At 38.2% G+C, this 288,358-nt stretch overlaps 2 protein-coding genes across 4 annotated transcripts; one reads left to right on the top strand and one right to left on the bottom strand.

Annotated features, from left to right (window-relative positions):
• Positions 1 to 79,651: 79,651 nt before the first annotated feature.
• On the bottom strand, positions 79,652 to 262,799 carry DYNC2H1 (dynein cytoplasmic 2 heavy chain 1; the record flags this gene model as incomplete). The annotated part of the gene is made up of 89 exons (XM_082338028.1): positions 262,344 to 262,799; positions 259,791 to 259,961; positions 258,672 to 258,807; positions 258,230 to 258,348; positions 257,511 to 257,655; positions 256,493 to 256,725; positions 256,099 to 256,233; positions 255,888 to 256,001; positions 255,594 to 255,705; positions 255,302 to 255,426; positions 253,777 to 253,952; positions 251,718 to 251,913; positions 250,418 to 250,513; positions 248,432 to 248,584; positions 248,223 to 248,321; positions 244,074 to 244,213; positions 243,757 to 243,985; positions 243,114 to 243,241; positions 241,725 to 241,840; positions 240,350 to 240,477; positions 237,811 to 237,960; positions 236,912 to 237,117; positions 235,851 to 236,006; positions 235,645 to 235,759; positions 235,084 to 235,254; positions 234,515 to 234,897; positions 233,624 to 233,756; positions 233,416 to 233,533; positions 233,151 to 233,263; positions 232,942 to 233,061; positions 230,593 to 230,743; positions 228,859 to 229,061; positions 228,171 to 228,353; positions 227,778 to 227,960; positions 227,397 to 227,620; positions 226,472 to 226,587; positions 225,063 to 225,262; positions 224,148 to 224,412; positions 223,603 to 223,810; positions 223,083 to 223,212; positions 221,051 to 221,206; positions 219,745 to 220,004; positions 218,246 to 218,492; positions 216,529 to 216,680; positions 215,843 to 215,987; positions 214,515 to 214,617; positions 213,214 to 213,381; positions 212,955 to 213,079; positions 211,561 to 211,809; positions 210,667 to 210,775; positions 209,550 to 209,663; positions 208,575 to 208,717; positions 206,497 to 206,578; positions 205,027 to 205,181; positions 203,217 to 203,354; positions 200,634 to 200,747; positions 199,205 to 199,365; positions 198,917 to 199,040; positions 198,213 to 198,334; positions 197,434 to 197,520; positions 195,985 to 196,115; positions 192,428 to 192,562; positions 191,764 to 191,873; positions 187,648 to 187,746; positions 186,357 to 186,480; positions 183,684 to 183,847; positions 182,263 to 182,382; positions 179,930 to 180,064; positions 178,974 to 179,117; positions 178,043 to 178,132; positions 173,504 to 173,569; positions 169,968 to 170,018; positions 167,780 to 167,857; positions 166,459 to 166,590; positions 164,466 to 164,538; positions 161,186 to 161,346; positions 156,447 to 156,572; positions 153,032 to 153,142; positions 150,936 to 151,091; positions 148,863 to 148,938; positions 146,026 to 146,237; positions 144,082 to 144,186; positions 122,175 to 122,291; positions 112,040 to 112,249; positions 108,570 to 108,659; positions 90,694 to 90,803; positions 90,268 to 90,349; positions 82,904 to 83,020; positions 79,652 to 79,810 (listed from the first exon to the last, which is right to left on the bottom strand). Exons 1-89 carry the CDS (start codon positions 262,542 to 262,544, stop codon positions 79,652 to 79,654), a joined length of 12,918 nt encoding a protein of 4,305 aa, XP_082194154.1. The 5' UTR covers positions 262,545 to 262,799.
• Positions 262,800 to 263,919: 1,120 nt separating this feature from the next.
• On the top strand, positions 263,920 to 281,695 carry DCUN1D5 (defective in cullin neddylation 1 domain containing 5). 3 transcript variants are annotated; one of them, XM_082304274.1, is made up of 8 exons: positions 263,920 to 264,157; positions 266,844 to 266,935; positions 269,520 to 269,590; positions 269,990 to 270,081; positions 276,060 to 276,168; positions 276,262 to 276,366; positions 277,210 to 277,312; positions 278,072 to 281,695. In XM_082304274.1, the coding sequence occupies exons 1-8, from the start codon at positions 264,072 to 264,074 to the stop codon at positions 278,125 to 278,127; spliced, it is 714 nt and encodes a 237-aa protein (XP_082160400.1). In that variant the 5' UTR covers positions 263,920 to 264,071; the 3' UTR covers positions 278,128 to 281,695. The 3 variants fall into 3 exon arrangements, with proteins under 3 accessions (XP_082160400.1, XP_082160402.1, XP_082160401.1); XM_082304276.1 differs by having other exon boundaries at positions 264,017 to 264,144; XM_082304275.1 differs by lacking the exon at positions 263,920 to 264,157 and adding an exon at positions 264,792 to 265,088.
• The last annotated feature ends 6,663 nt before the right edge of the window (positions 281,696 to 288,358 follow it).

Raw genomic sequence — 288,358 nt, 5'->3', positions numbered from 1 at the left:
AAAACCCCAGGACTGTAAACACAAACGGCAGTGGTCAATTACTGGGCACTGTAGGAGTGCAATCATGTGTGTCTGGTAAAATGTTTTTTAAGGATAATAAAAGAGAATAGAAAAGCAAGCAAAATATGAAATGGGGAATCACTGGAGATAAAGGAAGCAAGCATATTGTTTTAGATAGTGTATAAAAATAATCCAAGCAGATCCCACATTGAGGAATGCCAGTGTCACACTCCTCCCTGCAAAGAACTCAGGACGCTGATCACTTCTTGAAAACCTCCACCGTCCTCTTGAGGGGGCTGTGGCAAGAGGAGCAAAGAGGATGGGTGAGCAGAACAGCAGGGAAAAGGTGTAGGTATCAGAAAGTTTGCATACATCAGCCCTAACTGTATTGTTAGTAGTGTTAACATTATTGTAACTGAACCAAGAATAACTTCAGTTAGACTGGTCAGATTTTAATTAGACTAATGATGGATTCTTGGCTCCACCTAGGAAGCTTAGTCCTCATCAAGATTTTCAGTGTGACAAGATTCATTTCGGATGATTTTCTTTTCCTCTGTAATTCAGATTTTATCCTCTCCTTCTCTCTTCCATCCTTTCCCTTCAAAATGTATGAAACTGAAGCAGGAATAAAAACAGACACTTTGCAGAATATTCCCTTAATTCCTGTAGATATTTTTTAATGTTTTCAAGTTATGCAATATTAAAAAATGTTGTGAATACAGTAACATAGTTTTTAATGTTTGTTAAAAAATAAGCCACAATTCCCCAACAAACTGAAACCTTCAATTTTTTGTAGCATTTTTGGGGAAAATAAGTGTACCGACTTGACTGTTTCCCGAGCAGTTCCATAGTGTGTTGCATGACAAAAAGAAGTTATCAAAATTGTTATTTAATCAGTTCATTATTTTATAAAAGCTAGTGTGATATGGCTCTGTTTACCAACAAGCAAGTATTTTGCTTTCATGAGGAAGGCAATTAACTCACTGAAATGTCTGACATATTGTTCCATTAAAGTCTGTGAAGTCAGAAGAAGGAATTCAGTAAAATGTCTCCACTAGTCCCATGGAGAATACACTGAGGTGGAGGCCGCCTCACCATGCCAAGAGAACAAAACAGCTCTCTGCTGGTGGGCAGCCAAGAGCGGAGGGACTTCTCCCGTGGCTCGATGCCAACCCGACGTCTCCCACATTGTGCTCTAGCAGTTAACATTAGACAGAAAGTCAAGGCCAGGGCAGCCCTATGTCAGAAAGTACTCGCGTCACTGCAGCTGCTGGCAACGGCGAAGGAAGATGGAGCAAAGTCAGGCTGTGCAGACTTGTGCTAAGAGCCAGCCCGAGGAGCAGCTAAACCAGAAACCAGACGTTGCAAAGAGAGCTTGCAGCCAGCTCTGCACTCCTCCACAAAGTCTTACCATCGTCCCCAGAGGCACAGTCAAGAACTGAATCTGAAGTCTCCTGGTGCAGTGTATTTCCTTGCCCAGGATATCGGCTCTTTCGGTTTGTGTAGTACCTTTTTTTCCCCAAAACTACAAACACAGATTTCCTTAGGAGTCATGCTCAATAGGCATTCTTGTTTGTATTATACTGCACATGCTCTGGGACAGGAAACCACAGCACTTTCAATGCATTGATAACAAAAAATAATAAAAAGATACATTCTGCACAATGAGGTGTAACTTTGTACGTCAATGAGTGATTGTTAATAGATAAAAGCTTCACTTGACTCAAAAATTTTCGCCATTCTTTATACTTACGGAAAATAAATGTAATTTCCCTTACTTGAAATGGATCTGTAAACACTGGGGGAGTGTTACTAATGCCTAAACATAGGCTTAACCACCATCTGACTTGCCCTAATGTGCTGTGGCCTCCAGACACTCCCTGCATGCCGTACATTATGCCTACAGCATACCTGCCAGGCCTGTGAAGTGGTCTTGGACACCCTAGAGTATCTCAATTGGAAAGAGATGGGTTTAGATGGTTGGGAATGGCATCCTGCTCCACAGTCTGCTAACATCCTCAGAGCAAAAAGAGGCCTCTGTTACAGAGAGAAAACGATAAACATCTCTCCTCTGTACTGTGATTTTCAGGTGTATAAAATCTCTCTTAAGCACACATAAGGTAGCATTCCAGTTTACCATGAGAATTACAATGCTATATGTTCATCGTGTTCACTACACTCCATGATGTCTACATGAGAAATTATCATTATTTGGGGAAAAAAGTTATTTATAGATCCCTCTGTATTGGGTTTGGCTGGGATGGAGTTAAGGTTCCCCATCGCAGCCCTCATAGTGCTGTGCTTTATATCTGGACAGTGTTGATAACACACCAATTTTTTCACTTCTGCTTAGCAGTGCTCCAACAGCATCAAGGCTCTCTCTCCAACCCTCCTGCCATCAAAGGCCAGTAGGATGGGAGTGAGCAAGAGGTTGGAAGGGAACATGGCTGGGACAGCTGACCCAATCTGACCAAAGGGATATTCCATACCATATGACATTGCACTCAGCAATAAAAGCTAAGAGAAAGGAGGGGGGGTGATATGTGTTATTAAGGCATTTGTCTCCCGAAGCAACCGTTACGTGTACTGAGGCCCTGCTTCCCAGGAAATGTCTGGACATCACCTGCTGATGGGAAGCAGCGAATAAACGTTTTTGTTTTCCTTTGCCTCTGCACACAGCTTTTGCTTTACTTTATTAAGCTACCTTTATCTTGACCCATGAGTTTTTCATCTTATTTTCTCCCCCATGACCTGCTGAGGAGGGGGAGTGAGAGAGCAGCTTGGTGGGCACCTGGAAGCCAGCCAAGGTCAACCCACCACAGCATCTTTGCATAAAGCCTGTTTGCAATAAGAAAACTTTAGTTCTTTTCAGTTTATTTCCCTATAAAGTCGTATTTTGCTGTGTGGTTGGGGTTACTGAAAAAAATGGAATCAAAAACTTTCTTTGCCACAGATTCAGCACAAACTGAAAACATGGCATTGGTAAATGAAGGCAGATTCTTCAATGGACCATGGACTATGCAGGTTAGCAATCTGGCATGCAGGTAGTAAAGGTGGCATGTAGCCAGGTTTTGAGCAGTGAGCATCTTGATTGACACAGGACCTCACTTCTTCAGATATGTCTGTGACATGCAGCAGAAAAAAAAAAAAAAAACCCAAACAAAAAACCCTAAAAGTTTGTCAGTGGTTGCTGACAAAGTTAGTAAGGTTGGTGGTGTTATACTGTTGGGAGTAGGGTAGGAACAAGACCTTACTCTCGGCAATTATTCAGTTTGTGCTCTCAGTATTGGCACTTTCTTTGTGCTAAGACCAATCTTAACCAAACAAGTCCACTGGGAAGAACCACGAAACCAATTGTCCAGAGACTAATTTTTGCAGGAAGCCTATCTGATATGACAGATATTACCTTACGTGCCTCTCTGTTTGCAAAGCCGTGTTCCGCTAAGTGGTCCTTGCTGACTGTTTGCCTCAGGTTTTATTGTTGCATCAATCATCCAAAAATGAGGCTGTTTGGTTACAAATAGAGCATGACAACACTATATGGCTAGGCTAAGGCCTTATATCTTTCAAGAGGAAATACCAAAACTCTTACTTTACGCGAATAGGGCATCCAATTGCACAACTGTGTAAAAGGCAAAAAGAGCCATGTGGGTTACCTGCCCCAGCGAAGTCCCCCGTGAAGGTAAGTAGTCCTTTCCTCCCCATTGAAGGTTTCCTCCCATCCCATTACCTTACACAGTAGACCAGTGTAAAGGGTAGCATTTGCCAAAAGATCTGTGTCAGATTAGTTCCCTTGCTAATAACAGGAAGGATGAGGACTTGAGCCAGCTACAGCTGAGTCAGAGTCTGTCCCACCCTGCTCCATGCTGTGTTCCTGCTCATCCTCTCACCCAAGCTGCAGTCAAAGGAAACGTCTGTGTCTTGAGGCAAACAATTTAGTGACCGCCAAAGTGACTCTGGGTTAAGAGCTTCATCCCAAGTCCATGACTGTGAAGACTTACGGGGTACCCATTACTGCTGCAGTTAAATCACTTTTAACCCTCCCAGTGCCAGCCATTTGGGTGATGAGAGTGCACCCTCCTGAGGCAACTCCAGGCCTTAAGAAGTCAGAATTGAATGAACACATGAAGCAGAAAATTAGCAAAATCTTTATTAGAAGTGGGAGTATAGAGAAACTCTATTCTAAGCAGTAAATACACAGAGAAGCAGAGACCTAGCCAGTGAGGAATAGAACAGCTATTGCAAGGGTAGGAGGGTGTACAGAAAGGTCTGGAAACTTTGGAGATAATGGCACAGGGGAGAAGATGGGCGAACGTACAAGGAGGGAGGAATGAAGTGGGATAAGAGGGGTAAAAAAGAAGCTGTCCAGAGACAGTTATTAAACTACTTAAAGGTGACACCAAAGGTGCCCACCCAAAGGTTTTCTCATCAAAGTTCCTCTCTTCTTTTATGCTTTTGAAGCTAACAACCCATACTGGTACCACTCAACCAGACACCTTAAACAGAGAAGCGCAGTGTCTGCTGAACAATGTGGTTATTTGCTGTTCATAGTGAAAGATTTTCTCTGGAAAAAAAAGTGGCTGAGTTCTTTTCTCTCCAAGTGTACCTGCACAGGACTGTAGAAGTGTTAGATTGCCTTCCATCTTCCAGAAAAGATTTTCTTTGGTATATTTTAAGATCCAAACACTTTATCTGTAACTGAACAAAACTTTCAATAAAACATTGTTCAAACAAACTTACCAGTATTTAACTCAGATTTTAGAAATCACCATCCTTATGTCTGAAGCAAAAAAAGACAGGAACATTGTTTAAAACACAGGGCTGTAATTTCCCAAAATGAGTTGTATAGGAGAGGTTTTATTCTGTAAAGAAAAATGACTTGCAGTTGGGAAAGCTAGCTCACAGCTACTAACAGACACTGGGGACTGTCAATATATATATATATAATTAATGTCTAATTAATTTCAAAAGAATAATATATGAAATCTGAAATGCATATAAAAGTCCCATCCTTTCCATCTACCCCTCAGCTGTGATTTTTTTAGGGCAAGATTTGTCTCTGTATATTGCTCCTAACAAATTTTGGCAGCTGCTGTAATATAATCAATCATTACATAGTGAAATATATAGAAAGGTGGGCAAGAAGACAAGGGAAAAAATGGTCTGGTACTGAGTTAGGATTGGAGATTGGGGGTGGTGGGGCATTCATCTCACCCAATATTCAATATACTCAATGGAGAGCCCATCATTTAGTGCTGTCTCTGCAGCCAAAAGAGAGGAAGAGACACCCCAAGAAGGGTCCATCTCACTCTAACTGAAGCATTTAATGTAGGCAAATCTGAAAAAAAATGGTTAATTTGACCTACTTCTCTCCACTGAGTATAAAAGGAGCCACCGCTGCAGATGACACTGGATTCAGAGGACTGCGTTTTAGACCCCTAAAGGAGATCTCAGCCACAACAACAGCCAAGTCCCCAAGCAGCCTTATGGATAAATTTAGGTTAAAATTCTCATTAGTCTTCACTCACTTTTCTAAAGACATTAACATCCCATATTAAAAATCCAGTGGGATTCTCACCTGATTGTTCACATTCATTCACACCCTTTCCTATGCAGATCATTGTTATCAAACAACCCTAATTAGCATGCAGGAAACAAAATGTTTGATGAGTTCCTTATAGATCAGCTTGTTTTCACGTTTTTTTGCTTTGCCAGAGTAAAACAGACAAATGCTTCTAGCTTTTGAAGGAGTTCACACAGAATCAGCCCATGCATTAATGGAAAATCATATGGCCTGTGAATATGAAAGCAAAATGCGGAAAGGGACATACTCCCAAGGTCACATGGAGGTGCAAGAAGCCAAAGTCAGCAGGACAGTCCCCACTTCTTAGGAAAGTACATCTGTCCCTCCCATTGTGCAACAAACAAGCATTTGACATGTTCATTACATTAGGATTTTTTCCCCTTCCTTGACATCTTTAGAAAGTGGTCAGACTTAGGAAAATGTTATCCATCTCTTGGTTTCATGCCCACGCCTTATACGACTGAATGACCCAGTACTTCACAGAGAAACCCACATTTTTTCTGCTGTAACAGTTTCATAATTATCCCTTTCAAAACAGGATGCTCTGCTCATTATCGCTCTGTGCGCTTAGTTTGATTAAACCCAGAAGAGAATTTTTGACTCTCTGAGAGGAACTCTGTGTGACATCACACAGACGTTACCATTTGGTTCTGCATGAAGGAGTACTGTGCCACCAAAACAGAGACTACCTGTTACCTGATAAACATTTGACACTAAACTAAAGTCAAATCCTTTCTGGATTAGTCTTTAAACAAACATCACTGCCAGAAGAAAAGCAGTAAAGTGGGAGCAACCTTTCTCCTTTGTGTGCTCAGCTACTCCAGTTAGTTCAAATGGGAAGTTCTTTCCTAAACACTAGCGCCCATTTACCACTTAAGAGAATTGAAAGTAAATAAGCAAACAGTGAAGATATTCTTAATTTATGTGGTGATATCATTTAGTCGCATCTGGGACTTGAATTGCCCTGTGCTAAGCATTATACAGATGTATATAAGACAAGACAGAGAAAGTCTGGCCTACAGGTTGGGTATTGTCTGTGACACTGGCTTATCTGGCCCTTGGCCTGCCTCTGCCGTATTTTCTTCCAAGCTGCATGTTTAGTGTAGTCATAAAAGTAGGTTGCATCACATGACATATTCTTTCATGGGACCAGAAACAGTTAAGAAGGCATGCCACCTATGCAAAACTTCAGATGAACCCAAATCCAAGCTTTTTGCCAGGTTGTCACATAAAACCAACCTGAGATGCTGCATAGCTACATGTGTGGAGGGCCATGCCTCAGTAGTGCTTCCTTCCAGAGCAGACCTGCAACCTCCTTAGCAGCTGGTAGAGTGGGCCTCTCTATCTTCTGGTTGCCTTGTCTGGGTAACTCTAACCTTGCGTCCCTTTTGGGGGTTTTGAAGAGAACAGAACTTGTTGTTCTTCTCTCACTTGTTTTTCTCTTCTACTTCCTTTCCTCTTCTTTCATTTAACAGGAATCCAACTTGAGGAACAGCACTGACTCTACCTGCGATGATTCACACTTCGCAACTCCCCAGCTCTTTGCTGACTTCCTCAAGTTTACAGGCCTATCATAGTCCTTATAGAGGACTTACAAGTCCTTCTGGCTTGACCAGCTTTTTTCCAGATTATGACATATCTAGGACTTTTATAGTAATTTATAGGCAACATATTAGAAGAAATGCCAATGTACTTCCATCTTCTTCAGTTTATAATTTCCATCTTGATAAAGGCTTCTCATAGAGACCACACAATGCATATTAATAACACAAATGGCCGACTTGGCCCTTGAAGTGCTTTTCTAAACTACTTTTCTGTTCTCTCTTCCCTCTTAGGCAAGCACTTTGGTGAATCCAGCTATTTCAAGCAGACCTACTCCTGGTCATATATAATAATGATGATGGCAAGGTATACTTCCAGAGTGCCAGAGAGGCTACATAGCCTGTCATATATAAATTCTCATGAACAATATTTTGAATTAGGTTGCTTCATCATCTAATGAAAGAAAAAATGACGGCAAAGGGAAAAAAAAGCTAAGTAGCCTTTCAGAGTCTTGATTTCTAACCTATCAGACACAGGCTAGACTTTGCAGACCATGTTTGTCCCTCCACTATTCCTGCTCGGACTCATGCAATTTGACTATATTTTCCTGACGGAAGTGTCCTAGTGTCCACTTGCTGTAGAACTAAGCTTTTTCTGCAACTCAGCTTCCTCACACCACTTCTTTCTATTTATCTCACCTTATGCTGCCAAAATGGCTTGTATTTGATGGATTTTGAGGACTTTTCCCTGAATGCAAGTCAGCCTCAAAAACTGAAGCTTCTGCTCTTGTAATGGGCAACACAGACAACACAAATGGTTCCTTACTTCAAAAACCTTTTGATTTAAAGCTACGTTCTCAAATGCATTATTTTCATAGTTGCAAGCTCAGGTAAAATGTTCTGTTTCTCTTAAGATACAGTGGACCACTCTAGTCCTGCATGCTTTAAAATACGCATTTCAAATACCTTGTAATTAGCCTTATAATTAGTAGGGGATTTTTTTTTTAGCCAGACACTGGTACAACAGGTAGCTTTATATTTTAATATTTTCACCTGATTACAGCTTTATCAGGCTTTGAAGATTCAGATTGTTATCTTCGATTTCAGAGTGAATGGATTTTTCAGTGTCCACAAAACTTCCCCATTTCTTAGAAGATAAAGTCAAAGTCTTATTCTGATCAATGTAGTTTCACTGCAACATTTTGATATTTTGTCATTTTGTACCAGACCTTTTGAAGTGACAATGTTAGGTAGGAGAGAATGAGTTGCCTCAGTTTTAAGGGTGCATATTTTACAGATTTGGGGATGTAAAGACCCATGCATAAGGTGGTGATGAAAAAAAAATCACAGTCAGCGCAGCATTATTCTTTCTCTGAAGTCCCTGCCCTGAATATGCTTCATCCCTCCAACTTCCCTCTGCTGACCAGGTTGTGGCCTTTCTATTAATGCTGAGTGACTGAATGTACTTCAGTCTGAGGGCACCCTGGCTCAGGGACTGTCCCTCAGTATCAGTCCCTAGATGATAATGCATTTGGGTGAGGTGGAGTCTCTGCCTGTTCCCCACTGCTCCTTCTTCAGCCAAATTCCAGCCCTTCTGCTTGGCCCAAGGAGATGATGGAGCTGCTCAACTCATATGAAGAGCCTTTAAGAACCAGAAGAAAAAGGAGCTAAAAATTCAGCCAGAAATTGAAAGTGGAGATGGGAAACAGAAAGGGAACCTTTAGGTATGAACTGAAAAGGTAGAAGAAAATCTAGGCAGAAGCAGGAGGGAAAGACACAAAAGTGTTTAACTACCACAAAACTTGCAATTGATCTTGTCATTTTCAAATCTCCACACTCTCTTCTGTGCTAGAAGATTGTCAGCAGTTTTGCAGCTAGTGTGCCTCTGTGGCAGACAGCCAAAATACTAGGAAATCACAGAAGGTTATTTTGATCTGTTAAAGTCAACCTTACTGATACCTCATCTATGGTCAACATCATTGTCCCATGTGAAAATTTCTTTTTCGCTTTTCTTTTTTCTGTTTCCTTTTTTTTAAAAAAAGGTAATTGCATTCATAAAAACATGAAAGCATTGCAAAAGGAGACATTCAAATGTAAAATCTAAGTTCAGTCCTCAAGCAAGCATTCAGATAAAGAACAGAAGAGAGTTGCAGGTTTCATAATCGTTATAGCTCCCCTCCAATATCCCTAACTGACTCAGTGCCTAGAATGAACAGTGCTGCTTGAATAGCAACTGTTCATAATTTATGGTATGCTTCCTCAGGAAGTGGTGCACTGAATTCTTTACTGTGGAACTACCCAAAAATATATCTACAGTGGGGCTATTACTACAGTATCTTAAACTGTAGCACTATGTGTATCTTTGTCCACAAAGAAAATTGCGTATAAGACTAAAGCTGAGTGAAATGAGAACAGAAATGGGGTGAGGGAAGAACATTTTTCATTCAGCAACTGAGTGTACAATTTGTAGGTACAAAGTTTCCTTCAGCAATGAAATTTTACAAATTTCAAAGGTCACAATGAGATTAATCTCTCACAATCAAACAATTCCCAGGTCATTACAAGAGTAGAAATTAATATTAAATTCCCAACCCACTGAAGCTTTTTGATCTTACCCAAGCAGATACCAGAATATAACTCTGCTGTAGAGGGTGTACAGAGGAATTCCATGTCCCTCTGACAGCACTCAATGGGAGGGAAGATGATGATCCCGTGGTCTGCTGTCTCCCATCTGAACATTTTATGAGCAGAAGTTAAAAACATTTTGTAGTGTCTCTGAAACAAGGATGGCATAAAGCAGAAGTGATTTAATGAATGAATCAACACACTTAGGATGTAAAAATGTTTAACCTAAATGGCTTTAAAAGTTTTAGGTTTAAATGGGTTTAAAAGTTTAAACCTTGGGTGGTTTATCCAGGTTGCTGAGGACTAGGAGAAATACTTGGGCCATCTCTCTGGAGACTAGCTGTAGACAGGGAACTGCAAGGACTTATTACCTCTTATTTGCTTGTTAATGGTGCTGTGTAAATAGGTGCAAAATGCTGTTTCCATATTTAGAAAATTGTATTTGATTTCACCCAAAATAAAATAAAGACAATAAATGCTGAAAACCTGAAGAAGCTCCACATAGATATAGAAGAGGCAACACAATACCACGCTGGGGGCTAACACTGGGAGAGCTCTGCAGAAAATTAGCGTGGGGCCAGCATGGCCTGTGAAAGCTAGACCCATGGCCATGCTGGAGCTGGGCTGTCAAGCACCTCATTCACGGAAATGTTGATGTTTGTAACACAGGGTGGATGTTTAACAGCTAAAGGTAGTAGCCAAGAAATTAGGCAGAGTGCAAGGTTAAACAAGGAAAATGAAAATCTAATTAAACCTATGTAAAATTAGAGCAGTGGTGAAGTTATTACCACCTATTAAAGACAGAAGTGGAGCAATATGTGTTGTCTTGAGATCCTGACATCCATACTACAGGACCAGCAGAGAGGTTTAGCTTTGGACTGGCTGTGGTCTGGTGCTGTGGACTGAAAGCTGCCACAGATGATTGCCCCAGCTGTCTCTTGGGCGTGCACCATCCCGTTCTGCCTTGTCTCCAAGGATTACAGTTCATCCCTCCACAACTGCTCTGCCTGGGGAGCCAAAACATCGATAACAGGAACAATCAGGAGGTTTTTACTTCAGGATCCAAACCAACATGACAACGCAGTCATACCCTTAAAGGACTTCCTCAATGACCCAGTAAAAAAGAACCCCCCCAGAGCAGTAACTGTTTATTACCAACCTCTGTGGCCCACTTGGGCTTCCTTACAAGAGACTGTAATTGTTTTGGTTCAGCTCAGTAATAACAATTATTAGCAAACATTTGCTCCCAGGATGGCTGATTTATTTACTAACTCAAAATCTTCCATCAACTTTTCTGCTAAGGAATTTTAGCTGGACATCAAATCCTGCTCAATCACACCATCTTGAACTCCAAAAAACTTATTAATTATTATAATGAATACAAATTACAGGTTAAGCGATAGCCATCTGTCTTTGTTCCCATTCTTTGTAAGCATTTTAGGGATGTAAATATCAGGCAGGGAAAACAACTGTTTAAGCTAAAGGCCATGCTGACACAAGAACAAATGGGTATAAATTGGCTATGAATAAATTTAGGCTGGAAATAAAAAAAAAAATTAAGCATGACAACACTGAGGATCTGAACGATAATTTTTATGAGAGCAATGCAGAACTAAAAAACCCACTTTTAAGGCCGAGCCAGATAAATTTAAGAAATGTATGAAGTAATATGAACTTGTTAGAAAACGGAAAAAAATAGTCACTTCAGAGAGGCTTTTCTGGAGCCGTGTACATGATAGTGCAGCTACCGCCAGATCTCCATATGGCCCAGGAGTAGGGAGAGATCAAGCTTCAGATGACATTGAAGGTTTCTCGAATCAGACACTGTTAATTGTTTCACTTTACATGGCCTAGATAAGATCACATAGAATATAGCTCCAGAATATTTTGTTTGAAGTTCAAAATATGTAAGTTTTGCTTGCAGCAACAGAACATATTTTAAACACCTAGAAAGAAATGTTTGTGCAGATGAGAATATTTGTAAGGTAGGTAAATCATAACTAACTACTGCAGCTTTTGATGTTGAAATACCTGTGTTCAGTTGTTACCACTTTGGGCTTTCACTTTTTATCAGATTATTTATATTATATATAGGCTAATATTATACTGTACAATTCTTCTTATAACTTTAAGGTACCTACAGAGATCTAAGAAGAAATTCAGTACACAAGGCACCAAGAAAAGGAAATCTTTCATGGGCCAATGATAGATGAAAATATATACCCCATTCTGGAAGGCAAAAATTCCATTACATGGTTTAATTTAGGCAATGAGTAGTGAAACAATGTAAGTTTTAAATATATTTCTGAAACCATTTCTTACTCTTTTCACAGCCTTTGTACATATTACAAATTCATAATAAAGATTATGTGGTTTATGGAGCATATATATTAAACTACCTCCAATTCCAATCTCTCCTGCAATCTTTTCAGCCCCCATCTTTTTTTCTATGTTTGTATAATATACCTGTAATCTCCTATTTGCATTGCAATTTACTATTCAGCATAAGTAAAGGGATTAGACTTTTGCCTTCTTTATAAATAAAATATTTTTTCTATTAAAAAAATGCATGATGTAACAGTTTGTCCTAGGAGATGATACACCACCAGTAAAGAAACTGAAGGATCATCTAGCTTAAATACAGCTGGAGGAGACCAGCTTTATTTGAATAAAGCCTACCTTTTCTTTTTGGATGGCTGCAACTTCATTTTTGTCTAGTTTGCACCTGTTCAGAAGAATTTCAAATTACTGATTCCAGTATCCAATACCTGCAAAATAGAATATTATTCAACTGGTGAAAAAGAGGGAAATGTGACTGCCTGAACATTATCAGCATTTTCCAACACTGTGTGAAACATACCCCAAAACACCAAAGCAGAAGTGCAGAAGCTCAGAGGCTATCTATCTTCATTACTCTATTAGCACAGAAATGTTGAGGACAAGAATATGGCTTTGTGAATCTATAATATAAGCAGTTAGCCTCAAAGTCTTGGCCAGTTATACTTCATAGATTTGCTAAGAAATTTCATCAGCTTTACTAAAAAAAAAAAAAAAAAAATAAATTGGAATTGTGGGGGGGGTTTCCACCTAATATTCATCCAACTGGAAGTGTTAGCTACATCTGAAATCTCTGTGCTGATCAGCACTGAGCCATACACCTCCTCTCCAGTCAGACACTTACTCTCTGAGGCTGACCTCCTGTCCCAGCTCCCCAGGGGAACCAGGCAGCTGCTGTGCGCTTCTGAGTCAGATGCTTTTTCTGGTGCAGTCCTGTGCATGATCTGCCGTTAGCTAGCCCCAGACGACTCCCTGCTCAATGTGAGAGAGTGCCGAATTGCTCCACTGAAGTACGAAGGCTCCTAGCACAGTCAACAGAAACAAGTAAATGCTCTACTCTTGATCATTATTGAGAGACCTTCAGGGGTGCCTGTATCTCTCTGTTGACTATGTAGGGAGTCTGGGCACATACCTAAGTAAAAGTGCTTTGCATCATACTGGCAGGCTGTGGACTTATATGTAAGACATTGTGATACCTGACTTTTACAAACTTTATTAATATGAAACCACAGACACAGCAGTTTTGAGTCAGGACTTCATGATTCTGACTTTCAGGTCCATTGGAAGACTACTGAGAGAGCCAGTGACGGGGATCACATGGCCTGTGAGAAAATATTGAGAGATGTGGGCTTGTATAGTCTGGTAAAGAGGTGGTCTACAACAATCTGCAAATGTGCGCATGGGAATTATGAAGGAGACAGTGTCAAACTCTTCTCAGTCATGATATACGTTACATATATACCAGGAGTGGCAGCCACATATTGATTGAGAGGTTAATCTTTTACTTTAAGGAAAACTTTTTCGCTAGTGGGTGGTACAGCACTGAAGCAAGTTATCCAGAGTGATGGTGGATCCTCGTTACAGGCTCTACTGACCGGGTCTAGTGTTGGTGACAGTCTCAGTCTGAGGGGGAGGAGGGACAAGATGACCACTGAAGTTCCTTCCAATCAACACCAGAAGGGTTTTGTGTTTCCATCTGCGCCTCTGAACTTTACTTGTAAAAGCAGCCCCTCAGGTTCACACTAGTAGCCATGAGCAAAATGTAGGGACTCCAGTGGTATGAAGTAAGTTCCTAAAAAATGGGAAGATCCTGTATCTTATGATTTCTAATCGCGATCATATGTTTAAAGTTCTTCCCATTCCCTGGTTGAAACAGGTAGAGCTGACAAGATGTATAGAGGACCTGAAGACTTGTGTTATGTGTGGTTGCAGTAACCATAATGCTGAGAACAACCCACACCACAAGGTTCCTAAGAGTTATTTCCTGGGAAGCAAAGGGCATTGGAGCTTCTTAAGTGCTTAAACTGTTAAGGACATGGGGCTAGATGTAATATATAAACAGATATTTCTTATAGTGTTGAGTTTCTTACAGCAACAGTTTTCATGTTGCCCTGAACCAATTACAGAATTACAGTTGATATTCAAAAGCAAAAGTACATGGATTTTCTTTTACTTCGGGGAAATCAAAGGGGGAATTGGTAACAGGACAGCAGTGCTGTAAACGAATAAGAAAATCCACTGAAATGACAGAAGCAAGCAAAAGATCTTTCTTTCTATCAACTTTGTAGGCTTAAAACCTACACAAATTGAAAAAAGAAGTTAAGGTCAGCTCTGAACAGGCATTTCCATTAGGGTGAAAGATGGAAGGATGTTGAAACATTCATAAATGTTTTTTGTTCACAGAAGAAAAGAAGCAGGTGCCAACTCAGATCTGAGCCACTAATTCTGAAATAGACTTAAGTTATGATGAAAGAATTTGTTATGGTTAAAGGTATTTATTAATGATAGAAAATTTCTGATTTACATCTCTTTTCACTGTTTAGTGCAGCAAATTAGTTAATGTAATTATAAGTGATGCAAACACAAAAATAAAAAACTGATCCAGATGTTGCAATACTGAAATGTTAAAGAAGATTAATTTGATTTAGTGCTAACATTAAATTAAAAGAAAAGGAGTCAGTCCTAAAAAGTTGTAATTGCATTACATATTTTATGATGCTTTGAGGTCACAATAAAGAGGACTTGGCTACTGCTTCCAGTAGTTGCTACATAAGCAAAATGACTTTTCATTAATTTTCCAAAGTTGTTTTCACAAAAACATACACTAGAGCACTCTAATGTCCTAAAAAGACACGAGGCTCACAAATATAGCATTATATTTTGCTATTGTGTAAAGGAAAGTGGTTAGGAACAAATAAGCAGGGAATAACTTCTTTTTATGAATTATGTGCTTAAGAAGTGATGATGGTTCAAATTCCACAGTTAAGTAATGGTAAGCCTGGATCCAGCCTCTGGGAGTGGCTTACAGGGAATAAAGAGCTATTAAATGTGAAAGAGGAGGGTAATTAATGGACCTTTATAACAAGCAGCAGTATATTTCTTTTTCTTCCAAACTTTAAATGTCATCATTTGATATTTAGATTACAGACCACTGGAGACTTCTCAAAGTTTCTGAAAATATAGCAAAAATTATAGGCTAAGAGCTAACTGCATATACCACCAATATGAATTAAGATTAGTTTGGATTGTGATAGAGTACCATCTCATTCATTACCCCAATATTTAGTTGAAATAAAGTTTGAACCAGAAAGCAAGGTCAGTCTTGTGAAGATGCAGTAATAGAAATGGATCCTTTACATCAGCCACTAAGTTTTTGTGGAAATTTGAAACCCTGGTAAAGTGTGGGCACTTAAAGCCTGGCATTTAAATTCCACTTCCTACCTTTAACACCTCCTGGTGAAGGTTCTCACAAGTGGTTTATGCATCTTCAGTTCTCTTCTCTAAGAGATTGTGTCCATCAATGTTAATGGCCTCTTTATGGGCACATTCTGCAGTGGCAAGAGGTGTGCATTACCTTGGAGTGTCAAGGAAGACATTGCCTGCTGTGCTGCCAATGGTAGGAGAGCCAAAGCGATCTTCAAGAAACCTAAACACTGCCCCATTGAAGTCCTGTACAACACTTCACCTCATACATGGGTATCATGAAAATAGGACTCCCTTCCTGGAAGACCATATCACATGGAGGAGCAGGTCTTTGGGCAGCCCTGTTGAACACACTCCCTAATATCCAGACACCAATACAACATTGCATAAGGAATGAACAGGAATTTCTGGGGTTTTGTCTTGACTAGTGTAAAGTGAGGGGAGACACCAGGTCCTCTTAGATTAGACCAGGCAGAAGTTTCCGTGGAAGTCACAGAAACACCACAGCATTTAAAATTCGACTGCATAGTACACTATAGCAGATAATTCTGCAGCAAGGGGTAGAGTTATGACTAAATGGGCCTTGATTGTGTAATAAAACACTGTATGTGGTACACAGGTGCTGAACGAGGCAAAATAAAATCAGAACTTCAACATCTGCTGCTATTGGATGAAGGGCAGATTTTTACCAGATGCAAATTGTTTCATTTTTTCACGCATTTATCTGACTGATATTTACTCGAGCGAGGATCTATCCAGTAGATTCTGGTGTAGAAGAAATTACAAATGAACCAGAAAGAGATTCCCAGGGGATGTCTCTGTTAATAGCAACACAATGCAAATTCAGCCAAAAACACCATCCAGGACCCAGATGAACATTTCTGTAACAAGTATTAGAAACAAGGCAGGGTTGTGTATAGCAGCACACTAGGGACTAGTTTAAGATCTGTGACTGAGAGAAAGAAGTCATCGCCATACTGCGGATGGTTTTTATTACATGCTTCTTGTTGTTCATCAGAAGGCACTTAATAAAACAGCAAAGCAAATAAAACAACAGAGTTTACAGCTGTAGCCTAAAACCAAATAAGCAATAAAAAGCTAATGCTAAAAATTACTTTTTTTTCAGTCCTGGCTTTGCAAATGCAACAGGCGGAGCTCTGAACATTTCAGGCAGAAGGATTTTAGAGGAAGTCTGAAGCAACATGCTGACTGAAGGCTCTTCTACCATTCTCATGGATAAGACCAGGAATAGCTATGCATCTTGTCTTAACAAATAACAGCTTTGTCAAAAAGCTGCTGTGAACGTAACAAATCAAATTCTGCTTTTAGCCATACTCCCTATGAACCCACTGGCTACAGCAAACAAGCTTGGTGTGTTAATAAGAGCAAACTTTAGTCAAAGGGATAGCAATTTCTTCCAAAAGGCAGAATGAAAAGCAAGTTGCAATTGCATTTCCGATATTCTTTCTACTCCAGCTACCTAGGGGAAAAATTGTAGCTGAAATCTTATCATCCAAATCAACTGATTAAGAATAACTTTAGTGTAAGCAGATGTAACTGTGTATGGCTAATAACTGCATTTCAAAATATCACTAGGAGGAAAATAAAAGCAGAGGCAAAATTGACTGAATGATGTGGCACTGTTCTCAGTACATTACCTTAGTTCTGTGTCAAAACAGAGGACGTTTTGGGCAAGTCAAATAATCACTTCTCAAGGTCCTTTCCAGTTCCCCTTATTTCTCTTTCTCTGAAAGTGAGATCATGCAAGCTCCATGAAGTAAAGCACTTCATGATCTTCAGATGAAAAGTAATTTGGAGAGCAGATTATTATTTTAGACAAATAAAGGCCATATTTTACTGCAAGGCAAGGATAATTTGACTGCTATTGAAAGAAATGGAAAGCAGCAAGAAAGAGACTACAAGATGATTTAGGAAGGCAGAGACTCATGCCCTCTGATATAACAAATTTGTATTTGTCAAATATAATAATGCTATCAGATTATGGTCCATATGCTTTAATAGCAAAGGGTAGAGTTCCTCTTGATGACAATGATTGGTCTGTGGTAGATTTAATGCAGGGATGTAGCTGATTTAATGAAGTGCAAAAAAAGATAAGGAAAGACTCAGAGATATTTCAGTAAGAATGAAGCAGAATAATTTTTTGCATGGCTACAATGTCATATAAACAGGCACGTCTCTTAGAGTAGAACCATCAGTTTAGATGGAACAATGAATATGACATGTATTAATGATTACCCAGCTTCTTGCTACCCTTGAAATTAAAAGGGAGATGAAGTACTGTAGACAGAATATGTTAAATTCAAACAGGGGTCTTCTGAATCTAGGGACAGGCTTTAATGTAATTTACATTACCTTCCAGGCCTTTTACCAAAAAAATTATACTAATAGATTCTGACTCTGTGACCGAATAGGACCATAAGTATCTGTGTTACTAGATAATCTTATGTGCATCTAAAAATTATTTGTGCTCTACTTCTAAGATAGTTTATTAGTTTAACAAATAAATCTCAATGAAGAGCAGATTTTCCAGTTCACTGAAAATTTTAGTCTTTCAGAATTTGGTTTCAGTCCAATTCAGACAACATATTTTTCCAAATTCTTTCCAGAAAGCAATCATCTAAAATGGGGCACACTGCACTAGGTAGTACTAGTTGGCAGGAAAGACGGAAGGAGTACTGTCACCCCAAATCCCTTTCAGTCCATCGCCCATTTTCAAAATAAAGAAGTTCCTCCTGCTTTTTCAAATGGCATGTCCTGGAGTCCCAGGTCCTGGAGGTGGTTCACAGGACCAGCAGCTCGCAAGCTGTGTGTCTGTGCAGAGCTCATCCCCATGGCCCCACTCTAGATATACCTATTTCCACAGCACAAAGCATGGCAAGGCTCTGCCTCCACAGCAGAGGGACAGGAAGCCTATAAACCCACAGAGTCCACTCAGATCCTTGCGGGAGAAACATGGGTCTTGAAACATCACATTAGGGACAGCGAAAACTGAGACGAATGCCTGAAGAGCATTGCCATGGGTTTGGTTAACCTGTTTTGCAAGGAGAAAGTCTGCAAAGATCACTTCAGTAACAACAAGATATTCTCATCTCTCATCATTCTGTGAAATTCTGCCCTGTTTAACCAAGGAAATCTTCTTTCATGTACAAATGACATAATTTAAAGAAAATTGCAATTTTATATTTCTGGTAGAAAATTCCAGGAAAAGATACCAAAACAGAAAAATAATTTCATGTTAATAGGCAATTTACTGGCATGTATTGCTGGTTCAGTGGGGAGCGGATTCATACATTTTAACATGAGAAGACTTCTGGGAGTGACAGGAGTTAGTGTAGGTCCCTTCAAGAGGTAAACAGAAATTCATGGATTCAGCTAATCTTTGACTACAAACAAGTCCTGGCCTCACTGAACACTTGTACTACCTGTGAACACTTTGAGCACATCAGCCTAGAAACAAGTTTACATCCAAGCCATCCCCACACAGCACAGACAGCACAGGCACAATCCATCTTGCCAGATTTTAGAGCCTTGATCCAGTTGCCCATGTCCAGGTGTCTTGTGACATTGGGATGATCTAACATACCCTGCCTGGCCTTCAGCTGCTGGTCTTGAAGGACATGGGCATCTGTGTACATTGTAAAGACCCCTGGGCACCTCAAAGCCACAAGGTATATGTAAATTTCCACATCATAAATTTCTCAAGTTGATAAAATGAATGCCAATAAAAAGACAAGTCAGCAGTGAGCCACGAGATTGGCTTTAACGGATGTACCCACAACTATAAAAGTTATGTATCATCTGAGTTGTCTTGCTGACCTGAGGAGTCTGAACATACATAGCACTGACTAGGGGTGCCTACCAAAAAAATAATAGAGAGAAAGGCTAGTGGGATCTTCGTCACTGCTAATTTAAAGACAGCTTTCAGCAAATGTCCTTTTGTTTTCAGTCATTTATTTAACCATATAGTCAGTTAATGTCTAGCACATGTACAGGCTATAGCCATCATTTGCGATGAAAGCATTCTGGGTGAGAGATCTGTGGACAAGCCCATCTTCTCAGTGACATAATTCTAAAACCCTGCTGTGAAATTATTTTTTCCCTTGTCAGCAAAGAACAGCAAACTAATAGCTATGTTAAAACAGTAGCTGCATGTTTCTGACAAAATTAAACAGCCAGCCCTCAAACTGACAAAGTAGCTTAGTGATATACTACAAAAGGTGTTTGTCAATAAGGACCAAACAGCAGCAGAGGCAGCTTTCAGACACTGAGACCTTAACGATATAAGGGGAATAGGAAAACATGACAATATCTTTCCCCTTATAGTCCTCAAAGCTTTTATTTCTCTGAGAAAAAAAAATCTCGTATTAATGTATCTATGTTAAATATGATCTTAGCTAAAAAATTCTCCAAAGGCTACAGTCTCAAAGCTGGCAGGGGAGACTGACGTGCCCGTGGCGATGTCGGACAGCTCGACAGAGAGGGGACACATGGAGCTAGCACAGAAACAAGGACATGGGGAAATCCTTTGTGGAAGGAATTATTACAAAAAACAAGGGAAAAAGAAGAAAGATACAGGAGGATAAGAATCAGTCCTTTCCTTATTCCAGTGTTTTCCTTATTTTCCTCCTACCCTGATTACCTTGGTTTCCCCCCACCTGTCTCTGATTACCTCTAACTGTCCACAGGGCATAATTAACAGGTGAGCCAACCCCGCCCAGTGCAGCAGGTCTCAGCAATACAGGGACACTTACTGTTCATTTCTTACCTAGCTTTACCAGCGCCGCTTTGGCATTCAGGCACTGGCCTAACTCTGCCTGGAGACCTTAGAAAAAGCTGTAGGTTCATATGGCAGGCAATATTAGTTCATCAGCATCCCACTTCAGCTGGATCTGAATGCTAGAGGAATAGCCATGACCACAGACGAGCTGCTCAGCAGTGTGCTGTTCCCATGCTTTCTGCCTTCTCCTTCTTAGTGGGTTTTGTAGATGTGCCTGTGGCCTGAGCTCAGTTCACGGAAAAGGGACTCCAGGACAGTGGCTAAAACCAAATTCTTTTCTATAATAAGATGCCATTCATGTCAGGCAAAGGCAAAAGTAATTTGTAAAGTTTGGATCAACTCAGTAAGGGATAAAACCAAGACCCTGGGACTGCGAATGAACTTAGAAGGAAACTGGCTTTGAATTAACTAATCGTGATCTGAGGAACAATCTGTAGTTTGAAAGCAGAAAACAGACTGAAATCTCACTATAATTTTAGTAATTTAATTGAAATATTGGCAAATATTCTTATACAGTCATTGTATTGATAGCTGTGGACGTCTCAAATATGATCGCTCAGCATCAGTTTCATCCATTGCCAAAGATAAAGCTTTCACAGATCCTCCTGCATCCTTACTTCCAGAGGCTCACACGCTTCTGCATTGGTAAGTGCTCCCTATCCAAGCCCAGTTTGTGATGATCCTGGACAAGCTCTGACACTCCAGTTCCTGGTTATGTGATGCAGTGCTAAAGTCAGAAAGTGGGATGCAGCACTCAGAAATAGCATGGAGGTTCTCATCTGGGAAAAAGTGTAATGTCCAGTAAAGACAAAAGACTTGCAGAAAAAGTCCTAGAGCCCCAGGCATCCATCTTTTAAATATTTTGAAATGTATTTTAAAATACCAAGCGACAGGATGAGAGGAAATGGCCTCAAGCTGAGCCAGGGGAAGTTTAGGTTGGATATTAGGGAAAAACTTCTTCACTGAAAGGGTAGTCAGGCTTTGGAACAGGCTGCCCAGGGAAGTGGTTGAGTCTCTATCCCTGGAGGTATTTAAAAGACAGGTAGACGTGGTGCCTGAGGACATGGTTTAGTGGTGGACTTGGCAATGATAGGTTAATGGTTGGACTCGGTAATCTTAAGGGTCTTTTCCAACCTTAACGATTCTATGATTCTATGAAAATAGTTTTAAAAGGTACTGAGAAAATCTCCCATATTCTGGAAATGTGAGAGAATCTGTCTTTCTGGAAGCCGGGGCACTGTGGGATAGCTGCCAGGGGTGCCCAGACACAAACTTAGTTTTGCTGCATATTTTTCATGAACACAGATACACGTGGATGAGTTTAGGAAAGAAACAGTGTAGAGGAGATGCAATGCAACACTTACTTCATTATGCAGTCAGCAGGTGACCAACCCTGAAACCTCCTACACTAACGTACTCCTACACATTGCATCTGCTGAACATACACATATCACAGACAGCACAACAGAGAGCAAACAGATGTATCATGAATTGAGAATATGTCCTCCTATATGGGAGTCAACATTGTCACCAGAGTCTGCTCATGGGATCACAGTGGGGCAAAAATTTATTCTTATTTTTATTTTCAGTTTTACTTTTACCTTTACCTTTATTTTTATTTTAGTTTTAGTTTAATTAAATGTGCAAAAGAAGCAGATATTTAACCTGTGATACTGTAAACAAAAAGTCAGTGGGGAAGATTTATAGGGAAATAGCAATAGCAATGTACACAATAATGAAGTGAATTAGTACAGCAATTAAAGTTCATCAGGTTGAATAATTGCTGGCAACTGATTTTATTAACAACAGAAAGATCTGAAAACTCCATAGTAAAAGTCTCTTGGCAAAATAGTCTTCCTTGTCTTCCTGAGAATTTCAGGAGGAATGCAAGAGCATAGTCCCAGTTTTCTTACTCAGGCTGATCTCCCTGCAATGATACCTTTAGTCAATGTGTTCGGCTGGAAACCTGATAGCTTTAGAAATATAGATGAGAAATTTTTCAATGACAGCTACTAATCACCCACAGGATATGTCACTATAACAGAGGAAATCCAGTTCTGTCTTAATTAAAGGTCATTTCAGGGTTAATATTATATTCTAAACCTTCCATGCAGTAGCAAGGCCAGAGAGAAACAGATTATGAACCCTTTGTGCATGCAGGGAAGTCTTATGAGAGACTCTGTTTATGTTTTATGCATAGTTTTTATACCATTAGCTCTCTAATCAGTTTACAAACAAACATTCCTAACACAATTCACTCTCACAAAACAGAAGTATTTAATAATAGAGGCTATTTCTATCCTGTTCCTACACCTGGGATAATAACTTTTAATTATGTCATTTCCTATATTGAAATAGTTTAAGTAGTATGACTGTGGGAACATTCACCTTGAAATGCAGACTCCTCTCAGAGCCTGAGCAGAAACACAACTATTGTGGCAGTTGTACGGCATGATGCCTATAATGTATATAAGGCAGGAGTACGGCAGAATATACTCTAAATGCATGTGTTTGAAATCCCAACAGCACATAAAAGGATACGGAGAAGACTGACCTAGTTATTTCTAACGCTATTTGTACTTGCAAGAGATGCTATAAAAATGTACTGCATCTTAAATCATAGCAAGGTCCATACAGAAAGGGCTACCCAGCCTGGCACTGTGCCTTTGAGTAGTGGGCACGACAGGAATAGAAGAGCAGGACAAACACCAAGTTATCCTTCCCCCAGTATGTCCTCCCACTTCCAGCAAACTCCAGTTTGGGAACTTCCAGAGCCAGAGGTTTCCTCTGCTCCTTTGTGCTTCAGAGCAATGGGGGGCGGGGACCTTGTTTCATTCCTGAGGATGTTTTCACTCAAATCGCAGTCATTTCTTGTTCTTTCTATGCCATTTATATTTTCATGTATCTGTACCAGTTGTCTCTTTTCCAAACCAAAGAGTCCTTGTCAGTTTGATCTCTCTTTATAGTCATGCTATTTTAAAGCCCTGGTCATACTTGTCATCCTTCTCTAATTAGCTTACACTGGCATATGTGGAAGCAAATTATGGTTTTGATAGTCTTGTGGTCAGCACACTTTGCTAAGGATGCCCACAACTGAGAAGCCAGCTCCCCCCAAACCTCACAGACTCCATGTGGCTTCCCAGGCAGAGATTTACAGAGACTCATGTAAGAATGGTGGGGGAAAAAAAGTCCCTAGTTTCATTCTTGCTAAATCTTTCCCTCCCCAAAAGACGTGTCTAAGATCCATGATCATGTCAAGTCCTTGACCCCTCCCCCACCCAAGATGTCCAGCTATGGAATATTTTACTCCTAATGGTCAGAATTGCCAAATTATAAGGCTTGAGAAAGAAACTCGTAAGATCAGCAGCATGAGCAAAAGGCACTGCTGCGAGCTCTGCCTAGCGCCAGTTTTGGCAACTAGTGAGCTGTCCTGTTGGCAAGATGCACTCTCTGTAAGCAGAGGTCAGTACTAATTCGTTCAATTACAAAGGCTTGGTGCTATCTCCATTCTTGTCAAAGTGTATATTTTTGTGCTTGACCAGTCTATTCATAGCTTATGTTATGTAAACAGTGGGCAAATCTTGAAGTCCTCTCTTTATGCGATTGCCTCAATCCATTGTCCCATCCATGTGTTATGTCTCTGGAAAAAGAGACATGCTGGGCAAGCGTGGCAGCATCCAATTCCTGAGGGCACATAAAATGGCAACAATGATTACTGGTTTAAATAAATATAGCAACAGTGGTGGCAATGCAATCTATTCCTACAGTGAATATAATTTAACATCCATGTTCAGATGCTTGCTGTTATCCATCAATTACTGGATCAGCAAGAAATAGCATACTCAGACAGAGCCACCTGGGTAATTGCACTGCAGATAGCAGTTATGGTTGTTTAAGGAGTAGACGAGTCAGATGGTTAAAAACTCAAAGGAAAGGAAACAATTTCTGTTTGAAAATCTCAGATTTTAATCTTTCACAGTGAGGACTAAATTATTAAAAATTTTAAAAAATCATTTCTGCTTCACAGTCAGAATTTCTACAGCCTGGCAGCTGCATGAAAAGAGGAAGCAGAAAGATCAGCTGGATCTGCCTTGTCAGTGTCATTGTCAGGCCCTTATCTACAGACCTTTTAACAAAGCACAACACAGAGTCACTGATAGCAGAGTGATGGGATTCCCATCATTTCCCTTTTGCGGCTATCCCTCAAGCAACCCCTGATATTAAGTTTTGTCCTGTCACTTTCTGAAATTTTTAATCACTTACTTTAATCATCTTAAATATTCTTTCAGATTCCTATTGTACGAGAAGAAAAAATATATATTTCAACCAGAGTCTGAGACTACTTCTTTGCTAGCCTTACACAGAAGATAGTGCAATTCTGTAGTGTATTTAGCGATATCCAGTAGCTGACATGCTTAGCTGGATAAAGTTCCCAGTGGGCATCAAACTAGTAAGCCCTTTATTGAGCAGATATGTTCTTCTCATTCAATATAAAGGCACAAAAAGAAAATAAAAATCTAAGAGAGACACACAACCAATATAAATTTGAGAAAGCAAAACTAAGAGACAAGTATCAATCTCCTTTTCAATAAAATTATTGTTATTGCAGCTAGAATAGGAAGGCATGAAGGGTTCTTGCTGCTCAGGTTGCACAACCTAATAGCTAGAGAAACTGGTATCATATCTGAACATCAAATGTCCTGCTGCCTCCCGGGCAATCTTTAGATGTGCCAACAATGCTGTTATTGCCAAAGAAGTCAAAGAATGGCTACAAGACCTTACTTTCTAGAACATGTCCTCTTCTGCCAAACCCACATAACTGCAACTCTGACTTGGTGAATTTAATTTTGGCTTAATTTGTAGCAAACTGCAGTTTCAAATGAAGTTATGTACTTATTGTGTTTATAACAATGCAGGAGGGAGTCCTTCTCACACAGGGGCAAAAAAATAGCAGAGAAAAAAAGAGAGGAAATGGAAATGTAAGACCAAAATTCAACTAATAAGTAACAAAAGGCACAGCCTTGGTCCCCATCACATTCCCTATCCTATGTCTGCTGTTCGTTACAAAAAATCAGTTACGAAATTTTGTAAGACAAAATTTCTTATGAATGTTTTAAAATAGGAATTATTAGGTAAGTTAAAGCAATCACTGCCAGACCTTCTTATATTAAAGCAATAAAAATACTTTTTATTAGTTATAATTTGCAAATATTTTTATCCAGAATTGTCATTCCTATTGATCATTTGGATTTCTCTAGTATGATGATTTTCCACAAGTTACTTACTTTGCTGTTTCTTTTTCTGATGTTTCCTTCTCTGTTTTCACTTGAGTTTTAAAAGCCACGCAGTTCATCGGCTTCTGTCTGTACACAGCAGCAAAAGCCTTAGTTAGTCTTCCACAGTTATGGCCAGGTAACATCTGTGCTTTTAGATAATATTTTCATATTAATAATATTAATATATGTATGTTTTTGCTATGGCTGTGTTTTTCCTTCACGGATATGAAATGAATGCTTAGAACTTCCCGTGTGTGGTAGGTCTGAGGAATCCATTAATCCCACTTGAAAGCCATATCACAAAGAGTACGCACAGAGCACACTGCAGAGAAAGGGACCTAAGACTGACAGCAGCACTCTGTTAGGTACCTTCTGTAAGGGGGTATTGTATGGCTTCACTTACCAAAACTCCAGCAGCTGCATCAGTGTTCAAGATAATGCCCTGTACTGTTTAAGCACAGAGCACTTTTGCACTGTTTTATATTTTTATATAGTGAGAAAAAGTGAGCGGATCTTGTCTGACCTTGAACCTTCTTGCTTTGAAGCACACACCGTGATTGCTTGCTCTGGCCAGGAGCCCTCCCTTGCTGCTCAGCAGACTCTCTGCATCTCATGCATCAGTCCCTTCATGCACAACCCGCCTGGTAATAGCTGGTGTAAGCATCCGACAATGGCCACCATGTTGTGGACAGGAAAATGTGAGTCAAACACAGACTTTCTTTTCAAAAAAACAAGCCCATCTTTCCTTCTGCTTCCCAAACAGCAGCTGAATGATTGGGATGGCTTGGGAGACTCCACAGTGGATGCTGCCAAGTGCAGAGATCAGTCTCAGGAACACCCAAACTCAATTACTGAGGTTATTTTCCAGCCCACGTAGACCCCCACAATAACCACAGCAGCATGGGTTCCAGCATAGTCTCTCTATACAGAGTTTCTTATTTGAATCAGATCCAAAGCTTGCTTGGAAAAGAGCCCAAGCACCGAGTGGCTGAAGCCACACAGCTGTAGATACTAATAATTTGTACCTGTGGCTGAGAGAGCTGATTTTCTGTACATCTGCCTGGGTTTCAGTTACGATTTTGGTTTTTCTGCTTTAACACAGCCTCAGCTGAATGGAAGTATGTCAGCTTGGCCCTACTCTAAAATAAGAAAGCATCCTCCACAGCCTGACAAGATAAGACAGGACAATGACAGACTAGAAGGCCATCACTGGAAGGATGCAAAAGAGCTAGTTTGGGATTCCTGCCCCTGGGGAATTGCAGCTAACCTAGCTTTCCTTCATCATGAACTTTGCTTCCTCAGCACTGAGTTCTGCTGCTGTTCATAAGGGAAAGGAGAGACTGGGATCATTTCTAGCATGAAACCCAGAATGGCTCCATGCAGTCAGTCCAAGAGGGAGCCTGGAGACTCTCAGCTTGCTCAGGAAGAGGGAGATATTTTTAGGAGCTTAAATGGGGAAATATATGAAGTAGAAGAGAAGAGACAGCAGGAAAGAAAGGGCTTTGTCTGGGATAGGTTATGAGACGTTGTCTCTGGCAAGCAGAGCCCTGCAGCACCCCTCTTACTGGCCAAGGTTTAGAGGAACAGTGTGTCAAGCCTGCAGGGATACCCCATTGCACACGTTGGATATGCCATAACCTGTGACTGAAAAGGGTTAATGATACAAACACAAACCAGCAAATGTAAAACTTCTAAGCAGGGCTACAAGTGCCAGCAGGAAGGAATCCCAGAGCCCTTTAATTGTTCTGTTTGAGTATATTTCAGCTACATCTATAATTGTAAATTAAACAATGTCAGGGAAGGTGCCAGGCCCTGGCACTTGATAATTTACACTACTGCATTGTACTGTATTACAGCACGTAGCACGTTTTTGTCCAGGCTGATTAGCACTCTCCCAAAGAATTCATAGGCACAATTTAGGTGTTAGCACAGGCCAAGGACCATCCTCTACAGGCAAGTTAGACACTCTCATGCTGTAGGAAGGTATGAAAGATTAATAGTATGGATCCAGGCTATTCCACACCACTTGGCCCTAGTGTCAAAGAACAATACCAGGCAAACTGCATTAGCCAGTATAGACATGCCCTTTTTGTTCCTTTTTTCAGGTCTCTGCCTTACCTTGAGCTCACTGGTGAGCTCATGCAGGCCGTTCAGTGTCTGGCTTTCCAAAAGAAAATATTTCAAAACTTCTTCATAATTTCACACTTACTGTTTCTCACACTCATGAGAGTTGTGTTGTTTGAACTATTTCTTTTCTAGTTATGTTCTTTGTATATAAACAAAGTGCTCTTGTTCCCATGGTATGATAAAATATAACAATCTTTCCCCTAAAAATAACGCATATTAATCAAATTGTATTCTTAAAAGGCAGATAGAGGCATGAGTTAAAGCTTTGCCTGGGGCAACTCTGGTTAAAAAATGAATATTTACATTTGATTTTTTCCAGTAACGATTCTACTTTTTGGAGGAAGAAAGAATGCAGAACTGCCCATTGCCATCCTGAAGGCAGCCTCAGTGCTCCTCGCTCGCTGGTGGGGCGTGAAGAGACAGATGAAGCAGGCAGAAGAGTAAGACTCTGGTAACACAGGGGTCAGTAGAAACACTCTTCTTCTTATGGTATGGAGTACAGTATTTCACCTTCAGTGTTGTGTTTGTTTATTAGAGCCTCCCAAGAGTGCACCAGTAGCATGAAACACTTATGCTCTGATACTTCAGAATCCCAAGTGACATCAATAAAAAAATGGATCTGCCTGTGCAAATAATGTAGGCCAGAGCACATCAGAAACTCTCTTCTTTGAAGTCCACATTTTGGATGATCTGCCTCTTTCTCCTTCCCTAGCATCCCTTTTCTCACTCCACACTTAAACTGAGAGATAACTACTACCATAACTACTTGCATGACTCTTTTTTCCTAGATCTTGATGTGTTTTTCCCGTGTAAAGACACTTTAACTGAAGACAATTGTGTTACCCATTTTAAATCCTCCCCTCCTTCACTCAGATGGATGTAGAAAAAAATATCCCAGTAGGTAAAAATCTGTCCCAGAGTGAAATTCTGGCCCAAGCAATGCCAATGGCAAAATCTCATCACATTCAATCAGACACATAGTTCTATTCTGCACTTTAAATACATGTTAAATGGAAATTTAACTATACCTTTTTGCACTGCTACAATCCACTATTTATCTGCTCTGAACTATTGACCTTCCCCTGCCATGTCTTAAGCATCAAGGTGCTGTTTGTTCGATATAATTGCCTACAGGCAAGTGAGTCCGATGTGTTCCTCTTTGCCTTGATGATGCAAGTGCTGTTAATTGAGAGTAACTGATTACAACATGAGGCACATTGCCGTGGGAGCTGGAAAAGTCAGGCCAATATGTGCATTCCTGGGGAATGATGAGCATCTTTAAGTTTTTAAGGAACCAATGCAAGTTGAAAAGCTGAAAGGCATGGCTATGGTCAGGAAGTGAGCGGGTGCTCACACTCCTGAAGGGCGGCAAAGAGATGTCCTTCATGTCCAGCTGGACATGTCCTTCTGTAAAGACATATCTTTTCCCCATAGTACCCTTATTAAGGAATGAAGAGGTAGTGTTGTTTTTCTCAGATGAATGTTTGCAGTCATCAGCATACTCCTGAATTTCTCAGTTTTATCAGGTTACAAGTAATTACCATGCGTCACATCACCTGGAGTGCCATTATGCAAATTCGCATATGGCTTGAATGCTCTGCTTAGACAAATATTTATCATCCTTTAAAGCTTCTCTTGGAAAAGAATATCGTACCTTCTGTTCTCCCTTATCACTTCACATGTACCATGATTTAAACAGAAGCCACAGCTGAAGGGAAGGTCTGTGGAGAAAAGGTCTGGTGCCTGCAGAGAAATTCCTTTCAGGATTCTGTAAGAATAAGACAAAGGGAAAAATCATAAATAAATACCATATAAAAAAAAATATATAGTTTAATGGTCCGCCTTGTTCAGAAATAATTTAACCTCTTCTCCCAGCTTCTACTCTGTGTAGTCTAGGGCTGCTCCTGAGCCTGACCTAGAGGGTTCGGTAATCACTGCAGGAAAGTTATTACAGAGCAAGACTTTCTCCCATCAATGTTGCTGGAACATTTGCTACCATCCAAAAAAAGCTAGGTGTTATCCTTGCCTCTACCAGATCATAAGCTCTCTCAGTGAATGTTGATAGTCAGAATAAAATATGTAGTGGAAAGTCTGTAAGAATAACAAGCAAGAAAGATATGGTCTTAACCATGTTTCCTTTGGAGGTATTAAGCATTATCTGCCTAAGAAGTGAATGAAGACTAGCAGTGATACTTCTGCTCAAAAACTAAGCAGCCAGTAGACAGTTGCCATCTTTATGTTTCTGGAGTACAACTCATTTAGTGATCCAGGCAAGCCACACACTGACAAGTGCAAACAGGCACTTGTTTATGGTGGAAAGAGAAGGAGCAAAGAGAGAGTGTTTTCTTTTATTAAAACTTTGGGTTTAGGCAAGTATCAAACTTCACTTGAGATCCAGGCATGGCTTGAAAGTGCAGTCATATATAAAGTCCCAGTCTTGGCTTCTTCCAAATGTCCAGGATGAAGAGGAGGCTGCGCAGGGACACGGCAGAGATGGCAGACACAGGCTATGCCTGTTTGGTGTGCCCTGTCCATGCATGGTGCTTGTGGGCTTTGCGTGGGTTCAGCAAAGCCCTCCATACCGCAGCGTTGGGCTGCTACCTCTGGAACCGGAGTCCTGTAAACATTTCTGTTGACTGGGCAGAGAAGTACCAAATGTTGGTGAATGTAACAAACATTCACCACTAGTTCACCCAGCTAGAAGTCATTTCACCCATCCAGAGTAACCAAATTGCTGTGGGCCTTGTCTGCTTGCTGGTGTTGGTACTTTTCACAGAGTCTCAGAAGAAGGCAGCACAGCACCATCGCATCAGTTGAGCACCACACCTCCTCTTGTCATTGGAGGATCCCACTCACATTTTGGAGCTGAAATGCCTGTTCTATTTACCTGCACATACTGAATGTAATCCAGAATACCAGACGTTTTCTCCTCCAGTTCTTGTTTGCTCTTTCCTATAGAGCACTGCAAAAGATATATGGTGCCTTCCCAAAGACACAACATAATGCAGCTTCTGATTAATGCAGGACCAGCATCCAAGAAATAGAGGAAGAAAAAGCAGCTTTTTCCAAACTATAACAAGAAACTAGCTTAATTTTATGTAAATCAGGCTAATCTGGTACAAAAATAGGTAGATAAACCAGGGAAGGATATTTTGTATCATAAGAAGGGAACTTAAAATCACTTCCAGAGGCTAGTGATCTTGATTCTGTCAGGTGAAGCAAGAGATAGGAAGACATACACGTTTAGATAGCAATTTGAGATGCCTTGAAAGAGTCTTTGGTTGAAAGGGTGGTGGTTGGGAAATCTTTGCTAAGTAGAAATTAGTAAAATAACGATTTGTTCATTTTCTTACCTGTTTTTCCTTAATTGTCTTCTTTGTCATGTGAAATTTACAACCCAAGTTGAACCAGAACATAGTAGTATGTTGTTAATGGCTCACATAAATCAGGTAAATTAGCTATTTTTACCATTTTTCTTCTTGAAAGCTTTAAGATCAATCTGTGGTGTCTGGCCAGTTGGAAGAAAAATGTCTGTACCTTTGTGTGTTGATAATGTGGGAGCTGCAGGAACTGTTGTATTAACCCAGCTGTTTCTTAACATATGATTTTCCTAAAACTGTCATGTTCACCTGCTCCAGAGCTATCTGACTCAGCTTCCTCTCAGTACTGGGATATGGTCAGAGCTATGCACTGGGTATAAAAGAACTTTAAATCACTGTCACTCTCTTTAAGTTTCTAACTCCAGTCTCTAAGGAAATGCTGCAAAAGACTTTAAATCATGGCAAGGTGTTATTGCTTCCTTCGTTTTGGAGGTGCCTTGTTTCAGAAACCTTTAAAAGACCCTGATTTTCAGAGGGAAGATGCTGACCTTGTTATCACCTTGGACACTGGATTCCTTTGTGATTTGTTGCTAGGTGATTTGACCATGATCATACAAAGTAAATCCATATTCTGTTTCAGACTAGTGGATGTCCATGATCAAACCAGGAACTGAACCCTGATTAGAGAATGGCAAGTAACTACTATAATCACTGAGCAGCCTTTCTTTTTACATTGGAATTAAACTGTTCCACCTTTGTTAAACCAGATCCCGCTCTGCTTTTTGTACTTCATGGACTCCATGTACTTCACGGACTCCATGTACTTCATGGACTTCATGTACTTCATGTACTTCAGCTGGCTTGAAAGTTTAGTTGGTAAGAAACACTCTGAGGAACAGTGTGTCCATTTCTACTGCCTCCATCACCAGTGGTGGAGAGCATGTCATGATTTTGGGGTAATTACTGTCAACTTCCTCAAGTTCATAATGTGCATTGCATCCGGGCCCAGGTTTCTCCATTGGCAGAAGCTACCTTGTCCAGCTCAGAAATAACTAACGTATACATGTACTATGGATCATCAGGGCATTGCACTTGTGGGGACAGCGTGAGTATTCCTGCATCCAACAAACCCTGCCATATAGATTTTCCCACTTATTTCTTCAAAGCATGTAATATTTTTTTCTTCACTAAACACTTCTGATGTTATCCCAATAACATCAAAAGGACTTGAGCAACAAGGAGGAAATTTTAATGATGTATTAAATCCAGCCAGCAGAATCTTTCACTTTCCCAGTAAAGATAATAATGGTGTTTTGTGACACAGCTGAAGAGCAAATGCTGTCCACAGGGTTGGTGTCCAGTATGAGAGAGTAAGACTTCAACCAACTCAATAGCATTCCCTGCAGTCAAAGAGAAAAAGCTCATGCTGTGGATTCCCACTGGCCCGCTGATCGATTGATAGGCTAGACCTCCCCACTATAAACTGCATGAATCACAGATGAACAACTAGAATGGATAGCTAGGGTGGTTAACCTATGAACTTACTGCAGGAGGTTTAAATACATCATATATAGAAAAAAAAGAAAGAGCATCTGCAGGCCACCAAGGCTGATATTCATATGGCACTCTTCAGTAGCATAAAGGCAATCATTCCCTAAAGATGAGAACTGGAAGGCAAAGTTATTGTACTGTCACACTGCATGACACCGAGCACAGACAAAGCTACCATACGTTTCCTGTTTTGGTATCAATTTATTGTGTTAGCACTCTTAGAAGGCTGGCTGCTATTTCAGGTGATATTTCTCTTGACAGACAGAAACACAGTTATAAAACACCAACCACCTCCATTATGTACTGTTGTTAAAGAGAACAGTATTTGGGGGCAATAGTAAGTCTGGAATTTTTTCAAAACTTCATTTGACTCCAGACAATAAATATTCTCTTCTGGTGTTCTTTTGTTTTTCCTGAAAACGTGGATTTTCATTTAAAAATTAGAAGAATGAAGAACATAGTATTTGTCATATAATCAATTTCATGGGATAAAACTTCATTGTGAGTTCGTCCTTTTGTTCATTCCATTGTGACCATGTTTGCACTTCTACATTTTACAGCATGCCAGTGGTCATTTCTGTTGGGACTGGATTACATAGCATAGACTTAACCACTAAGTTTCCATGAATCTAAATTCCTTGTTTCATTCCACCTTCTAACTTCCTTTCTTCTGAATAATTTAACTCTTGTTCACACAAGCAAAAGTGTATGTAAAGCCTGCAGCATTTTTACGAGACCATGCAGAACATATTCAAAGTGTGTCCTTCCCTGTCTCCTTCCTCCACACACGACTCAGGAGGAGAAAACAATGCTCAGTCTCAGAAGTTGTTGGAAGGACAGAAACTTTAAAGGGAAAATGTGTAAGTACATGCAACTATGGGATAAAATCTGTTTCAGACTCATCATCAAGCTGCAGTCTAGGACTATCCCACTTTGCCAGGTAAGCCGCAGTTTTCAAGCCCATCTCTCTGGACTCTGAAGAAAGACTTCACCTTCAAGCTCTCCCTAATAGTCAATGAAGAGACACCATCTCCAAAGGTCTAGTATCTAAACACAGGAGACTAATACCAGTGTTTATTTCCATCCATTGACTGTCAATGACACCCTAAACATCTGCTAGGTTGTTGAGCTGATGAGCAGTTAGAAAAAGGTAACTTCCTTAACAATGAAGAGTGGCCATTTATCGTCAATTATAATATTTAATATGAATGCTTTTAAAAATAACACAATTAATGTCTTCGGAAGACAAGAAAGATTTCTGTCAATCTCTGACTATCAAAATGGTCTCCAGCCTTACCCGTGGGCAAAACACTGGAGTAGGACTGTGCTGCCGACAGCTCCATCTTTGCATAAAGCCAAAGTGTAGAAACATGTTCTGAGAGACAACACACAGGCTCATGACTAATCCCAAGGCTCTCAGATGCAGAGTTGTTTGGGAATCACAGGTCTGCTGCATGGGATCCTGTTGGCCTATTTTGAAAACAACAGCAGATAGTGTAGACATTTCTTGCCAAGCATTTCTGTTCGGTTTTCCAGCTATTCGTACGTTTTCTGGAAGGTGAGCACTATTACACATGTTCTCATATCCTTTTTATTCCCATTTACCTTTCCTGTATCGCAAGCTGCCCAAAGCTGGTCTTTGATTTGTCTCAGACAGGTCCCTTTCCCTCTCCTCTTTGACCTGGGACATCCTCCAAGCTGGTAAGGGGCAACTGGCTCTCATTTCTCCTTGATGAACAAAAACTGAAAATGGACCACAGGACACTGGTTAATGCAAACAGCAGGAAAGAGATTATGTTTTTTTAACTCAATTTGAACCTTGTAAGAAATTCAGGTTCCTGCTGTCTTCAGTAAGTCAACAAGAATTTCCAGAGAAGAACAGTGATAAGTGGTTCTGGGCACTCTTCTTAGGAAGGACACTTAAGCCTTGCACCAGACAAGCCATCTCTGATCTGCCACCACAGGAAATTATTTCTCATCCTACAAAACCCAGGAAAAATATTTAGCACTGGGGATGGCTCAGAGAAATAAGATTTTCGTTGTGTGAGAAATGGCAGCATTTTGAAATGAGTTTCTGCTTTGAATTAGATTGTTTATGAAGAATATTAAAATATACAGAAAAAAGAATGCCTCTGTTAAAAATGGGAAATGCCAACTAAAAATGTTGGCATTTTGAATACAAATTAAAGTATCCATTTGCTGAAAGAAAATAAATTTGAACCTGACAAATGGATGATGTGTTCCTGTGACTTACTCATTTTTGAAATGTTGGCACCAAATTTTCCCTTGCTGTTTTCATAATCAGATTTGTTTTTTATATAATGTAAATTAAGTTTTGGTCAGAGAAATTATTTACCTATGTTACAAAATCATGTTTTCTGAAGGGAATTGGCCTGTGTGCGTAGCTTCAAGAAGCCTTGACCACAGCATGCTTGATGTGTGTGCATGCATGCCACCACACAGATGCCCCCCATTCTTTCCTGGAAAACCCACATAAAATCTCTGATTCTTAGGAAAACAGGCTTTAGCTTCTGTTGTGTCAGGCTCCCAGCAGGGTCTCTCCACCTCACTGCAGCAGATTTACTGCTTGTATTAAGCTTTGCTGCTCTGCAGTATGTATGCACTTGCAAAGTTAATTCTGGCTACTGAGATACTACTGGAGCCCCAATTTAAGCATGGGAAATATAGCTGGAATTGGAAATGCTTCTGAAACCACAGTGAACTCCTGAAGTGTGCCTACTGTTTCTGTAAATTACATCTGCCTGGGAGACGTAACGCTATATGCTTTGGGATTTGTTTTATTTGGCTTGTTGTTTGTGTAAGGCTAAGACCATAAGCAAAATAAAATCTAAGTAACTGTAAAGTTCAGCTGTGAAATAAAAACAAAGGAGAAACATTTCTTTCTCTCAGTCTCCAGGTGGAGGGTTATTGCAATCAAGATAATTATTTTCCTAACTTCTTGATTGTTCTTTGGAAAAAACTAGCAAGCACAGCCTTCCCAAGACACAAACTCTCTCCTGCCCCCAGAAAAAGAAAAAAAAAAAAAAAAGAAAAAAAAAGAAACCCCCTTTCCTCTAAACCCAAAAGCTACAGGAAGCACCTTGGATTCAAATTTGTCCTCAGCTTTTTCAAAGAAGATTTTGTCAATTTAAATTCCCTTCATGCCCCTCAATAGTTAGCTGTCTCCTGTTTGCACAAGCTACCCGCTCGCCATTAGCATGATGTGAATGTTTTTCAGATGTCAGCCTTTACCCTGAGTCACCGTGCTGCTAAAGCATCTTGACTGTGGCATTGGATGCAGAACACAGAGTGATTAGATTAGGTTCCCTTTCAAAAATCTGATATGGGCAACAGTTTTTATATTATCTCATAATGTGAAAACAAAATGAAAGCCTGAAATTAATAGGCTATGGAGAATTGCATCAGCTGCATGAGAGAGAGGCTAGCACTGCAGTGTGCTATGTTTAACCTTCAGACTCTGGAAGCGTGAGAGCATGCTGACCACATGCAGCAGGGCTAATGGTTATTTTCAGTCTGGTGTTTATCAACAGGGCTCATGGTGTTTAGGTTCAGTAGTTTATAATACATCAAAGGCTTAAGTTGAGTGAATGGATTCGCGAACCAAGAAGTAGGTGAGAATAGCCTGGAGTCCTACAGCAAGACAGCAAAGATGCTTAGCGCATGCCTGTTTTCTTCCTCCAGACTGACCGGCTGTGCTCCCGAGTAGTGGCAGCTCCAAGATACACTGTGTCTCAAATGCACACCCCAGGGGTGGCAGAGGAACACATTGCTTTTTTCAAATGCAGCATCTGAGCAGAAAGTGATAGAGGTTTGTCAAGAGCCACGAGAAGGCAGAACACGGTAGAAGAGATCATATGGATTATTGTCAATACTGTCTCAAGTACATAATGTGTTACTCACCACTGAACAGACACCACGTTGGGAAGCTGGAACAAAGGAAAAATAATGGAGCCATCTCAGCCCCACAGTGCTGTGATGCACATATGATGGATCTTGGAGGGGTGAGTGAAGCATGAGAAGAAAAGTATCATTAACAAAACAAAACTAACTTAAGTTGTACTAAAAGACTTTCTTAGGTCACATCAGCAAAAGAGAGAATGACAAAGGTCACTGATGAAGCATATCTCTCTATACAAGATAACTGTGAGAAGTTCATAGATGTAGCTTTGGCACAAATTAGAAGATGGATCCCATGAAGTATGTCCCTTGTCAATGCTGGGGACCTAAGAATGATTAATAAAGACTATTAATTCCTGCTTTATACTGCTTAAAGTTTCAGACCAAAGCCATCTTTCTAGGGAATATACTGCTAAATGTATTGATTAATTCAAGTTTTCTCACTCAACCTCCTGACATGATAAACAAGGTTCATGGGTTTGAAAAATCTTTTCATGAAAAGCAAAACAGCTTATAAATTCCTCAGTAGCTGGAGCCTCGCATTTGACAATTGACCTCGCAGAATTTAAAATCACAGAATCTCACAGGCTGGAAAGGAAGCCTGGAAGTCATCTGGTCCAACCCTCCCATGCAAACCAGGGCTAACTCCAGTGCAGATCAGGTTGCCTGGGGTCTTGTCCAGTGTGCTGGTTTTGGTTGGGATAGAGTTAATTTTCTTCATAGTAGCTACTATGGTGCTATGTTTTGGATTTGTGCTGAAAACAATGTTGATAATACAGGGATGTTTTAGTTATTGCTGAGCAGTGCTTACACAGAGTCAAGGCCTTTTCTGCTTCTCACCCCACCCCACCAGCGAGGAGGCTGGGGGTGCCCAAGAAGTTGGGAGGGGACACAGCTGGGACAGCTGACCCCAACTGACCAAAGGGATATCCCGTACCATATGATGTCATGCTCAGCATATAAAGCTGGGGGAAGAAGGAGGAAGCGGGGGGGGGGGGACGACGTTCGGAGCGATGGTGTTTGTCTTCCCAAGTACCTGTGATGGATTCCTGCTGTCCTGGGGATGGCTGAACACCTGCCTCCCGATGGGAAGTGGTGAATGAATTCCTTGTTTTCGTTGCTTGCATGCATGACTTTTGCTTTACCTATTAAACTGTCTTTACCTCAACCCATAGATTTCCTCACTTTTACTTTTCTGATTCTCTTCCCCATCCCACCAGGGGGGAGTGAGTGAGCGACTGGGTGATGCTTAGTTGCCATCTGGGGTTAAACCATGACAGCCAGCCAAGTTCTGAGTACCTCCAAGGATGGAGATTCTCTGCCTCTCTGGGCAACCTGTGCCAGTGTTTTCCCACTATTACTGTAGAGATTTTCTTTTCTCCTTGATGTAACTCATATCTTTTGCCCATTGTCTTTCATAGGACACCTTCACAAAGAGTCTGGTTTCTGTGCATCCTCTGATCATGTAGTTGTAGACACTAAAAAAGATCCCTCTGAGCCTTCTCTGCTCCAGGTTAAACAGTCTCAGCTCTCGCAGCCTCTCCTCACATGTAAGATATTCCAACCCCTTCATCATCTTCATGGCCCCTCACTGGAATCACTCCAGTATGCCCATGTCTGTCTTGTACTGGGCAGACCAGCACTGGATCCAGCACTCCAGATTTGTCTCACCAGGGCTGAGCAGAGGGGAAGGACCTCCTTCCACAACCTGCTGGCAATGCTCTTGCTGATACAGCTCAGTACATGGAAGCTGCCAGGGCACATTGCTGACCCTGTTCTCTTTGTGGTCCCTCAGATCCTTCTCTGCAGAGCTGTTTCCCAGCTGGTCAGCCCCAGCCTGTCTTGGTGCTTGCGGTTGTTCCTCCCCAGGGGCAGGACTTGACATTTGCCCTTGCTGAGCTTCATAAGGTTCCTGTCAGCCCATTTCTCCAGCCTCTCCAGGTGCCTCTGAATGGCTGACCTGCCCTGCAGCTTGTCAACTGCTCCTGCCAGTCAGGCGAACCATGTGTTTGTGCTCATTCCCAGAAAAAATCCCAAGCTCAGACCAGATCCTGAGAAAATAAATAAATAAACAAACAAAAAACCCACCACACATCTCCCACACTTGTGCACCACCTGAAAAGACATTCGTGGAAGAAAAGTCTGTATGAAAGGGGTACATCCAGAAATTACCCCATGTGCACGGTACTTCGAATCTGATGCCGTCACCTGAAGATCTCTCAAGACCTCAGCTGTCACCGCTAGCAGAGTGGGAAGACGTGCTGAAATAGCACTAAGTGCTGAGCACTAGCTTTGCCTGTGTCATTCCCTGGTCTCCTGAGCGTTGGTTCAGCTGGGACAGCGAGCAGCGTGCACCCACATGCATACCCTGTGTCCCCACCTTGCTGCCCACTGATGTTTCTCAGTAGGTCTATGGTAAGATCCTGTGGCAGGCTGCGATGTAAGAGAGCGCTGCTGAGCACTATTTCTGTACATCCAGGAGACCTGTACTTTGTGAATACTGATTTCTCTCTTGTTGTGTTTCTCTTTTCTTTTCCTAAGGTATATCTGAGCAAATTCACTTTCCTGACAAATTGCTGTCACTCATTCAGCATTAAAAGTGGTAGCTTTCAGATGTCAACCAGCATATTTTTCCAAATGAATTGAACAATCAGGATAATATAAAAAGAAAGTAATTTTTACTTACAGTAAGTTTGCAGGCAAAGTGGGGGGTAGACATTAGAAATATTGAAGAGCATGAAGGTTAACAATACTCGATTTTGCACTGCTGGCAGAATATTTGTACTTAGGGGAAAAAATGAACATTTTTTCAGCATAACCATACTGCGATTGTGATTCAATGAAACCAGGAAAGCCATGGAACAGGGAGATAATGCTGTTTTAATCTATGACTAGCAGAGACTGATTTCCATTGAGAGTAAAGGCAGGAAAAATGCTAATGTAATTACTTTCCTTTGGAACAATACAGTCTAAGTGAAGTAGCATATCTTTATTTTCTGTAGTATTTTTGTGTACAACAGTTAATAATGTTGGAAAGCAAAATATTTGGATGGTAGGAATATGCAAATTTTATTTTACAATACAGGAGAAATCCTGCATAATGCAGAATCCTCTCTTCTACATACTGTACTTCTGAAACTAAGGTCTGACCACCTACAAAACATGATTTGCTTGTCCCTTGCAGTTTAGACACTGACCTGTGTAAGGTCTGTTATAATTCTGAGACTCTTAATGGTGTTCCCATTTCCTACAGAAGACACGGATTTATGGAAAGAACAAATATTGTAAGAAGCAACAGCCTTAAATCAATTATTTTAACAAACTATAAATTAATTGTCATTATTTTTGCATAGTTTAGAGGTCACAAGAGAGATCTGGTGAGTTAGTATGATTCGCTGCATAGCACAGGCCACAGCTCACAACCTGAAGCTGACTTACACACCACAGTTAGTTACATACCAAAATAAAAATTGCCCTGAATTTCCACTGGTGGTGCTCAATGTCTTTTAATAGAAACAGACTTTGCAGGATTGCTTAGAAAAAAAATATGACAAAATATCAGAATTTGAGAATTTGTTGCAATTAGGTGCTCTATGGCAATGATGTGACGGCAGCTGAGAAGTGCTGAAGCTGCCAGGGCCACCTGGATCCCTGTCTCACCACCATCTTTCAGGCCTTCAAAAATTTTCAGGTATTTTCTCAGCTAAATGGGGCAGTCCCCTCAAGCCCTGCCAGCAACTGGCACTGGGACTGGCAATGGCACTGGCAATCATCAGGCCCATTTCAGGCGTAGCCTCCTGATACACAAAAATTTCAGCTCCCCTGCAGCCCCCTAAGTGAACCAGGAATCCTAGTCATGGTTTCAACAATAACTGAAGCCAAAATGAAATCAATTGGATTTTGGAGTCTGTAATTTTCTGTGTTTATAGTTTTGAGCAAACAAGATGAATGCACATGGGAATGCGAACAGACTAATACAAATCATTTACATTTGAAAACATCTTTTCAGCAGAAAACATTCAAAGCACAGATATTTTCTCTTGGTGAGATCTTCACGATAACAAACAGCATAAGTCACCTGTAAGACTGCTGGGCTTGCAGGAAAATATTAACTGACTTTTCTAGCAGAGCACAATTTTCTGATACTAATAAGTTTCGTGCAATCTGTTGGTGTAGAAGGATGCTTCACTTTACAAATTTAAGCATCTACGTGCTTTTTTCTTCCAACACAGCAAGAACAATGCTATACTGCACATCAAAGGCTCATTTGCATGCACTGCCTCATTATTTTACACCTGCTAAGGCCTCCGATGTTTTGCTTACTGTATTAAAGAAAGATTCAGTCCTTGAAAAGGCTTTTACTAGATCTGTAAAAAGAAATACCCTCAGGCACACACCTTTTGGAAATAAAGGGAGAAGTGTACCATGTGATCTGCCTTGGATAAAGGCAGATGAAGGTCTTTTAGTTAAATTTTCAAAGTGTTGATAGCAAGAAACTTTTACAAAAAAATCCTTTTGTTTAAAATATTACATGACATAGATTAAATAATGAAATACATGTTCTGTCTGTCTTCCTTATTGGTAAATGAGTCTAAATCTGAAAACAATATTTTGGTTAAAAAAAAATATTAGTATAGGATTTCACTGGCAATTAACCTTCAAATGATATATCTGCATCAGTCGATCTTGTAAGACAGGGTGAATCAGAAAAGCTAAAACATCTCTTCTGTAGCAGACTGTTATTTAAGTAATTCCTCCCAAGTCATACAGTGTAATGGGTTCAGTCTGGTGATGGCTCCTTCTGGATCAACACTCAGAGCTAAATAATGCAACTGATTGATTTACATATGGTTATTGAGCAGGCTCAGGCAATGATGAAGCAGATGTTTTGAGGGCTGGGCAAGAGGAAGACTGAAGCTAACAATGTGGGAAGCACCTGGCCAAATAAAATTTGGGACCTGCCAAGGGGTCTCTGACTTTGGCTTGGGACTGTATGACCTTTGGCTTGGGACTGCATAGGACAATAAGCATGAAGTTGGGCTGTTTCGCGAAAGGGTGGGTGGGTGGCATCAAGGGCTAGATGTGGCAGAGCCACCCAGAGAGGGCTGAGACTGTGACTCACAGGGGTCAGTGGCTGGGCTGGAGGCAGGGCTGCCAGGCTTGCATGGGAGGAAAGGGCGGTGGGGAGGGGGGCAGTGCAGTACCTGCCCTGGAAAACACTCATGCAGCAGACCCCCCTCATGGACAATACTGTATTTCTAGGAACAATGTCCTCAGGAATGTGATCCTGGAAGAAAAGTCACTGAGCTCTGTTCCCTCTCCCTTTCCTTTAATTTTTCCATGCTTTCTGTATATTTCCTCTGACTGGTCTCCTCCCTGGAGAAAAAAGTTCACTTCCCTTACAAAGGCTTTTTAAAACAGAAATGGCATCTCTGTACAAAATAGAGGCCACAGATGTGCTTCTCCAAGGCTTTTAACCCCTTGGAGCAAAGCAGAGCGGTGTTTACCTCCTACACAAATCTTTTTCTAGATTGATGCTTTCAATCCATTTGAGCCTTAACTGAAATGCAGTAAGGCTTATTGCCTCTTTTAAGGTAAAAGCCAATACTGAATTATAAAAGAAATAACAATTACTCACTCAAAAATGATAGCTTCCAATGTATTTAGATGGTTGTGCTTTTTATTTACCAAAGTTGAAATTTTAGCAGTGGTATTTGACAGTTTACATATTTTCTTGTATGATGAAATTCCTTCACTGTTCTATTTTTTCCTTAATATAGGTCAATTCTAAAAGAACAATGTCAACGTCAGACCTGAATTCTGATTGTCTATGAGATAACTAAGCATTTTAGTAAAACGTAAACATTTTAAGAAGAAAAAAAAATCATATAATTATACTCCAAAGCTAGCAGAAAGGGAATCAGAAGAAAGAATCCACAGCTTCTCAGTTTAATGTAACACCAATGGGCCTTTTTACATGTCAAGCAGCACAGCCTGGGGCTATGCTTGAACCTCTCAGTATGAGGCCACCTGCCAGTGTCCTGAGGTGGCCATGAGAGTCCCAGCCACCACAAGCCCCTCCCCAGCAATAACTGAGGGCACGTTTCATCCCTTTTGAGGCTCTTTGAGTCAGTTTGTCATTTAAAATGCTTTTGGAGTTCATATTGTGTTATGAAACAATGAGGAGACTGACTGACTCCGACCTGCTGTGTTTGTTACCCCTATGTACACAATGGTGGAATGCCAACAGATCATGAAAGCACAGAGAAAGGAAAGGCTTTCTGGAACAGTCTTCAAGGACCACTCTGAGCCAAGGCATCAGGATGTGGTGCAGTCTCATCCATATTGGCAGGTGGAACAGTCTCTGGACCCATCCAACAACCAAACCACCCACGGGTTTTACCTACCTATTTCTTCTACTCTCAAAGAAATTTTTTGGGTAATACAGCATGCAGACATGGCCAATCAAGAGAACAGGGTCCTAGAGTGAACTGAGGAGCAGTCCAAGTCAACAGTATAAACACAGCCAATGGTTGCAATACCAATACAAATTTTGAAATTCTGGAATATCTTTCTGAACATGAACTGTGATGGGACTGCTGCTGATCCACATACAGCTCTTTCAAACATGGTCTGAAGGCTTTCTGGTTTCTGTCTTGCTGCTCAGATCAGCTTTCACATGAAGAATCCTGACTCATGCCCCAGCCCATGGCTAACTAGACACATATCATTTATTATAAAACAGTGAATTCCACCAAAATTCTAGCAGATCATGGACCGTCATAGATCCTCTCCTCCTCCCCTTTCCTCAATTGAAGCTTTAACCTAAGGCTAAACAAATCTGCAAAATTACTTCTAGAGGAATTTAATTTCTCTGTTCGCTAGTTTTACTTGTATTAATTAAAAGTAAATTCTCAGTCACATCTTATTTGGCTGGGAGAAAATACCTTAGCATACAAACCTTTCTGAATAAAATATCCTTTCTACTTTGAATAAATTCCTCCTCCAAAAAATCCAGTTAAATTATCTAGCTATGCACATTTAATGAGCCCATCCCATTAGTATATAGGCATCAGTAAAAAAAAAACTAAAATCCAGATAAATTCTGTTTATTTTACCTGAGTTTAGCGAGATTCATGTCTGTTCCAAGGAAACCTGATCATCCCTTCCTGAAATATGACTGTATGGGAATACTTTTTAAAGTGGATCCTTTGTTCCTTACCTTAAAGGTACCTTTGAATTGCATTTTGATTTCTGATTGCAGAGCATGACAATGTCATGGGACACCTGGGATCTTCCTCCTGGTCAATCTCAGGAGTCTGAACAAGGGAACAGTGGATCTTACAGGGAATTCAAACCTGGATTTATCATTGTGAAAAATCCCAGTTTTACATGTTCATTTCTGGCTGTCCCTTTTGTGAGGAATTCTATTTCAGGAGAAAGAACTGGCCATTTTAACATGATCTCTTAAAACAAACACTGTAATATCCCAGACAGGTCGAGTCAGACTATTCTTTTTTACTAAAAAATAGTTTTTACTAAAACTGGCAGTAGGAGAGTACATTTGTGTAATCACAAATTGCATCCTCCTTCTCAAACAGAACACAATACCTGAGCAGCAAAAAGCTGAAAGATCTATGTAGTTCATTCAGACTTTGCTAAACATTCACTAAATTTGAAAGTGTTACAGAAGCACTTAGTAGCAACCATGGAAGCTACTTTTCATTGCAGGACTTGCTTAACACGAATCATAAGCACAGGCAGCCTTTCAGATGCAGACTGGAAGCTTGTTAGAAGGTATACACCCCAGAGAGGTATACTGAGCTTCTTATCATTAATATGGTCACGTGTGCTCACTGTATTTTTTTAGCTCATCTTTCTACTACAACAATATGTTTTCACAGAACTGGGCCTATGGCATGGACAGATTCATAGCCCTTGCTACATCCCTACTGTTACACCTCTCTCCCAGCTTGACAAAAATCAGTACGTTTCATAATCTGTGTCCTTGTAGTCCTATTTGTCTCTTGTTGTAATGGTTAAGTTTCCACAATTGGTAACATCTTAACAACTTTTTTGGAAACATTTCTGGTCACATAACCTCTGGTGGGAAGTACCATGGGTTTAGTTCTCTTTGCTCCCTGCAGGGGTACTTCTTGGGAGTTCAGAGGTATTTTAAATTCGGTCCGCAGCTGTGTGTTCAAGATGTCAATGTTCTGAGCAGAAGGGATGCCATCCCATACTGTGCAGACTGTGGTTGCTCTCAGATTCTGTGGATTTGCATATCCTGCCAAACAACTATTACCATAAACTCGACATGGCTGGTGAACTTTTATTATGGCAGCATGTTCAACTTGTAGAAAGGCTGCCTTTGTAGTTAAATGTGCTGGGGTGCTTGTTAAAGACATCTGTCTTACTGTGAATGCCTTTCTTCCCTCCAGGACAACATTGCCAGAGTCTTTGAACATTTACTATCCAATAAGTGAGTTATTATCATAAAATATTGTGGAAACTATTGATTGAAGAAAGCTAGATCTTTCTTAACGTATAATCAGGAGTTCACTACAGCAAAAATAATTTAATAATTATGAACTGACAGAAGAGATAATGTACATTATATCAATTCTCCAGTAGATACTGATCACAAAGGTTATCAGATTGAAATTCTCTTGTGTGTATAATACACCAGGACCACAGTAGTGTCTGAGACAAGTACAGCTGAATAATCCAAGCTGACATCTGTCTGTGTGCACTATCACAACTTGTTCCTTAAATTCCTAGATGCTGGTCTGAGATGTTTATTCACATCTGTGAGCACTGAATGAACAATTCCTTCCCAAGACAGGTGTCCATTAGCAAAATGGCATACCTCATTTGGCCTTAAGCACGGGTGACAGCTAATAAAAGCGTATGAACATGTGTTATGCATATATATGCCATAAGGCATAATCCTCTTTGCTCTGTGCAGAAATATTTCCTATTGCCCCAATTATTGTGAGTGCTGGGTAGTATTTCAGCATGGACAATTATGTCCATAACATCTGTGTCCAGGCTGGAAACAAGCAAATATTGCAGAGTACTATTCACAAACATCCATTTAGAGGTTTTTCAGTTCCTGCCGTCTATTGACAATATGAGCCATATAAAGACAATTCACCGATGCATGTTGCTTTCCTGCCAGCTGTCGCAGTAACTGCTGCTGGTCCCTGGCACTGAGGGTCCCTGGCACAAGTGGCACAGACAAAGGCTGATGCCCCTTCCTGGTGCAAAGCTATAGTCCAGGAGGCAGAAATTGTTTCTCTGGGCTACTTTCTGAAGCAAATCACAAACACAGCATCTACCCAGTAAACCACCAAGTAGGTTTCATCATTTGTGTCCAATTTCTTTCCCAATGCCGCAAAAAGAGACGTGCAAACACCTTCTAATATGATCCCTGATAGGAAAGATACATTTCATTTTAAATCTTTTATGTGACACTGTTTCACCAAGTAGATCATAAAAATTTAAATTACTTAAGAGGAGGAGAGAAGACATGCAAGTGCTACAAAGCTTACTGAAAGCTTGTACAAATGTGAGTCCACAGCAGACTTTTCACTTAGGCAATTGCTTTCTGTCTCCCAAAGAAGAGCTCTTCTACCTCAGAAAGGCTCCAGCAGTGGACACTGATTTCAGCTGTAACTGCACTACAGCTAACTGTGAGGAATGTGACAAAGTTGCTACCCTCATTGTATCTGAAAGCAAGCCATCTCAAAGCAGCAACTGCAGAGCTCCTGCTAGATGAGTTTTCCATTACAAAGCAAGGAACTTATTTATTTAAAGCAATACAGTATTTTCTTCCCAGCTGACCAAATTAACAAGCCTATGGGAGTGTCTATCTTAGATACTTTGACAGCAAAGAATTATTGCTCTAGGACACTAGCTCAGTAAGAAAAAAAAAAACCATAAGAAAACATCCTTCATATCATGAAGTTGGTTTCTGCATCTGAGAGCCCAAGTTAACAGCCTCTGTCTCTCGGCTGTTAGATTTTCTAACTATCACCTTCAAACTTTCTCCAAACATGTCCTCAAAATTACAAAAAAGTCCCCTTAACCAGTCACGAACACTCCATGGCATCGACTTCCCACAAGCTCTTCATAGATGAATGACTACAGAAAATAAATATATTGGCCATGCCTATGCAGTGTTTATTATGATCAATATTCTTTTACAACTTCATCACGTGCCTTATCTGTATGCAACACTATTGCACATTACACTTTGGTTGTACACACAGATCATCATTGCCTTCTGGGTTTGTGTGCAGCACTTAGAAAAATGGAAAATTAACTCACAAAGTCTTGCCAGATGAGAATTCAATAGCAGGGTGCTGCAGCTTGTATGGCTGTTGGAGACACAGAGGCAGCTGATGACCAGCTCCTCCAGTAGGGCTTGACAAGCATGTGAAGGTCAGTGTTTTACAGCATAGTGCTCTTGAGCATATTGTAGACCTTATTCCTTGTGCTGTCTCAGCTGTGGTCTTTTCCTTAGCATCTTGGTGTGCTTCTAATTTCTCTCATTCTTCATTGCCATTTTGATATCCTCATCCTTGGCTTAGCTTCCAGCCATCTTTCTGCCCTGCTGTGTGGATCACTGCCTATCTTGATGCCCTGATCTCAGCCTACAACCTTGGATAATAAAGGAAAAGGAGGAACTGAGAAGTTATTTGCATTCACTTAGTAGAAAGGGAAAAGCTGAGAGGAGGCTCGCAAGTGAATATTCACAGAGAGACCAGGACTAGCCTTTAGCTTGGGAGCAGATGGTCATGGTGACAACAGGGATGTCACTGAAGAAGAGGAAGCACCAAGGGGTGCTCTCAGGAAGCTCCTCTGCAACAAAAACGTGCACAGGAGGGTGAGTGGTAGTGCCTGGAGCAGACCATGTGTGGCATGAGGAGCTGGTGGCTCTGGTCTCCCAGGTCCTCACCAGCATGGAGGGCAGCGACAAGCAGGGGGACTCAGCCAGGTGGAGAGCCTAGTGCATGAAAACTGCAGAGCAGACTTCCCCTTTCCAAGAGAGCATGCAGACACATGCATGTATTTCTCTGAAACTGAGCCACAGACCAGGCCAGAAGTGTGTTTGTTGGGAGCACAGAAAATACAACTACCAGAGTTGCGATTTGGAAGGCTTTCAAAACCGTTCTCCTAGCTGGAGGCAGATGCCGCAAGCCACAGGGTTTAATAAAACAGTCCTGACCCAAGGTTTACAGCACTAAACTGCACACTTGAGGCCAGATTAGTAAAAACAGATGGGCAAAATATAAAGCTGCGTAGACTAATTGGGTGCCCTGTTGGTGGACACTTCCTGTAATCAGGGGAGTTTTGAATGACATATGTTTATCTTTTGCCCCTCCTTGGGATACTATTTCTTTATACACAGTAATGAGACACCTGGCCCAGTGATTGCTGGGCTGAAAATCCATATGAGGATTTTCACCTGCTGTGCACAAGCTTTTCTATTGGTAAAGCATAGATGCTCTTCCCTGACCACTCCCTGGGGCCTGACAGAGGACTGGCTGTCTGGAAATCACTGTGATTGGAGCTATTAGCATTTGGGAGGCATCTCTGCCTTGGCTGAGAAAAGCAGCTGGAGGTCACTTGTTAGCCAGGGAAAAAAGCTAGAGTGGGAAAAGGAAGAAAGGAAGTGGAAATAACTTCAGACACATCACAGATGGTCTGAATAGAGGCACAGCAGCAGTGAGCGATGTGGTTCACAAGACTCCAGCTATCACGCTTGTTCAGAGGTGAGAATCCAGCCTGGTGCCCTACAGCCATTTGGGTGGCCTGGCACTGCTCGGGGCAGCCACAGCACTGAGCCAAACCCTCACAGAAATCCATGTGCAAACAACAGAGCTCTTCCTCCAAGAAGGCTGGGGGAACTGAAACCTCAGCGTTGAGGTTTTTGGTTTCTTAGTGATTCCCAGACCTTTCTGTTCATACAACCTGTTCAAGCAAGGGACCCTGTGATGGACATTTGCAAAGCTGAGTAGCCATTTCCAACACCTTAAAGGGCATTTCTCTCTTCCTGTAGCACAACCTCCATCCCACCACACATCTGATGGTTTTGTATGGCTGGAAGTGCAAGACAAGTCCATTTATGCCCCTGTCCAGTTCCTTCTATCTTTACATACATGTTCATTGCCCCTGGTGGACACAAGATCCTGCCACCTGCCCTGGGACGTGTGTCAAAGCCGGAGCAGGGCAGGTCTGTATCAGTTCCCACCCCCAAACAGCAGTGGGATTGCTGGTATAAGGCTCCAGAGAGGAGCTGGCTCTGGTCACAAAGGCTAAACAAAGCTCAACACTAGCTGAGTTATTGGAGACAGGCACTGAGTAATCATGTTCCTACCTGTATAAACTGGAATCAAAAGTGAGTTATTCAGTCAGTGGAAATAAATGGATTTTTCCAGCTGGTGTGGCTGACGTGTACTGTGTATATCACATTTATATATCTTCCTTCCACCAACCAGCTCCCCTTTCAATAATCAAGCTCTATAGCTATAACAATTCTACTGACTGGAAAGAAATGTGTGTTCACAACATGCACCCAGAGATAAATCCTGATACAGCACCAGGAACACATTCTGTGCATTACATGTGCCAAAGGAGTAGGATTTATTTGGGTCATTTATGCTCCACTGGAGTGGAAAAAGGAAAAAAAATAGGCCTTGCTATAATGAATTGGACTCTTCAAGTCTTGCAGAGAATAATCCCTATGCATCGGCTAACAGGGATTGCCATCCATCAAGGCAGCAAGGGGTGGCTTTGTAGGACAGGTCTGTCCTGGACCCACAACCATGTGTACACCTTACCTCCTTCAGGCCCTGACCAGGACCTACCCAGACCCCTGCTCCCTGCACTGCTCATCCCTGCAGCAGCCCCTCATACAACCATGGCCAGGACTCTTCCCATGCTTCACAGGAGCCCCTCCCGCAGCCTGTCATGCCCTGTCCCACATGAAAGCCCTTCTTTCAGCTCTCTGCCCTTTCTGGACAGGCCATTCCAAGAGAGTTCAATTTTACACAAGTTATTGTTCATCCTGAAAAAATGCCCAGAGCCTGCAGAGTGACCATTGTCCCACTCGGCTGTGCAGCTACAGGGCCACAAAGTCTTGTGATCTAAATAGAGCAACGAGGAGACAAAAGGGCTTAGGAAGGGGAGCACAGCAGGCCAGAGCTACAGCTGAGTCCAGAGCTGGCTTCAAAGCCATCACCATCCCCTTCTACAAAGGAAGAGAGACTAAATTGTAAACTTCTGGGAGTTGCTGCCTCCTCCTCTGTCTATCCCTAAGGCTGTGATCTCTCAGAGCAGAAAACACCCCTTCCTCAGTGTTAAGAAAAGAGCTAGCACATTGTGGCTAGTGCTACAACAACAGGGTAACCTGATATACATCTGCAGGCACCTAGTTGGTATTTCACAGCTGCTCTAAATAAACAGCCTATCTATACCCTTACGCACCAGCATGTTTTGTTTCTTCATCACACTTAAAATTTATTGGCACCGGGGAGGGGAGGTTGAGGGAGAAGAATAGAGCAGGGAAAAAGAGCCCAAAGTTTTTGTGCTTCACCATCAAACAGAATGAACCTGTCAGGGCATCACGGGCTGCCTGTCCCCACACCAGGAGAAGGGGCAGCAAGTTCACCTCATCTCTGACGGGAATAGCATCAATGGTGCTTTTAACCCTTTAAAGGTATTTTAGATAGGAAACACCACACTAGACTGTAGATGTTTCCAGTTTTTGAGTAAAAAACTGAAGACTTTCAGGACCGCGTATTTCAAAAAACTTCAAGCTACACAAGAAGTCATGAATTATGTATTTATCTGCCATTCCAGCTATCTACTTTACATCTGTATCAAAACAGGGATGAAGAAACAAGAATTATTACACCGTGATTAAAACATTCCACCCCTGGGAAGGGACAGTGCCTTTGAAACAATGAGGGAAATGACAGCTCCTGAGTGTCTGGTGACACTAAGCTTCCTGGTCTTTCTAGGTTGCAGCACTTCATACACATGTACTTAGCATTGAGTTCCCATATTGTCGTAACATAAGAAGTCCTGGGGAAGGATGGTTGGATACTTCACACCCCGCTAGGCACAGAGAATTTTAAAACTCCTCAACTGATGAGCCAGCCCAGACCTAGTCTGGCTTGTTCTCCCATCATCCCATCAGCCTCAGTGGTCTGGCCAAGAGAATTGAACAGGAGATACATGGGTATGCAGAAATGAATGGGATGGGGAACTGCAAAAATTTCCTTTTCTCTGTAATTTTCTCTAGAGAACGTAAGTGAGAAACCTATCTGAAAATTACATACTTTGAGAAGACATAGCACAATATCCAGACCATAGGATGGAGGAGGACAGTAGATGGCGGAGGACCAGCAAAGGAAGGGTGAAATATACGGTAGCACAGGACCTGGGGTGACCTTCTGGGTCACTGAGTCTAACTGGCAATAGTCCCTGGGGGCTACGTCATGTAATCCCAATCTTTATGTGATCACATCCTGAAATGCTGAAGGATGCTCCCGCTGGAGACAAAAGCTGTCCCAGATACCTCTTGCTCTTGCAGTCAGAAACCCACCAGTTATTCTGTCTGATCTTACTCACAGCCTTGTAGGTTGCTGTTTGTTCATACAGATCTTCTCTGCTCTTGTTTCTCTTTCCCTCCTACTGCCCCTAAGAAATACTAGTTCTAAGGTTGTTTTCTGAAAAAATCTCATTGCAGCATGCTCTATTACTGCCAGTTTCATTTTAAGCTATTTCATCCTTACCTCCATGTGTTCAGTCTTTTTCTCATTCAAAAGTGGGTTTGGTCTTTTTATTTTGCATGCTACTGATGTGTAGCATGTGATGGAGTATGGATGCTTAGGCCATGCTTTATCTTAAATGGAAGTGTTATGGATTTTTACTCTCTGGGAAGATATTTGAAAGTAAAATGTAGGAGGAGGAACAGAGATGAACACAACGCAATACACAGCTTTGGGGTAGGAAATGCAGTTGTGAGTGTCTTTGACATGGAGGCATACATTGAACTGCAGCTCAGGTTATGTATAACATATATACGTTTACATATATATGCACTCTAACCAACAGTTTTAGAGACGCAATTACGTAAATTGTGTTTAGAAACACAAGGGATTTGAAATGTCCTTTCTTTCTAAAGAAAATTGGTACTCAACCTTAACATGGAATCTACAAAGTCACACAAAAGGCAAACTGATTCATATTTTGTGGTTGCATGTTTATCACTAAGACTGTAAACATAATACCGAAAACCATAAATGGTAAAAATAATTAAAGCAGATATTCTGAATATTTGTGAATGTCTTGATACTTCTACCTTGATGAAATCAATAGGAAAGGCAGACCATGAACCTGGAGCCAGGGTACAGCAGTGGCTCCAGTACAGTTGCACTGCTGGAGCAGATGGCCCAAAATAAACAAAAGGAGTTGTCAGCATCTTCAGACAGATAGATCTGACTAAGCAGTCACTGATGTTTTTTTTTTCACAAACCCCCTCCAAACCATGTTAAAACTTATAAATATGCCACTGCTGAAGTAACTGCTCTGTTCTTTATTCAGTCCCAGGCACAATGGCTTTCATAGCAATCCAGATCTCTTCCCCAAGGCATTATGATGAATACAAAGAGCCAAGAACATGCACAGGTTGGGAGGAGATCTCTGAAGTTTTCCATGGATAACTTGTGTCCAGGCCTATATCACACCACGCAGTTCAAGGTCTGCTCTTAGCATGGGTGTCTCCACAGGCTGGAGTAACTAAGAAGCATCAGTGTCATTAAGCAGAGCCTGAAAAGAAGTGATAAGGCTACCATTACTCATGCTTTGAGGTTGTCCCAACAGAAAAGCAGGGCTTTCTCAGGTGAATTTAATAATAGGATCAATAGTGAAACACTGTAGTTTCTCTTCTGTCATATTTTATATGCATATATTACCTAGACAAATTACCCCAGAAACAGGAGACTAACACTGTTAATCAGGATAGCATATTAAATATTCTTGATGCTTCTGGGGAGGGGGAGTCAAATGTAATTGTCCTGAGCAGAATATATTTCCATAACAATGAAATCTCAAAATCAGTCTCCTGTTCATTTCAGCAAAGGAAAAATTAGCATACCTCGAGATATTTTGGGTCAGTGGGGATACCATTATAATCTTCTGAATCTGCAAGAGCCATTTCAACCTGTATTGTTTTATGATGACTCTGTCACTGCAATGTGACAAAATGGCACAGTTTTTAGTTTGGACTAGTAGATGGGGATTAATCAAGCTGTTATTCTTGCTGTTGTATACCACCAGTGGAGGCTTTTAACTAAGCAGCTGAGAGACTTATGACTGTGGAAATTGGGGGTTTTTTGCATATTCATTAAGAAGGAGAATTGTTCTCCCTTAACAGAGCAATCTGCACAAGAGCAGAGGACCAAAACTTCCAGTAGAGTCAGGCGAACAGCCTGGTTACAAGTGAGCCACATCTCTGACAGTGGGAATGAGAGTTTGAGTGCCCTGGGAATCTGGACTAGTCTGTAAATAAGAGGGGATTTTCCCTGCAGACAAAATCCCCGCAGAGTTCAAAGGGACAGCAGGAAGCACTACATTTTTCCCTGAAGCCATATAAAAATTAGGTAAAAATAGAACTATATCTACTGTGTGCTCCCCTCAGCTGTGACATGAGAGACCATTACCTCTGCATCTGGAGAGAATAAATTTGAAAGAGGCACAAAAACCCTTATCGTCTTTATCAATCTCCAGGTTAAAACACTGACATTCAAGGAAGAAACTTTAAGTTGCAACTGGGAAATTGTGACTGGGTTTGAAGGCAGAAGAAGGGGGGTCTAGGTCTCTAAAGAAGACAGCCTGGTAGACACAAAGTCTGGACATCTGAATCAATTGCCTGAGATAGTTACCTTCATAACTGGCCAAGGAACAGTCATCACCAAAGCACAGGTCAAGCCATCATGAAGTACATGTCTGACACATCAGATGAGCTGTGCCCCAAATCGGTTTGTGTCTCTCCACCACCCCTAGCTCCCAAATGCTGCCTCCTAGCACTAGCGTGGGGGCCTGCTTTGTAGAGATCTAAAATTCAGTGAGATAAATGACATTTTATCCTTAAGTCCAAAAATGAGCCTTGAGATTCTCAGACAAATGGACTTCTTGTGGTCTTTTTGCAGCCTCCTCTGATCCACTGCAAAGCCATGTACTACACATGCATGTAGGACACAGTATTCCTGGGGTGAGGTGCGGACAGAAATAGATGCCCTGGACCAAACTCTGCACAGTATGTAGAAAATCGTTGAATTCAGAGATAATTGATGATGAAGACAAGTTTAGTGCATTTGGTAGGTTTATATTTTTATAAGCCATGGCTCAGCCAGGGCCTTGAGAGTCTATTCTTCAACGTCAAATCCCTTAGGAGTATAATTTCCAGAAATGTTTAATGACGATTTAATAACAGCTGCATAAAATATCTCTGATCATATTTTAATATTCCCAATGACAGAATTGTTCAGCACTGAAGTATTTTATGGTTATAAAAAATATATTACTCCTTTTTCAGAGAGCTGCCCTTAAAGCAAACCCTGGCCACGCAGCATGACCCTCTCCTCCTGGCTGAAAGGGCAGCCTGGGTCTGAGCTACACGAAGCAGAGGGAGGGAGGGAGGGAGATGCCTTGTCTGTTCATAGGAGCTCACTGTGGCAAAACCTGTGACTGGCTTTTTAGAAAGGTTGGAAAATCTTAGCACTAAAGTGTTTGCAAGTGGGCAGGTGGAGACAAGATATGGGTAATGAAATTCCTTGCTTGAGGGCACCAGCTGATCACCTCTGGGGTGCAAGGCAAGAGTTTACCTCCCTGATGGCTGCCTGAAGAGCCCAGAGCAGATGCTGACACATATTACTGGAGTGCTTGGTCTTTCCTTGAAACATAAGTTGCTGCCCAAAGGTGGGATACAGGCTCTGCAGGAGGTTTCCACACCCCAACTGCATCTAACCTCTCCCTTGTGAGGAGCCAAGGCAAAGCAGGCAGAGCGGGTGCCACCAACACCTCCTGTTTGGTTTATCTGAGCCTGACAGAGGTACATGGGGCTCCCCTTTGTGTCTGCCAGGATTTCTGCTCTCTTCCCAGCTCAGTCTGGCTGCCTTTTGCTTTGCTTTTGGTCAGGGAGCCAGATCCCACTAGCACCTACACCTGTGAGTTAACTTGCCTGCAAGAAATGTGCGCTAAGTTCACATGAACTGAGCCGCTTGCTCGTGGAGATGTGATAATACCGTTATGTCTTCAGGGCAAGAACTGCCTAATTTAGCAGGTCTCATTTTTATTTAGCCAGACATCACCTGGAGACAGCTGATGGCAGCTCCCTGCTCCCGGGCTCGGAAAGGCTTGGGAATCACTACTGGCCATGTACCCCATTTTGTGCAGTGGCTGTTGGGATCCACACTTGCTCATAGGGACATCTGTAATAATCCCAAATAGCCTCCGGTCCTAAACAGGACCACCTACTGGTCGAGCATGCTAGGATGTTTGCAGCCTTCAGGTAGATGAAGGAAATTCATTAAAACAATTCCCTTGCGAGTGAAATGTGTATGTGTGTGTCTGTATGTGCATGTGTGTATGAAATAAAACATAAAGGAAGAGAAAATTTACATGAGTTTTCTGACCATTAAAAGCCAGTTTCTGGTAATCAGATTATGAGCCCAGTTGACTCAGATTCTCGGCTTCTGTAATTTATTGCTAGTTTTAACAGCTGCCACTCTTCTTATGATCAGGTTCCTGTGAGCTGGGGAAGCAAAATACATCCTTAAAGCACTTTGCGTTCCTAAAGGGGATTGAAGTAATCCTAGACCTTGTTACATTTCCATTTTTAACTGAATTAGTGAGCCTGTTAATATGTGCAGCAATTAGACTTTTCTTTGCAAATAGAGATGGTTCCAGAAGAAATCTTTTTTTAATATATCTATCCTCATCACTATCAGGAAACCATTTTCTCTACATTAATTACATGTGCATTTAAATTCCATTTTGAATGGGCTCCACCAGTCTGAGACCCTTGAAGTGCAGCTACCTCTGAGGAGAAAACACTCATAAAACTATTCAGTCCATTGCAGAGTATTGATAGGGAAGAAAGTTCTGCTGAGGGTCTTGAGGGTTTATGCCTGTTCTTGCAAGAATTTTTATAAGATATTTATGTCTATTTGGAATTGACATTTTCTAAGACTGTCTATAAAAGAAGATTCCATGGCAACCTGGAGGTTTCAGTTTATCTGTTCTGGCTGCTTTCTAAAAGGGAACCATGTATCTATAATTCTAGCATTTACAGTATATCTGAGTTTATGTACAAAAACATTGCTAAGTTCATTGATTAGGTATTGATCATTTTATTTTTACCAAAGGAAAATGCAGAACTCCCTGTATCTAAAGTATTTCTTTGTGCATTGTGTTTTTAGTACAAGTTGTACATCAATTCCAGAAAATTTACTTGTACTGTTCTTTTAAGCGAGGTGAGTGATCGATGTGACTGATGGAACTCATGTAATCCAGACTTCTTCCTTTCTGTGTTGCAGGAAGCAACAGGGCATAGAATCCTCTCCTTTCTGCATGTAAAGATGCTTGGTCAGTCAGCTGCACAGGAAAGCTATTGTTTTATAGATTCTTATAGTACCTTGATCTATCATCCTTTTCTAATAGCTGTCTGACGGCTTACACTTAATGAGCCTTACAAGGCAATACCAAAATGAGTATGGCTGCTGTCTCATCCTTTGAACAGCATCCAGACCACTATGAACATGTGTTGTAGTTTAACCCTGGTAGGCAGCTAAGACCCAAGCAGCCACTCTCTCATTCCTCCCCAGTGGGATGGGGGAGAGAATTGGAAGGGTAAAAGTGAGAAAACTCATGGGCTGAGATAAAGACAGTTTAATAGGTAAAGCAAAAGCTGCACACACAAGCAAAGCAAAATAAAGAGTTAATTCACTGCTTCCCATCGGCAGGCAGGTGTTCGGCCATTTCCAGGAAAGCAGGAATCATCATGCATAACAGTTACTTGGGAAGACAAACGCCGTAACTCTGAACATGCCCCCCCTTCCTTCTTCTTCCCCCAGCTTTATACGCTGAGCATGATGTCATATGGTACGGGATATCCCTTTGGTCAGTTGGGGTCAGCTGTCTTGTCTGTGTCCCCTCCCAACTTCTTGTGCACCCCCAGCCTACTTGCTGGGGCAGCGTGAGAAGCAGAAAAGTCCATGACTCTGTGTAAGCACTGCTCAGCAATAACTAAAACATCCATGTGTTAGAATCATAGAATCATTAAGGTTGGAAATGACCTCTGAGATCATCAAGTCCAACCTGTTAACCTAACTGCCAGGTCCACCTCTAAACCATGTCCCTAGACACCACATCCACATATTTTTTGAACACTTCCAGGGACTATGTGATTGCACCACTTCCCTGGGCAGTCTGTTCCAATGCCTAACCACTCTTTCTGTGAAGAAATTTTTCCTAATATCCAATCTAAATCTCCCCTGGCACAACTTGAGGCCATTTCGTCTCATCCTGTTGCTTGCTACCTGGGAGAAGACACCAACCCCCTGTCGTGGTTTAACCCTAGCCAGCAACTAAGCACCACGCAGCCGCTCGCTCACTCCCCACCAGTGGGATGGGGGAGAGAATCGGAAGGGTAAAAGGGAGGAAACTCGTGGGTTGAGATAAAGACAGTTTAATAATTCAAGTAAAATAAATTAGAACAGTTAAATAGACAAAGCAAAAACCGTGCACGCAAACAAAACAAAACAAGGAATTCATTCACTACTTCCCATTGTCAGGCAGGTGTTCAGCCATCCCCAGGAAAGCAGGGCTCCATCATGCGTAACGGTTACTTGGGAAGACAAACGCCATCATACCCAATGTCCCCCCCTTCCTTCTTCTTCCCCCAGTTTATATCCTGAGCATGACGTCATATGGTATGGAATAGCCCTTGGGCCAGTCTGGGTCAGCACACCCCCCCCCCCCGCCCCCGGCTGTGCCCCCTCCCAGCTTCTTGTGCCCCCAGCAGAGCAGGGGAAGCTGAAAAGTCCTTGACCAGTGTGAGCGCCACTTAGCACCTATTCAGCAACAGCTTAGCACTACCTAGCAAGAACCAAAGCATCAGTGTATCATCGACATTGTTCTCATCCTAAACCCAAAACACAGCCCCATACCAGCTACCAAGACGAAAATTAACTCTATCCCAGCTGAAACCAGGACACCCCCACCTTGCTACAACCTCCTTTCAGGTAGTTGTAGAGAGCAATAAGGTCTCCCCTCAGTCTCCTCTTCTCCAAACTAAACAATCCCAGCTCCCTCAGCTGCTCCTCATAAGACTTGTTCTCTAGACCCTTCAACAGTTTTCACTAGACCAGGTTGCCCAAAGCCTCATCCAACCTGGCCTTGAACACTTCCAGTGATGGGGCATCCACAACTTCTCTGGACAATCTGGTCTAGTGCCTCACCACCCTCATCATAAAAAAATATCTTCCTTATGTCCTATCTAAATCTACCCTCTTTCAGCTTAAAGCTGTTGCCCCTTGTCCTGTTAGGCCCTGGTAAAAAGTCTCTTTCCATCTTTCTTACAAGCCCTCTTTATATATTGAACTGTCGCAATAAGGTGTCCCCAGAGCCTTCTCTTCTCTAGGCTAAGCAACCCCAGAGATGATGGCTCTGTGCCCATGGTGCAGAGAAATGGGTCATGATGGTGTCTTTGCAGATGGAGACATTAGAGTCTTGCCTAGGGAAGCAAAATGAATGAGCTGTGGGTTTTCACATACTGAGCAAGACAGGCACACTTGCTCCTGCCCAGACCCTAGTCCTGAGATCCCTAGGTGGGGATGGTCCTTTCTTCCAGCACAGACCCTGGTCCTATGCTGAAAAAGACTGCCTGACCTCCAATGTAGACAGACTGTGGGATTGTCCCAGGCAACACACCCCTTAATAGCTGGCTACAAACCCAGATCAAAACATCTGCATCCATCCAGAACGTGCCCAGCATCAGCTACATGAGGCACACAACATGTGGGGAGATGATTGCTCTGCTGTTGCTTGCTTGTGGCACTGAGAAGTGCACAGTGATTCCCTTCAGGATACCTTGTTAGGACAGAAAGAGCATTTTTGAACAGTTATTTGTAAGCCAGCCCTCCTTTGGTCTGTTTGCATGGGAGACACATGGCTGTTTTGAAAGGAGTCTGAACAGTATTTAATTATTCATGTGGTCTCTGAGAGGATCAGTAGGTATCTCCTGCATCGAGCCACTGAGGACTTGTCCTGTCACATTGTCTAAATCAAAACACAGCTCCTAAACCTGCATGACTTCAATAACCTTAGTGGAGCCTTGTTGGCTTTGATGGAACAAGTGGACATGACATCAGATGCCAAGGATTTGCTTGTCATCTCCATTGTAGCTTACTTGGGGATGCTTGCTGGGCTACAGAAATCTGTCACAGACTAATCTGCTTGGGATGACAAGGAAGCTGGAGCTGAAGCCTTGATGTATGAATCTTCTGTGCTGATAACTCTCTGCTGAGCTTTGATGAATGCATAAAGAGTTGGCAGATGAGTGGAGTTTTTGATTAACTGTGCTAGTCTACGCACACTCAAGCTTCAGTGAGATCATATATTGTCAGCCTGCTGTCTCTTGTGTGCTGAATTCTCATTTAAGCTTTTGTATTTAACTGAAAATTCTGATTTCGCTTTCACTATGGAGTTTAAAATGAAGTTCAAATCAGACATAATTTACAGCATTATAAAGACTGTGTAATATTTTCTGTCTCTGTAAGTAGCTTTGAGATGGAATTACCTTTAATGTTTATAACTTCTTGTATTCACATTTGCATTAATGCATTTTCCTTAACAAGATAAAAATATTTCTCCACTGAGCACATCTGTATGGAGTTGTGCTCATGAATATTTTTGTCCCAGGTATCAAGTTCCTCCATTTCTGCAAAAAAGAAGTTAACTTCTGTTTTTTAAAGGGCAACTTGAATGTAAATGAATCATCCAGACATGGATGAAGATTTAACAATTGCTAGGAAGATCAGAATTTAGATTACAACATGCAAAGATGAATAGCTGCATCCTGAGGAAAGCAAACAAATATATAGCAAATTATGTATTCCCAAATGTATAAGAGAAGAGAAACAGTGCATCCTGCTCTTCTTGTAATAATGCAGTTTATTCAAGCAGTGCCTAGACAGCCACCAAGATGGGGAACCATTATCCTAATCATGGACAAACACAACAGGTTATACAATTTCTGTTCTGCTTTGTTTGTGTCCTGAAAGCAAAGTGAGGCTGTAGGAACAAGGACAGACATATAATACAGAAACAGTCAATACTGCACAGTGCAAGTATGGCTCCAAGGTGCCTTACTGCGTTTTATGTTTTCATTTTGTAGTTTGCAGTTTTGTTATCCTAAATATTGGACCTGTTCTTGCAGTACTTAGTTTTCATCAAGTTTCCATTCAGTCAGTGTGTCAGACTGTCTGCTGGTGAAAACCAGCCTGGCTTAACTACAGTGTTCTCCTGATTCATATTAGCTGGAGTATACCTCAATACATGGTACAGAAACTTTTCAGAACCAACATCAGATCTCATTTTTGTAGCATAACTGTATTGACTATAGGAGTTAATCCAGTTTACAACCATGCAGGAGAGATGCAGGTACCCTGTCTCTGACCCATGAGCTTGTACCTCTTTATACTTGACCTCAGCTTGTCCCTATGATTGCAGTAAAGCGTTTGCCTGATGAAGAACAATATGGCCTCATCTGCTGTATTCTTATGTACAATTTCGCTAGCTACTATCCGTTTTCTCCAATAAAATCACTATGGAGAATTAACCCAGCAATATATGTTTTTTAATAATTATTGTATATTACAATTATTCAATAATTGTAATATATTGTCTCATTACTCTATCTTGAGACACCTCTGTCTGTTGGCATCAGGGATATTCTATTTGTAAGAATACCATCTCTTTCAATTATTATTTGTGTACAGGAATACTCCATTATTTTATTTCAGTTAAACAGAGCATAAAATCTAACTCAATAAAACATAAAACATCACAATAGAGCAATTTGTTCCAGGCAAGTCATCTTCACGGTATGATACTCCTGGAAAGGAAGGGACAAGGGGGGAATAACATGCACTGGGTTTTACCTTCCATGTTTTGCATTCCTCAGTGCACATGTTTCAGAGAAGCCTCTCAGCTTCTTTTATCTCCTTTTCATTATGATGGGTAATGGTAACACTTATTGCCTCCACCCTTTCCTGTACCCTTTAGTGTTTCTAAGCCATGCAGGACTCCAGTCAAAATTCATGGTCTGGGTGTGCTACTGAGGGTTTGCTGCTAGTGTGGTTCTGCAGCCTGATGTATTGACGATGTTTAAATATGTTTACAGCCTCTGTACGTCCTGTCAGCTGTTCTTTCTGCAGAAACCCCCAAGAGGTCGTTAGGAAGAATTGGTCACAACTGAAGAGTTCTGAAAACACAATTTCCACTGTCCTTTATAGGGACAGTGCCATTTACAGCTATATTGAGCCACGAAGATGGTGAAGGGTTTAGAGAGGAAGCCGTATGAGGAGCGGTTGAAGTCACTTGGTCTGTTCAGCCTGGAGAAGAGGAGACTGAGGGGAGACCTCATCACGGTCTACAGCTTCCTCACAAGGGGAAGAGGAGGGGCAGGCGCTGATCTCTTCTCCCTGACGACCAATGATAGGACCCGAGGGAACGGCAGGAAGATATGCCAGGGGAGGTTTAGGCTGGACAGTAGGAAAAGGTTCTTCACCCAGAGGGTGGTGGAGCACTGGAACAGGCTCCCCCAGGAGGTAGTCACGGCACCAAGCCTGACAACATTTAAGAAGCATTTGGACAACACCCTCAGACATGTGGTGTGAATTTTGGGGTTGTCCTATGCAGGGATAGGAGTTGGACTCAATGATCCTTGTGGGTCCCTTCCAACTCAGGACATTCTATGAGTCTATGATTCTGTTTCTGGCAGAATGCCCCTCTGTGCCCAAAAGAAGTAGGAGAAACCAATGAAATGTGGCTGACATCTTTCTTTTATTGCAATGGGGATCTCCCAAGTTTTGAGTTAGACGTGAAGAATTAAAGAAAATAGGTTCCAAAGCCAGTTCATTTCATCTATGTTGGGATTAAAAAAACATTAAAAGGTCTGTCTCCTACTACCCCCAAAGCCTGATATGCATGATCTGTTTGCTTTTAGCAGTCATCCCGTCTCTACTGAAAGGTATGTGAACCATTAAATGGTACAGTGAAAAACAGAAAAAGAGGAAAAATCCCCCACACTTTGAGCTAACAAAGGGTCTAGTTCACTGCTTTTGAACATAATCTAACATTTCCAGTACACCAGCCTTCAGCGATTTTTAAGTTGTATTTCAAAGTAACTGAGTGTATTTCAGGGCGCACCCTTCCATGCTTGGGGACCCTGAGTTCTGGTCGTAGCTGGTGATCGTCCTTTCCTACCTTACTCATTTTAAATTATACCATCTACTTAGAAACTTCATCCCTTTTTAGAGAGTTTTAAATAGTTTGGATGTTTGTCTACTTAAAATGTCTCTCCAAATTCTGTGATTTTATACTCTAATTATCTATTTAAAAAAGAAAAAAACATTAGAAGACTACATTTTCTACAGTTCCCAATACTTTGGTTACTTTGCTCAATACACTTTTAAGACTCCAGTTTTCATAAACACTCATTTTCTTGGAGCAGCAGTCCCCTCAAAAGTGTCTCTGTTCAATTAGTAAATGACATTGATCACCATGGATATGATGTATTTTATATAAATTATTGCTCTGAAAGTAAGATGTCAAGACATCATAGCTGGCCATTTAGACTTTATCTAAAGCACTTGGAGAGAAAGGGGCTTCTCTTTTCAGATTGCAAAAAAGGCCTTTTACTGAAGACTTAATGGAGGAAAATATTTATAAGTTCAAGAGATGGTTCATTCCACCTACCTTACATACTAATTTTAGCACAGGATGGAAGGACTGTTACACCTTCACTTTAAAAAAAAAGTAGGGCTGCAAAATAAAGGTGAGCAAAATTCAGTCACAGGGAGTGTTTTATGATAGCTGGTGCCAAAGCAAGCTGCCCTGCCACAGCTCCCAGCAGGCCAGGGGAACCAGGACAAGGCTCTCAGGACTGACAGCTACACCGGGATTTTAGGTCGCATCTTGACAGCTGAGGGTGACTTGCCAGGCCAAGTGAAAGCCATATCTGGTTCCAGTTTGGACCAGCTAACTTGGTTGGAAAACACCCAAATAGAGATGGGAGTAATTATGTGTAGAGAAAAATACTTTGGTATTACTCCCAAGTAAAATCCTGTGTCAACACTGCAGCAAAAACACAGGAGAGCTGGGGTTTGCTGGGTACCAAATCCTCATGAAATCCTTAACAGCACAAGACAGGATTTTTCATAAGATTCATAACTCTAAAGGATTAGTGAGCCTGAGGCACTTCTGAAGCCCCGTTCATAATTATCAAAATATCACATCCCATATTCTGAATTCTGAAGGGAAATGTTAGTGTCTGTGGCTTCAGGATTGTTTTCCGTACTGTGGGATACAGCCATGTTACTCAGTGAATTTGAAATTTTTAATAGTAGTCTTGTTTGTCTGAAAATATATGTCTTTTGTATTTCTGTTCCAGCACCCACAACAAACCCCAAATGTTATAGTAATCTGTAGGAACAAAATAGTATGAAAAAACAGGGCACATGCCCTAACAAATACAGTGAATACAACCTATCTCCTATCGCAAGCCTGTTTCACTGTACTATGCCACTCATGCCAGTAGAGTCAGGGCAAAGAATTTCAAGCGCCACATCCTTTGGAGTCGTAAGCAGGCAGACAATTTATCCATAAGGGATCTAAAATTGTAGTCGCATTTTGGAGGAAAGACTAAGATACGTACAGTCAAAGTGTCCCAACTCTGGAAACCAAATTTTCTAGTGATAGAAATCGGTCCCTGAAGTCCACAAAAAATGTACTCATGTATCTTGGGTTAAATCAAATCTTTGTTTACAAAGCAAATTAATTCTCTTGACATATAATTTTAGTATTAACTGCTTGAAGACACTTGATTTTGTGATTGGATAATATGTAAAAGAAACTGAATTAGGCTCATCCTAGATGTTTAATTTAATTTATTTTGGTATCCTTTTAGATGTGAAGAAATATGTTTAGATTTCAAAACAGAAAAATCTTCTGAACTGAGGAATAAAATCTTTTGTACTGCAGCTATCCTAGATGGACACTCTAAAGTGTTAAAAACCTTTTTTTAATCTTTTATTTAGGACTGGTTTCAATGTACTTGCCTTCTCAGGAGATTTTTGGTTCTAATGAATCATCGTTTTCCAATGGAAAACAAAAATCAGCATAAATTTCTTAATCAGCCCTATGAGAAAAAAACCCAACCAGTAAGTTCTGCTGTTCATCACAGCCATGGCCCCCACTGCACAGAGCTGTTTAAGGTCCAATTAATTCAGTGAGGCATTTCATTATCTGGTGTGAACCAGCACAGTTTCACTGGAGACAACAGAGACAGGTTGATTTACAGTTGCTGGGAGTGTCCATGTAAATTTTCCAACTCTTCCATGGCATTTTACTAGATCCATCCCTTCTGATGATTTACGTGAATGACGCTCCCCTAGACAAGTCTTCAAGGTGGTCATAGTGGAATATAGCTAACAAATAATTTCTGGGATGTGAGATCTACGGTAAAATCTCACACAGATTAAACAACCCACACAATGAGTTAGGCCGAAGATCCACCCCCAAGTCCTCCCCTGTCTCCAGCAACAACCAGCAGCAGATGCTTTGAGCTGAGAGCAAAGATGGTCCCTCAACAGATGTATCGCTCTTCTTGGCCTTCCAAGAAAACCACTGCAAGGCCTTCCATAATATTAAAAACAGATAATGCATAGTATGCTATGAAAACAGATAAAATATTTTTGCAGTTCTGACAGAAAGACTACATATAAGGAAGACATTTTTTACAATGAGGGTAGTGAAACACTGAAACGGGTTGCCCAGAGAGGTGGTAGATGCCCCATCCTTGGAAACATTCAAGGCCAGGCTGGATGGGGCTCTGAGCAACCTGATCTATTTGTAGATGTCCCTGCCCATTGCAGGGGGGATGGACTAGGTGATCTTTAAAGGTCCCTCCCATCCCAAAGCATTCTATGATTCTATGAAAGTGTATCTCCTGCCTGTCCTTATTCTCTGTTAATCCATTTCTCTTCTATTAAAAGATCGAAGCCTGGCAGCAGTGGGAAAAGGTGTCTGCCTGCTCTGGGCAGCTGGAACCACTGGGGAACGGAGGGGACCTTCCACCATGGAAACAACCAGACCTTTGTAATCAAAGGGACCTTCTGGAGAATGGGGCAGAGAAAGCAGACAGAGGGCAGAGACCCTGCTACACCACCAGAAACTGGGTAGCCTCTGTAAAGAGCAAAGCCCAGGCCTCCAGATTTGAAGGAAAAACAATTTTCTCGAGAGGTCCAGAGAGGACTGTGCAGTGTTATTGCAAAATAATTAAGAAATTAAAGTTTCTTTTATCCTGAGTATTTTTGCAGAGAAAATAAGGATTTCTCTGCACAACACCTACCTCTGAAGCAGTTCCGTCTGTAGGTGGGAATAAAATGTGATCTATTTAAAAATAACTTTACAATTAAAAGGTATTTTAAAGATAAATTTAGAGCCAATGTTGCTTTAAAGTAAAACTGCAAAAATAAGAAAGTATTGGCTTAATGGAAATTAGAATCATAGAACTATAGAATCATAGAATGGTTTGGAAGGGACCTTAAAGATCATCTGGTTCCAACGCCCCTGCCTTGGGCAGGGACAACTTTCACTAGATCAGGTTGCTCAAAGCCCCATCCAACCTGGCCTTGAACACTTCCAATGATGGGGCATCTGCAGCTTCTCCGGGCAACCTGTTCCAGTGCCTCACCACCCTCATAGTAAAGAACTTCTACCTTATATCTAATCTAAATCCACCCTCTTTCAGTTTAAAGCCATTACCCCTTGTCTTATCACTACATGCCCTTGTAAAAAGTCCCTCCCCAGCTTCCTTGTAGGCCCCTTTCAGATACTGGAAGGCTGCTATAAGGTCTCCCCGGAGCCTTGTCTTCTCCAGGCTGAACAACCCCAGCTCTCTCAGCCTGTCTTCATAGAAGAGGTGCTCCAGCCCTCTGATCATCTTTGTGGCCCTCCTCTGGACTCGCTCCAACAGATCCATGTCTTTGTTATGTTGGGGGCCCCAGAGTTGAACGCAGTGCTCCAGGTGGGGCCTCACAAGAGCGGAGTAGAGGGACAGAATCAACTTCCTCGGCCTGTGGGCCACGCTTCTTTTGGTGCAGCCCAGGATACGGTTGGCTTTCTGGGCTGCAAACACACATTGCTGGGTCATGTTGAGCTTCTCATCAACCAACACTCCCAAGTCCTTTTCCTCAGGGCTGCTCTCAATCCATTCCCCACCCAGCCTGTATTTGTGCTTGGGATTGCCCTGACACATGTGCAGGACCTTGCACTTGACCTTGTTGAACTTCATGAGGTTCACATGGGCCCACCATTCCAGCCTGTCAAGGTCTCTCTGGATGGCATGCCTTCCTTCCAGCGTGTTGACCACACCATGCAGCTTGGTGTCGTCAGCAAACTTGCTGAGGGTGCACTCAATCCCACTGTCCATGTCGCTGACAAAGATGTTTTAAACTGCACTGGTCCCAATACTGGCCTCTGAGGGACACCACTCGTCACTGATCTCCACTTGGATATCAAGCTGTTGACCACAACTCTTTGAGTGCAACCATCCAGCCAATTCCTTATTCACCCAGTGGTCCACCTGTCAAATCCATGTCTCTCCAATTTAGGAGCAAGGATGTGATGTGGGACAGTGTCAAATGCCTTGCACAGGTCCAGGTAGGTGACATCTGTTGCTCTTCCCTTATCCACCAACACTGTAACCCCATCATAGGAGGCCACCGAATTTGTCAGGCATGATTTGCCCTTAATGAAGCCATGTTGGCTGTCACCAGTCACCTCCTTATTTTCCATGTGCCTTAGCATAGTTTCCAGGAGGATCTGCTCCATGATCTTGCCAGGCACAGAGGTGAGGCTGACTGGCCTGTAGTTCCCAGGGTCTTCCTTTTTTCCCTTTTGAAAAATGAGGGTTATGTTTCCCCTTTTCCAGTCAGTGGGAACTTCACTGGACTGCCATGACTTCCAGTGGCTTAGCAACTTCATCCACCAGTTTCCTCAGGACCCGTGGATGCATCTCATCAGGTCCCATGGACTTGTGTACCTTCAGGTTCCTTAGATGGTCTCGAACCTGATCTTCTACAGTGGGCAGTTCTTTGTCCCTGCCTTTGCCTTCTGCAACTTGGGCAGTGTGGCTTGAGCACTTGCCGGTGAAGACTGAGGCAAAAAAGTTGTTGAGTACCTCAGCCTTCTCCATATCCTGGGTAACCAGGTCTCCCGTTTCCTTCTGGAGAGGGCCCACTTCTTCTCTAGTCTTCCTTATAGAATTTTTTCTTGTTGCCCTTGATGTTCCTGGCCAGATTTAACTTGGCTAGCTCCCCTCATCTAATGAAGGGTCATGGGCAACCTCTAATGTTATGATATTTGGCTTATCTTGTCAATGAAGGAGCACTGGGATGTGAACCTTGTGGTAAGCAATTTACTTGAATATGTGGACATCAAATGAAATAAAAAGATGACATGGTGGTAGCTGAAACATTGTGACCACCTGATCATAAAAAAAAGCAAAAAGAAAGTTCAGAATCCAGAAAAAATTAGCAAAATGAGTTGAAGGTGGTTAGATGGAAAATAACTTTTTTTTCTGTTTAGAGACTCTGAAAGACTGTGATTTTTTTGTTCAGGAGGAAATTATTAGAAGAGATATCATAAACATGTATAAAGTAACAAATCTAGAAAGAAAAATCCAGTTTCTCACAAGTATCTTTTGGGCTCAAAATTTCAGACAACTCAAATAAGGTTTGTACATACATATATGCGCATTACAGGAATATTCAGGGATATATTAGTTAACATAGGGTCCCCTGGAATGCGAACTAAATCTGTCCTTTGGAAAAACTAAGACAGCCTGTAGTTTGTGGGAAAGAGAAGGAAACTCAAAGAGCTTTACTGTACTGCTTTTGCCTATTGCTGGGTACGCTACAATTTTTTTTGTAATATATAGTAGTGGCCGCTGGCCAACAGTGGTGGCATGCTGGATCAGTTGGCACATAGTCCTGATCAAAACCAGCAATTTTCACCTTGCATTCAAGAACTGATAGGGTGCTTCCTAAAGTTGACTCATCTTTGCATTATTCCACTGCACAAATATTTTCTATGTTGGAAGGCATACAGTTCTTCATCAAGTTGATATTTTTATACTGTGAATTAAATCCTACTCTTCAGGGCAGCCGACATGATGCTAGTGGCTGACTGGTCTTCAGACTGCAATTGCATCAGATTCAAACAGTGAAGCACTCTCTACCATTCCTCAACAAGCATGGCAGATTCGTTATTTGGGATTCTTCAATTATTTTAAATCTTTTTCTATTTAATTTTTAGCTTTCTTTTTATTTAATTTTATTCTGTTTTACCATCAACTTTTTATTGGTTTGTTAATTGCCATGTTTCACTTGCTTTTTTGAAGACTGCATCAGCTTTCTTGTACTTCAGTTTAGACTGGTTTCCAGTTTCACCAGTTTGGATCTTTTCATTTCCATCCAATGAAAGAGAATGAATTCAATGAATAGTAGAATAAAATATATTTCAAAATCTAGTTTAAGCTATTTAAAAATGAGCTTTACAGGGATTAATTGCATTGGTGTCATAGACACATGACAGGGTAATTTTGACTTGCCTGTGGCAATACAAATTTCACATCTCATCAGCTCACTCCTAGAAGCAGCTTTGTGCTAGGAAGTGATCAGCTTGAAACTTTCAGGTCTGTTCCTTGTCATTTCAGGATTCCATCAGGAAATGCAGTCGGGATATTTTTATTCATATTAATTCCTATGATTATGTTGTTGCTGCTCCAGGCGATCCCTAGAAGCAGGTGTGATACAGCCTACTCTTTTATATGAACTGGATCATAACTGCCAAGAGAAAAGTTTCTTCATTCTCTCCTAACACTTATTTCAGTTAAGTTTTCCCTCATTTTAACTTACCTTAATGGCCAGCCAGATATCAGATGAGTTAGTGGAAGGAAGGAAGGAAGGAAGGAAGGAAGGAAGGAAGGAAGGAAGGAAGGAAGGAAGGAAGGAAGGAAGGAAGGAAGGAAGGAAGGAAGGAAGGAAGGAAGGAAGGAAAACATGGATATCCCTTCTTACTGATGATATGTCTTTGCACCAGTTATTTGACAAAGCAGCAGTATCTGCAAAGTAAAAATTGTTTGTTTACCTCTTTTCCACTGTCCTGGTTTCAGCTGGGATAGAGTTGATAGAGTCCAAGTAACCGTTACGCGTGATGGAGCCCTGCTTTCCTGGGGATGGCTGAACACCTGCCTGCCGCTGGGAAGTAGTGAATGAATTCCTTGCTTTGCTTTGCTTGTGCGTGCGGCTTTTGCTTTACCTATTAAACTGTCTTCATCTCAACCCATGAGTTTTCTCACTTTTACTCTTCCGATTCTCTCCCCCATCCCACCGGGGGGGAGTGAGCGAGCGGCTGTGTGGTGCTTAGTTGCTGGCTAGGGTTAAACCACGACATCCACCTTTCAGGATGATTATTTATTCAGCATCTGAGAGAGAGGCACAGATGGTACGCAGGTTAAGAGATAACCTACCCTGGAGGACAGCATGCCTGAGTGTAGCAAAAGCAATAAAATTAATGAAGGCTTCTCCTTGAAGAAGTATGCTGTTGTACTGAAGAGTGACAGTAAATACACTGGCCTGGCATTCCTGCTCTGGTAAAGACCAAGCAGGAAATTGAGATCCTCAGCTGTTGTAAAATGGCACAACACTACTCACTCTCTCCCTCCATATCTCTCTCTCGAGCTTCTTGTTGTACAGCTTAGTTCCTTTTTCCCAACTTCTCCCACATTGTGCAAGTCCCTGTACACTGTATCAAATTATTCTCCTGACTCCATCAATAAGTTTAAAGCTTTTTTAACAGTTAGCAAATGGTTCCTCTAAAACATGACTTAAAAATCCATGCTGACCTTTCTTGATTTTAAAATAGTTGAGTATCAAATTTTATTGGTTTACAATTTCAGTAAGTTTTGCAAACATAGAAAAAAGTCTTTACTGTTAAAAAAGTGAACTTTTCATTCCCCTAGAACCACAGCCCACTTAAATGATGGGTTAGACATCATATTGGGTAGTGAGGCAACATTATGCCTGACTTTCTTTAGGACTCTTGGATGAGGACCATCTGGCCCTGACAACTGGCTACTTACTAGTCATTTTCTCAGTTTCTTCTAAAACTGCTTATTTTGACAGGTCAGTTCAAGATGAACCTTAAGGCTCATCCCTTATTTAAAAAAGAAAAAGAAAGAGAGAGAGAAATCAGTGTGGGAACCTCCCTCAGCTTTTCTGAAATGAATACTGATGTAAAGAATTTAGGTTTGTGTTGTCGTCTTATCTTCTCCGAGTACTCCTTTTACACTTCAGTCATCTAATAACCCAATACTCTCCTTGGCAGGCATCCTGCTTCTGATGTGTTCAGAACATTTATTTTTGTTTTTATGCCTTAAGTGAGGTTCCTCTAAATTGTTTTTGGCCTGCCCTATTCTGGTTTTACATTTCATTCATCCGTTTATTCTGTGAACTCATTCATTTTCCATTGACTTACCCCTGAACTTGTTGATAGCTTATGAGGCAGCAGTAAAACTGAAGGACTTGCAGGTCATTTCTATATAGAGCCCAAAGTAGCAAGAGCAGAGTGACATTATTTTCTCACTGTAATTCATACACTTTGCTTGGAACAATGAACATGTAACTAATCCACCATTCTTTTGTTCAGAGATAGAAGCAGAGCATAATTCAGGTTGGAGGGGACCCTGGAAGGTCCCCAATAGCAGGGTCAGCTCTGAGGGCAGAACAGATTACTCAAGGTTTTATCCAGTCAAGTTTTCAAAATCTCCAAGTGTGGCAACTGCATAACCTTTCTGGGCAACCTGTGCCACTGCCGAACTGTCCTCATGGTGAAAACACTTTCCCTATATACAGTTAGCTATAACAACCCCTGTCCCCTGTCCTCCTGCCATGGAACTTGATAACCTCCTTGTAGGCAATGGAAAGCTGCTAATAAGTCCTTCCCAGCAAAGCTGTCTCTTCTCCAGGCTGAACAAGTCCAGCTCCTTAAGTCTCTCCTCATAAGGCATGTGCTCCAGCCCCTTGAGCATCTTGGTGGCCTCCACTGAACTGCCTCAAGTTTTCCAATGCCTTTCTTGTATTGGAGGACTCAGAACTGTCCAGTCATTCCTGAACTAAGCATTCCTCTCTTGCCTCTGCAAACTGCTGGCTTGTGCCACTCTCTCTCAAGTCAGCCACAATTTTGGTGTCTGAATGCTGTTCCCTTTCTCCACAATCTTAGCCAAAACCAGCCATGGAATCTATGGCTGTGTCTAAACTAGGAGACCTAGGACTGTGCCCAAGTTACCTTGTCGACATTCCCTTGCAATGAGAGAGACAGGCTGTGCATGAGGCACTCTCTTGCATCCTGATTTCTACAGAAAAGACCAAGGGACTGTTATCCCCGCTGTGTGCAGCTGTGGAAAGTACCGCTCCAGAAGGTCTAATGAAGAAGCCAAAACAGTACGTCAGCTACTGACTAATATCCTTGTAACGCTTTGAGAGGCAGTCATGGCATTGTTTCTTGTTTTTATTTAAAAATTTTAATCATAGCTTTAAGGTGTGAATACCAAAAGTGAAGTGCCTTCCCTAGACAATCCTACTGATGAGTTTGTTTCCCTTTTATTACGAAGGGCACAAAAGCAATGATCACATTTACTTAGGGGCTCACTTGTTCCTGCTGCTGATTCTTCATGGAACTCTGACTACACGAGGAATTATCTGTGCGAGAGGATCTTTCTTTAAAGCAAATGTAATTTTCAACAACAAAGAACAAATTATGGCATTCAACCTCAGATGCCAAAAGAAAAAGTGTAATCTCTCCTTCCCATGGGGAGCCTGTGAGGATGGAGTCCGGTGAAGTTACTCCTAGAGAAAGGGATTGAGGGAAAAAATTCTTGACCCTCTACGAACAGGAGAAAGAAAAACTGGAAGCAAAAGGTTAGAAAAGAATAAGAAGGGGTTTCATGTAGATGATACTAGAACACAATTGGCCAGTGTCTATTTTCATTGAAACAGTAACAGATCACTGTGCTCTTTATGATAGATGCAACTTCTACTCCTTCACATCTCTTTGCATCCCATCCCCTCCTTAACTTATCAGGAGAATTCTTCCCAGCATTGGTGTAATCATGAGTGAAACTCTTCTTTCAGGGGATGTAGGCTAGATGTCCCAATGTGTTACATTGTGTTCAAAGTGATGAACAAAAACTGTTTCTGGATAGACGAAAATTAAGCATGCTCTTGCAAGGGACGTTTTTCATTTTCTCAGTGCCTGACAGTTGCTTCCAATGAAGAAAGTTCACACTGAAACAAACTCAACTACAAACATTTTTTTTCTTGAGTATACTTTGAAAATGCTGCAATTAGAGTAAATATAGGCTGGCTCTTGACATTCAGTTTTCTGGCTTTTTCTCTGACATACAGTCTTCTCATGATTTGCAGAAGTTATTTTTATAGATGCTAACTATTAGAGAGAGTTACACAAACTGTATATATAACTAAAGTGCTGTCTTCACAGTATCAGTGAGGTGTTTGCTCTATCTTTGTTATGTTGGAAATGTACTGGAGTCCAAACATCCCTTTAAATTCCAATTTACTAAGTTTTCTTCTCATTTTTGATATGCAATTTTCTTACAAATATCATAATATCATGCAATTTTCTTACAAATATCATGGTTAACGGTTGGACTCGATGATCTTAAGGGTCTTTTCCAACCTTAACGATCTATGATTCTATGATTCTGTGATAAGGAAAATATTTCACAGCCAACTGACTAAGAACCAGATGAAGTAGAAACGGCAGTATCAATAAATGATATTGGGAATTTCACTCATTTCATCCTTACTGGAACCCAAAGGATAGAAACACCACTTCAGAGACCCACCTACAATGAACTGGAAGGCTCCCCATTTACTGGACACTTGTCTTCCCTAAAATGGGTTTCCTGTTCTCACGTCACAGTGTTCCTGATACTGGTAGCTCAAAAGGCTACTCTTTGTTTCCAGGCATTTCACAGGATTATACAATTACAGAACAGCTGAGGTTGGAAAGCACCTCTGGAGATCACCTAGTCCTACCCCACTTCTCAAAGCGTGGTCTTCTAGAGCAGCTTGCTAAGGACTATGTCCGGCCGGGCTTTGAGTATCTCCAAGAATGAGACTCCACAACCTCTCTAGGCAACCTGTGCCAGTGCTTGGTCATCCTTAAGAGTAAAGAAAAAAATTATTACCTTTAAATGAAATTTCATGCATTTCAGTTTGTGCCCGTTGCCTCACTAGGCACCACTGAGAAGAGTCTGGCTCCATCTTCTTTCATCCCCCCCATCAGATATCTATACACACTGATATAAGCCCCCTGAACCTTCTCTTCTCCAGGCTGAACAGTCCCAACTCTCTCAGCCTCTCCTGGTATGTCAGGTGCTTCAGTCCCTTAATCACCTTCGTGGCCCTTCTCTGGAGTCGCTCCAGCATGCTCATGTCTCTCTTGTACTGGGCAGCCCAACGCTGGTCCCAGAACTCCAGATGTGTCTCACCTATACTGAGCAGAAAAGGATCACCTCCCTCGACCTGCTGGCCATGCCCTGCCTGATGCAGCCCAGGAACCTGTTGGCCCTCCATGCTGCAAGGGCATCCTTCTCCTCCCTGTTCCTTCTTCCCATGCAGATACTGAAGATGTACAGAAATAGCTGCAAACAGGCCAGAGTGGTCAGTCAGTGCCTTATCCACTTCCACAACCAAGGCACCTCTAAGTGCCGAGAAATTCACTTGGTGAATCACTTATTTCTAAAAAGAACTACATCACAACTAACTATAAGCATTTTTGTAAAACATAGCTGCTTATTCAGCACTGCTGATAAGAAAATTTCCTTCGGAACAGGCTGTTGATGCAACGTTATATATACCATAAATTGTCTTTACCTTCCAAACCCTCCCAACTTTTCTGCGCCAGTCTCTGACGCGGGTCTAGTCCACAGTACCATCTAGTGGCAGAGGTTGATATGACCATGCCCATCACAAAAACGCTCTTAACCATTGACATTTCTTAGCAACCTCAGTGGAGAGATAAAAGTGTATGAACCATCCTCTTATGACTGGAAATAGTACCATGTGGGATAGCATGAGAAGAACTCACCTTGTCAGGGACTGAGAGGAGTTAGACAGCTCTGACAATGAAACTGCCTATCCATACACTTCATAAGCATGGTTACTAATTACTTTTCCCAAAGATGACTTGTTAAGATTCTTGTTTGCTGCTGTGAAAAAATAAATGAGTCTAACACTGGGTAAAGATATGAAGTATATCTCTGAGACTTCTTTTGAAGACAACTGGGAGAGCTTGCTTTCTCCTGAGATGCAAAGCCAGTAGTAATTCTCCCAGCTGCTCCCAGTTAGAGTACACATATCTGGCATTCATCTTGGGCATCTGGTTATTGCTGTATAGGTAACTTCCTTTACAGGATCAGCAAGCTAGAGTGAACACTGGGCAGTATATTTACACTGCACTCAACTATACGAGCTCTCAGTTAATTTATGTGCTGAAAAGGAACACAGTAATGCGGATGGTTTTGATAACAAAAAAAGTAGAATAGCAATGTATTGTAACGCAGCGTGAATACCCAAATTCTTGCATTGACTGGTCTCTCATACCTACAATGCCATTCTAGAATCAGCCTGTGCAAGCTTTCTGGATATTCTATTGTGATTCTTTATGCATTATAAACCGTTCAAATAAATTAAAACTAATGAATTTAAATTTTAAAAAAAGGAAAAAACCACCCCGATTCCCACAAAGATCATACCCTAAGAACTATTTCTGAGGCAAACTGCAGTCCATATTAACAGTAATTATTGTTGTGAAGCTGTTCAGATAAGTAACACCAACTTTAATCTTTGATTTTCTAAAACACATTAGTGAAAAGTCTTTCTGTTTGTACCAAACCTACTGGAAGTGAAAAAACCTGTTCTGTTGCTTTCTAGGCATCCTACATAAAGGTCATGAGAACTAGGAATATGAAATCTAGACCTTAAAGAGAGGCATTTCTTGAAACACATCAGTTTAGTGAGCTCTGCTAGAAGCAGCTTCAGTGGCTGAAATGAAAGGAAGACACAGGGACTGGTGCTGAGTTTTGCAGCCTCGCACACAGGAGGCGATGCGCTGAGGTGAAGGACGGCCTCTCAAGCAGCAGTTTCCAAGGAAGCTTCTAATATGTGAAGAACTCAAGTGCACTCAAAGTTGTACACCTTCAGAGGAGAATGCAGCATAAGGACTCACAGAGGGTGAGCTCATTTTCTCAGATATGACCCACTCTTTATTTGTCTTCAGACTCTTCTACATGTAGTTTCTTATTCACACCTTTCATTTTCAAAGGATTAAAAATGTAAAAATTAAAAGGATTTAAAAATGTATGTGTAAAACTTCATATAAGAATTTCTAGCCCTAGTCAAGCCTACACATTTTTAGTATGTCTTTAGTATTATAGTACTTACACTCAATATTAAGTATAATTTATGTAAACCCATTTCTGTTGATGAAAGACAGTCTATCAGTTTAAGAGGTTGTATAATGATTCATATTTGATACTTTGAGCATGGGGTTCAGTTTTTTCCCTCCTTCAGCTCTAACAATTATATAGCCGTTTTGGGAGAAATTACTGCTCTTCTGAGTACTGTTCTCTGAAAGCTGAAAAAAAGAAATGGAGGGGGAAAGACTAATTTGCATGACCCGTTCTATTTGTACTCAGCATAACTTGCATAACTTCCCTTCCACTGCAGCGTTCGGATTTTAGTGAAATTCTAAGAATGTTCTGGAAAAAAATCTTAAATCAATTCTGCAGAGTTTTCCCTTAGCACTACAACAGTTTGAGGTATTCTGTCACAACCATAGGTCTTGTTTCTGAAAGGCAGTTTCTGTCAAATAACAACAAAAAGTGAGTCTGACTCTTCAACAAACATGTATTCTTCTGTTGGGGAACATAGCATGCTCTGTGACAGTAGACTTGCTGTGAACTTGCTAAATGCACCAAACAGCACATCTTCCGACGGATGACAGCACCAATACCTGACGAATACTTGACTGCTATAAAGTGTAAAAGGAAGAAACTGTTCCTTTTTAAATATAAAATAAATGCATTTGTAAAAAAAAAAAAAAAAAATGTATTTTTAACACACTCAGATACTACTGCACAATCTATCTTCATTATTTTCAAAGGTTTCGTTACTCTTTAAAGGTTTTTTCACTTCGCATTTTGTCACTTTGATTTTTATTGATAACAATTTGCACTTGCTCCAAGATATGCCTTTCTCAAGTCTTAAAAAGAGGGTGTTTACAGAGTAGTAATGTGTTTTCTAAGATCTCTTTATATATTTTAGTCTTACAAGTTCCTATACCCTTGAAACTGAATAGAAGAACAGACTCGTTGAAACACTAGTCAGACCATTAAGGCATTTCTGATGTTTTTATTTCTTATGTTTCCTGATTCATACTTCTGAATGGCCTATGCTTGTAATACAGCTGCACTTTGGTGGTAATAAACACTCTACTGTTCTGACTTTAACTACCAAAAATATCATTCCTATGATATACAGTAGTAGTTACCTATAGTATCTTTCATTTAGATTACAACATTGTGTAGAAAGCAAGCATATCATACAATGCATACAGACAATAAATATCAAGGAACACATGAGAAGTAATCTCTTCTTCCCCTTCAGGTCACCTGGGAGCCTTCCAAAACATCAGGGTTATGACTAGAGTCATGAGAGGGAAAGATTTGTGAACCACTTTTAGTCAAAATAATTATCAAATATACTGCTTAATATACTGTGAACATAATATACAGCTCTCAAGTTTTTTGTGATGATAATATAACATCATTAAAAATTTACCAGATTTCAAGCTGCCAAACTAGCTTGAGATTTACTTAAATCAGTTTTTTTGTCCTGTGCTAAAAGAATAAACACATCAAAGACAGCTAGGAAGAGAGCACCTTTCATATTTGTAATGATGTAGATCAGCCTAGATGAGCTCCCAAAGGACTTCTGGCCAAATAAAAATGTAATTCAATGCTCCAGTTATAGCTAAACATTAAAAGGGTTTTTTTTCATATCACTCATGGAAGGACCCAGAAAGAGCAGAAGCAAGCAGACAGTTTTGGTAATGTGGAAGGGCTCTAAACCAAGAGGCAAACCAAACAAAAGGAGATTTAATCAAGCTGGCTAACAGTACTTTCTGCTCACAGAAAGAAGGCTCTCTGACAGAAATGTATGTCCTGAAAACAAAACTCTTGATGGTATGAACTGAGAAATATTCTGCAGTTCTAAATCTGAGGCAGTAGGAGATGACAGATACAAGAGGTAACAAACCTGCACAGCAGAGACAGGCCAGTTCTGAGGGGTTAGGATACAGACAAGTTATTGGTAAGAAATTAAATCAGTTTCTGACCCTGAAATAGAAATAAAGATAGTGTTGTAGGTCTGGAGGGGCCTTTTTTATATCTGGTTTTTGTGGTAGAGTCAACATCTGTATATTAATAGAATCAGTAAAGACTTCCTGACTAAATGTATAAAAAGAAGAGACTTGAAATCAGAGGGCCTAAATAATATTTGTATTTACATTTGGCAGGATGAAAGACATCTTTGAAGCTTACAATTAGGAGAGAGGAAAAAAAAACCACAAACCAAAACATGAAAATCCCCGCAATGTTCTATCAACGTTTTATTTCAGGGTTTCTACAACCCGGTACAGTAGGTTTTTATTTCCCATAAAAAGCAAGACTGTTCATCAAAATCACCTGCTGCATTTCTGGTCTCTACTTTCCGTGCAAGGTAGGTTAAAATATGATGTCTATTTTCCAGATTTCTTTGCCCTAACATAGGTAGTTATCTGAATATCTGTATTTCTCTACCTGTGCACGAAAGAGAAGCTGGAACTAGTAGGACCCAGTAGATCCCTCAGTTTTGAGAAATACAAAAGCTAAACTCCAGTCTGCTTTATGGAAACATGTTGGATCCAAAAGGGAAGGTTACAACATGATCTTTACATGTGCCTGAGGGAACTGAAAGCAAAGTTGGCCTCAGTAACACTTGTTTCCTCTCCCAGTGATGTTTTACCAAGAAAGCCTAGTATGACAGAATACTGTCTCTGGACAAGTCACCCTCTAAATCCTCACAGAGCTTGTACACACATTTATACAAGTGCTTTCTGTTCGGTTGGAAACTTTGTCATTTTCTTCCAGAATTTACTTCACAGACAACTATTTTCCAAATTTGCTACGTTTTTACTCTTCTATTTATAAATCAAATGTATAAAGGAAGATGAGATAATTATCTGAAAAGTATCAAGTAAATCTATTCTGCTTTTAGATAGGATTCAGTTTTAAAAATGTATGTGCACTTGTATCAAATTATTTTAGGACATCTTTTTATTAGAAGAAGAACTAAAATGGGAAACATTCCAACTAGAGGACAAAAGACCAAGTTTAAGGGATGAATAACAGAGTAGAACAGAGAAAAAGACTTTCTTCAGGAAGCTAACCTGGAGATGTGGCCAATCTTTTCTCTGCTGTCCTCCCTCCCTCAAACCACCCATGAACAACATCAAGCGAGTGAACTATAGTCTTAATATAAATACTACTTTAAAATAAAATCTATCAGCGATATCGGAGCCAAGACATCTATTTTGTTTTCTAAGCAAACCGAGAAAGTGTTTTTATGCTTTTGGCTTTTAAAAATATCTTCATGAGGTGACTCTGTAATTGCAGTTAAAAATGAGACACTTCCAGTTCTTATGTTGAGACTTCACCATTCTTCAGTAATGCTGCTTCCTGCTGCATTTGGGGTTTCCTGCTGCTTTGGGGCTTTTGTCTAACAACTGCACACCAAAGCTATGGCAGCATTCCAACATGATACATCAGGAATCAGTGAAATCAAACTTGAGTATCCTGCATTAAGAACAAGACTCCAGGGGTCTCTCACATCACAGACCCAAAGCATTATTATATCCCTCTGTTAATCACTTAACAACTGGGTGAAAACCTCTTTTGTTTGTCTAAGGAATTGTTTATCTTGGGCATTTATGTGCACATTCTTACTGGAATTTAGTACAGTTTCATAAAATGTTTTTTTCAGTAACTTCTGGGTAACAACCATGATGGTAGTCTAACTGAATTTGTAACTCCGCATGAAGTTTATGAAGCTCCTATTGTTTACTACCAATACAAATAAATATGATTCCAAGTAAAGCATCTTCAAAACAGACTGAAACATATCCTGATTGTTATATTCAGGTAAAACATTCAATTTCAATTACAACAGGTAAGTTTCATCGTTTTATTGTATTAAATAATGGAGGCATAAGAATAGCAGTTCAAAAAGGATGATGAAAAAAACCGATCAAAGAAAAATTGCTCAGTTTGAATTTATATTCAATATTTATGGGCAAAACATAAGAGATTTCAGCAAGTCTGAGAAAGAAATACAGCACATCATTACAATCTAGAGAAACAACCCAAATCAACAGTTCGCTAAATAGTGCCATGTTAACTTTTACAATATCCCACAAAGATACAATCAAGTTCTATTCAAGTAGAATTAATTTTATATATCTTAAAAAAATAAACAGGGGAATTTATAAACCATTGCTTTAAAAATGTATAAGCAATGAATCTAAAGTTTTCTTTTAATAAGAAACAAGTGAGATATTTAAATGATTCTTAACTTGAAGAGTTAATTCAATGCAGCTTCAGATTACTGATTTTTTAAAAATAAAGCAGCGCCACACTGAATCCATTGGTCTTGGTTTCCTCCACAAGGTACATCAATATTTGTCACCACACGGTCTCTCTCCACGCTGGTGTAGACTGGTAAAGATATACATTCCTCTGGAGAATATGGACCGTATGCATCCTGTCAACAAACAAGCACTTAGTTATCACTTAAACAGAGAGCAAAACATGAGAAAGGCATAATCTCCAACGATACGGTATCTAAAGCTGGATCCTAAGATACAGTTTAGACACTGCAGCTTGGACAGGCGACTCTTGGTCCAGGCTGCAAAGGAGAAGGATTACTAACAAAGCAGAGACTTCAGAAAATTCTCTAGACTACTCCATAACTAAGCCTCTACTTTTTCTTTCCAGTTTGTTAAACCGAAAACACAAGTAAGTAAGTAATAGGGGTGATTCTATGAACTACGTATCAAAATCTTCAGTCAGCTAAAACCCCCCACAATTACATGTCCAAAGCTTCTGCAAACCAGGGGCAAGGGAAGCGCTGAACAGTGCCCAGAGGGGAGAAGGCCCCTCGGGAGCGCCGGCACTGCACTGCAGGGAGCTGCTCACCCGGGCAGGCTGGAGTCCCGGGCAGCCAGCGCTCTGGGCAAGCCCTGCCGCCTCTCCTCCTCCGTCCCTGCGGCATAACCCTGCTGCTCCTCCTGTAACGCAGCCCCAGCTGTGATCTGCGTCCGAGGTACTTGCAAGTGGGATACTTCAGGAACTGCACCAAAAAAATCTTACCCCACACTTTCCAGGCCACTTTATGGATTTAAACAATGATTTCTAGCATCTGTGAATCCAAATACAAAACTTGTTCTCTGATAGAGAGCGAGCTACTATACCTTACACTAGAGCCTCACAAGGCCCTCACTTAATGCAGGATATTAAGGGGAACCCAGAAGTATTAACGACAACTTAGTTAGACCAGGACTTCAAACAAACAAACAAACAAACAAACAAACAAACAAACAAACAAAAAGCCTAAATTCCCTAGTCCTTTCTGTATACTTCTAGCACTTCAAGACATGCAAGCATATGTAAAAAGTTACATTATTAGTAAAAAAAAAGCAGATTTGAGAACGTCTTGATTTTTTTTTTTAAATGCCTTTCATACTAATACTGATCACAGTCGCAGTTGGGGTTCTTTGGCATTTCTGGAAAACAGACCATTTCCATTAAGTGCCTAAATAGGAAATGCTCAAGTTAACTTTAAACATTTAGATTTGAATTGAGTGCTTTGAACTTCTGGTTGAATTAATTTATAATTTTTATTCTCCTATACATGTACTTTCCTACTGCACTGCATTAGCAGAACTACTATTACAAAGATTAGAATTATATTGCAAACACTGCTTAGGGAAGGACCTTGGTTGGAGCCATGGCTTTACCTCTCAGTCTGTATCCTGATGAGCAAGCAATGCTCTACTCCGAGAACAGTAACAGCTCCTCTCCACTTTCTGTACTACAAACTGTGCGCCTTGGATGTAGTTTCTTCCTAGGACTTTTCACAGGGCATTGTCCCTATGCATGAGTATAGAACTGAGCTCAAAGACTCAAGTCTAGACTCCCTACAGCATATAATTTGGGTTTCAACCCATGATGTATTTATTTAGAGTAAATAATTCACGGTTTGATTCAATTGATATATATTAAGCATGTTTTCCGTCACACTCAAAATCTCCCTTCCTGTCAACAGGAAAATATCAGAATATTTCCAAGAATCAAATAACAAAGCAGCACACTTGTCAGAAAGGAATTTGAAACAAAAATGGGGGTCTTTTTAATGCAAATCACATCAAATGTGAGTTAGTGAACCTCCAATATTAGAAAATAACTAAAAACAGGAAAAAGGAAACATGCAAACAATAACTGTTTCAAGCACTTTGCCTTGCATGTCAAGTGTAAGCCATTTCTGAACAATTTTGTTGTTCCTTTTGAAAATCAACTTCCCGTGTCTTTTGAACATCAGTATTTAAATCCTTACAGAAGGTCTGTGCACTGTAAGAGTTGTATAGAATAACTTAATAATCAGAAGTTTGTCAAAAGAACTCAGCTGTTCTCAGAAGGATCATACTTACCACATTTATCCCTTGGTTAACACTACTGAAGAAGATAAAATGCTGGCCAGTCCGAGAGCAAAATGTTAGTCAGAGAATTTAAGTTTTGCCAAAGCTGGGAGGACAGAAATTGGCCAGTTTGTTTTCAAAGACGTCTTTTCATACCTTTTTGGGTCACAACAGATGTTCTCGCACCCTTCTCAATCCCACTGATGTTTTAAGGAATCGCATTATTTGAGGGTTAAAACCATTCTGTGAAAGTCTTTTTGAACCACAAATCCTTATGTCCTTGGCTTATGCACAGTCCAAAAATTCTCTTTGTCTAGACTGCCTCACACACGGTTCCATCCCCCAGAGTTAGCGGTCTAGGCTGTCTCTAGAAGTCACATCTAGACAGAGATTTATTCCAGTTACCTTACGATGGGATGGACTTCCTGAGATACCTATCTTTTACTGAGACCAAAGAAGGAGGTAAGGCAACTAAGTCACACCAGGAAATTAACTTTTAGACAGCTAAATTTAGATGAGATTAATTCTACAGTAAGCTTTCTTTCAGTTATAAGACTGTAAGTATACCAATTTGTAATTCCTACACATCCTTGAATAAGTCCTATGTAATTTTTTGCTTTATTTATCAGAGATGGCTATTGGAGAGCAGAAACAGTAACAATTTTTACTGTTTGAATTACTTCACTTTCATCTTATGTAGTTCTGCAAGCATTGGCAGTTTTTTAAATTAGTGTAAGTAGAGGAAAGGCCTTCTTTCCTTACAGACCACATAATGTTCTCTGTCTTTTTACTGCTGTTGCATTTTAATATTTAAAACGTGAAGAAAATATATTCTAGAAATGAACTCCAAAACTCATGTATATATTTACTAAATACACTTTTGAAAATATGTTAATGTTTTTTGAAAGACAAGGAAAAAAAGCTATGACTGAAATAAAGCCCTTGTCTTAAACTAAAGAACAGAAGCTAAAAAATCTTGACATAATTATAATAAGATCTTGTTTTATATAAAAGAAGTAACTGCTTTTCCTATTAAAGACAGGGATTTTTATTTTTAAATGAGGGGGAAAACAGGTCAGCAACATCATACTGGAAAGCTACTACACAGAAAAAAGAAAATTATGGGTCTTGAAAATTTAGGGCTTTTAATAATTTAGTACCTGTGGAATCCAGGCCATGTAACAAGGGAGAACAGATGACACACTGGGAGAATCATGCAGATTTTCTGAAAGTCGATTTCCATCAAAACTGCAGCCTTCCAGTTGTAAGCCACTGATCTGCCGCGGAAATATAAAATATTCAAACATATATAACAGACTCAAAGTGTTAGTAATGATTACACTGTACTTTAATAAATGGTGATCCTTTTTACTGTGACCAAATTTTTAAATAACAGGAAACTAATTATTGTAATGTTCTGTATGAGAATAGGAAACATGACTTAAAAGCAAGTTCTGGACCACGCGTCGGCGTGAACTTCCTCTGATTTGGTTCACATTCTTTGAAATGTTAGAGAAAAATACCTGTAAATGTCATCATTTATGAAACTGCAGTTCCCTGGCATTAGATTAATGGAAATATGATAGCAACAGCCAAGTACACAACCATTACAATGTCAAGAAGAAGAGAAGAACAATCACTGAAATAAGCATGACTTCCTGCTTGGAAGTCTGAGCGCAGCTTTCAAAGCATGGAATGTGCGATTACACAGCTTCTGCAGAGGCAAACAAAATATACTGAAATAATATGAGAGAAAAATTTATTTAACATAACTCAAGATTTCTTAGATAAACTATTGTTTGGAAAAATTAAATAAGAATCCCATATGCTCTATAAGTAACTGTAATGCTTTATATGTAACATGCTTTAAGCACTTTCTTTTAATTAGTAAGTACTTTCAGCTTCTGAACTGAACAGTCCCTTTTTTTCTTCACTGAAGTCCTGCATAAATTAACGACAATGATATCTATTCTGGATTTCCTCCAAATAAAATTTTCAATATCTGTTGATCATTTTATTTTCCCAGTACAAATAATAATAGTTTGCCAGTATAAATAATAATAATAGTCAGTTTGGCCTGCTGAAGTGAGAACTTCAATTTTAGCAATAATAAAACTTTACTCAGTAATAACTTTCATGCAGCTTTTCAGAAGGCTAAATCTTAAGCTGGAACAGATGTCTAACAGAAGCTACAATCTGAGAATCATCTGTCTGTTATAATATCACACTAAAGCCCTGAATTACACTACTCTCCCTTCTCCTGCCAACTTTATTGTGATCTTTCCTTTGAATCTTCCCTAAGATTTTCAGGTCTGTTGCTTTTAAGGTACAGTGATAACATGTGATATTTTGTACGATTTCTTTTCAAACTCAAAATCTCTCCACACAGAGAGATTTTGGAAAAAGCTGGCTTTATCTAGTAAAAGAGAAGTTCGGGTGTCAATAGTCTTTAATGATAGCCTATACACATTCCAGTGCCACTTCTTCTGTCTTGCAAGAACAAAGAATATGATGAAAAATATGATAAAAGGCACAAAAGGAACAAAGTCTTACTAATAATTATTCTGAGGCTTTCCCACAGACTCCTTCTTACTGATCTCTGTTGTTCACATTGATACTTAAGGCCTCACTTTATTATATGCATTGGTCCTGGATTTATACTTTATCTCACCACACTTCTGAGTGAATGCTTTCAAAGCTCTTATTTATCTCTATCACACAAATATTAAAGATTCATCTCCTATGTTCTTCTTTCTGCCCTTCCTGCATTCCGTTATGGAGTTTAATTTGATAAATATGTGAGTTTGGCAAAGTTATTGAGGGAAGATTGGTCTGATGAAGAGGTTTTAAAATTTATTGTTAGGGTATTCAAAGGTCTGGCCATCCCGAACACCTCTATAAGAAGTTTCTATAGAAGTGGGTCACCTACTGAAAAATCTCTTTCTACTGCACACACATTTCTTCTTTTGATATTGGCAGTTCCTTTGACATTATAGTTATGTAAAATAACATCATTTGATCTGGAAAACTTCAACCAATCCTAGAAAATCCTTTGAAGATGAAGACAAAAATTTTGACTTTGATTCAATATTAAAAGACACTGAAAAAAATAAAACACTGGAACAATGTCTTTTCAGATACTGTTTGGCTAGGTACTCCCACAGCTATGTTCTCATTTCTATGATAAACGGTGTAGAGAAATTACAACTACTATGAAGGACATGGATTTCACAGTGTCTATAATTAGCATGCATAGTATTTTTGCAACTCAGCTCAGAGTAATGGCTGGAGTTGACCATAATTTTTAAAATTTTAATTCTTACAAAGTATTTGGCATTTTGCAACAATTGGTACTAGTCTAGTTTCAAAAAAGCTACTATTACACATTACGGGTTATGTTTCTTTAAAATACGTTTGTAGAAACTGTGCAGATACCATGGTCCAAAGCATCTCTGTTTCCAAAATTTCAAATTCTCTGCAATTAATTTTTCTTTAGTATTTAATGCCATAATTTCCCATTAAATGATATAAACTACAGCAGACTTCAGGAAGTCATATTTTCACTTCATTACCTCTACAGGCCTCCATCATTAATTTCTTGGTATTTCAGGATGGAGGTATACTGTAAAAAAAACCTGTCAGGATGCCTTATAATAGTATTTCTGTCAATTGCTAAGAGCATAGTTTTGATATTAATACTGATATTATGTATTTGAATATTATAGCCTTGCAATAAATTTTCGTTTTTCACTATATGAAGCTCTAGCCAAGCTCATTGGACATACTACCCAAAAAGTCTCTTACCATGTTTCTTCCTTTCTTTCATTCTTTTCTACAATAACAGAAAATGGAATGCCAAAAGGAATCACCACCTTCTTTTGTACAACAGCACAATCAGTGCACAAAGCAAACAGAAGAGATGCATTTGCATATCAATATGTAATTATATTGCAATAGCCATACATTTTCAGTACCTTTTGTTAAAGCAATCTGAAGTGATATTAAAGAAAGCATAATTTTATACAGATTGATTCTAAATCAAATATTCATCACATCCTACTAGGAGAGATCTACTCTACATCATACGTTTAAACTATCACCTGAATTAACACTGATAATTTGACATCAGATTTGATAATCCACCCAGATTCGAGTGTATTCTTGGCCTGATTGAGTGTTCCTCTGCCTACTTTGTAGTTACACCGACAGTTCTAGCACTTCGTACTTCTGACTTACAGACGATCACAGAGTATATTATTTGAAATTTTTGGCACACAAAGATCATTCCAAATGTCTACAATTGCTGAAGCAGGATGCCATTTTTTTAAAAGTGCAGGAAGACTGAAAAAGCATTTTCATCGTACAGATCATAATGAGCTTTCCACCTTCTCTTCCTTATCAGAACAAATTCTAAGCCATCAAAAACTTTTAAAATTAAAGGTAAGGAAAAAAAATCTCAAAGAACGTGTCTTCAAAACAGTCAGTAACTGACAGTGTGACTAAGAAAATTATACAAAGTATGTGTGAATCTTAGATTTAAATTCAATGTTCATCCGCGTTCCTAATTGTTCCAATCCTTCAACAAAGATATTCTATTAGAATAATCAAATCCATTGATTCAGGGACTTGAGCATATCCCAAAACACATATCTCAATATATCCCACATATATCCCACATATCTCACATATCTCAAAACAGAGTTCCCCAGCCATGTGAGTACAGAATCAAGTCTCTCAGTGGAAATAAGTCTCACAACGTGAAATAGCATCAATTGAGACTGAAAAACCTCAGAATGGCCTATACCATGATCTGGTTCTTGTAGGGGATGTGAGAGATCCAATTTTAAACCTGAATCATGTGAAGAAGGAACATGCAGTATCAACAAATTAAATCTTCTGCCAAAAATAAATATTTACCAATTCTACCAATTATTTTATCACAAACTGTCTGATAGTTTGAAGATCTATCTTACATAAGAAGAGAGTGGCTTAGCAAAGAGAAATGAATGTATGTTCATGCCACTTTGAAAACATAATCTGAAGACCTGAAAGTCGCCCAGGGGAAGGAAAATAGCAGGATTGGTTATATCTGAGTTTATCTTATAGACAAAGAGCTGTATGATCAGGCAGGTTCTAAACTGAAACACAATAAATCATAATGCAAATAAAATTTCCAAAGGGAACAAAAAAAAGGTGTTTGTGCAGACAAAAAAGTATGTCTATCCATCTATACTATTAACTAAATACATTCATAGATGTGTACACAGTAGGATGCCAAGAAACATTTTACATTTATTTCAGTTATCTTAATCTGCACACAACTGAAATGGAAATAGACCTCCTTTCACTTATGAAATCAATTTTTAAATGGGAAAAATTTCTTAGTAGCCTTATCTGCAGACAGAAGGATATCCAATGAGGAAGTAACAGTTAAATATAAGGCTGAGATACAGTGTCAAACTTGTAGTGGCCCAGTTCACTGAGGATCATATATATTTAACTGGATCACGTGTAGCCTAAGCCAGCAAAAGTAGACATGTTATTGTTTAGCTAACACTTTCCACCTTGTTTTTACAACATCCTGTTGTGATTACACTTTGTTTTCTTCTGTTTCACTCCTATGTAAGATTTTCCATTCATGTATTACACTTTCTATAAAGGAAATCTTCTTATCAGCACTGGTGCTTTTATACAATGACGATATCTTTAATCAATTAGATAACTGGTGTTCTTCATAACAGCATTGTAGAAACTTCACATATTTTTTGCATAAATTCTGAAAAATCTTTAAATAACGCTTTCCTGAACGCTATGTTTCCATGATACCTGTTTATTTAAACTTCCAGAATGTGACAGTTTTTTTTTAAAAAAACCCTTTTACCTTCAGGCAATTGACCAAAACTACTATGGTAGGACCATAGCAATTGTAGGTTTTCTCCCACCAGTGGAGAAAGACAGGTATATCTCCTGAAAGTTATTTAAGACCTGAATTGGTGCATGTCTGTCTTCATTGACAAAATGAGGCTGGTAAACTCCAATTTCCAATTAAGGTATCTAAAGTCGGGTGGGATAAAACAGGGTCCCAGCTACCTCACCACAGCATGTTTTTAAGGACTTATCTATTCTGCTGATTGAATTTTTTTTGAGTCCCCACTCAAAATAGCTCCCCATTCTATAAGGTTAGTCTGAATTCTTGAAACTGCAGATACAACATGAACTCTACCAGTATTAAAATTCATATTGCTCATGTGAACCAAGCTTAACATACAATCCAGAGAATCCTTACCAAACAAGACACATTTTAGAGGATGATTTTGCTGAATCACTGTCATTTTTATGCCCTAGTTACAGTCCATGTGGTATTTAGCTTTACTAATGTGCAAGTTTCTCCCCAGTTCTCCATGAGCATGAAGGAAAGGAATCTAAATATTCAGCATGGCAAAGGGTTCCAAAGCCTTTCTGCAAATCAAAGATTCAAAGGAGCAGTGAAGATACTGGTGAATACTTACTAATACAGATTCACTGAATATTGCTCTTACTGAGAAAAGGATAATATTCAAATCAAGTGAGTAAACTTGACAGGATTCTTACCTTTTGTTAAAAATAACCACTCACCTAACTACTTCTCCTATCCCTGTGGCAGAAAATTTGCTCTTAAACAAAATTCTCATTTTATTTTTGATTCCTCTTGGAACATAAGACTTACTCTCGTAAAGCAATAGAGAATATATGTTAACCTTTTTGCCTACTTATAACAGTGACTGCTAACAGTGTATTCTAATATTACCAAAAATCTACCACATAAATTTGCATATAACAAAGAATTATATGCTTCAATACACCTAACTGGAGTGCTGTTATAAAACTCTTTCCTCTAATTACCCTTTAATTCTTTAGTTTCCAAGCAGCTATTTCAATCTAGCAACTGTAAAATACTGTAATATTTTTAGCATATGAAAATATTTAGGTAATATTATTCATGCATGGAGTTCAGGTATTTGACATTGACTTCTGACATTTTTCAAAGATGGTAGGATGGTTTTGAAGAAGTCTAGGCTTCTAGGATCTGCAGCTGATAGTTAGCCTACTAGAATGTGTGGTCTGAGATGTGAAACTCAATTTTGGCTCACTGCCATGGACTTAGAAGTCTTGGCTGAATCTGGAACCTCGGAACATGTGATTTGCAGGCTCCAAGGTTTATCATACCCCAGGTTTATCCTAGGGAACCAAACTGCCCTAAAAGTCCCTTGGTTTATTTATCTCCAGGTTCTAGACTCCCATCTGCTTCTCATTAAATGAAGCAGGCAACCATTACTCTTATTTAAATACCAAGATTGAATAATTTTCTAAATTATATTCTCTAGTTCCAACAGGAATTAATTCAACAATGTTCAAAAGACTGTATTGTATAAAGGTCAGATTGGATGATTACAGTTATCTTTTCTGGCCTTACGATCTATTAATATTTTAGGAATATGAATTCTTACACATTCTGTATTAATAATTTTAGATGGTGTGAGCAGCCAACCCAGAACCCTAATATCTCCCACAGCCTTGTGTCTGCCTGCATTATCAGACTAGAGAAGGTGCCCTGCCACTTGCCTTCTCTCCCCTAGTTTAGCAATCTCTCTACTTTAGCTGCACATCAGCACATAGCTGTGTGGTGAGTCCCCTGCATTATTCACCCACGTTTCTGTAAGAATGCAGTTTTTAGTGCTGTTCTCTGTGCTGAACACAGCACTTTGAGTTGTGCGGTATTATCATGGGACCAAGATACCTGTTGGAAGACACAGCATAGAAAACTTATTTTGTGAATTCCCTACAAAATTAAGTATAAAACAGGTGCAAAGAGATCTGGATTCAGCCAAAGTGGCAGTGCCACCTGAAATGTTAAGAAGCTAAACTAAACTATTTGAGGATTCATCTCTGCTTTGCTGTCTAAGCAAAAAAAAAAAAAAAAAAAAAAAGTGACTTTATGGCTGCTGGCTGTAGGCTTGTGTTCATTAAAAAATTGCTGGGTCTTTATCATATCAAAAGCTAGTTATATTATAGTTTACTTTTGTTTGTTTACTTCCTTAGAAGTCTCTTGTCAGTGATTTGACAAATGCTAACACATGGCCTTAGACTTACAGATTTACATGTCTATTTCCTTCTGCTACATGCCACAAGTCTTTCTGGACAATGACTTTCTGGACAACAGTTAGATATTAATTAATGGAATTGCAGCTTAAATTTTTATCTAAGAGGTGGTTGAAGACAATGGAGCAAGAATAAGATTAAATTTTAAATTTTAAATTAGCACTGTGACTAGGGAGGGGTAAAATGATAACTGTTTTCCTTCTCCCATTTCTGCGGAATTGTTGCACTATCGTTTTTGTAGCTGTATACCATTAACCAGCCTTTGTATCTCAGGTATGCCAATGTATTTACAGCTCAATTTTCCAGAAAGTTTATGGACAGATGACTTGGACTATGCTAATAAAACATCCTCGTAAAATTCTAGTAAAACACCCTAGTAAAATACCTTAACTTGGAGTTTGCCTTCCTGTATTCGCCCTTTCCATGATGCCGTAAATTTAAGGCTGTCCACTGAACAGCTCATTACTCTGCAAGGGAAACATATATACAGTAAATCTTAAGAGACATATAACAACAGGAAATTAAATACAAAACAAAACCTACATGTTTTCAATGTGTACCATATCATACTACGTTTTACTTTGAAGAAAAATACATTTGTAATTTCATCTAAAATAAAAAAAATAATCAGCATTTAAACAAGTAACTCACAGCTATTCTACTTCAGTGCAAGTAATAAAAATGAGATGACTAATGACAGCAATTGACACGATTTGTTGCATCTGTGTCCTGAAAATGAAATAACCATCTTCCCGCATAGGGAACAATGGCACATTAGCACACATAAATAAGTAGATTATTTTTCCCTCACCTTGCAGTCTCCTGGCGTAAGGCATTGAGAAATGTGTCCGGATGAAATAGCTCTGAAAGGTCAAGGGTGTCTGACAGTAGTTTCTGTTTCTCTGCTTTTTCTACCCAATTCTAAATGAGGAAAAAAAAAAGGAAAACAAAGAATCCTGAAGTTATTGCCTGATTTTTCAACATTTTGAGTTAATGTGGGTTTGTCAATTATTATGATTAATGAAAAATGTTAGTGTAAATATACTGTAACCTCAAAGATTAATATTAATTTCAATTATTTCACTGGTAAACAGAATATTTTAAACACCATTTAGAAGTATAAAGAAAACCAGCAGTTTATGTGTAATGTGACTCATCCATTCTAAATAAACTTCTGTTCCATTCTTTGTACCGTGCAGCTCACTTTGTACAATGAAACTTTTATCACATTTCTAACATTCTGGTGAAACCCTATCTCACCTTTACTAACAGCAGATTTATGTCTTCCATCAAAATGGTTGTCATTACTGTCTTACTTTACTAAGTTCAGGCAAATAACTGCATCCCTTTCAAGTATGCCTTAAGATCATTCTTTCATGTAAACTACATATTAAATTCAAGAAACACTTGATTTTCAATCTGCAGTAAGAGTTTTTATAAGTACTTACCAACAATTTTTTTGAAAGTATCTCTTAGTATTAGGTTGATGCTGCCATTCTTAGTGTATTAGTTTGAGACATGAATTCACAGAATTTCTGGTAAGATAAAAACTGGCCTCTGTTATATTTGGTAATAAATGAAACTAATAGAGGTGGGGGGAATAACTGGCCTCAATTATCCTTACAGAACACATGCCCCAACCTACTTCTTTCACCCTGTCTTACATGCAGCTATGAAGCCTGTCACTAGGAGCTGCAAGCTTGGAATTTCCCATCAACGCAATGCACTATGTGCCAACATGAGAAAAGAGACACGCGTTGCAATCTTGATAAACCATGTGTCTTAAGTAATGAAATCCAAGTTTGATCCTCAAAACACTAACAATCTCAGACTAAAAAATTTGTTATCTTCAGATGAGTTATTTAGGTACTTGAGTGGTTATGCAACAGTCCACACGCAAAATCCTATGTTTTGAAACTTTTATACTGTACATGTTTGGTACAATTTCTTTACACAGTATAGTCACAGTCCTGACTATGGTACTGTAGTATAAATGTTAAGTTACTGTAGAACCTGCTCTATAAGTAGTTGCAAGCCATATGCTTCTGCACAGAAAGATTAATGTTTAATACCAAGCCAGAGAATAATCAGAGACTAAGATTCCACATGCTATTGCTAAACAGAGAAAGGCAAACCACACTCCTTTCTAAATACCAGCTACTAGAAGATTACAAAATCATTCTAGTCACTGAATGAAAAATCTTGGAAGCTATGAAAAATCTTGGAAGGTACACTCTCATAACACAATGCACCTGCCAGGCATCCATATCTTGTTTAAAAAGTACTTTATTCTTTCAACTGCTGACAGATGAGTAATTCCATAGAAGCATCTTGGAAGTGACAAAATCATCCAAAATACAAGTAAATATTGCTCTGTAAATTCTATTTTATTTTGTCAGTGTGTCAGACACTTCTCCATAATGTTTCCACCATGTTCAAACATTTAATTGGTGATCTTTTAATCTGTCACATCACTGATTATGAGCCTTCAACCCAAATGATTATGAATCAGTTAGGAGATTTTTGCTTTCCATTTTCATTAGCTAAATGTACACAGTTAATGACTCTTGTCTGCATGATTCTTTTAATGACTTTATATAACAATATCTTTTATCATATAGCAGTAACTCTGCATTCTGGTTAGGACAGATTTTGTAAATTGTTTTGTGTAATAAAAGTAGACACAATCATTTCAACTTGTATTTAATATAATCATTTTATTGCTGTCATCAAATAAACTTTTAATGTAACTGCTAAAGAGAAACACTGTCAGGAACATAGATGCTTATATTCCACCCAATTAAAAGACCAGTATGGGTGATATTAATTCTGAACTCATATAATTAAGTAGCACTAGGAAATACACAATAACAAAAACTTTCATTAGATCACAAAAGCAAAACTTGTAATTGCTTCTACTGCTCTACATAAAGCTGAAGACATAGCTCATTTACAGCTGTTTAATAAATGATTTAAGATTTAAAGGCAATAAAAATGATAATAAAACGTATTTTACAACACAAGTGTAAAAAATATTCTTGTGCTTGTTCTCCTGTTTGTCTTATATGACCACATGGCAGCATGTTAGTGAAGTGCTACATCGCAAAAGACAAGAACACTCTATTAAATGGATCATTTGTCACTAGCACCTCCACTGCCACTGCCATACCACTTGGAAGAGATTAGATCGTGAAGGGAAGGAAGTTTAAGCTAAGCTGTAGAAAGACTGAAGTGATGTTTCTTGAAAAGGAGAAATCCTGTAACAGATTAGCTATAATATCTTCATTTCCCTCTCCTGTCCCAACTCCCATAAAAACATACATTGACTTCGTTTATCAAAGCAATACAAAGTTGTTTGACTTCTTCTTGATCTTGGATGGCCATGCAGCATTTCAGTCTGAAGGGCCTTCTTGAAGGGCCACCACCAACTCAGTAGAAAACTTTGCCTTTGCCAGGTATGCCAAAATAATCCATGCGTTTGTCATTTCCCAGCTGGATTACAGTGGGAAGACTACCATCAGCTCCAAGATGGTGTGAAATCTAGCTACCTGTCTGTTTGTGGCTCAGGCCAATACCCATGCTTTCCCAACTGCCCCCTCACTCCTGCCTCCCATAATATGGTCTTTAACATGTTTGCTGCAATTCAGAATTTGTTTTTCTTCTTCAAAACAGCTAATAGTCAAGATGATACAAACTCAATAAAAGCAGCTTTCAGCATATGAATTAATGATACAACTTTGGTTAGATAGGGCAGCTATAACATCTGGGAAAAGACATATGAAAGCTGAAATGGTGTATGGCTTATTTTTAAAAATAAATTCACATTGTATCAATAATTTCTATTATACCAATAATGTGGTCTACAAGTCCAAATATCCTAACCCTGAAAAGATTTATATTACAAAATAAAATAAAAAATTATCATACACTCTTCTTTGTAATTGTTTATTTCAATATTTCCTTATTTCAGTATTTCCTGAATCTTTCTTATAACAATGAAACTAGAAATTTAAGTGTGAACTGTCCATGATAGATTAATTTAGCATATGATGATTATAAACATAATATAAAAACTTACCAGCAACACTCAAAATGCTTGCAAAGCAATTCCTAGCAGGATATTTCAAAACTTCAATTAATGTGAGGTTCTCTTTGGTATAATAAAAGGATTTATTTTTTTACAGAAATAAATCTTTAAGTGCAGTCTCAGGTGGTTCAAATAATATATTTTCATGTATCTTAACATCCAAGAAGCATCTATTCCATTTTCAGAGAGAAGCCTTCCTTATCTTCTATAATCCCAAAGCAAACTGAGCACCTCATATTGAACAGTGGAAGGAATAAAGAGGCTGCCAGATTTTCAAATTATCATTTATACAACTTCAGGATCACAGAACTCCTCTACAATGAATCAAGTACTTTTCCTTCACCTGTTTTAATTCATTCCAAATGTATTCTCTTCTACCGTGTTTTTCCCTTGGTGTGGTCCCAGAAGAGAACTTTTATTGCAAAAGAAAACCATATAAATCACTACAGAAGTGATTTCATTTCTGTGCCTAGATGGGAAATTGTATTCAGCGTTACATGAATATGCATAGCCAGAAAACATAGAGTACAATTCTGTTTTTCCACTAGTTTTAGAGGGATTAAAAGTTACTAGAGAATATGTAGGACTTTGGATGTGAGAGCAAACGAAGGTGAGTAGCACTGCTAGGGGAGTAAGTATTCAGTTAACCAGAGTTTAGATTAAGCAAAGGTCAATCAAGCAGTTATGCTAGACTCCTGTTTTCCTCACAGTGCAGCAGCTGTTCCACAGGTGTGCTCCTAAGTGTTGGCATTCAGTGGTAAAAGCCAGCAGGAGCAATTGTGTTACACTGCGAAGAAATGAAATAGAGGTATTTTTTCTGGCATTGAGCGCAGAGGGGTAACACATAGTTTCTCAGGAGCAACTGGCATACAACAATTTGCTCCCTTGTGGTAATTTTTTTTTTATGTGAAATTATTATTCTTGAGCTAGTTATCCTTTAGTAAATGAACACGTGAATACTGCAGGATTTCAGGTATATGATAAGGCAGCAGTACATGCTATCTTTCAAATGGTAAATCACACAGGAATTTAATTTGGAGTCTTATTTTTGTTTTAAAATAGTCCCTTCCCTTCCCTTCCCTTCCCTTCCCTTCCCTTCCCTTCCCTTCCCTTCCCTTCCCTTCCCTTCCCTTCCCTTCCCTTCCCTTCCCTTCCCTTCCCTTCCCTTCCCTTCCCTTCTTCCTTCCCTTTCCTTTCCTTCCCTTCCCTTTTTCCTTTCCTTCCCTTCCCTTTTTCCTTTCCTTTCCTTTCCTTCCCTTTTTCCTTTCCTTTCCTTTCCTTTCCTTTCCTTTTTCCTTTCCTTTCCTTTCCTTTCCTTTCCTTTCCTTTCCTTTCCTTTCCTTTCCTTTCCTTTCCTTTCCTTTCCTTTCCTTTCCTTTCCTTTCCTTTCCTTTCTTCTTTTCCTTTCTAGCATGCAGACCAAAACTGCTGGTTAGTGCTTTAAGTAAAATCCTATTATTTCTTTATTTCAGTTTGACAGGCCTCAGAAACCCCCTGTTTGTTCAGGAAGTCTGAATACTAACACAACAGTACAGTGTTAGAGCATAAAAATTCTGAGTCCATTAGCAGCAACGTGCTAGCTAACAATGTGCCAGAAGCAGATGTGCAGTAACGCACAGCTGAGGGAAGCATTAGCAAATGTGATTCATTCTGGTTACTGTATTAATTTATTCTTATCAAAACAGGAGCTTAACTTTCCATGAATTGCTGTTTCCTACATTTAATAAGGATACAAGAATGATGATGCTGCATAAGAACTGTAACATCATACTGACAAGTTCATGATTGATGTACCCCAAAAATATCTACTTTCAGATATTTCCTATATGAGTCCAGTTAGACAATACTCTTATGCTTCATGCCTTCTAGTCTTTTCGTTCTCCACAACTAAATACATCAGTTACTAGGTGCTAGAATGCATTTGCAGTTATGTAGAGCATAACTGGCTAAGGAAGTAGAAGAGCTGGAACTATTCCTTGGTAGAACCAGAAACTACAAAACGTGCAGAGCAAGGGGGACACACATTGAAAAAAACTTCAGTGTCCTCTCCTTCTGAAAGAGGTTATGGTCCTACTTCCCACCTCCACTGGTAAGAAGTTGCAGGGCAGGGAAAACAGTGGCACTAAATATTCATTTGCAGATAACAGACAAGACTGCCTACCATAATCCTTGGACAAAGTCAGGACTACATCAGACATAATTCCTTTGCAGAGCTCTGGAGTAGAGATGCTGAAACATATATTGTCATGGTGCTGCTGTGGCTAAAGAGGGGTACAGTATACTCAATATATTACACACTAGTAATGATGGGATGCACCACAGGAATTTGCTTTATAGTACCAGCTTGAAGGCTATGTTACAATAAGGAGAGGCAACAGAGAACTACTTACTTTGCTATGGTTCATTTTCTCTGGTCAACATCCCATGAGACACAGATTTTCCATTAAGCTTCTCCCTTACAGTCCTTGTTCCTCTTCTAAAACAATGACCCCTGGGACTGCAGTCATCAGTCTCTCTCTTTTTTCTTTTTCTTTTTTTTTTTACTGTTTACCAGTCATTTATTTTGTATTAACACCCTCTCTTGAGGCTGTCAAAATTCAAAGAAAATCTCTCAGCCATGCCTGTGTCACAGAACTCTCCTCTATCAGCAACTATTAAGGCTTAACCTAACTCTCAGATATGTATGCAATGTTTATCAAACCCACTAAAGCAATCTAATGAGAAATTGTTTAACTCTGTGGTGTACATATCCCAAAATATCTCACAATGAAAAGGCAAAAAAGGAAATATATTTTTCTACAAGGAAAAAGAGATCACAGAATGGAAACAGTGGCTGATGCAACACCAGTCTAAACAAAGGAACTATATGATTGCATGACCATGTCTGCGACACGGCGTCCTGGGACACACCATGCTGGCTCAGGCCAAAGCTACTCACACTCCATTGAACACAGCACTGCAACATGGGATTACTGCTCAGACTATCAAATGTTTTGTTCAACAAAACATAACTTTGTGTAGACACAGAAATTAATTAAGATTTTTTTTTTTTTAAATTGGTGCAATAAGCTGGTATGGATTGTTGTTTGTTCCTACATAGTAAAGCCAAGGCATCTGGAGTGAAGGTACCTCAATTACAGTATATGAGCTATTTGAAGCCCATAAAGCCTTTCTTTAAACCAGAAAGGGAAATTTTTTATTGTGGCCAACTCCAATAGAACAGCTCATCATCAAGCCTGTAGGTCTCCTTCAGATGTCCTGTCACACTTGAGGGCTAAGAGAATGCTGAAGAGCAGAAGCATGGCATAGAGCTTCATTCAAACCTGTTCTCAGGAAGTAACCCGGAGAAACAGACATTATGGAGTAATTTAGCAAAAAAATATTGCACGCTTTATTAAACAGCACACCTTTTTTGTTTTATTTTTAAATACATTTTTGTTTTCTTGTTTTTAGATACAATGGCTTCAGTTTTAAAATTATTTTTGTTATAGAAATAATTTATTCATAAAACTAAACATTTAGCAGCAGTATCTATGTCATTTTGATACCTACTGCAGGAAATTTTAAAGTATCCTATGGTATCATGGAATCATAGAATAATTAAGAGTTGGAAGACATCTGGAGATCTTCTAGGCCAACTCCCAACCCTCAAATAAAGGCCAGCCCACAGCAGGTTGCTCAGGGATGTTGAATGATATTTTAAATATCTTGAATGATAGAGATTCCACAACTTTCTCTGGGCCATCTGTTCCAGCCTCTGGCCACCCTTAACATGATTTTTTCCTTCCAAATGTCTAATCAGTTTCCCTTCTTGCAATTTGTCTGTTTTCTCTTGGCTGATCTTAGTAAGTGCCACTATGTATGCCTAAGCAATACATGAAACATTTGGAATTTTCAGGGCCATTAACTAGATCTATCACTACTGAATATTTAACATTTAAGAGAGAAGTACTACACTGAAATGGTACACATCAAGTGCATATTCATTAGAGCAGATTTGACCCAAAAGGTACAGTGGAGAAGTTCTAAATTACAAAATTAAAGAATTTAGGTTGGAAGGGACCTCTGAAAGTCATCTGATCCAATTGCAGCTCAAAGTAGGGCCAAATTCAATGACAGGTCAGGTTGCTCAGGGCACTGTCTACTCCAGTTCTGTATATCTCCAAAAGTGGAGATTCCACAAACCTCTCTGGGCAACCTGGGCAATGTTTTTTTTGACTGAACAGCCAAGAACTGGACAAACGCTTCAGATGTGGCCTCAAAAGTGCACAATACAAAAAAATAACAACTCTCTTTGACCTTTAATAAGTTCATTAAGAATTTTGCATTTCTACGGTATTGTGATATCATGGGTGACATATATTTTTAACAAATTTGTAGCTAATAAGCACCACAAATTTATATTTATGATTCTAGTAATATCTTACTGTATTTTTTACTTGATGGATTCTTCTCTTGATATATTCAAACCATCAATTTTGACTTTCTCAGCCTCATAAAACAGATGAATACACATGACTGAATAAATCTTTTTTCTATCCTGATAATCTACATATCTGAATAATGAACAATATTTGGTTTAGTTCCAAATTATTTACTGCATTTTGCCTGACATGTAGATAATTTCAGTTGATTAAAGTTATCATATGGGATCATGAAATATTAAAATTACACTGAAAATGGTAATTATAGAGAACGTATAAGAAAATACATTGTATGTGTAAGGAAAAGCATATACAACACTGTACAACAGTACAAACTTGATGGGAATTTTGAAACTCAAGCTCAGATGTAGAGAACAGATTCCTCATTGGATTGTAACTCCCAGTTCAGAGTGACTACATGGAATAAACAATATAAAAATATCACTGCCTACAAATATGCTCTTATGCATTCTCCTCCGTTTAAGGGCACACATTCTAATTAAGTTGCTATTTATGGTATTCAGTTGAATACGCTGGGAAACATACTATAGAGCAGGAGGGTATTTACCCTTCCTGCCTTTAAGCATCACTTACATGCCTAAAATGGGGATTTAAGCTTCCTATCACTCTTAAGAACTCTTCTGCTTTGACTCAAAGTTTTGGTTTTTTTTTTTCCTCAATTATGTACCTGAACATTTAGTGACAAAGGCTTCACCAAGAACTCTACTAAGAACAACAAAAACCCTAAACCCCTAAACCAGAATGCCCCTGTGTTTACTCCAGTTTTAAAATAGTCATGACAACAGAGTTGCTGAGTGCACCTGCATCCTCCACTGACTGCTTTATTTGATTGTGAATTCCCAAGAGTAAAACTACTGCGCACACAACAGATAAACAAGGATTTAGTCAAGAACTACTCTCATGAAACTTTTCCTTCACAAACTTTGTGATTTCAGGTGACAGCTCTGAAACTTTAACAGCTCTGAAAATTTAAATCTTTTTTTATATTTGTACAGGAGTACAATATGCAACTATGTTATCATTTCAAATTCAGCTATATGGAATCTCCTTCAAAGAGAGAAAGATGGGTCCTCTGCCTTCCCCCAAATAAATGCCAAAAAGACTGCTATTAAGGGATGATGCCTGCTTGTGGAATGTCAATCTTTCTATTAGAAAATGGGCTTACTTTTTAATATATATCTGCAAATGCTATTTGAGGAATAGTTATATCATGTTACCATTGATCTTGACCAACTAAAATCTCAGATCAAGGGATGAAATATTGTGTAAACTATTTCACCAAGCCAGTTCCCACCAAAACATCTACAGTTCAAAACAGAACCGTGATCACATCTAGTTACTTTTTAGTTACAAAGCTGTCTTATTACTCTAAGAAATTTATTTCTATGTATGCAGGTATGACTATGAAATTGAAATTATGTATTAAACAATAAAAGTATTTGAACAGATTGCTAATTCTTAGTAGATACAATATTTGTGTCAATATAATGGTAATCAGAAGAGCAAGTTACTGCAACTGAGTTGCCTAGAATAAAGGAAAGCAGATTGATGGAATGTACCTGCAAAATGGTCTGTTACCATGTGTTGCAGCCTTCTCATTTACTAATGGCTGGAATTTAAAATTACCAAAGTCTTTGACAGCACAACATAAGGAGACTCATTTTCATATGCAAATGATAATAACATCCTTTTCTACCACTTGTACTATAATTAACCTTTTTTTGCTTGAGATTTTGTCAGACAAGACTATCCATTTTATTCTGCCTTCTCTTTTGCAGACAGCTTTGTCCATGATAAAGGAAAGAGATACAATGAAAAACACATTATTAGAAAGTGAGCAATGTATACTTTAAATTTTAACAATTTAAATGAGTATAGCTTATTAATATCTTATCATTGTATCTTTTCAGATTTCTTCCTGTACTGTGGAAAAGTATCTTGTAGCTTAAAGAGAAAAAATCAATGAATGCTGATTATTTTATTAGATTAAATAAAGTATATCACCTAGAGCTTTAAATGTTATATAATACATGGTACAGTTTCTTGTAACTTACGGAGTATATAAATACTAACTTGTATCCATAGAAGAAATACAGAACACTAAATCTAGTTCTTTTAAATTTAAACCAATGTTGGAAAAAAAGATCATTTTCTTTAAAATAAGGTCATTTCTCAGAAAGTGCATAGAGACAATGACCTAGGGTTTTCTTCTTTTTTATGGAACATTTATAAAAATGGTTTTATGAGTGATCACCTTCTGCAATCAATATTCTACAATCAGAGAGCTGAACAACTGGTTAGTGGTACGATAAAGGATGCTGCTGAAACTTCTGCTTACAAGGTAGTATTTAGTAATTAAAAAAGAATAGCCATTCTCACAAAACATGCTTAGAATTCTGAGAGGTTAATCAACAGGAGTTGAATTCTGTTGAAACGGGTTACATTTAAAAACATTTAAGGCTGAGGTTTATAGAAAAGACCATAACTTGTGGATACCTCAATTTAACAGAGCATCTAAACTTCATTGGGATTAAGCTTCAACAACTCACAATGAAACCAAACAGAACACAAATCAAGATTTCCTTTTCCTTTTCCAATGCTGCTTTTTAAAAACTGTTTTTCATGCATAAAGCAAATTGTTTTCCCAAAACTTGAGATAATTCTTGCTCATTGACAACCAAAAAATATTTCCATTTAAAACTGCAAAGTTTGCAGATGCAGTGTGAAAATCCACTATACTCTGCAGGAAAATAATCATTTCACTACAAGAAATAGTGATTTCAGTACCTCTAGAAAGTAAAGTCTTGAATTGGTGCACAAAACAAAAAAGAAAAATTAAGGAATCCTTCCACCTCAGGCACCCATGCATGAACACAGCTTTCTGTAAGTCACAAGAGTACACGAACTCTCTAAGCATGAAAAATGCTTCAGCTTCCTTGGAAGCTACACCTTATTTCAGTGGACAACGCTTATGATCTGTGCAAGTCTAGTACTTTCATCTTACGTTCCATGTGACATCCTGTTTGGACGGTGTATCTTTATAAATTGTTACTACTCTATACTGGCCACTACTTAATTAGTATAATCTAACTGAAACAGTGATTAAAAAGGGACATGATATGACAGTTGGATCTATCGGACCTTGAAATTTGCCTGTTACATGAGAGAGAAATAAAACATCCACATTTTTACCGTAGTACTTGCAAATTTCCAATTTTTACCAAGCAGTTATCACTTAGATAAAAGGTATTGAAAAATATATCCTGGCTGATAAATTCTGAACAAAGTGCAATCATGCTGCAACATGATGAGAGCTGTGGGAGCCAATTAAAGTTCAGTTTCTTAGCAGATAATGTTAGGCTGCAGTTGTATTTTTGCTTTGATATTTATGACAGCTGAAGAGGAGAAGCCAAGAAAAGCAACAGAAAAATGCTAATTCTTCAGAGTAAGGTGGATTCTTCATAGCATTCTGAACTTTGAATTAAAATAATGAAATGGGGGGATTGAAAACAATATTTTTATGAATTTTTGTGCTTTAATATCAGAATACTAAGTCTGAAGTATTTTGCACTGTACAGATACCTAGATAACAGCTGTTCAAATAGAGACAGAGTGATGAGAGGAACAACGACAAGGTGGGGAACACAGCCAACCTAATCCATCTGAATCAGCTACTCCTAAGACCATAAAAGACAAACCATTAAGCTACTGTCCCTGCTGCAAAACCTGCTAAGGCAATCTGTCAGAAAAAACTCTGAAATGCCATGCAAACTAAGCAGTGTTACTACTTAAAGTGGTATAGGACTTCTTATGGAGCATGCAAGTGGGTGAATTTGGGGGCTGAACACAATAATTCTGGGACTGTACAATATTTCTTATGGGATATTTAGGGGAAGGACCAAAGGTAGGGAAAGGTGGATGGGAGATGAAGAATGGGAAAACAGATAGATAGGTATAAAAGGGCAGGTTGCATGTAGGGAGGCTGCTGGTCAGTACACTTTGGCCAACCTTGCACCTGATCACCCGTCTGTCCTATTCTCCTCTTAAGCTCTATTTTTAGTCATTTTTGTGTGCAAGTGTGTTCTCTATGTGGGAGAAGGGAATTCACTAGCAAACTTCTAGCAGTACCAGCCAGCAGGAGGATGAGAGGTCTGGGAGCTGCATGCTGCAGACTGAGGGATTGGAAGCAAGACAGTTGAGTGACCAAAAATCAGCGAGACTTACGAAGGCTGTTTTCCTTGAGCAGTGAACCACCGAAACAGGATAGGGCTATTTGTGCTGTCTGTGTTTATGCAGCTGCCTGTAAAGGTACTGTGTCCTCCTCTCTCTGCTGGCTGTGTCTGTACAGAGTATGTGTGCGTGCCTATTTTGGGATTCACTCTCAGCCTCTACTTCTCAGATTTTATGTGCATATCATCTACTGTTGCATTAAGACTGATTTATAGGCTGGCACTCACAGTTCTTTAACTCAGTGAAAACTGAGAGGACTTGGCTTTCTAAAAGCAGACTTTCTGCCTGTTATCAGTGAATGAAAATTGAACCTCTTTCCCTAGATGCCTTGGGTGTGAAGGGAGAATCACGTGTCTCCTATTCCCAGAAGGTTTTCTAGTAGCTTCAGTATGCAATTTCCCAGTTCAAACCTCATATACCTTGGGTGTCCAATCTACCTTTCTGAGGAGCTGATTGTTGAAACAGAGGAATAGTAAGGGTTCCAAAACAGAAACGAAGTCATTCCACCTCAAATAATAAGAGAGTAGTAAAACAGTAAAAATCGTATACTAAGGGGTCAAACTGATATTGAAATTAAATATTACTATCCTAGATTTCACTCAGGATGGGAGGGGACAAGAGATAACAGTATCCCAGAGAGATACATACAAGTCTTTGATAAAATACGAAATATAACTTTTACATATACTATGAGTACTTCACAGATACGCACACATCTTCAACAAAAACTTTTATAACTTATGTAAATAAAATCTTTCAGTATTCATAAACATTTCCTTGATTAGAACTCTGAAAGTAGGGTTTATGATTCTGAGGTTGAACAGTCTTAATTTTCAGTGTATGCTGTAAGCCTTTTACCAGCTGTCTGACCAAACAGCCATCTGAAGGAAGAACTGTTTTTACAGATGACTTAAAAGCAGCTCAGTCCAAAAGAATGAAATAAATATTTTCATTTAAAATATAGGTCTTCTTGGAATAAAAGTTTGGTTTAGTATTTTTTTTTTTTTTTTTTTAGGAAGAAGTGAAATTAAGCATTTTTTCAATGTTGATATTCATCTGACATTTGCTTGGGCTGCTGTTTTGCCTCTTAATAGCCGAAGTTCTGGGTCTCTTCTCTCTCTTTCTCTTCTGCTGGTTTCCATAGCCATGAGAAGACACTGATCTATAGACTGGGATGGACTTCAATTCCATTATATGCTGATGTATATTGTTGCTGAGCTATAATCATGTACCACGAGAGAGGGAAACCACAGAACACATTTAAGATGCCACCATGAGGAAACTGGGAGTATAAGGACCAATAATTACAATGAATGCAAAGATCTATGATGATTCATAAGCTTCCTATCTTAATGTTGATAGCAAATAAATCACTGTAGACAGACAAGCTGAAACACGATATTGTAAATTTCAGTGTCAGCATTGCTAATTGAAAGTATTCAGAACTCTTCATCTTAGAAGAATGTTCAATATACCGATTTTTTGTTTTAATTTAAAGCAAAAGCTAACATCCAAATATCAGAAATTCCACCTGGGAAGAAATCACATATTTCCATCAGCTCTATCACCACAACATAACACACAGCAAAACATGGCTCCATTGCATTTTGCATATACTGATTTGTTCACACTTCAAGTAGGCAGATTTCCTTTTTTTATTTTGCCTTTACTGAGTGAATTCAGACCTAAGAAAATGCAACAACTGTTGTTTTTCTGTCTGTTGTTGTGTAATGCTGTCAGAACATCTTTACACTTCTATAAATTCTGCTATAATTATTCTACCATCTGGCCTATATTTTGGGTTCCTCCCCATCCCCATTAAATGTCTGTAACAAAGCAGTTGCTTTTATTATTTTCTGCACTGGCAGCAAACATCTTGACAAGGCAGCCTTTAACTAATAACTAACTTACTAACCTAAGTATAGACTTACTGCATCCTTAGTAGATGCAACCTTTCAGTAGAAGTTTGATGTCTCAGTGTCTCTTTTCCTCTTGAAAAATACCTAAATCAAACCTGTCTCAAATGGTAAAGGTAGAAGTCAATATTTTTACAGTGAATGAAACAGGTGGAGGTATAAGTATATATCAAAAAACCATGATGATGGAGTTGGTCATATAAAACTAAACCAATCCAAAATATGACCTTTATTGAAATATAAATCTGAAGATAATTTTCAGAGTTATGAGAAATCTTTATTGAAGCCTTTATTGAATTTCTGAATACTAAATTTATAATTAACTAATGATAAATTACATTTATAAAATCAGAAATGAAAAGACACAAAAAAGGAAAGTTAATTAAAAAATGATCAAGGCTAATCAAAATCTTGGTGTAATATGCATAAACATGAATTGGAATCATACTTAAGGAAAATGATGATTCAACTGAAATGCATAATTAGAAATAATCAACATTTTCTGGCAAAACACATACGAAAATAAAAACATAGAAATTGTATTTCGGATGTGATCTGACTAGAAGGTTGAGAAGCAAAACAGACTGATAATGTATTATTAAGAATTGCTTCAAACACAACTGTATTACATATTTGAAATAAAAAAAAAATATAAAAAAATATAATAACCAGTATCTGGTCATCTGTCACTACTTTCTATTGTCACTAACAAAAAAATTAACACAATTTACTGCTTATGAATACAGTTGAAAATCTACTGTAAAGCTCTGCCTTAATAATCTGTCCCTCTCTTACAGTAAATGTTTAAAATTGTAAATATTGTCTTCATAATAACTTTACATAAAAATGAGTAATTCAAATGTACAATAGTATCAGCAATTTCAGCAATGAAAAAGGAAGATTACTATCATGGTAATGATGTAATGCAGCATATTTGTCAAGAGTTGACTGGAGTAATATATGGAAACAAAAACTTTTTGAATATGCTTGGTTGAAAATCATCTATTACTGTTAACACTGATTTCATCCTGTTACGCTCTGCTACATTAATACTCTTCTCCCTGATGACCAATGATAGGACCCGAGGGAACGGCAGGAAGATATGCCAGGGGAGGCTTAGGTTGGACGTTAGGAAAAGGTTCTTCACCCAGAGGGTGGTGGAGCACTGGAACAGGCTCCCCCGGGAGGTAGTCACGGCACGAAGCCTGACAACATTCAAGAAGCATTTGGACAACGCCCTCAGACATGTGGTGTGATTTTTGGGGTTGTCCTATGCAGGGGCAGGAGTTGGACTCGGTGACCCTTGTGGGTGCCTTCCAACTCAGGACATTCTACGATTCTATGATAATCTCCACTTTGTATGGTAGGTGTCCTCCACACAGAAGCTTGAACTCTAATCTCAGGCTTCCATTTAAAAAATTCATATAAGTAAGGAAAATTGCATGCAGTTTGGTCACAATCAAATAAAGGTAGAGGTCACAAACTGCAAGGTACTCTTGAAGATTATGAACACTGCTGACTCAGCCACAAGTGATGCCTTTTTAATAATGATGACTATAATAGTCAGTCAGAAGGGACTAAGTTCAACTCTAGTTATATGACCAATATAACATTTGAACATGAATTATCACTTGTTGCTACATATATTTACACTTTATTGTTTATAATTTGAGACTTTCTGTGAAGGAAAGGATAAAGAAAAATTAAGCATTAGCCAAAAGAAATAGTTTGTGTAACAAGAATCTTATGAATACTTTGGAAACATCCATTTGATAGTTTCTTTAGGAAAAGTAATGCCTAGAAATCATGTTCCCCTCAAATTTTCCTTCTGAATCTGACAGTGAACACTAATGTTCACAGAAATCTTCTTCATACCCCACTGGACAAGACTGGGCTAATCAAGGTAAAAACCAGCAGCTTTCTATTTCTTGTCTGGAAGTAATAGAAGATCTGTCCCTCCTAAAGGAACCTTCCTCCCTGGAAGGTTCTCGCAGTTTCCTCTCATAGAATCATAGAATCGTCAAGGTTGGAAAAGGCCCTTAAGATCATCGAGTCCAACCGTTAACCTAGCACTGCCAAGTCCATCTATACCATGTCCTCGAGCACCGTATCTATCCGTTCTTTAAATACCTCCAGGGATGGAGACTCAACCACTTCCCTGGGCAGCCTGTTCCAACGCTTGACCACCCTCTCGGTGAAGATGATTTTCCTAATATCCAACCTAAACTTCCCCTGGCGCAGCTTGAGGCCATTTCCTCTCGTCCTATCACTCGTTACTAGGGAGAAGAGACCGACCCCCACCTCACTACAACCTCCTTTCAGGCAGTTGTAGAGAGCAATAAGGTCTCCCCTCAGCCTCCTCTTCTCCAGACTAAACAACCCCAGCTCCCTCAGCCGCTCCTCATAAGACTTGTGCTCCAGACCCTTCACTAACTTCGTTGCCCTTCTTTGGACACGCTCCAGCACCTCGATGTCCTTCTTGGAGTGAGGGGCCCAAAACTGAACACAGCACTCGAGGTGCGGCCTCACCAATGCTGAGTACAGGGGCACTATCACCTCCCTGGTCCTGCTGGCCACACTATTCCTGATACAAGCCAGGATGCCATTGGCTGCCTTGGCCACCTGGGCACACTGCTGGCTCATGTTCAGGCGGCTGTCAACCAACACCCCCAGGTTCTTTTCAGCCAGGCAGCTCTCCAGCCACTCCTCCCCAAGCCTGTAGCGTTGCATGGGGTTGTTGTGACCCAAGTGCAGGACCCAGCACTTAGCCATGTTGAATCTCATGCAGTTGGCCCCGGCCCATCGGTCCAGCCTGTCCAGGTCCCTCTGTAGGGCCTTCCTACCCTCCAGCAGATTGACACTCCTGCCCAACTTGGTGTCATCTGCAAACTTACTGAGGGTGGGCTCGATCCCCTCATCCAGATCATCGGTGAAGATATTAAACAGGACCGGCCCCAACACTGAGCCCTGGGGAACACCACTCGTGACCGGCCGCCAACTGGATTTGACTCCATTTACCACCACTCTCTGGGCTCGGCCGTCCAGCCAGTTTTTAACCCAGCGTAGAGTGCACCCATCCAAGCCATGTGCAGCCAGCTTCTCCAGGAGAATGCTGTGGGAGACTGTGTCAAAGGCCTTACTAAAGTCCAAGTAGACAACATCCACAGCCTTCCCCTCATCCACCAAGCATGTCACCTTGTCATAGAAGGAGACCAGGTTAGTGAAACAGGATCTCCCTTTCATAAACCCATGCTGGCTGGGCGTGATCCCCCGGTTGTCCCGCACTTGCTGCATAATGGCACTCAAGATGATCTGCTCCATGACCTTCTCTGGCACCGAGGTCAGGCTGACAGGCTTGTAGTTCCCGGGATATGTTCTCTCTATGTATCCAACATGATGAAATCTGTTTCCTTAAATACTAATTAATTTACATAAATGATTTTTTATTTGTCTGCCTATTATCTTAAATATACTTCTTCTGTTAATCAAAATATAAATAGATTTACCTTAACTAATAATTTTCTTCTTCACTGTCAGACTCTAAATTGATAGAGCTGTTGTCAGACTCTGCACCTTCTATTATAGCCCCTTGTAAACCTCGAGAATGCAGATGTTTTCTTTATTTGCTTCAAAGACTAGCCTTCCATTAATTTCCACATTACCTCTATTAGAATTGCTTCACTTTATCTCTTTATGTTTCTCTCTAGCAGATTAAAGAGTATGTCTTGACTTAGATGTAAAGATTCATCTGAGTAAATAAATCTTTTCCCCCACAGTTCATCAGAAAGACTAATGACTAAAATCTAAGATGTAAACATTACTGTATTTAAAGTTACTGACTTCAAATTGCTCAGTCTGCTGTCTTCACATTTCTCATCTATCTTTAAATTTTTATATGCCTTTTCACACATCTAAAACTCTTTGGGACTTCCTACTGCAGTACAATTCATATAACATACTGTGTCACTGAACACCAGTGTACTGAGGTAAAATTACTCTTCAAAATTACCTGTATAGCAAGTGCTCGAGCTACAAGACTTCTAAGATATTGTAAAGGATCTTCTGGACCTTCCCACTTGGTTTGCCATGTGAGGGGACACTGAAATAAAAATATGTTTACTGAAAGTATCCATTTCAAAACCATCATCATTACATTTTAAGCTAGCAATTTCAATGAAATTAAACAATCCGGAGATCAAACATATCTACAAAGAAAAAAGGCAATACAAGCAATATAATGATCAAAGCATACAACCACTAATAGGAAGGCCATATTCCTGCCAATTCTTTACGTGGCCCACAGAGATACAGTGCTGATGGAGAACTTACAAGAACCTCTGCTATTCAATAAGGAAACACCAGTAGGTTCCACAAACACTTCAAAAAGGCCTAAGTTGATTCTTTCTTGGAAAGCCACAATGCCATCTTTCAACTGCAGCCACAGGTTCCCACTCCTTTGCTGTTGCCTCCTCAGACTTGAACATACAGTTGTGTGGCTCTGTGGTGAAGTGAATATGCTACAATTCCTCTGCATGATTATTTTCTCACCATCGTAAAGTGTTTGTAAAACAACACCTGAGAATAAAATCTTGCAAGACCTCCCCATACAAATTTCTCATTGACTTCAAAAAGAAGCTTAAAAGATCATGTTAGATTTCTTCCTTATAAAATAAGGATAAAAACAATAATTGTACCTACTTCACAGCAATCTGTAAAGACTCTGCAAGATTCTCCTACTTAAGTGAAAGAGAATTGATGTAAATCATTACCTGGGGAATATTCCACAATACTGAAGAAGCTGAGCAGAATAAACAGTTTATACTGTTTAACATTTACAGTTGCATTTTCAAGGAGGTTCACAATCTAATAGCATATGTGCTGAACAGATTTTCAAAATCTGATCACAGAAGTTTGTAAGAAAAAGTATCTTTCAAAGTAAATACTCCATGTGTACCTTCTATAGATAAAAACCAGAAAATATCTGTGTCTGTGGACACTAATTAATTATTAATTGAATAAGCTAGAATACATGCAAGACAATTAATAAAGCACAGTGTCATGGTTTAACCCCTGTTGGCAACTAAGCACCACACAGCTGCTCGCTCGCCCTCCCCCCCACCGTGGGATGGGGGAGAGAATGGGGGGGGAAAAAAAAAAGTAAAACCTGCGGGTTGAGATAAAGACAGTTTAATAGGAGAGCAGATGAATAATAGTAATGATGATAAAAATATACAAAACAAGTGATGCACAATGTAACTGCTCACAACCTGCTGAGCAATGCCCAGCCCATCCCTGAGCAGCGATCGCTGCCCCCCAGCCAGCTCCCCCCAGTTTATATACTGAGCATGACACCATATGGTATGGAACAGCCCTGTGGCCAGTCTGGGCCAGCTGTCCTGGCTGTGCCCCCTCCCAGCTCCTTGTGCACTGGGCAGAGCAGGGGAAGCTGAAAAGTCCTCGACTGGTGTAAGCACTGCTTAGCGACAACTGAAACATCAGTGTGTTATCAACATTATTCTCATACTAAATCCAAAACACAGCACTATACCAGCTACTAGGAAGAAAATTAACTCTATCCCAGCTAAAACCAGGACACACAGTTAACTGCATGCTTTTTTACATAATTATGATTTTTTGAAACTTTTTGTATTTGAAACTATTATCCTTGCTTTTTTGCAGACTCTTTTGCTAGATATGCATTTATGGGCAGCTCACCAATCTATCATTTAGAAGGCATTCACCTAATGTTGCTAATATATCACTCTAAATTACTCTAAGTTTAAAGTAATAGCTTAGCTAACTGTTGGTATGGAAGCATATTTCAGATGTACACTAACATATCAATTTTGGAAAAATAAGGCACATTGCTGAAACCATTAGAAATCATACATTTTTTGAGTCTCACATTTCTATCAGTAAACTAGCAGCTTCAGGTGCTATAATCTTAAAAGAACTACAATCTTGGTGCTTTCTAAATATAAGTTTTTAAAAATAGTCCTTTGTTATGTAATGTACGACCACACTAAACTAAACAAGAACAGGGTACAGAAACCACATGAAACAAATCACTTTAAGACGACAAATATGGCGAGGTTTAGCTGCCATGCCAAGAGCGTAGCATTAGCCTCTCTGGAGGGCTGCTGAAAAGATTGCTTTATGGTCACAATCCAATAAAGGGATCTGTGTCAAGGTAAGTGGGTAAGTAAGCAGATGAAATGCCAGAAACACTTTGTTCCGTATATCAGGAAGCACTGAACTAAGTTTGTGAGAGATAAAAATGCATAGAATCTTTAAGTACATTTTTGTGACAGTGATCAGGTTCATAGCTCCTGCTGCTTCCAATTTAAGACTGCAGCTTAAGCACACAAGCAAGACATACTCTCGCTCACTAACAAGAAATATAACTGTAAATACTAAAAAATAGCCATTACATGTATTGTTTGCATTCACTATGACTTATACTTAGCACCAATTTCCACCACAGTCAAACCATGTTTAAAAAGGCAATGAGAGTGCTAACATGAAAATGTTAATTTATTCTAATTGTACTGCAATTTTGCTAACAAATGCTGTCTTGTGAATCTGAACAGACAAAGAATTTAATTATTGTTTTAATTAGAAATTTGATAGATCAACAAATGCATAACAATCTTTTTAAAAGTACTTGATCCTCACATGAAGAAAAAGAAGATGTTACTAGGAATTATCGTTCGTTGTAGTGCCAATCTCAATATCTATGCATTAGCATCGACACAATTTATCAATTGCTGCAGGTGAAAAAAAATACGGAGTTTCACGTCAATGTTTGACTATCTTTGGAATCCAATTACCTAGCTATTAATGACAGACCATGTAAATTTGCCATCACTAATTGTACCAGTTTATAAACATGCCCAGTTTGATGCCAGAAAACACGGAAAAAGTACATGTACACATTTTGTTTGCTTTTCTCGTATATCAAGAATATAGGGTGAGATGATAGGTTGATATGATAGGTATAGCTTGTCTGGTGTGATATGGCAATAACCCATAATGAATAAATGTAGAGAGCGAATTGTGATTACAACTGCAGTAAAACTTAAATTTTAAGGAACTGTAAAAATGAAGAAAAGAGACAGATTTACATGTTCTACTGTCTAATGTATTTGACTTATCTAGCATGATTTGTATTTGAAATGGAAATACTATTCCACAACTTCTAATCTTACCGGATTTGTCCTTAACAGAAAGCTTGATGAAAGTATAATATACTCAGATGCTTCTGCAAGTACTTGAAGCAACATTTTTCTGGGTTTTCATTCCAGAAAAAAACATGGTTCTGTTTTAGAGTCACTATCAATAAAAGAACTCCATTTCAGAGTCTCTATCAATAAAAGAACTTAGAGCAAACGGTGACATGTAAATATGCATCAGAATTTTGTTCAGTTTCCTTGTTTTTTTTCATTGCTTATAATGTAAATTCATGACAAAATGACTTACCTTCTGATTTAGCAGAGCGCTTGCTAGTCTTTGTACTTCAGAACTCAGTAATGAAGTACCTCTGATAACTTTACTTAAAGAAGCAAGTGACTGATGGACGCTTTGCACAAGGCGAATGGCATTGAATTGTTCCAGAGTAATAAATGATAAGATTGGAGATCCTTGTTGCTCCACAGGAGGAGACACCTTCTGATGAATCAGGTTAGAATTCTAAAAAAGAACATGTGATGTCCAGTTAATAAACTCAAGGAAACTATTACATTATACAACACATTCTTTGTTTAATTCGTAATACTTCATGTGACCTTGTTAGCTTTGAAGTAATTCAGATATCCTCCCTTTTCTGACACTGGATTAAAACTATAATGATACTTTCAGTATTGCCTGTGAGATGTTCAATAAAGGCACCACTCTTCTGAGACAACCCTGTCTACCCAATTACTTCAAAAATACTGGAATTTCTGAAAAATCTTAACTTAGCTGAATCACTGCTTTTAGTATTTGTGTTAATGTGTCAATATAGAAAGCAGCAGTGTACACAGTATAACAAGATTGTATTGGGCACTATAAACCATGCTGCCAGATATAGCTCTTGCTTTGATAAGACTAGTTCAACCTGGAAACAAATTAAATATAAATAAACAATAAATACAAAATAAATATAATACGTGTAAATCCTGAGTAACTCAGACTCTGAGAGGTACTGCTGCTCTCACATTGACATTTTTATTACTTACTTCCATTCCGTTACAGCCACTGAAAATCCAGATTTATTCAATAATTTCAAGAGATGGTATCATTTTGCAAATCTTAATTCATATGCAGCTTATTACATAAATATATTTTAGCATGTGTTCTGAAACTGCCAACCTGACATGTGACAAGATGCTGCACTGAATTCCAGTTATGGAATTTAAACCTTTATTGGAAAATTCTACAAGGCACAAATGCAATAAGAAAACCCTAGCCTTTGGGGAAAAAAAAAACATTTTCCTATTTCAATTTCTAGTAATTTATTAAAGGTAAAATCAGATTTTACTTTCTCTGAACTATCACTTAAAATAACAAATAGTTTTGACTTTTTTTCAGATGAAATAAACTTCTGAATTGTCACATGGCATCTTGCTTTCCAGAACACACAGGATGTCTGCCTCCATAATCATTCCTAGGCACTGTAACTTCGTCAGAACTTCGAAGTATTTTTCATTTCAAGCTCATACCGCACTCAACTACAAAGCAAAGATATGAGAAAAGCCAAGTAAAAGAGTAATACAGACACTTTGGTTTATGACTAACAGAAAAATGAAGGATAAGGTCTTCCCTCTCACATTACTAAAAAGGTATACAACAAAGTTACTTAATGTTCAAAGTGTAAGAAACATACAGTATTCAGAAATGTTATGATTTGTATTTTGTCTTTGCATGCATCCTGAAATCACAGTACCAGTTTCACTTCATTTTTTCTGAGACCATAATTTGTTGAATATATATGTGAAATGTAATGTAAAACTATCACAAGCTAGTTGCTAATTTCTTACTGGAGTATTTAATTGCACAAAAAAGGAAGAACAAAGACATTGCAACTTGCAGGCTTTGCTCAGTCTTATACTGTCTTAATTCATGAAAAACTTACTGGAAGAGCAGGCCTCTAAGTTCCTCAATACTGCCCTTTACATAACAGTCTCCCATGAATTGCATATTCATTTCATCACTCTTTTTAATGCTTTCTCCTGAGAATTTGTTAAAACAACCCATCTGTCATTTTTATAGGAAAATTAAACATGAACACCGATATCAGCTTATACATTTAATGTTCTATTACATTCCCTCAAAATCCATTATGTATATAACTCACATCAGCTTTAAAAATATCCTCATGACCTGCTTGGGAATTAAGATGAAGAACTGCTGAAGTAGTGAGTGCTTTTCCTAATCGTAAGAAACTGAAGATAGGTTCTAATCTTTAACATTAAATACTATATTATGCTACCAATATTAAATTAGGTGTATTTTGAGACTTTGATCATTTTCCCTCTTTTGCTTCTGGACTTGTTACTATCTCAGTACAATATAAGACTTCATATAGTCTCACCTGAGCTGCTCCAGAGCTTTTCTTCATTACCTTCCTAAACTCAAGCTTTTTCAAACTCCAATATGTTCTGAGAATTGCCCCCTCAGAAATGTAACAAATATAATGAAAATAAACTCATATACCTCCACTAGTTCTGCATTTGATTCAAAATTCAATTTTGGTGGTGGTGGTGGGTTTTAGAAACCTCCATTGACCTTCTGATGTACTTATTCTGCCTCCTCCCTTGAGTCTCTCTGCCTGTTCTTTTAGATATTAGCCTCTCACTGTTTATTACACAAATTTTTCATTATTGAAAATACAAGAAAGAATAGCCCTATATTTCTGCTTCACTGATTTTCCTTGGTGAAAAAAACATTGTTCTTTTGTTAAAGCTGAGGTTCCTAATGTTTTAGATAAAAGAGCAACAACCCATTCATTTTCAAAACTACTTTTGCAATTGTCTTGCAGCATTATGCAACTTCATGAAAATTATTAGTTAGCCTTCAATTTACAAACACAACAAAAGATAAGGCAGAACACAACATGACAGCTTATGATCATATATTCAGCAAAAATCATTTTGAAGCAGTTGCTTCCAAATTTTTATTCTGGGTGGGCCTTCTAACTTTCATGGAGGTACTAAAGGGTTTCCCCGAACCAAAGCAGAAAATGCATCCACCTTACAACAAAAATATAGCATTGATTCCTGTCTCTCTCTACTCATGACAGATAGCCATCTGGACATGATGAAACGCTTATGCAGCCCCATTGTGTCCTGATATTTTTGTGCTTGTCTGAAAACTGTCATATGATGGGCAGTGCTTGAGTTCCATTGGACAGTTTTCCAACTGATCCAGTTACGTGAGAATGAAGTGCTTATATAGGTCCTGATCTACAGTCTGTCATGGCAGAAGGCTGTGTGGGAAAAGAACGGACACCAGGACACAGACTGGTTGAATTTACTTTGATGGCCCAGCCCTGGCCAACAGGCTGTACTGGGCCATCTTTCCATATTAAGGAAGATTTTTTTTTTAATTTGTGTAACATTTGTTTGACAAGTTATTCTGGCTGTGAGATGGCTTCATATTTTTCAGTAAACAGTCTTTCGTGCAAACTTACACTGAGCATCTGAGTATTTAGGGTTTTTTTAACTTAATGGCAGGTTCATAAGAGTTTAATTAATTTGATTAGTGTTAAGCTGTTATTAAATCACGCTGAAAGGCACTGCAGAAGCAATTTTAGGACAATATTCCTTACAAGGGTGTTTTCCAATGGCAAGAATTAAAACATATGTTTTCAAATGAAGCTAGTATAGATTAAAATGTCAAGACATTCTGTATTAGTCCAGAACAGCTAAATAGAAAGAGGAAGTTTGCTTGTGTAACTTTCAACACCGGAGTGCACTGATTTGAACCAGATTTTAAGTATCCATTTCATTTAAAGTAAAATTCAATGAAAAATTCCACAGTCTGCATTCTGGCTGGACTAATAAACTGTGGATGAAGGAGAGGCAGTTTCCATGATTCTATTGTTATGGATAGACAAAGACTAATAAACTCGCCAGCTACACTATTTCAGAATGCCTGAATAATTGGTGGTAACATTTAACGGGGCTTTGCAAAATGCATGCCGCTGAGAGGAAAAATGAGTCCTGCAAATTAACAGAAATATTTCTGAAAAAGTAACAACATAGAAGTCCTCAGTACTGTAGCAATATGTAAGAATTATTTCCCATTTTAAAATGGCTAAAATGAAAAAGCTAAAATTTCCAATGTATATCTGCTATTTTTGCTGTTTGACCACAACGACTGTGATAGCTCTGAAAACTGAGCACAAAGGACTACTATTTACAGAATCACAGAACAGTTGAGGTTGAAAGGAACCTCTGGAGATTGTCTAGTCAAACCCTCTGCTCAAAGCTACAGCAGGTTGCCCAGAACTGTATCCAGTCAGGTTTTCAATATCTCCAAGGATGGAGACTCCACAGTCTCTCCAGGCAACCTGTTCCAGTGTTTGACCAACCTCACAGTAAAAAAGTTTTGTCTTATGTTTAAATGGCATTTCTTGTATTTCAGCTTGTGCCCACGGCCTCTTGTCCTGTCACGGGACACCACTGAGGAGAGCCTGGCTCTGTCTCCTTTGCTCCTTCCCATCAACTGACACACACTGACACACACAGGCTGAACAGTCCCTGTTCTCTCATCCTCTCCTCATATGACAGATCCTCTTGTCCCCTAATCACCTTAATGACCCTTGGAAATCCTTGGAAATTGTTTTCAGTATTATTTTCTCAATCACCTTCCCAGGTGAGGCTAACTGACGTGTCGTTCTCTGGATCCTCCTTTTTGCCCTTCTTAAAGGAAGGAGTGACATTTGCTGTCTTCTAGTCCTCAGGAATCTCCCCCAGTCACACCAATCATCTTTCAAAGATAACTGCGAGTGGTCTCACAACAGCAGCAGCCAGCTCCCTCAGCACTCATGGGTGCATCCCATGAGGGCCTGGGGATTTGTTTATTTTCAGTTTGTTTAAATACTGGCTAACTAACCCGATCCCTCTTCCACCAAGGGTAAGTCTTCCTTGCTCTGTACTTTCCCACTGCTTCTGGGGACCTGGGCTTGGTGAAGGCCAGACTTATCAGTAAACACAAGCATAGAAGGCATTTAGTACTTCAGCCTTCTCCTTGTCCTTTGTGGCCAAGTCCTCATTTCCATTCAGTAGTGGTCCTACACTTTTCCTGATCTTCATTTTGTTGCTGATGTACGTCTGTAAAAACCTTTCCTCTTGCTCTTGTGATGGGTGAACAGCACCGTACCTGCTGCTAAGTTACAGGCTGGAAAGTTGACTCCAACCCAGCCATATCTGGTTGTGGTGGGTTGACCTTGGCTGCCTGCCAGGTGCCCACCAACCCACTCTCTCACTCCCCTCCACAGCAGGACAGGGGGAGAAAATAAGATGAAAAATCTTGTCGGTCAAGATAAAGGCAGTTTAATGAAGAAGGAAAAAAAAGAAAAAAAAAAAAAAGAAAAAAGGAAAGGTTGCATGCAGAAGCAAAACCAAAGGAGATTTATTTTTCTACTTCTTATCAGCAGGTGATGCCCAGCCAATTCCTGGGAAGCAGGGCTTCAGTACGCATAACAGTTGTTTTGGAAGATAAGTGCCTTAATAATGAATGCCTGCCCCCTTCTCTTAGCTTTTATTGCTGAGCATGATGCCACATGGTATGGAATATCCCTTCAGTCAGCTTGGGTCAGCTGTCCCAGCTGTGTCCCCTCCCAACCTCTTGCCACCCCCAGCCTACTGGCTTTAGTCAGAGGTGGGAGGTTGGGAAGACAGCCTTGATGCTGTGCAAGCACTGCTCAGTAATAGCTAAAACATTAGTGTCTTATCAGCACAGTTCTAGCCACAAGTGCAAAGCACAGCACTGTATCAGCTGCTATAAGGAAAGTTAACTCCATCCCAGCCAGACCCAGTACACCAGTACAGCCCTTCACATCCTTCACCAGATTCAACTCTAGATACGCTCTGGCTTCCCTAACCCCATTCCTGCGTGCTCAGTGTCTCTATATTCCACATTCCTCCCATGTCAGCTGTCCCTGCTTCATTCTCTTCTACACTTCTTTTTTTTACGTTTGAGTTTTGCCAGTAGCTCCTTGCTCATCCATTCAGGACTCCTGCTGCCATTACTTGACTTTCTGCATTTTGAGATTGACCACTGAGCTTAGAGGAGGTATTCCTTGAAAAGCAACCAGCTCTGCAGGACTGCTCTCCAGGACAGTGTCGCATGGGATTCTTCCAAGCAGACTCCTGAATTGGCCAAAGTCTACTTTCCTGAAGTCTAGGGTTGTGTCGTGGTTTAACCCCAGCCAGCAACTAAGCACCACAGGGCTGCTTGCACTTCCTTGTTTATATGGACACACTTTAGATGGTCCCCCTTCAGCTTTGTTTTGTTGATTTTGTTGATGATGTTTACAGACATACTTTGCCTACCAACCTGGTCAGCTACTTCCTCACATAGTTTTTGGCCATCCTCTCCCTACCCTATATTTCTATTTTAAAACTCTCCTCACCAAGTTGGCCAGCCTGTTGGCCCCACTTAGTCAGGTGGACCCTTTCTCTTTCAAGCAGGCAACCATCAATCCTCGAAAAGCGTTCCATGGTCATAAAAACCAAAGCCCTGTTGCTGACACCAGCTGTGCAACCAGTTGTAGGACCCGTTCACTCCTCCTCATGTCCCTCACCTTCACTGTAAGGATCAAGAAGAAAAACCACCTAGGCCCCCATGCCCTTAACCATCACCCCCAGACCCATGTAGTCATGCTTCATATGCTCCAGGTTATCCCTGGCAGTATGATTGGGGCCTATGTGGAAAAGCATCAAGGGGTAATAGTCTGAGGGCCAGACAAGCCTTGGCAGTCTTTCCACAACGTCCCAGATCTGAGCCCCTGGCAAGCAGCAAACTTCCCTAGATAACAGGTCAGGCCAGAAAATGGGAGCATCCTCCCCACAGCAGGGAGTTGTCAGCTACTCTTCTTTACCTCCTGGTGCTTCTGTGTGGATCAGGTTTACTTGGCTTGGGAGCTCCACTGGACAGAAGTCCCAGCCCCTTGTCAGCTATGAGGGCAGTAAATCTGTTCTATAAGTGTAAATTTTGAGGTGGAGCAGAAGCCTTCCTCCTGGTGCCAGAAGTCCCAAGTTTCCAGCCTTTGCCATCCTGAAAGTCTTCACTTCCAGTCCCAACAGGCACAGACTCTACCTGCACCTCCTTCAGGAAAGGTGGGGGCTTGGCTCTTCAAGCTACAGTGTCTCAGAAAAGATCCGGCTGATCTATTTCTGATGCTGCAAAGGCCACTGACCTCCCCTCACAGCTCCTTAATTTGGTGATGCAGATCCTCAACAAGCATACAGCTCCTGCAGGTTAGAAGACCACCTCCTGCTGTCCCAGCCTCAGGAACAGGCAGTAGGCACTCCCTACAGCTCGAGATATGCAGAGCTGCATCCTTCTTCTGGACCTCTGACTCAAAGTTCTCATCTTAGAGGGTCCATTGCTCCAACAGCAGCTGGGGACTGTGCTCTGTGGCACATCACCACCACTGCTGAGGAGGTGTATCTTCTACTGAGCAAAGTTGCTGGTCTTCTGTAAGCTCTTCTACACAAACTGCTGTGCCAACTGCTGCATGCATTTGCTGCCTCTGTTAGCTGCACTCAATACTATTGATTGAAAGATTACAATTTGCACTCATGAAAAAATATTAATATTATTTTACACACTTCAGTGTGGTATAATTCTTCAGTGGGCACATCACTAAGAAGTTAAATAGTCCATGTATAGATTTGTGAGATGTTGGCCAATATTAGGTAAAATTTTTGTTTTATCACTGATTTCTGAAATTCACTAACCATATGAATTCTATTGACATTCTGTCAATTTAACTGCATTTTATACTCTAAATTATTTAGATTGATTTTTGTAGGATGAAACACTTACGTTCAGTCCAGAGAAATACCCAGTCAAATGCTGTCTACTATTTTATCTAAACTTGGACAATAGGTTACAAAACACAAAAGTGATCACCATATGGTATTGAGAGTATACAGATAAAAATATGTCCGCACTTAAAGATTATGATCAATTATTCCAGTGTAAGTTCTACAGACCAAACATGTCAAGTGGTAAATTTTGTTATGCTTCAGAATCATCAGTATTTAGATGTACAATAACTATTTTCAAGGTATTTGTAAGATAATCCTTTTTGAGTTAATCCTTGATTTACATACTCAGCACTGGAATAAAAATGTTTAAAAACATAGTTAATCTTTGTCTACATATTAACAAGCTTCTGAGCCTTTTTTTGCCTCTGGAATGAAAAGTAGCTTATTTTAAAAACAGCTTTGAATTTATAAATACATCAGCTTGATTCAATTCAGATCTATAATGGACACTTCCTGAGTTTCAGTAGTTTGAAACAGGTATTCAACCATTATTTCCAACTACCCTTAGTGATAAGTACATTAGACAGGTAAAAGACTAATATTTGCTTCTTGTAAATAAAATGGAAGGTATTGTCAGCATCTATCCCAGCTGCCTCTACTTTATTGCTATCTGTACCCAACAGATAAAAGAAAGAAGATAACAATAATAATAGTAACAACAACAACAACAACCACTACCACCACCACCTCATGGAGTTCAACAAGGCCAACTGCAAGGTTCTGCACCTGGGTCAGGGCAAGCCCCAATATCAATACCAACTGGGGGATGAATGGATTGAGAGCAGCCCTGCAGAGATTGGGGATACTGGTGGATGAAAAATTGTACATGAGCCAGCAATGTGTGCTTGCAGCCCAGAAAGCCAATCATATCCTGGGCTGCATAAAAAGAATCACGGCCAGCAGGTTGAAGGAGGTGATTCTTCCCCTCCGTTCCACTCTCCTGAGACCCCATCTGGAGTACTGTATCCCAGATGGTCCAGAGGAGGGCCATGAAAATGATGAGGGAGCTGGAACACCTCTCCTATAAAAAAGACTGAGAGAGTTGGGGTTCAGCCTGGAGAAGAAAAGGCTCTGGGGAGACCTTACTGCGGCATTTCCATACTTAAAGGAGGCTTATAAGAAAGATGGAGAAAGACTTTATACCAGGGCCTGTAGTGAAAGGACAAGAGACAATAGTTTTAAACTGAAAGAGGGCAGATTTATGCTGGACATAAGGAAGAATTTTTTTAGGATCAAGGTGGTGAGACACTGGGCACGTTATTCAGAGAAGTTGTGGATGCCCCATCCCTGGAAGCGTTCAAGGTCAGGTTGGATAGGGCTTTGAGCAACCTGGTCTAGTGAAAGACGTCCCTGTCCATGTGAGGAGGTTGGACTAGGTGATCTTTAAAGGTCCCTTCCAACCCAAGCTATTCTATGATTCTATAATAAAAGAGTCTGCAGCTAAACGTAAATGCTTCCAAAACTGAGAGGGAAAAAGTTTTTTTACAGACTTCAGGAATAAATAGTTTTCATGATTTTACTTTTTCATAACTGCAAAATCATTTTAGCTCATATTCTGTGCCCATTCATGCATAAATAAAATAATGTATGGTTATTAACTTAAGCAGATATTAAACTATTTTCTTCATTCCAATTCCCAGGTCTTTATTTAAAACTTCTGAAAACAAACATGATGCCTTCATTGAGCCATCAATAAAGAATCTTCAAAAGGTAAATAAATGAATCTGCTAACATCATAAAAATGCCAGAAAATCAAAGAAAGTTCAAGATAATACAGGAGTCTTTTTTTTAAGATATTATGAGCAGTAAAAATGTAGGTCAAATGCAGATGCATATGGTGACTCTCCAAATACTGGAGAGAACACAGAAATATTGCATAATTCATCTTCCCATATTTAAGCAGAAAAATAGACAAGCAGAAAAAAATACAAGGCCTGCATCAGGTCCAGCTTCCCTTGTCAAAGAGCTCTCAGGCTTGATTACCTTCACCTGGGCGACTAAGACCATCAAGGACCATAGCCACCAGCAGTAACTATATAGCTTTAGCTTCATGGTACCATATACTCACCACTAATTTATTACTCAAGTTTTAAAGAATAAGTGTTTTGAATTTGAAGTGCGAATGATTAATAATGATAAAGAACTAACCATTAGCAATGTGTGCTGTTAATGAGCATTACTGTAGTGCAGTTTTGGTTTACTGTTTAAAACTGGCTTCATTTATCAGTCTTGCAAACACTACAATCAGAATCTCTAATTTTCTGATTGAATATGTATACATATATGCAACAGTTTCACCTGAGCTCTTGCAAGGAAGGTTTGCAGGCTTAAAGGTATATTTAACTCTAGTCAGTAAGATACAATGGAAGGTGTCATATTGAAATATACTGCTATCCCACATGCAGACTTCATAGCTTATTACATACACGTAACATTGCACTTCCCACCTCAAATGCATTTAATTTCCTTTTTCACCTCTTATGTTTCAATATTCAAGATAATTCCTTAGACCTTACTTTTAATGTAGTTACTGGGAAAAAAAAGTTGTCTTTTCAAATTAGCTACTTTCCTACCTGATTGAGTTTCTTCCATAGGTTGAGAACAGGAGAAAGTTCAGTAGACCATATTTCTCTGTCAAATTTGCACCCAGCAGTTACTGACCTGCTCAGGATTCGAAGCTGTGAAATGACCTGAGTGATGAGAATACAAATGCAAATCTTGAATAAGGATAAACAAACTTCTTTTAGTACAAAAATGCGATACGATAGCAAATACTCTCCGATTTATCTATGGACTATACTTTTCTGCATACTTAATTACTAATCATGATCTATTCAAAACACAAACAACACCCATATCATAATATACAACATACTTGAGCCTCATTCATATTAAGCCCAAAACAAACAAACAAATGCATATTTTTCTTATCACAGTCATTGCCTTTGTTCAACTGTAATTTAAAAAGTATTGAGGTGCAGAATTCATTAAAAAGCCTGTTTTCCACAAAATCTCCGAACAAAACTCAAGGTCTGCCTTTAACTAGGCTCCATCTGTAATTAAAAAAAAAAAAAGAAACAAAAACCCAGAATATGTTACTAAATACATATAGTACCTATAAGGCATCAAAACTCCAAGAGAATTATAATCAATTCATTCTGATCTCCCACGGGTTTCTTTCTTACTTAGATATTTATGCTACCTCAAATTATTTAAATGCATATTTATTAGTTTAAAGCAAGCAAGCAAGCAATTCAAAGTGTAACTGCAAAACTTTCAGAAAGAAGGGGAGCTCCCAGTTCATCACGTCCAACTGCCCTTCATTGTTAGCGACCTGGTAATTCCACACATAAACTGATCAAATATATGTATAGATTTATAAAGAAAGAATACTGAAGTTGAACTTCTTCAGTGATATTGCAGTCTGTCCCTTAAACTGCATATAAACCCCCTGGTATTTGTAGGTATTTTAGCTAAATTTTAGTTGTTTTTCACAGTGCATTTTTTACAAGACATGTTAGAGAACTTAGTAATTCTCTCCTGTTTTGCTTGACTTTAAAGAATTAAATTTGATAATAAAAAACTTATTAATCATTCAGAAGGACTGGACTATTTAATTGTGAGACAGAAGGAGGCAGGAAGTCAAGCTGCTTCTGCTGGGTTTTGAATTATTTTCTATTCTTGAAACATGTGCAATGATGCAGTGTTTTCTTTTGTTTTTCATTTTCTTTTGCTGAAGCAAACAGCAGCTTCTTATTTATCAGCTTTGATAGGGACTATGAAGCACTACAAGATGATAATACACTGAACCATTATTTTAACTTTTATAACATTTACTATGATTTTATTCTTATATTAAATGGCTTGCAAGACATAAACCAAAAGATAAATAAATAAAGTATAAATATATAAAATCTATCTCTATAACATATAAACCTATATTTAGAAACAAGTTTAAAAATACTTTTAATTAAGCTAAAATAGTATTCTTTTTAATGAAAAGCTCACTTCTTAACATGTTAATTCTGAAAAAAATCTTTTTTTAGTTCTCTCAGAAATGACAATATACTCTGTTGTCCTAGAGAATTATGCATACTCTGTGATACCAGATCTCAGAAATTGTGAAAATAGAATTTTTTTTCTCTGTTATCTTAAAGGAATTAAAGTGAAATTAAATCCACATCCTAAAAAACACTATTAGTTGATAAAAGTCATAGCCTATTATAATAAAGCACTTCAGTCATGATCCTGCAACTTGGTTTGCCAAGAGGAACTACATGCATACCTAATGAATATCTGGAGGAAGCATCTTACTGTACTAAAACCTTTTGTCTAGCGTGAAGAAAACTGGCAGAAAGGAAGGTAAGGAGAAGTTGCAGTCAAGGCAAAGGAGTAGCTGGAGTGAACAGAGCTTTGCCTAGGAACAGGTTACGAGCCAGCTGAGAGCTTACAGGCAGAGACCAGAGGACAGACCAACATGGTTGGTGCTTTAGTAGGTGTGTGCTACAGACTCCTTGATCCGAGAAAGCAGATGAATTCTTCTTCTGACAGCTTGAAGGAGCCAACAATCACAGGCCTTAATACCCATGGGAGACTTCAACCCAGTATCTGCCATGAGGGCAATATGACAGGGCTCAAGGAATGCAGGAGATTTCTACAATTTGTTGAAGACAATTTCTTCAATGCAGGTAATCAATTAGCCAGCCAGCAGAGACGCTCTGTTGAATCTGTTGCACATATAAAATGAAGAACTGGTAGAAGGTGTGAAGGACAAGGGCAGCCTTGGCTGCACCAACCATGAGATTGTGGAGTTTAAAATCCTGAGAGAAGATAGCAAAGCAAGTAGTAGAATCACAACCCTGAGCCTCAGGAGAGCAGACTGTAGCTTAGTCACAGATCTTCTTGGCAGGATCTGATGGGCAACTGCACTGGAGAGCAGAGGAGGCCAGGAGAGTTGGTTAAACTTCAAGAACGAATTCCTCAAAGCACAAGAACAGTCCTTTCTGATAAGCATGACAAGCAAGCCAAAGAACAAGCATGGCAGGAGATCAATCTGGATGAAGAGGAAGCTCCTAATGATCTCAAATGCAATAAAGATATTCCATAGAAGATGGGAGCAGGGATGGACTACCCACGAGGGTATAAAGACATTGCTCATTTGTTTTAGGGTGGAGTGAGGAAAGCCAAATCTCAGCTGGGTTTGAAACTAGCAATGGATGTGAAGGCCTGCAAGAAGGGCTTCTGCAAGTATTCTGGCAGCTAAAGGCAGGAAAAGAAAATATGAGCCACTGCTCAGTATAGCTGGTTATGGAAAACACCATTTCATCCTCTCATTCTTGTAACTTGATTTTAAACTTTAATAATTCTTTGTATGCTCCAGCTATTGTGCATAGCAGAAAAGATTCTTGTTTAATTTAGCAAAAAATTATTTTCTCTGATTAATGTTTTGATCACAGTATCTTTATCATTCCTGTTATTCTTCCTCGTTTTCACTCTGCACTCATGCAAATGTTCTGACAAGCAATACAGATAATAAACACACATTTGTGCCTTCCAGATATCATTCTTTTAGCTATAGTTTTGGCTCTGATAATTTGTTTTTGGATAGTTGCCTGACATCATTTGCAAAGAAATAAAACGTTTACATCAAATATACTTTACTGGTAATTCAGTATGCAGTACTGCATATAAACTTGTATATTTATACTATAAAGCTGCAGGAAGTTTATATGATTGCTTTGTGAATATGGGGGATTGAAAATATTATTATATTCTTTCTGAAGTGACTTCATAGGTATAAACACTTAGCTCCATATAGCTGACATGAATTTGAGAAGTAGTGACTCCAAGATCAAGTAATTAAAAGTATTTTCTAATTCTAGTGTATAGGGCTAGCTGTCTATTTTTAATTATCTAATTACAGAATTTGCCTACATAATTTAAATAGGAAATACACTATCTATCCATTATTTCAATCTTTCTTCTTCAGTGCAACTACATCTCTTTCTGCTTTGTAGTACAAAAATATTGGGATATGATTGTCAAAAGTTAAGCACTTAAATGAAACACATTCAATCAAAAGAAATCAAGTTTTAAGTCTCAGTGTTCTAGAGTACTGTATCATACGATGATCTTTATCAAATGTTCATGCAAATTCTTTAACTCTTTCCAGTTCATCCCATTTCTTCTCTCATGTATAACAGGTATGATGGTAGCATAACTTACTACTAAAGTTTCCATGACAGCACACTGTTTTCAATTGACTGTAATTTAAAAAAAAAAAAAAAAAAAAAAAAAAAAAGGGTTGTGCTGAAACTTATATACTGGTGGCTGTTTCAGCCTCAATATTTTTTGAAAATTTTAGCTTAGAACAGTCATTCACCTTCAAGAATACGTTTTAGTCATGTCAAAATACTCAGGTTGACCTCATCTTTGAACTGCTTCAGCATCCCAAACTTTTGCTAACGGATTGCAAATGTGATGGACATTTTTTTGTGTGCCATTTTTTACATCCATGAAATCTCTTGAAATTTAGTAAAGAATTAGAGATTGCTAAATAATAACTCATATTACTGCTTAAGTATGATGACAAGTTTAATTTTAGAACTTGAATGGCATTTTATTCTCACAAATCACAGTGAAGTTTCTTACAGTGCTGACCAGCCTATGCTACTTCAAATCATCTGAAGCCTGAGAAAAGGTTTACTCAGTACTCTCAAATTAGTCTCTTTCTGAATGTTACGCAAATGAAAAGGGAAATTGATTTTTTTATAGGATCATAGAATAATGCAGGTTGGAAAAGACCTCAGGAGGTCTCTAGTCTAACCTCCTGCTTGAAGCAGGGATAAGATCAGACCAGGTTGCTCAGGGCTTTATCCAACCTGGTCTTGAAAAATCCCAACTAGAGAGACTGCACAACCTCTCTGGATGACCTGTTCCACCGCTTTACTGTCCTAATGATGAAAAAGTTTCCCCTAATATCCAGGCTGGATCTTTCTTGTTTCAGCCTATGTCCTGTAAAAACAAGAGTCAAATGCACAGATTGGGACAAAGAATGTGTTAAGATCGGGAATGACCTGAATAAAACCAGGAGGTGGGATGTATTTCCCTATTAGAATTATCAGGGGATTAACAAAAGTCTCCCAGGTTATGTGGTATGTTTGCAGTCACTCCACAGAACTGTTTTCACCTCCAGGCAAGAGAAACAAGTTTGGAGTTGAAAGGGAAACTGGATTTCAAAAGATCGAGGAATATCAGGAATACATTCCTGGGGGCCATATGAAAGACAAAAATGGCTCTGTAAGGTAGCAGGACAGGAATGAGAACATGGACTGGATGAGTACCTTGGAGACCTTGATTCAGCTGGCAAATGGAATATGATTAGGAATCTGTATTTAAGGAGACAAAATAACTTTTGGGTTGAGAAAGGGCACTGTACATAGTCACTTAAATGAAATTTAAAACAGACAAGCACAAATTCACCCCACGTACCTTTAGGCACTTACTTAAAGCTTACTTAAAACTTACTTACTTAAATTACAAAGATTACCACCTTAGCCTGCCTACATAATCAATAGACAGATCTTAAGTGGGTTAAACTGTCGTTCAGAAGTCTCTCCTACTGAGTACACAGGAAAACTTAAGTTCCTTACATAAGTACCTCAGACACATAGGTCTTTGTTGTGGAAATTAGAATGAGGATTTTCATTTCCTGGAAACCTAACTTAAAAAGCCAACAAGAATTCAGCTCCTCTCACTACACTATATATATCTTACCATCAGGTCAACTTATAATCAACTTCATATACTTATTCTAGAATGAGATTCATCATGCCTTAAACACGATACTTCTATGACCACAAAGAGAGACTAAAAGTGACTAGCACAGATGCAGACATCTAGGTCTGTTGAATCATATCCTTTGCACTCTAGTTTGGAAAGGTACCAAGCAGTTATGTATGTACTTATAATACTAAGGAAACTGAAAATCTAATCAGAGTTGTATACAACAGGGTACTCAAAATAATAGTACTTTTAAAATACCTAACCTTTGAATGCTCACCTTTGTTACCTCAACATAGTCTTTTAATATATTATACACTAAAAGCTCTTATATGTTGTGCTGTTCCAGTCCAAATACACACCTAAATATTTTGAAAAAATGATAAGACTGAAAAAATCTGCAGGAAAACAGTACCATCACTGAAAATATGAGAAGTACGGAAAGACAGGTAACCAAAATATAAAAGCAATAACCAATAATGGTCTGTTTAAAGAGGGCTAAGATTATTCAGAACTTGTAGAATTTAGTCTTTGTAGAAGCTGCCTGTTTTAAGTAAAGTAAACTAATCAAAACAGTATTTATATAAAAAAATTCAGTAGAGTAATTTATTTGTGAACAGTGCATCTAATAACTATGAACAGCATACAGAAACTGTTACTGAATGGTTTTTTCCATTCTTAGTGGAAAGTTCATATATGTCCTGGTTTCACCTGGGATGGAGTTAATTTTCATCTTAGTAGCCGGTATGGGGATGTGTTTTGGGTTTAGGATGAGAACAATGTCGATGATACACTGATGCTTTGGTTCTTGCTAGGTAGTGCTAAGCTGTTGCTGAATAGGTGGTAAGTGGCGCTCACACGGGTCAAGGACTTTTCAGTTTCCCCTGCTCTGCCGGGTGCACAAGAAGTTGGGAGGGGGCACAGCCAGGGGGGGTGCTGGCCCAGACTGGCCCAAGGGCTATTCCATACCATATGACGTCATGCTCAGTATATATAAGCTGGGGGAAGAAGAAGGAAGGGGGGGGGACATTGGGCGTGATGGCGTTTGTCTTCCCAAGTTACGCGTGATGGAGCCCTGCTTTCCTGGGGATGGCTGAACACCTGCCTGCCGATGGGAAGTAGTGAATGAATTCCTTGTTTTGTTTTGTTTTGTTTGCGCGCATGGTTTTTGCTTTGCCTATTTAACTGTTCTAATTTATTTTACTTCAAGTATTAAACTGTTCTTATCTCAACCCATGAGTTTTCTCCCTTTTACCCTTCTGATTCTCTCCCCCATCCCACTGGCGGGGAGTGAGCGAGCGGCTGCATGGTGCTTAGTCGCTGGCTAGGGTTAAACCACGACAATATACTGTGGCTTTTTGCATTGTCAGCACAGAAAAATATAAGTTGCATATATTAATAAAGGTGAGGCAGTCAAACTTAAAATGTCAATATTTATTTACCTAGTTATTAAAGTAATTGTGCATCTCAGTTTTTTCACCTATTGCATATTTTATGTGTTTCTGTGGATATATGCTGTTATGATATTGACCAACACATTACAGTAAAAACCCCATGCATTTAGAGAAATTAAGAGCAATAATGAACAGAATGGAAAGCAATAAAGACAGTGAATGAGGCAATGTGGCTTCATATGGAACTACTAGAAAGTCATGTTAGACCTGAAAATTAAAATAAAAATTCATGGAAAAATAAAAATGAGGAAATGTCAAGATTTTAACTTTTCCTTCCATGGAACTTTGAGAAAACAAGATTTGTAGGAACACAAAAACTATTTCTGTTCTTTAGTCATGCACAAGATGAGGAAAACGTCTTGCCTTCAGCAATTCACAGCTATTGTAAAAACTGCTACTTCACAAATACAATATATAACAAACACAGGTTTATATCTAAGTCTTGTATTTGTTTCATAAGCAATCTATCCTACAAATCATACAACAAAATCAAATTTTACACACAGTATTACCACTTGAAAAAGAGGAAAGAATAAAATGAAAAATATATTGTGAAATTCTGTCACTGAATTAAAAAAAAAAAATCCAGGATCAATCATTTCTGAACTAAATACAATTACTGTTCTAAGAATACAAAACAGAAAAGATTTGCTAGTCAGATAACTGCTATTTTTTTCAAGACTATGGAACAGGTAGAAGGATTTTTATTTTTGTACAAAAAGCTAACTAACTCCTCTCAGTAAACCTATAGACAATGCCAAAGCAGATACTCTGCTGCCATCTACCAGTTTTAAAAGGATGTAGTCTTAGAGCAGAAACCGCTTCTATGTTTCCTTTCTCTGAATGAAGCAATATATCCCTTTACACAGCTGTTCAAGGACATATTTCTGTTTTTATAAGACTTTACAGCTCAAACTAAAATATGAAGTTATAACATAGTCACTTTGGTAAATATTGGGAAAGTAGTAACTCACTGCAATGCAACTATGTCTTCATTGGGTCAAGAGAGGGAACAGGTTTCAGTTTGATATGCCTTCTGACAGAACTACATGCTTCCATACTGTTCCTCGTAGTTTGGCTGCAGTAATCCATATTGCTGTGAAAGTAGCCTAAGATCAAGCTGCCAATGAAACCTCTCTGACTTTCAGTCTCCCTGTATCCCTTACCTCTCTGCAAGAACAGGGTCCATGGAGGTTGTTAGGACAAGGGTACTTTAATGGAATTCACAACCAAATCATTCATACTGCATGCGGATGAGCAAGAAACAGTGTAGGTCTATGCTTTCTCTTTTGTTTTTCCCTCAAGATCACCTCAAAGCTGTTCGTTCATTCAATAAGTAGGACTGGACTCATTACAGAGATTCATGCCTTCTTAAAATACAAAGCAAATGAGGGAAGACATTGACATCTCTTATATCTTCTTTTATACAGAAGAGGATCATATACCTTTGACGCCAGGAAGATCCTCTGTAGAGCAGGGGTTCAGTGAAGGAGGAAAGAAAACCAGCAGGATGCTGCAGATGGACAGCACAAGCCCACTACTGACCCAGACAGTATTCCAGCTGCACCTTCTCCCAGAGAATAACTAAGGGCTTTACTTTGCAGAGGTCCCCATACTACCTGGAGAACATGACGCTAAAAGGAAGGCCAGAAGAGGTGGCTGACCTTAGCTAATTACACACCCTGAAAAAAATGTAAGAAAACTGGAAAATTGTAGCCTAGAAACAGAAAATATGCAGAGTAGCAATATATTCTCATATACATAGCACCAATCCTATGGCAATTAATAAGGCTACTTGAAGGACTGCATTGATTCACTGCAATGGTAAAGGGCTGTGTTTCTCATTAGAGCACAGTACTGTGGCTTCCACTCCATTATGTCGCACAGCACATTTCTTTTCTGCGGCACCATGGGTATATAGAAAACACTGCCCATATTTTAAAAATTCTTATTACGTACTCAAATTGTTCAATTGCAGGGTAATAATAAATATAGTTTGCCATTACTCATCGATTTCTGCTACAGCCTATTAGTCATGTATTTGTGATGTGGGATGCATTTAATAAATGTCAGCAATTATATGCTCTGCACAGCTGATACAAGGGTTGTATAAATGCTAAATTATTTTAAGAAAATAGATTTATGTTCATCCTGACACCTATAGCAATAACGTAAATAATTCAAGAATAATTTCAATTGCATGCTTTTCAATAATTATACCCATATTACTCTATGCGACATGATTAGAATTATGGGGGAGCAGTAGATATAAAATTAGGTACCAGTGCTCAGAGTCCCGTTAAAGAGCTAGATTTTGAAAGAAAATTCAGTCTGGTGATGAACACACAAGAAGCTACGCTATCATTATATTACAATTGCACCTTGAAAAATAACCACACACCACAGCCCCACTATTCTATATGCAGTAGGAACACTGCAGTCAGGTGTGTGACTGTAATATCGAGTGGACATACTCACCCTAACTCTACTTTAGCTGACTTGGGTAATAACAGCAGTGGAGACTTGGTGTATAATCTCAAGCATGATCATCCAGCAAACTAAGAGTTCCAGGTGTCCTTGTACACCCTCCCCTACACATGCTGTCTCAGTTGCTGTCATTAACAAGGTAAAAATCAGCAGTGGAACGTACTACATTCATAGATCTGACTACAGTTTTAGGAAGACAGAGAGCAGTTCTAATCTAAGCAAACAAGATACGCAAGGAATGGTGGGAAGAGGTACAGAATCAGCCAGTGACTCGCTGAAATAAGAGCAGGTCAACCACAAAGTTGAAAAAAAGAACCCAAGGATAAAATGCTGTTACTGAAGCCAATGAAATCATTGCAATTATATTTAATGAGGCAAGAGTCGCTTCATGTTTCCTGACCCTCGTTCATACCTTGCTTGCCTTACTAGATTGCCCTACAGTTTTCCATTATTAGTTTACTATTCATTGTTACTCGGCAAGTATTCATCACAAAATAAAAAAAAAAAATAGCTATAAAAAAAGATAATTAGGTTTTGCTACAAAATTTCTAAGTTTCAAGCACAGACAAAATAGCAACAGTAATTATTTTAAATGAGTACTATATTTAGCAGCTATCCTAAGGTATGATGAGCTATTCCTTTTGACTTTTAATGGATTTCATTAAAGAAATTGTTTCTCTTTAAGCAATCACATCTATAAAAAGAATGCATTTAGTATGAGGTTTTTGTGCTAGGATAATTTATGTGGAGTATACAGTTAGGCAACATGCTTTTTGCCTGATTTTGTAAACCTGACTTTTTGTTCAGATATCATAATTTACTTAAGTCATCTGGATGCAATGTGTGAATACTATTTCTGTATAAATTTCTGTTAGAACCAAGTCTTAAGTTTTCAAATGATTCAGCTTCCATTCATGACAAGTATGAAATTTCATGGTATGAATACATGAAACTAAGTCTGAAATACAGATACAGGTCTTTCTACACACATTTAAATACTCTCTATAGCAATGTGCATTCTAGTCCTGTACAGATCCAAATTGATAGTTATAGCAGTGATCTGCAAGATGAGATTTTTACTGAGTATGAGAAATAAAACACACAAGCTTTATAGTATGTGAAAGAAATGCATCAACATTTTTTTCATCGGAATTGTATCTTAAAAGCTTGAATAAATTTCAAGAGAGACCTGCTGGCTCATAAAATTTTAACTCAAATTAAGAGTTACCTTTCAGTCACACAAGCCCTTTTAATACCATTATTTGTAACCATATATCTTTATAGATCAAAATGTATGTGAAAAAGCTGTGTTATTGATGATGACATTACTGAAGAAAATTTCTGAAGTGCTTATTAACAGTCAACATTGCAAATGCAGGCAGGAATTATTATTTACATTTATATATATGTTGCGGATAGGCATGAGGTACACTGAAGAATTAAGATTTTGGACTTTAGGAAAGCAAACACTGGTTTATTCAGGGAACAGTTAGCAGAATCCCATGAGAAGTAGGCATAAGGGAGAGGGAAAACTGGAGACGGTATAGTGGACAGCACATTAATTTCAGCTGATTAAAAAGGGGAATAAAGGAGTATTTTTGAGTGAGCTTCAAACAAATCACTTCACTGTGCAGAAAGACCAGGATTTTCAGCAGAATGACTGTTTGGGTAAGCGGGGAGTGTCTCAGTGGATTGGAAGACCAAAAAAATGAACATATAAGAAGCAAAATCAAGGACAGAGTAAGAAAGAAGATAAAAGCACTGCTTGGGTATTTCAGGATGAAATTAGAAAACCCCAGCCCAGCTGGAGATAAGACTAGCAAGGAATATTAAGGGCGAAATGGGTTTCAACACATATGCAAAAGTTCAAAGAAAACATGGGGCATTTGACGAATGCAAGAGAATATAAGTGAGGGATGGTACATGAATGCCTGAAGTATTTAATGGCCTCTGTGTATGGTTTAGGAAGGAAAGGAGCAGCTAATAATGGGAGAGATACAGTCTACTTAGAGAACATGAACATACTCATACATGAACATGAAGTTAAATCCATTTGGATTTGGTCATGAGTGGTGTTCCCCAGGGCTCAGCAGTGGGGCCAGTTCTGTTTAACATCTTTATCAATGATCTGGATGAGAGGATTGAGTGCACCCTCACTAAGTTTGCAGATGACACCAAGTTGGGCGGGAGTGTTGATCTGCCTGAAGGTAGGAAGGCCCTACAGAGGGACCTGGGCAGGCTGGATGTATGGGCCAAGGCCAACTGTATGAGGTTCAACAAGGCTCAGTGCCAGGTCCTGCACTTGGGTCACAACAACCCCATGCAACGCTACAGGCTTGGGGAGGAGTGGCTAGAAAGCTGCCCAGTGGAAAAGGACCTGGGGTGTTGGTTGACAGCTGGCTGAACATGAGCCAGCAGTGTGCTCAGGTGGCCAAGACAGCCAAGAGCATCCTGGCTTGCATCAGAAATAGTGTGGCCAGCAGGACTAGGGAAGTGATCAGCCCCTTGTACTCAGCACTAGTAAGACCACTCCTCAAACACTGTGTTCAGTTTTGGGCCCCTCACTACAAGAAAGACATTGAGGTGCTGGAGCATGTCCAAAGGACAACAAAGCTGGTGTAGAGTCTAGAGCACAAGTCTTACGAGGAGCGGCTGAGGGCACTGGCGTTGTTTAGTCTGGAGAAAAGGAAGCTGAGGGGAGACCTTATTGCTTTCTACAACTACCTGAAAGGAGGTTGTAGCGAGGTGGGGGTCGGTCTCTTTTCCCTAGTAACAAGCAATAGGACAAGAGCAAATGGCCTCAAGTTGCACCAGGGGAGGTTTAGATTGGATATTAGGAAAAATTTCTTCATCAAAAGGGTTGTCAAGCACTGGAACAGGCTTTGCAGGGAATTGGTTGAGTCCCCATCCTTGAAGGTATTTAAAAGATGTGTAGACATGGCTCTTAGGGACATGGTTTAGTGGGACTTGGCAGTGTTAGGTTTACAGTTGGACTCAATGACCTAAATGATTCTGAGTCTATGATTCTACTCAAACCAATGAAATCCAGATGCGATTCACCCATGGCTGCTGGCCAATGTGATGGCAAGGCTGCTCTGTACTGCATATGAAAAATCATGGCAATTAGAGAAAATCCTTACGGCTGGTAAGGGTAACATTATGCCTGCCTTAAGAAATGGATGGAAAATTCATGGAATGACAAGACTATTCCATCTAATCTCTGTCCCTGGAGAGATCATGGTACACATCATCATGGAACCCACTTCCAAATACTAGAAGGAAAAAGAAGGCAATTGGAAACAGTCAACATGGCTTTACCAAGAGCAAACAATGCTTGAGCAACCTGATTGCCTTCTGTGATGAAATGACTGTGTGAATCAGGGAAGAGCAGGGGCTACTGTTAATAAGGCTTTTGACATCATCTTCTATTGCATTCCTATTTTGCAAGTTGAGGAAGTATAGGCTTGAAACATAATCTCGAGGAACGGGCTGGATGGAAAACTGGCTGTATTGCTGGAGTCAAATGGTAGTGATCAAGGGCTGGACATCTGGCTGGCAGCTAGTGAGAAGAGAAGGAAACCAGGGTTTGATACTGGGGCCCACATCATTCGATTTCTCCATGAACAACTTGGACAATGGCACACAGCGCAGACAGACAAAGCCTTAGACAGAGTTGGCAACAGTTCCACTTAGTGAAGGAGGCTGGACTACATAAACTCCAGAGGTCCCTTCTAACCAGCATTTCTATAGTTATGGGATCTATGAAAACTTTCTAACCAGGATTCCAATCCTTTCATGCCAGCTTATATTGGCGTGCATGGCTTTCCTTCTGTTTCTCATGCATTAATTTTAACTTAAGATGGCATTTACATTTTGAACTGAAGTTGTTTTTTTTATAATTTGTCTTAATCTCAAACTGCACTCTTGAAAAGTTCCTGTCAGTAGGCAAATAACAGGTCAGTCTCACAAGCAAACACTCTTCCATTAATGTGAATGATGGCCTTGTCTAAGGATGCACAATTAGTTGTGGGAACCATTCACTTGCTTTAGAAGTTAAATAAAATAAAACTGATAACAAATAAATGGAATTTGAAATGTGTTGGTCTTTCACTGCCCTGGAAAACAAAACAAACAAAAAAATCAGTTTACTAATTAATAAAATCCCTTTTTCATTTATTAGCATTTCTAAGAAAATTATCAACATCTTTGAGACAAGCACTATAACCTGCATGCTTTAAGATGGCTGAATTTTCACTTCTTCCTCCTGAACTCTTCAATTTTAAATTGAATACTTATATATGAGATGAAAGTGTGGTAACTATATTTGGATTGTTACAACACTCAATGCAGAAATGGGAGAAACAACTATGTTTCAATTCCTATCCCAATGACTAATTTTTCAAATAGTCCAGCTTCCAGTAGAAGAGAAACCCTCCCCTTTCTGCATAACCAACAACGTGGTAGTTATGGCAGTTCTCTTTCATCTCTTAAAGGGTCATTAAAATGTTCACTGCACAATTTTTAGAAATGTTGTTGACATTATTAGAGAGCTTGATCCAAAGTTCAATGGAAAGAAATAGGTACTTCCAAAAGATGATTCACCCCTTTATTTTAGATGGCTGTCTAAGAATGGCACAAATTATTCCCTGTAGCTGCTTGTCTTTCTTTAGTAACAAAAAAATGGATAACTAGTTAAGATGAGGTGGCTAATATTCATATGATTCAAGTTAGACAAGATGAATTACACTGGGGCTTCTTTTTTGACTTCATTTGGCTATGAATTGGGCTTATCATATTTTTCTATCACAGTACCTAGACATTTAAAAGAAAAACAAACTCACATGAAATTATTCCAATATTGATCAGGGGGGAATTTGAAGTGGCTTGAATCAATAAATACATCACAAGTCCTTTCTAGTAGGATTTTAACAAAATATCCTCTAAGAGTTGAGCTACAAATCCTACAGAACCTCTCTGTGTATTTGAAAGATACACTTTTATTCCACAAAATATATTTTTAAAATACCATTGACTTCTGGGAAATGTATTAAAGAATAAAATCTAAATAAAATATTTTGTATTAATACAGGAGGTATTTTAAGAAATACTAAAAGACTAACTGAAGATAATATTAGTGAAGGAAACGGGATTTCTACATAATTCACGCTATGGCAGGTAGGAATGTGTTATTCTTTGGAGATGTACTGTAACATACAGGAAGCCTAGATAACCATCAGATTAGGCACCTCACTCTGAGAAAAATACAGCTTTGTTAGATGAATATCATCCTTAGTACAGAAAATATTTTTTCTGTTATGTTAGTTTATCTGCCATCCTGCAATGACTACCCAAAAGAATATGTCCATATTGGTAAATAAAAGCGGAAGTTTGTGACTTCCAGCAAGAAGTAAAAACCTCCTTCTCCACCTGCAGATGTGCAATTGTAGAATGAGTAGAAACAGGTGAGGAGGAAAAAGTTCTATCAGGGAGGCATGTGGGCTACCTGAGCCTGACTCACGGATCAGAACCAGTGCCTTTCAGAGGAAGCGGCAGGTGACCACGGACATGGGGGCCCTGGTGGTGTTCTCCCGATTCTGCTAGTGAAGGGAATGGGACAGGAATGGATGCATGTGACCGTGCAACCAGGTCACAATACTTGGATGCAGAGCTGGGATGTTGCACACATGACTTTGGCTCTTATGGCTGTGACACCATGTTTGAGAGAGACTGACAGCTAGGGGCAGACAGAATCCATATGACAAAGTGTAACAAGAGTATCTGCCAACAGGCTTGCTACTAGCAAGCAGAGCTTTAAACTAGGTTTGTCAAGCAGGGATGATCGAAGTCCAAAGAGAAACGTAGGGGCAGAAGTTCAGAAGAAAGCACCTAGAGTATAACATGATGGGAAAGGCATTCCTTTAAATATGTCAAACAGCAAGCCGGTTCTTTTGTTAACAATACAAAGAAGCACATTAAAGTTACAGGAACTGTTCGTCTCTTCATGGTGCCTTCATGAATACCAGATGGATTCCATGAAGACATTCTGAGATTAGTTAGATGGTACAGAAAAGCAGAATCAATTATTATCAAAAGAGCTGAGATAAATATCTAGGATCAAAAGAAAAAGGAGTATCTCAAGGAAACATCCTTCTGCAATTACTTTCAGATGGTAAAATTAACAGAGTTGCTAACTGGGAGAAGTGAGAGTGATTCCCATCACCCACTCTGAGACAAAATAGGCAAAGATAAGGATGCAGCTGGGTTTGAGAGAAATGTATCTGGGAAAATTAAATTACCTTATGTCCTCTACCCTGCCACAGAAAACAGTAGTCAGATTTGGATTATATTTGAGGCTATAAAGTTTGTCTGAAACAAGTTCTTAAAGGAAGTAATAATTTTCTTGCAAAATCTGAACCATCAGAACTGCAGAGTATCACTAGCTTGGTTCAAAAACAAATAAAATTACAAAGGACAAAATATAGGAGGAAAAATACTCCCAGCAACTTCAGTTAAAGTGAACTGGAACCCACTTATTTGAAGTTGTAAGTATTCACAGCTCAACATTTTTAATGGGTATATAAAATCTACAATTAAATAATTTTATAGTATTTCATTGAAAAATTGGTAAGAAGCTGCAGTCTGTGGACTCTTCAACAATCTGAAGCTCAAAGGATTATTTTACATTTGTGATGCCCTTAAACACTTTGAAGATGTGGTGGGTTGACCTTGGATGGCCACCAGGTGTCCACCAAGCCATTCCATCACTCCCCTCCTCAGCTGGATAGGGGGAAGAAAATATAACAAAAGACTCATGGATCAAGATAAGGACAGGGAGATCACTCAGCAATTACCGTCATGGGCAAAACAGGCTCAACTTGGGGAAATTAATTTAATTTACTACCAATCAAATCAGAGTAGGATAATGAGAAATAAAAATAAATCTTAAAGCACCTTCCCCCCATCCCTCCCTTCTTCCTGGGCTCAACTTCATTCCCAACTTCTTTACGTCCTCCCCCCGAGTGGCACAGGGGGATGGGGAATGGGGGTTGACGGTCAGTTCATTATGCTTTGTCTCTGCTGCTCCTTCCTTCTCACTCTCTTCCCCTGCTCCAGTGTGGGATCCCACTCACGTGAGACAGTGCTCCACGAACTTTAAAAAGTAAGTTTCAACTATGCATGCACAATCACCCCCAAGAAGTCCCAAAAAGTGAACTGCAAGTCCACAGGCTTGCCTTCCACTTGCCATTCCTAGGATGCTGGACACAGAAGAATCAAGATGCTGTACTAGTATATAGAGAGACTGTAACTATCCTTTACCCTTGTATGGTATGTGTGAGAAAGTGTACTCATTTGTCCAGGAAAACATCAAAAACAATCTATTCTTCAACCTTACTGAGACTCACCTGTCTCATACAATAGTCTCTGTGAAGCATTATGAATCTGTACGGGTAAAAGAATGCCGAATTCCTGATGCAAGATATTATTAAAATTATTATACACAGTATTCTATATAGAAATTAGCATTAAGCAAACCAAATGCTAGCCATATTGATTATCATTGGCAGTCATATTTGAAGAGTCTTGGATAACTTGCCAGTTACTGAATGGCTTTTTTCGCAAAAGGCTTTACTATATTATTGGAGAATGTTTAGATTAACCAGATGACTGATCCTACGTAGCTACTAGTTACAAGCCGTAGTCATTTGCAGGCATAGCCATTCAACAGGATTTGATGGGATCACACAACACTAACAGAATGCTTTAAATGCTATGCTCTCTAAGGAGTGCCTGTAATGGCTAAGTCTGCTGTGCAAAGAGAGGAGGGAGACAAAACAATGGCTCTGCATTTTCCTAAGGTGGTTACTGGCAATAAGTCATATTAGTTACAGGTATGCTAAATCCTGCACAGAACAAGGTAGCTCTTACTGCTTTTCCAAGGTGTAAAAATACATACACAGGCCTGCCCGTTTCAGTCTGTAAAAATTCTGTTTATCACATATGATAAATGTTATTTTGACTAAGACACTTCATGTATGGTTCTATTTAAAATTGTAATAAAGGATGAAATTGCTTCATAGGAATTCATAGAAGAACACAAATATGGTTCCAAGAGTAAGAGACAAGGACACCGGAGCCAAAAGCCCACTTTGCAAAAAGGTGACTGGAGAGAGATCTAATTACAGACCCTTCTCATCCACAGGAAACCTAAAGCAAACTTCCACATATTCTGACTGCTCTAATCATTGGTTATAGGTTAGACTGTGAGATTAAACCACCTGAATACAGACCAATATGCAGGCAAAAATACAGTGTTCATCAGATCAGAAGAAAGGAGTATGACCATAACTGAGTGGTAAGGACTCTTGCTGAGCATGAGGAAACTTGAGTTGCAGCTGTACAGAAAATCTCTACCTGGTGTAAAACAGAGAGGATGAGCTATGCTGACTCCTTCAGCTGCACTGTCAGCTGAGTTCTTTTCTATTTTAAATGCACTGTTCTGCAGAGAGTACATAGCAAGAGATGTGAGATTATTCATGACCATATTCAACCTAAGGGATGTTGTGTCAAGGGCTTGTTGTAACAGTAGGTAAGGCAGAACCAAAGAGCCACAGTGAACTCTACAAATCCAGCCCCTAAAAATTTACCTAGCTCTACCTACATAGAGCAACGAAGGACAAAATCCAGAAAAAAAATGTAAGCCGTGTTGCTGAAAAGATCACGTCTATTTAAGCCAAATATTTTCTTAAAAACAAAATGGCTCTTGCCAATACGCACGTAGTATTTATACTCTCTGAATTACACTACAGAGCATCATAAGACATAATTTCTAACAATTCAATTAGTAATTGCCAATATTAATACAGCTAGTGATATTCGGCTCTTAAATTAGAATTAAAGTTCCCTGCTGGAAAAAAGAAAAGCTGTGAATATAATCAATATTTGCAAGGTTACTGAAAAAAGTCCAGTTCTTTTTAGTGCTGTTCTAGGCTTACCCAAACATTAGCAATGCAGTAGGTTGCAGAAGAGATCTCTGCATAACTGCAAAATGCTGCATAGTGCTGCAGCAAATTTCTGCTACAGCAAAGTGTGTCGCTGCAGCAATACAAACTACCATTCCTATACATGAAAAATAAATAATATTCATAGAAAGTTTATATAAAATCTACATTTCTATTATGTAAGTACTCCATCTTGCGTAGTGAAACGACATCATAAAATGATATCAGATTTCTTGTAATAGAATTACATTAATTTAACTTCATGGTTAATAGAATGGATCGTAGTGTTACCTGTTCTAATACTTATTTTAAAAGATTTTGAACTGATAAAAGATTGCTAATTACAATTTACTTAAAAGCAGTGTATATCTGAATGATTATTTTAAATCTCTGAGCTTAAACATATGACTAAAGTCAAAATTGCTGTCAGTTGGTTTAAATAAGTAACTTCAAAGTATGTATGTTTCAAAAAAACCTGCTTCTCCTTATCCTGACTTCAGTGGTGTAGATGACACAATTCTGTGCACCTCTGCATAAGAAAAAGATGTTACTAAAAATACAGACTGAGAAATTATAATGACTAGTAGATGAGAAACTATAGGGGATAGTAGACATAAATTATAAGAGAATATACCACATACTTAGCACAGAATCAGTGAAGTAGTGGACACGGTATTAAATTTCACCTTTCTGGTGCTAGTGACATGGCAACTGAGCTGGTAGCAACTTATTTCTCACTACATTTTTCATTCAGCTTTTCTCTGCTTTAGCTTGGTAACAGATTTATGAGAAACACTGCTGTTAGAAGGCAATCATTCAATTTCAGATTGTGAACCACAGGATCACCTATGGATCTAAGACGGCTGCCAAACTGTCAGAAATGGAATGGGAGTAGGATTCATAGTTAGGCAGAAACAAAATTTAAGAAAAATCTCCCATTTCTGTTACTTAAATTGCCTAAGACTTAAAGAAGTACCACAAACTTTTATTGGAAGGATGAGGAAATCTCTCATATGACATAGAAGCATCTCACAGAATTGTAACTTCAGCAGTCTCATATTTTCAAGATTATAATCCATATTTTATAGATTATAATCAATGCTATGACAGACCAGTTCAGTAGAGTGCGAGTCTGCATGTAAATGTGTTCATTACCTATTTCCCTTCACAGAGGAACTCTGAATCTATTCTGATTTTGTGGAGGTTAACTGAGGACTTATTTTCAAATAGTAGCATTTTTAACAACTGCAGCTCATAGCAAGTTAAGTAAGCTTAGTTGCATAAATAAAATAATCAGCAGTCTACAGTGTATCTGACGGAAACAAAGGCATTTAAAGTTCACATTTATGTAAAAGATTTTAAGACAAAACCAAACAGAGCTACATTGAGTCTTGGTGCATTTTTTGGGTTTGTAATAGAGGAGTTCTTGAGCTCAGCGTGTTACCCTATGCACCCTCATCCTACTGATTTGTCTTTATATAGCTTCATAGTTTCATGTGCTAATGATAAAATAAATAATTTTTACTGCTATGCATTTAAGTGAATATGGACTACACAGCTATGGATTTAAGTGAACAGATACATTTAAACAAATTTACCAGTACTATATTTGATATTCAACAAATGCAATACTCAAAGGCAAGTGGTTTGCTTTTCTTTTTTTAACAGATCAAAGGTCTTATACCAATAAGAAATTTCTGCATGGAGCCCTTTTCAGGTTAGTGTGAGCAGTTAGATACATTTTTAAAGAATGTAATTCTAAGTCTTGAAATTTTAGGGAATTCCGATTGTAGGGAACTTCCAATTGATTTTGCCAAGAAAGGTTGAAACAGATGATCCTTGAGGACCCTTCCAACCTGGTATTCTATGATTCCATGATTTAATCTTTTTTTTCCTTATAACTTGTCCTTATATAAGACAGCATGCTAGGGCTGTGCAGAAAATTAAAGCAAGCCTTGATATACAGACCAGTTCATTTCACAGCTCTGATATAAGATTCTCAATTCAATCAACTTTCATGTTATCTGATACAATTAATTTACCAGTCAAATCAACTATGCTAATCACTAGTTAAAGATTTGTACTGTTTAACTGCACTTGCACAGTAATCGTGTGCTCTCATCCAGACTTAACTAAAAAGCAATGAAAAAAAATATAGAATAAAGAATTTAAGCTTTGCCTCCAAGTCCTAAACTTGCACCATATTTGAGCTAAAAGGTACTAGAATGCCCAGCAAACCTGAATAAACAAAAGGTGGACTTTCACCTGCCTATGAGCATTTCCGAATTCCAACTCAGGCTGAGGTGCAGCCACTTCTTAGTCAAACTCCTCCCTAGACTCTAGCCTTAGTGGCTCAATTCAGCTGTTACACATAATGCCATTTGAGACTCTATATGTTATCCAAGAAAATGTTATGGATAGGCAGATATGACACAGGACCTCCAGATCCATGCTTTACTGGATCAGGGTACAGAAGCCGTGGGAATCAGTTGCTTAACACTGGCTTCTAGTGCCAGTTTGCCCCTGATTTCCAGTTGCTGGCCCAACAAGAAAATGTATTCACTAGGGTCCTGTGTCATATCTGGCAGCTCCTAGTAGATGTCTTAAATACACTAGGGCATCTCCAGATGATACAAGATAACAATGTTTAGGCAACTGAACTGACACCTAAGGGAAGTGATAAAATATTAGCAATGAAATGCTTTGTCCAACAAACCAAACAAGGTATTGATGAAGACATCCAGAGTTCAAATCACTCATCTTTTCATTTCTTAGACTGACAAAATAGAAGTTATGAGTAGAACAAGAGAAACACTCAGTATTTTCTGGCTCCACAAAGGATGAGAAGAATAGCTGCCCCAGCTGTGTCATTAATAGTACCCAGCATAATGGGTGACCCAAGTCACGCACCCAAGCTGAGGCTTCTGCATACAACTCTAAAACAAATAGGTGAAAAATCTTTGATCATTGCCTATTATTCCAGCACTAAGATAACTGCATTCTCACATATTAAACATATATTCAAATCTGGACTAGACTGCAATTAAATGATAGCTGCGAACTCTTGACTATGATATAGCCATCTGCCATACAGCTAAAGCAATAATGGAAATATTGAAAATTTGTGAATTTTTAAACTAAGATGTACAAAACCCCTGGAATTTACTTTTCATTATGTTGAGAATTTCATTATGACATGCCTAAGTAGTTGTATGCTATTCTCCAGTGATAACAACTTTTTTTTTTTCCCCAAAAAATTTCACATTTCTAGCCATAAAGATAGAATTCTGACTACTGGGAGAATTCTTCAGAACTTCTCTTTCAGAAAAAGCATAAAATATTACCCATATTCTATTTGTCCAACTATTATATTAGAATTTGTTGACCAAAAACAAACTTGACTTGCAGTGAACAGCAGCTGTAAGAACTATCCCATTGACAGGAGTCAGATTAACAGTATAAATAGAACTAGTGAATCTACTTACATACGTGTATATTCTTCAACATGAACTGAATTATATCATTGTAAAATAAACAAAGAATTATTGAGAAAGTTAATTCCTAAATGAATATCTTTGTAACTAAAGATAATTGTTATTATATTAAAATATTACAGATAAAAGTCAACATATTCCAAAAATCCCTCCATTTACTCTGACTTTCTTATGGAAATTCATATTTATGAAAAGGTGGTTGGGTTCCCTAGCTTATACTGGATGCAGAAAAGATTCAGAGGTCAATGAAAAATCTAATTTTACCTGGGAACTGATCATACGTTGTGATGATCGAGCAATATTAGCAGGCAGGCCAAAAAAGTCAGGTTTATCATCTTCTGGAAGGTTTTCAATAATATTACGATAATCCTGCATTAGAAGAAAAGAGTAAACATAACTGAGGGAACTTTTTGTTCAGCTCCTGAAATGAACAGTGCATGCTGAAAAGAATTTCATTAAGTGCACTGCATAACACAAAGATTAAAATAAGTATTTCACACATGACATACCTTGATAATCTTATTTATAAATTTCTTACTTTTATTTATAAAAAACTACCTTCTTTTATATAGTGTTTTCACTCTAAAAGAGCAAAAAGCAATTCTGATTACAGTGATGCGACCAACTGAAAAGAAAAATATGCTAAGATTGTCTCTGAAAAACAGTTACGGTACTTCTGTTGAAAACTTAAAAGTAGGATTAATGACAATATAAAACAGGAAAAAAAGATTTTGGCATTTGTAATCCAAATAATAGAGTATAATACATATTTATAAAATTAAGAGCACTCACTTTTATTTAAAGCTATGAAGATATTATCTTTCAAAGAAAGTTAAATCATTTAGGTAAAAATAGGTTTGCATGATCATTGGAGATGCAGAATAGCACCAATAGTTATAGTGTAACAGTCACTAGCGATGCTGCTCTTGTACAAAACAGAAAGAGGCCTTGCAGACTAAAGTAGACCAATGGTGCTGGATGTCTCTTTTATTGTGGCTTTACAGGCAAAAATATTTACTATTTGAAACTCTGGCTGCACCCTATTGTGTTATATCATGTGCATCTTGTCCTCTGCTTGCAGGAGCATGTCCTAGGTGTGCACAATTTACTTTGACACAGTCACTTCAGAGATAACAACAGTAGCAGACCTCTACACCAAACACTGAGGGAACACTATTTATTAAGAGATATTATTCCAATTAACTCAAGTAATCAAACTTAGCTTTATTATTAGTGTTCTACTAATCAAAACTACTTGCAGAAAAATATTTAAGACATAAAAGTATAAACTCCCACATAAATAATCATATAAGAAACTGAGAGATATTAAATGCAGTGCAGACAAGATGAAAGGTTCATCTGTTTCACCATATTATCTATAAGAATAGGGACCAGCCTGGTTTGTTTATTCCTTCCCTCTTTATGATATTAACTCAGTACATCTATAGAAAATAACTGTCCTATTTAGAATTAAAAAATAAACAAACACCAAACCTAAACAGTCAGAATCCAGGTAGAGAATGCCAAATGATAGCAATTTATTTTAACTGGCATAATTCCATTTACATCAACTCATATCATGGCCTACTATGGAGTCCTACATTAAAATGCAAATGAATCTTAATAATACTAACAACCACAATAGTGTGTGAAAGGATAGGGAGAGATCAGTTCTTCAGACTCTGTTGAATTCCCTCTTGTTTACACTAAAGGAGAATCAGAATCCATCTTTATTTCCACATAAAATGTCATATAACCTCCACGACATGTTAGCAGATTATGCCAGAATGTTGATACATTTTGTAAATAAGGAGATATATTTAGAGTTTCCTATTTCATCCAGAAGTTATAAGAACATTTAGCAGTCTGTACAAAAGTGCTATTATGTTAATATACTGTTATATAAAAATATAATTCTGTTCTTCCTTGTCATAAATTGACCCAATTTCTTTTACTCAGTTCTTCATAGCTGTGCTGCTCTGCACCATAGTCCAATCAGATATCGTAAAAAAGGAGACTGACAGAACAGACTAGCAGAGTAGTTCTGACCACTTAAGAATTAGTGCTCCACACAAAAGAAGTCTTAAATAAATGGAGGTATTCTTTCGATTGTAACTCCGGTTTTCTTTGTGGAATTATTTCCAAGAATAATTCTTGAAAATAACTTATTTTAGTTTCTATATTAGGTGACAGAAGATGTATACCTACCAAAATACTGCAGGAATTCGGTAAAGAGATCGAATATGGGAAACTAGTCATCTTCTTGCCTCTAGCATTTAAACTGCCAATGACTCGTGAATTGAAAAGCTGCTCCAAGTAGGACCGAAGAACCCTCATATCGAAGTAATTATCTACACGGCCTCCATAAATTGCATTTTCAAACAAGCCATGCACAAATTCCCACTGAAAATCTTTGGAACCTATAAATTAATTAATATTAGTTTTGTATCAATGGATAGCACTGCATTATAAGCATTTCTTCTTGTCATTGCAGTTCTTCAGTGAAATAAAAAAATACAAGCGCATCAAATAATTAATTTCTAATTGTTTTTCTTCTATATTACCAAATAATAAAAGATGCAGAAACTTCAATGAGATTGTAAATATCTGTCATTGATAAAACAAACATTTACTGTGTTTCAAAATGAGTTATTAGAAATATTACTTAAGTCTTGAAGTGCTTTTATTGTAGATAAAACAATTGGTTATATGCATTTCAGAAATGATCAAAATTTTATTTATGTGCTCCTTTGAAATAAATAAAAATAATTTCCCTTGTTCAAAATTTTATACGCTATTTTGTATCACAGTACCATCTGATCTCATAAAATAAACTGACTGATTGAACCAAAACCAGATCATGCTCAAAATAGATAACATTACTGGAAATGTCATCTCTCAAACACAAAAGAGGTCCAGGACAAGTACTTTGTAAATCATTATAAATCACACAACATTGCACATAAAACTAAGCATGTTACTATTAGTTTCCTGGTCAGATTGACGTTGCAATTAGATTACTCTGGATTAGCTATATCCCACAAATTCAAAATAACGTATTTTCCATCCTTTCTATCACAGTTGTCCAAAATAACTACATGGGACAATGATCTACTTATACCCTATAGCTTTCATGTATAGGTAAAAGCTTGATCAGAAAGGTACTTCTTAAAGTCGCTTGAAAAAAGGAAACAGCAATTACTTTAAGGGGGGTTTATTGGTGGTAACTGTTGTTTCCAAATACTTCAAACATTCTTTAGTAAAAAAAGTTATCTTCACAGCAATAGTTAATGATTAGATTAATGATTGTCATTGATAGTTAATGATTCAACCTCTTTCCATCACTGTATGTTTCAAGTCTGCATAACTAAGGTCCAATTCCAGAAGTACTAATCATCCATAAATCTCATTTAAGTCAATGATCATAAATTATCTCTAAATATCAGTTCCTAACTTTACTTTGAAATTATATAAAATGCAAAGGCTTTAAAAAAATTATGTTTTTCATATTAACTAATATTAAGAAATTGCTACGCTACTGAACAGAATAATGAGGTGGGCTCTATCTAAACAGTGAGTTTCAATATCCCACTCTACTCGGCGCTTGTCAGGCCACACCTGGAATACTGTGTACAGTTCTGGTCCCCGTTATACAAAAAAGACGCGGACAGGCTGGAGGGGGTCCAGAGAAGGGCCACCAAGATGATCAAGGGTCTGGGAAGCCTGCCGTATGAGGACAGGCTGAGAGAGCTGGGTTTGTTCAGCCTTGAGAAAAGGAGGCTTAGAGGTGATCTCATCACCATGTACCAGTACTTAGAGGGGAGCTACAAAGAAGATGGAGACTCCCTTTTTACAAGGAGTCATGTGGTGAGGACAAGGGGTAACGGGTACAAGTTACTCCCAGGGAGATTCCGATTGGACACGAGAGGTAAATTTTTCACAATGAGAACAGTCAATCATTGGAATAATCTCCTCAGGGAAGTGGTTGACTCTGCTATGCTGAACATATTTCAGACTCAGCTGGACAGGGTGCTGGGCCATCTCGTCTAGATTGTGCTAGAAAGGTTGGCCCAGATGATCCTTGAGGTCCCTTCCAACCTGGTATTCTATGATTCTATGAATATGAAAAGTTCATTCATATTCAATTCATTTATTCAATATATGGGGGAGCTCACACTGGGAAGGAATGAAGAGAGAAGATTTCATCTTCGAGGCATTCCTGTATTTCCTTTTTATTCCTCTGAACTCAAGAAGCTGAGCAGAATAGTTCTTGGGAGAGGGAAATTATTGGTTTATCCAACATCCCAAAAATGGAACGATGATTCACCCTGTGTTTCTAGCTTTGCTTACTGATGATGAGCCTTGCAGCATCTCCACACTTATCCGAGTGTTGTAGAAAGATAAAGCTCTTCATGCAGCTTCTCTACTAATGGTAAAACAGGACAGGTCCTGCTTGAATGCAAGGTCAGATGGCACAAGGTGGCTTGCATCCATACAGCCAAACTCTCTTTTGCCCTAAAATAAGGTAACTTCTTACCTGCTGCCTATTGGAAAGAGTCTTCAGGCTCTGCTATCTCACAAACCATGCCTTGTCACTGCCTACGAGAATGCTAGTCTGCATAAGCCAAATATGGGAAAAAATAAACCTGATCATGGAATAGTTTTGAGCCTGTGTCCAGCCCTTACAAGTTTACTAATACTAACATATCTTCAGAGTCTGGATCCACATCCAGAAAAACCTGATAAAACCTAAGCACAGCTGATTTAGGGTCAGACTACTTCCCATACTGATGTAGTTAACTAACTACCTGGTCTTGTGTTTGTATTTGTGAAAATGTTCCAATGAAGATTCAAACGCAGAATTTAAATACCGTCAAAACAGCCTTTAAACAGAATGGACCTACTCTAAACAAAACAAGCATGCAAAGTAAGCAATTTATAAAAATTACCGTGAAAGTTTTTAATATTCTAAAAATTATAAATGAGAGACATTCAGAAGGGTTATGCTACAGAGGTGAGAAATTTTCCCATAAGAAGTTACTTACCCTCAAAGAGTCTATCAATAATGTCAAAACCAGCACGGAGATCAGATAAAGAAAATTCATAAAATTTTGTCCAACCCTACCATTAAAAGAAATCCAAAGAATTTAATTAGTCACACAATGATGATCATGAAGTAAAATACAAATATTAGGTGGTTACTGAATACTGTATAATACATAATACTGAATGAAAAAAGAGACAACCTAGGTCATCTAAAGTGCATCTTTCGAAACATTCAGTGGAGGTAGAACAAAAAAAATCAACTCTACCAGTGCATTTAGTTTTACATACTTATACAAACTAGAATCTATGGAGTAAGAGGAATGTAAGCTTAAGATTCTTTTATTTCCTAACAGTATTTACTTCAACTAAAACTTGCTGACATCTGTGACTAGATCACGCATTGAATTATGATTTTATTTCTGAGGGCTTTTTTGCATTTCCGTTTCCTTTGGATTTTAATAAATAGGTCTGATTCTTCAAACACAGTCTACATTATACTTTCATCATCTTACACCTTAATTCGTGTCACTTACAAAAAATCTAATGAGTAAAGCAATTACTGCTAGTATTACAGCAAAAATGCTGACTGCCGTATGCGTATTTTAATCTGTCTCGCTTTGTACCTCCTTTCTGTTCTTGGTGGCATTATTTTTTATATAGCATTAATGTGTAACGTGTGTAATTCTCACAAAAACCTTTCAATGCAAATGGATAAGTATTAACAATAAATATCAATATATGATACAGAACTTAGGAAATCCAGATCTCAAAGGTATCTCCCATTGCTGTAGCTTCTTATGGTCGTACCTCTGCATATGGATCGTATCATAGGAACAGGAGCACATGACTCATGCTGAGAAAAATGCAAATGTGTCAGATAACATGCATGCATCCAGTGAGATGTATACAGTCTCAGGTCAAGACTGCAGCTGCTCCACACATCACAATCAAGCTATCAGTCAGTCACCCTGAAGGTCATAAACTGGAAAGGTGCTACAGTCTTTCAACAGTGTTCATGTATTTTTTTTGACAGATCTCTACATGGACGCAAAAACCCCTGAAATTCATTATAAAATACAAGAGCTTCTAGCTGGGATTGCAGTCCAGCAATGTTAGAAACCGGTAATCTTAAGCAAAATATAAAATCATTACTAAGTCTGCACATGAGACAAACACAGTTACAGTGGAATTTAGGAGAAAGCAGTAATCCTGTCTTGTGTCACTTGGAAAGCTGGTGGTCAATAAACATGAATTTGAACAAAGACAAATGAGAGTTCATGTATCAGATCAGTACTTTAAATATTTTCACTTATTCCACTTCTTGAACACCATGTTCAAAGTCTGTTACTACAAGAGGCAGATAACCTTCTAAATCACAAAGTCAAAACTAGCAAAAAACTCTCAAACATTCCAGGCTCTGCCAGATCAAATCTTTCAGATGACATCTTAATTTCGCCACTAGTCTAAATAAAATAAACAAGACATAGAACAGTTTGTTAGTTGGGGTTTTGTTCTGTTTAATTTAAGCATCTGAAGCCAGAAAGAAATGTTTGCTTTAAAAAAAAAATTATCTAAGGAAAAAACACAACAGTCTCTGAAAACCATTATAATCCTCACAACAAAGGAGTAAATTCCCTTGTTCTTCCTTCTCCCTGAACAGGGTTTGTGTGCAGAAAGAGTAGACAATATCATCTCCTCTTTCCCATCGAAGCATCTCTTTTCTCACGTCTTCCATTCAATCGTGTATGTTTCCAAAACATTTTTTTCCTGTCCCAAGCAAACAGGATTGACAGAATCTTTTCCATAGGACCTCACTCGTGCATCAGTACCAGTTAGTACACAAATCACAAAATAACCCCATCCAGGCAGTAGCAATTTTCAAATGGAATTTAGGCTACCAAGATCTTAATTTGCAATGAATTCAGAGACAATAATGAAGGCAGGCACCAAAAGTATCCAAGTTTATTTATCTCTGAACATGATCCAAGGTATACCTGATGAAAAATACTTCTAATTATAAAAACTAATAAATGCAGTAAATTTTTTTGAAAGGTATCCCAAAAGATTATTACCTGAGGAATATAATTTCTTCTTTCTTGGCATACAGCATGAAACCATGCTAAACAAAAGAGAGAATGTGCTCGAGACAAATTTCCCTTTTTATTAATTTGCTCTGGTGTCCAAGATTCATAGGTTCGCAAGAGATTCTTTTTGAGGCCTGGAGGTGCCTGTATTGGAAGTAAAAACACTGTTCTAGACAGAAAACCTGATACTTTTATGCCCTATTTTCTTAAATTCTAACTCACAATTTATAACTTAATGAAATGACAAACAGTACTTAACAAAACAAAATTTAACAAGAAAAAAATCTGCTTGTAATAAGTGGCCTAACAACAGAATGATCTTATACTGAGAACAGCTTAAACAACTTAAACATACTGAAATCGTAACCAGGACCAACTGACAGGAGGACTGAACTACACTAAAAGAACTTAGTGAAAGAATACTACTCTATCAAAACATGTAAGCTTAAAAGTAAATAGAATTTTTTCAAGAACAAGAACTTTCTTCTGATTTTACAAGTTCAAATACCACTTATCATTTCTGTGATCAGAGTCAACTTGCCTTATGCCATCAGTGTACTCTGTTAGTTACCATATAAATATATATGATAAAATGACTAATTTAGTGTTAGGTAGTGTTCATAACCAGTAGAAATAACTGCAGTTAAAGTGTACATAATAACAAAGATTATAGTACTTAAAAGTAAAAACAATTGATTAGATACCCAGCCATTTTCAAATTATTTGCAAGTGTGAAAGCAAACATAAATTTTAAAGATATTTAAACAACATTTTCATATTTATAAGAATATTCTTTCTTTCTTTTGAAAAATAATGTTTGTTAATGTTTCCATAAGTTTACCACAGTTGCATGTGTTGCATATGCACACTTGTGGCAAATAATTGCAAAACGTTGTAGTCAATTGATGATTTTCTTTTAAACTATCTACATCTTGAATGCTAACAGTTAAGGGACATACCACAACCATATAATAATCAAATATCATTAGGCAAGTCATGGACGATCATTGCCCTTTCATGGTAACAAAATATTTACTAAAAATAAAAAAAAAAAGGTAACAATTTAGAACAATTACAAAAGGTAACAATTTAGAACATCGCATCAGTGCAAAGTTCCAATTATTCCAAATATAGTGGGATCAGTAACTTCAAGAAGCTAGATGAAAAGAAATGTGACAATCCTATACGGTCCTGTAGTTTCTGTACCACTGAAGACCTCAATATAAGCAAGAAGGTACACCAGAAGTTTAAAAATACCTGCAGTCAATATAAAGTGTAACAATTTTGGCTTCTTGGAAGTCAGCAACATTGAACTCTAAAAGGTCACAGCTTCTTGGTTTAGCTGTAGGCAAAATCTCCATACTCCATAACCAATGGAAGAGTTAGTAGCACCCCATCCATGATTTCCATAATGGAGATTAATGCATAAGTGTATCAATGATTAGATCACTTTCCAACAAGTTGGAGGAGCATGGTCTCAGTTATTCCTTAGGTTGATCCACTCTGAAAGCAAAGCTCTCAATTTTTAGTAAAGGCCTTTAACTGTATATCCTGCTGTAGAGGAGGAGAGCCATTTCTATTACAAGGGTCCAGTGAATACAAAGCTATAGGGCCAAAAACAAAAATAAGGAAAAGAAAGTGCGATTCTATGATCTTCAGATGAGTACATTCATCAAAGAAGGAGGAATTCCTTGTTTTTAATCCACATCCCAGCACCTGTGTATGTTTTTGCTTTTAAGAAACACTGATTAAACACATAAAAGAATTTGGAGCACAAAACAAAACAAATACTTTCAGTTCAGACTTTCAAGTGGAAAAAATATCTGGAAAGAAATTTTACAAACCTTCCCTTTAGAACATTGCTTCTGCAAATTTCCACATATATATTATAAATGATCATTAAAAATCTTTCAAAGTAAATTCATAGCATTTTTTGTATTACATCTAATTGAAATATAAGGCAAAACCAATTATGAAAATAGTCCACATTATCCAAACTTTATTCTATCTAAACATATAGTTTACTATACATCAAAGTTCATTCTTTGAAACCATGCAATAAAAGCTTTCCAAACAGATCTTACTTCGTAAGTTATTTTCAGACTTGACTGAAGCAAAATCGGAGTAAATTTTGGATGAACTTCAGTAGTAAGCCAAAGGCGGAAGTTTGGTTGAGGCTGTAGTGTATTCAGTTCCTGTTAAAGAGATGTTACATATTGAAGTAGGTTTTGGGTTTATTTTTAATATACCGAACGGTATTTATGAAATTATAATATCCTAAATTAGAAAGTTAGGCCTGTCTAAAAATTCTTTAGCTGCTTTTACAAGTAAGGTTATACAAAAGACTACTGTCCAAGATGTCTTGTGTCCAGCCATTCTATGTCAGCTGTGCTCAAGTTCAAAGTTCATCCTAGCCTCATCAAAATATTTGCAACTCCCTCACAGATCCTAAATTCAGAGCATAAAAATATACAGCAGTTCTTTACTTCTTTTAAGTAAAAAAATACCAGAAGGCTACATCTCAAAAGATTAAGGCTTGGAATGTGGGCTGCGTATCAGCAGCAGATCTCGATGACATTCAACAACTGTATAGCTATATTAATTTCTTTTTCTTCAAGTGTTTGTTGTATGCACACTTCACATATCATGATTCACAGAAAACTGAAGATAGGAAAATGGAGTTCTAAGAGAACAAATATTGTCAAATGCTATTTAAAATATAAAGGCTTCACAAAAAATATGTAATTACTGAATGCATGAAAACATACTGCTGGTGCTCTACATGCATCTGAAACAGACATATTTTCCACTGAAGCTACCAAAGTTGTTTGACAATTGACTTGAGAACAACGTCAACAGTTTTGTTTATGTGTCTTGGAAGAAACATAGTTCAAAAAAATCTAACAGGTTTTCTCACAATCTATTGATATTAATAATCTCTAAAACATAATCATAATCATTTTGTTTTCTGTGTTTTTAGTAAAGCAGAAAATTCTGTTAACCCATGAATTGTTCTGCTCTTTAGGCAAAATGACAACTATATCTGGTACCTAAAATCACAGAACTGTTGAAGTTGGAAGGAACCTCTAGAGACGGCCTAGTCCAACCCCCTGCTCAAAGCAGTGTAGCTACAGCAGGTTGCCCAGAACTGTATCCAGTCAGGTTTTCAATATCTCCAAGGATGGAGACTCCACAGTCTCTCCAGGCAACCTGTTCCAGTGTTTGACCAACCTCACAGTAAAAAAGTTTTGTCTTATGTTTAAATGGCATTTCTTGTATTTCAGTTTGTGCCCACGGCCTCTTGTCCTGTCACAGGACACCACTGAGGAGAGCCTGGCTCTGTCTGCTTTGCTCCTTCCCATCAGCTGATACACACTAAATAATAAGATTGCCCCCAAGGCTTCTCTTCTCCAGGCTGAACAATCCTAGTTCTCTCAGTCTCTCCTTGTATGACACATGCTCCAGTCCCTTCATCACCTTCATAGCCCTTTACTGGAGTAGCACCAGTATGCCCATGCCTCTCTTGTACTGGGGAGCCGAGAACTGGACACAGCGCTCCAGATGTGTCTCAACAGGGCTGAGCAGAGTGGAAGGATCATCTTCCTCAACCTGCTGACAACACCCTGCCTAAAGCGGCCCAGGAGGCCAATGGCCGCCTTTGCCGCAAGGGCACGTTGCTGGCTCATAGTCAGCTTCTTACCCACCAGGACGCCCAGGTCTTTTCTGCCAAGCTGCTTTTCAGCCAATTAGCTCCCAGACTGCCTGGGTGCCTGTGGTTATTCCTCCCCAGGGGAAGCACTTGGCATTTCCCTTTCCTGAACTTCACAAGGTTCCTGTCAGTCTACATCTCCAGTCTATTGAGGCCCTTCTGAATGAAAGCACACTTATCTGTTGTATCAATCATTCCTCCAGTTTTGTATCATCTGTACTTGCTGAGGATGCACTCCATCCCGTTATTCACATCATTAATTAAGATGTTAAACAATGTTGGCCATAGTACAACCCCTGGAGCACATCACTGATGACTGGCCTCCAGCTGGATTTTTTGTCAGTGACAACAACTCTTTAAGCTCTGCAGTTCACCCAGTTTTCAATTTACCTCACTGTCATACAACTGAGTGTGTATTTCATGAGCTTGTCTATGAGGAAGTTATGGGAGACAAACAAAGATATGAAAATGATCCACAGCCTTGGAAGCAGGAGATTTAAGAAAAGAAAACAAGGGAATTTAAATGCTGTTTCAAATGCAATCATCTGCAGCATGCATCCTCTGATACATTGAGTTTGGCTAGAAGACAGCTAAGGGCAGTCAGTTGTAAGCTGTAAAGCTATAATCTTCATATTGATAAAGTTCACATTGACCAGCCTGTCAGAAGACATATTTCATCTGCTCAAATGGAAAGACTGTGAGAACTAAATTTAAGTACCTGGATGGAACTGAGCTATAAATAGGCAGGTCTCTCTTAAAAGGACGTTCAAACATATGAGTTACATAGCCTCACACTTGCTAATGGTATGCAAAATAGACAAGGGGATATGCTGAGTCAAACATGAGCAAATCTCAGTCTATATTAAGTTCAGCAGGAAGTTTAACATCTTCAGTATTATGTGCTTGTGGAAAGAATAAGAAACTTCTGATATATATCCATATTTAAATACTTACAAGATCTGAAATTTTATAATCAGTAAGAGGCTTACAAACACTTCCTTACTGTTACTATCGTATTCAGACTAGATGACACATAACAGCGTTATCTTGCTTTGCCTTTCCCTTTTTTCAAAAAGGATTATACGAATGTTAAAAAGACACATGCGTGCCACATAGTCATTGCTAGACAGACAGAAGATAGACTCTAAGCTCATGTGCATGGAGTACACTTTACAATCATTAGAAACTGGAAAACTAAGATTGCCGTAACTGTTGATAGGAATTCCCCACCTTTCTTTTTTTGAGTTAGTTTGTTTTGTGGATTTCACAGTGATATACACATAAAGTCACTTTGATCTAGTTAGCAAGTTAGTGACTTTACACGCCATAAGTAAGAGTGTGTTTCTATAAAACATTAGACATTTTAATTTCAAATTAGCAAAAACCTCTTCGTGACTAAGACACAAACTACACTTAATATAAAAGAACTAATATAAAAGTCCTAGAACTGAAAAAAAAAAAAAAAACAAGAATAAATTTAAGCACACAGATTCAGAGTTCAGCAAACATGGGCAGTATCCCCTAAGGTACCAGAAGTTCTAACAGGATCATTTGTTGATTCATTGTGGCAGAAATACTCTACATTGTATGAAAATTAAAGCGCTCGCACAAAGGAAGAAGCTGCTTAGATCTGAAGCACTTCACCTTATTCATAATTGAGAAAACTGCAAAGGTTTATTTTTAACTAGTTGTAATTTTAAACACCATCATGGAAATGCCTGAAATGCTTCAGAAATGTTGCATGCTAATTTTGTCTAGTTTCCAATACATTCTTCTCTAGTTACCCTCACCTTTTCCAATACAGGAAGCCAAGATGTAACAAGATGCAAGTTCTTTAAACACAGCCATTCTCCATTGCGTGCACATTCTTTTAAAGTTTGAATAGCCAAGTCAGCTTGGCCTTGGCCCATTGCAATCTGAAATGAAAGACAGACAGTTGTATCAGGAATTTATCATACCTCATTTAACAGCTAGATACAAAATTGTGTTTCCGAGTTAGACTGCATATGCAAAAAAGAAGCTGTGCTAAAAATAACCAGAATTTTCTCTAATTTGCCCTACTAAAGTAGGGAAAAGATTAATGAAAATGTAGGTTTTTCTTTGCAACCTATCTAACCAGAGTTTCTTAAAAAACACCATTACCTAGTCTTTTTATGGAAAAAACCATACATCATTTGATGACAGTGATGGTATTCCCTGGGAACTCAAAAAGTAATTTAAATATCAGTGACTGAACTATATTACTGCAGAACTGCTGATACAATAAAAACAAGAGATAAATGAGAACAAATATTCTTTTGACTGTAAGTTAGGAGTACTTCCTTTGAAGAGAAATACTCAATTTCCTGTTGAGATGACTGAAAAACTAAGGCTGCTCTCTTTCTAACTGGGAAATATGAATAGCTTAACAAACACTCTTTTCTTCATTTTTTACAGTACCATATTGCTGCTAAAATAAATTCGGATCTTCAAATGGAAATACAAAGATCCAAAACTGAATTTTCAGATAAATTAGTGAAAACTGAAAATAAAGAAAGGACTTGTTCCATGGCACAATTACTGCAACAATTGATATTAGACTGTCTGTAGAGTACATTCACCTTAGTTCTCCCTTAGAATCTAATTGGAAGCTATACATAACAAAAAACCCTAAACCAAACAGGTTGAAAAGAAAATGGTCTTAGCCAATCTGAAAAGTCTTGTCTTGGCATTACTGCTATAGCAAAATAGAACTATTGTGATTGTTATGACTTCATCAAATAACCCTTAAGAGGAAATCCACCCTGTCTTTTTATCCTAAAACTGTTCTGAATCAAAGAAACTTGGGGCCTTAGCTTTATATGATGACACAGGTATATCCTCTGCCTAAACAAAACTGAGTATAGTATCTTGAAATAATTTAAAATAGCCAAAGGAAGATAACTGAAAGTTACCAGACAATATGGTAGTAGACCACACAAATTTAATGGTCTGTTCTTTATCCCATATGAGAAATAATTCAACAGAGAAGAAAAATCTTATCTATTGAAATTGCATGAGAAAGTACAGGAGAAAACAACAAAATATTCTCATTAGTGAGACAACTTTCAGATGACTTAGCTTTGAGTACCACTCCTTAATCAAATACCATACCATGTTACACTTTAAAAGTTCAACATGTAAAGGATATTTAGAGATAAACACAAAAAGCCATGTGGCAAAGCAAGAAATATGGATTCTGAAACATTCACAGCTAGATAAGCTGGCAGTAGGATCTAAATCTTTACAATTTGATGGGAAAAATACATTACATCAGTGCACCTTCCAGGAAAGGAACAATTTCAAGGATTATTTAAAAGCAACATTAAACTTGACATTTTCCATTTCTATGCTAACCAGTGATCAGCTAGATAACAATTCCCCTCCCCTAAATATCTCAAAGGACAGCAGGAAATAGCTTTTTACAGAAATGTATAAAGCCTATTGGTACTGTGTATTAGGAATATTAGGAAACCACTTGGATCAGAAAGTAATTTAAGTTGGAATGGATCCTGGAAGGTCTCTAGTCCAACCTTCTACTCAAAGTAGGGCCAGCTATGAAAGATCAGACCAGAAGCTGAGGGCTTTGTCTGGTGGACTCTTGGAAACCTCCAAGGATGGAGACTGTACTGGGAAATCTGACTGTTCTCATGGTGAAAAAGTTTCTCCTTACATCCAGTTGCAACCCCTCTCATTACCATTTATGCCCATTGCTTCTCTCCACCATGCCTGATTGCAAAGAGTCTGGGTCTGTTTTCTCAGTGACCTTCTTGTAGGTATTGAAAGGCTGTTATTACATCATTACAAAGACTTCTCTGCTGGCAGGACACAGTGCTGGCTCATGTCCAGCTTGCTGTCTACAAAAACTCTCCAGTACTTTCCAGCAGAGGTCCCCCCCAGCCAGTCAATCCATTGCCTGTATTGTTGCAAGGGTTTCTTCTTTCCCAGGGGCAGGACTTCACATTTCTTGAGTTCTGTAAGGTTCCTGTCAGCCAAGGAAAGCCAAGGAGAGTTGTGAGCCCATTGCTTGGTGAGGCAGGGCACATAGTGACAAGGCATATGGAAAAGGTTGAGGTACTCAATGCCCTTTTAGTCTGAGGTTTCACTGTTGAGGCTTGTTCTCAGACCTCCCAGGTCTCCCAAACCTACAAGCAGGAGTGAAGCAATACCCACAGCAGAGTCAGAGATATTTAGGAATCACTCAGCACACTTAGAAATAAAAAAGTCCACAGGATGAGATGGGATGCATCCAAGAGTGCTGGGGGGCCAGATAATGTCGCTCCTTGCTCTCATCTTTAAAAGGTTATGTTGATCTGGGGTGTTTGCTGATGAAAAAGGAAAATGTCACATTTATCTTCAAGAAGGGAAAGGAAAAGAAAGATCTAGGTAATTACAGGCTGGTCAGCCTCCACTCAGTCCCTGGGAAGGTTATGGAGCAAGTCCTCTTAGAAGCCATTTCTAAACACATGAAGAACACAGAGGTGATAAAGAGCAGCCAATATAGATTTACAAATGGCAACTCATGCCTGACTTCATTGCTTTCTATGATGACTGCCACTGTGGACAAAGGGGTGCCAGTAAATGTTCTATACCTTGACTTTAGTAAGGCTTTTGACAGAGTCTCCCATATCCTCCTTATCACCAACTTGGAGAAATATGGGCTGGAGAAGTGAAAAATAAGATAGCAGAAAAATGGGTGGACTGCTGGGCTCACAGGATGGTTAGTGCTGCAGAGTCCAGCTGACAGCCAGTAACTAGTGGTATCCCTCAGAAATGAGTACCAGGACAAATACTGTTTAACGTCGTCATCAGTGACCTGGGTTATGTGACTGGGTGCACTCTCAGCAAGCTAATGGATAACACCAAAGGGCCGGGGGGGGTGATGGTGAGCAACCAATATGCTGGAAGGCAGGGTTGCTACTCAGATGGACCTGAACAGGCTGGAGAAACACTTTGGCAGTTCATGAAGTTCAACAAGGCAAATGCAAAGTCCTACACCTGGGATGGAATTACCCCATGCAACAGCACAGGCCAGGGTCTGCCTACGAAGCAGCTTTGGAGAAAAGAAGGCCCTAGTGGACAACAAGTTGAATGAGTCAACAATTGGCCCTTGCAACAAAGGCCAATCCCATAAGGGGCTGTATTAGTAAAAGCAGGCAGCAAGTCCAGGGAAGTGATCCTTCCCATCTCTTTGGAACTTGTGAGACCACATCTGGAGTACTGCATACAGTTTTGCACTCCCCAGCATAAGGCCGACATGGTCATACTGAAGTGACTCCAGGACAGACCACCAACATGGTCAAGGCACACTGAGAAGGGTTTGTTTAGCCAAGCAATCAGGAGACCTTCTTGCTGTCTACAACTACCTGATTGAAGAATGCAGAGAAGACAGAGCCAGACTCTTTCAGAGGCACATGGTGACAGGACATGAGTCAATGCACACAGGTTGGAACATGGGAAATACTGATTTGATATCAGGAAGAACATTCTCCTGTGAGAGTGGTCAAATACTGGAACAAGTTGCCCAGAGATATTGTGGGATCTCCATCCTTGGAGGGGGGCCCTCCCCTCTCTGAGCAGGGGGTTGAAGTAGATGATTTCCAACCTAGGTTATTCTATGAATTTAACAGCTACAGTAAATTTCTTCTTAAAAAAAGAAAAGTTGTTTTCAACATCTCTGCATAATCCAATTTTGAAACAGACACAGAAATTATAAAGTGATTTCTTAACTTTTCTTACAATTCCTGATTAAAGTCTACTCAAGGGGAATTATCTTCACCCAGTTCAGTTTTGTGTTGAATGAAAAACAGGGAAAAAGTTGTGTACCATGACAAAAAACAACTGTTATATTGGCTAGGCAAATAATTCCGGAGTTGTATGCCTATTCCTGAAATCTGAGGGCTTTCCCACATGGTCGATCTTAAACACTTTTTTAAAAAGACTTGAAATTTAAGAGTTCTGTTCATAAACTCCCATCAAAAATGGATTTGTTAACATTTACTTGTAAAATTTCTCAAAATATTTTACAGAATTTCACAAAATACCAAAGCATTCACAAACACTGAACATCTGATTTTGGTTTTCTGTTGAAGAAAGAAATACGTAAGTTCTACAAGCAGAGGAAATTATGAGGTCTAGTTTTCAGTGGGTTTTGTTCATATTTCAATTATTCCACACTGAAACAGATAATGTTTCAGCATGTATAACAATTCTCAGTCTCTTTTGTTCTCTTCCATCTATCTTCTCATTTTTCCCTTCTCCAAGTTGGAGGAATGCCTCTTGTGTGGATTCTGCTTCTGTGAGAATCACTAATTGTGTGTCTCTTCTCCACCCCATTTTGCCAATAGAATCAGAAGTTAGTAGCACCTATCTAGGTGGGAATAACAAACACATAGACACCAAACTATGCTTTTACATACTAACTTCCTTAAAAGCCAAGGTAAAACAGATATTACTACTGTGAAATTTTAAACATTGTGGGTTTTAATCATTATGCTTATCTAAGACTGACCTGATGGTAGCACTCAGTATTTCTTTCAACACTGGCAAGTTCTTGCAACTCTTGAGAAGGATCGGCACCAGGAGAAATAATTATCAAGACAGGCTCAATTTCCAGAGTTTCTTTATACAGACGTTTCAAATTCAGAGGCGATGGAGATAATTCTTTTATTCCTATAATTAGAATTATTATGGAAATATAGTGACTACACAGGATGGAGTGCTTCATTAACCACTTTAAAGGTCATCTGACTTTCAAAGTTCTGTTTAATGCAGACCATAAAACTGGTCCTACAATGAGAAAAAAAAAATCCTTACAATATGCAAGTAGAAGGCACCCTATATTGATAAGAAAAAGACACAAGCACCAAAACCTCCAAACTGAGGAATATAATAACATTTTTCACAAATACAAGCTACTCCAGATTTAACATTCCCTTCACTAACATAATAAATGGAAATAGCTACACTATTGGTGGGGAGGAGAGAAAGAAAGAAAATAGACAAATGAGCTAAGGAAAAAAAAAAAAAAAGAAACGATATATATGGAGAAATTGCTTTGTTTTCTTCTGACTACAGTCATAATTCAAGCTACTTTAGTCACTCTAAGCAATGAAAGAAGAATATCAGGAAGCAGAACATGATAGCATTCTCTAGGGTAAGAATGTTTATTTTAGTTTTTATGAAAGAGTGCTTACAATGCTGAAAATGGAAGACAGTATTATGCCTATAGTTAGAAAATCCAACATCAAATGTTTGTTTTTGTGGATGAGGACCACAAGGAAGAGCTACTTGTGATGCGTTCTGATATTTGGGCTATGAACCAGTGTCTTGCACCTTAAGCAAGTTACATCTCATCAAATCCCTCTCTACTGAGCTGTATTCACTGTAACTATATTTCACTGTTGGAAGTATCAAAACATAAATGTTAAATGCTTATCAAATTAATATAAATAAATATATATAAATATATAAATATATAATATATATTTTATATATAAAATAATATATAATATAATATATATACTAAATTTGACATAAATATTAAATGTTTATCAATTTAATATAAATATTAAAACATTACATAAAGCATTATTAGAACTTAATCACTATCTACATAAGCAACAAAGATCTATTGAAATTAACACCAAATTTTACATTAACATAGGAAATCAAAACTTCTAATCAAAAAAACACAACTCAATGAGCAATATGGAATGATTTGGGAGTATACTGCCAATATGATTTTTGCTAATACATGCATTTCAGTACAGCATGTAAAACAAAGAAATAAGCATACTTTGGGTGCCCACAAAATACATTTATAGAAAATTCTTATGAACTTTATCTTGAAAATAAATTATTTTAATCCCCCTTCATCCATAAATTTAAAAATATATGTAAAAGATTAAAAAAGGGAAAAAAACCCCAAACAAACATATCTGGATAAAACAGAAGTGGAAGGTTTTCTTGTAGGCTATTACAGTTCTTTTGGAACTCATTTTTCTCACAGGAAAACAGCCAAAGGAGATTGGAAACTTTATGGTTCCCTTTTGAACTAAGTGAAACAGTTTGTTTAAGAAGTTTCAGAGCAAGGACCCTGAAAAAGACATGATAGCAAAAATATGAAAAAAATATTCATACCACTTTTTTATTATTGGAAAGCGCTAGTGACGATTTATGACATGATCTCAAAATAAAATCTCACTGATATGCATGAAAAATCTTTGGATGAAACCTTGCCTACAAATGGAGTCAATGGTATTCTGCCTTCCTCGGTGAGGCTGTAGTTTCATTCAACAAAAAACATTCCCTTGTGGAACGCCTCCAGGGAACTGGTATCAAGATAGACCTAACCAATTTATGTAATACATTAAGATTTGGAAGACAGTAAGTGGGTGAATAAACTTAGTCTGAATTCAGGTCTCTGCTAGGCTTTGAGACACCTATACTGCAGATCGCACTTGTCATTTGATCACAACAGGCAGGGACATTGTCAGTGTGGGACCCGTATGCTTACCATGATGAAAGTACCCTCTCTATCTACTAATAATGTTTGACAGAGCAGGCTAACCTTACTCCTGAAAATTCTGGCCTTGGCAGACATGGAACGAATTTTGACCAACAAATAATGCCCACAGACAGAGCATAAAGAGGGAGTAAGATAAACTGTCACACAAATGCCATTTAAAATGTAAGAATCGGAGACCTAAACTCATACCTTATCTTATACTAATAAGAAATTACACATATTTCAAGAACTTAAAATTACCACAGTCATTGTTTTTTATATGTAACTCATCTATTGCATTATCATGCGAAATTGCCATCTCAGGATCATTCAAACTGCAGATCTTCACAAGTACTGGAAATGTAAGCCGAGCCATATTACCTTGGCAGCCTATGAGTCAATTTTCCAGGTTCATTTTCTACCACGTTAAAAACAGCTTTTGCTACTTACATTTAAGCTCTTTACAATCTAGATCCTTTCCCTTCTGTTAAACCCACTTCTGTCCTGACACTGTACCACATCAAAAATAACAAATTCTCTTCAAAAGTCGCCCTACTTAATGCAGAGGGTGACTTCTAAAACTACAGTGTCCACCCCATTGAGACACTTGTAATTCATTTTCCGTATGCGTATTGTCATTAACTGCTAAAAACTGAAGGAAGGCTTTGGTGTGCTCTATTGCAATATTAAGATTATTTGGACTCTAAGTCCCAAACTTCGGATACCATAGACCTCAGAGAGGAAACAGACAGACTAGAACAAATAGACAATGACAGTATTGAAACACTCTAAATCGTGTATTTCTAAAGAGACAGTAAAAATTGTATTACAGTCCGAGAGACTGACAAAAATTACTGAAAATATGGAACAATCTTTTGAGATCCAATTTACAAAATCTCAAACCTAATGGTTTTTAAATGGTAAATGACATTAAATGAAATAATCTTTTTAGAAAATTTGTCTTAAGAAAAATGCTGCAGTGTAAAACTTACAGAAAACCAGCTATTCTCCTTTCTTAATTACTCCAGTGTTCAAGAACTCATCATAAGAATCTGACAGATCTTTTATTATATTTTAAATCACTATGCAGCATAAACTAAACCATTTTAAAAAAAACTTTTTAATAATACTTTACAAGAACAAAATCAGCAAATCCATTTACAGCATGTTTTCAAATCCTAAAACCTGGGGATTCCATAAGAACTATAAAATAAAACAGAAACACAGGACAAAAAAATACTTAATTGTTCTGTGGAAACACTGTGGTGAAAAATTAACTTACCTAGGGTTTTACATGCAAAAAGAGCCATGGCACTCTGTAGCCTGTCTGGTCTGACAGCCTGGACCACAAGTACCTTATAATAAAATATATTCAGTTGAGATGAGTTTATAAAAGTATATTGTGACAATTTAAAAAGCAGAACTCTTCTAAGATGACTGAATTCTATAAACTTCTCTTTAGAAAAAAGTTATATTCTCTGAATATATATAGCTATCTGATCATTCCTTTCCAAGATAATCTAATGTAATTGTTCTTTTGTAAGTAGCTTGTCCTATTAATAGCATCAGAAGATAGATCTACATCTAATGTCTATTTGTAAGCTCGAACTTTTTCTGCAATGTTTTAGAAGAAAGGTAGCTATGTGGGTAGCTAGAATGACAGAAAGCAAAATTAGCTCTATACTGGTAATCTAAATTCTATACATGTATTTAGGCAGCAACTTCCTAACCGGAATACTAATGTTTCCAATTTCAGTGCAGTAATACAGTAAAATAATCAGTTTTGAAAGAATTTCTTTTGTTTAAGCATAGCTTTAGAGTTTTACATCTAACTTTTTTTTCTGAGATGTTCTGACTTTCAGACCTCCTAGTTATGCAGATGCTTTTACTGTTCTTCAAAAGACTACAGAACATGACCAGCTCATCAATTCAGATACAAATTAAAATAGCAGTTTCCCCACCAGCTACCTCTTTTTCAGTTAACTTCCTGCAAATGTTCAGTGCAGGCAACTGCAGGCAACTATTGCAACTTTAGTGGAAATGATTTGTTAAAATCACCAACCATTCTCCTACTCCCTTACTTGCAGAACTGAAGCCACAATTCTGAACCTACTGTCACATTCCAGTTTCCAAGTCTGGAATATCTGTTCTAAGTTTTGGAAGAGAAATTTAACTTCATTAAATTTTTAAGAAAGTACTACTTTTTAAGTTTGAGATTAAAATAAGTGTTACTGGACTATTTTTAAGTTTAACATACCGTTTGAAAGAAACTAACTTATGAGTGGCATATAAATCTAACCAGGTAGTTTCAGTATATTTCATCAATAGAAACATTTTTAATACTTTCTATGCAGGAACTAGGTAGTAATATGCTGATCATTCCAGATTTATTTTCCTATAAATGCAGAATTTTTATGACAACATATAGCACACATAAGAATTGCTCTTTTGCATTTCATCAAATCAAACGTGATTCAAATTCCGTTGCAAAATGGTTTGTTCCTAAGTTCTGCGCATGCTGTTTTAGAAATTCTCCTCCTCCAGAAAAACTCCAAATAGAGAGTCCCTAAGAGCATGAAACTACATTGTCTTACACCTCATCCCTTCTTTGGATGGGCCTTCATTTTATATGAAGTGACTTCAAATGAAAAATCACAGCATCATTTGAAAGTAAGTAATGACACCCTTTCTTCCATAAACACAAGAAGGATGACATTTTTCTCTTCCAGAGGAGAAGGATCCCCAGGTGGAGGAAGGAGCCTGCCTCTCCAACATTCTTCGTGAGTTCTTTAATCACCAAGCTTTCAGGAAGAGTAGTGTTTCATGACTACAATTCTAAAAAGCAGTGGCTGCTACTGTGTTTTGTGGTTTTCAGTCAGATGTGTGAGTTTGCATGTTTAATGATGAACTAAATTAATGATGCTCAACAAGCGGACAAATTCTGCATTAACAAAGCAACCATGAAAGAATTTTAACACCTATTCATAAAATTAATTCTATGAATATTAATAAAGAGCTTGTTACCTTACAGGGTATGCTCAGTTGCAGCCAATACACCAACATAAAAAGACTCAGATAAGAGAGAACTAAATATGTATTATAGAAAAAAAAAAAAAATCCTTAGACTAAATAAACTAGTTAAGCTGTAAGACAATGTAGGTACTGTCATTGCTTATAATTCAACCAGGCCTGAAGCCTAAATTTCCAAGATGTAAAACTTACTTTCAATGCTGAACTCATAATTCTTTTTAAATAATTTAATATGGAAGGATTACCTGCTGAAATAAGGTAATTCTTTTTACAATAGTAGATGGAAAGTCTTGTTCACACACAGAGCTCTGAGAAAAAGTGTGCCACAGACCTTCATCTTCAAAGCAAAGTGTCTGATAGAGACCTGGGAGAGAAAGCTACAAAACAAATCATGCATATTTAACAATAAAGAAGGATAGCCATTTGGACATTGTACAGTTTAATTAATTTACAAATACCACTATGACCCTAAACCTGTAACTACTTGTGCATATCACATAATTAAATTTTATCCTCAGAGTTAAAGAACAAAAGGGTAGGTTTTAAAATCAACCATTTCTTTACCTATTCCCTGGAAATGCTAAGTCTGTATTTGCTCAATATTTTTGTTTTTAAACTTCTGCGTTCCTTGTTTTTAAACTTTGGGCTCTACCCAATTGTCGTCCTTTCCTTTAACCATGACCATTTTTTTTTTCTATCAGTACATGCTACTGATTCAACCAGTTACTCACTTTCTGTTTATTTATTTGTTTGTTTGTTTCTTAAACCCCTAACAATCATGCTTGCCACACCATTATTGCTATTGTCCCTGGTGAAGAGAAATGAAAAATAATGAACTCTGGGTTTAGCAGCAAAAGTCCTTGCCAAAGATGGGTCAAGGTTTTCCTTCTTGCTGCTGAGCTACATGCAGGAGGAGAAGAGCCTAGAGACAGAATTTCAAGGACTAGTATTTTCATTTAGTTCCCTTCAGGGTCACAGGACTTCAACATTGATTGTTGTGGGATGAATCAAAGCAAGAAAGTGTGTTTTGGTTTTATTTGAAATTACTTGATCTGAGCAATAACAAACTCTGAAGTACCTTTAAAGGTGTGCGTGGAAATCTGATAAGTAGAAAACTAGTTTCCCAATTAACAGTTTATGGTTTTTAATAGAATATGAAGTGGTTTGTGAAAGTCATTACATAAGAGAAACCGGCAACTTAAATATTCTTTGCAATTTTTCCTCTGTATTTTTGTCTATAGAAATTGTAGTACCTTGGGTAAGCTTACAATATTTTCTAATCTAAGACGATAGGTTCATTCACATGCATTGAAATGAATTGTTAAACAAGGTAGAGATGTACATTAAAAGGTTCAGAAAAATGAGATGAAATTTAAACAATATAGAGGTTTTTTTTTTTCAACTGGGTATATATTTAGCCATGGTTTCTGCAAGATATAATAAACAGTTTAAAATAACAATATATTTCCATCTGACAAATACATATTTGAGTATTCAAGTCCAAGTTACTGTTTGCTAAAACCAAAGGCTTTTTAAGCTAAATTCAACCCACCACGTGATGTATACCTTCAAAGATGCTACTGCCCAGGCTCGGTCCTGTTCTATCCAAGAGGGAATCTGGTCACGAACACTTCTTTGTGAATCCTTATTAAAGCAAGTTACATGTTATGCACATAAGTTACATAAATTTTTGTGAAACACTATATTCAGTAATAAGATTGCAAAACTCATGTTTTTTAATAAAAATAGCATTCATAACAGGAATCTTTCTGTGGCCTTTTGCCAAGTTCATAAATGGCATAAAAAACCAAATCTACCCGTAATTTCAGGTATACTGTGCACATTAACATTTGCTTGACTACTTGAGCCTGAAAATAATTTATCATTTAGAGTATCTGTATGACACACTCAACTATAAACGTTTTTCTTTTCCATTAAAAACAAGTGACCCAAATGATTGGCTATCTGCATATGCACATGCACTCTGAGCAGCTGACTTCAAAAAAAATAACCCTACTGTGCATATTCACAGTCATGAAGAGGATTGTTCTTCACACAAAGTCTAATTCTGGCATAATTCACTAGGCAAAACATCACTTCTGGACATCTCTGCACTGGTAAAGTTTGGCCACAGCTCTATGTTTCTGTTCCTTAGATGCTGGGGATGGAGGAGATTCTAAGGATGAACAACATAGCCTAAGCTCCAGTGGAATCTCTGTGTTCACCACATCATTTTTCATAAAAAAAAAAAAATTTAAAGTACTCATTAACAGGTCTGACAGTCTCTGTATGGAAATGTACCTCTCAACCACTGAGCAACTTTACAAGTAATCTTAAATGTTCAGAAGGAAAAAGGAAAGCTTTCTTGCAAAAGGACAGCTCAGCCATGAGTTATGAAGTCTGAGAAAGAACAAAAGTAGGAAACTTGGAAGCAATTCTAGGAATAAACTTGAGATGGGTCTGCAATATGTATTCCAGTTAGAATTGAGGTTGAATCATGTATGTCCACAATCTCTCCAAAATCTATAGGTTGTGTGTTAGGTGGGGCAGAGGTAGGACTAGTGTTAAATTCCATTATACAATCAGATCTCACATGGCTTGAAAATGACCTACAGCAAGAAAATACTTGACATTCACCAAGTTCACTGACATCTAATTGAATTATAAAGACTCCATAGAGATGAACAGGGACTTCTATGTTCACATTGAAATGCAAAACCTGTAGAGTCATCTAAGGGCTAGAGAAACTGAGAATTTAAGGATCTTTTTTAGCAACCAGCTGCCTAAGTAAGAAAATCTGAGTAATACATTGTGTCTTAAGTGACTTGCCACTTCTGCCAGCATGCAGGTGAACACAGTTGGTGTCACGGATATTCTAAAAACGAGGTACTCACACTGGTCATTGTCTTCTACCGCTGCATGTACGAGACACCCTGACAGATACCTAAACAAGGCTAAAGGTTAAAAGTAATTGGGAATGATGAAAACTGCAGCTAAGCCTGATGGAAATGAGCTAGCCTGACCCTGAATGAAAGAGGAGATTAGCAACGGATTGGACTCATGTCTCCTAAAAAAAAAAAAAAAAACACCTTTCAAAACTTTTGTCAAAATATTTGTTTCAAAGACCGGCTACAATAGATAAGACTATGGGACTATGGAAAGCTTAACTTTTTTCTCTACCCTTTTCTACTGGAAGGTTATTTTGAAAGTATACAGATTCGACAGAATTGACAGACACATAGTAAACTACAGTATGATTGGTCAGACATGGAACAGAAGCTTATTAAGCTAGTTCGTCACCTAGAAAAATATATAAATACATCTCCAGATGCAGAACTCTGAGGCTGAGGGAAAAAGCATGTCAAATTAGCAAAGTGTGTGGACAATCCCATCAATCCATACCAAAAGTACCACTCATATATGATAGAGGGAGAAAGAGGGATTCAGAAACACTGATTTTCATTACAGAAGTGGTCTTAAAACCTTCTCAATACCATTGAAAAAACAAAATGAAATCCTGGTAACAGGGTAGGGGGTGGGGGAGAAGGAACAAAGGCAAAAAGTTATGCAAATTAGAAAATGAGTTGCCATGTTCAAAAAGTTTTATAATATTTATATTTCTATGTGAGAAGGTATCTGTTCCTTTCATGTATGAATACAATTAATCAAACAATATAGTAAGAATACAACCTTAACTTTTCAGGATTTAAGTAAATGTTCCTTATTTCAAAATACACAAATAAATGTAGCTTACTGATTTTCTTATGGTATCTCCAATGATCACACCTGTAAAAGTCTCCCATTCCTAGGGGGAATAAATAAACAACTCAGATAAGTCACAAGACATCTTTAAGAATAAAGATTACTGTGTAGTAGCATGTAGGCAAAACAGGAAGATAAACAAAGCTTAGATTCTGAAAGAGTTTTAAAAAAGAGAAATTTTTAAAACTCCAGGTAATACTACCAGTATGTAATTCCTTTTGCAGAATCCAAGCTAAGTGACTGCAGTGCTTTACAAGCCCTATCCTTTCTCAGCACCCACAGGTCCCACACAGATCCCCTAACTACAGACTAGCAAGAAGTAACATACTTGGCTGGCAAAAGACATACATACTGCCTGATAGGGTATCAGCAGCCCACACACAGAACAGATAACTACAGAATCCATGTTTCGATATTGTTCCATGTTATAGCATCCAAAAACTGCAGTTATTAGGACAAGAGGAATACTTAGTATAATAGATTGGTATTATGAATACTTTGGTTGCATTAAGAAAGGGGAAATGTAAGCTGAATTTATGTATGACTAAATCTTTTAGACTTGGTATCCATATCCACCTTTTAATCATTTTAAGACAGATTAGATAAGTATCTAAAAACATACTAGAAATTACATAATCTTATATTTGGAGGTGGTAGGAAATGTATTAAAAAAAAACTTCAGAGTATTGAAATTTTACATTATCAGTATCTATAAGTCTATGATAAAGAAAAATTTTATTTTCCTTATTGTTAAAGACAATAGTAACATTTCAAATGAAAAAATCAATCAACTAGTACCACTCTCGACACAGACCACAGCATAGCTTCTGGCATCCATCAATCTAGTTCAGTCTTGAAACAACTCTCTCTTTCAATTACAAACTGATGATCCTCTCCCAATTACTAAGAAAATGCTTGTGCAAAGAAACATACATGAAGACTCCCTAGTTTTAAAATCAGAAATCGTGTAATGTTTTTATGAAGAAAAGCAGAAGTACAGTATGTAGAGACTTGTAAAAATACCTCTGAAAATTCTATACGTATTCATTCAGAAAGAGAATGTCTCTACTAAGAGCCAACGCATTCTATAATATAATGTTGAAGTTGTACTATAAAATTTCTCATCACTATGTAAAAAATTCGTAAGTGCAGAAGGTTGAACTCATTTGGGATGGGAACTTAGAATACTAAATTCTCTAGCAGCATAATCAGTGACTTCTAGCCTCATCATATTAAAAGCTTTAAAAGAAATAACTTTAAAAGAATAACCACTTCAGCTTCCTTTTCCTCAACAAATATTTTGCACAAGCACTCTTAACAATTTAATTAAAATAACTTCTACCTTTCAGAGAAGTAAGAGAATTATTGATATTATTTGCCTGTTTTAATTCTTCAGTACTCAGATACTGCAGGAATGTGCATTGTATGTAACCTAGATTAAGCTGGTTAAGAGATCTAATAGCTGATGGAAATGCACGCTAAATAATAGCAACCAACACATGAAGCAGTACTTACAAATACTTAAGAAGCCTAGGTGGCCAGGCTTTAATTTAGTCAGAAAACTATTTGCAGGTTGCTGCCTTCATGACTTTATAAACTCAAGGACTAGAAAGATAAAGCAAGATATTTTCAGAAGCTGAAAAGACACAATAGAGGTGTATTAGAGAAGTTCTACTAATGAAGAGTAGCCAGGGTATGCCTCTACCAACAAGATTAATTTGAGTTATTTTTATCAGGCAGCTTCATTGCTGAAAGACTGTGGGATTTCACTTGGTCAATCCATACATCTGCAATAAAACTACATTGCATTCATAACATCAAAAAAAGTTTCAACCAACCTTTCTTAAACCTTGTACCTTAAATCCACATCCCTTAAATCCACATCCTTCATATAATCAAGTTCCATTACTTCCTTCAAATGTATTATCTGATTTTTACCTTTTACCCTATAACGGACTCTCCTCTAGTGACTCCTGGTCTCCAGCTTCTAGTACAGAAAGCCATAGCTTCATCTCTCTTTTCCGTGTAGGTATTTTAGATAATTAAATGTCTTGACTCTTGCTAATCAGTCATGTTTAAGCAATTGTATTGAGTTGATTGTGTATATTGTTCCACTGCAGGCAGACTTTATAGGATTAACTTCACTACATTATAGACAACTATAACTTTGGCATCTACATCTCAGCCAGCTAGTCTAGTCTGCCTGTAAGGGCAATAGAGAGAAGTAAACAATTTTAGCGGTAATCCATCTGACCTATTTTACAAAATTCATTTATGATGAAACTAATTGCTTCTTTGACAGGTCTGGTTTCTTCCTGTTTCCTACAAAGATAGTCTAGGATAATCTGCTCAGATGAATTTTAACAATTTTAAATTATAGTTTAAATTATAGTTACCAACTCAATCACCACTAAAAGTACCATTTTACCGGAAACATGTAAATTCACTATGAACCTCCGCATTGGGCAAAAGCATTATCTAACATCCAAAGAGAAGAACATGCTATTACTGAGATGTGCGCTGCCCAATGGAAATAAGGGTTAGCAGTACGTAAGCTCTGCTGCAATTTTGTTGGGAATAGGGTAGCCTCTAAACAACAGGTAAATTCCCCATAAATTAGGCTTTTTCAGATTAGGCCTCATTCAGACAACTATCAAAAACGTCACGTGATATCTCTCAATTTTTTGTGAGTATGCTAATAATGCAGCACTTGCCTCAAACCTGAATGGACAGCCATTTTTATTAAATGTGATTTGAACCTATATCAACTGCATCCCGCTACGCTATCAAAAATATAAACCATTCTAGGATGAGTCCATCATTCCTCTCAAAGATAGGCCACTATGGTGCAGAGAAACCAACAGTTATGTGGCCAGAGAACAACATACAAGAAGGACACTCTCTGTACAGTGCACTCTTGAAGACACTGTTGCAAATGAGGACATTAATGATCACTGCTCCAGGGATCTCTTAGACACTGAAGAATTGCTGGTTGAAATGCACAAAAGATAACTTAATTACTTCACCTTCCAGGAAGACTCTTCACTTTAAGTGTCTTCAACTGCAGGTTGCAGAATCAGACTTTTACTTAATTTCACTCTTTTTCTGCTTTTCAATACCAAGGCATTATGCGCAAGCAACCCATGGTCACAGTGAAACAGATGTGTATCCATTACTTTACTTAGAAAGGATTGTCTGTATTTAACTGGAAGGATGGATAAATGTCTAGCCACATGGTGGCAGGAAACACTGATACAGTGCCTGCAAAAAACTGCAAGAACCCTCCATAAACATCTTTTTCAGGCCCCTATTTAAAAGGCAACCATTTACTTACCTTTCTCACGGCAATCTTCGCTTTGAACCTAACAAATATAATGTTGACATCCAAAAGTAACTATAGAAGAATAGTAGCATATAAACCTAAAATCCCAAGTCCTACGCTTACTGACAAAAACTTTTTGTCTACTCATTTACTCTTCTTATTAAGTTTAAGTAAATCCCTTAGGGATTTTCACCCCTGGCACTTACATTCTCTTGAAAAAGTTCAGGGTGCATTCCTCGTACAAAATGTAGAGCAAACATTAGCTGATCAGCCTGAAACAAAAGCAATAAAAATGTATTTATATGCTCATCAAAAGTCAACTTTCTGTGTTTTTTTTTTTTTTATAAGTAACAAAATTTCATTAATAAAACACCTCTAATTCCATAGCAGTGACTTAATGACACATATCCTAATTCAAAACTGCTACATATGTCTGCAACTTAGAGACAATCACTAACCCAAACCCCGTATCTAAATACATATAAATTCAAGGGAAGAAGAAAAAAAAGGTAGTTGCAACAAAACAAATATACTAAACAGAATCCATTATTTTTTAAATTGTGCATAGGAAATGCTTGAAATCTTCTTATAGCAAATTTTTGAAACAGAATTTTGATTAAGAAAAACCCAAACAACTGTAACCTTCTGACTTTTTTCCTAGGTCTGTTGCTTCACTTGAACTTCAATCAGTCTCTGAGCACTGGAGCAATAAACCATGATTGAGGATTTACTGGAGCCATAGAATAAACCATGCAGACATTCAAGACAATATTTTTGAAAATAATATTGGCTTGTTAAAACTGGGATTCCTATGTCCATACACAGAAACATTCGTAGGTGTGTTTTACCAAAGCTTTGCTGGAAAGGACAGACTACTATGTCAAGAAGTCAATGTGAAAAACTGGAAGTTGGTACTCTGGAAAATCAGGAACTCAGAAACCTAGATTGAGGCCTCCAGTTTTCAAAGTCTGGCTGTAATCTGGAAGATGTATTTTACCAGACAATAGAAGATATAAACATATTTTCTTTCATTAAAATTTTAAGTAAGCATAAGGAAGCTGGTACCTCTTCCTTTCAAGAAGGTGAAACGTTACTAAAAAGCATAAAGCACAAGTGAAAGTGAAGAACAGAAGAAATATCAATGATGCATGGGATTGGGTTAAGCCTGCAAAGCATACGCATCTCAACCAGCTGATAAACACAACACACCTGAACTCCTATAGAAATCACTTCTATTCTTGACTTCTAAACAATGTTTGAATTTTCCATGGTGTTGTATCACACACACATGCCTTATGTATACCTCAAAATGACAGCCTGATTGTCCTTAGCTTCAGAAAATTACTGCTCTGAAGAATATAAAATTACCAAGAATACTACTGAAAAATTAATTGCATGGGACTTTTCAAAAGAGACAGAACCAAGTATGAGGAAACATACTCTAGGAAATATTATGTACATATTACAAGGTATAAGATGAACTGTTTGACTAATACTGGCTTTCTCATCTCGATGTCTATTATATTTTTGAAGACAAAATTACCTAAGATGACCAAATATTTTTGTTTTCTTTTTATTATTACTATTATCTGAGATGCCTTTTTACAAGCTTGACATATAGCTCCAAAACAGACAGATATAAGAACAACATAGAACAAAAACATGGAGTAAGGGTGTTCATGATGTTCATCATCTTTGGGAAGATTTTCTCATGTGCAGTAAAAGTAACTTCAACTGCATCTGTAGTTTGAATAATAGAGATTATTATTTAATAATTTACCTGGTGATTAGGTTCCAGAATTATGGCTGACTGACTAAAGGGACATATGTCGCTTAGAGACCATATCCTTACTAGTTTTAATTGCCCTTGGAATGACTGACCTCAGAAACAACTAAAAGACTATATATAACTTGATTAGTATGAGCCACAGCTGCTTTAAATTGGATTTGGGTAACTGCAGAAACGCATGATGACAGCCACAACAAATTCTTGGCATAATCTGTATCTCTATGGATACATAAAGTTGTTGTTTCCTGTTTTAAATAGTTCCGTTTTATTAATTCTTCCAATTACAAAACCATACAATACAAAGCATCCCCAAGGAAACAAGTTAAAGCAAATAAAGGACATTATATTTTATTTTTGCACATATTTGTTACTGGTTTTGTTACAGGGGCAGTACTGGAGGGCAAACAGGCCCCAACTAGGAATTAGGGTCAAACTGTGCAAAGCACTAAAGTTCTGTTTGTATTGATAAATAAAATACATCCATGAACATCATATGACACTGAGAACAACTGCCAAGGAATGGCTGAAATCCACACCATTCAAGTCTTTCATCCTTTCAGACAAGGTCTGCAAGCAAATCCAAATCCAAACTGCCAATTAAATGGTCCCTGGGTGATTTAGTACCCAAAACTTGAACGGGAATTGTTTGGAAGGATGCTACCTGGCCCAGGCCAAGCCCATGACAGCAACTATTTTGACAAATTAACAGTACAGGTGGGCCAGTTGCAGTGCGCAAGAAAATTTCTTGGCACCACTTCACTTACTAGCATAGATGAAGTCTATATACACACAAAGATACATATTAACCACAGACAGACAAACAAAACCATCCTTCCCAATTCTAACATGCTTAAAAAGGTATAAACTTATCATAGAATCATAGAATCATTTACATTGGAAAAGACCTTTAAGATCAACAAGCCCAGCTGTAAACCTAACACAGCCAAGTCCCACTAAACCATGTCCCTAAGTGCCACATCTACATGTCTTAAACTTTCTAACTTGTATCAGCTATACCATTTATGAAGACAATAGTAAAGCCTCAGTGCAGAATTAAAGGCAGAATTAGCAGTGGATTGATGATGGCATGAGGAGCTTATTTGTTCTCTCCACTATCAGAACACGATTCTGTAAGCTGGATGGACCATTAGTCTGAAGCTGCATGATAACACTTAAACTTTCAGTATTTTCTAAACTCCAGTCTGATCACTCACAGTGAAAATCTTTCCTACTAGAAATCTCCTATCTATGCCTTGCTTTTGAAATCTTTTATCTTTTCTGATATATAAAAATAGCTGCTTTCCAATATTCAAAAGATGTGATGACTTATAGAATCATAGAGTGATTAAGGTTGGAAAGGACCTCTGAGATCATCCAGTCCAACCGTTAACCTAACTGCCAGGTCCAGCTCTAAACCATGTCCTCAAGCACCACATCCACACATTTTCTGAATACTTCCAGGGACTGTGATTGTACCACTTCCCTGGGCAGCCTGTTCCAATGCCTAACCACCCTCTCTGTGAAGAAATTTTTCCTAATATGCAACCTAAACTTCCCCTGGCACAGCTTGAGGCCACTTCTTCTCATCCTATCACTTGTTACTTGGGAGGAGACCGACCCCCATCTTACTACAACCTCCTTTCAGGTAGTTGTAGAGAGCAATAAGGTCTCCCCTCAGCCTCCTCTTCTCCAGCCTAAACAACCCCAGCTCCCTCAGCTGCTCCTCATAAGACTTGTGCTCCAGACCCTTCACCAGCTTCGTTGCCCTTCTTTGGACACGCTCCAGCACCTCGATGTCCTTCTTGGAGTGAGGGGCCCAAAACTGAACACGGTACTCGAGGTGCGGCCTCACCAATGCTGAATACAGGGGGACAATCACTTCCCTGGTCCTGCTGGCCACACTATTTCTGATACAAGTCAGACTTATACTGACTAATACTTACAGCTTAATACTGACTTATTGGAAGGCTTCACAGACTCATGACTTCAAACACAGACATTAAATTATTATGAGAGTATTTCATGAGAATCCACCTGGACTTCGATAAACCAAAATCCTTAGAAATAACCGCTACCTCCGCATCCTCAATACAGCGTTGCTAGACTGGGGGGCGGGAGTGGGGAGGTGTTGTAAAATTTTCCAAGATCTCTCCATTATCAGTGATCAAACTCCAGACTTGCATGGTTTCTACTACTGCTCAAATCATCTATGCAGACCTACTATGCATTCTTCAGCCTCATATTGTGAGACAAACATCTCCTGTTACGATTGTTCCATGTAAAAGTAAAAATTAAAATTGAAAGTGAAGGGCATATCCATCCTAGGTTTTCATCAAGAAAGCACAAAGAGAAAAACCACCTGATTCAAATACAGAGCAAACAAGAAATACATTAAGAACATTATATAGAGGAACAGGGGAACAGATAGAAACAAACAAGCTAGCAGGTAGAGATCTGGGGCAGGAAGTGAACAGAGAAGTAGAATATTACAATGTTTTTTTGATTTCCTTTTTTTAAAAAAATAAACAAAAAAACACATAATCACACAAAACCTTATCACGACAGCTAGGTTAAACACTCATACATAAGAAATGCTATAAATAAGAGCAAACAGAATAAGAGTGCTCAGAAGACTGCGAAGCCTAGGACTGGCTATGAAACCAGAATGAGGCAGAGACGAGGGCCAGAGGTAAAGCAGAAATAGGACTAGACTGAGTATAGTCTTGTTCATTAGAATACTGCTCTGTGGAGAATGGGCATAAGCAATCTTTATTCTGTCGTATCCTAATTTTTAGTCCTCATTTTGCATGTTAAATATTGCAAGTGTAATTTTTTGCATGTATTACATACGTACTGACACAATACTGCTTATTTGAAGTAGATCAAATGTTGGTTGCTGAAAGAATATTTTCAAACCCAGTGCACTGTATAAAAGCCAGAAAAAATACAATCTTACCTTAAACAAACAACGACAAACATATTCGTACACTGTATGTTTCAATGAGCCAATAAGCGACTTGATTCTTTCCTCAGTATTACCTGAATCCTAAAAAGAAAGTCTGGATTTCAAAAATGCATGTGGAATTAAAAATCTTTTTATGTACCCTGTAAATTTCAACAGAATGACACAAATAATGTGGACTCTATGTGACAATTACTAGTTCGAAAAACATATTATTGAACTCAGCTGCAGCTATCAATGAGTAATGATAAAACAAGAAGTTCATGCTGAAGCATTAAGAAATGAATATTTTGGCCTTGAATATTTTGACTGTGAACATTATACAACATTATATATAAGGTAAATACATACAGAATGAGATAACGGTTTCTCCTCCTAACGCTAATATCCTTGGCATCTCATAGTTTTCACCTGGTAAAAAATTGCTTATGTATTGAATTACTATATTTAATTACATTTTCAACAAGACAGGCTTCATACATGCTTACAAACTGTATAAAAGTAGATAAAGTTTTGATCTTCCTTCAGGTAACTGAAACGTAGAAATATAGGTCTTTTCTTATTCTACTCCTTGTTGATAGAATTAGCATTAGTTGCAGATTAGATCATTAATTTATTTAAATAAAGCCTTCAGCAAAGTTATAATCAACCTTGTTTTTCCTAATTCACCTTAGACAAAGAGCAAGCCTGAAATTACAAATAAGAGTTACTTTTTTTTTCAGATGGCACAGCAATTTTACAATTTATATGTAATTTAAGATCATAAAAAATCACACGTGCAGGTATTCTGAATATCTCAAGCACAACAGCTCAGCATCACTACTTATTATACATTGCATAATCAGTTATTATACATTATTTTCTAAAAAATCAAAGCAGATTGACTCTTCTGCAGCATTCACAGCCTTAGGAAAAGAGAAAATACCTGCTCGCTTTGCAGAGCCCTTTGGAAAAGCCGCAGGAAAGCCGCCAAACTAAAACGGTACATATTATTAATTTTGGACAAGTCAGAGATAATAAAGTACATCTTGCTAGCACTCTCAGCTAAAGGGAGATAGGCGTCCCTCTCCTGTGGATAAAAAAAAAAAAAAAAAAAAAAACATACATAAAAACCCAGTATATTACTGCCATCTACTGGTTATTCTATAAACACTTATTCATCCCACTAAAAAAAACCCCAAACATTCACATGACTCCCACTGCTTTAGAAAACTGCATCCTTTCTGATTCTTCAAATTGAGGGACATGCACCCAAGACTTCAACACTGTCTTTGGATATCAAAACTGGAAGAAAGCATTTTTAGCAAAAAGTTATTTAAATTATGAAGAACATTTTGGAAATCAATCCCTAAGGCACTGAGGCCTCTTCCCACCACAGAACATATCCCAAAACTCAATAGAAAAAAAATTTAAACTAAACAAATAAGAACACTTAGGAAAACTCTGTAGTGTGTTAGAAAAACAGCATGCCAGATGAATAGCACCACCAATGATCTAAATTTTTGGAATAGCAAGGGATATATTAAGTAAGAACATCCATATGAGCACTGTTTGCAATAGCAGATTGTAAAAATAAAGTCAAAACTCATTACTTGCCAATAAGTCCTTGGTGAAAATTGCTTTAATTCAAACTGGCAGACTTTAAATTGTGCAGCTATTCACCATGTGTAAACCAAAGGAATTTAATTACTGAAAATATTTTCTGTACTTGCATATCCCAAATATCTTTTACTCCAAATAATTAATTCTATGAATTATAATTTTTATAATTTTATTAATTTGATTTTATACTCCTGTGGATGTATATATCCTCTCCATATAGAAGATGATTGTTTTTACCAGGAAAAAAAACAGCAATAAAAGATTAGAATATTCTTCTACCTTATCAAGGAAACTCTGAAGCTTGTGAGATTCAGCAAGTGATTCTTGGATGAGTGCACTACTTGCTTTAGTCTGATTCAAAGATTCAATCAGATCCTTATTTTCTAGTATATTGCCTTGTGATGTTGCAAGTGTCTGTAAAAAAAAAAAAGTCATCTATGTTGCATTAAAAAAAAAAAAACAACTGTAAAGTAACCATTTTGGAAGCTGTCCTTCTTTCTGACCTGTACATATTTCTGAATCACTGAATGCATCAAGAGTACCAGAAAGCAGGTAGTTACTCCAAACACTGAGATGTTGTTTTAAAGAAGCATGGAAAATAAAACCTAGGAACAAACTCCAAAAATCCAGATTGCCAGGTTCTGAAACTTAAGTTGTCAGTAAGCTTTTGAGAATGATTTCTATGATCAGAGTTTTACGCACTAATATCTCCATGCTAAATACAAATTAGGGTATTTTTTCTTCAATTTAACTACCAATTTAACCTGAAAATGGCTACTTGTAATGACTTCCTATACCCAGTCCTTCATAAATTCATTTTCCTTCAAAAACATTCCAATATCCCCTTCACACTTTAGTTCTCATTTCCAACTGAGATGAATATTAACAATTACAATAATTTCAGTTTTGTAATCATAGAATCATAGAATCGTTAAGGTTGGAAAAGACCTTTAAGATCATCACATCCAACCATTAATCCAGCACTGCCAAGCCCACCACTAAACCATGTCCCTAAGTGACACATCTACGTGTCTTTTAAATACCTCCAGGGATGGAGACTCAACCACTTCTCTGGGCAGCCTGTTCCAGTGCCTGACTACCCTTTCCGTGAAGAAATGTTTCCTAATATCCAACCTAAACCTCCCCTGGCACAACTTGAGGCCGTTTCCTCTCGTCCTATCACTTGTTACTTGGGAGAAGAGACCGACCCACACCTCGCTACAGCCTCCTTTCAGGTAGTTGTAGAGAGCAATAAGGTCTCCCCTCAGCCTCCTCTTCTCCAGCCTAAACAACCCCAGCTCCCTCAGCTGCTCCTCATAAGACTTGTGCTCCAGACCCTTCACCAGCTTCGTTGCCCTTCTTTGGATACGCTCCTGCACCTCAATGTCCTTCTTGGAGTGAGGGGCCCAAAACTGAACACAGTATTTGAGGTGCGGCCTCACCAGTGCCCAGTACAAGCGGACGATCACTTTCCTAGTCCTGCTGGCCATGCTATTGTACAACCCAGGATGCTATTGAAGTATGGAATTTTTCTAGAGAACAAGTTTCCTTCTGCTGGTAAGAGAAATCTGCCCTATCACAATTTTAATAAAGGTTTGAGTCTAGTATTTGAGACTGAACAGGGAGTTTAATAGGGACAGTAAATGTGGAAATTCAAATCATATTACATAATTATGTGCAAAAGTCTAAAACTGAGCTATTAATGGACAGTCTAATAGAGTTCAGTTTATTACTTTTTGAGGAATCTTTAAAAATTACTGGCTTATGCTCAAGTCCATTGTGTTGGGTACTGCAAAGTTCTATGACTCAGCTACAGACTGAGGGTTTTGAGGCAGCAGGTCAATTCCCTAAAACATCATAGATGCAGGAAGGAAGGAAGATTTGAGGATCGATTCCTACAGGCATGAAGCACAGTTTCTGTGTCCTCTTTCTTGGAAGCTACCTTTTGTTATAGAGGTGTACAAGTCTTTCTGAGCAGAATTACTTTCATTAACATAAAAAGGTAAACTGAAAATTGAGAATATTAATTTTAAATACAAGAAAGGAAAATATTAACTATAAAGGTATTACAGTTCATTGCTAATAAGAAACAATTGTGGAGATTTAAAGTTTTAAATGTCTCTCTCAACAAATCTTTCCATTTTCTAATGGGAACTTTTCTTCTAGGTTTTTTTCCTTTCACAATTCAGAATAATTTCTCAACTTGAGAAAATATCATTTGACATGATTCACAAGCTTAAAAAAGGGCTTTTTTAAAAGCTCGTAATTTGAAAAATAAATAGTATAATTTTTAAGAAAGTTTATCTTTTTTTAATGCATTAAAATTAATTAAATTTCTAATCAATCTAAACCAGCCTATATCTAGCCCAACAATTCATACATTCAACTTTGACAAGGCTTAATGTATTGAAATACTACAGTTTCATGACAGATGTACGTATTTTATCTACTTTAATCTCCCAACAGCCCCAGGCAAACAATGCTTTTATTTTCTCAAATCAAAAATTCTGAGGGTGCATTATTCCAATACTTCCACCATCTTCATTCAAACACATAACAATATGAACACTATCTTATTGATCTAACAGATACAAGAGATAAACTTATTTTACCTCCAAAAGAGATTCCTCAAGCTTAGCTAACTGTATCTTCTTGCCTTCTTCTTGTTGTAACAGTTTTGTCTTCTGCTCTTCCAAATCAGGCTTTTCGTGCTGAATTGTTAAAGCCAAAAGCTAAAAAGAAAGGAGATTATTCAACAGGATAAAAAACACTCTAATATTTCATAATATATATTCATTAATTATATAGCATCATATATAGTCATAATATATACTCATTAATCATATAGCAGTATATAGTCTATATTTTTGAAAGTAGACTTCTGAGGGTTTACTCAGTTAGCCAGCTATCCCACATCTTCCAATCTATGTAGACATCCAGGACATCACGCAGGGGCAAGTATAACCCAGGAACTACTGTGAACCATGCCCTTGTGTATAACAGCAGATGCAAGCCAGCTGAGATACTCAAGAACATCTCAAAAGGCACTGGATCACTTTATTAAGGACACTGATTCACACCCTTTTATGCTGAGACCTAAATCTTTGCACTTCAATCTGAATCACACCTGTGTTTAAGTGACTGGCAGTCTTCATTTGTGTATATCTTGTTATCAGACATAAAAAGAAGTAGGTGATAGAAAACACAAACTGTAAAGAATGGCAGTGAATTTCTTTCCAGCAAGTCTACCAAAAGTCAAACCCCTCTCCTGCCCACAAAGAGAGATAACAAAAAATAAAGCTTTTTCTTCTCTATTTCCACTTAAAGAGAGGGTCAATTCACTTCATTACATTGTATGATGTCGATTCCCTATCTCCAGTGGAGGGAGGAAATCCATACGGTTATCCGTGCTTCACATTTTGAATTGTATCTTACTTATCAACATCTTATTTACATCCCATTCCAAGCCTCTTGTTAGTTTGGAAAAATTTGTTTCGTACCAAATAAAGAGGGTTTTTTTCTTCCTTTAATTTATCTTTTTTCTTTTTTTTCCTCTCTTTCATCTGTACGCTACATTTTACTTCCTAAGCGTTATAGAAAAAAACTCAAAAGCTACCAGCATTTTGGAGGAAGTAAAATATACAGCTTTTTGGTTTCACTACATTTTTCCTGTACCCCAAGTATCTTGATGCTAGCATTACTCTCTAACTAGAACACTGGAGAACAATAACAGAAATGTTTCCACGGTAGCATAAATGCATCTTGAACAGAAAACAGAAGTTTAGCGATTAATCTGTTGCAACGGAAGTCAATGAGATGGTTTCTATTTTCTCTATTGGGCTCACTACTTGGTTCCAAAGCGCATAAACCCAAGATTTTAAAATTTAAATTTAGTTTCAGCATTGATTTTACCATTTATATTTGTGTGCTAGAAAACATCTCCGTGACCATTAATGCAAAATGCACCATAGGGCTTCTTCCAGAAGCTATGAATGTCCACTATACATACATTGTTTTTATTCTAAATACCTACCTGTCCTCTTAAGCCACTTCCAGTTGTGGTAAAGTTAACTTCTGTAACAATAGAAGAAGCATCAGGTGGAATGAAGGGATTTGGGTTCCTTGTCGATAGAAAAAGACGGAACTCTTCATTATAATCTATCATTTTTTCACCTATTTGTATAGCGTAACGGGGTCCTGTAAATAATAAATAGATGTTACACTCACTCTGATTGGAAAATTCTACAATAGGTATACCACTCTATCAAAACACACTAGCCATAATTACATATTGGCTAACTAAGATGGTTCAACATTTTCTGAACATGATCCAAAACAATTAGATTTCATCTCTGGATCTCTTACATTTATTTGTAGAAGGTTGATATTGCTGTACAATCATAAGTGTATTAAAATATTATTTTCTATGATAATTGTTATAGAGAAAGTCTATGAAACTAAAGATGCTGGAATATCTAGTCATTAGATTGAAAGAAAAATATTCCATTAAGAAATGTCCCATAAATTTATCTTATTACAAATACATTTAATTTAATCACAGTATGAAAGAAAAAAATAATTTATTAAATTTCTGCTCTCATGGTTTCAATCTCTGTTTATATTCCTAATATTTTGACATTTCTCACTATGTCTGCCACAGAATGAAACTATACATATGGCCTGTCACCACAGGCTTCCATTCTAGCAGGGTCAGAAAAGAATAGACCCAGCCAATCACCCAACTAGAGTAAGATTTTGCCTCCTGATACTAAAAAAGAAGGAAGAACAGAATTATAAGATGAAAAGTTTCAAAGTGAAAATTTCCTTTCCCGAGAAATTTCCGAGGTGGCATAGTTAGGTGCTTCTCTATTTTTAGCACTAGGAGCAGATCAGAAATGCTCTAAGTATAAATCTTTTGCTAAAACACTGGTAGAGATGAAAATCACATACCAATTTTGCTTCTGTGCCAAGAATCAGAATAAATTTTAGGCCTATGCTGTAAAAACGTCAAACAGAAAATGGAAGCTGTACAAGGCCAAATTTATTGCAGTATATATATTCACATTTTTCTTAATGTTTCATTCCAAGTAATGAAAAGATGTACAGTCAACACAAGCAAAATAATGCAGACAGGGCCCCACCTCCACGTTTTGACAAAAATGAGTGTGTGCTTGCTTGTGAAGTGACTGAAAAGACCCAAATAGCGAGCCATTCTCCCTTTTCAAAAAACAGCTCCCTAGCTTGGACTTGCACAGACCTAGCATTAACATAGCTCATTAACATGCAAAAGAGGATGCCTGAGTGTTATGAGAAATTTCCCTGAATAAACTAGTATATTTTAATTTAATCTGCTTTCTCCACAGTTCTACAGAGATATTCATCTCTTAATTTCATTCCTTGAGTAAAATCAGTTAAGATGCCTGTAATACTGTATCTCTGCTTTCCAAAGTTCAGCAGAAGCTAGTGAAAAACAGTTGTAAAGATGTTCTACCTAACCCCTTACAGATCCCTGAAGTCACCACTTCGGTGGTGCTCTCAACTTTTACCAAGGATAAACAAGCAAGCACATCTGTAATGGAAGAATGACTTAAATTAACATTTTATTTTTACTGAACAGACGTTTCCGATACAGAACAGAATAAGAACGCTACAGCATTTGCATTTATTTTTACCATGTATTTACATTTAAAGAATTACCGCTACCTCACTCACTATTAGATCTCAATATTAGATGAAATTACAGCAAAAAGGAGTCTTGAGCTATTTTCAGTGCCCAAAGTTCTGCCTGTAAATTACATGCACAGGCTGTGGTACATGCTGAGGAATTAACACTTGAGGCAGAAATATAATTACTAAGGATAACGTAAATATACTTTAATTACAGTAAAATAGGAAGTATTTAAAACATACATTGTAGTATTTTTTTAATCCACTTAGTTCTTTTGATATAATTTCAAAATATGCAACATAATACAACATAATTCACGCTGAGATACTTATATCATTACTATTTATCTTTGCTAAACATTCAACACAATTTTTCATATCAGCCTTTTAAAGCAACTAAATCCAAAGCAGTTATATAGAGTTATATAGAGTACATTATCTCTCCAAAGCAGAGATATTGTAAAATGTGTTTTTTTTTCTCCTTTCATTGCATCAGACTTTCATTGCATGTCCTTTCATTGCATCAGACTCCTTTCACTGAATTCCACCATTTTGCTGATATCTATGACCGCCCCCCCCATTCCAAAGTCACATCGGGGACAGACCTGTGTGCTTTTTTTAGTTTGAGACAAATGAAAGAGAAAGAGCAACACCAACATTCTAAAACTCTGATTTCTAACTGCACAACCAGTTGTGTAATTTCTGGTCTATTTAAGGCTCAAGTTCCTAATTAAAACTATGTATTTGAAATTATCACTAGAAATTAACTTAAAATTTAAACTGTGAAGAGTTGATAAAAATACTTTATACTAATTCCAGTCAAAAAATCTTAAAATACTTTTCAATATTTTTCCACTCACTAAACAAGAACATATCTCCAGCGTATTTCGTGCACTGAAGTGTTAGCAGCAGGTTAATGTTAAAGAGGAAAAAACTACATAATATTCATGTTTTCAGAAAAATTGAGTTTTATATGATATATATAGATCTAACCTACAAAAGCTTTGAGCAAGCATTTGTAAAGATCTTGGTCATTTACCTTGAGCAACAAGATCTTTTCTTAGCAACGGGTAAAGTACAGGCTCCACTCCATCCATTTCCTGTATAATAAGTGTTTTCCCAAATCTCACTGCCAGCTCAAGAGCGGTTAGGAAGTTGGTGTCCTGGGCAAATAAAAATTCATTTCTTTGATTCAGGTTTTTTTGAAATATTAACACTTTGAAATGAACAGGAAGGCATTATACCAGGAGTCTAATCTAAAAATCAGTAGTATAGCTGAAAAATTCTATTGCAAGCATCATATGATATTTCAGGGGTTAGCCACAAGTGTTTACTTTCAATGTTTGATCTATTCAGCTACTGATACACAGGCAACCTATTTAACATGCCTAGCTCTCCAAGTGCTGCACGAGAAGAGAGCAGGTCTACCATACGTCTTGTGTCATGTCTGTCAAGCGCACCTGGAAGCCCTGGCTAGTTAACGCTATGTCTCAAAACTGAATCAAGACCTAAGGACAGGATTCATATTGAAATGAAGATACCTAAATGCAGTCTTTTGCGTGTAGGTGTCTAAACATGCACATGGTGTTTAAGATTCCATTACAGTCAACGGAGATCCTATGCAGAAAACAGAGCCTAAAAGGTAATCAAGCCGACCAGCTAGCAGGGGAAGCATTCAATTACCCAAAGATAAGTATCTAGTACCATCAGAGAGTATTTAAAAGGCCTGCACAGAGCTGGCAGAGATCTGTGAAAGACCTACATTCTGTTGAAGCAGTATCTTGAGGCCAGGTGGGGTTCAATAAGGGACTTTTGAATGGCACTAGATGCCTGCCTATGTGTGTGCAACTGAGCCAAGCCTCGCCACCCATGTAAACAGTGATATGGAGACAATTAATCTTAGGTACCTTAATCTCAAACTGAAATCCAATCTACTATTTCCAATGTAGATAATACAACATAAAAATCATAGGGAAGAAGTGTATACATACTCTTGAAATCCGGTGAACTGCAACCAAAACCACAAAAGACCTCCCTGTTTACAAATCTTTTATTACCTCCCTCTCAGCAGAAAATACTGATATTCTTGGAGAGGGCAGCACAAAGGCAAACTTGTAGAAGCAATACCAGATGTTGACTTTGTAAACAAATTTTCAGTACCATGTAAGAATCATTGTAACCTAGAACTCTGTGAGAAATTATATGCTTCATGGAATATAACCCCATTATTGGTGATTGCTATCACACCCCTTTAAAAACTGCTCTCTAAAGTTTGGAATAGAGCGAGGTTAAGCAGAACAGAATTGTAAGACCACGAGTAAATACTGTACCTGTTGGTTAATAACTTCCAAACGTGATTCCTTCAAATGTGTCTTCAACCATTCAGTAGCCCGGAAAGAAGGGTCTATCAAAAATGGGCAAACTTTACTCTAGGGGGGGAAAAAAATATATATATATATTTACTGAAATCTATTTTGTTTAAGAATAAAATTGAATGGAGTTCTTTTTTATTTCCCCAAACTAATGGTGTAGTAATTTTTAAATCTTTTTCATTAACAGTTTAAAGAAACAATAACAGCCTAATAACAAAACAACAATAAACAACAGTAGAAGGCATTTTATGAGCACCCAAAATCAAAATTCTCAGGTCTTTTTCCTGCTAAAATTAGGCAGTCTCTATTCAATGAGTATAATCTACAGCTTTTCTACAGCTTTTGTTATTCACAACTGCTTTGAAACTTAGAAGAAGAGGTATTATTTTTCCTTTTTCCTCCTGTAGTGCACAAAGGTACAGTACTTTGGGTTTGGACCTCAATGCATTTTAGAAAGAATAACGAATACAAGTATTTTGCAGGCATAAAGATACAAATAGCATTTTACTTACAATCACAAACAAATCCAGATCTCAAACTTGCAGACACTACAATGTAGAATATTTTGGTGATATTGCCCAGTAACATGTATACTGACAACACAGCAGCTTTTCATTTTAATAAAACCATTATTAATGTGTGGTTCCCATACCAGTACTGTGCAAAGCTTTACTATTTTATTATATTGTATTGTATTGTATTATATTATATTATATTATGATACGTTATGCTATACACATTGCTTTCTAAATATCGAGACTTTAACCACTGATGTACTAATTATCTAAGTGCTCAGAACACAATGTTCACAATACAGAGTGACCACAGATGGTAGTAAACAGGGCAAGTGAAAAGAGACCTATTCACAGTTGACATATGCATTTAAGATTTCACAGAATCACAGAATGGTTGAGACTGGAAGGGACCTCTGGAGGTCGTCTTGTCCAAACCCCCTGCTTGAGCACCTATAGCTGATGGCCCAGGACCATGTCCAGATGGCTTTCGAGCTATCTTCAGGGATGGAGACTCCACCACTTCCCTGGGCAACCTGTGCCAGTGCCTAGTCAACCTCACAGTAAAAAAGTGTTTCCTGATGTTCAGATGGAGCCTCTTGTGTTTCAGTTTCTGCCCATTGCCTCTCGTCCTGTCACTGGGCACCACTGAAAAGAGCCTGGGTCTGTCCTCTTTGCACCCTCCCCTCAAGTATTTATAGGCATTGATAAGATCCCTCCTGAGTCTTCTCCAGGCTAAACAGTCCCAGCTCTCCCAGCCTTTCCTCATAGGAGAGATGCTCCACTGCCTTAATCATCTTTGTGGCCTTTCACTGGAGTCTCTCCAGTACTTCCATGTCTCTCTTGTACTGAGGAGCACACAACTGGACACAGCACTCCAGGTGTGGCCTCACCAGTGCTGAGTAGGGGGGAAGGATCACCTCCCTTGACCTGCTGCCAATACTTTGCCTAAAGCAGCCTAGGATACCATTAGCCTTCTTTTTGGCAAGGACCCATTGCTGGCTCATGTACAACCCAGTGTCCGCCAGGACCCCCAGGTCCTGTTCTGCAAAGTTGTTTTGCAGATGGGTGGCCCACAGCACATGCTGGTACATGAGGCTGTTCTTCCCCAGGTGCAGGACTTTGCAGTTCCCCTTGTTGAACTTCACAAGGTTCCTGTCAGCCCACTTCTCCAGCCTGTCAAGGACCCTCTGGGCCACAGCTTGACCCTCTGATGTATCAGCCACTCCTCCCAGTTTTGTGTCACCAGCAAACTTGTTGAGGGTTTAAACATGTATTTTCAGCAATTCTCTGGCTCAGTCTGATAGAACACTTTCAGGGTTGTTTTTGTTTTTTTTTTTTTTAGATTCTGAGTCCTACCATTCCAAACTGAGTAACTACAGAGTTACTCAGAGGGACATGGACAGGGTGGATCGTTGGGCTGGGGCCAACTGCATGAGATTCAACAAGGCTCAGTGCCGGGTCCTGCACTTGGGTCACAACAACCCCATGCAACACTACAGGCTTGGGGAGGAGTGGCTGGAGAGCAGCTTGGCAGAAAAGGACCTGGGGGTGTTGGTCGACAGCCAGCTGAATATGAGCCAGCAGCGCACCCAGGTGGCCAAGAAGGCCAATGGCATCCTGGCTTGTATCGGGAATAGCGTGGCCAGCAGGACCAGGGCGGTGATAGTGCCCCTGTACTCAGCACTGGTGAGGCCGCACCTCGAGTACTGTGTTCAGTTTTGGGCCCCTCACTCCAAGAAGGACATCGAGGTGCTGGAGCGTGTCCAAAGAAGGGCAACGAAGTTGGTGAAGGGTCTGGAGCACAAGTCTTATGAGGAGCGGCTGAGGGAGCTGGGGTTGTTTAGTCTGGAGAAGAGGAGGCTGAGGGGAGACCTTATTGCTCTCTACAACTACCTGAAAGGAGGTTGTAGTGAGGTGGGGGTCGGTCTCTTCTCCCAAGTAACAAGCGAGAGGACGAGAGGAAACGGCCTCAAGCTGCGCCAGGGGAAGTTTAGGTTGGATATTAGGAAAAACTTCATCACTGAAAGAGTAGTCAGGCACTGGAACAGGCTGCCCAGGGAAGTGGTTGAGTCTCCATCCCTGGAGGTATTTAAAAGACAGGTAGACGTAATGCTTGAGGACATGGTTTAGTGGTGGACTTGGCAGTGCTAGGTTAACGGTTGGACTCGATGATCTTAAGGATCTTTTTCAACCTTAACGATTCTATGATTCTGATTCTACACAGATCCCAAACTGAAAGACAGGGAAACACAGACAATATCCAAGCATCAAAAGATGTGAGCACAAAAGCTTGTGGACTGTACTGTAGATGGCATTGGTAAAATACCATGTCCAATCCCAGTTTTAAAAGGATGCTGAAAAAAACTGTACACAAAGATAATTATTTGAGCTGAGGGAGGGCTTGAAAAAGCTCTTCATGCACAGTGAGATTTTTAAGAGCTCAATCTATTCAACTATGGAAAAAGATGAAAATAAGACTTGATTATAACACGTAAGTAGCTTTAAGGGTACAAAATAGTATTTATTGAAGAGCTTTTTAATCAAACTGAGAAAGGAATAACTAGAACTAATATCAACATGATAAAGCAAGATGAATCTAAATTGAAGAAAACGCTGTAACTGATTTGAGAGAATCATCAATCATCCAAGAAAACTACCTGAGGAAAAAAATTTTTCACAATGAGGGTGGTGAAACACTGGAACAGGTTGCCCAGAGAGGTGGTAGATGCCCCATCCTTGGAAACATTCAAGGCCAGGCTGGATGGGGCTCTGAGCAACCTGATCTAGTTGTAGGTGTCCCTGCCAGTTGCAGGGGGGATGGACTAGGTGGCCTTTAAAGGTCCCTTCCATCCCAAAGCATTCTATGATTCTATGAAATGTAGATTCTCCTCATGGCATTAAATCTTTGCTTTCTAGCAGATCTAAAAAATGACTATGTTATAACTACAATGTTATGTACATAATTGTGCAATTGCATATGTATATTTGTTATGTATTATATATCTATATATAAGTAGATGATGAAACTGAATCATGACTATAAGCATAGTACTAATCATTCTTTTCTCAAGTATTATTAGCTACTGGCCTCAAGTGAATGGCATTTTGTATCCTATATCACAGAACTAATCTGATGAAATCTGAGGTTTAAAGTCTAGATGTTTTGAAAGGTATCTGCATATAGCCTTTTTCTGAGAAAAAAAAGCATTAGAAATGATATGTCAAAGTGAACACATATAGGACATAATCTTCCACCGACTGTATTGGTGTTAATGATTATTCACACTTTAAACCTGAATAGACTGATACCAGGTTTTGTCTGTTCAACATCTAGAAGAAAATTGTAAAAGCAAAAAAGAAAAACATGTATTTTCTTTATCTGTTCTTTTTCTTTTGCTACAGAATACCCAGAGTTACATAAGTATTTGTTTCTCTGTGTGTATTCTGTGGTGCTAATGAAACAACAAATGAAATAGTTCAAATTTCCAGAAAGATGCCATGTTACCGAAATTTGTAGAAATTGAAATACTTCAAAGACAAGACAAAAAATCAAATTTACCTGCAAGATGACAAGAGCATTTTCTATTGAAAGGTCATCTGAAGGTAAACCTTCACTTTTCCAAACTAACTCCTCACTTTCTGTACACAGGAATCGCCGTAAATCAAACTCTGATAAATGAAAGAGTGTCAGTTTGTACTAGAATTTATAGTCTGCATAATTTTTAAGCATTTACCACTCTATATACAGTGGAGACTCTAACACAGTGCAAGTCTGTAGATTTTCCTTAAATTTATTATTTTATTGCTTGAACTTATTACTATTAACTAGCTGATGTTATAAAAAATATTGAATGGGGTTACTAACACAAATAGATAAAAATGATTACTGAAAAAGCAGAAGCATTCAGAATGCATTGGCAAATTTACAACAGTTAATGTGGATACATTCATTCATGTAAACTTCTTTTTAAGCAAGGACTATGGAGCTAAATCTTAAGAATTTATAAGTATTTATAATCTTAATAATTAATAGAATAATCCTAAGAAATAGTCTGTCAGTATATACAAGTATTTATTGAGTAAGAAAATGTTGTCACTTTTCATTTGGGAACATCAAGACAATTGAGACTGTTCATTAGGACTCAGTGGCATTTCTCACTTCCTCAGTCAAGCTTAATTACTTACACACACACACACAGACACAGACACACACACAAAATTACTTTCAAGGCCTGCTGATTTGGTCCATTCATCCAAGCTGGTTTTCCTCTGATCCTCAGGAGCAGCAGAAAGATAGGTAATAAATGCAGCTGCTAACTGAGCCCTTTTAGGCAACGTAGCCAGTTCATCTGTTATCTCTGACACCTTCAAAATAAAAAAAGTACAGAATGTATAGGTGTATTGCAAACAAAAAACTATATTAATATTTCTCACCAGATACTAAAAAGTTGGAATTAAATTTGCCTGACATTGAGAACACAGTTGAAACAGTCTCTCCTCTTGCATTTCGGGTATCCATACCTAGCTAACCAACAGAAACACACACATGAAATTATGGGAAGAGTTCCTTTTAGCTCTGGGCTAGAGCATGGACAGATGTTTCTGAGAATTTAGCTACTAAAAATCTATGAATTTGATGAACAGTTCACCTTGTCACTTATAAGCGAGTAGGTAAATAGTATTATAGTAAGAAAAACAAGAAATATGTGGCCCTAATCACAGTCAACTAGTGAGTACCACTTACAATATGTATACAGACACTAAATCCTATATGTACCCATTATATTTAAAAATGTGATTCAATGCAGACTTATATGATAAAATACGTTTCTCATATATCTTCAAATCATTGATCTGCACTACTTCACCTCTGCTTTGAAATGTTCCAGTATTTTGGAGAAAAATACAGTGTTTCAGAATAATATATGACTGCCACAATTGGTTTGAAAGTACTGTCACTTTTTTACTTTAATCAAACTGACATTCAAAAAAAAAAAATCTGATATACAAAAAAAAAAAAGCAACTTTTTATTACTTCCTCCTTACTTTAAAGGGAGATGAATACTGCTTTTTCACCGTCCTTAATGTGGGATGAGCTCCTGACTAATATATCTGCCAGTTTGGTCTACAGCATACCATTACTAGATAGTCTGAACTTCCTAAAGACAGAGGTAATGCACCCGAGTGAAAAACTGTGAGGAATCACTTTTAGAAGCATTTAAACTCTGGGGTTCAAATATACCCAATCCTTACTATAGCAGATGGAATAGCTGTAAAGCTACTTTCAGAGGAAAATCTTCCATTTCTTTCCATTATACTGGTCAACTTTGGTTCTTCAAAATGCAGGCATTTAGTCTAATTGTTCAGGCTTTTTTAACCGTCAGTGAAGAGACAGGACCATGTCTCTCAGCAGGGAGATTTTTTCCTTTTAAGATACCCAAGAAAGCTTGGTATCCCTTTCTGGACATGACAGCTATTTTCAGCTTGTGTACATATATGTATATACGTATGTATGTATATATGTGTATATATATATACACATACACACACACCCACCCAAGTCGCAGAATGTAAGGGCAGGGACTGGGAGAATGAAGAACTGCCCAGTGCAGGAGAAGATCAGGTTCGAGACCATCTAAGGAACCTGAAGGTACACAAGTCCATGGGACCTGACGCGATGCATCCGTGGCTCCTGAGGAAACTGGTGGATGAAGTTGCTAAGCCACTATCCATCATATTTCAGAAGTTGTGGCAGTCCAGTGAAGTTCCCACTGACTGGAAAAGGGGAAACATAACCCTCATTTTTCAAAAGGGAAAAAAGGAAGACCCTGGGAACTACAGGCCAGTCAGCCTCACCTCTGTGCCTGGCAAGATCATGGAGCAGATCCTCCTGGAAACTATGCTAAGGCACATGGAAAATAATGAGGCGACTGGTGACAGCCAACATGGCTTCACTAAGGGCAAATCATGCCTGACAAATTCGGTGGCTTCCTATGATAGGGTTACAGTGTTGGTGGATAAGGGAAGAGCAACAGATGTCATCTACCTGGACTTGTGAAAGGCATTTGACACTGTCCCACATGACATCCTTGCTCCTAAATTGGAGAGACATGGGGTGGCCCACTCAGTGTATAAGGAATTGGCTGGATGGTTGCGCTCAAAGAGTTGCGGTCAACGGCTCAATGTCCAAGTGGAGATCAGTGACGAGTGGTGTCCCTCAGAGGCCAGTATTGGGACCAGTGCAGTTTAACATCTTTGTCAGCGACATGGACAGTGGGATTGAGTGCACCCTCAGCAAGTTTGCTGACGACACCAAGCTGCATGGTGTGGTCAACACGCTGGAAGGAAGGCATGCCATCCAGAGAGACCTTGACAGGCTGGAATGGTGGGCCCACGTGAACCTCATGAAGTTCAACAAGGTCAAGTGCAAGGCGCTCCACATGTGTCGGGGCAATCCCAAGCACAAATACAGGCTGGGTGGAGAATGGATTGAGAGCAGCCCTGAGGAAAAGGACTTGGGAGTGTTGGTTGATGAGAAGCTCAACATGACCCAGCAATGTGCGTTTGCAGCCCAGAAAGCCAACCGTATCCTGGGCTGCACCAAAAGAAGCGTGACCAGTAGGTCGAGGGAGGTGATTCTCCCCTCTACTCCGCTCTTGTGTGGCCCCACCTGGAGCACTGCGTTCAACTCTGGGGCCCCCAACATAACAAAGACATGGATCTGTTGGAGCGAGTCCAGAGGAGGGCCACAAAGATGATCAGAGGGCTGGAACACCTCTCCTATGAAGACAGGCTGAGAGAGCTGGGGTTGTTCAGCCTGGAGAAGACAAGGCTCCGGGGAGACCTTACAGCAGCCTTCCAGTACCTGAAGGGGGGCTACAAGGAAGCTGGAGAGGGACTTTTTACAAGGGCATGTAGTGATAAGACAAGGGGTAATGGCTTTAAACTGAAAGAGGGTGGATTTAGATTAGATATAAGGAAGAAGTTCTTTACTATGAGGGTGGTGAGGCACTGGAACAGGTTGCCCAGAGAAGCTGCAGATGCCCCATCATTGGAAGTGTTCAAGGCCAGGTTGGATGGGGCTTTGAGCAACCTGATCTAGTGAAAGTTGTCCCTGCCCAAGGCAGGGGCGTTGGAACCAGATGATCTTTAAGGTCTCTTCCAACCCATACCATTCTACGATTCTATATCTTGAAATTTTCTTTTTTTGTTTCAGACTGAAGAAGGGCCTGTGTGTCCAAAGGCTTGCCAGTTTCTCCCAAATATATCATTTGAGCAAATAAGATATGCTCACTTTCCTTACTTTAGAAGCCGAAAAGTTTCAAACACAGAAGTAAAGACTTCAAAAGCAACCCAATATTTTGGGTAGGTCTACACTTGCATTTCCAACATCAATGCCATACAGGAGATATGTTTTAAGACTGTGATTGTTTAATGCTTTCCCCAAATCCGTCCCTTTTGACTGTATCTCAACTTGGAGGGTCCAACTGCTGACATGTTCAGCCATCAGAAAAACATCTTTATTATTGTGATTGAAAAACGTCAAAGAACGTTGTATGTTCTATATTAAATACTGGGGGTTTTTTACACATTCTGTAGCTATGTGACAGTGAAGTAAAAGGAAGTTTCAGAAGGGAAAAAAGCTTTTATTTCTAATGAGAAATCAAATAAATGCACACTTAAGAGACACGCAGAATGGCAATAACTCACATTTTCCAAACAGTGCAAAAACTGTGTTTTCAAATTGTCAGCTATAAGATGTATTCATGAAAATTTTCACTAACCTGGGTGCTCCATCTTTTGTGTTCCCTATCGAGTTGATTAATCAGTACCTCTGCAGCTTTCAATGTTTTCTGAGCTTTATTGAGTTCTGCTTCAAGTTTTGCTGCCTCTGTTGTCCTACTCTGGAACCTGTAAAACAACTACTGGTGTAATTGCTATCATGAACTACTAAACCTATGGAAAGTTATTTTCAAGGCAGTTTAATTGACTGAATTTGTCACAAATTCCTTCCTTATTGTTCATGACGAACACAATTACAATTCTTTTTTATACCTTGCAATTGGCAGATGAGCTTGTTAGACTTTATCTAACAAAATTTAGATAGATGCACAGGTGAGATTTAAAAATACATTTGCAACATAGACTATAATGTCTGAAAATCATTCCTTCTTCTACTTAAACAGCCTTACTTGGTTTTAGTGATTGTGTTAAGTTTTGTTCTGCACCTAGTCAGGACAATAGAAGGCTCAACGCCATACTATACATTTTTAACTTTTTGGTAAATTTAATCTATGAAACCTTGAAATGAGAATCTTGCTAATTCACACTGATGACCCCAGTTCAATGCACAGTACTCTGTTTTGTAAACTACTACGAAATAAGAACATGCCTCAAATGATAGGCAAGGTTTAGGTATTATTCTGTAATGTTTAATATCTAATTAGCTTAATTAATATTTAATTAAAATAATTAATACATTTAATAATCCACCATTTTAAATTAATATATTTGACTGTAATATATAGTATAAAGTATCTAGTTAATCTAAAACATCACTATATAGCTGAATGACAAGAAGAATTCTCTTTTTTTTTTTTCAGACTATAAAACATGACTTTTAGTAATATGCACATATGTCAGGTTGCAAAGGATCTCCTATACTATCTACATAATAGAAACATCGAAATAAAAGACTTGGATTAAACTGAATTTGGAGAAAGTATAAAGGTTCATCACAGAAATTTTTATGCCACTGTGAGTCACGCACTTGATGAGAGGCTAAGAAAAAAGGAGATAGCTAACTAGCTAATTGTCAGAAAAGTAGGCCATCCTAAAAGAAATAGAACTGCCTTTATTCAAGCTTTGATCAGTAGAAGTCTTGTATAGGAATGTTTCCAAAGTTCTAAGGAGACATCAAAGTCCTCTTAGATTTATAAGGTGAGAGACATACTGCGTATCTTTGACATCTACAATGTCTACACTGAAGGCTTCCAACACAGTCAGTAGCGAGAATCAGGTAATTTTAGGGAGCATTTAATCTGATCAATGAAGTGTATTCTAACAGTATTTATCTCCACTGAGCATATAGATAGTCTAACTATCTCTACTTCTAATGTAAATATCTTGCAGAGCAGGGAGTTACATTTGGTTAGATAAATTTCATTATTCATACCGTAAAATCATCAATGTTTTCATTTATATCTTGAAATAAACAAACCCAACTTACTTATCTTTCAGTTCCGATACTTTTTGACCAACAGAGTTCAGAAGATCTTCTAACTTATGTTTTCTGTCTTCAGTTTTCTTGAGATTACTACAAAAATGTAACATTTATTTTAAGACTATGGATCCAAAGGGGAAAAAAAAAGAGTAAACGTAACAGGAAAGTCATTTCCATAGAGATAGTTCAGAGACAGTTCTTTCTTGTGATTGATATTAACAAAAACCTGTTTTCACTTGTAAAAGTTTTGACTGCTTCTCATCATATAGCTTTAAAAATGGAAACTAAACACCCCATTCAAATGTATTCTTAAAGATGAGAACAAATTCTTCTAATACAGACCTGACAAAACAATCAGTATAGATTCCTCAGGTTATGAATGGTCATAAGACGATATCATATCTTTTTTGTTTCTAAGGAGAAACTGATTATGCTTGGTACATGACTGAAAAAAGAAGAACTACTTATCTCATAAAATAGCATGGGTTTCACTGACAGAATACATTTTAAGCATATCTGTGATGTTCATTTCTGCCTCACACATTCTAGCTGAGACAGGTAACTTGTGATTGGCCAAAAAACATCCAAGGCACAGCTTCCAGGAAAAACAAAATATTGCACACTTACTTTTTCTGTCTCAGCATGAACGTTTTATTACCTATGGATGACGTACAGTTCCTAATAACTTTTGTTTATAATAAACTTCAATTCCTCCTTGGTAGCTTTAGTTTCACCCACCACCATTGGAATTAAGAACATTTATTTTGTAACAGTGTCTAACTTACGCTTCCAAGCCAGCCTTTTCTTTTTCCAAAGGCTGAATTCGTTCTAGGACATGGGAATACTGGACATTGGCATTCACCCAAGCTGCTAATGGAGCGGCTGCAGCACTGGCTCGTTTAGCATTCTGAAAAAAATCAGTAACAGTTACAAGGAAGTCCTTTGAAGTATAATGTAGATAAGATAAATAGAGGACAAATAACTGCAACAGTTTTACGAGTTATCAACTTAAATAAGCCAATTAGCCAGCTCTTCTACTGACCTAATCTTTTAAATTGTTACTAAGAGATTATATTGTCAGCCACAAATCTGTGTAAAAAAAAACTAATGGGTATCTTTAGAACTATGAAGCTTCAATGAAATTAAGAAGTTTTAAATTAATGCATAATTTATCAGTGTGTCCTTCTCAAGGAACTACAACTTTCCTTTTAAAAATGAGGATCTAGTATTTAAGAATTCCTTTTTATAGCTACTGCCAAATCAATTCTCAAAGATCACCCACACATTTAATCATCATTAGTCCCCCTTTTTTAAATTAAGTTTTTTTAATTAAATTAATTTTTAAAAAATTTAATTATTTTCTTAATTTTAATTTTTTTAATTAAGTTCTTTCTAAAAATTACATTGGCAAATCAGACAATCATGTCTTTTTTTTTTCTTTTTTTTCTTTTTGTCTTTTTTCATTTTATGTAATGCAATCAGGAATCACCTTTGGATCAAAAGATGTTCTGTTTTTAGAAAGAAGTTCTTCCACACTCTCTCGTATTTCTTTTGGAATATTACGGGCATCGAAGGTTGCTATGTCCTCCCTCACACCTCTTTTGGCCAAGAAACTGTAAAAAGAATTAAATAACTAAGTAAAGAAGAAACAAATGTTAAAGAGGTTATTTCCCTATGAAACCAAAGAATTCTGCACACACGTTATTGCTGAATATAATAGAAAGTATTTCATATTGTAAATTACTGTTTAAGTTTAAAGCTTAAATAAAACCCTTACCTCTTCATGCTCACCCATGATGTATCGAAAATCCCCATCAGGCGTAAAACTCCTTCTAGTATGTCTCTGATTATGTCAGGGGGCATCCGTAGCGACCGGATTTCTGACAAAGACTCTGGCTTTATATTTCCAACTGCTAATTTAGCTTCACTAACTAGTGGCTTTAATCATAAAAACACATTAAAAAAGAGATGAGGATACAAGAAACTGAACATTTGCCATCTCAGTTTTCATACAATTTCTTGCTCTTTTTACATATTTTATTACTTAACCAACTGCCATTGATGCATATTCATGTGCACAAGTTATTAAAAAAATGCCATGTGTCTATTAAGTGTTAATATATATATTTATATATACAACAGTATATTATAATGCTTACATTCCCAAACTTTTCATTCAGTGCTTTAATTCATAAACATTATACAGATATTAGTATCAATCATTTGTTTGTTTGCTCTTTCATTGCTTAAAAGTTCATTGTGATACAGCTATGTTTTAATAATGATGCTAATTACTATTTATAGGCATGCCTCAGGATATCTTTGTAAAGATACATAGAAGTACAGGTCACAAAAGCTTTCTTTTTTCAGTAACTAAACAAATCCAGATATCCTTTGCCTTTATCAGCAAAGCAACAAAATGGTAAGAAAACAGAAGAAAGTTAATCAAAGACTGTGCACACCTTGCACATCCTTCATATTTATCAAAGACCACAGAAAGGGATTTAACCTAATCCTGTAGTTCTATGTCACTTTCAATACAAGGATATGATTCCTTGGCACTTATGATATTTAAAAGGAAAAAAATTAAGTTGCTGTGCTTTTCCCTTATTCTTTAGTACAATTTATAAATGGATGGGATGAAAAAGAGACTAAAAGCAACGACTAAACACACATACCTCCCAAAAAACCTGATGTTTAATGGCTGTAAGGTCTCTTAAACAAGCAGTTTGCTAAAGTGCCACTAGAATATAATTTTCAGTATTTAGTAACAACTGGAAATTATCTCTCATTAATCTATTTCTATTCAGCTGATAGTACCAGGCCCTATGATATTACCAGCTTGACCAAAGTGGAATATTGTCGTTGGTCTATATAAGATATTAGTAATTGAAAAACATTCCATAAAATCTGCAGAACCCAGCTGTAGATCATGGCAGCACAGAACTAGCAACTGGAGGTAAGATTTGGCCTGAAAATTCTTTCTGTAATTAAGATCTAACAGAACACAAATGCCAAAATGACAATCTAAATCTGGTGAATAGAATACTGTTTTCTAATGCCTAAATGTTTTAATATCAAAATAATTTAGAGCAAAATTTAAAAAATGCAGGGATAAATTTTGCAGAACCATTTTGCATGGCAGGACTTGAGTAAGTCAAATAAAATCAGAATGCAAAATATTACTTTTGCTTAACAGCTCTTACCTGAACCTCTTTTAGTTCATCTTCAATTTTTCTTTTTCTTTCTTCTATTTCTGCAGCCTCTTCTGCTATCCGGTGTTTTATTTTTTCCATTTCTGTTTTTTGCTCACTGGCACTCTGTTAAAAAAAAAAAAAAAAAAAAGAATACCTTCAGTTTTCAAATTTACACAGATTTTATTCCTTTAGGTCTCTTGTTTCTTTTAGTCTTGATTATAATATAATTTAATATAATTTTAATTAATATAATTTGCACAATACCAATTACAATAAAATATCTGAGACTGATACTACACAGGTTGATTCAAAAATACATAAGCATTGGGCTTATGCTTATATTTTGTAACTAAATTATTCAGAATAAGCATCTTTTGCATTTACTCTGTCTCCTTTCCTTTCTTTACCACAGACAAGATCTGTACCTCTATTTTTGAGGCTCATTATGACTGTTTTTCTCCTTGCCTGTATTCCTTATAAAGATGTCAGTCCTCCTCTAAAAGGATGAGTGACAGCCTCTGTAACATTCTTAAAACATTTGAAAGTAATATCTTCCTGCCATTGCCTTTGTAGCTGCTCAAATTTCTATTTCTTTCATGACACCATTGAAACTCCTCTTTTCTATAATGATCACAAAAGCAGCAGTTGTGTTGGAACTACAGCCTATTAGCGTAAAAATACTAATACATTATTTGCTTGTAAATTTGCATGGATCTGTCTGTAAGGATACCTGTCTTATATCCTACACGTATACTGTAAGCTGTTTGGGTTTACATCTTTTTTTGTTCCTGGATTTGTACTGTGCCTACCATATAGCAGACAGTAGCTGTTAGCCATCTCCAGGAGTCCTAAGCACTTCAGTACAACAATACCTAATATATAAAACTACATAAAAAGGTCCTTACTTATCCTGAAGTAAACAAAAAAAATCCAAAAAAACCCCAGGGACTACCAATACCAGTTACAAAATAAATAATTGAGGATAAATGCATAAAATAAAAGGCTAATATTCTAGGCTCAGTTCACCTAAAAGATACAAGACAACAAAGCCCAGAGTTTATGGGTTTTTTTATATTTTCCAGTATGTAACACATTATTATAACCAGCAATTGTCGAGCTGAGCTGAAGTTGTAGCAGAAGGTAACAGATGTATATAAGCAGAGAAAACCTTGAGATTAATAATAATCTTTTTGAGCACTTAACCCAAGCTATAGACCAGCATGTCATTGAAGATTACATTAAAATAAAACATTAACTACATAAAACTAGCTCAGACATTTCATACAAATGTACATGTACTGAATGATAGCTCTGAATAACAAAACCTTAAAATTCAGCTGTAGGTCAAAAGCCTTGCTCTGAAAGAAGATTAAAAGAGTCTGTATGTATTAGAGCCCTCTCTCTTACATAAACTAGAACATTTGAAGTGACATTAAAATGTTAGAGGGCACCTATTCTTTATGCTAATCTAAATAATCAGAATTCTACTGTAATTTTTTTTATGTCAGTGGGCTCATCATGTTTCATTGCTTTTGGCCTATTCTTTGATTTTGTCCTACAATGTAATATGTGCTACCCACACAACCTGTGACTCTACTGGACAACAGCAGACATATTTAAAACAGAAATCAGGGAAAATGGCATAATAAATTCTTTGAGGCCAGCAATGAACACACCAAGCCAATCATCATTGTTCAAATTCATGTACAGTAGGCAGATAAAGGCTAAAAGTATTAAAAATTGCCAACAGAAGTAGACTTATAAAAATGGGAAGTAATGCACCTTTAAAGCACTGTGAACCAAATGGTTTGACAGAGCAGGCATCTACTTTACTGCATACAGAGAACATCTTTGTCATTGAACTTCTTTATTTAAGTTTGCTTCAGCCGAATCAGACTAAACCAGTGACAACACAAACAGTGCAGTGACAGCAGATTCATTATGGTTTATCCTATATTTATGATTTCTGGAAATATCAATGTAGAGATCCATTTTCTGCACAATACTTTTACTTAAGTGAGAAAACACTACTAAAGAAAATTACCTCCTTGAAAAACAGAAACTCTACCTCTGAGCTGAAGAATAAAAATTCAAGGAGTGATGAACACAGAGGTATTATTTAACCTTCTTTGAGGTTAAGTTCCAAGGACTGTACCTCATGAAATACATACTTTCTAATAGTCCACAAATATAGTTCCTGATATTTGTTTCTTAAAACAGTGCTACTTGTCAGTATCTTGTTCAAAGTTCCTATCTGTAATAAGCATTATAAAATGGATCAGTCTGAATTTATGAAGTTCTAGGAAAACTTTCAGACTAAACTACAGCAGTAAATACCACTCAGGTGCAAAACTTGCACTGATCTCTTCCTACTCAATCAGTTCAAATATGACGTAAATGATATAATTCTCTGTCCTGTTGCCAGTTTATTCAAGCCTCAGGGCTCATGCATTCCCTTAGGCAAATTCTTGTAAAAGCATCAGGTGGTGTAACCCTTGAAAAGAATACAAAGCACAGGCAGTTATGGAGACCAAAAATAGAAAAACATCTCTTTTTTTTTTTTTTCACTTTTGATACAATCATATACAACACCTGCATAGATACTGTAATTTCTTGAAGGGCAGCATCAGCCTCATCCTGCTTCGTTTTGAGTAAAATACTTTGTTCTCCGGCTTTTCTGTTCAGTTCATCTACCAGGGCTTTAGCTTCATTCAGCTTTGAAACACCTGCCTATAAAAGTTTATAAGAAGCAGTTATTTAGCACTGAATTTTAAACAGATTTAAATGAAGGTTGGTTACAAATACTATGCACAAACTAAGAGTGATGTAGATTAATATTCTAAGTTTTTTAATTTATGTGCCACATTTTCTCAATATTTTTACGTTTTCTTAGTATTATTTAACCCAAAAATGGGACTTGACACTTCTAGATGTGTTGCTGTAAGATCTACTACATTAAAAAGCTGAAAACTAAATTCTCAAAATCACAAACTTTCAATGGAACAGCAACTAGTACATAATCTTTTTCTCATTAATAGCATTTCAGTTAAATCCATATAATTATATCTCCTCTAACAACAAATCTACAAAAATTAAACAAATTGAAACAAACTAGATTATCGTATTTCTACATATTTATACATTCTCTAAAGAACATAGATGTACATAAAACAAAGCGTCAATTATGCTTAAGATTAACTATTTTCCTTAGTCACACTTTCAAAAATATTTACTCCATGGTAATCAGATAATAGAATTATTTCAAGATATATTTCGAAAAATAATATTACCTGAACGATGTTTTGATTTAGGATACACATCTGTAATTTTATGTAAATTACTACTTTTATTTAACCAGAGCATTTAACAAGTAAATGAGTGTTTGTCACAAACAAACCATCGCTACTTTTTAAATAAATAAAAAAGCAATTTCTATCATTACAAAATCTCCTTAAATTGCTAACTACAGTGATGGAAAAATATTGGCAGGTAGAATAAAAACAGTGTAGAATACGAGGCAAGGAAGTCATTTGGTTTTGACAGGTGCTTTAAGAAGAAATACAGCTTTGCAAGTGCGGTTTCAGAATAGCAGCAAGGGTCACTGGGAGAAGGAGCTGAAAGGGAAGACCAAAGTTACACGTCCTAAAGGATCATACAGATCTTTCCAGAAATATACTGGCGGTGGGGAGGGCAGGAAGTATGACTGGAAAGATAACATATGAGTTTCAAAAATAAGCATGTTATGCACACAGAACAGGAGTAAAGCAACGTCTGTGAGATGAACTGCATTTGGTCTAGAACTGTGTTAAGGTTTGATGTGTGGAAAAGGAATTTGAAATTAATTCCAAAACACAAAATGAGAGAAAATCACAGCAAAGGGAACCTTGGTCAAAGCTACACAAGAGCACCATGAGGTTAAAGATAACAGCTTGCTAAACTAGAAGGGTGCAGGAATCACACAAAGCAGGAAATTCCTGTAGAGATATAAAGAAAGGGATGGAAATGAAGCTACATGGGGAAAATTTATACAAGCAGAGGCAGGACTTAAATTGATGGAAAGATGATGGCTTGTTTGCAACACAATTCCAATACATAAGGTGAAAAAATTTAAAGTGCTTTCAAGTACTTCTTACTCTTCCAAGAAAATACACCCAGTCTGATACATTCTTGAAGAAAAATATCAATGAAGACAAGAAACCACTCTTCACTCTTTGAGGCATTTGAACAGAGATGTGCATTAAGAGTCATACTATTCCGCTCCTGAAACCGCAGCATGAGCGTATGCCAACAGAGGACACCCCACACAACCACGTTAGCAGGTATAGCCCATTAATTCACAAGGCATTTCCAAATGTGAGAGTATTTTGAAAAGATGTATGTTAAAAATGTTTTAAATACATACCTGCAAGTGGTTCTGCCTTTTTATGAGCTCTCTTGTTTTACTGTTATTGATGGTACTGTAGATATGAAGGAACGTCATATACCTGCTAGGCGTTGCTCCATACATTTTACATGATTCATGGATTGCCAGAAATGACTTCAGAAAATCAGAATCACCTGTACAACATAATTTGTTACACAGTTAATAATGTTCTTATCTCACATTAAAATAACTAAGGAAGAGCAACAGAAAATGTTTTTTGAGATATGAATTAAGGACATTCAAAATATCACAAAGAATATACTTTTTTCAAAGTACTCTCAGGGAAACAACATGTAGCTACATTTGAAATACATATTCCTCAGAAAGAAATATGCTGAAATTGTTTCAAAGCTGTAAAATATTTCATTGATGTCTGGAAAAGCAAGTAAAATTAATTGCACATTACTGAGGGCTAATCATAAAAGAAACTTTATTTCCACAGAAATTGAATTTGAAAATACATAGACTTTTTTAGAAAGGAAACCCAAGTGTTTTTGTCTTCTCCCTTGTCTCTGATGACAGGTAGACTAAAAAGTTTTTTCTGAACATTCCAGGTCCTTCAGTTTGTTGAATAGAGTTTCTCAAAAGTAGACGAAAGATACTGTAAAATAAAATTGTATTACCCTACAAAAGAAAAAATTGCTAAAACATATCTACATATAAATGAATGCCTTTAATAAGTACTCAGGCATAGATTAAGTGCCATGATCTAGGATAAAGACGGATGGTAGCATGAACACAAAATCCTAAGTTTGGCCATCATTCTGATGGGCTGGAATGCCTATTAAAAAGCTACACAAAACAAGAAACCCCAAGTGAACCACTTGCCATTTCATATTCCGTTGGCTCCATGACTTCTAAGTGTTACTTAGACTAATGCTTTATAAAAAGCGGCTAAAATTAGTATTATGCAAATGAGTGATGGCACTGGTCTTCTAGATTATGTTTGACACCCTATTTTTAAAATGGTTAAATTTGAAGTTTTATTATAAAAACAAACTATTCTGAAAAAAGGGGCATTACAAGAAATTAAAGTTATTTGAGATACAGAATTATTAAAGTAAAATGAACAGGTCTAGGACAAGAATAATGAAAACATATAGACTGGAAAGTAGAAAAACTCTCAAAACATCAAATTTTGAGGTTGTGAAATAACATCCACATAGAAGGAGGACACAGAACAAAACAAAACAAGATGCAGCTTAATCAGTTTATAAAACTGAATATACGTTATTGCTTGTGACACAAGAGACTGGGTTTGATGAACCAGGATGTATGTTCCGGACCAATGTTCCCTTCCACAAAATGCCTGCCACGTGAACAATATTAAAGTCCACAAATACACTGGCAAAAACATACTCAAAGTACCTATGCTATTATCTATACCCAACACAGGACTGAGTGTTTAATAATAAGTAATAGTAACTAAAGTGTCCACCTAAATATTACCTGAATGTTTTTTCTTAAGTTCCTTATGTGCTTTTCCAGTCTCTTCTTGTTGATCTGAATCATACAGAAGCATTTCAGGTATCTATAAAAATGAACATGAGTTTTTGTATGAAAATTATGAACAATGAAAATTTGAGTTAAAATAAAAAACCCAAACTTTTAATCTAGTTTTTCATTTGAAAAGACTGAATATGATTATCTTCATTCAGAATAAGGTCTTTACAGAATATTTATAGCATTAGAAAGATCAATTCTGCCTTTTCCTATAACTGATAACTTTCTCTTGTCTCAAGCAGAGGAGCTTCTGCTGGCTGTACGAGAGAGCAACTAATTCTCAGAGGACTCTTACAATAACACAAATGTCGAAGATGTAAAAGATATACAGCTCAACAGGAAATCAGACAGTCTTAAGTACAATGGTAAACATAGACAAAGTACATTCAAAGGTTCTGGCATACAACTAAATGATAAGACTCCACTTAAAAAAAAAAATCCCTACTGAAGTGAAAGTACTCTGAAAAACATTTTTTAACTGTGGACAGAGCTGGTCCAAACATTTTTGCCAGGAAGAACTTTCAGTACAACCTGCTGTTGAAACTGAGGTTGCAATGGCAGGTGGAGGAGCCCCAGTAAGGCAGGCAGAAATGGACACTCTGAGCCAGCTGCTCCCATGGCTCTCCCAGGAGCAAGACCAACTCCTTGGCCCAGGTGTGAAACCCACCATGACGAGTCAGTGGGAGAGGCCAGATTACCTTACAGACTAGACTGAGGGGGTTACTGCACAGGAGCCTTGGGACACATTACGGGATGTAGTGGAAGAGCGTTGCAGATTGCACAAGACTTACAATGGGTTGGTGAGGCACCCGCAGGAATTTGCTGCCAGAGGGACTAGAAGGTCCAGGCCAGCTGCCTGAGATTATGGAGTCTGGGAGTCAAATGAGACCCAGCTGCATGTGTCTGTGTGTGTGTGTACATACATTCGTGTGCGCCTGTGCAGGACGCAATGCGGAGATCCGAGATCCAAGGCCAGCTACCGGATGGACTGGATGTCTAGGCCCAGTTACTGGAAGGATCCACTGTGTGTGTGCGTGTGTGTGTGTGAGCACACACAGTGAGGCAGCTGGAATGGGGCTGCAGCCTCAGGAGCTTGTACATCTGGATGACAGCAACTGGGAAGACCAGAAGATCCAGAAGCACCTACTGGAGGGGTTGTGTGTGTGCCCAGGTAGTGGGGGGACCCACATCCTGCACATATATGTATTTCCCACTAATGGACCTTCATTGTGATCGCTCAGAGAGGGGAACAGGTTGATGCCAACAGTGCTGTTCGTGTTTGTGCTGAGGGTTTCTGTTTATGTTGTTCTGTGTGGCCAATCACATGTATATATGTGCTGTATATGTGTGTTTGTGCCTGTGCCTACTGGGAACGCATGCTCAGCTCCACCACTGGTTCAGGCTGGGGCCGTGAAGCTGTAGCAGCCTTGCCCCTATCAGGGTACTGGATTTGGCAACCTCTTAACATATAGAAGTAATATATATCTTTCTCAAACTTACACTGTGAACATCCTGAAATAAGCAAGATTTTGATCTTAAAAAGAACACACTGACTCCATTCCATCAAGCAAAACACTTAACAAAGATTCAAGAATAACATGTACAGCGCAATCTTAGAGCTATAGCAGCTCATATACACATAGCAAACTTATTTTTAAACTAGCTTTCAGGCATACTACTAATAGCAGATATCATCAGCATAGTTGACTAACATTTTGCTTGCAGTCTAGTTGTATTTTGTTCTTAAATGCTGTGTGTGATCAGAGTCATAGTAGTCAGCATTTTGTTCAAGTCAGCCCACCGAGAGAACAAAACATAATATTACTGGTAAAATAACAATGCTAATATTACTTAACTGTTCTGCAGAATTTTCTGTCTTTGTAGGACCACAGAAATGGATTAAATAAGCACAGTGACAATTATTCCTTCACAACTTTAAATATTTTGATCTTATTCACCAAAGCTCAGTTATTTTTGGAGATACTCATTTAAACAAGTCACAGTTTTTAATTAATGCAATTTACCTTTTTCATACTGTTCTCTGACCAGGTTTCCATCCACAAAACCTGACATTTCTTGTACAGCGCTGGATTACTTTCACAGTTTATTGTGAAATTTAAATTGGTAGAATCCATGATCAAGACAACATGCAGATTTTGTTGGATCCCTAAGAAAATGCAACATATTAAATATTTAGTAGATAACAATCTGACTACATGATGGTAAATTTATTGCAAATACAAATAATTCACTGTCCTTCCAATACTTATCACAAGGTAATTTCTAAAAGAGAGATACTATTACACCACATCACACTAGGGCAGGAATGTTTACAACCAGAACTTAAATACATAAATTTAATAACATGGATTCTTATTATGTGTATGTTTTTAATTTAGAAGACCTGACAGTTTTTAAATGGATACCACTAGTTCTCATTCCAATCAACATAGACCAATAGAACCAACTGGAAGTAGTTCCAGGGCCCTTGAGTATGACTGCCAATATCTGTATTCTTTCAGTCACATTCTTCTATTTATTTGTAAACTATTTAATCTTCTTGTTAGTTGAAGGAAGAAACACAAATAATTAAGAAACCTATCTGTAAACTTGCTTATGATTACTCAGAATCCAAAGTGATTTGTAGATATAATTGACAAATAGAAGAAAACTCTGTTACTAGATATCTAAGCTAAACAAACCAGAAAACGATGGGGACAAAAGCTTTCTTCCTTATAATTGCTTTCCACAGCAGATTTCATAACAGCTTTGTAGAACATTCATGGATACAAAGTTTCAGACAGAAGAATGAATTTTAAGCTGAGGGTTCTGTGCCCTCAAATATCATGCTGTATTCGTTATTCCTGCCTGGTTTTTAATAACTAACTGAAAGTTAAAAATGCACACAAAACAAGGACCATGTTAGAAATTATTTGTCCATTATTATACCACTTTTGTAACCTTGTAATAAATTATAACTTATGATTCTGTTCACATACGGTGTGTGAAATAGTTGAAAATTGGTCCTGTAAATCCATCCTGTGAAGCTTGATCCTTCAGAGGAGATAGCAATGCTTCCAATTCTTCTATTTTATATAGCCCAGGAACTTCTCCTATTTGAAGAATGAATTTAAAATGTCAGATCAAATACACTATAATTCTTCAAATTCCTTTGAAGGATTCCCTTGAATTCTCTGTATAGAGAATTTGAGTATGGCAGTATTCACCTCCATACTTTTATGAGTACCATCCCATGTACTTCATTATTCTTTTCATGATATCATGAAAACAACAAACCAAATTATAGTGATCCCATTTAACTTAAACAGCCTACTTTGTTTATATTATTGAAATATACTTCAAAAAACTCATTCAAATCTACTCAAAGACAGTGATCCAATACTACATACAAACCAAATCAAACCAGACTTTGCCATACACCAGAAAACAGAAAAATGAAAGAGGGTAGTTATCTAGGTCCTCAGACGTAGAGGTTTAACTACTGGATGACGAGAATCTGATACTGTAAGGAGACCTGGGTTTGCACCTCAGAGACAGGAAAATCTGGTGTTCTTATCAATCAGCTCTTAAACTACTGTTAGTTAAACTAAGTTAGGCTCAGTCCTTCAATGATCTCTCTGATCGAGGAACAAAGCTAGATAATAAAATAAAGCCACTTTTGGTATTTGTTATTATTATTTATCATCTCATTACCTTCAGAAAAGTGGGCTTTGCTGGTGTTCGTTTCAGTAAAGGACTCAGTCTACACAATCTAGTAAAACACTGGGACACCTCTCAATTTTGAATTTTATTAGAAAAGGAAAGCTGTAGAGTAGAATACATGATTATTTTGTTGTTACACTATTATAAAGAACTCCTTTAAAATAAGTTACTTAACTTGCAACTTTGAGGAATTGAAAGCACCCATACTGTAGAGTAGGTTAAAGGATAGCTCAGTGAAATTCAAGTCAGTTTCTCATGTACAAGCACTCTAGCCAAAACGGTGTAGAAAGCTAACTAACACTTCTGGTATGGACATAAAGTTAGAAAACATCATCTAATTCTGCCGCATTGAGCTAACTCTGTGCGGTAAAAGTCTTTTTGGTCTTGTCTCACCTGAAGACAGTAAACTGTTGATCATCTCAAGGAACGTGGAATGAACAAACTGATAGTCTTCAAGCAGCAATACCACCTGCTGTGCTTCAATGCCTGCAAGCTCCATCACCTAGAAGCAGGGAAGACATTTAAATCTCAGTATATTGAATATATGTATTGTTCATAAGAGAATTATAATCTTTCCTTGATTATGTATTTCCTACATATTTTCTCCACAGCATCTAAACAAAAGATTACTAGGTGATGCAGTTATATGAGATATCAAATGTAAAGAACATTCTGCCTACTGCTAGATGTACAGCTTAGTAATGGAAAAAGAATTAAAACAGACTCTTTCATAAAGTATATTTATGTTCCAGATGTGATTCAATTATACAGTTGTATTGCTCTTTTGTGTGGGCTTAGCTCTAGAAGTTTCTTTAGCATTGCTGAAGGTACTAGGAAACTCCCGATTCAAGGCTTGCATTTGTTTTTAAATAATACGTACACTTTCATCAATCACTAAGATTTTACTTGATTTGCCTACTATCCTATTAACTGGCAGACCATAGTAGAGACAGAACATGAAAATATATACAAATACGAAAATACATACATGAAAAAAACCTTTCCAATATTCACATAAACTTAGAATTTATGAAGTCCACAACACTCATAAAAACAGCTCTGGTATTCAAAAAAGTAGAGTTTCAGGTAATTACTATAAAGAACAGTATGCACATCTAAACACTGAGAACTTCTGAAAATCTACTTGGTTCATTTAGAGTGCTGACATTTTGCTTTTCTTAAAATATCTCTTCACACAACACTTTTGGGTCCTTCAAAATTCCCGTTTGTTTTTTTTTTTAATACACACCTACAACACTACAAAATGTAAGATACTGAGTGACTTACATATTTAAGATCATTTTTGAACTGCTTCAGCTCATAGCCTCTGGAGATTTTGGGAGTAATCAGAACAGCTCCGTGCATATGACTAACTAAAGAGGTAACTGTTCGACGACCTACACCACTTCGTCCTGCCAAAAGAAGTGATCCTCCAGGAAAACTTAGCACTCTGTCCACTTTAGACATATAACTGAGGACTTCTTGGAACAGTAAAATCTCTATCTCTTTTTTGTCTCGCCCATAATGAATAATACCCTATTAAAAAAGAAAAAAAAAAAGAAACATGTTCACTAATAATAACTAAAAGCAGTAAGATATGAAAGCATCCAACATTTAAAAGTTTAGAAAAGAAGGGCTTGAAAGCTTAAGAGACCACATTGGGATTCATTACAAATAAATTATTTACGTGAAAGAATTTAGATACCTCGCGTACCCTTTACCAGTAATGAACAGATCACATTACCCCCAGCACCAGGATACCCTAGAAGTCTTTGATATATTGAAATAGAAATCTACCACTGAGTTAATTAAAATTAAATCATGGACCTGAACAAAGTCTGAGCTGTGTCTCTGACTACAGATTAATTAATATTGGCATAACTTAGAAGAGTGTGTTAGGCAGCTAAATGCTGCATAACTGCAGATTATGGAACTTCCTAGTGAAACACACATAACAACAGACCCCAAGATTAAATTCTGGCCTTGTTATACTTAATAAAACATCATCTTTGAAGCCCAATGTAGTCAGAAAAAAAACCAAACTCTCTGATTATTGAGGCTATTGAACTTCATAATTTCCCATATAGTCTACTGGTCACAAATTGGCAATTAAAGAGAGGGACTAGTTTCCTATGTACAAGAGCAGCCTATCAAACACTACTAACAAGGGGAGATGATCCCAAAGCTCTCATCCTGAAAATCAGTCAGCCTAGCAGAGTTAACATATTTGCATTTCCTCATCAAGCTCATTTTTTGTACTTTACTGTTTAAAAGCATGCCAAGTCTCCAAACAATCCATTTGTATGTCTTCAAATAAAAATTACATTAGCAAATTACAAATTCAGAAAGTAAACATTTAATAAAACACTTTGGTACTCAAACAATACACAAACATATATGCACATTAATGTTTCTCAAAATGTTGTTCACCAAACTGTTGTAAATCACCAGGAAATGTGACTGATGCCGTTTTGTTAAAATAACCTTGCTACATGATACTTCCTACTGCCTGCCACGTAGCATCACAAACCTGCCCTTACTTGACCAAATGCAAAAGACGATTCCTCGAACAAGCAGCAGACCCCACCCTAAACCTGGTGCTCGCATGGTACTTTCCGTAAAAGATGTCTAGAATAATTACTGTGAATCCTTGCTGTGTATGTTCTTTAATCTTCTCTTACTTTTTGAATAATATCTTTCAGGTCTGTTGAGTTTAGTTTGCCAAGTGGCCTCCCATGAGGTGGTAGTGCCTGTCCTGGTGTGATGAATGCCTCTTGAGAAGCTCCCCAAGTTACATAGAAGATATCTGTGAAAATAAAAGGAAAAATTTGAAAGTTTAGGTGCTCAGCTCATACGCTATCTGACTTGATGAGATTGATTTGATTAGGCGGTTCCTAAATAAATATTTCAAGTTTGTGTAGTATGCCTCAAATGGTTTACCTGCCATATTGTCCAGAACATCTGAGCCCCAATCACCTTGAAACACTTTCATCAAAACATTATCAAATACATGGAGTTCTTTCATGCCAACAATTTTGTCACGGAACAAACGATGTGCTTCGTAAGCAACAATTTCCAATACATAATCTACAGTTTGCATCGATGATCCTACAAAATTTAAGGAGAGATTTAACTTTATATATTTATCATAAATTTTACATTTCTCAAATTTTTGATTTCAAAATATGAGATTGAAAATGAGTAAGTGAAATTACATACCAGCAGGAGAGCATCAGTAAGGAAGAAATAAGAGAAAAAAGTAAACATTATGAAGTGCTTTTTAATAATATCTTTATGGATCATTATAAGATAAAATGAAACAAGTTCTCCAGTTTAGTGCTAGCATTCTAATGAAAATGAATAAGGTGTTGCACACAAAGTAAAAATTAAAAGACAAAATTCTAGGCAATGAGAACAAAAAAAGCCAGAAGACTGTTTTAAAGGGGAAGAGAAAGGCATATAATAAATAATAAAATAACAATAAATATCCAAAACAGTCTGTATTATAAAATGCCACTAGAGAACACAAAGTTTCAATATTCTTCACAAAAGTAAAAAGGAAGGTGAGATGAATAAATGACATGCCATATTGCTCATCACTGAAAAAGCGTTATGCGTATGTCACCTTCAGATACAACAATGGAGTTATATATATATAATTATATATGTTATATATATTATATATATTATATGGATATTTGTAAACTTTTATACAGATGAGAGAGTTTTCTAGATGTTTCTGTATGTTTAAGGGTGGTTATATTCTTCTTTTGTTAAGTAGGTCATAGATGATGTATATCAGTCGTAGTTTTACAGTCACCTCATCAGGTTTATACAACCAGGTATAAAAAGAGAAGCATGAGAGGCAAACCTCTGGGAATCCAGAATACAAGACATATGCTCAAAAAAACCCCAACCCAATCCAAACCGCCCCAAAAACCAGAAAAAAAATGGTGGGGAGTGGGGGGTACACTTCAAGTTCCTGTAGTAGAAAATGCAGTCCTGACCTACTAACTTCCCTTAATGTATAAATAGCTCCCACACACAATTTAAAACATCATTGAGTGTTTTAAATGTTTTTACTATATGTTATCAAATGAACTGTTAGGAACTGGTCACAGTTTAGAAAGAGTACCATAGGTGAATTAGTTGCACGTGAAGTCAACGGTAAGACTGACATCAATAATAATTTAGGCCATTTTAGAACTGCTTTATAAATGAAAAACAAATACGGGACTTACCACCTGCTAAATCGTATCTGAATAAACCAAGAACCCACTGAGTAAGAATACATGGTGTAAAAAGGTAATGACTGCGATCATCAACTGTGAATTTTGCTCGTACCTAAAAACAGAACAGGGGTGGGGAGTGTTGTTTTAAAATGTAAAGTACTTGGAAGTGCAGATTTACATTTTTCTAAAATACCAGACAAATTAGTTTTCTATTAGGAACTATATATTTTCATTTTTTATTAATGCAATTTTTAGGGTTTCTTTGAAAGTGCAGAGATGAATTGTTTAAATCTTGTTTTCTGAGCACAAAAGATTTTCTCATAATTAGAACCTTTCTTCTGTACCATTTTTGATGTCAACAACTGCTTATGTCACCTAGGACTGTTAGTGCAGTATTATTAAACAAAACATACAATTTTTTAAAGCAGTACCAAACATAAAATGCAAAGGAAATACAAAAGTGTAATAAAAAACCACCTAAATCAGTAACACTTAGTCACTACAAAAGACTTACAAAAATACTAATTCTTCTCCCAAAGAGGATACTTGAATTTACAACTCTATCTTTAATTCAAAGAACAACTGCCTTCATCTGTTATTTGGTCCTCATGTGACGAGATTTAAACTTAGATTTCTTAGAATACATTGATAATATCATATGAAATTTCTGCTAACTGGTGCATGCTAGCCAATGACTATACCTGCATTCCAGTCATAAAGATCAGTTTTGTGTCATGGTTCTGTCTACACAGGGACATGCATACATTCTTGGAACATACAGTAAGCACTTACATCCCCACAGTATCGACCCCAGTAAGGCTATGTACATGATAAAGAAAAGCAGCTACTTAAAGTGTGTTGCTAGGTAGAGGTCTGAAAAAATTTAAGTGGCAGGATAAAAAGAACTTGTGTGTCTTAAGCACCTATTTTTAACTGTATAAAATTTTAATAGATAGTCCTTGATGTGTATAAGGGACTCCACCCTCATATCTCTCTTCTGTGTTCATAATAGCATCCTTAACATCTGAGCACATAAGAATCTTTAAAGTACACTGTCTCCTCATCCACTAAGTAGGAAAACACCACTATCCACCTTTTATAAATCAGGAATTGAAAGTATAGATGGGTTAAGACGCTTACTCAGTTTCCCTCTAATACCTAGGTTTCTCTGCAAATAAGTAGCTTTAAAATGTACATCTTTACGAAAAAAAAAAAAACCTTTGATTTTAATACTGATGATAAACCTTCTTATTCTCTTGTTAATATCAAAAGCTAATTATTTTTTTAAAAATTGTGAATTCTCTATCTTCTTGAAAAAAGAAATTAAATTTCCATACCTGTTCATATACTTGAACCATAGATCCTGCTAGCTGATGTATTTTTGGTAAAGAACCCCAAACAGGGTGATTCTTCAGGTTTTTCTGTAGTACAGGTTCCAAGTAGGCACTGTAAATAGCTTGCAGTTGGTCTCTTTCTGGATAGCTACAAAGGAAAAAAAAAAAAAAGTAATCATTATGGACCATCATTGTTAATTTTTTAGTAAAATGACTCAAAGCTATATACACAATTACTGAGAAATTTCAATGAATAGCATCTCCATCTAGCAGCTAAGTAAAATTATTGTTTTATTGCAATAGGCCACCCTCAGAAATTTTCTAAATACATCTGTAAATGTGTTCAAGCTTAAAAACAAACAAACAAACAATTCTTTTCAATTTCTCTAATTTTGTAACCAAACAGCACCTTAATGTAAAGCTGCAGAAAACAGGTTACTGAAAGCAAAATCGTCCAACAGGAAACATATTTCAAATACTTCACTATCAAAACGTAGCTACAGATTGCTCCTTAGCTGGTTTCTAGTACCCAGAGGCACCAAACAGCAAAAAATTTGAAGATCCCAAACTGTTAGAAAAGATGAAAGACTAGAACAGCCACATCTTCATAAAGACTAAATTCAGCAAGGGCCCTATAAACAGAGGCTGAGGCTGAGTTCTGAGAGTCAAACTAATTTCCACATACTTACTCAATTGCACAGAGACGAACAATAGAAGTAAATCTGGAGGTAAGTTTATGTCTTCCTAACGTTCCTCCAGCAGACATGGAAGCCACAATTTGGATGTTTTCTAAACCAACCCATTCCAGATTTTCATCGTAAAATCCTTGATATGTAAGAACCTTTAATAATTAAATAAATATTATATTAAAAGATAGCCAACAGAGTATCTTACCAAAAAATAAAAAAAAAAAAAAATAGTGAGAAGTATGCCATTATTACTCTTCTCTTAATTGCCAGAGGTATACTACTCCTCCCAGTTTGGTGTCAGCTGCAAACTTGATGAGAGTACACCCACCCCATTGTCCAGATCATTAATGAAGATGTTAAACAGGTACTGGCCTCCAACTAGACTTTGTGCTACTGATCACCACCCTCTGGGCCTGGCCGTTCAGTCAGTTTTCAACCCACCTCACTATCTGCTTATTCAGCCTGTACATCAAGAGCTTTTCTGTGAGGATCTTTTGGGAGACAGTGTCAACAGCCTTAGTGGAGTCCAGGTAGACTATATCATAGAATAGAATCATAGAACCATTTAGGTTGGAAAAGATCCTTAAGATCATCAAGTCCAACTGTAAACCTAACACTGCCAAGTCCACCACTAAACCATGTCCCTAAGTGCCACATCTACACATCTTTTACATACCTCCAGGGATGGGGACTCAACCACTTCCCTGGGCAGCCTCTTCCAATGCCTGACTACCCTTTCCGTGAAGAAGTTTTTCCTAATATCTAACCTAAACCTCCCCTGGAACAACTTGAGGCCGTTTCCTTTCGTCCTATCGCTTGTTACTTGGGAGAAGAGACCGACCCCCGCCTCACTACAACCTCCTTTCAGGTAGTTGTAGAGAGCAATAAGGTCTCCCCTCAGCCTCCTCTTCTCCAGCCTAAACAACCCCAGCTCCCTCAGCCGCTCCTCATAAGACTTGTGCTCCAGACCCTTCACCAGCTTCGTTGCCCTTCTTTGGACACGCTCCAGCACCTCAATGTCCTTCTTGGAGTAAGGGGCCCAAAACCAAACACAGTATTTGAGGTGCGGCCTCACCAGTGCCGAGTACAAGGGGACGATCACCTCCCTAGTCCTGCTGGCCACACTATTCCTGATACAAGCCAGGATGCTGTTGGCCCTCTTGGCCACCTGAGCACACTGCTGGCTCATGTTCAGGCGGCTGTCAACCAACACCCCCAGGTCCTTTTCTGCCAGGCAGCTCTCCAGCCACTCCTCCCCAAGCCTGTAGCGTTGCATGGGGTTGTTGGGACCCAAGTACAGGACCTGGCACTGAGCCTTGTTGAATCTCATACAAACTATTCATACCTACTGCTCTCCCCTCGTCTACCGGGTCTGTCATTTCGTCACGGAATTTTATCAAGTTGATCAAGCATGACTTGCCTTTGGTGAATCCACGCTGACTACTCCTGATGATTTTTTTGTCATTCATATGCCTACTGAGTTATAACTCATTTAGGCGAGCATTGTCTTTATTTACTTATGCATATAAGCCAAATAAAAATGGTATCTTATTTCTGGCTGACACCTACATATTCTGTCAGAGTACAAACAAAACTAACGTCAATACAGATGCAGGATGTTAACTCTGAAAATAATCAATGTAGGCATTTACTACATACACTAAACTATTTCCAGTATACTTAACTATCTTTATAAGTAACAGAAATAAGTGCTCACCTGCTGTAGAAAAGCCACGAGAGTGCTTGTTCCCCATTTATCAGGTTTGGGTAGATTGATATCCTTTAAGTACAAAACAAGCCTTTCACAGTCCTTTGGTCTGTATACTCGCCCAGTGTTTGTACTGATGACAATGCAAGTTTGACTCAATTTTTGTAGAAGATGTTGAGAGGTAGTCTGTGCACTGCAGTGAATGGTAGCAATCTGAGTGGATCGGAGTTGAGAAAATGCATAATGAAGTAGCATCCTAAAAAAGCAAATGTGTACATACATATAAACATAAGTAATACATAAATGCATTAAAATACTGTGTATCCAAAGATATTGTATAGTTTTTGAATTAAAATGTATATACTACATACTGTATTATGTAATAGGTGATGCATGAGCTTTGCTGAATTAAACATTCTTGCCTTTATAATTGTAATATTTTCCATTCAAGAAATTCAATAAAAATGTAGCATACAGCTACAGAAAACAAATACCTAGCCTAACTGCTGGGTGTATATTGATCCAACCCATCTAAATAAGGAACCTAAGACAGGCAACAGCATGAGCTAAATTCCACTGCCGGCACACAGGCATCTAGTGCCTCTTGAGATGACACCGGATTCCCCATGTGCCTTTCAGCTGTTGCTCCATGACAGCACAGGTTTTCCAAACGTCCTGTCTCATATCTAAAAGCTTCATTCAGATGTCAGACGCGTAGTGGCAGCCTGAACTTTCCCTGTAGATCTTCATAAGAATTTACCTATTTGCCACTACAGGTTTGTTTCATTAGTAACCCAAACAAGTGATATTCTAGCAGAAAGTCACATAAAACCATTTGTGCTGGTTTTGGCTGGGAAAGAGTCAATTTTCTTTATAGTAGCTAGTATGGGGCTATGTTTTGGATTTGTGCTGGAAACAGTGCTGATAATATAGGAATGTTTTCATTATGGCTGAGCAGTGCTTACACAGATTCAAGGCCTTTTCTGCTTCTCACACCACCCCACCAGCGACGAGGCTGGGGGTGCACAAGAAGCTGGGAGGGGACACAGCTGGGACAGCTGACCCCAACTGACCAAAGGGCTATTCCATACCACGTGATGTCATGCTCAGCATACAAAGCTGGGGGAAGAAGAAGGAAGGGGAGGGACATTCGGAGTGATGGTGTTTGTCTTCCCAAGTCACCGTTACACGTGATGGAGCCCTGCTTTCCTGGAGATGGCTGAACACCTGCCTGCCGATGGGAAGTAGAGAATGAATTCCTTGTTTTGCTTTGCTTGCGTGCGCAGCTGTTGCTTTACCTACTAAACTGTCTTTATCTCAACCCAGGAGTTTTCTCACTTTTGCTCTTCTGATTCTCTCCCCCTTCCCACCGGGGGGGAATGAGCAAGCAGCTGTGTGGTGCTTAGTTGCTGGCTGGGGTTATACCATGACACCATTATAACAAAATATTACAAACTTTGTCAAATAGCTAGAAGTATATTTTGCTTATAACAGGAAATACTTTTTACCCCTTTCCACATCCTTCAGGACCCACAAGAAGAAATGGCTGCTTATTGTTAAAGTCCAGCCACGGTCTAAAGTAATCTAAACCTCTCTGCATATCAGGGGTTTGGATGACGGGAAGTGTTTGGACACTACTGAAGTCATCGGCTGTTAGATTTTCAGTTTTTTTCAGGTGATATAGCATTAGCTGTCCAGTGTCAGTGTCGTAATATGTGTCCAGGGGCTTCCTCGGATCTGGCGGAGATTCTTGTGCCCAACTGAAGATCTTAAAAAAAAAAAAAAAAAAAAAAAGCTTCTGTTAAATCCATACTCCTAATTACAAGATCTACAATTTCAAGTTAATCTAAAGAATGTTCAAAGAATAATTCTGCAAAATCAAATATTCAATTCTTTGATTTGATAATTTTAAGGCTGCCTTTCAAAATTCATTCACGTTATGCATATGCTTTATGATTAAGTCCTTAACTAAACAGTAACTTATTACTCTTCCACGTATTACATTTTCATAACATGAAGAACATAAAATAAACTGTATTTAGCAAAGCTTTATATTAACTTTTTTCATATTAGGCAACATACATCATAATAATAATAGTAATAATCACATGTATCAATAGTTAATTCCAGAGGCTGAGTCTAAACCTTTACCATCTGCCCTCTATATATGCTATAGCTCCAGGCTTTCTTTTGGAAGGAACTATTTCCTTCTCTCCAACAGAAAACCCAAGTGCGATTGTGGAGGTAACTACCTCCAGGGAGAGCCTTCTGTAGACACAATGGACCAGTATACCCACACATTTTTCCAACACTACTCCCTAGCCCTTGTGCCCTCAAGTATCTACACAAAGACAGAATCATACCCCAGCACATTCAATACATAACCTCAAAATAACGCTGCAAGAACACCTCCCTGGTGAGGTGCAACAAAGCCCCCACGTTATTATTTCAAGCATTCTGAACTGAAAAAAAATCACAAAAATTAATCTGTATTAAATATACACAGTATATACACACACACATGGTCTGCTATAGCGGGTCCTTGCATAAAACAGTATGGACAGAGGCCATTCTGTATCTCTTGGTGCAGCACCAAGATTGCTATCTGGGCTGGATGCACTTAGCAGCCTATCAGAGACATATGAAACATTCCTTTACTTCTGAGCTTTTTCCCTATAGACAACGCAGACTGCAAACAATACAGAGCACAGATATTCTATTACTGTAAATTTGCATAGTTAGAAGACAGAAAATCACTATTCCTACTACATATACTGAGAAATTTTTAATAAACTTGCTGAAAAAGATTATTACCTCTTTTGCAAATTCTTGTCGTGATTTCATGTTCAGATTGCCACCAAGACCTCGTAACAAGTTAATAATAAACTGTCCACGATCAGTACACCCATGAAGATGAGACAGTCCATTCATCACAGTTCCAACTAAACTTGTTTCTACCACAGAGTCATTCTGTAAATTGCAAGTTGCATTAGATTTAAATACACTCCTAAAAATAAATGTGATGTACTGTGAGCAGACTGTTACTCATTGCTCTTTGACACTTCCACAAACGATGAAAAGTTCTCAACACTGTTGCTGTTCTAGAAAATTCACTTGACATTAAATTATTTTTAAGCATTGATTTGGAAATTTTAATTCTAGACTATGTATTGATGTAATTTAGGATAAGCAATCAGAACCTTCCTTACAGATTTTGAGAACCTAGAAGAAATCAATGTAACTGTATACTGGAAATCTTTCTCATGAATGGATTCTTTATGGATTTTGCTCTTTAGCACCAAATGGGATTTGCAGCCTCAGGATCAGTGTCATGTTTTTTTCTCTGTATCCATCCAAAGATACTTTAAAAGTCTAAAAATCTCCATGGGTGAAAGAATCAAGAGGGGAAATAATATTAAAAACACAACAGGACCATATGTGTTCCCCAAGGGGAGGTAATGCAGGTTTCCCAAATACTAGCTTACTGGCCACACCAGTGGGGATTTCTCCTAAATAATGTTTTGTGCAACATAAGCCACTTCTTCAATGCAAATGCAACTCCTTCAGAGGACAGGGAGGCAGGGAAGCATCCAGACTACTTAAGAAAATATAGCATATGCAGAAGGATTGTCTTCATGTGTGTCCCAGAATCGCAGAATCCAGATAATGTACTAGGTTTTAGACTATCCTTTTGTAATACTGTTATTACATATTACCTTTCACATATTAAAACGTCTTTCAGTTAAGGTTTTGAGTTGAATCGTAAAGAGCTAAAGTTGTATACTTAAAACCAGGACAGATTAGTGGGAGCTGTGGAAAATTACCATTCTGGACAATCAGAATACTTTTTTAGATATCATAGAATCATAGAATCGTTAAAGTTGGAAAAGACCCTTAAGATCATCGAGTCCAACTGTTAACCTAACACTGCCAAGTCCACCACTAAACCATGTCCCTAAGCTCCACATCTATGCATCTTTTAAATACCTCCAGGGATGGAGACTCAACCACTTCCCTGGGCAGCCTCTTCCAATGCCTGACTACCCTTTCAGTGAAGAAGTTTCTCCTAATATCTAACCTAAACCTCCCCTGGCGCAGCTTGAGGCCGTTTCCTTTCGTCCTATCACTTGTTACTAGGGAGAAGAGACCGACCCCCACCTCACTACAACCTCCTTTCAGGTAGTTGTAGAGAGCAATAAGGTCTCCCCTCAGCCTCCTCTTCTCCAGACTAAACAACCCCAGCTCCCTCAGCCGCTCCTCATAAGACTTGGGCTCCAGACCCTTCACCAGCTTCGTTGCCCTTCTTTGGACACGCTCCAGCACCTCGATGTCCTTCTTGTAGTGAGGGGAAATGCCTCTGTCAATCTTTTTAGGTGTCCAGCATTACATTTCTCCTCAACTTATTACAAGCTCTGGTCTACACTGTGCAACTTTTCAAATTTTAGCTTTTTTTTTTGTTATAGTCAATAACTTAAATCTAGAAAAACAATTTCTTCTTCATTTTTTTACTTTAGACATTCAGATCTTTCAGGTCTTTAAAAACATATAAAGAAATATCTGGTATGGAAATTAAAGACAGATATTAAGTTTCACAGAAATACATGGCTTTAACTAGTTAAAATTGTCCTGCATGTTTCAAAACTTTAAGTACAGCAATTAGTTTTTGGAAACCAATCAGAATGGTTCCAGTATTAATCTTACGAAGAAAACAGCAATCAAAAAAGGACTGAGATTTTTTTTTTACGTAAAATTTAAAAACTAATACAAATGATCTCTTCAGTGTTAAACTAGATAAATGGATCATCTTAACAGAAGCTGAAAATCAATTATGTATTCAGTTACTAACCTTCTTCACAACCCAGTTTAATGCCTTTTCAAAATAGTCCCCAATCCAATTTTCAAGGTTGTATCTGCATTCTTCTGGCTGACTTCTTAGCCAAGACTTTATCAGAGAATTAAGATCTGTATCTTCATCACTAAGTCAAAGCAAAACAAAAAAAGAGTCAAACAAATACAAGGCATCCACATCTTCACATAGACTCGTTCAAAGGAAACAAAAACTTCTAGGAAAAGTTCAGGGAAAGACTTTAACAAGAATTTCTAACCAATATTTGGGCTCTCTAAGGGTCACACACAAACAAAGAATCCACCATGTCTCTTTCAAAAAGTCTGACATATATGAGCCAAAGAGTTATAACAGGACAGTGTAGAAGGGACATGCAACCTAAAGCAAACTCCCCCAGTGATTTGCTTCATAAGTGTAAGCAAGTAATTAAATTGTTCCATCCACTTTAGACTATCTTTCAAGAAAAGAAAAGTAGGTATATTTGCTTACTTTAAAAGTATGCAATACTCCTGTCACTTACCTCAGAAAGATCATTCCCATTCGAGATATTGTAGCAGGAGAGGCACAGCTAAGGTCATGAGTTTCAAATATAAAGTTGACGTTTGAGCCAAACTGAATTCTTTCTCCACTAGGCATAGTCAACAATCTGTTGTCATCCAAAACGGAATTCAAAGATTCAATCCATTCAGGATCAATGTCACCATCACAAATTATCCATGAAGTAATATCTATTTCCAGACACAAAAATAAAATATCAAACCCAAGAAAAACATTTAAAGAATATCACCCCTTGCTATTTTAACACTATTTATTACTCTTCCTTCATTATAACTTAAATATAAACCCTTCAAAGATATTCCTTACATTTTATATTCTGATGTCTATTTTTGCTTTCTTATCACAAAATTTGGAAAGTACTTACCACTGTTCTTGACTATGATTGTCACCAAAAGTTTTTCTTACCTTATGCCTTGCACAAATAATAACAGAATATAAAAATGTAACTGAAAATAAACAATTTCAGTAATTTAAGCATAATGATGTGTAACTCCCTCACAAACATACCTTGGGGTTCTCGTACCACTTGTCGAGCACTATTTGTAAGCACGCCATCAGACCATTCTCTGGTATCCATGTCAATATGGCCTAGCAACTGATGTCGAGGCATAGCTTTGGGGTTCATAGTATACTGTTTCACTACTTTGCCAGTTTTACCAAGTGCTGTCTTTAACATCCGCCAAAGTGTTGATTTACCTGCACCACTTGGACCTACAATAACTACACCCATTCTTTGACGTAGTTGTTCATATAATTCCAAAGCCTTCTTGATCTAGATAATAAAAGAGATAATGACTATATGAAGTTGTAATGCTAAATCAATCATGTTCTTTTTTAATGTTTTTCCAATTTACCTTGGATGCACTTTGTTTCAAAAAAATGAAATTATAGAAACAACAGGTATTTGCAGAAGTAATTAAAATTATGATACTAAAGAATATCAAGAAACTTATTTTGCATGTTAGAAGCATTTCACTAAATTATTAATATAAAAATATCAGACCTCTTTGGGCATATTTTTACTGAGAAATTAATGAACCTTTAGTCACAAAACTTCACCCAGCCCTACAATAAATAAATGAGAGACAGAATTGCTTCATAAAACCAAATGTTCACATATTTAATTCACTGTCCAAAACATTCATTCGAGTTTGTACATGGCTTGAGCAAAACTGGGTCACATGTTGACATCTTAATTTTCCTTGCACTATTTTTCTTTCAATTACAACTGATATACCATGCTTCAAACACACATCTTTTTTTTTTTATATACATGTAATTAGAATCTAACTATTAGTTATTCTCACTTTTTTATAAAAGATTTATTTCAAAAGTAAACAGAAATGAGTCAAATGAATGTAATATTAATGAGTTCTAATTCAGAATAACTCATAATGTTTGGTTGCTGTAGTTGATGTTTACCTGGGTGCTTATAATTTCCAAGTTTGCTTCTTCAAAGACTTGTTGTAAAGCTGTAGTTAGCTCAGCATACTCCACATCTTTAAAGTCAATGCCAGGAAATACATCTTTAACCAGTGCATCAAATCGTGCACAGTCTGCAAAGGTAAGCTTTGACATGGTATTAAGCCGCAGAGCTTGAACCACCATGTGACTTTCATTAACTGGAAATAAAAGCAAAGAAGCCAGATCAGTTTGTTGGTTTTTCTTTCCTTGGAATATATCAGCACTTGAGCCCATCCTGCTGAGATGTTGAAGGTGGAATCACAGCAATAAAGGCTGAACTGCTTTACTAAAGGAAGTAATACAAAATTTAAGCAAAATTTAAGAACATGGCCAACATTTTGACATGCCAATGGATTTTGACTCAACAATACAAGCAAACATAAAGAAACAGGAAACCGTATTTGTTGGAAATATCTTAAGCTTCTCAAGCTAAGAGATAAAAAACAAACAAATAAAAAAAAAAAAAACAAAGAAAAATTTCTGGGTCTAAATCATAAGCTAAATCCATCCATCTTGCCTTTCGCAGGGTTATTGAAAATTATAATTTAAACCAGCCAAACACATTTCAGCAAATTTCTCGATCTATTCATAAAGCTAAAATGTCATAGCAAGGAACAGTGATAGGAATGTGCCCTAAAACACATTGCTGGTAATCATTCTTTGGCAGATCCACTAAAGTCAATTACAAATTCTTTAAAATTGTCAGACCATTTGTTATGCCAAGATTTGTAAACCAAGGCTGTCTCTAAAAACTTTCACTATAGTCTGGACAGATATATGCTGTTTAAGTGAACAAAAAGCAGTAGGTGTGTCCTAAAGATGTGAAATGCTCATCCATCCCACACTCTTAATTCTCACTCATTTAACATCTAAACAACAACAATCATTTAAAAAAATCTTTAAAAGAAAAAAATACAGTGACCCAGTCTAGCCCAATACATTTCTATCATTTCTACCTGTCTTTGTATTTGTTTCTGTCTACCAATCTGAATCTAATGCCATGTGACAATTTTAGCAATCCTCAAATAGAATCAAAATGGTCTGATGACTGATGAATAATGACAGCATCAGAGGATCAGCCTTCCTGACCTAGGCCAAGTGAAAACAAGTCTTTGAGAATCACTCAATATCATCCCTGAATAAAGTCCTATATCTATATTCTTATCATATAAATGCTCAATCTAGAATATGACAACAGTCTTTTGTGATCGCCTAACAAAGAAAGACTTTCACAGAAATTTTTTCTTTTCTAAATTGCCTCAGATCAAAGCCATGGCTTCTCAAAACTCTAGTGAACAAGAAAGCTGTAGTGAATGATACCTGTACAATATCCTAAATAATCAAAAGTTTGGCATGGCCAACCTTACTTTCTTGCTTTGCTTCACTTTTCTTCAGCTGATGAAGAAGACTCCCACAGCCTCTCAAAACAGTCTTCAAGGCTCGTAAACCCCAATCATAGTGCTGCTGTGGTGTCAGAAGCTCCCTAAATTTAAAAACAGCAATATTGTCATAAGATTTAGGTGATAGCACCTGAAATTTTTGTTTGGCAAATGAATACGCTCATAATATGGTTTTGAGCAAAAGAGAAACTGATGAGTATTTGTAGCACCATCTGTAATGCATTTCAGCGATACAAGCAATGACACTCTGAAATATTCAGAGGGAGTATATTCAACAGCTAGTGTATTTATTATGGTCCCTAACAGCATTAATTAAAACCTCTGAACTTTGTTCTCTCTAATATGCATACTTATAACCAAATAGTCACTCCCATTTCAACAACTTCAAGAGTCTAAATTCAACACAGTGCTTATGAGCATTCACGTGTTCACATTCTTATTTTATGAGTGTAATAGGGGAGCAGTACTTTGCCATCTTGAGATTATAACTGCATTCCAGATATTTTCACACCTGAACCTCCCAATATATTGCAATATTTTTATTTTATAAGTTAAATTAGTATCTACAGAGATGCATGTATACCATTGAGATTCAAGAGCTGTATTGAATGTAAAACTTTAGATGACTCCAAACCTGCGGTTTTATGTCTAGTTTTGTTTCTGACACATAGCTTTCTGCAATATTCAAGTCATAAAATATTACAGAAAATTAACAGAAAGCATGTGTAGATTGTATCCCTACAGTCATGCTTTGGCATACACTAGATGGAGAAGAAACAAGATGGCAGTGAGATAACCACAAGGATCAATGCTAAAATAAAAGCAGGAGGGAAGGGAATTAGAAAGGTAACATGACTAAGGAAAAAAACAAAACAAAACCAAACCAACTTACCTGGCTAGATTAAAAATAGCCACTAATTTTCTACCGAGTATTTTAGCATCCTTAAAGCCTTCTGAATATAAAATCACTTCTGCAATGAGTTCATTGTCTGGATGAGTCATAGCAACTGGCCTAAAAAGTTGTTTGAGGTTATCAGGCAGTTTTTGTCTTCCTCCATAGCCTTTTCCAGCAGGATTCAGAGTGATAAAAATTCCAGAATTATGATCCATTTCAACCTAGCATTAGAAGTGCATTGTAATAGTATATTATCATATGGAACAATATTGAGAAATGTTGTGTGACTATGTTTATTCACAGTAGTCAGTTTTTAAGTTTGACCCAATTGTCTATAGACTATTTTTATAAGAAGAAAATAGGTAAATTTTGCTGTACCTTTTTGCCAAGCATCTCACATACAGGACTATGTTTCTTCAGTGCATGTTGAATTGTCTGAATCTGCATGGATACGGCAGACAATACAGCTTCCTCAAGTCTATTGAATTCATCAAAACAGCCCCAGGCACCACACTTCACTAAGCCTACAAATATGCGCCCCATCGACTTCACGTCAATGCCCTTAAAATTAAAAGGAATACTATCAAAATTCAAATAACAAGAAAGTCATGGAAAACTGTCTTTCCATCTATTAAAAATATGTAATTGGAAATATCCACAAATTTCTAATGGAAACTGACAAATTATCAAAAGCATTTCTAGAATATAATATTGCTTTATGAAGTATGGGCATAGATATCCATCTCCTAAATTGTACAGAACCATATTCACCTCATCACAATTAAAGACTAATACTTGTCTTCCAAGAAGTCCACCCAAGGCCTTTACTGATTCTGTCTTTCCAGTTCCAGCTGGACCATAGGGATTTCCTCCAAGGCCCATCTTCATAGCCTGAGTAAGAGTTAGGTAACACTTATCTGTCAAAGGTGTATAAACAAGTTTAGGGGAATTACCCTGCAGAAACAAAACAAATTATATTGATTGGTAGACAGAAATTATTGATGATATAATTTAATTCATTTAATTCATAAGTCATTAATTTGAAAACATAACACAACGGTCAAGATTACTGTCTCATTAAGTATATGAATTTATTTACAGTTATGAAGTTTTCCTGGTTTTATATCAAACATCAAAGCATTGTGCAAATTTTTTTTATAATTACAGAAAAGGGATCAACACAGATGAAACTGCAGTCTGACATATAAAAGTAGCAAGCATATCAGAAAATATTTATATGACGCTGTAGCTGCCTTCCATACAACTTCCATTTACCCCATCAATATCAAGAATGAAAATGATTACCCTATCTTTTAGTATTTTCTATGAAACAGCATGCTAAGGTCACAACAAAGCTGAAAAAAATGGCAACAGTTTGGAGGCAACCAGCAGCATGTGTGAAATGAGAAAATGTTTGACATATATAAAAGCCACCAGGTAAAAATTAAAAATACCACACCTGATATTCGTAAGTATATTGGAGTTCAGCATCTACCATCTGAACATAACATTTTTCGTCTTTCATATAAAATCTCAGCTGCTTCTTCCAAGCCCAGTCTTCAACACTGTGAACCTGAGCTTGATTCAGCTGCTTCACCACATCAATGTTATGAATGATATCAAGAATCAGAGCTTTAAGCTTGAGTTCAAGGATTCCCAATTCTGCAAATGATCACACACAAAAAAAAAAAAAATCACAACAGTATAGTAAGGAACCCATTATCAAGTTCATTGTGCTGCTTTCTATTATCAGCAGATTTTATTCAGATCTCGTCTCGCTTATATATAGAAATATTATTACCTAAAGCAAGCAGCATAAAATGAGATCCTGACAGAGAATGTGAATCATCATGTAACTTCAGTCATTTAGAAGTGATTTTGACTGCATCTACACTCAACAGGGAGAGTCAGAGGCTTTTCTGGAAAGCAATTTATTCCAGGACTGTTTACAGCTATGTCCACTCTAGCAATGTGTGGCACAATCTGTTAACTGATCTGCTGACGATCTGAAAACCATACTACATGCACTCCGGAGATTTTACTCAGACTAATTAGGGTGATGTGGAATGAATGCTCATTAGCACATTGGGTGCATTAAGTGTATTCTGAGAACATATTTTTTAATTTAGTTTCATTTGAAAGAAATCCAGCTTATGAGCTCCTATACCATTCCACGATGGGAATTAAACCAAAGTAAAGTGGGGATAATCAGTCAACTCACTTCCAAATCACACCTATTATCCAAACTAAAAGGTTACTGTAAATTTATTATACAATAGATGGAATGAACACTCTTCTATAACTGATGACATTTCTCCAATGGCTATAGAAAGAGCACAGAAAGGGAGCTTAGATGAAGAACCACACTTACAGACTGCTGAAGGTAGGTGATATGAATCCTATCCCTAATTAATATATCAGATGTTAACAGTTCATAAATTCTAAACTAGAATTTAATACAGTAAGCAGCTACACAAATGTGGTGGAATATTGTCAACTACCTGTCAAATTGAGTCTTTTTATACATATAGGGTAGGAGCCATCTCACCTAACCTACATTATAGAACTTTACATCTGAGGCAGTCATTCAAACCTGCCCTTCTGGTCAAGAGAGAGGAATAAGCACTCAAAAGCATAATTATCCTAATCCATTTGGACTATAGAAGATTCAGAACAATCATGTCTTGAGAATCCCTAGTTTATTGGTTTTGCTACAGAGATACTCAAGAATTATTAGTTCAGATGCAGATGTATACATCTAAGATGATAGAAAAAGAGAATCACCTACACAGTTATACAGAACATATTGGCATGACATAATGTACCTCAACTGCTGTTTGGCCAGTTCCAGTGAAACATAACACTAGAGCACAGTTCAGCAAGTGAGGACAAATTATCAGTAAAATATATAAAAGAAAAATTATACAAAGTTACTTAAAAATTCGTTAGAGGTTTGCAAATATATAAATGCTGCAAGATCATTTTTAATCTAAATAAAAATCCATTGCTCACTCTGAAATACTAAATATGCTAATCTTGGCAGTAATAGGTGGCTAACTTTATGTAACTCAACTTTATGAACTTAAATCAAGACAGATTTATATAATTTCTAGTTTAAATAAACAGAATGTTAAAATACTATACAACTATGTAGTCATTATAAAGAATTATATATTAACAATCATTTTTATACCTGTACTCCCAGTATCTTCTATACTAGTATCAATGCTAGTATAATGTTCCAGTTTAGCCATGAGTTCTAATTCTAATTGTTGCAGATTATGGTCTTTGATAGCACTTTCAACATCTTCAGTGAACTGAATTTGTTCTGCTAAGGAAAGAATCTTTGGAAGCAAAAGTTCAAATTACATTTTATAAATACAGAAGATATAAAGAAAAGTTTTTCAATTCATTTATAATTGCTCATTATGTCTGATATTTAAATTATTTTACTGTATCATTTTTAAACAAAACCACACATTTGCTATCCTCTTAAGAACAAATGTAGCCATCTTAAAACCTGAAAAAACTTAGTGAAAGCTTGCAATGTAATCTAATGCAGCAAGTCCCTTAGCTGTTCTACAGCATGTAGTAGCAAAATTTTTAAAGTATCTTTTCCCATTAAATGATGTGTCAGGTGGAAACCACCACATTGTAGGCATGCTGAGCCCGTGGCTCAGGAGCACCTCTGACTTTTTGTGTCACTGATCTGCTAACACAGTATTTTGCATTCCAGTTTATAACACTCCACTTATGTTCGAATTACTTTACGTTGACTGGAAAAGCCTTGCCTGAGCTATGAAGGTTCAGTCAAACTTGGAACTGGAAAGATCTGTAACAAAAAATTCCACCATTTATGCCAATCTGAAGATTTGTAACATCAACTACCTTCTGGGGGAGGGAGAGATTAACCAGTAGGCCTGTGAAGGAGCGGTAGAGAGGATCACTGAGCAAAGGGCATGGCGCAATGTGACAGGAAGAGATCACAAAAATCAACCAAATGGGGCTTAAGCAGGGTCATCTCCAACACTTGCATGTCAGCAAGGAAGTGCCTACAAGGGACCATTATGGAGAAACCCTCCAAACCCTCTCCAGAAACTCAACACACTGTGGTGTCTCTCTGAAGTGCCTGTACACTAGTGCACGCGGTACGGGGAATAAATATAATGAATTAGAGATCTGTGTGCAGTTGCAGGGCTATGATCTTGTTGGGATCACGGAGATGCGGTGGGGTGGCTCCCATGGCTGGAATGTTGCAATGGAGGGATGAGGGCTCATTAGGAAGGACAGGAAGGGAAGACAAGGAGGGGGAGTTGCCCTTTATGAGAGAGAGAAGCTGGATTGCATGTAGCTCTGCCTGGGGATGGATAAGGAGGCAGCTGAGAGCTTATGGGTTAGGATTAAAGAGAGGACAGGTCCAGGTGGCATTATGGTGGGTGTCTGCTATAGGCCACCTGACTAGGAAGAACAAGTGGATGAGGCCCTCTACAGACAGATAGGAGCAGCCTCACATTCACAGGCCCTGGTCCTCATAGACTTCCACCACACCAATAACTGCTGGAGGGGCAACACAGCAGGACATAAGCAATCCAGAAGGTTCCTGGAGTCCATCGATGACAACTTCCTCTTGCAAGTGACAGAGGAGCCAATAAGGACAGGCGCTTTACCAGACACAGTCCAGTGAAAGGCCACAAAGATGATGAAGGGACTGAAGCATCTCTCCTATGAGGAAAGGCTGAGAGAGCTGGGACTGTTCAGCCTGGAGAAGAGAAGGCTTAGGGGGATCTTATCAATTTCTATAAACACCTGAAGGGAGGGTGCAAAGAAGACAGCGACAGACTCTTTCCAGAGGTGTCCAGTGACTGGACAAGAGGCAATAGGCACAAACTGAAACACAGTCTGAACATTAGGAAACACTTTTTTACTGTGAGAGTGACTCAGCACTGGCACAGGTTTCCCAGGGAGGTGGTGGAGTCTCCATTCCTGGAGATATTCAAAAGATGTCCGAACATGGTCCTGGGCAAACCGGCTGCAGGTGGCCCTCCTGGAGCAGTGGGGTTGGACCAGATGATCTCTAAACATCCCTTCCCACCACAACCATTATGTGTGATTCTCTGTGCTACTGGTCAAAATTGCATAAAAGAATGTCATGTTCATGACTATTTCTGCTTATATGGCTAAGCTTTAGAAACTATAATTTAATCAGATTCAAAAAGGGCTTTTTATGTTACTAAGTCTTAGCAGCCCTGCATGTAACATTCACTACCAACTAAGATCAAGATTTACATCAAATTTAATAAATAGATGGATGTTAGATCAGGTGCCATGTAAAAGACTTGAGTATTTCAAATGTTTAGAAAAGAATTATAAGAACACATTTTTAAGAATTTCTCTATACTATAAATGAATAAAATGGATTTGATGGATTTGTTTGGGGTTATTTTCTTCCAAATCCACATGTATACTTCTTTATGAGACTTCAAAAAATAACTTATTTGGTAAATCTAAGACTACACAGTGGCATTACTGGATCAACTACTACCTGGGAAGGAAAGAGCGTTGGATCAATTGAACCTTGTGATTTTTTTCCAGCATCAACACAGTCAATTAACATTTTTTTCAGGGTCTCCTTCATCTCCAAAGCCAAACTGTTTAGCCACACCTGACAAAGAGATGAAAAAACCTCAAAAGTTACATTACAAAGTCATTTCTCAAAGACGCTTGAACTATACTTGGATGTGATTTTCTTACCTCTACATCATTTGACAGAAGAACTTTATTTCTAAGTGGCACAGTTTCTCCTTCTACAGACTTCATGGCAACTATGTATTTAAATTCTTCATCAAAGCTCACACTATTAATGCCTAATCATCAGAAAACAGCAATGAAGTTATATATTGTTGAAGTCAAACATTAATTCAGAAAGAGTGAAAAAAAAGTCTGCAACAGATTATTCAGCTTTGAAGAACCTTATTTCTAAATAAGGACATTTCACAAATGAAGATTAATGCATTACCAGCAAAAAGTTTCTTAAGATGAGACTGGATAACCAGAGGATTCGTGGACTGTCCTAAAATTTCTAATAAGTCATCATCTCCAATGAAATAGAATCTTGGAAATGTTGAGCGCTTTTCCTGTATAAAAACAAGATACATCAGTTTTGTTAATTTAAATTCAAACTTATTGACTTTCTTTAAAGAAAATGATATTAATGTCAACTGTACCTCCAAAAATTCATTCAAAGATCTCTGACATCTCTGAAGCTGGTCAAGTATGGCAATTAAGGTATTTCTTATTCCTGTCCGGGCATTCAGTGATGTTATCCTATTGTCACTCTTGATATCTGACATAATGGATCTTGACAGAAAAAAAATGGAATAATTCATAAAACAACCATTACAGTTTTAAACTGAATATGATATACACGTAGTTATGTAAATAAAAATTAAAGCATACATAAGTCATATAAATATCTGACATATAATTTCCAGTTTTTAGTATTAATGATGAAACATTTCAGAACTTAGATCAATGTCTTTCCAATGTAATTTAATAACAACTGTTTCTTGCTAAAATTTCTCTACCCAAACCCAAGAAAATTCAATTCTTGACTTTTATTTCCTTCTAAGAAGTCATTTTACCTCAAATCAAGACAGATAATGGTACATATCTTTCTACATTTCTAAAATCTCCTCCTTTTTTATCTCCTTGACTTGTTTGGAAAAAATAACCCATCTGTTTCTCCCAAAAGTCCATCTGTGTACTTTCTTCGTGAACAAAGTGCTTGTCTTCAACAAGAAATGATTCTTGAAAAAACAATTACATCACCTCTGCTTCTGTTGACAAAATTGATCTTGTGTCTGCCTGTGTTGTTCGTGATCTTTGGTGTTTCATGTGATTCCCTTCTTCACATGTACCCCATTAAATGAAACCTACGCTACCACCTTTATTCAGATCTATGTCACTGTCACACACCTGTATCTACTGAATTCCTGTTGCTGACCTTCATCTCCATATATATTCCAATTGTTCCATATATTTTCACCATGAAGAACGTTCTAGCCTACACGTGTCAAAGATACTACAAAAAATAAGTCAGATTCCATAACACTAACCTGAAGTCTTCATCAACTCTGTTAAAACGAGCCTGTTCTTTGGGCAGAGCTCCATGACCAAATATCGGTTCCAAATAGACCCATTTCCTTTGAATTTGGTTTAAATTCTGCAGATACTCATCTAACTCAGCCAGCTTTTTTTCCCAGATGGACACTTTATCTTCAAAGCCTTTGTAATATGGAGAGTCCTTGAGGGACTGTAGAAGACAGCGATGATCTCCAACTTGGTTGACTATGTCCTTCCAGTCTTTAATAAGCCTGATAGTCTTGCCTTGGCTATCTTCATAATCTGTTAATGTAAAGACAGCTCCAACTCCCCAGAGTTCAAGCTCACGTAATGCTTCTCTGATTGTGACTTCCCCTTGGGCCCGACAATTCAAATCCTAGTTAAAAGCATAAATAGATTTCATTTGAAACTACAGAGCTTGCAATAAACTTTTGATTCAAAAATATAACGTAAATTCTGTTTCTATAGTAATAAAAATATAAATATGCATACAGAACAAGATATACTACATAAAATAAACCACAAAATAAAATATAGTACCTTTATCTGAAATTATTCATACCTTAAGTTCTGTTGCTTTTTCTATAATGGCATCCGTCACTTTTAGCAGATCTCCAAATAACAAACCCTCAAGAGTAGTGCCTCGGGGAAGACCCAGAAGACGAAAGAGATCCAGCCAATGGTCTGGAGAAAGATGTTCTCCTCTTATATATTTTAGGAGTGGAATTATCATCTATAGGAAAAACACATATGTGAATCCATCTAGTCTTTATGAAAATCGTATCTGATTACAGTGACATGCTATTCAAGCAAAACAAACATCTATATTCTTAAACTGATGTACATATTTTTCAATTCCTGGATTTAATGTTTAGTGTATAACTCTGAGAAAAACTCGATGCTAAATGTGTGTCTGTGTAAACTCTAATGACCCTTCTGTTCACTGTAAGGAACTAAAAGATTCTCAAAAGTGAAATGTTCAAAACAGTATCACAACATATTTCGTTACATTGTAACTGATTTTATTATAAGAACTGAAAAATGAGCTACAGAATCAAGTATATTGCCCAGTAATACCAAAATATTTTTTGTTTTATACCCCTTTTTGTAATTAGCATCTTACTTTATATTTGTCCACTTCTTTCTGCAATTTTACTGTCATTACAGTATATTCTTCCATCTTCCTCATTTTGTCATGCCAGTTAAACAAAAATTCTTCAAATAGGTATGTTTTACTCCTGCACGAAAACCAAATATAAAAAGGTCATAACAATACAGTACTATAACCGCACATGTATGTCCATGAAAACTAAAGTAACAAAATCATACCTAAAAGTAATCCAGTCTTCTTTGGCTTTTTCCTGAAAACCTTGATAAAACTCTTCATACAATGCCCAGACTTCTGCACAACTCTTAATATCTTGACATACAACTTTTGACAATGAGAAGTCAGGCTCTTCCAGTTTAAAATGATGGCATTCTTCACTGAATAAAAAGATCATTGTATCATACATTACATTATTCCATTATGCATTTATGGTTTAAGAGATGGTATCATATGGAAATAATAACACTTTTTTCAGAAAAGCCATTGGCTTCATTGAAGAACGTTGCTGCCAACTGCAATTTCCTTATAGTCTCCTTCTCAAATAGAAATAATAGAGGAATACCAGGGATAACTCTCCTACACAGTGACTTTCTCCCATATTCACAATTATTTTCCATAAACTTTCATTTCTTTCTCATTTATGAGAAAAGTTAATTACTTTGTGCCCCTAAAAATAAAGCTTGAAAAAAAAAAAAAATTTAATTGATTGTTTCTTCCTGTTAGTAGCAAAGAATATGCTACTTTTATTTACTATGATATTTAAGGGCCAAGCTAAGAATTTAAATAGAAAACTTTTTTAGAAAGATTTGCAATAATGAGCTTAATGAAAGTAGGCACCTGGCAGAAAAATCCTTTCCTTTTGTACAGCCGTCTATCAGACAGGCCACTTAAGAAATGGGAGAGGTGAGCTCGTGCCCACTTAAGTTACAAGAGGATTGAAGCAATAACTCCCCCTCTTGGACCGATGCCCCAAGCGTTCTCTTAGTGAGACCTTCAGAAGCTGGAATCAAGCCTTTAGTGTACAGACTCCCTTACTTGAAAGCCTAAGGGACATCTTGAATTTTTCATTCAAAAGAACTCAAGAAAAACTCAGATCGAGAAATTCATGTTATATAAATGAACAAAAAGGACCCCGAAAAATGAATGAAAAACATGTAATACAAATAAAATTAAATTCCTTATATTATTTGTTGTGATAAAATTTAGTTAACATTTTCTGAGATACTATTGCTGCAAAAGATCCATATGTTGATGAGTAATGTATACAGGGAAATAAACATACATGAGTTTTTCTTTCACGGTTTCAAGGTCATCAAATTCTTTCTTTTTTTCCTTTATGATCTGAGCACTTTTCTCAAGCACATCCTGATCACCTGTTTCAATGACATCATCACTTGGTTTTAGCTGATCCCAACGAGCTTTAAACTTTTCCAGGTCTTGAAGATATATATTAATACGTGAAATCACATTTCCTTTCATTATTTCAATCTGTAAAGCAAGAGTTAAAATGAAATTCCTTCAGTGGTTCATAACTACACCTATGATCAAAATCAAAGTATCAACTTCAAAACTTGATCAAAACTTGATAACTACAACTTGATCACAATCAAAAAACTTCTTGTATAATATCCTAAGAAATAGTTAATCTTTATTCTTCTGGTTTTGCGTTTGTTTTTTTTTTTTTTTAAAGGGAGCACTCATTTTTTTATGCTGGCATTTGAGACCTATTTATTTGGTCTATGCTACCTATTTACCCTGCATCTTACAGCACATAGAAAAATTGCTATATTCATATGGCATATTGATATCTTCAGTAGCACTTCAAATGAGTTCAGCAATTTGCCTACAGACTGAAATTACAGGACTGCGCATAGTTTAGCAAAGTTGTGTGAAAAAAAATAACAAGCACTGGTACTAAAAACATGACAATGTAATAAAAATGCTGTCTTTTAACTGTTACCCTGTTTTCCTCAGTTAATCATTGCATTCATTAAGCCATCTCTGTCTCCAGAAAGTTCTTTGAGACAGAAGTACAACAATGTAACATTCCTTTCAGCATTAGTTCAACAGAAGTTTAAACAGTTTAAGTAATCTTCCTTTAAAGGCTCTCCCTCAATTCAGTAACGGTGGTGTTAACACTAAACTGCATTTTTAGGTAAAATATTAATCTTTCATTGTTACCTGTTCTGTAATCATAAGCTGGTGGCTTTCCATCATTAATTCAAATTTATCCCATGTAGCTCTTAGGTTACTGATAGTGTCCAAACCTGCACCAGCCACAGTTCGCAAAAGTTTGTTTTTATCTTCAGCCTCTTGAAACAGTAGAAAAATCTAAATTCAAACAGATAAAAAATGTGTGTATGCAAAAATCCAGCAAATCCTGTTTATCCAAACTATAAGCAAATACATAAGAATCATCAATTGTGTATGCACAGATATATATATATATATATGTCTACATATAGCTCGTTTTTTAGTACTGTTTATAGGATAACATTAAAGCATTGGAAAAAATAGTATCTGATGTATTTAAAGAAATTCTAAATCTTGATCCTGACGCGAGATATACAGAAATGAATGCTTACTATGAAACAGATAAATGCCTCTATATAATGCAGAGACCCACTCAACCAGAGTTGAGGACAGCAGCAGAGCAACAGAATTCAGTAAATACGTATATATGTGTGCTGGGTCTGGCTGGGATGGAGTTCATTTTCTTCACAGCAGCTCATATGGTGCTATGTTTTAGATCTGTGACCAAAACAACGCTGATAACACACTAATATTTCACTGTTTCTCATTCTGCCCCCCTCTCACTGCCAGTGAATAGATTGGGGGTGCACAAATGGTTGGGAGGGGACACAGCCAGGCAGAGATATTCCATGCCATATAACGTCATGCTCAGCAATAAAGCGGGGTGGAGCGGGGTTTAGACAGGTTAGACATCTTTTGCTCAGGAACTGGCTGGGCATCAGTCTCTCCATAGAAGGTGGTGAGCGATTGCCCGCTTGTTTTGTTTTTTTTGTTTCCTTCCTTCCTTCCTTCCTTTATTTATTCTTCCACTTTTCCTTCACTTATTGAACTATTTTCATCTTGAACCACAAGGTTTCTCGCTTTTACTCTTGCTTTCCTCTTCTGTCTCAGCAGCAGTGGTGGAGGCTGTGTGAGTGAGTTAGGGAGTGAGTGGCTGTATGGTGTTTACCTGCCTACTGGGGTTAAACCACAACAATGCAGAATAACAAAAAGCAGGAATAAAGATACTTCAAATAAACAGGAATTATATTCATACAAAACAGCACAGATTTTTTTCACCTGATAATAGAAAAAAAAAATTCCAGGTTTCCCCCACATATGAAGAGCCAACCAAATTAAAAAAACAAACAAACAAACAAACCAACCAGAAAAAAACTCTTTTAAAGCATAAAAGTCAGAAGAAACTGAAATAAACACACACAGTTTTACACATGTACCAAAATGTCCTTTTATATTTGTTTTCCTTTAAAAAATAAAAGGTGACAACAGGCACTAATGCTAAGGAGCAATACTGTTTTGTAAATTATAGAGAATTAATTCTTTTCAACGTCCAACAATTCTTCTAGAGAGTTGCTACAAAATGTAAATACTTAATACCCAACCTAATGCAGTCCTTACTGAGTTAGCAGCCAAACAGTCAAACTGTATCCACAATAAAGATTAAGCTAAAATTGGACGTCTGTACATGGGCTTGTTAAGTAGGCATCTAAAACTCCATTATCAAATAAGATCATTGAAACCAAGGCCTCCATTCATTTAATGACAGTGTCCAGCATTACCTGAGATCCCCTATTCTATCCCATCTGCCTTACATCCACTGCCCCAAAAGTTACAGGTCTTCCATATGTCCTGTGTCATATCTGTCAGCCTTGTATAGAGCTCTTACATATGCCAGGACATCCCCAGCAGGTCGAGGGAGGTGATTCTGCTCTGGTGAGACCCCACCTGGAGCACTGCATCCAGCTCTAGAGTCCTCAGCACAGGAAAGACACGGACCTGCTGGAGCAGGTCCAGAGGAGGGCCACAAAAATGATCAGAGGGATGGAACACCTCTCCTATGAAGAAAGGCTGAGAGAGCTGGGACTATTCAGCCTGGAGAAGAGAAGGCTCCAGGGAATCCTTATTGCAGACTTTCAGTACTTAAAGGGGGCCTACAAGAAAGCTCAGGACAGACTTTTTAATAGGGCCTGTAGAGATTAAGGGGTAATGGTTTTAAACTAAAAGAGGGTAGATTTAGACTAGATATAAGGAAGAACTTTTTTACGATGAGGGTGGTGAAACACCGAAACAGGATGCCTAAAGAGGTGGTAGATGCCCCATCCCTGGAAACATTCAAGGTCAGGTTGGACGGGGCTCTGAGCAACCTGATCTAGTTGAAGACGTCCTTGCCCATTGCAGGGGGGTAGGACTACGTGACCTTTAAAGTGTTACTATATGCTCAGGAATCACATAAAACTCAAAAAGGTTATGGTTGGAGGCTAGAAATGTGGATACGCATCAAATATGCTACCTTGATTTTATATTTTTCCGTAGGCAGCCACTTTATTCTACTGCTAGAGACAAAATACTGTGCTACATGGACCATTGCATGTTCTAAACTAGTTATATGAAATGTAAGTTTCCATACTAGAAAGCAATTACAGTTTTTGATAGCTGTTGTTCTGGATATGATAAAATAGTATCTTACCCCTTCTTTTCGTTCATGTAGGTTTAAATATTTTAAATTGTCTTCTGCTATTTCATCTACAGTCTGGGGCCTAACCACTAATGTTTCCATGGCATCAGTGAGAAATGAAGAAACATCACATAGGTGAGCTATATAAAGAAACGTGGAAAACAAAGTTATCATGGAGAAAATATTTGTAGCAATAAATATGCAAGTCAGACAAATGTACTGTGATACAAAATTGTCATAAGATATGATAACATTGTCATAAGATATGACAATGTACACAAAGTATTTGCTTAAAAAATTGCAGATCCTAAACTTATCTGCTGCTTCAACAAAAATTGCATCTTTGTGTTTACACGTAGTTTTTTAAAGGTAATCCACTGCGTTCAGTGTATGATTCAGACCGTAAGTATCAGAGTCCCTTCTGAGAATTAACCATAAATACTTAAGGCATTTATTTATACACTTTTGAAACCTGTATAGGGTTTTTTCAGGTAAATGGAGAACAACAGACGTTAAAATTGATTTAGGTTTTTTTTTTTTTTTTGGGGGGGGGTTGTTGTTTGTTTTAAATAAACTAACTAAAGCCACCTTGCTTTACATATTGAAAAGATTCACAAACAAAAGCCTGATTAAGCTATAACTTTGTATTTTCCTACCAAGGTAGATCTTTTTGGTACTGAGAAAGGAGCTGTACAATTCCAGGAAATAATACATCTTCCAGGAAACAAATAATCTTTCAGGTTATGAAAATAATTCACTTTCTGCACAACCCCTGTTCTGTGTTTCCTGTGCTGATTGTTATATTGAAAGCACAAAGCAATGGTATTTCTTACCATCTACACCTTATTCCATTTTTTCTACCTGTTTCAGATATAGATAGACCACTCAAAACCAGGGAAATATTTTGCACTCTTTAACACTCTGCATTTTGACAATCTAAGTGACAAGTAGCTCTATAGCATGTGTCTAGATTATTTAAGACTCCTGATGAAGTATTTCAATTTGTGAAAGAAAAATCTAATAATATTTTTTAGTTACAACATTTCATGGTGTTCAATTACCCTCAAACATCTAAGAAATCTTCCTTCCTCAAATGTCAAAGAAATTTTCCTCCAACAAGCAAAATAATGTTCATATGTATTCTTTTACATTTGGAACAGATGTGGCCAAAACAAGTGAATGTGAAAGATGCACATGGACATCAAGGGGTCTTAGGTTAGGCCCGTAGTGAAAAATTAGTAACAGATTACTTTCTCTGCACTGTGATTTCTGCAGCTCACTGTGCCCGAGAGTAAAATATTTCTTAAATAAAGAGTATTTACATTAACATAAATGTCCACAAGTACAACAGAAAGAAAAAAAAATATTATTCATTAAACTTATTTACCTTGAATAGATTTTCTCAAAGAAATGACAAGAATATCATACAACTTCTGGATGAAATCATCAATTACAGTTTTCACAGGGTTGCAATTAACAGTTAAACAATCTATCCTTATGGTGCTTCAAGACAAAAAGATTAAAAAATAGCAAATATTCAGTAGTATACTTATGTGTCAATATCTCTAAGATCTATGCACATCTGCAGTTTACCCTGATTTTGTAGCCTACTATGAAAAAATTTCACTCATAATTCTACAAATAAAATTCATAGCTTATTGGGAAAATTACTCATATTATTGAAATATTTATAACTATTAGGCATATATATGCAGTTTTATGGAGTCTAAGGCCTAATGCTCTACTCCTCCAAATATTTAGAAAACTACTCAATTTTATATAACCAATGTCACTAAATTCAAAAGGACTATTTCTATACTCAAAAAGAAAAGTATTTTAATTATTTGTACAGTCATGTCTTTAAATCTCTAATTTCCTTGAGAATGTACTAACCCAGGCTTCAATAGTCCTAAGAACATAAGAAAAGCCATAGTAAGTCATATCAAGGCCCCATATCTAATATCTCTCAATGACTATAAGTAGATGACTAAAGAACATTAAGAAAAGGGCTACCTTGTTTGATACTTTCCTGAGTATCCTCCCTCAACACCAATTATTTGCAACTCATGGCACTTCACAGCCACATGTGATTTCTAGCTATAAGACACATCAGCCAATTTCTCTTCTATTCACCACAGTCTGTCCTCGAACTTATGAAAATCTTTACTACTCAGAATACTACTTAGCCAACAAGTTCCACCAGCCCATTCTCCTGCATGAAATGTCACCTCTTTCGACTTGTTCTGAACATGATTTCCACCAGTTTCATTTGAGAACTCTAACCATGCAATACACTAAACTCCATGTGAATATATGCAAGAATAAAAGCCTATACTAGCATATCTTAAACTGTAAGTTGTAAGAGGTAATCAAGTGTTTAAATACAAGAATTATTTAATGTATAAGCATTTACTAAGTCTTTTCCCAACTGCCGTATGTACTCCACATACACAGGACTTAGCTAAAAGAACTGTTAAAACATCACCGTGTTTTGCAGTATTTCAGAATAAGCCCTAAATTTTGTGGGGGTTTCCCATCATATCAAAGGAAGACATTAGAAGTTTTCAGAAAAGGCTGTACAGATAAAAGGGAATAAGTGTCTGAAAATAAAACTGAAAAATAAAAATCTAAACATTTAAAAACTACATCAATATTTTAAAAACACTTGAAATTCTATCTATATCTCCATGTAAAAAGACTGTTTCTATTTTACCATTACCTTTAAAGTATCTGATAGAATACATTATTCAAACAAAAGAACAGAGTTACACTATACCTTGGAAGACGTTCTGCTTCTTTCCCTCTCACTTTTAATGCTTTGAAGTTTTTTTCCCAGTCCTGTTTGCTAGAAAGATGTGTCTTCACCAGAGTTTCCATATCCACTTGGCCAATTACGATCCATTCCTTTACAACATTATTTTTTATTTCATGGAAAAGAAATATTTTCCAGACTAAAAAACTCTGTTTCTCAATAATATTAAAATACTTTAATAATGTTTTCAAGCTACATTCTCTTTAACCTTTGTGCTCCTTCAATTACCTACAGATTCTCTTAGTGCAAAACTCAGGAGGTACAAAATGGTTTGACATATTCACACATTTAAGGATAATCAAACCAGATTTTGAACAAGAGTAAAAAGACAGCTCTAATACTGAGGTTTCAATGGGATCTGTACATACGCTTCAAGCTAGGTATTTGCTTAAGTGGTTGGCTTAACATGGATGGACTTACTAAGCTTTTGCTTATATGCCTTACAGAAAAGGACAATAATGCACAAATGCCATTTCTCAGTTACTTCTAGTATGTCTAAGGACAATAATGTGCAAATGCCATTGCTCAGTTACTTCTAGAACGTCTGAAGCTTAAAAAGATACAAATCTAAAAAAAAAAGTATGAGTCAGGCAAATATTGAAAATACCTTGAATTGATTAGAAACTTCTGCCAGCCTTCTGAACAAATCCTCTGCTTTACTGAAAGCGGTCAGAAATCCAGTTGCATTTCTTTCAGTCATAACAGTGAATATAGACTCTTCTTCTACTTCACTTACTCCCCTAAACTGATTTGGAATGGAGATGAATCTCTTCATTTCTCTATAATATCTAGCTCGTACTTCTTCAAAAGGAGGTCTGAATTGCAACCGGCCTTGCCTAAAAAGTGAAATAAATCACACAAAAGCTAATATTTGAATGTAATCTGCACCAGAACACTTTCTTAATAGGAAAAAAAAAATCTTACTTGAATGTTAGATCAATATTTATTTCTGGTAAATTCTCATTGAGCGCTTCTAAGCCCATTTGATACTGATGCTCCAGAGCTTTGTAAAGTTGATGATTCCAGTGCTGTCTCCATGCTTTCATATCACATGATTTGAAACCCTAAAATATAACAATATTTATTTTATTTTATTTTATTCCTCAAACCGTAATTATAATCTGAAACTGAGCACAGTAAAATGCCTGAAGACCAGGATCTTAGTAAAATTCAAAGTATCACACCACTGGAACAGGCTCCCCAGGGAAGTGGTCACGGCACCAAGCCTGTCAGAGTTCAAGGAGCATCTGGACAACGCTCTTAGTCATATGGCTTAGTTTTAGGTAGCCCCGCGAGGAACAGGGAGTTGGACTCAATGATCCTTACGGCTCCTTTCCAACCCAAGATATTCTATCATTGATTCTATATGACCAGTTTGAATATTGGGAAGATCTAGAGCTATTACATTTATTTCAAATGAATATAGGAATAAAAAAAATATCCAAATAAAACCAGTCTATGACAGTTCAGCATAACAACTTCACTGAGGTTCATCATCCATTGGTTTACTACGAGATTCTTCAAGGTTACTCTAAAATGCACAGGACTCTGCTAGAAATAAGATACAGAGCTGGCTGAATGAGAGATCAAAACCTGTATCACACCTTTTATTTTCCCATGATATGTAAGCTACCTTTTAAACAGTATCTCAGAAAATTCTTGTGTGTTTCCACACATCAACATTAACTAAAAAGTAGATACAAGATTTTATCTTAAAGAATTCAGATTTTCATTAGAATCTGCTACACCGCCCTGTAAGAATGTGTAAAGCCATACCATACCCTCAGTCTGTAAATGGTCACTTGTAAGCCATCCAAGGATTTTCAAAAGGGCAATACAAGTTAAAAAAGAAATTAGAAACTTCTTCCAGCTTAACAGATTCTCTTCTTATTTAATTGGATAGAGATTTTCAGCCAGGGCTTTGGAGGCCGTCCAAGGTTGCTGCAGAAAGCTACACAGTTAAGGTCTGCCCTACAATTCAAGGCTGCCCAGAGGAACTCTTCCAAAAGAAAGATTCCAGACATAAGAAAATTTGAAATTGTCTCAATTAAGCCTTAAGACAATAATAAATAGGAGGTTTAAAGAAATATGTAAAATCTTGATGACAACAGCAGTAAGACTATACCATCTTGTAATTTTGGATGGTGAAAACAGGACACACTTGGTTAAGTTTTATCACTTCTAGCCAAGGATAAAAAAAAGTGACTGAATACAGTTTAGTTAATTTACCATATAAAATACTCTGTATTACCAAAACAATTTTCAAACAGATCTTAAAGCAAATATAGACTATTAATTTTAAAAAAATATACTGACTTCAAGCTAAAAATTTGCAAACTAAATTTCAAAAGAAATTACAAACCAAAAGCTAAATTAATCCACTTATTTATCATTCATATTACCTTGAGAAGATGGAAAAATTTATACGGAAAATACAGTTAAAATATTGCATTTATTTGACTAGCAAATGCCAACTAAAATGATCTGGATTTCCATTAAAAAGGCTAAGAACATCACATCCATCTAAGAATATAGCCCTGTTACTGCTGAAGGCTATAGGAAAAATTAAACTGACGTGAATGATACCTCAAAATACCTTAGGTGATAGTAATATCATCCAGCTAGTTTGATAAGATGATATTCTTTATTAAAATCTTAATCACCTTAAGGTCTTAAGGGTCTTTTCCAACCTAAATGATTCCATGATTCTATTCTAAAAGTTGACAGTTGATAAGTGAACAAATAAAAACGTGGCTTTTTCATTATTTCAGGAAGAAATGCATTTCAATTCTAAATTTTATACATTTGTTCTATTCTGCATGGGGATCACTCATACCAGGAAAAAAAGGAGAGCTTACCACCTTTGGAAGAAGGGGCAGGTGACTCAGGAGGACTACAAGGATGTTGTGAGGTTATGCAAGGAGAAGATTAGAAAGGCGAAGGCCCAGCTAGAACTTAAACTGGCCACCGCTGTTAAAGATAACAAAAAATGTTTTTACAAATATATCAGCAACAAAAGGAGGGCCAGGGAGAATCTCCCTCCTTTGTTGGATGCGCAGGGAAACACTGCCACAAAGGATGAGGAGCAGGCTGAGGTACTTAATGCCTTCTTTGCCTCAGTCTTTAATAGTCAGACTGGTCATCCTCGGGGTTTTCAGGCCCCTGAGCTGGAAGATGGAGATAGGATGCAGAATGAAGCCCCAGTTGTTGAAGAGGTGGCAGTCACCGACCTGCTCCTCCACCTGGATGCTCACAAGCCCATGGGGCCAGATGGGATCCACCCGAGGATACTGAGCGAGCTGGCAGAGGAGCTTGCCAAGCCACTTTCCATCATTTATCAGCAGTCCTGGTCAACTGGGGAGGTCCCAGATGACTGGAAGTTAGCAAATGTGACACTCATCTACAGGAAGGGTCAGAAGGAGGATTCAGGGAACTACAGGCCTGTCAGCCTGACCTCGGTGCCGGGAAAGGTCATGAAACAAATCATCTTGAGTGCCATTACACAGCACGTGTGGGACAACCCGGGGATCAGGCTCAGCCAGCATGGGTTTATGAAAGGCAGGTGTTGCTTGACTAACCTGGTCTCCTTCTATGACAAGGTGACCCGCTCAGTGGATGATGGGAAGGCTGTGGATGTTGTCTACTTGGACTTTAGTAAGGCCTTTGACACAGTCTCCCACAGCATTCTCCTGGAGAAACTGGCTGCTCACAGCTTGGTTGGGTGCACTCTGTGCTGAGTTAAAAACTGGCTGGACGGCTGAGCCCAGAGAGCGGAGGTGAACGGAGTCAAATCCAGTTCGTGGCCAGTCACAAGTGGTGTTCCCCAGGGCTCAGTGTTGGGGCCGGTCCTGTTTTGTTTTTTAGCCACTGATGATCTGGATGAGGGGATCGAGCCCACCCTCAGTAAGTTTGCAGATGACACCAAGTTGCACAGGAGTGTTGATCTGCTGGAGGGTAGGAAGGCCCTACAGAGGGACCTGGACAGGCTGGATCATTGGGCTGAGGCCAACTGTATGAGATTCAACAAGGCTCAATGCCAGGTCCTGCACTTGGGTCCCAACAACCCCATGCAACGCTACAGGCTTGGGGAGGAGTGGCTGGAGAGCTGCCTGGCAGAAAAGGACCTGGGGGTGTTGGCTGACAGCCACCTGAACATGAGCCAGCAGGACCAGGGAGGTGATAGTGCCCCTGTACTCGGCACTGGTGTGGCTGCACCTTGAGTACTGTGTTCAGTTTTGGGCCCCTCACTCCAAGAAGGACATTGAGGTGCTGGAGCGTGTCCAAAGAAGGGCAACGAAGTTGGTGAAGGGTCTAGAGCACAAGTCTTATGAGGAACAGCTGAGGGAACTGGGGCTGTTTAGCCTGGAGAAGAGGAGGCTGAGGGGAGACCTTATTGCTCTCTACAACTACCTGAAAGGAGGTTGTAGTGAGATGGGGGTCGGTCTCTTCTCCCAAGTAACAAGTGATAGGATGAGAAGAAATGGCCTCAAGCTGCGCCAGGGGAAGTTTAGGTTGCATATTAGGAAAAACTTCTTCACCAAAAGGGTAGTCAGGCATTGGAACAGGCTGCCAGGGGAAGTGGTTGAGTCCCCATCCCTGGACGTATTTAAAAGAAGGGTAGACGTGGTGCTTGAGGACATGGTTTAGTGGTGGACTTGGCGGTGCTAGGTTAACAGTTGGACTTGATGATCTTAAGGGTCTTTTCCAACCTTAGCGATTCTATGATTCTCTATCTGTACCAATTTCTTTATTTTACCTTGCGTTAATGGCTCAGACACAACTGATCTACATGACCTAAGGTCTTCCAATTTTTTCATCTAACCCCTGTCATCTGACCAAGTGTTCTTCTTCTCCCTTAATAGTATGACATAAAAAAAGATTATCCTTATCCTCTTCATCTGAGATTTTATCTCATATCCAGCATCAACTAAGTAGTACACAGTCAGTTTTCCTGAGCCAGCTACTAACACCTTAATCATAATTAATTCAATCATGCTATGTTTGAGTCTCAAACCTTGATTACTTTTGAAAAGTCAAATGTTCACAGTTTACAATATGATAATGAAACCCTGCCTGTGACTCAAGGCTGGCAAAACCAGTTCTGAGCTCCTGGAGTCCATCTTTCCAACGCTGCTGCTGCCGAAGTAGATCAATATTCATGAGAGATATAACCTGTGAAAAGAATTTTAAAGGATAATAAACATAGGCATCACGACATAAATGAAAGAAAGGGTAACATAAGCTGTAAGAGACGTGATTTCAATTGCACCTGGAAAAAATACCTTTTCAATGAAGTTTGTATGCCACTTTCTTAGTTTTCTATTTTCAGTGGAAAGCCGTTCAGCAGCAGCTTGGAGTTTTTGGATATAAGCTTCCAATTCTCTAGGATTATCCCATGTTATTTGAGCTTTTCCTCCAGGACCAGATTTTGAATGCTAGAAAAACATACAACTTTTGTAAGGTTTAATGACAGCATACATACCAGCTAGCATACAGGAAGTGATAATATGAGAAAGATGACTTTACTCCTAGTAAAAAATGCAGGATCTGCCTCTCACTACTGCACCAGAGACAAAATAACCTGGCAAATCACAGACACGTGGGCATATCATTATAGCTACATCAACGCACTGTGGAAGGATTAATGCCAGACTCTTAACAGACTGTGAAATAAATCCGCTGATTTTGAGACTCCTGCCCCACACACATAAGCAGACATCTTAAGCTGAGAGGACACCTTAAACTCCTCCCTTCCTCTTTGTTCTGCACAGACCTAAACCCAAAATGTCACACTAATAATTGCTATCCAACTTCACCTGTTTATCATGAAATAATTTTTTTAAATTACACTGTAAAATTACATTGACTCTTAAGCAGCTTTGGGGACTTCCATTCTCTGGGCTTTTTATCAAGATTCTGGGAAGTTTATGCATTTTGCTAAGTTTACAGTAGAAAATCAGAAGAAAAAAGCATCTTAAGTTCCACAACTGGACCTATTCCTAAAAGATGTAGGGCAGAAATCACTTCAAATAAGAGAATATGTTGCGCCTTTGAACACTTCTCCACCATCATTGTATGAGGGTCTGCACACTAAAGGAATCTGTGGCATAATCTGCAGCCAGCCCAAGGAAAATTCAAGAGACAGTTTGGGAACTTTTTCCAGGACACTTTTGAACCTACAGTTTGGTCTGGACTTTCCACCATTTTGTGTGAACTAATCCCAGCCCCAATATCCCTTCTACTTTCAGTCCCATTCTTATACTCTGTCTTGCAAAATGGTTCTCAGGAGCGAGTTTCCAATCATTTTTGTAACGCTTGCTCTGGAGGCATTATTCTCTTACCCAATATAGAGTTTATGGGCATGTTACAATTCTCCAGCCATTCTCACATTGTAAGAGTCTTGGAAGAGGGTGGAATGCTTCAAACTGATAAAAAACTAGTAAACTGAAATTCATGATATACAACATGTTTCTCCAGACATAAAATAGAGATATGGTGTTAAAAAACTGTCACTTGTAGTGTAATTTTTAAGTTCATAGTGTCCCTTCAAAGCAGAAAAATGAAAATAAGTAAATTCTTCCAAATTGCTCCAAATTCCTTAAAAGAATCTAAAACTTCTTTAAGTATAGTGAACTTCCTAGCAATTATAAAAAAAAAACCTCCTCTCAGAGCAACTATATTATGTGTGAACACCAACCCACTGTAACAAACTGCATGCATAAGTCAATAATCATGTAGACACACAGATTCTTTGTTCTTAATCTAAAACAGAAACTATCCACTTTGAACCTGCCCAAAACATGAATTAGAAATGTTCAAGAGAATTACAAAATGCACAGAGATTTAGTAACAGTCAAAACAGTGAAACCATTCCTTAATACTAATTTATCTCCAGAATAAAGTATATGCCATTTTTACTAAAATAGACCAAAATAATACTACTTAGAACTGTTAAAACAGAAGTTATATTCCCAACTATTAGGGAATTGACCACATTGTGGTTCATGTGTAAATTCAAACACTAAAAATAATTCTTGAGAGAGCATGTTATACTATTATCCAAAGTAAAAAGGGGTAAGCAGTTGTTTAAAGGACAATATCAAAAAAAAAAGGCCCACTGAATTCAATAAATGCTAGTTAAACAGATGGTGTTGCTTGTACGGGAAGGCTGCAGTTAAAAAGTCCAGCAATAAACACAGAAAAAGCAGCACAGAATATGCACAGATACCATTGAAATTAAAAATACAAAGAGAGAGAAATTCTTTCACCTTAATTATCTGTTCAAACGCTAGAGCAGACTGTAACATCATTGGCTTCTGACTCTCAATCATTTGTTGATCAATAGAATTATAAAAATGCGCCACCTGTAAAATTGGAGAGATTAAATTCACAAGAACAGATAAAAATATTTATATGCCAATAAATGTAATGCAGGATATTTCTGAAAGTATTGCCCAATCAATACCATTAAGAAATGAGAATTAACTATACTACTAAAATGTTTACAAAAAATAAAGGACTATACAATGCTAATGTGATCCTGTCTTCTAGTGACGAATTCTAATAGCAAAAAAGACTGCTACTTACACGTCTGAGGTGATTATACTTCTTCACCTTAAGTAAAATAGGTTCAGTCTCCGATTTATTATATGTGTAACAGTTCTACTATTGAATGCAAATGTAGGCATCTAGTGCCATTTCAGAGGCCTTCAAGTATCCATGGCATCCAGCAGGATATGACACAAGACCTAAAAAAGATCTATTTACTTCCAGATTGGCAGCTGGAGTAAGAGGGATACCCTACAACTTGGTTTAGTTGTCCACACATAGACAGCTAGTGCCTTTTGAGATGACTAAGGTTTCCACTTGGGCACCTGTCAATGATCCAGATGCATGGGTATCTTGTAGGTCTTGTGTCATCTCTGCCTTAGCTGTGCAGGTATCTCAGGTACCAATGACACCTCATGTGAAAGTGAATTGAGCCTATGTATCTACGTATGAATTTTTACCAATATATACATATTTATTCTTGCATCTTACAGTAACAGAAGAAAACTTGACATGGTCTTTCAACTGAAATATAAGCACAATAAAAACTTATGTAGCATTGAGTCCAACAAAAAAATAACCTCTCAAAAAACAAACACATATTTCCATTAAAATACTTATTAATATATTTTCAGTTGAAAACTAGCAATGGTGAGGACAAGCTGGTCCATTTTATGACATTTTCCTTCAGTCATAATAATCAGAAACTGAGACTAAAACCAGGAGATCAATGAATTACTTGTCTTATTTTTGAATATTTATACAGTAACTTCACATGGCTTTAATACTATAATTCATTTGGTTTCAAAAGAAGACACATTCCGAAATTGTAAAGCATTTCTTTATTTTTATTCTCTTTTAAGGACTCCGTTACTTTGTTCAAGAAACAAGTCACTTTCATACAGCCAAACACAGCGAAAAGCTTAAGCACACAGTCAGAAAAGATAACAGTCTAGAAATGTTCTACTACTAAAGCTGGGAAGTCAGAACAGAAAGTTATTATGACATTTAATCTTATACCTGTTTGAGGATGACCGCCTGCTTACAGAACTTTTGTGCAGTGTTTGCAACATGCTGTATTTTAGCCGGTATAGCAAAACCAAGTGCTGATAGCTGACGTACTTCTCTTAGGAGAGTCACCAAACGATCTGAATAAAGTATGTTTAATGTTCCAAAAACGTGATCCAACTCCATTACAGGGCTGTTAGCTTGGATGCTAAACCAAAATCAAATTAAACATATTATTGAATATAACTTGATATTGACCCTTTCTTAGGTGCATTTTATAATAGCATAAACAATTCTAAAAAGCTTGATGTCATTCTGTTACATTTTTCTATGTTTATTAGCATTTTAATTTACTCAGAAGTTATTCTAGTAACCTTTGTCTTAATTCGAAGCCAGTGAAGACAACAAAAAATGAACAACACCTATTGGTTTTGCTCACAAAGTTTTTCTGGCTTCTTACAATAGTTAACATGTAACTCACAGCTAGACAGTATTTCTCAAAACCACCGGACCCATCATACTCTCTCAACCAGGCACTTTACAGGCCCCAGCCTTCAGCACTGCAAAGGGGAAGAAATTCTCTGAGGGAACCAATCCAAGAACTGGGACTTGGATCAGTGAAACATTTTGGTTTACACAATCAGATGCTAACAAGAATATCAGCCTACCTTTAGATTTTACTCCATTTTTTTTTCTACTGTAGTAATGCTTCTACCACCATCCCTTTAGGCTTCTTTCATAAAAACTTCAGCTTTACTCATTTTTCTTTTTTTCCTCATCTTTCTTGAGTTCCCATATCCATTGCATTCCTCTTTGCAGTGAGCTATCTCTTTTCTTTTTAATTAATCTCATCACATCTTTTAAAATCTCACAATAACAAAATTTTATGGTACTAATAAATTAGATGGCTGTTAACATACTGGAGTGCTGAATCTGCTTATTTGTTATATTTCAGTGTTTTTCATAAAATAAAAGTTTACATATAAGTATCAACTCCTGTATCCTCTGAAACTGTGGACAAACTTTTTTCAAAGAAAGTTTGCAACACTCAGAGGTGCAGACAGAAGCTATGTGGCCAATCAGTTAAAATATATTTTAATATCCCATAAAGTAATTGCATTATTTTGGGGAACACAATTCATGAGGTTTAAATTTATTTTCATAGAATCATAGAATACCAGGTTGGAAGGGACCTCAAGGATCATCTGGGCCAACCTTTCTAGGCAAGAATTTGCACAGTCTAGACGAGATGGCCCAGCACCCTGTCCAGCTGAGTCTGAAACATTCAGCGCAGCGGAGTCAACCACTTCCCTGAGGAGATTATTCCAATGATTGACTGTTCTCATTGGGAAAAATTTACCTCTCGTGTCCAATCGGAATCTCCCTGGGAGTAACTTGTACCCGTTACCCCTTGTCCTCACCATGTGACTCCTTGTAAAAAGGGAGTCTCCATCTTCTTTGTAGCTCCCCTTTAAGCACTGGTACATGGTGATGAGATCACCTCTAAGCCTCCTTTTCTCAAGGCTGAACAAACCCAGCTCTCTCAGCCTGTCCTCATGTGGCAGGCTTCCCAGACCCTTGATCATCTTGGTGGACCTTCTCTGGACCCTCTTCAGCCTCTCCACATCTTTTTTTGTGTAGCGGGGACCAGAACTGTACACAGTATTCCAGGTGTGGCCTGACAAGTGCTGAGTAGAGTGGGATAATGACTTCTTTATCTCTGCTGGTGATGCCGTTTTTGATGCAACCCAGCATCCGATTGGCCTCCTTGGCCGCAGCAGCACACTCTTATCCTTCTTTCATCTGCTCTATTTAGACTGCAGAATTTCTTGTGAATAGCAATTTATTTGTTACTCTATGTCTTTCATTCCAGGTGTTACTAGAAACTGCAAGATTAGTTATTAACCTACTAAGCCTGGCAGGATGATGAAACGCTAATGAACTCTTCCATTTTGTTTCTCCACTCACTCCCAGTTCTGTAAAATTTTTTTATTTCCTTTGTCAAGTTCTCTTGAATTACACCACACTACAGATTTCAGCATAAACATTATTTAAACAAAAATGTATTTACCAAAGTCCTGACTTGGGATTTGATAATTCTGACTGGATATTCCTAGACCAATCATCAAATTGTTCTTGTTCATATACTTTTAACTGTTCCAGAAGAGAATCTGCACTTTGATGAAAAGTTTGAAATCCAGACAAGTCAGACAGAAGAGCCTCTGCCAGCTTGACCGCATCATCCACCTTAAACATAATCACAAAGAAAGGAAGCTTAACTTCCCATTACTCAATTAGAAAAGAGAAATCACCGAAATAAAAATTGGTATTACAAAACATCCAAGTGGGATTCAAAAACAGATTAGGAAAAAAAAGTGAATCCTGAATTGTGTCCCAGATGTTCAAATTCCCACTACAGTAAACTGGGTCTGAATAAGTTGTCCACCACAGGTGTCTACCACTATTAAGATACCCCAGAGTATCCCACCTGGTCTTTAGTTAATTCTCCATAAAGGTACAGATCTCCCACGCATCTTTTGTTGTACCTATAAGGTCCATGCCAATACTCAAAGGTATTTCAAATGGGATTTCACATCTGCATGTGGACAAATTAATCAAAACCCTAGTCAATACAATCACTGCAGATCTGAGAGCAATTAGAAAATTTAGCACACCCTAAAGCAGACACACAGCTGACATGCATCAGCTGAACTGCTCTCTAGGTCTTTAGGAGACCAAGCAGAAGAAATAATTGTGAAACCTGCGCTGCAGCTTTTCTTCCTGTAGGACACATAACAAAGTAACACCTTTAAGACCTCCACCCTATGTCACATTCAGCTGAAATGGGCCCTTGAGATTTCTGCACATCAGAGGTGAATCCCAAAAAAATGGGCTAATAGTTATTCAAGGATAAGTAACTTCTATTCTCATTCAAATCTATAGTTATTGTAAATGGCACTTATGTTTACAGAAAACATTTTGCTTTTAACTAGTCAATACTTTCCAAAAAAAGTTCCAGAGTTTCCAACGAAAGTGTAAACAGAAACTAACAAAAATAACATATGTTAAAATAGAGTCAAATATGTTTTAAACTCATTCTGTTGTAAGAGAACACAGAATCGTTTGACATTTACTTTTACTACGGTCTCTGCAGTAAATTCCCTGGCAGGCACTGAGTCAAAAAAGTACTAGCGAGAAATCCCTTTGATTTCAAGGGGACGCTACACAGGTTAGTAACACCAAGTGAGAATTAGGATGTCAGAATCTGGCTATCTGTAAATCTTAAATACAATTTTAAAATGCAAACCAGAGGGTAAAATTTAACAAAAATGCATCCTCTCAGAATTTTGCGAGTTTTTTGCCAAAAAAAAAAAAAAGTCATAAAAGCAGGCAGTTCAGTGTATTACGAAAAGTCTGTCTTCTGGGTCAGTTAAAAAAATTCAATTTAGCAAGCAGCACCACTGATGAGGAATCTTCATTACATAACTCCTGGTAAGTCCACAATTTTTCTGTGGGGAATTCCCCACAGAAAGCTCAAATACGGCGGTTTATGTTCTGTGATGATATTGTGTCTAAACAGTAACGGAATCTGTTACCTTCAGCTCCAGCTGCCGTACCCATACAATATTATTGACAACTTCAGAAAGGTTTTTGCCTGACAGTGGTCCAGAAACACCACCAGGAACACCATGGCATCGAGTTTCAAAGTCTGTCTGATAGTCTAACACAAGCAAAAGATTCATGTTACACCGAACAGCTAACAGAACAAGCTTAAAATTATTATTGTAGTTACAAAAATATGCTAGGGATACTGACATAATTCTAAAAGTAAATAAAAAATTGTAGTATTTGTAAAGAAAATTTAAATTATTTTAAATTCATTTTTACCTTTGACATAATCTTGAAGTCTTGCTAGCAATGTTTCCCTTTCAAAAAGCAATTCTTTGCTTATATTTGGATGCTTTATCAGTTCCTTATATTTCTGAAATGTTTGAAGAAGCTGGAATATGAAATTTAAAAAAGTTATCTCTTTCTCCTAAAAAAAAAAACCAACATATTCTGACAGTACTCATTAATGCTGTTCATAAGTACTGTCTTTGGCTCCTGTGCTCTAAACTGACTACTTAAGAATTCAACAACTTTATCTTTCAGAAAGCGTTCAGGCTACAAAAATACCCATACCTGCTGAGGACTGTCCTGAATTTCTGAAATAAATTTCTTCAATTTGCTTGCTATTTTTTGTTCCGCTGGTGCAATAATTCTTTCATACTGAGCGACTGCTGCTTTCCATAATGGCTAGAGATAATGAGTTCATATGTTAGTTTGAGACTATCCATATACATCATAAAAAGTCACAGAAAGAATGTGAATAAATTAAAAATAAGCATGATACCTCTGTGTAAGGATTATAGTGTACAGGATTTAGGCCAGCAAAGGGTTCAAACACTTGGGTAAGATGTAAAGCATTTTGTTCTCCAGCTGGCAAAAAGAATGTAAGTTTTTCATGCAGTGTTCTAACAGTTAGCACCTATAACAGAAAAAAAAAAATTGATATATCCAATGTATTTTTACATGAAGCTTACATTTAGAAGTAAAAAGCACAAGCAGCACATCCCATCCCTCTCCTTTTTACAAGAAACTTTTGAAGGCTCAGGCAAACACAGATTATGGAATGCCATCTGACTCTGAAAAGGCTATAAAAGTGTTTTAATTCCCTTTTTTAACTTAAACCAACGTTGTTTTATTCTGTGTCTAATGAAGTAAATGTGTATAATTCAAATCTCTACCTCATCAAGACGTTTGCCAAGTTTGGCTAACGATTCAGGGAAATATTTCTCATTTCTCCATGGATGTAGAGTATAACGTTGCCACAGTTGTCCAGTTAGGTACTCACAAGCTGACACCCACTGGTCACAAATCAAGATGCCGGCCTTTAGATTTTCTTTAACACTGTGAAAAGCATCCTCCCACAAATTCAAAGCTGCTAATTTTCTCTGAACATATCTACCCAGCGAGCCACCTAGAACACAAAAAAGTATACAAAAGCAATATCTTGTGTTTGTTTAAAATAATTCCTTTAAACACTACACCATGTTCCAATCCCATTTTTTAAAAACTAGTGTAATGTCTTGATTTCAAACCACACAAATATATCAATAACTGATTATTTTGTTTCAGATTCAATAAAGGTCTTAAACATTTCCAAGTCAAACAGAGGTTGGTCCAACATCAGAAGCTGATGGATTTGGACTCTGGAATCCACACACACGCATCTGTCTTTATCAGCAGCAACGGCAATATCTGGCTGCCCCCAGCAATCCTTCCCCTCATGCACACACACATCTGGCAGCAGCAAACTCACTGTCTTATGCCTGTCCCAGAACGTGGGACTGCTGTCGAGAGACTGAGAGAAGCAATTTCTGTGCACGTCCTGCTCTCACGTCCACACAGACTGAATCAACCTTCAAATGAGGGTTTATGTAAATAAATTTTCTCCTCTGAGAGAAAGACAACGAGTGAAACAGAAGCAAGACAAATCCAGTCCACAGGCTGAAAGGTATCCAACTCCATCTTGTTATTATCTACCATCTTCCCAAGCATGTGTGAAGGCATCTATCTACCAGAACTGGCTGAATTACTGGATACTAAAAGTCAAATAATATTCATGGATCATAATAACAAGAAGAAAGCACCTTAATGCTGTAGGCTATCACCGGTGCCTTTAGGACAACGAAGGTCTCTGCTCAAGAAATCATTTTACTTTTTCTCAGCTGTTCATTTAATAAAGACTACATAAAGGTTTACCTATTACATCCAAGAGATTGTGCATGCGTGGCTGTGGATAAGGATCATGTTCTGTTTGTCTCCACACACCATCAACAGTATCCTTGGTAGTCTCCACCAAATCCACAACTTCAAATAATGAGAGACTATCCAAATTGTAATAATCCTAGAAAAAAATATCCTTAATGCGATTACTTTGCAACTAGTATTGTAGAAATGTTTATACTTTTCTGAAGCTGGCAATTGCTATAGTTTCCTGGGTTTTATTGCTTAACAGAATATGGCATAATCCTCTCAAAAAACAAGCATTTGTGTAAGTTTATTCACATGAAGAATGCATTGATATCTGAAGCGCTGTTCAAGCAAGCGCTTTACAGGTGCCAACAATTTTGCACGACAGCATTCATTATTATCATCTGCATTTTCAGTTTTCCATTTTATAAATTCACGAGTCAATTTCTAGTTCACAAATTGTAGCATATTGTTGTATTTTTACAGCAGCTTTTAGTATTCAATGGTGAAATCTGGTCCCAATTAAATGTTGGCATTCCTCTGCACCATTGTCACTAGAAACTACATGAATGTCATTTGAAGCAAAATCTTGCTTAAGAAAAAATAGCTAAATAGTTATACATTCATATATCTGAAAAGAATGTACATATGCTGACATATTTTCCACAGAAAGAATGTTTTTTACTAAGTCTACAACTATATCACTGATCACACAAAAGAAAACATACTTTTGCAATGTCGTCAAATAGGTCTTTAAAATGAGAAGCTCTCTCTTTACTACACCATTTACTTCCATGATGAGCACATTCTATCCAGAACTGAAATTCATCTGTTGGTGTAAGTATAGCTGCAAATAATAATGGAAAAAGATTAAATATGAAATACACGAATGGTCACAAAATATTTTCAGTCAGAACATACTTTCTAAAGCAAATTTTTACTATATGGTTATGTAATTATCCTTCAACTTCTGACTCTGACTAGGTGTCATATCAAGTTCATACCAAGAGACCAGAGCTGATCATCGCTAATTCCTATCTACTCACCACAACCTGTTATATTTCACACTCTGCAGTCACTGGGATAATGAAGACTGAAAATTCAACCTGTAAATAAATTATTTACTCCTAATTTAAAATTACCTATAAAAGACATAGCTGCAAAACAAACCTCGCACGTCATCTTCACTGAATTTTGTTCCCGTGTAATTAGGATCTGATCTTCTGAGAACAGTACTCAAGCCAGCTTCAAGCTCACTTAAAAGTTTCTGGAGTTTGGGATCAAATGTTTTACTCCATCTCTCATCCTGCAATCAAAATTTCAAAAATTGTGACTCGTGTGATAGAACAATTACTATTTTCCTCCCTTAATCTTAAAAAAAAAAATTATTCAGATTAATAGCAATAACCAACCACATAGTGAGACAATGTAATAATTTATTTTTCTTAAAGTCAAGGAAAAGCACCTAATTCTTTTCACTTAACAATTCAGAATAATACTGTAAAAATTTTTTTATCCCAAAATCAAAAGTTGTTGGATTTATAAAGGCACTCTGAAAATGTGTTCAAAATTCTTTGTTAATGAATTCTTTTAAATAAATTTGGAATCTACGTCTTTAGTAGAATCTGGAAATTGCTAGAATCAAATATTAAAAGTTATTGTGTTTTTCTAAAATTATTTTATTAATATTATGACATACAAGAAATTAAAAATATTTAAATGCTGAAACTCTGCCTGTTCAGCTTATGAAATACAGCCATGGTCACCATTTTTGACAAAAAAACCACAAAGGAAATATATTCTTTAATAGAACTGAAGGAAAAGCCTCAGAACATTTTAAAAAAGTGAAACTATGAAAAATGCAGCTGCATCAATTAATCTAGAGTCTAGCACACCTATCTGCCACATATTATAGAATCATAGTTTGCATGATACAGACCTATGCATTTCATATAAAATATAAGAATATCTAAAACAAGAAAAGGACACAAGACCAGAATTACTAGTGGAAAGGAAGTAAGGAGCTGTTGTCTCCATTAACTACCACTGCCCAGTGTATTCTGCATTTCTAGTCAGGCATATTATGACCAGAATCCTCCTCTCATCCTTACTAATAGGAGGTGAAGTACCTTCCTTAACTTAGAAATTAGAACTATCATCCATTATTTAAGCTCTTAAAATATTTTCTTTTTAAAACATAAAATATTTATCTCAGAATAGTTAACATCCTATGGAATTTCAATGTTTCAATATAAATCTACAGAAAATTTAAATTGATATATTGCTTACCTTCAGCAATACTGGTGCAAAAACTTGTCGTACAGCTTGATAAAGGGTGTTAATTGGTGAATCTAGCATAGATGACACAAGAATATTACTATGAAGATTATCTTCTGTAATTACATCAGGTCGCAGCTTAAAGAACACCAACACATTATTCATAGAATCAGTAGCTTCAATCTGTAATAATCAAGAAGACAGGATTTGTTTAGAAAACTGTCATTGACTGCATATTATACTAAATTATGTACAGCATTTACACAAATGATTTACATCAAGAAAAAAAATTATAAAATACCATATTACTCCCTATGGGCTCTGCTAATATTCTGGTAGTATCTGATTTGCACAGAAAATGAAAACTTTTATTATACTCATTCCTGAGTTCATAGGAACCTGAATTCCAACATCAAACATGTAATGCCTTTTTCATTATAAAATATCTGTAAATACCATAATTACTTATGCTATTTTGATTTTGAAAGCTCCACTTACCACTTTCTGGGGACAAACCAGAAATTCCATCTTGTGCCTAGAAAAAATTAAGCATGAAGTCTAACTTTTTTATTGCATTTTTATGCTACATAACTTTGGGAGTATTTTTCTAAATATTCAGTATTGTTCTCCTGAGTCTGTAAATACATAACTCTATTGCAATTCACAGATTTCTGAAGAACAGAGAAAGGCATGCTCTTTCATCTGTAAAATCATAAGTTATAACATGACTCTTCTTCCCTTCACAGTCCAACTTACAGGTAAAGTTCCAAAAATTGCCATAAAATCAATTATTGAAACTATTTGTGGCCGGGGAGAATTCATAAGACAGAAGAACATTATTAAACATTTGATAAAACAATAGCAAAAAGATACACTAGCTGAAATCCCAAATTCTGTGCAATTGTAAACATCTGTGATTTTTTAATTTTGTTAAAAGAAACAGAGGACTAGTAAGAATACCTCTCAATTTTACCAGACAGTATCTGTTTGACTTCCTTATCAAGTCGTTAGCCCAACACCTACAGATATCATTTCACTGAGAAAATAGTTATGCATTATAGCCCCGATATGTATCCGATATTCCACAGCTGCTGACAGTGGCTTTGTATATTAGACAGTGGCTCAGCAGCACACCCCAAAAACTGGTGTACGTAAATGTCCATTCTTGCATGAATATAGCATGCACTAGACTTCACAAACTATACAGACAATTACACCAGGAGGTATGTAAGTTACTGGTCCACACAGTCGTTCACATGTTAACGATCCATTACACTAGTCTTCAGCGCAGAAAAAAGCTGTCACTGACATAACAGACACCACGTCCCTAGTCTCACAGCAGAATGATAGGACGCACGTCAAGACCCGCGCTTTGCCTGTACACTCCATGTGGCAGGCACCACAGCGTGTCCTGATGACGTGGTGACATTCACTGCCCATCGCACCCCACGGTACCGCTCGGAGTCACTTGCTGAATGCAGACCCTCAGAGCAGGACATTTCACGCAATGAACCTCAGATTTGCTCACAGCTGGACACATCAATCTGCAAAATGCATGATTTGGACAAACACACACCTTGGGATTTGTCAAATATCAGCCAATGTGCCACATATTGGGCCACATTTCCTGCATGGACATTGGCAATGCGATCCTTCCAGCCACCTGCACGCACCCTTGCCCAGGAACAACCCACACATCAGACTCCGCCTGGCATTTGCAGCAAGATAACATGCCATTCTCCAGGCTGCATTACATTCACACAGTGACAATGTACATATCAGCATGGGCACAATCCACTAACAAATTGTTGTGGTTTAACCCCAGCCTGCAACTAAGCCCCACCCAGTGGGATGGGGGAGAGAACTGGAAGAGTAAAAGTGAGAAAACTCATAAAGTCAGCTTAATAGGTAAAGCAAAAGCCACGTGTGCAAGCAAAGCAAAACAAGGAATTCATTCACTCCTTCCCATCAGCAGGCAGGTGTTCAGCCATCCCCAGGAAAGTAGGCTTCCATCATGCCTAACGGTTACTTAGGAAGACAAACACCATCGGTCTGAATGTCCCTCCTTTCCTTCTTCCTCCCCCAGTTTATATGCTGGGCATGACGCCATACGGTATGGAACAGCCCTGTGGCCAGTCTGGGCCAGCTGTCCTGGCTGTGCCCCCTCCCAGCTCCTTGTGCACCGGGCAGAGCAGGGGAAGCTGAAAAGGCCTTGACCGGTGTGAGCACTGCTTAGCAACAACTAAACCATCAGTGTGTTATCAACATTATCCACATACTAAATCCAAAACACAGCACTGTACCAGCTACTAAAAAGAAAATTAACTCTACCCCAGCTGAAACCAGGACACAAACATATCACACAGCTGACCATAAGCTCTTCACAGACTCTCGGGGCCAGTAATTTATGCAGCAGACAGTGAGACTAGCCTAGATATTTGCAGTAGGAAGATGTCTCCCAAATCCGATACCTAAAGTCAGACCGCTAAAGCCGGGCCGGACCCCAGGCTCTGCATCCCCACTCGCACCCCGGGATGGATCCGCGGGTGCCGGACACCGCCGTACCTTGTTGGATGCGGTGAGCTGGGCGCCCGAGTGCTGCACAACGAGGAGGAACTCGTTGCCGTCGTCGAGGAAGTTGGTCAGCTCCGGGCGGGAACGGAGCCCCGCGGCCAGGGCAGCGGGACCCGCCGCGGGATCCAGCCCGAAGTAGTTCGCAGCTGTGGCTGAAATGAAGCGCTTCCTCTTGTCTCCCTCCCCGGCCATGCCGGCAGGACGCACCCCCGCCAGGCAGGATCACGGCGCGGGTGGATCCAGAACCCCGCGGGAGTACATGGAGGGCTGACGGGAGAGGACCCGAAGGGCGGCGGCTCACGGCGGCGGCTCACGGCGGGGTGCCGCCCGAGGCCCGAGGCCTGCCGGCGTCCCTGCGTTGCCAGGACCCGTCGCTATGGTGACTGAAAATGGCGGCGCCGGCGCGCGCTCGCGAGCTCGGTCCGGGTGGCGACGGGGAAGCGCCGCGCCGCTGCCGCCGGCGGGGAGGCAGGCGGCGGCCGAGGCGCTCGGCAGCCACGTGGGGCGGGGCGGGGCGGGGCGGGGCCCCGGCGGCGCGCGCCCTCTGCAGGCCGGCTGGGGCGGGGGAGGCCGCGCCGTGAGGTGCCGGCGGCTCCCCGCCGCGGGGCGGGGCCCCAGCCCTCCCGCCCACGCCGCACGGCGGGGTCGCGGCTCTCCCCTCTCCCGCCCCCGCTCCCTGACCCACCGGCTTCCAGTAACGAAACAGCGGCTCCCCGGCTTGCGCCGCTTCGGCACCGCGGGGCGGGGCGGGGCGGCTGCCCCGGCTGCGGGCCCGGCCCCAGGAGGCGGTGGGCGAGCGCTCAGGGCTTCCAGACAGCGGCCGGCAGCGACAGGGAGCCGCCGAGGACCTCCCGCCTCAGGGACGCCCGCCCCGCAGCGCCCGGCTCCTCCAGCGAGACCGCGCTTCGGGGGCGGGGGCCGGCTGGCGATCAGCCACGGGCGTGCAGTAGCGATACCGGCAACGAATGCCATACACTGAATCTGAATCGCGATAAATGGCAATCGCGCTTATGCCTGACGCCAGGAGCCCCACTACACGCGGCTGCGGCTCTCCGCCGGCAGCGGACCCAGCCCCACGCCGGCCTCCAGCGCTGCCGCCCTCCCCGCCCCGCCGCCGCAGTGGCCCCGTCCCGGCGGCGCTGCGGGGGCGCCGGTAACGAGGGCTCACGCTTCCCCGCTCTCTTTTACTGTGAGCGCGCGCTGTAACGGCCACACCCCCTCCGTGCTTCGCGCCCGCCATCCCCCCCGCCGCCATGAGCCGCCCGCCCGGCCCAGGCGCGGCGGCCCCGCCGGCAGCGCGGACGGGGCCGAGACAGGAACGGGGGGGGGGGGGGGAGGGCGGGGGCTGGCTCCGCCCGCTGGGAGGCGGGGCCGCGGCGGCGGCCCCGCCCCGGCGACGCTGTCACTTCCTGCTCAGCGGTGTCTGTGTCCGGGTCGCTCGCCGTTCCCCGAGCAGCCGCTACCGCCCGGTTCCCCGCTCCCGCCCCGGGCGCGACACCCGGTTCCGCGACCGGTGCGGCGGCGGCGGGGCCTGCCCGCGGGGGGGCGGCGGGGCCCGGCGGGGGTGGGGAGGAGCAGGGCGGGACGGGGCTCCTCTCTTCTCCTCTCCTCACCGCCGGTCTCGGGAGGCGGCGGCGGCCGGGGGGGGGCCGTGAGCCCGGGGGGGGGCCTCGGCTGCGGGCCCCGGCGGCGGGGCGGCCCCCGCCCCGAGGCGGGACGATGCCGGTGAAGAAGAAGAGGAAGGCCTCGGGGTCGGCGGCCGCAGCGGCGGACGACACCGGCGTCAAGAAATGTAAACTCGGCAGGTACCGTCTGGCGGCGCGGCGCCGCCCGGCGGGCAGCGGCGTGCGGGGCGGGCCGGGCCGGGCCCGCGGCCGCTGTTGCCGGCTGTCACGTCCCGGGCGAGCGGCCGCGGGGGTGGGCGGCCGCTCCTCCGCGGGCGGGGTGGCCCCGGCCGTGCGGCGGCTCCGCACCGCACCGCGTGTCGCCGGGCTGCGGCGGCCCTTTGTGCGGCGGCCGCGGGGCCCGGGGCGCCCAGGGCGCCCGGGGCTGCGGCGAGGCGGCGCGGGGCCTCGGGGGAGCCGGCGGGCCTGCGCGGGGCCGCTCGGCGCAGCGGCGGCGGGCATGTCCCGCTGGCGGGGCGCCCCGCCGGCGTCCGGCTGTTCGCGCTCGGGGGAGAGAGCGCGGAGCCGCTGCCGTTCCCGGCCGGCAGGGCCAGTGCCCGCATTCGCCCCCATGCTCGCTCCCGCCTTTTGCCTGGGGTGGGCAGCTCTCCTCGTTTTCCGGTTGCCAGTACTCGGAGTGTCTACGATAAATCGTCTCTTTTTTTTTTTTGCAGTGAAATGGAAGGAGAGGTCAGCATGCTCCAAAACCAAATTAGGAAAGGTTTTCCTAATAAATACAGGAGTCTGAGGCATCTTGTTCATTAATTACTGTAAAAAGAACACTTAGGCCATGATACCCAAAAATTACCATTAGAATGATAAACCATTAGTATGGTATAGCAGGACCTTCCAGTGTGGCTTCCCTAAAGTAACTCTGTGCCTTCTTCATCTATTAGAACTTGTTAACATATGTCAGTAAACCAGTAGTTATGACAAACGTCCTGAGGACATAAGAATACAAAGGACTTATGAAATCAACGCTACGGGAACGGCTGTTGCAGGAACTGTGGCATATGGCCTTTCTCATAGGTTGACCAAGCTTGAATTTAGAAGTACCCAGGCTTTTATTTTGGTATGACTGTTCATTTTGGATAACTGTGCCAGAGCTCACTTTCTGCGGTCATTAATGATCTTTTAGTTTCAGTCCAAATTTATTCATAGCCAGTTAATAACCGTTCTTGTGCCTGCGATATCCTTTACATAACAATCCTCCCTCATCGTTCTGCCTCATAGTGTATTTGGAGCGAGTGCTTGTGGCTTCTCATACTTGATTTTGTTAAATTAAACAAGCTGGTTTGTAATACCGATTTTCAGTTTCCTTGCTCATCATAGCTCTTCTCTGCTCTGTTCCAGTTTCAGTTCATCTTTGCTGAACACTGCTGATCAAAATTTTATGATCTCAATTTCTTTTACTTAAAAAAAAATTTTTTTTTTGAAAGCTCCTTTAAAAAAAAAAAAGACTCTACAGGAAGCTGGTAGTCGTTAGGCAAAAACTGTGATGTAAATGAGAGTTCATACTAGCTGATCACAAAATGTTAGGTACGCGAGCATTTCTGACATAGCATTCTTATATAGCAATGTGTTGGCAATATTCTTTAACAAAACCAGTGGTTACAAATGGATGTGTTAAACTGGATAAAACCAACAAGCAATAGCATACCGTATGGCTCTGTTTGTTTCTGGTGACTTGTGTTTTTTAATGGCAGTTTAATGGATATTTGTCTGTAGTACATCTTTAATTCTAGCTTTCAGCCCATAAGGCTTCATCTTGGAGAGCATTCCTTTCTTTTCCAGTGAAGCTTAAAGCGATACATGGGAGATGAAAGTTGTTCACCACCTCTCAGAATTGAACTATTCTTTTTCTGCCTGATGTCTTCATTTTAAAATTGCACTGTAGGAGCTGCATAATTTTAAATTCTCTCAATACAATTAACTTTCGGCTCATTCTTAAAAATAACCTTAGCTTGTTCTAAAAGTCTCTAATTTGTATTTGAAAGGAGCGTGCCTTGAAAAGGTGCTGCTACTCCTTACTGACTAAAGATGCTTTCATGTGGTTAGTGTTTTTACTTGAAGAAATCAGTTATTCTATGTATTCTTTTAAAGAATGATAAATTATGAAAATTCACTTCCTAAGCAAACTGGGTTGTGTGTCGCATAATAAAGACAATGTCAGGGGGGAAGCTGTGTGTGCTGAGCAGTTTTAGTCTTACCATAGATTGCATATTACTATTCTTGTATGGGTACCAAACATCTATAGAATTTATAGCTATTTAGTTACATGTTTAATGTAAACAATTTGACCGAGTTTTCTTCCTGAATTTGGATGCTTAACTATAAATAGCCTGACTTTTAAATATGTCAAACTCTGCAGCTCCTGTTGACCTAAATGGGATCTGTGCATATTCAGCACTCTTGAAGATCATGCTGCTTATTAGAGACCTAACTTTAAATCCCTGAATGTATAAATATAAGTAGATAATAAGGCATTTGAATTACTGGCTAGTGGTATTTCGACCATCTGTGTGTGGGTTTTTTGGTTTAATATCTACAAGATAACAGTACTCTTGCATTTCAGGAAAAGTAATAGTTGCAATAAATTGGGCTATGAGAGGGTTGTATTTCAGGGTGATTTTATGTTCCAACAAGTGTTGAAATAGGATGACAGACAGTTGCCCTTTAACAAATTCAGCTTCATTGTGGATTTATATTGACTTCGTGAAACAGGTTAAATAGTTTGAACTAATAATAAACAACTTGGAATGTAATTTTAAATTATTTCCCATTTCTCGTATTAAAATAACACTTACCATCTTTGTGTTTCTATAAGCTATTGCAGATCACAAGCATCTGGTAAAGTAATAAGCGGAGAGGAACATTTTTCAAGCAAAAAGTGCCTGGCTTGGTTTTATGAATATGCAGGTAATACACAATGGATTCATATTTAAAACTATATGGGTTTGATTAAAATAAATGAGTACATCAAATATTATTTTTTATGCTGATGTAGACATAAAAAATATGTCTATATTTGCTTCCTTACAACATGCACTTGAATAAGTATAGCTTTTACTATTGCCTTTTCAGTATTTGTTCTTTTTGACTTTTTCTTCTTTACTCTATGCTTTATAACTTACCACGGCATTCTTTAAAATGAAATGACTGATGTTGGACAGTACAGTGTTGAACCAGGATATGCTGAATAATTCTACTTGTTTATTTGAAATGGACAAGTAGAAGTCAGGACAGTGAGAGGCGGTTTAGATAGAAGTTTATTTCTCTAACTAGATCTTGTTTATAATCAAATTGGAAGGATAATGAAATAGTTCTCTTGGTTTTCTATTTTACAAAATAAAATAGTAGATGCTTATACTGTTTTTCCTATCTGAGGATCCATCCTAACATTTTTGATATTCTAAATAACAAATGTTTCATTCAGAAGTGTTAGAAGTAGCCTCTTTCAAATAAATCAGAATTGCTAGCCAAGTAATAGTTGCTTTCAGTGAACATGCAGTGCATTTTGCAGAATTTATTTGACTATTACTGCCATTTATTTACCAATTATATGGTTAGAAATTCAGGATCTGTGAACTGCTATTAATTTCTTTTCTTGTCTAGTCACTACTTGAAGTCTATCATAACTAGTTGGTGATTAAAACTCATTAATGGCAGTTCTCAGTATGAAATGAGCTGATGATTTATCTGCCAGCAATTGGTTCGAGTATATTTATCAGAACTGATGTTTTCCTTGCAGTCTTTCCACAGTAATGAACGACTCCTGATTCTAGTAATCTGCTTTCTAATTTAGGTTTGAGGCATACTCTTTTGGAGTAAAGAGTCTTTTCTGAGGAAAATAATAATTCTGAGTTAATTTTCTTCCAATAAATGCACCTGCACATACTTTTAGCTTTTTTTAAGGCCTGTAAATTTTGGTTTTGTTGTTGAGTCAAGAACTGAGTGTAGGAGGTTATACTTTATTAGCTCACCAGTAATCAAAATATGCCACATTTCTAGCATTAAATAGAATTCCAGTGAAATTGTACACCATAGGAAATTTAATGTTTCCATTAAAAGAGAAAATTATACACACACACGCATATATATATGAATTGTACATACGATTTTGGGGCCAAAAACACTGATTCAAGTTTATACTTGTCATTACCAGTGAACCTTTGTGTGTATTTCTCTTCATAACTTAAACTTGCAAATTTTTTAACACATTCTATGTAGGGGCTTCTCAAAACCAGATGGCAGTGTTTTGCTTACCTAGGCAAAATGTTCTTTGCAACATTTTTCAAGAAGTAGGGGTTCATGATCTTAAATGCCAGTTGCATTCTATTTTCCTGTAAAAGTAGCCATTCTTAAGAAATTTTATTGACTACATTCTTACCTCGCAGTGAGTAATTATTCAAAGTACGTTATCCAAAGTCTTAAAAAGAATTGCAGATGAAGCAAAGACAGGTATCATCAAGCAGAAAAGGAGGACTGTTTTGTCTACGTATAAATAGCGAAATTTGCCAAAAAAGCATAAAATGGCATGTTGTTTTGGAAGGTGGAGCCTTTACCTTTTACATGGGTTCATGTTCACTAAAACTATGTTAACATAATGATCCAAGACACATCAAAATAGCATGTCATAATATTTGGTTGCCCAGTAGGAGTCACTTTTGGAACAGGCTTAGCAGAAATAACTGAAACAAGAGAGAGATTTAGAGAAACAAAGCATTGTAGAGTGTGTCTGTATGTGGTCTTCAAATATGCTATTTTGCTGCTTTTTAGAGGCTTTCTCTGTGTTATAATGGAAAAGTGACAGCGTAACACTAACTGTTGTGGTACTAATCAAGTTATTTTCATTGCAGTCATAAACCTTTTTCTGCTTTGTACATGGCTAACATGCTTAGCATTTTTCTGATTTATTATCACTCTCCTCATACTACTCAGCATCATAAAACTAACCTTACATTATTTGAAGATTCATCCTCTTCTGTGTTAGTGCAAACCCATAATGTTAACACCATTGAAAGAGTAATATCTGTAATAGCTCAGACAAATTTTTTTTTTTTTTATTGTTGATAAAATAACTCTTTGAAGAACATTATTCGTAGAGCAACTTCAAGCACAGAGTAGCGATACCCAAGTTGTCTTAAAAACAATTGGCCACCACAATTATTGCATTTGAGCTATGTCAATGGGAAACTCAGTGGAGTCTTTTGGAAACTCGCATAGACAAACTAAAATAGCTTGTCTGCTGTTGTGGGGAGGCAGTGCACAACATGAGAGTTCTGATTTAGTTTTGCTTTTAGTTCATAGTGTTACTTCATATGTAATACACACGTCTCCATATTGCAGTTGACGGAGTGGTTCTAACATAAAAGCTACTTAATAGTGTAATTCAGTGTTTTTAAAGACAGTTGTATGCAATATAGTCTAATTATCTTTGTGTGTAACCCTTGAGCAGTGAACGTTACTTAGATTTCAATCTAGTTTCTTTTTGGTTTTGAAGGTCCTGATGAAGTTGTGGGGCCCGAAGGAATGGAAAAGTTCTGTGAAGACATCGGTGTTGAGCCTGAAAATGTAGGTTTCTTGCACAATACTAATAACACTTTAAAAAGGGGTATTGGGTAAGATTAAGTTCTGTGTAAAACTCTTAACTTCAATAAGCAGAGAGTTGTTTATCTACCTGCTTTTAGGAGTTGTTCTAAGATATTTCAGCTCAATACATCAATTATGCATGGCTGGTGTGTGAGGATTTTTGTTTGTTTTATTATAGTAATACTTCATTTTCAGGAACAGAAATTAAGGGGAAGATTGCACATAGCTGAATTATTAAATGGCAACAAATATAAAGTGCAAGCGCGTACAGCAATTGCTAGAATGTTTGAATGCTAAGAGTTTTCTTCTTGGACATCTAGAAAGCAGCCTTTTCTAACATACTGACTTCTTTTTCTCCCCCTCTGTTTTTCCTCCCCCTAGATTATTATGTTAGTTTTAGCCTGGAAACTAGAGGCTGAAAGCATGGGATTTTTTACCAAGGAAGAATGGTTAAAAGGAATGACCTCGTTACAGTAAGAGTATTTTTACATATGTAATAGAATGTTCTAATTTTATGTTTGTACCAGTAACTTAATTATTCTTGCACTCAGTTTCTTGCACATTGGAAATAAGACACAGAAACTCTCGCTTTTACGTCTGGTCTCGGTCAACAACTGGAAGTAGCTACTCTTGTTCAAGTTGTGAATCTGATGGGTTCACTTGAACGATGAAGTTTTGTCTAACCCTAATAAGTCAGGTTTTGGTGGCTTGTTTTTCTTACAAAAAATATGTTAAAATATCATTCTAGTTAGCAGACACAAATAAGGAGATCTGGAGATACCCGTAAGCATATCTCAGCACTGGTATTCTAGAAAGTTTTTGCTGATTTCTAAGCTTTATAGATGAGGACTGCATTGATAATAATTTTGGTTATTAGTGTTATTGATTAAATGCAGATCAGAAGACGTTCTTAATGCTTAGGTTAAAGAACACTTTTTCAATGTATAAATAAACTTCTTACTCCTTCTGTTTGTAAGAATTTTTGGTGAGATAACGCTCTGCCTAAAGAGGTTGTTTCTTTCATGGAACTAATCAGCTTTTTCTGAGGCTTACTTCAGTTGTCATTTTTTGTTTTTTCTTCATGAAACTACTTATGGTACATGAATGTTTTCAGGGTGACTTGTTATGACACTGCATTCAATACTAAAAATGTCAGGAATCTACTGTTACAGCTACAGCATGGTGGGAAAGAAGGGCTGATTTGACCCTTGGAGTTTGCCCAATTGCCCTATCAGTTGTGAATTGGTTTGGGAAATTGTATTGGGTAGATACCCTCTGGTTATTCCAGCCGATGGAGTAAGTGACTCTGGCCTGACTCTCTTGTCCAAATCTTATTTGATTTGGGATCAGGCTTCTGACAGATGCCTTGATGGTTTTGTGACTATCAGAAGCTCTTAAATTTAGGAAGAGCTGGAATGATTAAATTGCCTGAAATTCAGGACGACAGAGATGAAATTCTGGGTGCGTAAATTTTTAGATGCAGTGAGTGGGTATAATTTGGTCACTTCTCTGAAGTACTTGAATTTTATGCCCAAATGGAAGCTCTCAAGAGTTAGCGAGTCTAGTAGGATGCAAGCACAAAGATGTATGAAAGCAGGCACCTCTTCAGAGCCAATATTATAGACTTTATTTCTAATAATCTGCCGTGATTAGGAATCTTCTGGCTCTTTTAAGAAGAGAGCTGGTCATGCTGTAGGCTAACTGTGTTTAAGACAGAAAATATGGTACTGCTGTGCATTTTTATATAAACAGACTTGTCATCGGAGCAGTTGCCTAAGTCTAAATGAGTTAACCTGTGTGTTTTGCTTCCCCTGGGTGTGCTTTAATAGCAGACTGTAGACTAAGCAGCTGGATGAAGCAGTGACACTCATGTAAAGGAATTCAAGATTCGTTGGCTTAAAAAGAGAATATAAATCTGTAGACTTGTGCTGTTTGTGCTCACTGGGAAGGGAGGATCATGTTATGGGATTCCATCTGGGATGGGGAAATATAGTTTCTTTTCAAAGATTTGACAGAAGTTTTGAAGGAGAAAGATTTTATGCTCTTAAAGCAATAGAGTATTATTAGATTCTTGCACAGCATTGTTTTTTTTTTATTTTTTTCATGAAGAAATGACATTAAAATGCATTAAAAGCCCAAACTGTATTCTAAGTCAGAGTTATATTACAGAATCCTTATTTCAAAATATGTGAAATGTCACATAAGGTCATGGCATGAACAGGCTTGGGTGGAATTCAGCTCCATAGTAAGACACCTAAATGTGTGGTTTCTATGCAAGAGCTGGATTTCTTAAACTCTTACTGCAGTCTTCGGAGATCTAGTCAATGTAGTGGAGCCTAGGGAGGTAGTCAGTTTGCCCTAAGACCTAGTGACTGGTCACCTGAATTGTTCTTATGGGTTGGTTGGCTAGACCTCTATGAATCGCAACACCTAAAGCTTAGACACCTAAATCTGGTGCACAGATGCCAACATTTGGGTGCCTGGATCTTGGAAGTGACATTCTTTTTGTGTGTGGTTTTGTGATATGCTGATGAAATTTGTTCTTTAGAGAGGAGGAGAAAAATAAATATGTGATAAGGTATATGCTATCAAAATTAAGGTGAATCAAGCACTAAGTAGCAGTTTATGAGACTTAAATGACTTAAGCTGTGAAAGTGACGTTTCTAGCATATCGTGTTGGTAGGGTGAATTCTGCCATATATGTGTGTGTGTGTGTGTGCGCGCGCGTATGTATGAAAGCTGGGTGCCTGAATCTAAATTAATCACCTGAAGCTCTCTTCATAGCCAGCAGAGATAAGCAGGTACCTCGGCTGGGCAATTTATTTCAGCTATTTTAAACACCTCCTTAGGATGAAATGAATAGCCCTCAGGAAGTGACTGTTTATCTACATTTGCTTTAAAGCCATTGGAGGATGAATAACTTAAGAGTTGAGCGTTTTATTTTACATATCTGAGTTAAAGCAGAAGCATGCTCATATATTTCTCAATTGTAGGCTTTACAGACCTACAAAGGAGAAAAAAAATCTAATTACAAAATGAAGGTGAAGGAAAAAGGATTATAATTCATGATTTTATTAAACCCCACAGAAGTCATTGTTTGAACTAGGTAAATACAAAGAATTTTGTGTGTAAGGAAGTGAGGTGTAAGCAGCTGTATTGTCTGTGTACTTCCCTCTGGCTACTTTTTTTAACTTTAGAATTTGAGCCAAATTTTACATTTAAGTTGAGCTTTTGAAAATGAGTGGCCAGGTAAAGGGGAGAGAGCCAAATTAGATTTCAACTGAAGGAAAGATTAAGGTCATGACCTCACATTTTTAGGTACCAGAGAAACCACATGGGAGGGGGAGGGCAGGAAAGTGAGGTTTGTAATTTCTTGCTGTTTACAGAATTATTAGTAAAAACAACTTATTTGGGTTGGCTTTAATGATAGCCTCATATCAACTGCTTTTCCAATGAGCTCTTTGCTTGTTATTGCCTTTCTCTGTTAATGTTTGTGAGGCTAACACAAAGCATAGTGTAGTGTTTTGGTTTTTTGGTTTTTTTTATGTCAGTATAGCATTCAATGTATACTGGAATCTAAACAATTTCTGGTCTCCAGGTCTGTAAATCAATTGACATAGTGAAACTATAGCATTGTCAGGGCATGGAAAAGATGTCCCTTTGCTCTCTTAAGCCATTATTTCCTTGGACCTCTGTATGCTCCAGTTATAACATGGAACCTAAATTTCAGAAGATCCTGTTTCAGTGCTTGAAGAGAGTGGATGGGCTAGGTGGCTATCATTTTGTTTTTTCCATCTGGAGGGCTGGATGATGGCAGGAGTACTCCTGTAGATTAAAAGACCTTCAAAGTACTTTATATGCTACCATTAAATGCTTTTGGTTTAATGTTTGTATACATCTTACTAATTTTTCTTTTTAGTAAGACAAGCATGTGTGAATAACTATGAAATAGGAAACATTGGAATATCTGAGTAGGAGTTACTGAATCATCGCTGTGTGCATGTTAGCTATGCCTCAAATGAACTCTCTACCTCAATGAAAATCAAAATAGGACTGCTTTGTGGTGCTAATTAAAGTTTTGTTATAAATATGATATAGGGATGTGAAGAGAATGTGGTAAGCTAATGTCTAGTTTTGTTGATCTTGAGGTAACATTATTTAATGCTATCTTTCAGTAAAGGCAGTTCAAGAAATCACATCTTTTTCTAGTCTCTGTACAGGAGTTTGGTGTTAATTCACTTGTGCTGATTAGAAGGTTGTTCTGACTAAATACTGACTAAATAAAAAAAATACTGTTAGGAAGATTATTCTAAGTGTGGGTGACCTCACTCATCTTGTTTATGGTGCAGCCACACAAGCAGCAGTATCTCTATAAAAGAGGAGTTTGACAGCTCCTTACCTCACTAGTGTGAAGAAAATCAGTGCCCAGATGTGGAAATGCCTTAAATGGCTTTAACAGAGATATGTCCCTGCATGGGGCTTCAGAGGGTGGTTCCTGTCTGTTTGAGCGTGATCCGTGTGACGGTTTGGTTTTAAATAGGTTGACAATAGCTCGGGAGTCTTGAGGCTTAATAATTGCGCATTTTCATACCGACTTTTTCAAGAGAATCACTTCTCCATTAAAATACATATAGCCAATAATACAGTTGACAATAACAGAAATTTTACTTTGTACTTAAATTTATGATTATTTGAACAATTTTAACAAAATACTTTGTAAGAAATTTCAACATAATGAAATTTGTCTTTATCAGTGGTATGGTAAATAATCTCAGTCAAATTATATTTGACAAAATGTGTGGTAAACCCGCTTCAATTATGTTATCAGTACCCTAGCAACAGGAGCATTTAGTTAAGTGTTAAATAGGTAGATTTGTCCTCAAAGATAGAGGACAATATTATTGCAGTGTGAAGGTTTGAACATAGAAGAGATATGAATATAAAATGAGATGCCTTTGTAGCATAGCATAATACTGTTTTAAGGGTTAAATGATAGAATACGTAGACCAATTACATGTAAAGTAATTTCATCGTCAGTTAAATTTACCGAAGCTTTTCTAACAATATTTCTTTTCAGCTTGATGCATGGTTTATTGCAAAATATATTAGTTCTTGTCATCTGCATATGCAGCCTAATTAGCTAATAGTTTTATTTATTTAGCACTGATCTTGGCTGGGACTCAGTGCTGCTTTAGGTAGATGCTGCTAGAGACAAGAAGTAACAAAGGGCTCCATTGGCTGGAATTGCTGTGTTGTCACAGTCTGAGAGGGACAGACAGACAGACGTGAACGCACAGGCTGGCAGACCTGAGGAACGGGAAGTATCGGCTGTGGGCAAAGTACAGCATCAAAGCACAGCATCTCAGCAACCTGCTGCGGTACTCCCGAAGGGCCCTGGCTGCTGGCTGCTGTGAGGAGTCCATGAGGAGCTGCTAAAGATGCAAATGTATTCTCTGAGAGGCAGGCTGCCAGAAGGGGGACACATTACCAAAGGAAATATTTATGTACATCTGCATTTCTGAAAGTATTGCTTCTGTCATGAAGGATACAGGGCAAGGTGTTTTGTTTTTTGTTTTTTTTTTTTTAATCATGGCAGCTATTATTTTATAAGAATAAAATGTGACATAATGTAACAGCTGTTCTTTTGAGCGAGTCTTTACTGGAGGATTAGCATGTGTAAATTACATTCTCCTCTGCCATTGTTGGGGAATCTAACCCATTTTCTATTTGGAAACAAAAGTCCTTGCTAAGTAAAATATGTGGAGATCTTCTTTTCTGCCAAAGGGTTATTTTTGCCAAAGGATTATCCTGTCAACTAGCAGACCTGTACAGCCTGTGAGTTTTCAGTTGAATAGCTACTGACTAATCTAGGTGATAGGCTCATCAGAGCTTGCATTTATCAGTCATAAAACACGAGCAGACTAGTATGTTTTGCAGAGTGCCTGCTCAATCCTGCCACTTGTAAACACGTAGTCTTGAAGTGTGTGTTTAGGGTTCGTTTTTTTCCAAAGTGATATGGCATAAAGCCCTTATTTTTTTAATTTAAATTTAAAATCCGCCCCTTACAGCTGGATTTTACCACCTTAATACACACTGAATACTGTTTTCTCCAAACTTTCATAGTGACTGCAAGATAAGATAGTGCCGGTATGAATATAAATTGCAGAGTATGGCATAAAAGACTACTATTTGAGAAGTAAAGCAGAGACTTTGTATTATGTTGCTGATACATTTTAAAAAAACTTGCTTACAGAAGCCAGGCATTCATCATTTCACTAAGCTGCAAATGTTGAGCATGTTCAGCATTCTTTTAAGTCGCTTCCATAGTATTACTGCTGTACATCTGATGACTGCATTTTGGTGATTCTAATTTTTTTATGGTTGCTGGCATTTTTTTCGTTGTCCAAATGTTTTGTTTTGAATTTCTAACATCATTTTTTTTTATTTTAAGGTGTGACTGTACAGAAAAATTACAGAGTAAATTTGACTTCTTGCGGTCACAATTGAATGACATTTCATCCTTTAAGAATATCTACAGATATGCCTTTGATTTTGCAAGGGTAAGACTACTGGAATGTTAGAGAAGTTCTTATTTTAATTATTCAACAAGCTTGTACTTGAGTGGTTTTTGTGCTTTCTTTATTCAACCTTAGGATAAAGACCAGCGAAGTCTTGATATTGACACTGCAAAATCCATGTTAGCTCTTCTGCTTGGAAGAACTTGGCCACTGTTTTCAGTATTTTATCAATACCTGGAGGTACAAGTTTCTTTGACTTTCTGAATGACGGCATAGTAGTTGGGCTGTTCTGTGAAAAGATTTCAGGGTTTGTGTTGTTTTGCTCAAGAATGCGTCCCTATTGCTCTTCTTCCCTTGCTCGATGTGTTTATGAAACAGTGATGCTCTTGTATGCATCACAGATCCTTTTCTCCCTCCCTGTGCCCCACTCCCACTTCTGTTATCGAAGGCAACTAAAATTCTGTCTTAATTAGACTAAAGGTAAATTGAGAATTAAATAATAGAGCCCCAGTAGTCTCTCCAGCTGCATCTGTGCTGAATTTCAAGTTTACTTTGTGTAGATACAGTATGTAGGTGCCTTGAGCTCTGGCTATCTTTGGAAGATTTTGGTCAGCTCAGCTGCAAGTGACTTAGTAATGTGGATGTGTGTAGGTTGTGGAGTATGCTAGGCTTAAGACTATTCCCCGGCTAACGTTGGAAAGTAGATGTCCTTATGATCATACTGTATTGTACCCTGGAGAAAGATTTTTGTAATCATTTATTCTGGAAATATATCTGAGCTAGGTATGCCCCACTTCAGGACAGGATGAAAATTTACCAGTTTCTGAAGCTGAAGAGTGGTGACTTCCTGATTCCCTGGATCAGATTTTGCTCTGATCTTTCAAGGAATCATTTTATGTGGTTTCAGAACTATGAAATATGTACATGTGTAGTATTTTAAAAAATGGAAGCCCAAGGAACAGTAGCCATTGGTACCTATTAAGTTGTTTGTTAGGAACTGATTGAAGATAAAATGAGAGAAATAAGATGCAACATTACCAAATGTCACGTGACATTTTAATGTTCTGAAATTATTTTCCCTAGCAATCGAAGTATAGAGTTATGAACAAGGATCAGTGGTACAATGTACTAGAGTTCAGCAGAACTGTCCATGCAGATCTTAGCAACTATGATGAAGATGGTGCATGTAAGTATTCATAACATTTTGCTTATTCAACTATTATTTCAGTATTTTCAATTTGCATAAAACAGATTTCTATAACAGAGACAATACTGTAAGGAATAAAATGTTTCTTCTCCAATAATGCATAGAAAAACTGTCCTGATAACCATCCATCCTCAAACTGCAGATATGAATTGTAGTAGTATGTCAGGGGTATGATGGCATACTTGAACCAACTTAAATTCAGTTGAGGATCTAGTGAAGCTGCTTGCTTCACCTGAAACTATAGACTTGCAAATAGAATTAAACAGCAAACTCTCATTTTGTACTAATATTTAATGAACTCTAGTTTAACTCTACAGTAGCCTAGCTGCTGGTACTTGGGGCTGAACTCTACACCTGGCTGATAGTCATACTATGACTGAATGGCATTAGGCATCCCATTTTGGTCCATGTTCTAATTATGTGCGATTTTGAAAGCTCTAGGAAGAAGGAATTAGTTGTGCTGATTTACAATATAACCTTATTTTTATGCTTTCCGTTCAGTTCAGTGCATCTGTCCGATGTCAGGAAGACTTTTTTCCATAGTTCTGTGTAGTGTTATTTGTGCACTTTTTGCCACCTTGGGGTTGAAATTATTGTAGTCATTTTTGAGTCTTAGTAAGCATTTGACCATAGGATTGACATGGATGTTATCTGACCAATAGTTTTAACCTTCGTACTTTAAGAGAAGATGTTTGAAAGACATTGGCAAATATAACTCCAAGTTTCATCCATTTGCAGGGCCTGTACTTCTGGATGAATTTGTTGAATGGCAAAAAGTTCGTCAAGCGTCATAGCAAGAATTCAAAAGAAAATGCAAAAGTTTTTTTTGGTGCCCGCCTGTACACAAACTAATGAGAAAAACAAAAGGATTGCATTTTCATTCTTAAGAAAGACTTTACTGTAATTTTTTTCCTTTTTTAAGGAAATTTTCTTGTTACACGTGATATGGGCATTGAACCACACCTCTTCGGAGACTGAAAGTTGGAGTTCTTGTTTTGAGTCTTATGTTTATAGCATTTATTTCAGAACAATAAAGATTCAGATTTGTGACAAAGGCCTAAAAGTGAAGAATGTCCCTTGAATGTGAGTGTGGTGTCTATTTTTAAAACCAAATCCTTAAGATTATCTTTCTCAGAAGTGCCCTTCACTATGAATTTTTGAAGACCTTAAAAATGCTTAACTGGCACTGTTGCTTGCTGATGGTACGATTGTCTTGTGTGACAAACATTAGAAAGAATGACTGATTTTTGGAGCCCTGGGTGGGAGTGTGCTAATTTGCCTATTAAGTATTGGTCATGGGTTATGCCACAGTTTTCAGCTCCTTGTGGAGATAAAGGCCTTAAACTCTTATTTTTTTCTTTTTTCTTTTTTGTTCAGTACCCACCCAGTGGCATGGCATTTAATGGCAGGCCCTTTTAAAGCAGAAAGGTGTAGAACGTATGGCTCTATATGCAGAATGGCCGAAAACTAGTTGCCTGTACTTCAGATGGTGAACACGGATACTCTTTGGTACAGTAAGGCAGCTTCAGATTTTTACTACAACTTAGACTTTGGATTGCTTTGTATAAAAAGTGCAATTTGTATTTTAAAAGGGAAAGCTGGAAAGACTTGGTTTCAAGCTGTGCTTCTTAGGTTTTTTTAGACTGGAAGCATTCACAACGTGACTTTTTTTTGTCTCCCTGGATGCTTTTCATAATGTAAGTCAAGAAGAGACTATTAAATCACCTACCTTTCACCTGTATATAACAGGCTATTAATTTTTACCCTGTTACTCCATGTATTGAGTCCAATAAGTACTGTGATTGCCCTTTTAGGCACTCAGTATTTGTGGCAACCTTTAAATACAGTGGAAGTTTGTCACTCTGCCTTCCCGCCCAGGAGGCCCAATGCCACCCTTGAGGAGAAAAGGGATTTTAATGAGTAAATGTGAGAAACCAAAACAGAATGAGAGAATGAAGCATTTGCAACTTCTACTTTATTATATAAATATATTATGTAGACTGTGATAATGCCATGAGACTCAGTCAGTGATCAAGGCCTCATTGTGCCAAATATTTCAACAGCTTGAAATAAGAATAGACAATGTAAGCTAGGCATGACTTGAAGATCTTTGCCTCAGGGAAATGACTTCTGTTTTGCACATCCCTTATTCAGACTAACAAGCATGAGTTTTCCTATCCTTAAGGAAAGCTTTATTCCCAAGATATTTTTTTTTTTTTAACAAGGAGGGGGAAAAAAAACAAGAAAAGGTGTGAGGAGAAATAATAATAAGTGGGACAAACTAGTAGTGCGCGCCTGTGCTCTTGTTCTGCTAGAGAGGACCACTCTTGCAACTTACTCTCCAGACTTGCTTGCTGTGGGCTACAGGAAGCAATGCAGTGGTGGTCCATGGGCTGCTCTGCAAGCCACCTGATAGTGCAGTTGAAACTTAGAAGCTTGGTTCTGCCCAAGTGAAAAAAAGCATTGGGGGCAGGAGGGGAAACAGTTGAGATACTTGGAAGATTTCTGCTTGTACAGTGGCTAGTGCCTGTGTGCATGCAAACACATGCACTACGGCTGTTCTAAATATTTTTCCACCTTTAAGGGAAGTACTTAATTTTAGACCTCAATTTTAGACCTTGTGTAGGCTACAGCAGTTCTCTGCAATATGTTGCAAGTTGTCCATTTGCATTGCTGATAATTCTGATTTCACTCATAATGGAGTGCCTTTCATTTGGAAATTGCCCTACCCCACAGAAAGTTAGTGCCAGAATGAGATTAACTTCAAGAGTGCCGAGATCTACTGGTAGAGTAAGGTCCTAAGATGCACAAATAAGCATGCACCAGTTAACTTATGTCAAGGGAAGTACTGCTGTATACTAAATCTCTGCAGGGGCACTGATTCTGAAATTACTTTCTCAACTTGACTACAGTGACTCTCCTTGCTTAGTATGTTTAGTCCCCATTATAACTGGGAAATTCTCTTTCCAGAAGTTTTGAAATACCAGTTAGAAGACAAATATTTTATAGTGTGATTAAAAGAAAAAAAATCATCTTTTTTAGGTAACTGCGAACTGTTCTGAATTCAGTTTAAACCAGTTGGTTTAAAACACCTAGGGGATGGTATTAGTGTCTAACAGTAGGAGTGATGCATCTACCAATCCAAGGTGGTCAAGTAGTTACCATTAAGGTGTAAGACACTATGTGATGTATCATTTGTATCTCTGTTAAGGTTTTATCAGTATTCCTATAATAAATCCATGTTTCAGGGATTTATAACTTGGTTGTGTGTGTGATTGAAAATCATCAGTTACTGTAAAACTTTGACTGGGAATGAATGTATTTAAACTACTTAAAATCAATATAGTTTTTCAAATTTGAATAAAATAGGATTTTAAGTTATGGTTTTGTGCTCAAAACTGCAATCAGATTTATTGTTTAAATGTGAACTAATGGCTTGTACAGTTTCATTGTGAGCTGATGGCTTTTATTAGCTGTTTTTTATTAAATCACCTTACAGCTTACTGTGGATAAGTGCCAAAAGCTGTTTATTTATTTTATTTTTTTTAATTTTGTGCATGTCCACAAGCCAAAACTGAGTTCAGCTAAATGCTTCTTTAGTCTTTGAACTTTAATTTTGCTTTGCTCAGGTGCATTTCAGTCTATTGAGTTAAAAAAAAGTATCACCTTATTTTTCAGTATTCTAAGATGAAGGTTCACAGGTGAAATATGCTGCCACAGTTATGACAAATAATAAAATCGAAGGTGAAATGTCTTCCAAAACTAAATCATAGTGCTGTCTATCTTGATGTTATGAATTTCACTTTAATCTCAGTTTCATTTCTTGATATTAATTCTTCCTAACATAACTAATTTTTTCTAGTTTTCTTAGACAACTAACAATTTTGGTGTTTAAATCTGAAGGCGCCCACCTGTTCATGGAAAAAGCCATACTGGTAGATTGGAATGTAATATTTCTCCTATGTAAAAATGTGATCTTGAATTAAACAGTCATGTATGTTTACCTATGCCTTTAACTGTATATGTAGTTTTGATCCAATTTATCTTTACTGTTTAAACATCTAATTCTTTACTAATGGCTGTAATTTCACATTTCTATGTAGCAGAATTTGAATTTTTGCATTTGAGATTTCTATGGATACAAGCTTGGTACCAATCGCAGAGGGCCCGAAAGGGGGCACTGTGGTCTGTATTTCCATTGTTAAGGTTTTTTTCTCTCTCTCAAAAGCTTTGAGCTGATACATTGACATTGACTGCACAAAAATTGCAAAAGGGACCATCAGTTTAATGTCTCTGATGTTTTGTTCATTTTTTAAGCTAGTGAACAGATCTTTCAATGTGATATGTACAAACTTGTACAGGTTTAGCTTTGTTAAGTATGATGAATAAAATGATATGTAATAGGGCAGAAAACATTTTTTTTGTCATGCTGCCTCTTTTAGTTTTTTCTTTTGTATCTGTATAACAGTTCGTAAAATCACTGGGAGACTTAATTCCAGCAAGATGGATCAGTCTAACTTCTAACTTAACCTTACTGAATAATTTCTTTGCTCCTGTGTGCACATACACAAAATAGAACTTGATGTCAAGTGGGAGGAACAGCAAACACCATTCTTGATTATAACCCATGTTATTAGGTGCTGATAGAACATAATAGTCCTGGTAATTAACCGTCATGAATTATTCATTGGATGAACACTGTTCCAACAACCTGTTGCAATGCATGTGAATGAAAAGAGAAGGAGCTTTTCTCTCCTCCTGGTCTCCCTTCCTTGCCCCCCCAGCGTCTCTCTTGGGTCACTCCTCTGTTTTAAGGAAAGGACTTGGTGTTTTCTAGTGTACTCTTCCATAGGGTCTTTCAGAGCCTATTACAGAAAGGATCAAAGCCAGCGTCGTGTTATATGTTTGAGTTAGTGACACTGTTTTCCTTGCAGATACAGCTTGTTCCACTCTTGACACTTTAGTTGTTGAGGTCCGATGCCGTACTGCCTCAGGACAGCCTTCTCTTCCAAAGATCATCAGTCACTCTCAGACCTAAGGCAATGCCTGTTTGTTGTCTCCACAGTTCCACTTTATATTCTTTTGATAATGAAGTTCCCAATACCTTCCTGAGTCAGCAGGACGTTCAGAGGTACGCAAACCAGGCATCTCGTATCTGTCTACAAGCGATGGCAAGAGTTCTGTTACTTCTCTTTACCCTAGTCTTCTGTATTATTGTTTTATATTTCTTTCTGTCTCTGTGGGAAAGGACACTGTAGTGTTAGGTAGGCATATTGAAGACTGAATGTGTACTGCACGATGATGTTGCCTAGTGTTCTCTTGATTTTTATTTTTAAACCACTGCCAGGCTCGTCACCAAAAAGAAATTGGTTTCTCAGATTTGTACGTTACCTCATCCAGACTCTAAACTTTAATCTTGCTTCTATTTTTATCTTAGCTAATCAGAGTATGGCATTCCCTATATATTGGGATCTCCTTAGCTTTTTTTTTTCCCCTGAATAGTAACTGGCTGTAATAACAATGACAGAAGATGCAAGTTATTGAATTTGTCTGTTTTATAGGCCTTACAGCCTATTTGTCTTAATGAGCCAAGTACTATTTCTTAATCCAAGTTGGTTCCAACATATTTCTGTTGAATGACTTACTGCTTTATAAGTTATTAAAATGTTACGGTTGTGTCTTGTTCATCTAGAAACTATGCCTATTGACAAAGATGCTTTAAACACATAAAATTTCTCAGCAGCTTCTTAAAATGAAGTTCTCTAATTTTGACAATTTAAGAAAAAAAAATCACTCCGTGTTTTAGGGGGTTTGTTCATGTATGTATTTTTATCAGTTCAGTAGTGAATTAGTGCTGATTATAAAATAGTTTGAAGTTATTTTCAGCTGATTTAAATTCTAGATAATATACCACTTAGGTTTTTCCTTATTGTTTTCAGAATTAATTTATTTTCACTGTTCATTTTACGATAGTGAATTAAAGGGCTAGAACATAATATTGCCAGCTACTTTAATTTTTTTCTGATAATAGCACTGAGGTGATTCTTTCTAATTTTTTAAATGTTAGAATATTTCAGGAAGGCTTACTGTACCTATTGTAATTTAAATTACAATAAAATGAAATCGTAGATGTGACTCGTAGTCTGCTAACTATTATAGGCTTAATGTGAAATTATTTTTTGCATTCAAAATCAGTTAAAAAAAAAATCAGTTTTCCTAATGAAAGAGTAAATATTATCCTATAATGTAATGCTTCTCAATACTTAAAACTTATAAAGAAATATGATAAACTTCAACAGCTAATATTACATCCTCATCTAGCTGCTCAACATACTTCAATTTGAACACAGAAAAAATGTTGGTCAGGACATCTGAATGAATGATTCAGAGCACATCGGAAATAAATCATTATTAATCCATGAGAAACATAATCACTTTATTTTTTTGCAGATTACAGCAACAATAGGAAGAACATTAGTTATGTAAAGAGTAGATCCTCTATGTACCTGGCACTTGCTTCTGAGTTATGCTTTTGTGTAGTAGTTTGGGGTATTGGTTCTACTTGCACGGATCTACAAAACAAAGAAAACAGTTTATTCCCTCACGTGTGTGTGATTTTTGTATCAGAGCTGAGTAGTAATACAAAACAAAGACCAGTGCTGGAGTTCCAAGGGCTGGGCATGGGTCGTGACACTGATTTTTTGCCGTGATGTGAAACAAATATTCATGGCACACAAGGGAAAGAATAAGAAACACATCTAAAAATAAAAAACATTTCATTTTTCCCTTTATTTGCTTATAAAGGGGAATACTGCATATTTGTTTAACCGGGGAAATGTTCTGTCCCTCTTTCAGACTTGTAGACTAATACATGCACACACATTATTTTTGTATATAAAAATAAATATGTAAATGTTTCCCATCTGGCATTCAACCTGGTAGAAACTGCCCAGAAAGAGTCTGAAGGTGAAAGGAGGATTAGAAAGGAGGTTAAGTTCTCCTCAGCTTTCCTATAGCATATGTATATTTGGGGGGCTGTGGAGGTGGCTGGTCACTTTTCTGTCCTGTGCAAATCTCCCTCAATGGTGTTTTTTCTACATTTGAATAGTTCTGTCCTAGGAGCCAGTTCAAAGTTTTGACAGTGAAATGCTGTTCCCTTCCTGAATCTTCAGTAGGCTTATTCAAGACCCATTGACTTTAATTGTATGTGTTGGGTTTCGGTTTTGTTCCATGGCTGCCCCCCCTACCCCATGGTGACTACTGGCATACAGGATGAATACTCTACTGTGGAAAAATGTCCTTGTAGAACTGGAGAGGCCAAACCTAATATTGTTCATGGGAAGACAATAATTATTACTGACACTTGAGTGAACCACCAGGATATTTATGTGCCAAGGCCTACCATTTGCCAGTGTTTCTGACTTTTTTTTTTTTTAAATTGTTTATGGAACTGTGATTTTAGGTTGTGTATTAAATCATGCAAGGATATTCCTGTGCCTGTGCTGGACAACTGAGTATATGCTGTACTGAAGTTCATTACAATGTATAATTCTTAAATGAAATGCTTATGACTTCAACGACGTAGGGTGTTATAGTTTGAGGAATCTATGATTCTTAGAATCATAGAATCGTTTACGTTGGAAAGGACCTTTAAGATCATCAAGTCCAACCGTAAACCTAGCACTGCCAAGTCCACCACTAAACCATGCCCCTAAGCACCGCATCTGCCCATCTTTTAAATACTTCCAGGGATGGGGACTCAACCACTTCCCTGGGCAGCCTGTTCCAATGCTTGATAAGCTTTCTGTGAAGAAATTTTTCCTAATATGCAACCTAAACCTCCCCTGGCACAACTTGAGGCCATTTCCTCTCGTCCTATTGCTTGTTACTTGGGAGAAGAGACCGACCCCCACCTGGCTACAACCTCCTTTCAGGTAGTTGTAGAGAGCAATAAGATCTCCCCTCAGCCTCCTCTTCTCCAGACTAAACAACCCCAGCTCCCTCTGCCGCTCCTCATAAGACTTGTGCTCCAGACCCTTCACCAAATTCGTTGCCCTTCTTTGGACACGCTCCAGCACCTCGATGTCCTTCTTGGAGTGAGGGGCCCAAAACCAAACACAGTATTTGAGGTGCGGCCTCACCAGTGCCGAGTACAGGGGCACTGTCATCTCCTTGGTCCTGCTGGCCACACTATTCTTGATAGAAGCCAGGATGCCATTGGCCTTCTTGGCCACCTGGGTGCGCTGCTGGCTCATATTCAGCTGGCTGTCGACCAACACCCCCAGGTCCTTTCCTGCCAGGCAGCTCTCCAGCCACTCCTCCCCAAGCCTGTAGCGTTGCATGGGGTTGTTGTGACCCAAGTGCAGGACCCGGCACTGAGCCTTGTTGAACCTCATGCAGTTGGCCTCAGCTCATCGATCCAGCCTGTCCAGGTCCCTCTGTAGGGCCTTCCTACCCTCCAGCAGATCAACACTCCTGTGCAACTTGGTGTCATATGCGAACTTACTGAGGGTGGGCTCGATCCCCTCATCCAGATCATCAATGAAGATATTGAACAGGACCAGCCCCAACACTGAGCCCTGGGGAACACCACTCGTGACCGGCCACCAATTGGATTTAACTCCATTCACCACAACTCTCTGGGCCCGGCCATCCAGCCAGTTTTTTACCCAGCAAAGAGTGCATTTGTCCAAGCCATGAGCAGCCAGTTTCTCCAGAATGCTGGAAATGGTGTCAAAGGCCTTACTAAAGTCTGGGTAGACAACATCCACAGCCTTTCCCTCATCCACTAAGCAGGTCACCTTGTCGTAGAAGGAGACCAGGTTAGTCAAGCAGGACCTGCCTTTCATAAACCCATGCTGACTGGGTTTTGATTTGCTAACCTCCAGTCCTCCTGGTTAGCCAGGACTGCTGATAGATGATGGAAAGTGGCTTGGTGAGCACTTGTGTCGGCTCTCTTGGGTGGATCCCATCGCGTCCCATAGACTTGTGTGTGTCTAAGTGGTGTAGCAGGTCGCTAACCATTTCCCCTTGGATTATGGGGGCTTCATTCTGCTCCCTCTCCCTGTCTTCCAGCTCAGGGGGCTGGGTACCCAGAGAACAACTGGTCTGACTATTAAAGGCTGAGGCAAAGAAGGCATTAAGTACCTGAGCTGTGTCCTCCTCCTCTATCACTATGTTTCTCCCCACATCCAATAAAGGATGGAGATTCTCCTTAGCCCTCCTTTTGTTGCTAATATATTTGTAGAAACATTTTTTGTTGTATTTTACAGCAGTAGCCAGATTAAGTTCCAGTTGGGCTTTGGCCCTTCTAATTTTCTCCCTGCATAACCTCACAACATCCTTGTAGTCCTCCTGAGTGGCCTGTCCCTTCTTCCAAAGGTCATAAACTCTCCTTTTTTTCCTGAGTTCATGCCAAAACTCTCTGTTCAGCCAGGCCGGTCTTCTTCCCCACCAGCTCATCTTTTGGCACAAGGAGACGGCCTGCTCCTGCACCTTTAAGATATATATTCATATATTTTTTGCAACATAGTGAGTATGATGCATAGCTCAATGGAAAATCACTGGTTTCTGAAGTCATGGGGAAGCATCTTAAGTGTTGGTAGTTGTTTGTAAGCAGTGAATAAGCTTCAAAACACAGTTTCATTTGCTATTTCATTTTTTGATGCTCACTTTAATTTCCTAAAGGATCACTGTTCATCACGGAATATGTTTGTAGTCCTTGTTTAATAACAGAAAGAATATTATTTTTCTATTAATTTGAGAGTTTAGGGGGGCATGTAAGGCTTCAGTTTCATTGTACTAGGTACTGTGTTGTTAACAAAACTTTTGTCCCAACCTAATGACGTTACTGTCCTACAAATACTGTGCTTATGCTTTGCATAGTGCTTGTCTTTGAACTAGAACATTGCTGCAATCATAATATTAAATATTTTTCCATTTAAGTACATCATCTATAGTTGCTCAATATTCCTTAAAAATGTAATTAAACCAAGAACTTGTTTTCTAGTATTAATGTTACCAATGCAAGAAAAAAGATCACCTCATTCCCATTTATTCCTTTGTTTATACATTTCTTGAATGTTTTGGCCTTCTTTACCGCAAAGATTTGATTTGTGTTAGCATAGTTTGAGGTCACCAATGATGATTCCAGTCAAGTTGTACCATTATTTTGGTTAAATTTTGCCCTTTGGAAGTAAATAACAGGGGCCCAGTTCTCCAAACATGCTTAAGATTTCATCCTTACAGAAATTAGTTCCTAATGATTGACAAGACATTTATTTTAGGCCCTTCTAGCTTAGATGTAATGGTTCATCCCTGAATTTTCTGCCATCCCTGAAACAGTGGCTGCCTTAACTACAAGAGAAGCAGTAAATACCAATTGCTAAATTTCAGCTGCTTTGAAATAGCAGGTGGAAGACAGAGGAAGCGCTCACGTTTAGGTCAGATTGCAGGCCAGGTTTACGTGTACATCACTTGGGCTACAGTTTGAAACAGGTGTGAAGTTGGCTGTAGTTCTTTTAAGTAAGTTCTTTTTGTTATATTGCAGTGAGAAGAAAGATTGCAGCACTACATTATGCAACATCTTCATAGATTTAGAAATTGTGGGGCATAGTAAGGCCCAGAGAAACAGAAGGAAGTGTCAGACAGTATCTGAGAGACTTAGCTTTTGGCTGGTATAATGTATTATGCAAACAAAATTATCTGGTCTGAATTTTCAGATTTTGGATGTTTCCTTATGTAGATGCCTAACATGCTACACAGAGAGCCTATATTAAAGAAGATTTGAATATCCAAAAATGTTGGCACTTTTCCTTTGCGACAATGTAGCCCCTTGATAGTATTCTGGTGGCTGCTAGGAAGAGGAAACCATTTAATTGCCGGATATTTCCCAACTGTATGAGAGTCCACAGGAGAGACAGGACCAGTGGACTCCTATTCCTCTCTTGCACGTTTGTTAGAGATGTCATGCTGGACCTCAGGAGCAGATGCATTTCGGCTGTCCGCAGCCACCTGTGGCCCCCC

This window comes from Platalea leucorodia, assembly GCF_965183815.1.
Source record: "Platalea leucorodia genome assembly, chromosome: 2".
Taxonomy (NCBI): domain Eukaryota; kingdom Metazoa; phylum Chordata; class Aves; order Pelecaniformes; family Threskiornithidae; genus Platalea; species Platalea leucorodia.
This window is presented reverse-complemented; position numbering and strand designations above follow the sequence as displayed.

Excerpts from the sequence above, each read along its gene's own strand:
- DCUN1D5 (XM_082304274.1), top strand. The coding sequence starts at position 264,072 with ATGCCGGTGAAGAAGAAGAGGAAGGCCTCGGGGTCGGCGGCCGCAGCG. Across the intron at positions 264,158-266,843 it reads AAGAAATGTAAACTCGGCAG|CTATTGCAGATCACAAGCAT; the intron begins GTACCGTCTGGC and ends TGTTTCTATAAG. Across the intron at positions 266,936-269,519 it reads TTGGTTTTATGAATATGCAG|GTCCTGATGAAGTTGTGGGG; the intron begins GTAATACACAAT and ends TTGGTTTTGAAG.